This window comes from Phascolarctos cinereus, unplaced genomic scaffold, assembly GCF_003287225.1.
Source record: "Phascolarctos cinereus isolate Bilbo 61053 unplaced genomic scaffold, phaCin_HiC Scaffold_1;HRSCAF=81, whole genome shotgun sequence".
Lineage (NCBI taxonomy): Eukaryota > Metazoa > Chordata > Mammalia > Diprotodontia > Phascolarctidae > Phascolarctos > Phascolarctos cinereus.
The window spans coordinates 150,068,636-150,339,712 of NW_027555514.1; the positions used below are offsets into that span (position 1 = coordinate 150,068,636).

At 35.7% G+C, this 271,077-nt stretch overlaps 1 protein-coding gene across 10 annotated transcripts; it reads left to right on the forward strand.

The window, feature by feature from the left end:
* Window positions 1-85,921: 85,921 nt before the first annotated feature.
* Window positions 85,922-223,794, forward strand: CD36 (CD36 molecule (CD36 blood group)). 10 transcript variants are annotated; one of them, XM_020984480.2, is made up of 17 exons: window positions 85,922-86,109; window positions 111,397-111,485; window positions 170,539-170,623; window positions 177,995-178,087; window positions 178,584-178,798; window positions 192,196-192,356; window positions 196,383-196,527; window positions 198,949-199,128; window positions 199,795-199,886; window positions 202,537-202,583; window positions 205,157-205,226; window positions 208,129-208,316; window positions 211,534-211,652; window positions 213,142-213,215; window positions 216,824-216,878; window positions 218,210-218,374; window positions 220,718-223,794. In XM_020984480.2, the coding sequence occupies exons 5-16, from the start codon at window positions 178,679-178,681 to the stop codon at window positions 218,372-218,374; spliced, it is 1,416 nt and encodes a 471-aa protein (XP_020840139.1). In that variant the 5' UTR covers window positions 85,922-86,109; window positions 111,397-111,485; window positions 170,539-170,623; window positions 177,995-178,087; window positions 178,584-178,678; the 3' UTR covers window positions 220,718-223,794. The 10 variants fall into 10 exon arrangements, with proteins under 10 accessions (XP_020840139.1, XP_020840137.1, XP_020840138.1 ...); XM_020984478.2 differs by lacking the exon at window positions 111,397-111,485 and adding an exon at window positions 152,054-152,186; XM_020984479.2 differs by lacking the exon at window positions 111,397-111,485.
* The last annotated feature ends 47,283 nt before the right edge of the window (window positions 223,795-271,077 follow it).

The following is a 271,077-nucleotide window of genomic DNA, read 5'->3' on the forward strand; positions in this document are numbered from 1 at the left end:
TCAATTTCAATTTTCTTAATTTTTCCTTTGGTTTTCAATATTTCTGATTTGGTGTTTAATTGAGGATTTTTAATTTGTTCTTTTCCCAGTTTTTTTTTTAGTTGTATGCTCAATTCATTGATCTCTTCTTTTTCTATTTAATTTATGTAAGCATTTAGAGATATAAAACTTCCCCTAAGAACTGCTTTCTCTGCATCCCACAAGTTTTGGTATGTTGTCTCATTATTGTCATTCTCTTGAATGAAGATATTGATTTTTTCTGTGATTTGTTGTTTTACCCAATCATTTTTAGGATTATATTATTTAGTTTACAATTGTTTTTTAGTCTATCTTTCCATGGCCCTTTATTACATATAATTTTTTGTTGCATCATGATCTGAAAAGGATGCATTTATTATTTCTACCTTTCTACATTGAATTGTGAGGTTTTTATGCCCTATCCTCATTCAATTTTCTCCAGAGGTCTATCATATCTAACTTTATTTTTCTGTGTGTTTTACTGGAGAGAGATCTATATTTGTTTCCATAGCTTGCTTATATGGAAATATGTTATATAGATATAGATATAGATATAGATATAGATATAGATATAGATATAGATATAGATATAGATATAGATATGGATATGGATATGGATATGGATATGGATATGGATATGGATATGGATATAGATAGACATAGACATAGACATAGACATAGACATAGACATAGACATAGACATAGACATAGACATAGACATAGACATAGATATAGATATAGATATAGATATAGATATAGATATAGATATAGATATAGATATAGATATAGATATAGATATATCCATACACACACATATACATATATATGTCTGTGTGTGTGTGTGTTTGTGTGTGTATAACCTTTATCAAAGTGCTTGCCTTCTCAATCAAGTGGAAATGAGGAAGGGAGAGAGAGAATTTAAAATCCAAAATTGTAATGAAAAAAAAGGATGTTAAAACTTTTTACATATAATTGAAAAAAATAAAATAAAAACATAAACAAAACAAAGAAAGAATACAAAGCCACTGGCTTCTCTTAATAAATACAATTCCTTCAACTATAAATGTTTAATGGATGTCTTTCCCCTTTGAGAATCTTCAAAGTCTCCTTATTTCTTATACTAATAGTCCAAAATCTTATTAATCTTTCATTCAAGTCTCATCACAACTTCATGCTTTTGTGACCTACTCCTCCAATGATCCATGGTATAATGAAAAAATATTGTTTTGATCATCAGAAAACCCGGGTTCTAATCCTGACTGCATCTAACTAGCTCTGTTCCTCATTGTGTAACTCACATAAGCTCTATGGAATACAGTTTCATCATCTGCAAAATAACGAATTCTAATTAGTTGGAGTGCAACATCCCTTCTTGCTAAACAAAATTCTATAAGGCTTTGGTAAGCTACTTCCATCTATGAAACCTCTGATCCAACCTACCTGTTCTGTGTATTAGCCCTAGACAAAGCATATTACTACTTTTGTTTAGAGGCAGAGGTGGTACAGTGAGTATAGTGCTGGACCTGAAGTCAGGAAAACTTGAATTTGAATCTGATATCAGGAACTTAAAAGCTGTATGACCCTGGACAAGTCACTTAACCTTTATCTGTCTCAATTTCCTAACCTGTAAAATGGGCATAATAACGGTACCTACCTTCTGGGATTATTGTGATGATTAAATGAAATAATATTTATAAAGCACTTTGTAAACCTTAAAGCCCACTGGCTTTTATTTTTATTTGTTTGTACCAAATGGACTTTCTTTCTATTTATCACAGACAATACTGCATCTCTCATCTTCATGCCTTTGCAAAGGTTCTCCAAAATGCACGGAAACTACTGCTCTCCTTTGATTCTTAGAATCCCTTAGTTTCATGAAGGACTACCTTTTGCATGAGGTCTTCCTGATCCTCTGAGTTCCTAGTAATCTAACCTCTCCAGATTCTTCAGAGAATACATACATACATATGTGTGTGTGTATCCATAGGCACACAAGTACATACACATATATATGCATGTATGTACATACACATGGGACAGCTAGGTGAAACAATGAATAGAGCATTGGGCTTGGCGTCAGGAAGACTCATTTTCATGAGTTCAAATTCAGCCTTAGACACTTACTAGTTATGTGGACAAGTCACTTAACCTTGTCTGCCTCAGATCCTCATCTGTAAAAATGAGCTAGAGAAAGAAATGGCAAACCACTCCAGTATCCTTGCCAAGAAAACCCCAAAATGAGGTCATGAAGAGTCAGACACAACTGAAATGACCAAACAATAACACGCAGTCACATAAGTACAAAAATGCACAATATACATATCTATCTATTTATTTTTCTATGTATATAACTGTAAAATACTCATTTACATATTGTCTCTTTCTCCAGATAGAAGGTAATTTGCCTGAAGGCAGAGACTCATTTCGTCTTTTTTACTTCCCAGGTATTTAGCATAGTTCTAAGCACATAGTAGGTGTTTAATAAATGTTCGCTGATTGATTGATTCCACCCCTCCAATATTTTTCAAAATGATTTTACCTCTTCTCCACTCTAACACATGTTGAAGTTCTGTTTCCTTTTAAGACCTAGCCTTGCATCCTCCCCCTTCTCCAAGCACCCTTGGCCTCATTAATACCTTAACTTGCATTATTCTTTATCTCATTAGAAAAGAAGTTTCTGGAGAGCAAGGACTATTTTTATTTTTATTTGTAGTCCCAAAACATAGCACTCTTCTCAGAGCATAGCTTAATAAATTCAAGTCAATTGATTGTGAATATATATATATGTGTAAAATTTATTTCTTCAGAACTAGACTGTAAACCTCTTAATCAGAGACAATGTCTAAAAAAATGGGATCACGTGTACCTAATACAGTGCCCTAAACACATACATATACATATACATATACATATACATATACATATACATATACATATACATATACATATACATATACATATACATATACATATACATATACATATACATATACATATACATATACATATACATATACATATACATATACATATACATATACATATACACATACATATGCACATGCACATGCACATGCACATGCACATGCACATGCACATGCACATGCACATGCACATGCACATACACATGCACATACACATGCACATACACATGCACATGCACATGCACATGCACATACACATGCACATGCACATGCACATGCACATGCACATACACATACACATACACATACACATACATATACATATACATATACATATACATATACATATACATATACATATACATATACATATACATATACATATACATATACATCTATTCTTTGGATATTTCCTTTGTGTTTTTTTCCATTGTGATAAAACCATGGAGAATTTATTTTTAGTCATATTTTTCTTCTCATTTTGCAGAATCAGTGTCTTATGTATATTACTTTCCCTTCTTCCCTTCTCATGATCCTACCATAATTTTAAATTCTAGTTTTCTGTCTCTCTTCTCTTGTCCCCTCCCTGCCCCCCACCCTCTGTATTTTTCAACCTGTGCTGGACCTGCAGTCAGAAAGACCTGAATGCAGATTCAGTCCTAGACCCTTTGTGTGGTATTGAGCAAGTCACTCAACCCTTTTTAATCTGAGTTTTAAGGTCTTGATGTCATTGCTTTTGAAAAGTGACATGTCACCTTCAGATTAATCAACCTCTGTCACTGTCTCTATCTCATAGCTATTTTTGGATGACTCATACCTCCCCTACCTCCAGTACATCACTGCTGTGCTTTTGCTTTTCTCTGTCTTTATATCTTTATATGGCCCCTTTCCTTTTATTTTAAGAACCCACTTACGTATGTATGTACATACGTGCATATGCACATGTATACATATATCATATATACATCATAGGTACATGTACGTGTGTGTGTGTGTGTGTGTGTGTGTGTGTGTGTGTGTGTGTGTGTAATGGAACTTTAGAAATGGGAGAGAAACTAAAGACCTTGTTGTCTAACTCCTCCATTTTACAGATGGGGCACTGAGGTTCAGCAAGACTATGATTTGCCCTTCGCTTAATTCAGCTAGTTAGTGGAAGAAATGAAAATGGAAATGATATTCTAGTTATGCTACTAAGTGAATCTTAGCAACCTTTAAATTCTTGCTGAGAGTGATTAGAAAATAAAAATAAACATTTATTAAGTGCGTATTCTGTGCCAGGCACTGTGCTAAGTACTTTAAAAATATTATCTCATTTGAGCCTCACAACAACCCTGGGAGGTAGGTGATATTATTATCCTCATTTGACAGTTGAAGAAATTAAGGTAGAAAGAGGTTAAGTGACTCTCCCAGAGTCACACAGGTAGCAAGTATCTGAGAAAGCCCAGACAGTATTTTCTCTTTGGAGAGGCAGATAAAAGAGAAGTCTTCATTTATGGGAGAAGTATGAGCATGACATCAGAGAGGCAAAGAAGAATGAAATTATGTTATGAAATTATGTTTAAATACACTGTGTAACCCCATTTTTGGCCCCAACCACAAAGGTGGTAAGTTGAAAGCCTTGGAGTAAGTGGAACCGACTTGTTAGCTGGACAGTTTACCCAGCAGCATGAAGTTCCAGAGTCAACTTCTAACCTTAAACAGGAAAGGGCTTGTGGGAAGAAGAGGAGAAGGCAGGCACTAGGAGCTCCAATGGCTGCTGGGGGAAAATATCAGAGCTTCCAGAGATGGTGCCAACACAAGGAGAATAACGGCCCAAGTCAGGGAACAACAGACAGTTTTTAAGTTTGATCTGTGGGATTCTGTGAGTCGGCAGAGCTGACCAAAAAGAGATCACTTCTCTTCTCATTGAACGTCATAGGGACAGTTGGCATGGCCAACAAAGAGGCCACTTTGAAAGAAAGAGAGCTGTTTTTCTCCTCACTCACTTACCTTAGCATATTAAGTAGGTGGATCATCACGAAGCCTTGGCCAGTCCTCTTTGGTACAGGATCACTATCCTGCTGCCCCATCACCATATCCAAGGTTGCACAGATACAAGGAGACCAACCAGGAAATCCTGGATGTGCATAGCCTTTAGCGAGGAGCCAGGTGGAAAGTTGCATGTTCCTAGTATATCTACATTTCAGGCCAGTTGGATGGCACTGTTTCCCTTTCTCATTCAGCTTCTCTTGCCATCTCCTATGTTTAGAATACACTTTCCTCAAACCTATCCTCAACCCACTGCTATAATTTTCATCTTTTAAAGGTCCTTCTTTCCTTTCAGGCCCAGCTCAGGAGCTACTTCATTTATTAAGACTTGTAGGATGCCTTTCCCATTTCTCAACCTTTAGATGAAATTGAGCTTTCTCTTCTCAAAATTCCTCATGTCGTTTTGTCCAAACTTCTCTTTTGTACTTATCTCCTTCTTCAATCATAGTTATTTAGGTAGGCTTTTTTTTCATGGCCCATTCAACATACTTCGTTAGATTATAGGGCCATTCAAAACAAAGTTTGTAATGTGTATATATTCCATACCTACACATATGTGTATGTAATATATGTATGTGGATAATGTAGAGGAAAAAAATATATATATATACATATATATATGTATATAATACATGAATATATATGCATATCATATGTGTGCACATAATATGTGTATGTCTATAATATACAATATATATACATGATACATGTGTATTTGTATATGTATATGTGATTGTTACATATTATAATATAGTATATATGTAATACATAAACACAGATCCCTAGGGCTTAATAAACTCTGACTTAATAATAATTTTTTTTACAAATATTTGTTAACTTTGTTGTTGTATTCTGTCTGTTCAAAGTATTTATTCTCTGTGGAGGGTGTAAGGTAGAATGCTTTGTAAAGGCTTTTTATTTGCTTGCTCATTTAATCAAGATATCATGAGTTTTTGCTACTAAGGAACCATGCTGGCCCTGTGGGGGATACAAACGCTGTGAGTTAATTTAGCTTGTAATTCTTTCTCTGAGTGTATACATGCTTTTTTATGGGCTTTAGGATAAAAGTTTTGTATTGAATCTCAGGTTGGAAGTTACAAGGGAAGACTAGGCATTTTTTTTACCTTTTAAGAGCATTGCTCTCTCATCTGCAATAGGATTTGGACATCTTTGATATTCCTAACAGGAAATCATGGGAAGATAATTAATGGAAGGAACAAAGGCTCAGTAGCAAAAATGAACAAGATTCATGCAGAAGTTCAGTTAGGAGATTTACCTCGAGTGTGCAGACTGTGGTTCACAATTTGAAGGAAGTATGGTATAAAATTGCATGAATACTGGATATGGAGAGAGAAGCCCTTGTTTTCAGGCTCATTTCTCAGCTCTGATCCTTAGTTTTCTTGTCTGTAAGAAAAAAGGAGCTGTACTTGAGACGCTCCAAGTACTTTCCTGCTCAAAATTTTATTGCCCTATGCTCTGTGTGTGCAAAAGGTTCCCTTTAGGGAAGATTCTTATTAGAATCACCTCTGACCAGGTGGGAACACAGACCCTGAAAGAAGCCAACCCATTTTTACAAAAAAAGATGAGACTATTGTCTTCAATTTTTGACAAAAGTGAATTACTGGATTCATATTTATTTCATACTTATATAAATGTTGTATTGCATTAATTTCTATCTTGCACCAAAATTTTAACCTAGAGATAGATAAGTCTTTGCACTTAGTCAAGTAAATAATCTTCTTGACAGTGTGATTTCAGGTTTCTCCTGAGAAACAATAGAACTCTTTTCCTAAGTAAAGAGTATTGCATGAAAATTTTACTATGGGAGTTTCTTTCAATTAATTACCTTAAAGCTTTGATCTCTGTTAAAAATGGTGTGTATTTGGCATAGGTGACTCATTACTGATGGAGGAAGGGAACATGTTCTGAGAAATGCCATAGACCCACTCTAAGGTAAGCAAAAAAAAAAAAGTTAACCTAAATTGCTACCTGCCTACTTCTGGCTAGAAAGTTCTCCTTGCCTGAATCCACATGAATATACCAGCCGTGGGTCTGCCTATGAGTTCTACTATGTATACCTTTGAATCTGCTTCTGTTTTGGGGGCTCAACTGCTACAGCTGTCATTGACTGAGCCTCTTCCCAGCCCCAGGTTACTTCCCTTTTCCCCCAAAGCTTTAGAGCCATAACCGGAAATGTTTACTGCTGAGAAAATCTCTAGAAGTTACATAATGTGCAACTGGCACTCGGTGGGAGGAAAGGCTGGGCACTGCCCAGTGCATGGAGCCATAGAACACAGAGCACCATATGGCTGTTTCTGGGGTTAGCCTTTTCCAGGACATGAAGTGTGTTGCATGGTACCTTTACATTTATTTAATTATTCATAATAGTTATGTGGTAAGGTAAATTTTAAGTTGTTTCATCACAACTGGCATCAGGGAAGAGTGATTACCTAGGTTTTAGGATGGAAAAAGGTAAGGTTTTAGGGAAGTAAGATAAAAAGGCTTTGAAGTCAACTCCCAGCAAGGCCTTAAAAGTAACTAATAGAATATTAGAGCTAAAAAGGACCTTAAGTAATACCATATATTGAAAAGCCCTGATTCCACTGAGGGGAAAAAGAAAATAAATCAGAAATCACCAAAATATACTCAGGTCCTTTGTAATAGGAGGGGGCCTTTCATACAAGAGTTAAATAATGTTTTAACTGACTTGGGGACTGAATTGACAACATTTAATTGAATTAACAAAATCAAATTATTATTTTGATGTTATATAATCACAGTCAATAAAATGCTATGAGCACTGGGTTTCCATGAGATATCTTTAGGGATCTCTGGAAAAAAATTATCACAGTTGGTTATCTAACTGGTGATTGTGCCAAGGTGGATTGAAGAAAACTCAGCTTTTGGGGATGTTTTTCGTCTCTAGAAGTTAATGTTGGGAGTACACCTGCCAAAACAAATCCAGGAACTATATAAATAAAATTACAAAGAAAAAGGTTTTATACAAATAAAATCAGATTTAAATAATTGGAGAAATATTGATTGTTCTTGGATAGGCAGTGCCAATATTATCAAAACTAATTTATATATTAAATGTCATCCCAATTAAGTTGCCATTTTTTTTACTGAATTAGAAAAAAGTAACAAGAATAATTTGGAAAAAACATCAAAGGAAATAATAAAAAAATGTAAAGGAAGGAGGTTTAGTAGTACCAGACCTTAAACTATATTGTAAGGTAGTAATTATCAAAACTATCTAGTACTGGCTAAGAAGTAGAAAGGTAGATCAATAGAATAGAGCAGCAAATAAACATAATAACTTTGTATCTGACAAGTGTAAAGACAAGATATTGGGATGAGAATTCTTTATTTGGTAAAAATTGTAGGGGTAAGCTGCAAAGCTGAGAAACTGGGAGTAGATCAGTTTCTTACACCATTTACCAAGATTAGGTCAAAATGAACATATGACCTAGAAATAAAGAGAGATTTTACAAGAAAATTAGAAGAACACAGAACATTACTTACCAGACTTATGGAGAGGTGAAATATTTATGAATAAACACAAGATACATGAATAATTTCAGTTACATTAAATTTTAAAAGTTTTTGTACAAATGAAATAAATGTAGCCAAGATCAGAAGAAAATCTAGGGGAGGATTTATAGACAGTTTATCAGAAAATGTCTCATTTAAAATGTATAATGAACTTCAACAAATCTCTAAGACTATGAATGATCATTCCACAACTGATAGTCAAAAGATATGAACAAAAAGTTTTCCAATCAAGAAATGAAAAGAATTTATAGTCATATGAAAAATGTTCTAAATGATTATTGATTATAAAAATGCAAATTAAAACAAACTTGAAATATCATTTTATATCTACCAGATTGGCTACTATGATAGAAGGGGAAAATGACAAATGTTGGAGTGGATGTGGAAGAATTGGGACATTAATTCATTGCTGATGGGATTATGAACTGATCCAACCATTTAGGAGAGCAATCTGGAATTATACCAAAGAATTATAAAGTTACATATACCCTTTGACCCAGCAATACCACTCTTTGGTCCATTTTCAAAGATGCTTAGGGAAAAAGGAAAAGAATTTATATATTCTAAAATGTTTATTTCTGTCTTTGTGGTAGCAAAGAACTGGAAATTGCAGGGATGTCCGTTAATTGGGAAATGACTGAACAAGTTGTGGTATATGATTACGATGGAATAATCCTGTACTATAAGAAATGATGAGCTCGATGATTTTAGAAAAATATAGGGAGTGTGGCAGAGCCAGGACAGAAGAGAGAAGCCAAAAAGTTTCCTGAGCTCTCCCCAGTTTCCCTCTGAAACATTAGATCAAGCCTCTAAACAGATTCTAGAATGACAGAACTTACAAAAAGACAGAGTGAAACAATTTTCTGTCTCATTTGGGTAAAAGGGGAGTATAACCTAGCACAGATTATGTCTGGGCAAGCCTGAGGCTCTTAGCCACAGCACAGATCAGCAGGTCAGGCCCCCTTGGTCATCCTAGCTCAGCAGGCCAGTAGTGAGACCTCCAGCCTTAGCACAGAAGGCAAATTGTGAGCGCTGGACCCCCAGCACAACAGGCATGCCTAAGCCAGTCACTTCTAGCACAATGGTAAGCCACAAGCACCTGAGGCCTTGGTGTGGAAAACCAATGATAAGGGACCCCTATTTCCCAGCATAAGAAGCTTGGAATAGTGGCCCCTGTGCCCCAGGAACAGAGCTCAACTTTACAAGTCATGAAATAGTCTGAGAAATGAGTAAGAAACAGAAGAGATCTCTGAGCATGGAAAAATACTATGGCAACAGGGAAGTTCAAAACACGAAGTCAGAAGAGGACAACATCAAAATGCCCACATGTGAAGCTTCAAAGAGGAATATAAATTGGTCTCAAGCCCAAAAGGTCCTCTTGGAAGAGCTCCAAAAGGATCTTAAAAATCAAATAAGAGAAGTAGAAGAAAAATTGGGAAAAGAAATGAGAGTTATGAAGGAGAATTATGAAAAAAGTGTCAACTTGGAAAAGGAAGTACAAAAACTGAGTGAAGAAAATAACTCCTTAAAAATACAATAGACCAAATGGAAAAAAAAATCCACTGAAGAAAACAACTACTTTAAAAGTAGAATTGGCCCAATGGAAAAGGAAGGTACATCCTAGGTCTTCTCATTTCTAGCATGGTGTGTTAACTATTTAAATGTTAACTTTTTCTTCTTTTTTAATCTCTATCTTTATTTGCCTGAACTATGTAATGCAGCAAAGTATTACCAAGCATATTTTAATTAATAGGTAAGGGGGAAATCCTATTAGATGAGCAGTCTTGACTACAGGGGCTAGGTGAGACAAAGACTTGATAAGAATTCAATTAATATTAATTAATATATGCTTGGTAATACTTTCCTCCATTACATAGTTGGCAAATACAGATTGAGATTAAAAAAGAAGAAGAAAAAGTTAACGTTTGAATGGGTAACACACCACGCTAGAAATGAGAAGATCTAGGATGTACCTTCAACTTTATGAATTATTTATATTTCAGATTTCCCAGCAACAAAATTAAGTATAATAACATATACCACAGCTTTACTTGCTTCATATCAATGTTCTGAGATGCTCCATATGGAACCTTTATTTTCATCCAATAGAAATCTGTAAGGATAAATATGATTTCTGAAATGTGTTCAGAAATGTTATATCAATTAAAGCTGTTGTTAGTGCTGTTGTTATCCCTTAAGACTGTGGATTTTTTTCCTATTCTGATTTATGCAAATATTTTCAGCAAAAATAATGATGAGTTCAAGTCCTAACATTTAGTTCCATATGGCTAGAATTTCTTTTTTTTTTTTAAATATTTGACCTTGAAAATTATATGCAACTAACTTGCTGACAGATATTAATTTGAACCATAGTTTTAGAGTTGGAATAAACCTTAGTGTCCATAAGCTTGCAACAAGGTTTAATTAATTATCTGCATGCTCATATGTTTTTCCAGCTACACGTATGGTAAAATTCTAGTAGAATTTCAAGACTTTATTATTTTAATGTTCTCATGAATATAGTTTCATTTAGCACTTATTGCATTTCCTTAGAGAAAAGCTTTCCTTTTTTGGCCTTGTTTCTTGTGATTGGGAGGATGGGAGGTCAACGAGAAGAATATTTCTTCCAGTATTTAATTTTCCCCTCAATTATTGCTGAGAATGCTATGCAATTGCTCTTTGTCCAATTCTACTGTACACCAGCAACCTAATCTATTTCCTTCCTACATCTACCACAATGTGCTATTGTACATAAAGTCCTCAAAGATGAGGTCACCTGTAACCTTGAGTGATCTGAATGTCATAAAAATGTACCACCTTTGAAATATCACCCCTAACCAATCTGAATGCCTGAAAATATTATCATTAACAAATATTCTTAGGAGCCTACAGCAATGTTCTGTGTTGTTGTTATTATTCTCCTTAGCTAAGGAATTATTTTGCAAAGCCAATATATGAGCACCAGTGAGTTAATCTGAATATCTTGCAAATTCTCTGTTAAATAGCATTTTTCAAATCTCACTTCTAGTATCTGATTTTTAAAGATCAGCAATGCATTACTCATTTTTACAAATAAAATCAAGGCAGTTAGCACGGGAAGGGAAAGAGCAGAAAAGAATATGTACTAGCAATACTATTACTATTGCAATGTTATTAAATCAATCAATCAATAAGCATTTAATAAATGCCTACTATCTACCAGTATCTGCTATGCACTGTGCTAGTTGTTTAAGATACAAAGACAAAAATGAAACTGCTTCTATCCTCTAAGAGAATATATTATATTGGGGAACATTCTGATCTCTTCTGTGCACTAATACTTCAACAAGCCTCTTATCTTTCTTTTCTTTTTTCTCTTAGTGTATCAGTAGTTACCCCCCCTTCAAAAACCTACCCCTCCTAGTGGAAAAAAAGAAATAAAAACTCAATTCTTCTAACTACTATGCTATAAAAAATAACGAGCCAGTTGATGTTAGAAAAACATGGAAAGACTTACATGAAATAATGAAAAATGAAATAAGCAGTAGCAAGAGAATGTTGTACATAGTAACAGAAATGTTGTCTTAAGAATGACATTGAATGACTAATTCATCTTAAGTAGCATAAATACTCAAACCAACTGCAAAGGACCTATTAAGGGGGATGCTATCCACCTCCAGAGAAGGAACTGATAAATAGAAGTACATATAGTATGATTTTACAGATAGATAGATAGATGGATAGATAGATAGACAGATAGACATAGATATAGATATAAACATAGATATATGCATGCTTATTTGTATTTAATTTTACCCTTACCTAGGGCAGGGTGGGGAGGGAGGGAGAAAAAAAAAGCACACAGCATAGAAAAAAAAGAAAACTTAGAAGGAAGCAAAGAAAGGCAGAAAACAATATGTAGTATTTATTACGTAGTTGCTATTTTTTTAATTAAACAGTCTGAAATGGAAATTCATTGTTTCATATTAAATCCTCTCTGTGTTATGTACATAGAAATTTTTATACCATTTTGTTTTAAATTAAAGTGAATAAAATATTTTAAAAGGTCAAATTACACAGATTTGTGGAGAACTTAAATGCAAATGATAGCGATAAAATTATCATATCAATTAAAAAACCAAATAAGCATAGTCAAGCAAAAGAGATTTATGTATTTGCCATTTCTAAACACATACGTCTTATTCCATATTTTGAGTCCGTCATTCCTCTGTCAGGAGGTGGGTAGCATGTTTCATTCTCTGGAGTCATGATCAGTGATTGCATTAGTCACAATTCTTCAGTCTTTCACAGTTCTTCTTATTTAGAACATCATTTTTTAATGAAAAATTAAGTATATTTCCCTTAATCCTATCCTGCCTCCCATTTATTCTATTCTTTCTTTTGATCCTGTCCCTCCTCAGAAGTGTTTGCTTCTGATTATCCCCTCCCCCACCTGCCCTCCTATCATTCCCCTGCTCTCTTATCCCCCCCCCCCTCATTTTCCTGTAGGGTAAGATAGATTTCCATACCCAATTGAGTGTGTATGTTATTCCCTCCTGAAGCAAAATCCAATGAGATAAGATTCACTCATTTCCTCTCACCTTCCCCCTTTTTCCCTCCATTGTAAAAGTCTTTTCTTATCTACTTTATGTGAGATAATTTACCCCATTCTACCTCTCCCTTTCTCCTTTTCCCAGTATAATCCTTTCTCACCCCTTAGTTTTATTCTCCAGATATCACTCTTTCATCTTCAGCTCACCTTGTGCCCTCTATTTGTCTGTCTGTCTATCTATCTATCTATCTATCTATCTATCTATCTATCTACATACATACATATAATTTTTCCCTCCAACTACCCTAATACTGACAAAGGTCTCATGAATTACAAATATCATCTTTCCATGTAGGAATGTAAACAGTTCAACCTTAATAAGTCCCTTATGATTTCTCTTTCCTGTTTATCTCTTCATGTTTCTCTTGAGTCTTGTATTTGAAAGTCAGATTTTCAATTCAGCTCTGGTCTTTTCATCAAGAATGCTTGAAAGTCCTCTATTTCACTGAATATCCATTTTTCCCCTGAAGAATTATACTCAGTTTTGCTGGGTAGGTGATTCTTGGTTGTAATTCTATCTCCTTTGCTCTCCAGAATATTATATTCCAAGCCCTATGGTTCCTTAATGTAGAAGCTGCTAAATCTTGTGTTATTCTGATTGTGTTTCCACAATACTTGAATTGTTTCTTTCTGGCTGCTGCAATATTTTCTCCTTGATCTGGGAACTCTGCAATTTGGCTGCAATATTCCTAGGGATTTTCTTTTGGGGATCTCTTTCAGGAGGTGTGTGACATAATCCAGCCTATGTTTTAGAAATATCGCTTTGACAATTGAGTGGAAAAAGATTGGAGTCAGTAGAGAATGGAGACAGTAGAGAATTGAGTCAGCAAGACAATTAGAAGTCTATTGAAATATTCAGGGAATGATATAGAAGATCTGCACCAGGGTCATGGCTGTGTGCAAGGAGAGAAGAGGAGGTATAGGAGAGATGTTATAATGGTAGAAATTTCAAGTTTTATTACAGATTAGGTAAGTATTGTGAGTTAAAGAATTCAAGCGCGATGCTGAGGTTTAAAGTTTGGGAGGTTGGGAGGATGGTGGTGCTTTCAACAGGAATAGAGAATTTCAGTGGAGGGGAGGATTTGGGGGAAAGGGAATATAAATCTACCTTGGATATGTTGAGTTCTAGATGCCTACAAGTCATCCATGTCTAGATAGCCAAAAAAATCAATGGTTGATATTCTAGCTTAGAAGAGATACTTGGGCTAGATATATAGATCTAGAAATCATCCACATAGAAATTGAATCCTTGGGGGTAGCTGAGATCACTAAGAGAATATCTAAAGAAAAATAGAAGAGTGCTTAAGACAGAACCTTGGGCTATATCTATGCTTAGTGGAAACAAAATAGAAGCAAGGGAGACTAAGGAGATAGACTGAAAGAGAACTAGGAGAGAGTAGTATCACAAGTTGTTGCTATTCGTTCTTTGTTCTTGAAAAGAACAATGACATCAGGAAGGTGATGCCGTGACTTGCAAGTAAATTGGATTTAAATAAGAGAGGACTGTGCAAGATCACCAGGCTCACTCTCTCCTCTGGAGCCATCTGGGTTCACCGGCAAGATATATATCAAGATGACTGGAGATGGCCTCAGATGCAATGGAAGACCTTGACCATTTTAAGCCAAGTTTGACTGAGGCAACACAAGTACTGGGAGTGAGGAAAGATGATTCAGGAAAAAGGAAAGTAAAAGACCTTAATTTTGGGGAGGTGGAGTATGAAGAAAGAACTTCAGCTGAGAGGGTAGAAGAAGGGAAATAGAGAAGCTTGGCAAGAGAAGGTTTCCAAGAGCTGCTGTGGATATTGGGATAACAAAGTGATAAAGAAGGAATAGAATAATTATCTTGCTGCAATGTGGCCCCAGGTCAAATTTGATAATGTCAATTTATATTGAATCTAGTAAACATGATTTCATGGGATTTTATTCAATTTAATACCATGCAATTGGAGAGAAGTAGTAATTCAAGGAGTAAGCTAGAGTTGGGTTTAGCAAGCTGTGATTGGCAGCATGAGGAGTCAAAGGATTTGAGAGTAGTAAATAGTGTAAAGTTGAGTTGATTCATCAAAGGGTAAAGATAGAAAGCAGAAGTATAGTAAATGCAAAGGCAATCACCTGGCAAAGAACTGATGGGTGGAGAAAGTGAGTCACCATCAGAATGAAGAACATGATTAGGGGTCATAAGGCAGAAGGAAATATTATTGTACTGGTTCTGCTAAAAATTAAGATCTAATAAAAGAATGTCAGCATTTCTGAACATGGAAGTAGAACACTTGTGGGTAACAGAAGATCAAAAGTATGACTATCTTTGTGTATAGATGAGGTAGAATGGAGGAGTAGGTTATAGGAACTAAATAGATTGAGGAATAGATTGAGAAGATAGAGTACTTAAGGGAGCATTAACACAGATATGCAATTATATGTGTATATAATATATGTACAAAAACATATACATATAGTCTGAACTATTTCAATCCTCTTCTAAGTGGTCTCCCTTCTTCAACTCCCTTCTGACTACAATCCACTTCCACTCAGTTGCCAAAGTGATTTTTCTAAAGCATAAGGCAAACTATGTCACCCTTAACTCAGGAAACACTCATAACTCCCTATTATCTCCAAGATCATTGTAAAGTTCATATCTATTGATCTATCTATAGTTATATATGTAACTTTATCTAAGATAGACAGATAGATATGATTACAGAAATTGAGGGGGAGAGAAAGACTGAGCCAGACTCTGCACTCATTGAGGAAGAAAGGAGAACATCTTAGAGGCTGATACATAATAGTCATTTGTTTAGTGTGAAATTCAAAATGGGATTGCTGAGTTGTGGTAGTAGATAACTGAAAAATGGTAATGGGGAACAAGGAATATCCTGACTACCATCATGACCAGATAATTGGGTCATGAGAGAAAGTGTAGCCAGAATTAGAAAAGGTGTTGAGGAAAGCGATGTCATCAGGGAAGAATCAGGTTTAGGGATCATCAGAAGATGGAAGTAGTGAGGGGAAAAAGAGAGACTTAAGATACAAAGCAGTTTGTTACATATGGAGCAGACATTCCAGAAGGCACAGTGGAAGAGGAGGCCAACTTCAAGGAGGACATTTGGTAACTATGGTTAGGATGCATATACAGGTATATGGGAACAGGTAATTACATTTCTATTTCCATAGGCAGGGGGTCAGAGTCATTGTGATGAGGACAGTATAGGCACTGGAAGTGTATGAACCACTAAGAAATATATCTAGGTAGTATATCAGTGTTTAGACAGAGGTCCATTAAGGAAGCATGTGATTGGCTTGAAGTTTTTCCTTGTGGCAGATGGTAATGTTATAATCCTGTCAGATCCTAAAAGACCCACCACAAAGGAGGCAGGAGGCATGGGAATCCAGCTGGGGGTGATGATGCCTTGTCTTCAATGGAAAAAGCCCTGGGTGTGGGAGGTATGGATTTATTGCATAGCTGATATGATACAAGTCAAGCGGGTCCCTTGGCTAAATTTAAATTCCCTGTCCTAGATGAAGTAGTTAGGTACTGAAGGGGAAAGATAGGTTTGCTAAGTCACTGTCAGTGTTCTCTGAAAATTTTCAGAAAATAAGAAAGGTATTACAGCATTGGTCCACTGTATAAAAAAAGGAAGAGAATGGAGTCTAAAATACAGATAGCACCAGATTATTGTTGACTGTGTTGCAGAAGGTGGACTGATAGCATAAAAATTCTGAAAGTAAACTGCCCCAGTATATTCAGTAACTAAGGACAGAACTAAGAGTTGTAGGACTATGTGATGAAGGCTTAAGAAGTTCAACTAATAGAACTAGTAACAGCACAAATAAAGGGAGGTCTATGGATGGGGCCCTCCATCAGTAGGCTTCAGTCAAGCAGCAGGTTTTCAGAAGGGACTCTGGTCTCCAAGTCAGTGATATCACTGCATCACATTGATATCAGAGCCATAGAAAGGAGAGTGAGAGTAGGACCTTTGATAAGAAACCCTTGCTTATCCTATTACTTCTCCTAAAAAGGATGTATTCCTCCACAGAGGGAGCAAGAAACAGCACTTTTACCACTAAAGAAGTGGGGAGTTGCAAGAGTAGCAAATAGCAACCAGTTAAGTCATTGAAAAAGAGGGCCTGGTCTAATGGAGCCAGTGCAGAGATTCTTTCTGAAGCAGACTTTCACACACTTGGGAAGCTCTCTTAGGATTTTTATTATTACAAAGCCAGTTGAATCCATTTCTACCTGCATTCTGGTCACTGTCCCTTTTTTAGGTTTTTGAGAAGGAGAGTTATGGATACTTGTTCCTATAAGGACAAATTTCCATTGCAGCTCACTTCCTAATAGAGATCTTCAAGGGAGAGGATAAAGTTCCTAAAAGAAATGATTTATTGATTTCATGTATGCACTCCTACTTGCCATATCCTATGACCAGCATGATTTGCAAGCAATTAGATCTCACCCCCTAGGTGAAGTCCCACTTGAATGGCTTTAAAGTTTAAATGTAGGTCTCCCTAGAAATACAACTACACAGGTATGGGCTGACTAACTGGTGGAATTTCAGCAGGAGCTGTGGCCTAGGTAAATACTACTGTCAGTAAAATAAGTGAACAGAGGGTGATGACACACAATCCTAAAGGGAGATTTGGATGTGGTTTCTGAAATATAGAGTCTATGAGTAGGCAACTGATGGCCAATGTATGGTGGCTTCTGTAAAAACTATACAACATAATTGAGCACTAGGACTTACAGAAGCCTTTCAGCCCCATAAAAATCAAAGTCATGTCCTAGTCTCTGCCCCATTTGGATCACTGTGGAGGGAGGAGTGGAAGTGGGGTTAGATGAGCTGGCTACAGAAGAGAAAATAAAGGGAAGGGTTCTCATGAGCTCTTGGCAGTCAGCATCTAGTATTTTCTGCAGGTTATTTACCCTACATAGGGTAGGACCAAATGAAAACCCTTGAAAATTCCCAAACCAACCCACATAGATAACATCAAATAATATAGGGCCCCTCAGGGGATAACAGTCAAAAATATTTCTTCTCAAGTGATGTAGATGAAGGAAGTTGTATTTTGTTCTATCGGGTTCCCTTAAAACCCGCCTGTTTGGCATGTAAGTGAGGCAGATATAATCCAGCAGCTAATAGTGGACTTCAAGGAGCTTAACTTCATGCACACTAGAGCTATTTCTGTCCTTGTCAATGTTGTAAATCAAGTAGCCTAGGTCCAGGATGAGGAGTATGGCATTACTGACTGTTCCAATGCTTGTTTTCCTACTTATGTAGCTGATACTAATTTGGATACTGATTTCACCTGGGAAGGAGTACAGTATACTTTTATATACTTTTCCTATAATCAAAAAAAGAAAGTCCAAGGCTTATTTGACTTTTTAAATTCCTACCTGGGTATTCTGATGGCCCCTTGTTTACTTAGTCCCCTATAGGTCCACAGATATGCAAAGAGACCATGAATGTCTACACATTACCCTGATGACTAGATATGTTTAAAATGCTATATATTAGATATAACTGGATGCTGCAGCAGATAGAGTGCTAGAGTCAGAAAGAGTTGAGTTCAAATTTAGTCTCAGGTACCAACTTGCTATATACCTGGGCAGGTCACTTAACATTTGTCTACCTGAGTTTCTTCATCTCTAAAATAAGGATAATAATAGCATTTGTTTCCTAGTGTTGTAAAGAGGATAAAATGAGGTAATATGTATAAAACGCTCTGCAGACCTTAAAGTACTATATAAATACTAGTTATTTTTATATTTCCATATGTAGACAAGCAGGGCTAAGCCAAGGACTAGAGGATCTTGGCTGAATATACTTTCTATAAGTGCTCATTTTTTTTAACATCAAAGCAGAATTAATAGTGTACCAGCCTGAGTCAGGCCCACCACTAACTATCCCTCTAATCATACATGGATTTTTGCAAGTATTCAAAGTCCACTTTACTGACTTGTTTTTTAGATTTCACTCTCCTTCTTTTTTGAAAATGGGGAACAATCCCATGGTATCTCCCAAATTGTCTGAATTTTTTCAAAGATCAATGATGGTGGCTCAACAATTCCCTCTGTCATTTCCTTCAATACCCAAAGATGTTGTAGGTACAGCTCTAAAGCCAGCACCATGTTGGGATGAAATGTCACTGAACATTTAATGAAGAAGGAGGTTTACTTTGTCCTAACTTAGCAAGGATATACAACAAGCATATAGTGGCACATAATGTCTTTAGATGTGCTCCTGACCCACCCCCTCTCCCATACCCCACCCTCCACCAAAGCATCTGGTCAATGGGCACTATTTTTATTTCCTGATTCAATATGTATTTCTTTGTCTTAACAGTTTGCACAATTTACTTAGATTCTGATTCTTTTTTTTAAGTTCTCAATATCTTGACATCCTACCAATGGGTCTGTGATCCTATCAATAAATATAAATTATATCAATCAGTCGATAAACATGTATTAATGTTTCTTGTACCTACTTTGTGCCAGATACCATGCTAAGCTAAGGATACAAATATAAAAAGATCATCTCTTCCCTCCAGGTAAACATAACATAATGTTCACAAAAAGAATATGAAAACATGAAAAGAGATAAGGAAGGCAGTATGGAAAAGTCCAAAGAAGTAAAAGACAGTACAGCTGAGTGGGAAAAAAAGAGATGACTGGTTTGGGCCCCTCCTTAAATGGTGGTATTAGAATTCATGACTCTTCTCTCTAGCCAAAGGAGCAGAGGACATTAATGAGGTATAATTAGATAGGAGTATGTTCATTTATCCAGTATCAGAAACAGAAATCTCATCCTGCAAGAATGAATCTGTCTGGTACTCACATCTCATCAGTACCCTCTGAGTGGACCCTCTGACTAGAGTGCAGGGCCACAGACTTCAGGGCCTCCATTTAAGAAGGAGACAAGCACTATCTTCTCCCCATTTCCCAACAGATACCCTGCTTTTTGGACTTCTTTAAACCTCTCCCTCATGCCTTTCTTCCCCAGGAAACTAATCATTGAGAATCTCATTAGTCTGCAGGATTGAATTTGCCTCGTATTGACATCATATAAGTACCCTCTGCCCTGTGATTGGACCTTGTGACTGGAGGTCAGGGTCATGGGCTCTAGGACCTCCATTTAAGGAGGGATAACTTCTCCCCATCAATACATCCTGTTTCATCTTCCTTTTATGTGTTGTCTCCTCTCATTAGGTTGTAAGCTCTTGGGGGCAGAATTTTTTTTTGCTGCATTTGCATCCCCAGCACTTAGCACAGTCCCTGGCACACAGTAAGCACTTAATAAATGCTTATTGAATGACTATTTCAGCCCATACATCACCTATCTGAAAATGACCACAAGACTCTGGAGGTAGTAGAGAACCACTGGAGTTTATTGAATAGGGGGTGGAGGGTGTGTGCCATGATCAGATTTGTGATTTAGGAAGATCAGTTTGAGTGGGAGATGTGGGGAGATAAGAGTGGGGAGAGATAAAGCAGAGAGACCCACCGGAAGGCTACTGCAGTAGGTGGTGAGGTGATGAGTTGATGATATCTGTGTTTGGGAAGTGTCAGAGGAGAGAAGGGGACATATGAGAGAAATGTTATGAAAATAATATCAACAAGACTTGATGATATATTTTTATATAAGGGAGAGGGGTAGAGAAAGAATGAAGTTAAGAGTTATACTTAGGTTATAAGTTTGAGTTACTAAGACGATGGTGGTGCCCTCAACAGCAATAGGGAAAGTAGGAAGACGGAAAGTTTTTTGGGAAAAGACAGTCAGTTCAGTTTTGGACATTTGGACATATGGACATTAGAGCTTGAAGTGTCTATGGGACATCAAGTTATCAAGTCCAATAACTCCAGGTGGAGATGTGAGCCTGGACATTAACAAAGTTAGAGCCTGATAAATAGATTGGATTATCATCTGCACAGAGGTGACAATTGAATCCATGGGAGCTGATGAGAAAAAAAGCAAGGCAAAACTAAGAGAAATAAAGTCCTTGAGCCTCAATTTCCCCACTTATAAAATGAAGCAGTTTAGAATAGTTGGCCTCTGAGGTTCCTTCTAGATCCATGATCCTATGAATTTTTTTTCATACACCATTTACTGGAACCGATGGCCACTACAATTTATAAATAGTGAATTCTTTACCACCTGAGTGCATTTTTAACCATATTTCTAGTCAGTGTGAAAGGGAGTTGCCTTTTGGAAAGACTCCAGGACCCCTGACCTATAATTTACAACATTTACTTAATGGCACAAAAGAAAACAAACAAAAGAACATTCCTGAATGTCCTCTGAGACTTTCCCTATTAACATCCTATTCCAAATTGTTTCGATTCTTGCTGATAGAGACATCCCTTTGTACCTGTCATTTCCTACACTACCTCCGTTACAAGTGAGTGGGCAACGGTGAAAATACCTAATCATTTCAACCTTTCCCTTAGAAATGTAATTAGTATGAGAAGAAATAAACTTTTTTTTTAAAACCTACTACTCTACAGGATACATCCTTTCTTCCCCCATTAATGAACAAGTTCCTGATGGCTACCTAAAATAGTAAGCTGTTCAGTCAGCTTGGCTCCTGAATGCAGTTGGGGAAGTATATCTCATAAATGGAAGAAGGCTATATTGAATATAGAACCAAACCACTAAAACAGCAACTATTCTTATAAAAAGGAATTGCTAATAATCTTTTCCTTCAAATGCCACTGCCTTGGGTCATACAACTCATGTTCACTATATTGGCACTGCTTCTGACATATGCCAGAAAGAGAAAACATTTTCCTGTCAATTATTGAAATGTGATAGATTCATCTTGAAATTGAGACTTAAGGTTCCAGCATTACTTTCTGAACATCTATTCAAAACTGGTAGACTAACATTAGAAAGGAAAATTAAGGAAGGGGAACAAAAACCCACTTCTGCTTTGCATTGTTGATACTGGTCCGTGGAGAGTGAGCGTAAGGTGATCTTGCACACATGCACATGCCCCAGAAATTTCAGGTTTATTTTTTTAAAATGGAGGGAGGGCACAAGGTATGAAAGCCTCTGTCCTGATTGTGTTTAAAATAAATTTTCCTGCCAGAAGAGTACAACTTACTGCACTCCCATTCCTAAACATCAGGAAAAATTCAGCAAGTTTAGAAAGTCATATTCATGGGTTACATCTAGAAATCTGTGTTTTAGAATATCTCTTTCACTTCTAAATGATTCTGTTTCTTTTGGTGAATACTGAAAATTCAAAAAGCAAATTCATTTTATTTGAAAGGACTGCCATTTTCATAGCAGCCACTAGTTATCTGTCATAGGAGAAGAGTTTGCTATCTTCATGTAAAATGTGTTGATATGCAAGATATGAGGATGGAATTATGGAGGCTAAATTTGAAGACAGAGAAGCTAGGCTCAAATTCTTCTGCTGACATCTGTTACCCATATGATCTTGGCCAAATCATTTAAATTCTCTGGGCCTCTGTTTTCTCATCTGCAAAATGAAACGTTTTGATTAGGTGACCTCTAATACATCTTCTGGTTCATGATAAGACTTCAAACAAATATTGGGCGATAAGCACAATGCCTGACATATAGTAGAATCTTAAGAAATGCCAATTGATTGACTGACTAATTTACTCATTTTCTGTTATGTATGTGAGAGGTATTGAGCTTGGCACCAGGGGTAGTTTCAAAAATGCTTCAAAACTTAAACATTCACAGAGCTCAAGAAGCTTACATTAGCAGAGGTTTGTGTTTGGGGGATACAATATCTACAGAAAAGAGTAAAGGAAATCTTTATGCTATGTAAATACTTTCCCTTTCCATCCAAATAATTTGACTTGTAGAAATAACCTTTTCTTTGATACAGTTAAGAGTTAGATTTCATTTAAAGATTCCATATTTATTTTTTCTTTGAAAAATACATGTTCAACAGATTACTTAAATAAATGAATGCATGTACATACATATCTTAGAAATCCCATATTGAGGAAGTATTTCTTAAGCACCTGCTATATGCAAGGGTCTGTGCTAGGCCCCTAGGATATTTGAAAATACAAAATAAAATTCTATGGTGATGCCAGACTGCCCTTCTTGCTTTTCCTCACACAGTTCTCAAAACATACCCCACATTAAGCCCTGTGCTCCCAGAGAGTAGTATTTATGTTTTTAAATGTAAAGGGCAAGAATAAAGAGAAATAATAGTTTTCCCCACCTATACAGTTGAATGAGTGTATGTATATATGCATATATGTATGTTTGTATGTATGCATGCATGTATGTATTTTGTATGTGTAGCAGATTCTCTGCTTAGTAGCTATTATTCCTGGCTTCAAGATCTGTCCTTAGCTTTATCTTCTTCTTCCCTTTCTGATGGACAAAAGACAATTTGGTTTAACTGTTATCTCATCTCCCACAAGACTGTTTTTATTCTCCTATCACTTTTCCAGTAATCAGGAGGTATGACACACTGCTTGGCACTTTATTCATGACTCCTTTTCTAACTTCCAAATGACTCTGGTTTTCCTTAACTATAGCAAGGGCTCATGTCAAAGAACTGAAAAACATATACGATACAATTCTCTTGACTGGATGTTTGTTTTACATCTAGTCACTTGATAAGAAAATTAAAGGAGATTGGGAGGAGGTGCCTTTTACCACTACTAGAGAGATGGAGTAGGCAGATTTTTAGTCAAAAGGTGATTAGAGAAGGTCACAAAAGCACATTAAAAATATATATCAGACTAGAATGACTCATTAATCCCTGAAGATGCTGGCAGAAAAAAAAAGTTACCTCCCATTTTCCCTATGCTTCCTGTCCAAATATGAAGATGAAAACCAGATGCTTAGAAAATAGAAATGAAGGAAAATGTATAGAAACTATTTTCACACATGTTGATCACTCATATTTTTCAGGACAATCCTGTACTGTCCCCTGGGTGAGAGGACAGCTCATGTCTGCATCTGTAATTGACAACTTGTAAACATGAAACTGTTGGGAACACATTGAGAGGAAAGGTCACCCTGATGTTTCCTGGCTCCCTGCTAGGACTTGTAGCTCTCAAGATTTTTACAGTGGATATAGGTGGACCTGCCCTTGCCTTCCTGTTCCTAGGCCAACTTTAGCCTACATCTTAGTAGCCTCTAGCTAACCTTTTTTTTTTTAATTCTAAATTTCACCACCAGCAGTCAACCATTAGAAATTCTAACTGCAGAGTTTCAATTTCTTATGTATCTCTTTGAGCACAATTGATGGAGTTCCCTAAATTTCTCCACCAGCAGTCAACCAGTAGAAATTCTAACTGCAGAGATTCAATCCTCATATCTCTCTTTGGAGCCCAATCTGAGTTCCCAATGCCCTTGTATTCTGGCTATATATGAACTAGTGATTTATTCTAAGTAGTAAGAAGAGGAAAATTTTTATCCTGGTGATCTTGCTTTCTCTCCACTTGTATACTACAAAGGACTTGGAATTCTAACCCAAAGGAGTTGGGACTGAGTTCAGGCCATTTTGTGATTGTGTAAACTTGGGCAAATCACTTGAATTTTGTGAACCACAGTTGCCTCATCTGAAAAATGTTCAACATAAAAAAACAGTGTTGAGAGGAAAGCACTTTCTAAACCTTAAGACCTGTATAAATGTAATTTATTATGATTAAATGGTGAACAGGATTATTTATATGCATTAAATGTGCATACCTAATGTGTAAGTACACACACTTTCCATGCATTTGAGACCTAAGAGAGAGGCAAGGATGTGCAGAAACTATAGTACTCCATTTTGTTAGGTCTCTCTTTTTGCAGAATTCCTGTCTCCATCTTCTTTTCTCCCATTATCTTTACTTGGTTTTCCTTACATACACTCCATTTCCCCTCTCTCTACAATCACCTTGGCTATCTTCCATGCCTGGAATGTTCTTCTTCCATACTTCTACCTCTTTGAATGCCTACCTTCCTCCAAAATTCAGCTCACGTGACACCTTCATGAAGCCTTTCTTGAAGCCTCCCGCCCTTCCAAAAGTCATTCTGTATTCTTTAAAATAAAAATATTTTCTATATATAGTTTCATATGCATCAGGTGACTCTCAGGTGATAAAGCCAACAAAGCTGTTAGTCATCTACTGCACCTGAAAATCTATTGAATCAGCTTATTACAATATTCCCTTCTTCCAGGCAAAAATTCCCTGGTAACTCATATTTCTTCCCAAGCCACTCACTACCCTTTAGGAATATAGTTCACTTTTCTTTTTTTAAAATGTAGCCAATTTTAGAAAGAATTAATTTTCCAGGACAAGAATCACATTTCTGCTTGTTTATAGTACTGACAAAATGCAATATTATTCACTCTTCTCCTATATCATTCAAATATGAAGAATACCTATATTTACATGGTGGCTCAATTTTTTTTTAAACTGCCACTGCAGTCAGTCTTGGCTACAAATTTGTTGAATCTTTCAAATTTTGAAAAGCTGTGTGGAACAGTCCCTTCTGGTGCATTCAATCAACATACATGGTGGGTCCAGAAGAGAAACTTCCAGATAGGACTGCTCTACCACCTGAGAATGCCCTTTTACTCTGGTATGATTTAGTAATGAGGGGGTTGTAGACCTTCAATTCCTTTTGCTTAAAGTGACATTCTTCCTTCTAAGCAATCTGGTTCTTATTTAGCCAGTTGACTATTTCATTAAATTCATTAAGGATTTTTCTTTCTCCTCATTAAGAATTTCACCTCAGAGTTTCTTATTTTTCACTGTAGCCTTCATGTTGAAAGTATTAGATTAAAGTGAATTCTTGGAAGATACCTTGTATCTCTGATTTTCCTCTTTAGCCTTATATTTCTCAGCTTCCTGGACCACACAACTAATTTCTTCTTTTCTCAGGTGGACTCCATCATTGGTGATGGTATTTATGAGGAAAAAGAACACATAAAAGGAAGTTTAAAAGAGGTGGGGGAGATACACGGTAGAGTGAATTCTGGAGAGGAATCAGACTGATTCTCTTAAATATCTTTCTTAAACAGAGGTTCTGAAAGGAGCCATTCAAGAAGATAGAGAGGCCACAGAGGTTACTTCTAATGTGTGAATATCTGGGCTGGACTGAGGTTTCATGATGAAGACTTGGACTATGGTAGATGAAGTCCAGAGTACAGCTTGGAAAGCAAGCAAATCATATTCATCAGGCAAGTGACAGATAATAATTCAGCAAAGGATGTTAAGAAAGTATAGCCAGACAATCTGCGAAGACCTAGGAAAGTGTAGTGTCTCAAAAGCTAAAGGAGGAGAGAGTCCCCACGATGAGAGGCTTTCCACCAGTGTTAGACTTTGGGAGGTCAAAGCACATGGACATTAGAAAAAGACCATGAAATGTCTCAGTTATGTCATCTCTCTCTTCTTCAGTCCATCCTCCACACAGATTCTAAAGTGATTTTCCTCAAACATCAGTCTGACTATATTACTCTTCTATTTAATAAGCTTCAGGTGCTTGAAATAGGCTCAAGGTTCAAATATAAACTCCTGTTTGGTGTTTAAAGATCTCCACAATCTGGTCCCATCATACAGCAGATCACTTCCCTTCTAGCACTCTAGAGACTGGCCACCCAATGGCCTTCTTGTTGTTTTCTCATATCTCTCAAATTTCAAATAGAATGTACTTTCTTTTTATCCCTGCTTCTTAGAATCATTTGTTTCCTTCATGATCCAACTCAAGTACCATGTTCTAAACTTCCTAATCCTCCATACCATTATTTCCCTTTCTCCCCAAACTACCTTGTATGTGTATGTGCATACATGTATGTGTGTATGTGTGTGTGTAAGCACATAGTATGCACTTATTAAGTGTTTATGAAGAGAATTTTGGTAGAGTGGAGGAGGGGGCAGATGCCAGGTTGTAAAATATTGAAGAGTGAGGGAAGGGAAAAAGAGGACCTGTGGACTTCTTGACTATGAGCATGTTTCTCTTTGGGAAAAGCAGAAGAATGACCTTGAGGTCAGAAGAAGTCTGTAACAAAGATCTGGACCAAGTGATATTGATGTGTAAAGTGAACCTTGAAGGAGAAGAGATTATAGAATTTCACATCAAAAAGTTAGGATGTAAAGGACAATTTGTCTCTCTATTCTTTCTTCTGATCTGTTTTGTCAGGGGATAAGAGGAACTCTCAGTCCTGAAAAGGATAGCCAACAATGCGTTGTTTTCTGAAGATAAGGCACACAAAAAAAAATTAAAGTGTGGCAAGATGAAACAGAATGGTATAGTGGTTAGAATGCTGAAATTGGACTCAGAAATACCTTGATTCTAATCCTGCCTCATATACTTACCAGTTATGTGGCTCTGGGCAAGTCATTTAATTTTTCTATGCCTCAATTTCCCTAATCTATCAAATGAAACGCTTAGATCTCAATCCTCCATCAAATGAGAGGATTATATCTGATGGCATCTAAGATGCTTTCTGAATTTAAATCTATGATCCTATGAAAGAGAATTTGTTAACAATAGGGAGAGATAGCTCCAAAGGGAGCAATAGAATAGTAGTGTGAGGTCTAGAGATGGGTGGGGTTGTACATGTATATGACAATCCTCAGTTATGCTCCTAGAGTCACAGACAAGTAGATGAATAAGACAGCCAAAAGTGAACTGCCCTTAGTGGATTTCTAGGTTTTGATCCATACTGATGATGAGGATCTAGACCCCAAAAAGGAAAAAACCCTGGACTTCCCAGGCCAAATCTCTGGCATTTGCCTGAGGATATAATCCCATCAACTGGCCTTTCATTATGGCTATGCCCAATATGCCAATTCTCTGTTACCCTTAACCTAGCCTAGCCCTCCATTGTCTTACCTCCTGATGGCCCTCAACCACTTCCCACCCTTAATTCTAGGTAGGCTCCATTCTCCCTTGCCCACGGGATCCAGGTCTCTGGCATTCTTTTACTTCACAGTCTTTGCAGACTCTGGCATTCTATTACCTCACAATCTCTGCAGATTACTTGGCCACTCCTAGATCTTTCCCACAGTCTTTCTGTGTATGAGGTCCATTTTGTCTCCATTAAGCTGCTCAGATTTTTATAATCTAGCCACTGCTCAGATTCCTTAAGAACCTAGCTAATAGCTCACAAATGTTCAGATTCCTTAGGAGTCTTACAATATGTGGATCCTTAATAAACCTTGTCTTTGGCTGAAAGAAGGCTTGGGTTGAAGTCTTTTGGGCAGTACCCACATGTCATGACCTTGGGATCCCAGCAGCCCTAAACCTCTAGATCTTATCAGTAGGCCATGGAAAGAGTGACCAAGAAAAAATTCAAGGATGTAAGGAAATCCAGAGAACACCATAGAAGAATACAGTGAAGAGGGATGAATTAGGTCAAGGATAAGCAGGATGGGATGAGATTACAAGAGGAATCCCAGAGAAGGATTTTTAAAATTTGTTTTAGCATAGAGTGATGGCTCAGGATAACAGAGATTTAAAAATAGTACAGAAGGAAAGAGGCAGTGTGGTCTAGTGGATAGAGAACTGGCTTCAGTGACAAAAGGCCTCTTAGACAAGTTACCCTTGTGAGAGATGGCCTAAAGTACAGTTTCCTCAGGCCTAAGCCCTGAGTTGAGTTTCACCTTTCTCAAAAATCCAGGTCAGCACAGGCATTTCCTACTCGCTCCCACTTCCTGGCACATACATACATCTAGTTCCCAGATATGGGTATGTTTGCTTCTATTGGGTATTAGCTGCCGAGTTTAGATTGTATGAAAGAGGTAAGAGAGTGGGAGGGGGCATGTGTTAGGGCTATAAAACTTTGCTTCTCACAGCCAGCACAAACACTCCCTTGCTGGTGCCATCTTAAGCAACCGGGGGTGTGTCCTTTATCATGAGAAAGCAATAAAACTCTTTTTTGCCTTTCTTAAGAAAAGTCTCTGATTATTACGAGGGGGATTCATAAACACCCCACACAGTTTTGGGAGCTCATCCCAGAAACCCCCTTTTCAGGAGAAATCTCCCCACATCAATCCTAGGGCAGACACCCACCAGTGAATTCCTGGTGGCCAGATAATTCAGTGTCTGTGAGATTCCCCTCCTAATTAGGCAAGGACTTCAAGAGACATGGTCTTGGGAGGCAAAAAAGAAAGTGGAATATAGCTCCTGATCTCCTGATCATGCCAGCAAAGCCACCATGTAGGAGAGGGACTGAACTGAGGAGGTCACGTAAGTTTGTGCAAACAGATCCAGGAAAGCAAGACCCATTGAGTCCTGTAGAAGGACAAGATCTGGTGAGCCCCTGGGTGACCTAAGGGGTTAGGAGTTAGGACCTAAGCAGGTCCACTCCCCTAAGCAAGGAAGGGAGCTATGGGGAAACTCAGTCCAAAACGCTTGGCAAAAATCTTCTTAATCTTCCAGAAGATAGTCCCTTGGGGGCTAGGATTAGCAATGGGGATGAATTACCAAAATGTAAAGGGAAAGATAAAAAGAAAATTATTAGATATGATTTGAGGATTTGAGGATTCTACAACAATTTGTTGTATGTCGGTTTTGTGTTTGTGTCTGTGGTGTTCCTGTGTACAAGAAAGTTTATGGGTAGAAAGAACAGTGTGAATAGAAGGTTTGAGAGTAAAACATTTAGAAACTTTTGCGAAACAAAATTCTCTCTCTCTTTCTCTACATTCTAACTCTGGCCCAGTTTTGAATGTGGAGGGAAAGACAAGAAAAGAAAAGGGGAACCTTTTTCCCCTCAGATGAAAAAGAAAGACAGATTGAGTAGCACTTAATCTTTTCTGCCTTACATGAAAGAGAAAAGTTTTTTGTGTACAAAAGGTAATTTGTGGGCAGCCAGGGGCTGTGTCAAGGGCAGTGGCTTGTTGGGGGCAGCTGGGTTTGGTGGCTGCCGAGGCCATGATGTTTCTCCATAAGCCCCAACTCATTCAAATTGGTAAATATTTTAAATGAAATGTGATGTTCTTAATTTAATGCTTTACCAAGGTAAATTGGGAAAATGTAAGGATCTGAAATTTGTTACCTCAGTTTATCTCACATGACTGGAAAGTGCCTAACACAATGCCTGGCAGAGGTCAGACACTAAAAATGTTAAAAACTATTACTAGTAGTTCCTTAATTAGCTATGACCAGTATATGATGCCAATGGTGAAGAGAGGCCCAGTTTTCTATGTAAGGAAATTTGGAAATGCATTCAACAGAATTGGTGTCACCTGATTGGTAATGTGTTTTTTTTTTAAAGTTTTAAACATTTAGTATTGTTTCAAATTGGTAAACTTTTGTATCATTATGTCAAGTAGCTTTTCATAATTTGGATGTTATTAAAGTATAAACTTAAAGAACCTAAAGGACAGTGGAAAAACTGTGCAAAACCAATTATATTACTTTGTCAGCCTTGCTAACCCTGTCTTATAATGCTCTATAACTGCCATTTAGAGAACCAGGTATTTCCACCTTTACCTGTGATTAAAGAAGGGGTTATATAGCTGAAACAGTTTGATTGTTAACTAAATTATTTGAAGTTACTGTTTTAATTTAAAACCTAGAATTGTTAATTGATTACTGTGTGTGAAAAGGAGGGGATTGGGTGAAAGCCTTATCCAGATTAGTTCTGCCCATTCAAAACAGCCCTCCTTAGAATATGGGGATCAGCAGGCAAGGACACCAAGATTAGCTGATTGATCTTGGGGAGAAATTGTAGCAATATTAGATATCTTATTCACAGGGGAAAAACAAGACCAGATTCGGAAGATGGTGGTGAAAGCCTGGTATATTAGCAACCCTATAGCACAGGGGGAACCAAGGGAAGAAGAGAAGTTCCCCCTTGCAGACCCAAATTAGGACCGTAATAACCAGGCCCATAGAAAGAACATGAAAGTATTACGAGAGATGATAATACAGGGAATTAGAAAAGCTGTCCCTAAAAACCAGAACATGAATAAGGTGATAGGGATCAAACAGGAAAAAGAGGAAACTCCCTCCACCATTCTAGACAGGCTGAAGGAGAACATGAAGAAGTTTTCGGGGCTAGAACTTGATAATCTAACTGTACAAAGTTTATTGAGGATATATTTTGTGACTAACTCTTGGTCAGATATTAATAAAAAGTTGCAAAAGTTGGAGAATTGGCAGAAGAAGTCTTTAGATGAGTCACTGGAAACAGCCCAAAAAGTGTATGTGATCAGGGTACAGGCAAGTAAGAAGGAACAGACGAGGCAAAGTAGATATCCCTCTTGTAAAAAAAAAGGTAGACTAAGAATTCCTGTGTAATTAGGATAAGACAGTATCCAATTTCCTTAGAAGGAAAACAGGGACTCAAAACTAGTGATTGCTTATTGTAACTCTATGAGAGTAAAATTAACTGTATCTGGCTTTAGGCTATGATCAGTGAAACTTGCTCTTTGAGGTAAAAGGCTCTTGGGACTATAATTTTGTTTTTAGTTCAAATTTGGATATAGTTATCTGCATTAAATCAGTATCTGAAGGTAGATTTGATACCGCGTGGTTGGAAAACTGAATGCAAACAGAGCTAAGGATGTTTTATCCTCTCAAAGTTGGGCACTAAATCTAGTCCCTGCTTTCTATCTGGGCCATGCAGGGGTTTTTTTGTTTTTGTTTTTGTTTTTCTGTCAGATTTGTGTCTTCCAGACTATGGGCCATTCACCTACAGTTGGTAGCAAACAGCAAGTACCAACCAATGTCCCCACATCATTCCCTAAATGCAGCCTGTGCTCAGTTCCAGTCAACCTCTTCTTTGGGATCCCCTTGAGGCAGGGACAGCTCTACGCCCCTTGCCAGCAGTTTTAGGATTGAAACAGGAAGCAGTTTCAGAAGCCACGACCTTCGCCCCTTATTCCGAAAGAATGTGGGTTCCATTTGTTTTAGGGGGGAATGATGGGGTTGGGAACTGGGCCCCGGAAAGGAAAAACCCTGGACTTTCCCACATGGCCAAATCTCTGAGGCTATAATCCCAACAACTGGCCTATTCTTGTGGCTACACCCAATCTCCCCTCCATTGTCTTACCTCCCTATGGCCCCTGGCCATTTCCCCTCCCATCCAGATCTCCCAGCTAGCATAGATAGGGGGGGAGTGGCCCCAGGAGACTGTTGGACCTAGTGAAAGGGTTCAGAAAGAAAGACTTTTTTTATTGGATTTGTTTTAAGTTTTTTAATATATTGCTTACATATTTCTGAATTTTCTTATATGAAGTAATCTGGTAAGGAATTGCATTAGTTATGTTGCTGGAAGGGCAATTTCTTTTATAATCTAGAATGTCGTAAAATTAATTGTGCCTTCAGAGAAAAGAGAAGAAGGAATGAATTGGGGCTGTTGGGGCATTCTATATGGTCCTGTTTTGTAACATTTCCTTTCAAGTATTGTAATTTAAGAAATGAGAACTTCCAAGTTATATATATGTTTAAAGGGAATTTTAGCTGGTATTATCTGGCTTTCACTTATGAAGTTTAAAACTGTTAACTAAGCTATTTGAAGTTATTGTTTAAGTCAAGCACTGGTAAAAGAATTGTGTGTGTGTGTGTGTGTGTGTGTGTATGTGTGAAAAGAAACTTGGTAACTATGCAAAAAAAAGGGGAGAGATTTTGTGAAATCTCATAATTCTCATACAGACACTTTTTGATGTGAGAATTTAGGTAACTAGGAATTTTATGGTAATTAGGAAATCATAAGCTGTTTTGGAGAAAGGGAGAGACTTTTATGAAGGAAAAAAACATTTTGATAAAATCTTTGATATTCTTTTAGAGGGTCTACTAAATTTCTATTTGCAAGAAAATTATGTCCAAACCTACTATGAACTTAGAGTTTCATTCCTGGGGTTGTTGTGTCCTTGGACTAGACTTAACTGGGTGCTTTTAGAGAAGCAGTCTCAGTGGGAGCAGTGTCAGAGATCTAAGGCTAGTAATTAATACCAAAGCATTTGAATTTCTGTAATAAGCTGTAAGTAGGAAAGATCTTACTGTTTTGATCTAAATTCATTCCATGGCCTAGCAAAAACTAAAATTACTGTACAAGATTCGAGTCCTGAAAGTGTCTCATTCTTTCAGATTAAGGATGGTTAGAGAGGGATAAATAAGCTTGAGAAACAGAGCTGCAAATCTATTTAGAGTAGCAACTTATGATCTTAATGGAAGTTTGATCTTATTAGGAACCAGAAGGAAGTTATTCAAACTACTTAGAGCTCACTGTGAGTTCCCTAATTAATGTGAACTATAGTCACACCTGAAACACTGATAAGGGGAATTTGCTATCTAAGACCTTGGGAACTGTATGGTTAACAAGGAACTGATTGAGCTACTGACCCATGATGTCACAATCTGCAAAGAGGTTTGTGAGCTGCATCTATGAGCTGCAAGGGGGTGTTCTCATGCGAAGATCGGGAGGATGACTTTTCTGCATGGCTGAGGTAGGATTGTTCTGACTCAATTTCCCCACTATGACACCTGGCAGACTTTAAACCTGGCTCAATGCAGCTGGTCATTATATAACTTCTGCCTGGAATTGACATGAATCTAGGGTTGTTTCCTTACTCTAGTTCTTTCATGGCAAATTCCTATAATCATAAGCTTTGTGATCATAAATATTGAATCTAAAACAAACAAATAAATAGTAAAATAGATTGATGTGGGAGCATCTGAGGATATTATAGTAAGATGCAAGTATAAGATTGAGTTATTTGACCTAGAATTTTGGAATTAAGTATTCAGTCTTGACATCTGTTACTAGTATATTCCTATGTAAGTCAGGATCCTTTAATTTCTCATAAAGGTTATGATGAGGTCTGGGGTTTGAAGGAGTTCAGCCCAGTTCTTTGTGGGGAGGGGAAGTTTGTTGAAGATAAACCATATAGGCCAGGTGACTCCCATAAGGACAAGTGGGCATGGGAAAATTCCAGAGTTTAAATGGGGCTCCTGGTGGAAGCAAGTACTATGGTTCTTACTTATTGCTATAAGTGGGATAACACTTCTTCCTGTCTGCTTGCCTTGTATGATGCAAATAATCACCCGAATAGTACGAAACTCAGTGTAAAAGATGCTACATGTATCAGCAGGGAGATCAAAATCATGGTGATGAAAGCTCAGGGGTGAGTTACTCTAGAGACTGTGGATAGAGTGAACCTGAAGACCATAATGAGGAGAGTCTAATAGAAGTTTATCAGCAGTGTTGTGAGGAAACTGCAAAGTAATGATAAAAGGATAGGGGGGATTGTGAGAGATGGACTAAAGTGCAGTTTCCTCAGGCCTAAGCCCTGAGTTGAGTTTCACCTTTCTCAAAAATCCTGGTCAGCACAGGCAGTTCCTGCTTGCTCCCACTTCCTGGCACACACATACATCTAGTTCCCAAATATGGGTATGTTGACTTCTATTGGGTATTAGCTGCCGCGTTTAGATTGTATGCCTTGAGTACCCAGCCAATGGGGGAAATTAGGGCTATAAAACTTTGCTTCTCACACACACTCCCTTGCTGGTGCCATCTTAAGCGACAAGGGTGTGTCCTTTCTCATGAGAAAGCAATAAAACTCCTTTTTGCCTTTCTTAAGAAAAGTCTGTAACTGATTATTACAATGGGGTTCATAAACACCCCACACAACAGTGTGACCCTGAGCAAGTCACTTAACCTCTCAACACTCTGGGCCGAAGGATGTGTCATCCTTGAGGCCTAGTGTCCACAAGGGACCTACAAAACTCCCTCCCCACCCCCCACCTTCCCCGAGCTGAATCAGATTAAAATCTAACTGGGGAATGTTTAAAAAAAATAAAATACAACATAGATAATGTTAATTTGTGGCTTTCAAAGCCCTCATGCTGCTACAGGAATCAGTTTCTATTTTAGTAAGACTCCATTGCTCTAGACAATTTTCTAAATCTATCTGATGCAAAGAATGAGTCAATCTGCATTATTAGTGGGAATTTACTCAATTAGGATTTCTGTATATCAACGACATCACAGATTAAGGCCCTCTCTCTCATTGTAAATACTATAAGAAGCAATTTGGAGTGGAAATGATGGCAGCTAGGTAGGTAAGTGAGTAGAACAGTAGCCTGGAGTCAGGAAGACTCATCTTTTAAGAGTTCAAATCTAGCCACCAATGGGTATAAGCTGTGTGACCTTGGGCAAGTCACTTAACCCTGTTTGCCTCACATCCTCATATGTAAAATGAGCTGGTGAAAGAAATGACAAATCATTCCAGCATCTTTGCCAAGAAAACCTCAAATGAGATCATGAAGAGCTAGACATGACTGAATAGGACTTAACAATAAACAGTCCCATGGTGCAATTATAATTGCAGGGTGCAGCTAATGGGGTTGGGAGGGTAAAGAGGAGTGCAGCTCGAGTTATGTGAATCATCTGTTCTCCCCAGGTGGTCATGGAGAAATTCTGAAAGAAGCTTCCAGAGGATAGCTACACCAGCATTCAGAGGTCCTGGACTCTCAAAATGATCACGGTCCATACTCTATCTTCTCTACTAGACAATAGAAGTGACACAACAGAACTCAACCCTTCCTGTCCAAGGATGACCTTTGGGGCCCCATCTCTAAGGCCCCCCAAAAGACCAAAAAAAACCCCAAAACAAAATGAAACTGCGGGTGGGACTTTTCAAACTCATTCTATATGCAGAGAGCCAGTGTTGAAGCCTGAGCCTTACTCTTAAGACCTAGAGAAAAGAATAGGACATCTTCTGGCAATGAAATCTATGAAAGCATCTACTATGCCTCTTAGGACCACAACATGAAAGGAGGAATGGGCATAGTATTGAATTCATGCTCTTTTTGGTTTTGTTTTGTATTTTTGGACTGTGGAAGCAGGCTGGTTGTCAAAGCTGAGCAACAAGTCTTCAGGAAACCCTGTAGTGAGTTTACTCCTCTGTAAGTCTTGTTTTAACTTCTTTAAACCAGGATGCCTTCTGATTTACTGGCACCCACAGGGCTGAATTACTCAAGGTCATACAGCTAGCAGGTATTCCAACCCCCAGCTCAAAACCCAAGTCCCCAATTTCCAGTTCAGGGTGTTTTCTTTTACAACCCACTTAACTCACAACTTTTTAATACATTAATGAATAAAAGATCACAAAAAAATTCCTGCCTTACACTGACTAGTTGTGTGACCTGTGGCATGAGCAGTGAGCATTCAGAAGAGAGAATAAATGAATGGTTGTATAAATGAACTAATGAAAAAGGAATACATTTATTAAATGTTTATTTTGTGTACAGAACTAGTTTTCCACTTCGTGGTCATTTCCATATCATTGTCTTCGCTCTGTCCATTATCCTCACCCCTTCTCCAAGGGGAATCTTGGAAGTGGTCCCTGTCGAAAGCTGAGGTTTGCCTTATCTAGCCTGGAATCGTGCCTCCCCATCACTTCCTTACCATCTCTGCACTATGCTGCATAGTGAGAATCCTTACCTTCTGCTAGTTTTGCCAGCTACAGTACTAATCCCTGGTGATACTAAAACAAGCAAGTAAAGTGTGCCCTCTAGGAGCTTGAATAATAAAGGAAGACAAAATCTATTTATCTACCATAGCTATGTAAGAGTGTTTTGATCAGGCAAGTTAGAAGAAATGTTAAAGTCTAAGGGTAAATGTTTGACATGTTCTTACCAAGAACAGTAGTGTTGATCTGATAACTGTTTTCAAAGCTGGAGAAGGAAAAAGTCATGAGTAGAATGTTGATATTAAGTGAAATAAAGGGAATGTTTACCAGTCAGAACCCACTGTCATCAGGGTCAGTGCTTCAGTTTCAGTGGTAGTGGAGGCCAGAATGCAGAGACATGGCTATGACTAGGAAGTGGTATGATGGGCCTGAGGATCTGGCAGGATAAGATGGGAGAAAGCATTTCTGTTTATGGGTATTTAAATGATGCTTCATATGAAAGGTGGCATTTGAGACAGACCTTACAGTAACTTCATCAGGATTTCAATAGATTGTAATGGAATGAGGTCCTGGAGCAGGAGAGGGGGGTAGGAAATCAGTTTTGGTATAGACAATGATGTGAACACAGGAACAGAGATAGAAAAATGAAAGACATATTCAGAGCATGGTAAGAAGTCCAGTTTGGCTGGGTAACAGGGAGAAATGTAACATTTGGGCGCAGAGTTAGGTTGGAATCTCACTGTGGAGGCCTTTAAATATAAGACTGAGAAATATGGACTTTCAGAATTATTAATGTGCTAAATAGCTAGTATTAGTGCCTTTCCTGACAACAGGATTTCACAGAGAACAGAAAGGCACTAGAGGAATCTGAGTATATGTTGATTTTTGTGAGGGTTGTGTTAAAATGTAGGCCTTATGTAAGTGGTGAAAGGACCCAAAGAGAGAATTCTGTGGAATTAAAAACAAAAGGAAAAAAAAAACCTTTGACTGTTTTACAATTTTGTTTTTTGCTTATCATGATAATTTATCATTTTCAAAGCACTTTCATATTGTATTATTTGATCTTCACAACAACTTTTTAAAAAAACAAGGTAGGTATTTTTATATTCATTTTACAGATGAAGAAACTGAGGCTCTGAGCCTGAACCAACAATACAAAGTAAATTGAAATAGAAATAGAAACCAGAATCCAGGGTTTCAAATTCCTATCCCTAAGCTCTTTCAGCATTAATTGGCTAAAGAGAAAATTACCTACTATTCAAACTTCCATCAAATTAGAAATAAATTAACTGAATTTCTATGTTCTTTCTTTCTCTGGTTATTTTCTTTATCACTCCATTATTATATGCAATATGATCTCAAGTGTGTGAGAACTCGGGATCAGTTTATTCAATTATAAAATGAGAGACATGGGCTAGATATCACCAAGGTAATTTACAACTTTAAAAATAAATGTTTCCTAATGTTTCTCAGTCTTATTTTACTTTCCCCAGTATTTTATTTTTTGTATATATTGGCACACCATTAAAATAACCTGTCAAAAGATCCATTTCTAATCTGTACCCTTTGTATGCTGACCTGAGAGTTAACAAGCCAGTCAGCCAGGTTACTTGGCAGATTATTGAAAAACTGTCTGGGTCACGTAATCAAATACTATGATACAAGTTAGAGGAGGGAGTAGGGAACAAACACAAATACCAAAGGGAAAAAGGAGAAGAAAGCAGAAGTTTCTATGACAAGGGTTCTTTCTGATGCCAACCAGTATAATGTTTTCAGTTTAGGCTTATAAATTTTACCTTTGAGGAGAATTCAGAGTGTAAATGAAAGCAGATCCTCTGATTAGAATGAAACACAAACTGTACTAACATTCTCTCTGTTGCTTAGTGAGATTCAAAGTGAGATTGATAATGAAGAAAGTTAGATTTGAACTCCAGTCTGCTCATCTATATTCTTTACCCCTTTTTTGCCACCAGGGCTTTTGTGAAATTTTGATAGGCTTTTGTTTTGAAGTACCAAAAAAGAAGTGGAGAATTCTTAGAGAAGAAATTTGGTATGATGGAAATAATGCCCTTATTAGATTTAGAAGCTCTGTCAGTGTTCAAGTTCTTGCCCTGAAACACACTAGATGTGTGACTCTGCAGGCTAATTACTGAAGCTACATGCTGCTTGCCTCATGGAACTATGAAAAAGCTGTGCCGTGGAACTGAAATGAGTCCATCTAGAAGGCAGATACCTTCTAATGTTGATCCCTAAGAGACTGGTTTTCTTTGTCAGTTTCAAAGATAGTGCACTCTGCTCATATTCATTTTTTCCTTCTGGAGTGAATTTTTTCAGAGTTCTTTTCCCTTAGGAGTTGGGCATATGGAGCTTTTCTACATTCATATAATCTAGTCCTGGAGGAGACCTTTGAAGTCATTTAGTTAAATACTCTCATTTTTTTTCACCTGAGAAATTTATAGTTTAATAGAGATATAAAACATATAAAAACATGTTTGTAATAAACATAAAGTTAATAAATACAAGGTAATTATTAGATATTAGCTGTTGAAGTGGGGATTGGGAAAGTCTTCAATTTGAAGTCCTTATGTATCTCTTGAGTCTTTGTACCTGAAGATCAAATTTTTTGTTGAGCTCTGGTCTTTTTATCAGGAAGGTTTGGAAGTCTTCTATTTCATTAATATACATCTCCTCCCCTGAAAGATCATGCTCATTTTCTCTGGGTAGTTGATCCTTGGTTGTAATCCAAGCTCCTTTGCCTTAGGGAATATCATGTTCCACGCCCCATGGTCTTTATGAAGAAGCTGCAAGGTCCTCTGTAATACTGACTGTGGTGCCATGATATTTAAATTGTTTCTTTCTGGCTGCTTGCAGTATTTTCTCTTTGACCTGGTAATTTTGGAATTTGGCCCCTATATTCCTTGGCATTTTCAATTTGGGATCTCTTTCAGGAGGTGAGCGGTGGATTCTTTCTATGGCTATTTTACCTTCTGGTTCTAGGACTTCAGGTCAGTTTTCCTTCATGATTTCCTAAAAGATACTGTCCATATGCTTTTTTCATCATGATTTTCAGGTAGACCAATACTTTTTAAATTGTCTCTCCTGGATTGAATTTCCAGGTCATTTGTTTTACCAATGAGGTATTTTATGTTTTCATCTATTTTTTTTTCATTTTTTTGTTTCTCTTTGACTGACTCTTGCTCTCTCATAGAGTCATTAGCTTTCATTTGCCCAATTCTAATTTTTAACAAATTGTTTTCTTCTATTAGATTTTGTACCTCCTCCCCCAATTGACCAATTGTATTTTTAAGGGATTTGTTTTCTTCAGTGTACTTTTTTTCTAGTTGGCCAATTGTATTTTTTAAGGACTCTTCTACCTCTCTCATTTGACTTTTAAAATCTTTCTTGAGCTCTTCTAAGGAGCCTTTTGGGCTTCAGACCAGTTCATATTCCCTTTTGAGATTGCAGAGGTGGGTTTGTTGACAATGTTGTCCTCTTCAGAATTTCTACCTTGTTCTTCACTCCTCTCATAATATGAATCTATGGTATGTTTCTTTTTACTCATGCTGTTTTTTTTATTACCTGGCCTTTAAAGAGATTGGGCTCTCCTGCTCAGGGACAGAGGGCACTGACCCAAGCTTTTTGTGTTGGGAGCCTAGGTCTTGGTCACTGGCTTTATGTGGGACCACTTGTGTTGGCAATTGGAGGCTACATGGTTCTGGCAGTTTCCCTGGTGTTGGGCTAGAATCAGCAAGGCTGGAACTTTCAGGGAACTCTAGGTTGCCTGCTTTTCCTTTCCTTTGGCTTTCTTCAGCTCCTTTCAGATGGATGTTGCTGGGTGTTTATCTGCCTGGGGCCCTTTGTATTGCTGAGGTACTGGGAGACCTGTTTGCTGTAGAATGCAGAGGCACCAGGATCTCCTCCTGGTGTGCTAAAGTGGCGCTTTCCGCTAGTTGGCTGGGATGCCTCTCATTCTGTACAGCTCGCCTTCCCCCAGGGTAAGAGGGGCTTTTCCCTTTAATCCCTCAAGCTACCTGTGCTACTGCTCTGCTGCTCCCAGTCTTTCTTCTGGTTCAGCTCTTCCAGGGTTTTTTCTGGAGTGATATTTTCTGGGTTTTCAGAGGTTGATAGGGGAGGGTGAGAGTGACTACCTTTTTACTCCACCATCTTGGCTCCCCTAAATATTCTCATTTTGCAAAAGAAGAAATGAGAGCCAGAGAGGTGATGTGACTTACCCTGTGGTACTAAGTGGCTGAGCTAGGTTTTGATTTCAGGTCCTAGACTCCAAGGTCTCTGTTCATTCCATTGAACTGCACTGTATATATCATCCTTGAGATCATTTCCCCTTTAAAATTTCCATCCCCTTCATGCTTCAGCTAGAGGCCTCTACTCAGCCATGCTTGCCCAAAGTACTCTGAATGGGTGCGGCACAAGTGCTCTATATAGAGCAAAGATAAGAAGATGAGTATCTGAAAATGCTCCTACATTTATCTACTCCATCTGAACTTTAACCTTATGAGCTCTTTTTAACTCTTGTTCAAACTGTCCTTTGAGAACCTTTGAGGTTTTCCTTTCTTTCCTAAGTATTTGTGACACCCTCATAAAAATACCTTATTAGAATATGATACAGGAGAGGCACCTTGACTTCAGAAGCTTTAAGATGATCACTCATTGTGCTTAGTTTACTGCCCAGGTGCTCTAAGGAGGAAGGATGTTTCCTTCCCTCTTCCAGTGAGATCCCAGGTGAGAGTTAATTTACTAATCAATTCCCTCCTTCACTTCCCACAATGTTCTTTAGCAGTTCATAAATCCTAGAATTAGCAGTAGGACTTAGGAGACTGAAAAGTAATGGTATTGGAAGAAAAAAAGATGTTTGCCAGTTCTGTATTTAAGATAATGACTTGAAATGAACCTTCTTGTTACAACTCTGAATCTTTATAGAAAATTGAGCCCATGTTTTCTCAAACTGAACCCCTTATTTGTATAGAAATGAAGACAGGGAGGGCAATGATAAGAAAGCTGACCTACACAACGTAGGTGAAAAATAGCAGAAGGAGCTGGAAAACAAGCTAAGAGTCTCAAGTCTAAAGTAATGTTCTTTTGAAAAACTAGTTTTCATATTTTCAGAATGGGGTCATTCTCATTGTTGAAGTATGATATGTGAATCCTCATCTCTAAAATGAATGCCTTACTGGAGGTGATCTCTAAAAGCTCTTCTAGCTTTAAATCCTATGAAGTTGTAAACTATATAGTAAATATCAGCTAACATATTCCTAAGATGTGAATTGAGATATATAATTTATGTATATGTAATATATAATATATACCTATACACAACACACACATATATATATATATATGTGTGTGTGTGTATATATATATATATATATATATATATATATATATATAATTTAATTATGAACTGAAAGAGATCACTGAAATCAGACAACTGTAACTATGAAGGCTAAATGGACATGATTATCTCCACCATTTTGACTTAGTCTATTTAAATATTTAATTTGGTTTTTTTTCTGTACATCTCCACTGATTCATCACTGGAACACTTTTCAGTCAGACTTTCTTGATATTATGATTACTAAAACACATACTGAGGGGTAATTGGCATGATGAATAGAGAGTTGCTGTTGGAGACAGGAAGACCTAGATTCAGGTCCTTCATCTGACATACATTGATTATATGATTTAACCTCTCAGTGCACTGTGCAACAGGCCGTATAATAACTTCAGCAGTATTTCAATAGGTTGTCATGGAATGATAGTTCTGGTACACACAGACACACAGACATAGTGTTGATAGTTGACCTCAGTTTCAGGCAGGTAGCTTGTAGAGTAGATAGATAGAATGCTGAAATTGGAGTCAAGCAAGACCCAGTTCAAATTTAGCTTCCTATGCTTACTAGCTGAGTGACCCTGAGCAGGTCATGTAATCTCTATCTACCTCAGTGTCCTCATTTGTAAAATGAGGATAGTGGTAGCACCAGCCTCAGGGTAGGTGAGATGCTCTTTGTAAAGTATTTTCAAACCTTGAAGTGTTATAAGAATGTTGTTATTACTAATAATATCATCATCATCATCAGTATAATCCCAAAGTAACATCTAACTTCAACATCAGAAATCCATAGGCATAAAGTACTAAAATCTCTTAAAGATAGCTGAGAACCTAATGCCATCAGTTCTTATCTAGGGACATTTTTTTTAGAAAACAACTAGTTGAGGTAATTAGAAAAAAATATGTTGCTGGTTGATTCATTAGCTGTTTATAACCCATTCAGAAATGCAATTAAAAAAAAATTGGAATGGATCCTGTATTGAATTGTTTTCCAGAGTAGAAAAAGACGGTGGATTCTTACTAAGGTTCAGATTTTCCCATGAAGTATTTAGAAGCTTGACTGATAGACAGGGAAAATGAACTGTCTTCTTCTCTACTTCTTGCCTAAATAGTAGAGCCAGAGTACCATCAGAGCCATACTCTCAGATAAAACAAAAAAAGACTAAAGTCTTACTGGCTTATTAGGGAAAGTTGGCCAGTCAGCTGACTAGAATTTCAGCTGGCTTATGCATCTGACCTCCATCTGCCATATTCCTCAACCACTGAATTTTCAACCCCAGCTTCTCCATAATTTAACTGATACCCCTAACAGTAGGTGTCGCAGGGCCCTAGCTCAGTGTTTTTTCAAGTTTAAGGTTATTTTCTTCAAGGTTCCCACATTCTTAAGCTTTGAATATTGTTTAGTATTAGCAGACAATAGAAATTATTCAAGTAAAATGAGAGGGACAGTGAGAAAAAGTGTCTAATGAGCTTTTTTTTTTACTTTTCCATAGTCCTATCCATTAGTGCTATCATAGTATACATAAGCGGTTTCCAGAAGTCCCTTATTCAGTATTCAATCCCACTTCACATGAGCCTAAGAAATCCTGCCTGGTAGCTTGATAAGAAGTAGACTGCTCACTTAATAATGATGATGATGGCTGATATTTGTGAAGAACTTTAAGGTTTACAAAATTCTGTACATATTTTGTTTCTTCTAATCTTCAGAACAACCTAGGTAGATAGGTACCATTGACATACATATTCCTAATTTTACAGATGAAGAAATTGAGTCTAGGAGGCACTAAATGACTCATTCACCACTACTTTCTAGTAACTCTCTAGTAACTATGAGAGTTGAAATTTGACCCCAGCTCTCTATTGTCTACATGCCCAGAAGTCTTTTCACTGTATCATACCTCTTGAAATTAATAAATATAACCTCCATTTCCCTAGTCCTCTCTACTAAGTGAGCTACTATTCAGTATCAGTTGTATGATTGCTATGTGGAATTTAGCTTTAGTTCTAAATGTTGAGTAGGATACCTCAGTATATATCAAGAAATAATTCTATCATGCCACTATCAAAATTCTTTGGAGAACTTCAAGTCATGAGAGACAGCATGGTATAGTGCATGGAGGAGGCCAGCTATGGAATAAGAAGAATCTAGATTCAAGCTTTGCCTCTGACATGTGCTAGCTTTGTGACATTTGGCAAGGTTTTTGTTTGTTTGCTTGTTTGTTTGTTTTACTTCTAAGTGCTCCAGACAAATATGACTGTAAATTTTGGACAAATTGTTAATCTGCATTCATGCAAGGAGTTTCTACCCTGAAAGTGTCCTACACAAAGGGAGTTTCCACACTGTAATGTTCCCAGCATCCCCCACTCCCACAAAAGAAAATTTAGGTCAACAAGTGAACAGCTAAATTCTTTAGACATATTTATTAAGCACCTAAAATAAAAGTCACATGGCAAAATCAAGAAACAGCAAATTATGAGTGTGAGTAGAACATGGATACCCACAGGATACTAAGAAAATTCAAGAATAGCCATTGGGTAGATCTTCTTTGAAGGCAAGAATCACACAAAATAAAAGGGCATGAAGGATATGACTTCTGTACCATTTGAGGAAGTATTACTCTTAAATAATCTCAGATAACTCAAAATATCTCATAGGTAAAGTATTATTGGAAAAGGTTCTTTGGGATGTAAGAAGTTCAAGAAAGCATATTCCCATTCCCTAAAGAATTTATGGTGTGTTTACAGATACTTTGTCAGGGACCATCTGCCCTACCATTGCTTTCCAATGTGCTCAAGGCCTTGCTATCTGCCCTGATAATTTGCTTGTCAGACCCTAAGTACAACCCGGCTTTTCTACTTGTCATGAAACTAAGCCTTCCTTCAAGTGTTGTCACACCCAACTAAAATGGGAGCTCCTTGAAAGCAGAGACTCTCTTCTTTTCTATTTGTATTCCTAGCACTTATAACAGTGCTTAACACATAGTAACTGCTAAGTATCTGTTTTTCCACTTCATTTCATTCCACTTAACTTAAAGACCACCTATTATGAGCAAAACTCTATGCTGGGAATTATGGGGCAAAAAAAAATAATACATGTCTCTTGCACTCAAGGAGCTTACAATCTGACTGAAAAGGCAAGGCATATACACATCAAAAAATAACTAACAACACAAATCAGCACATTTTAATTTCTGAATGAGTAGGTTGAACAATAAATTCTCTCAGAGGATGGACAGGTTACTATTGGCTTAGGCAATAAGAAATAGCTACACAGAAAGGTGGAGCTTGCACTGGCTTTTTAAGGACAAGCATTAGTTGCATTTTGATGGCAAGTTGTCCAGATTTCATGTGTTTGGGTTTCCAAACAGACACTGAGAAATGAAAGTTATTCCTTTCCAGGGAGTCATTTGGGGGTATTCTCTAGTTTTATTTTTTGACTTCACTCTTGTCACACATGCAGTTCATTCATTATTTATTACTTTTTAGCTTTTTAAGGGGTTGGAATCAGAACCAAGTATAAATAGAGACATATTCACTGTTACTTCCTGAACATATTTCACATCTGCCTTTCTGAAAAGTCATGTTTTGGAGAATGTAGTGGAAAATTACAGTGGCTAATCCAAACTCTGGGAATGAACACTGATAAACTCACTGTTATTTAGAAAGGAAGCTTCTGGGATTCACCCTTCACATGATATGACCAGGAGTTGTTACCCATCTCCTTTTTAAAATCAGTGGAAATCCTTTCGTATTCAAGGAGTAAAAAGATGGTCTGAAAATGTGTATAAATTGAATCCTTCATGATATGGTTACCAAAAAACAACAAAACCAACCAAACAACAATAACCACAACAAAACTAAACTTAGCAAAGCAATTTCCATATGATGCTTTCTATATATCTCTGAGGGAAGACATAATCACAAAATCAATATGATCGGCATTTAGAATAGGTGATTTTTCCCTCCAGGACTAACACAATTTGTGTAAGCATAGAAACTGTCATGGAACATGAAAGCCTCTGTCCTGCTAATAAGTATTAATTCATTAAAAGAGCTCTCAAGTGCATACTACATTTGTCAATGTGGAATGTCGGACATTACACATTTTTGGACACATTTATATATACATATGTATATGCATGTATCTATATGATGTTGGACAAGCCACTTTAATTCACTAGTCTTCTCTTTTCTCCTCAGTGAAATAAAGAGATTGGACTTGATCTCAAAGGTCCCTCCTATCTCTAAGTCTATGATCCTATTTTTGAATGTAATATACTTTTAAGATAATATCCTCAATTATATCAAACTGAGCAATTCCTCAGCCTCTTCATTATTGACTCAAGAATTTCAATTTAATCTATCAACTAATAAGCACTTCTTAAGTGCCTAGTATATGCCAGGTATTGTTGTACATGCTTGAGATAACAATACAGACAGTGAAAGTTCCAGAAGTTTAGTCTTTATATGTGCATACACATGCACATATGTTCTATATATAAACATACATTGTATGTATATATATATATATACACACACACATATGCGCATATATATACATATATATTCATATATTATCTCTGTTTCTGTCTCTGTCTTCCACACAGACACACATAATACATACATTTTCCTCCCCTTGGACGTATCTCACTTCCCTTCTTGAGGTGTTAAGTACTCTTACCTTTTATCCTATTTCCCTCTAACAAAACTTCTCTGGAAAAGAAGAATCTGGTGGCAAGCTTATTCATATACATGTTTACATGATTGATAATTACTTTGATAACTTGTCTGTGGCCCCCCCAAAAATCTCTTTTTTGGCTTCATGTAGAAAGTAGCATGTGATTGTGAAATTTCAGGCTAGCCAAAGAGAGGAATCTGAAATGGTTATGCAGGAAAGTGTAAAAAGCATGGCACAGTCCTATGAGAATGTCAAAGGTGATACAGCTCCAAATGAACTGAGGCTGGAGAAGAATACTAAGGACAAGAGAAAGATTGTGTTTGTGCCTCTGTGTGTGTGTGTGTGTGTGTGTGTGTGTGTGTGTGTGTGTGAGAGAGAGAGAGAGAGAGAGAGAGAGAGAGAGAGAGAGAGAGAGAGAGAGAGAGAGAGAGAAAGAGAGAGAGAAACTGCTTGGCACAATGGTAGTACATAATGAAGAAAATGAAAATGAAAAACTGCTTGTCTCACTGTGAATGTTATCATCAGCATAGTGAATGTATATGTCATTAGAATCTAAGATGAAAAGGTAAACCAGAAGTTGTTCAGAGACACGTTTGGGGCAGTGAAATCCTATTAAAAGAGAATTAAGTCAAAATAAGATAATGCAACATGGAATAACTACACAAATGGTTTCTCCTCTACATTCTCACTGCTATCACTCCTACATGTGCCTTCATTTACCAATCAATTGACCTATGAAAATAGCATCCTAGCAGTCATTTCCACTTCCCCCCTCTCCTTTCCCATTCAGATTTCACTTTACCAACAGACTTATCTCTTTTCTGCAAACTTCTGGTCATACTATTTTTCTGCTAAAAATAACTCAGTGACTTCCTATTGCCTATAAAGTTCAAACTTCTTATGCTGAAATTTGAGGCCTTCCACAAACAGACACTTCCCAACCATTTTTCTTCATCATCTTACCCTTTTATCCTTTATCTCTTTATTTCCATTTGTGTAATCAGCCCTCCTGTAAAACTAAACTACCTATGATCTGCATCCTCAAATGCCAAATGCTTTCCTACCTCTGTCACTTTGTTCATGCTGTTCGTTATGTTTGTAATCTCCACCCTTTCCTGTCTGGTAAACCCTTACTTTGCCTTTATAGCCCAGCTCAGATGCTACCTCCTCCGTGAACCCTACTCTAATTCCCTTTTGTTGATAGTGACATTTCCCCCTCAAACATTAAAAGAAAATTTGCTTATATAACTGATATGATTATTATTAGGTTTTTGGTTTTTTTGTTTGTTTGTTTTTAACATTTGATGCATTCCTTTACATCAACCTCCAAAGGCTCAGGGACTAAATTTTTTCAAAATTTCAGTTCCCATCCCACCCCCCTTTTCCCACACATACTTGACGTCTACTAAGCAGATAATTATTCTGCATGTATTTGTTTCGCTACACTAAATTCAGAAACTGACACTGAAAGACTGCCAATTATGAGAGTGGTTTCAGATGATGAGTCAAAGAAAATCTAGGTCAAAAGTGAAGAGACTTGTGATGTGTTCCAGGAAAGGAAGAATTTCAATTGAAAGATCACCGTATAAAAATGTTTCCTCACTAATCTGGAGAATTGAGGACTTTGAAAGTTCTGAACATGTGCAGAAATAGGGACTGCTTTTGGAGTACACAGAGTAGTTAGTTGCCTTCTTGGTATGGTTTCTTAATCACTGGAAGCCCCTTCTTCACTGCCCCCACCATGAAAACAACAACCACAACAACAAACTTTTCTCCTGTTTTGTTGATTGTTAAGTTCCTTAATTGATTTCTTTGATATTAGGGCTTAAGCCAAAATAGGGATTATCCTCTGCCACACTGTAAATATAGAGTTGGGAAGCAGGGGAAATAAATATCGTTAGTTATTTGTAGACGAAGGTGAATATGTTTATAGGATCCTTTGCTAAAAATTGGTTTGAAGGTTAAGGATGCTAGGATTCTCTAAGAAGAAAGGAGGCCAAGGGAGGTTCGGGGAGGATAAATGTTAACCAGTGCTAGATCCCAATGACTCCAACCTTGATCTTCAAGTCCCAGACAAATAGATATTTATTCAGCTCCATTTACTCATTCATTTTAAAAGCTCCTGAATATTTCCTTTACCCCTTATTTGTTATTAGGATAAGGATTTAAAAGTGATTTGTAAATATTTTCTTTGTAGTTATCAAGAGGGTGTTATAGCTTTACAGGAAGAGGTGTGATTACAGGAAATCAATAAGTAAAATCAGTGTTTTTCTAAGACTTAGCAAGGTTTCCTTAGCCACAAGAAAGAGCTCCTTTCTGTCTGAACACACACAATTTTGCCTACCTAATCATCTTCTAGATTAGATTTCAGAAACTGAACATTCATGAAGAAATTACAGTGTACAGAACACTGAGCTAGGTGCTAGGGAAGATTGAAAGTTTAGTTGTAACAAAACACTGTGTGGCTCAGTCCAAAGTCTGCAGTCCTTAGCACAATGTGTTTGGACCAGTTTTATCCATTAGGGGGCCTGATTTCTAAAGGGGGTGGTGTTGGCTTCTGTTCTTGCACTGTTTAACTGTTTACATTTCCATCCTGGAGCTCTGGGGGAAATCGCTAGGTTTGGTTCATGGATAGGAACTCTCCTGAAAAACAGAGAAAGATAGAGAAAGCATAGTGAATAGATTGCTGGACCTGGAATGAGGAAGACCTGAGTTGAAATCCAGCCTCTGTCACTTACTAGCTGTTTGACCCAGGGCAAATGACTTAATCTTTGTCTACCTTAGTATTCTTATCTGTAAAACACAGATAATAATAGTTCCTAACTGCCTGGGTGATAGTGAAGAAAAAATGAGATTATATTTATAAAGTACTTTGTAAACATTAGAGGGCTATATGTTAGCTATTTTATTATTGCTATTGTTAAATGGGGACAGGAGCCCTGGGAGTGGCAACATCATTGGGACCTTTGGTCCTGATTACAGACCAGTCCCCACTGCCATTGTTAAAGGAAGAAATTATTGTGGAAAAAGGTCTCACCTTCATTGTAGCTACCAGCAGTGGAGTCAGCATTTGTCAGGGAAGTCAAATCACCATGACCATCTAGACCACTATCTTCTCTCAAATCCTGATGAAGACAACCCAGGACCCTAACCACAAGTTTCCAGTCTACAGCTTTGGCCATCATCCTGGAAAGTAACACCTGTGGTGAATCACCCTGGACACTGCTCATGCAGGTGTTACAGCCACAGCTAGGGAAGACCTAGAAAAGAAAGTTCTTGCCAGCAAAGTCCTTGGCATTATCAAACAGTTCAACATCCAAAACTAGCGTTACTTTTCTAGTTTAATGACACTAAAGAAGTATTGAATATCTGCTTTGCTGATGAACCCTAAGGACAATGGAATGTTTCCAACTGACTTGCACATGAAACCTTCCATATGTATTATTTCCCTCATTAGAAAGAGAGTTCTTGAGAACAGGTACTGTCTTCCTTTTACGTTTATATCTCTGGTGCTTTGTAAATAGAACATGCTTAATAATGTTTTAGTCAATAAATCATTTTTCATTTTAAATGTTTTATTTAATTAAATATTCCCTAAATTTTTTGACATCTGTTTTTAAAACTTTTGAGTTCCAAATTCTCTCCCTCCCCTTTCCCCCTACCCCTCCTTGAGAAGGCAAGCAATGTGATATCAATTACACACATTAAAGTTATGCAAAACATATTTTCATATTAGTCATGTCACAAAAGAAAACAGACAAAAACACAAGAAAATAAAGTAAGAAAAATGTATTCTTAAATCAGCTTTCAGAGTTCATCAGTTCTCTCTTTGAAGGTGGATTACATTTTTTTTTTATCATGAGTCCTTTGGAATTTTCTTGGATTGTTGTCTTCATCAGAATGACTGTCTTTCACAACTGATCATCCTTATGTTATCGCTGTTACTGTTCTTCTGGTCCAGCTCACTTCACTTTGCATGAGTTCATATAAATCTTCCTGGATTTTTCTGAAACCAACCTATTCATCATTTCTTATAGCCAAATTGTATTCCATTACAATTATATACCAGGGCTTATTGAGCCATCTCCTAATTGGCGGGCATCCCCTTGATTTCCAGTTCTTTGCCATCACAAAAAGAGCTACCATAAGTATTTTTGTTCAAATATGTCCTGTTCCCTTTTCTTTGATCTCTTTAGGATACAGACCTAGTAGTGGTATTTTGGGGTCAAAGGATATGCACAGATTTATAGCCCTTTAGGCATAGTTCCAAATAATTCTACAGAATGGTTGGACTAGTTCACAATGCCACTAACAGTGCATTAGTGTCCTTTTTCTCCACATCCATATAGTGTGAGATGTTGGTCTACACCTAGTTCTGCCAAACTGCTTTCCTGTTTTCCCAGTAATTTTTTTTTTGTCAAATGGTAAGTCCTTACCCCCAAAGCATGGATCTTTGTGTTTATCAAAAATTAGATTACTTTGGTCATTTACTACTGTGTATTATTGACCTAATCTATTCCATTGATCCACCACTCTATTTCTTAGCCAGTACCACATTGTTTTGATGATTAACATTTTATAACATAGTTTGAAATCTGGAACTCTAGGACATCTTCCTTTTCATTTTTTTTCATTGATTCCCTTGATATTCTTGATATTCCCTTGTCATTCATTCTTTCAAATCAATTGAATTATTATTTTTCCAGTTATATAAAATATTTTTGGTAGCTTGATTGGTATGGCACTGAATAAGTAAATTAACTTAGATAGAATTATCATTTTTATTATATTGGTTCAGCCTACCCATAAATAATTATTTCTCCAATTGTTTAGATCTGTTTTCATTTGTGTGAAAAGTGTTTTGTAATTATATTCATAGAGTCCCTGGAATTGTCTTGGTGGGTAGATACCAATTATTTTATTTTAATGCTGCAGTTATTTTAAATGGAATTTCTCTCACTGCTGGGTTGTAGTATATAGAAATGATGATGATGATTTATTTAGGTTTCTTTTATATCCTGCAACTTTGCTGAAGTTTTTCATTGTTTCAAATGTGTTTTTTTAGTTGATCTTCTCAGCTTCTCTAAGTATACCATCATATCATCCACAAAGAGTGACAGTTTTGTTTCCTCGTTGCCTATTCTAATTCCTTCAATTTTTTTGCCCTCTTATTGCTACAGCTAGCATTTCCAGTACAATACTGAGTAATAGTGGTAATAAAGGACATCCTTGCTTCTTACTGGGAAGGCTTCAAGTTTATTCCCATTACAGATAATGCTTATTCTTGGTTCTAGACAGATACTAATTATAATTTAAAGAATGGCACTATTTATTCCTATTCTTTCTATCTAGAGTTTTTAATAGGAATGGGTGTTATATTTTTAAAAAGGCTTTTCCTGTACTTGTTGACATAATTCATTTTTTGTTGTTTTTGTTATTGACATGATCAATTAGCTTATATTTTTCCTAATACTGAACCAGTCCTATATTCCTGATGCAAATCCCACCTGGCCATAGTATATGATCTTTGTAACATGTTGCTATAACCTTGCTAATATTTTATTTAAAATTTTTGCATCAGTATTCATGAAGGAAATTGGTCTATTGTTTTTTTCCTCTCCCTGGTTTGAGTATAAAAACCATATTTCTGTCTTTAAAGGAATTTGGTAAAACTCCTTTACCTAATTTTTCCAAATAGTTTATATAGTATTAGAATTGATTGCTCCTTAAATTTTTAATAGAATTCACTTGTCACTACATCTACTTCTGGGGATTTTATCTTAGGGAGCTCACTGATGGCTTATTCAATTTATTTTTCTAAGATAGGGTTATTACTCTATTTCTTCTTCTTTTAATCTGAGCAGTTAAATTGTTTGAATGTTCACACATTTTACTTAGACTATCAGTTTTTGTAGCATATAAATGGGCAAAATAACTCCTAATAATTGTTCAATTTCATCTTCACTGGTGGTGAAATCACTCCTTTCAGTTTTGATACTGGTGATTTGGTTTTCTTGTTTCATTTTTTTAAAGTCATATTTACCATTGGTTTATCTGTTTTATTCTTTCACAAAAACAGCTCTTTTATTTATTATTTCAATGGGTATTTTTAACTTTCAGTTTCAATTAATCTGTCTTTTGATTTTCAGGAATTCCATTTTGGTGTTTAATTGGGGATTTATAATTTGTACTTTTTATAGTTTTTTAGTTGCATGCCCAATTGATTGATCAATTCTTTCTGTCTTTTATTGATGTACACATTTAGAGGCATAAATTTTCCCCTAGGTATTGCTTTGGCTGTATCCCAAAAATTTTGTATATTGTCTCATTATTGTCATTCTCTTTAATGAAATTATTGATTATTTCTATGATTTGTTCTTCAATCCATACATTCTATAGGAAAATATTTTTATTTTACAATCAATTTTAATCTAAGTTTCTCTGGCCCTTTATTAAATATTTTATGGCATTGTGGTCTGAAAAGGATGCATTTAATATTTCTGTTTATGTGCATTTAGTCAAAAGGTTTTTATTCCCTAATACATAATTGATTTTTGTAAAGGTGCCATGTATAGCTGACAAAAATATTTACTCCTTTCTATTCCCATCCACCACTAGTACTGGGGTCCCTTGTATCTCTTTCTGATCAATTGCCAGGTCCCCTTGATGTCTCTGAGCTTGATGGCTTGAATGGCCTCAGGTTTCCCAAAGCTGTTACTGCTTCTGTCACCAAAACCCTATCCCACCACTGGTGTTTCATCTATATGGCCTCTAGGCCAGACTCCACCTTTGTGTCACAGATCTCTCTTCTAACTTTGTAAGTTTTCCTGGACTGGAGTAATGTCTCACCCTGAACTTTTGATGGTTCTGTCACTCCAGAAAATTGATATAAGGTGTTATTTTAAAGTTGTTTGAAGGGGAATGGTGGGAGAGTTCAGCTGAATGCTTCTTCTACTCCGCCATCTTGGCTCTGTCCCCAAAAATCCCTAATCAATAAATCAACAGACATTTATTTAGCACCTATTCTGTGGCATAAACTATGCTAAGCTCTGGGGATATAAAAAGAGGCAAAAATAAGTCCCTGACTTGAAGGAACTTAAAATCTAATGGGGAAGACAATATACAAACAAATACATATCAAGTAAGCTATGCACAGTATAAATAGGAAGTAATTGAAAAAAGAGCACTGGAACTAAGAGGGGTGAGGGAAGGCTTCCTGTAGTAAAAGGTGGCACTGTAGTATTGCAACTCTAACCCCAAGTCTGACTTCATTCATTTGTTCTTTACTAAATGTTTGAAACACAACAGACTCAGAAGGTTGACAAAGACTTAAACTTGGAAAAGTCACGTATAACTTTTCTCATACTCTCCCAGGAGGTAGATATGTCACAATCAAAACATAAGATATTTTATGAGACTAAATTTACTTTTCACCTTTTCCTCAGCACTATACTATCTCAACAACTCTCTCAAGGTAAATGTCTTCTGGCAAGTTTGCTAGGGATTAATTTCTCTCTCCTGCCTTTGGTTATCTTTTCTAAGAAACACTATAGTAGCTGCAGGGTGTGCTTCCAGGGCACTGACTGAGGAACCCAGGAGTTCCAAATTCTTGAATTCACATGGTTGCTTCTTCCAAGGATGCAAATGCATATCTCACATGTTTTGCATTTGCCATATGTCTGTATTGGGGGAAAGGAATACAAAGCATTAAAGACAGCTATGGATCTGAGGACTAATCAGGCTCTCTCATGTAGGTAGCACATTTGTTTAAAGTCATTTTAATTGCTTACTGTGGGGAGAAAATCTTTTCCCAACCCTTCTGTCTATACAGGGAGTCCCAAAGAGAGTTCCATCCTAAACAAGAACAATATGATAAAATTCTAGAAGTCAAAATCACTCATTTTAAGGTCTAATGATACTTCTTACTACCTCAATGGCCAATGCTCTTTGATGCAGCCCCACTTCCCTCCTCATTGGGCACAAATGATTAGAAAATTGGGGCAATGAGGTGGTACAGTGGATAGATACCTGGCCCTGGAGTCAGGAGGATCTGAGTTCAAATCTGGCCTCAGACACTTGACACTTACTAGTTGGGTGACTCTGGCCAAGTCACTTAACCCAATTGCCTACACCCACCAAAAAAGAAATTAGAAAATCATACCAAAGGGACAAATCTTTTACAACTGAGCCATCACATATAGCCACTTGGAAAGAGCCAGTGAAAATGTGTCACCAGAAGGGACCTATTTCCAAAGAAAGCAGAAGTGGCTTAGGACGGGGCCCAGCTATAGGTGTGCTCCTTGGGCTGTTTACATAGATACCCAAGATGTATAACAAATGATCCTTGCTGTCATAAAGTTTGTACTTTACTAAGACAAGTTAGCAATACAAAAAACAGCATGAGATGTAAATATTTTATAAAACAAGCTCTATCCATGATAAATACAATAGAGAAGTTGAGTATAAAGTGCTATATAATCTCTCAGAGAGAGAAGCTGTAACTCACAGAGGGGATTGGAGTAGGCTTCATGATTGAGATGGCTTTTATGTTTGGCTTTAAAGAATAGAAAGGAATTTAGCAGATAAAGATGGGAGAGAGGGCATTCTAGGATTATGAAAAAGCACATGCAAAGTCACAGATATGAGAAAATTCATGGTTTGCTTGGGGAGAAGTAGTAGTTTGATTTCTCTGGTGCATGGAAGGAAATAATAAGTACTTTGAAAAGAAATCAGAGTGATATGAGATAAGGATGGAAAAGAAGGGTAGTACTAGTTTGAATAGGGCCTTGAATGGCTAGAAAAGTGATTAAAATTTATTTGCTAAGTAGTAAGAATCCATGGAATTTTTCTTTTGATCAGAGAAATAAGTCCTGATCTACGTAGAAGGAAGATTCGTCTAATATGAAGTCCTCTTGAAAGGCTAATGGTCTAGGCTAAGCAAATTGTAAGGAGAGTTATCTATTAGATTGATAGCAACAGCAATAGAGAAGTGGAAGTCAATGCACAAGTGGTTGCTGAAGTGGAATTTGCAGAGGTGAGATAAGTGGAAGAGTCAAAGACAGCAGAAAAATTTCATAGATAAAATCCTGTGTCATGCCACTGACAGAGAAAGTGAATTGGGAAAGTTGGGTGGATTTGGAGGAATGCTTGGATTTTGGATATTCCAAGTGACCATTGATGTGGAGATTTCCTATTGGCATTTGGAGATTAGGCTCTGCAACACAGAGATAAGGTCAAGACTGGAGAGAAGGATTTGTGAATTGCCTGGAGAAGTCATAGGGGAAGTGATGGGAATGAATGAGATTGCCAAGAGAAATAGCATAGATAAAGAAGAAAAGATGGCCAAAGGCAATACCTATGGGTAAATCCATCTGTATGCATAAAAAAAGGAAAAGAAAAAGAAAATTGGGTCAGGAGAGTAGTCAGAGAAAAAGTAGTCACAGCTGTAGAAGGTGAATCAGGAACGTATAATGTTTCTGAAGCAAAGGGAGATAAGAGTATCAAATCCTGGAAAACAATGAAAATAAAGTCTCAAACCTGGGAAGCTGGCATAATGGTGGAGTGTTTGACAGAAAAAGTAAAAATTGGAGGCAAAGATAATGAGTTCTGTTTTGAAAATATTTTTATATCCTTGAGCATGACATACTCATAGCTAGGCATTTCTTTCTTCCTGGCATTTCTTCTGCTCTGCTCCCTTTTTCATTACCCATAGTGTCTATCCAAAAACCTATACCTCTCCTTAATTCCCTACCCATACCCCTATGATACATGTTTTCATTATATTAGCTGTGATTTCACTGATTTTAAAATCATCTAACTAGAGCTCCAATAATTCACCTTCTCCATTCTTCAAAATTTCTCTTATCATTCAGCATTCAATTGTCCTCTCCACAGAAGAGGTATTCCTACCACTCACCTGCTCCTTTGATCCCATTCTCTTCCACCTTGCCCTTGCAAGGGCATTATTCCCTCTTTAGAACATTTTCAATTCATCGCTCTCCATTGACTCCTTTCTGCCTTTTAACATGCAGTGTCTCTCCAATTTTGTATTTGGTGATTATGTGATTATCTGTAATATTGATAATGAGGATTCCAATGAATGAGCTCACTTCCAGTCTCCTATCTCCAGCTGCCTTTCAGAAATCTCAAACTGTATGTCCAGTAGAAATCTTAAACTCAACATGTAAAAGACTAAACTCATTATCTTTCCCCCAAGCTCTCTCCATCTCTAAACTACCATATTACCTTCAAGGTCACTGCCATCCTCCCAGTCCCTCAGGCTTGTAACCCCAGTGTCATCCTCAACTCCTCACTGTCTCTCACCTCCCATATACCAAGACCTTTGCAATGCTTATCAAATGTTTCCCCTTCTCTCCTCTGATACTTCCTCCACACTGGTGCAGGCCAACTTCATATCACCTTACACTTGGACTATTGCAGTATCCTAATGGTAGGTCTGCCTATTTCCTATCTTCTCATTCTAAGCCATCCTCCATTCAGCTACCAGAACGATTTTCCTAAAGTATACTCTGACCATGTCACCCACATACTCAATAAATTCCACTGGTTTCCTATCACCTTCAGTATCAAATACAAAATCCTCTATTTGCCATTCAAAGCCCTGCATAACCTAGCTCTCTCCTACTTTTTCAGTGTTCCTCATCACATACTCATTCATCCAGTGACACAGACCTCCTTACTCTTCCATGAATGAGACACTTCACCTCTTGGCTTCAGGCAGTTTCTTCAGTTGTCATACATGCCTGGAATTTTTTCCCTCCTCATCTCCATTAAAATCCCATTTTTTTTAAAATAGTAAGCCTTTCCTATCTCCTCTTAATTCTAATGCTTTCCCTCAGTTAATTATTTCCTATTTATCCTGTATTTAGCTTGTTTGTACATATTTGTTTGTTTACTGTCTACCCCATTAGATTTTGACTCTTGAGAGGAGGGACTGTTTTGTTTTATTTTTTGCCTTTTTTTTTTATTCCAGCTCTTAGCACATTGCCTGGCATGTAGTAGGTGCTTGATAGATGTTTATTAGCTAACTTCAGAAGACCTACATTTAAATCCTATTTCTGACATACCACCTATGTGATGATGATCTAGTTATTTAATATCTCAGTGCCCTAGCTCATAGTATAAATTGCAGAAAAGTTTTTGATCTGAATTAACGGAGGGGATTTCTGAAATGGAAAATCTCACACTCATAAAGTCATAGGTAGAGAGTCCAAAACACAAGACTAGGGGAAAATTACTGGTAAATCATGGGGCCACAGGTGGGCAAGGAATATGGACTGAGAAAACTGGAATAGATCAAGGACTGGGTGCCATGATTAAGGGAGGGGAATAGGCTTAATAAGAATGAAAGATAAAAAAAAATGGAAGAAAAGGACGCTATGATCAGGCAGTAAAATTGTCCTTGGAAAGCATCTCCTACAAAACTGTCATTTTATATATGACCTAGAGATTAAGTGCCTTGACCATGGTCACATAGGTAAAAGAGGTAAGACATAGAATCTGAATGTACATCCACTGTCTCCAAAGTCAGTCCTCTTTCTACTGTACCTTTTAAAGTATATGATGTTAGAATGCACGCATTTCCAAGAGATGGTGAACTTTTAGTGCAATATAATCAGTGTTGTGTTGGAACTAACTCAAACTGGCTCACAAGAGCCAATTGTTAAATTGATTAGTGTGAGTATTTGAAACTCAGAAATTGGCAGATGCTACAAATTGGCACTTGATTTATTGTTTTGTTGATTTTCTAGATGTAAGATATAATTGAGAAAATGTTGATAATGTAGATTCAATTTAAAAGTGTATCATGAGTACATTCCCTATCCCTCCCCCAATAGTGCTGGTTGTTAAACATTTACCAGCTCACTGCTCATATGAAAGTGTGTGACAGATGAAAGATGAAGAAATAGGACAAAGGAGTTAAGGAGATCGATAATTACTAGATAGATAGATAGATAGATAGATAGATAGATAGATAGATAGATAAATAGATAGATAGATAGATGATAGATAGATAGATAGATAGATAGATAGATAGATAGATAAATAGATAGATAGATAGATGATAGATAGATAGATAGATAGATATAGATAGATATAGATATAGATATAGATATAGATATAGATATAGATATAAATATAGATATAGATATAGATATAGATATAGATATAGATATAGATATAGATATAGATATAGATATAGATATAGATATAGATATAGATATAGATATAGATATAGATATAGATATAGATATATTATCAATTTGTCTCCTATACTAAATCCTCAAGAAAGGGCTATGTTATTTAAACTTGCACAATGGCCAGACTCAGATAAATAACCAACAGCTAAGCCCACCCATCCCTACTTCATGTTCTCTGCTAAGGTCTTAAAATCAAATTCCATGGGGGTTGTTTTTAGCATGTCACTAACGCCAACTGCCAGATGTTTCCTTTCTACTAGGTTAGCCACTCTTACTGGCTTCCCTTCTCATCTCTTTAACAGTCTATGTATATCTTTACCATTCTCCATGGTATAATTCACTGGGGAACATTTTAGTGCTTAGTCCTTGAGCTGGGCTGCAGGAACATTATCTCAGGGACAAGCACTGAGGAAGGAAGCTTTTAGAGGAAAAATCTCAAATAACAAATGGACTTACCACATGAGACAACCCTCCACAATTGTGTATTAGGAATGAATTGGATTAAGAAAAAATGTAACTTTTAAAAACTCTACTACTTGGGGATAAAACCTAGACATTCAGTTTCATTGACGTAGGGAACTCATGGATGAGAAAACACCTGCTATCAATATAGGCTGGCACCTTCTCTTCAACTTTATAATCTTGATTGCTTAGAGCACTGAGAGAGCAAGGGACTTGCTTATAGTCATATATTTAGTTCATATAAGAGCCAGAAACAGATCCTAGCTCTTCCTGACTAGGAGGTCAGCTCTCTACCCATCACTCTATACTGCCTTTCTCAATCATTTACATAGAACACATAAAATTAATTTATTATTCAGCTTATCTGAAGGATAAATAAACTTATCTTTGTTTAAAGTTCTACCAGTGTCTTGATAGAATGACTCAGTATATAATTAAAATGCTAAGAGGCAGAGATGTAGTAGCTAAAAGGCAAGAAGATCTAGGTTCATTCATGCATCTTACATGTACTTATTTTGTAACTGTGAGCAACTTACTGAGCCTCTCAATATCTCAGGAAAATCCCTATAAATATTATAAACTGCAGACTAGTTGCTAATCTGCATGGGTAAAAGGAGTTTCCTTAGTGGTAATTCCCTATACAGATCTAGAACAAAATAAATTAAAAAGCCTTATTCCTGTGTTTGTCATGTCCTTTGTTGGGGAAATGAAAGTTATTGGAAATAAAATAAAGAGAACAGAGTTGTAATCAATAGCACAGATTTATAAAACACAAATGATGAATTGTTATTTTATATTTTATAAGTCTATCTAAAACACATTATAGCTTGTTGCTACAGTAATTTGTAGCCCATAAATAGGAAGCTTTATCCAGATCTCTACATGTTAGATTGATTATAAAACCAGAATATTTCTGAACAAAAATACTATATATAGATTTTGTTTTGATCAAAAGTAAAAAGTATGTTATATTTAGAACACTCTTCAGTCAGATGACATCTTCCTTTTAGTAACAGACAATTTAGATAACAGCTATTTAAAAGAGAGTAAATAGGTATAAACCAATAGCTCATTTTCCAGACTTTTGTCCCTGCACACACCCCACCATATATATGTGATTTTAGTGAGGAAGAATACTAATTTTGGGAATACATCTGGAGCCCTTTGCGAACTGTAAAGCACTATTTAAATGCTATCATCATCATCACTACTGGTATCCTAAGCTTTAACCAAAGTTGAGCTTTCATTTAGGTAGTCTCTAATTTTCTATTGAATTAAGATGACATTCCTCAGTCCATAACATTAACATTTATTATGCACCTATACTGTATACAGAGAATTGCTAGATGGTGATGGTAATACCATAAAACATAATATCAGCCCTGTTAAGAGGCAGTGTGGTATAGTGAATAAAGAGTTAGCCAAGGAAGTAGGAAGGCCTGAGTTCACCTCTTGCCTCTGATTTATACTAGTTCTATCATCCTAGGTCTATATCATATTGGTTATTCAGTCTACTTTGCTAAATTATCAAATATCCCCTTCCCATTAAGCTTGAAAGAGTAAGCTTAAGAGGATTTTCCTTTCCATTATTCCTCATTATTATTATAATACAAAAATGCTGTTAATTTTTGAGGGTTTATTTTGTACCCTGCAACTTTGCTGAAAATATTGTCTAAATTAAGATATTTGCTATTTCCCTATTTTTTTCAAAATATACCATCACATTATCAGCAAAAAAAATGGATAGTTTTATCTCCTCTTTACCTTTCTTCATTCCTTTAATTCTATTCTCTGTCTTATTGTTATTGCTAACATTTCCAAAATGATATCAGATAATAGTGGGGAGAAGAAGTATCCTTACTTCACTCCTATATTTCTTGGAAAGGGTTCTAGAATATCCCCATTGCATATAGTGCTTGATTTTGGTTTAAGATAGATTTTTTAAACATAGAAAAATGGTCTCTCAAATGCAAATCAAAACAACTCTGAGGTACCACATCACACCTATCAGATTGGCCAACATTACAAAACAGGAAAATGATAAATGTTGGAGAAGATGTGGGAAAACTGGAACACTAATGCATTGTTGGTGGAGTTGTGAAATGATCCAACCATTTTGGAGAACATTTTGGAACTGTGCCCGAAGGGCTGTAAAATTGTGCATACCCTTTGACCCAGCAATAGCACTTCTAGGGCTATATCCCAAAGAGATCATACAAATAGGAAAAGGACCCATATGTACAAAAATATTCACAGCAGCTGTTTTTGTGGTGGTAAAGAATTGGAAATTGAGAGAATGCCCATCAATTGGGGAATGGCTGAGCAAGTTGTGCAATGATGAACAGGTTGACTTCAGAAAAACCTGGGAAAACTTGCATGGTCTGATGCTGAGTGAAGTGAGCAGAACCAAGAGAACTTTGTACACAATAACAGCCACATTGTGTGATGACTAATATTGATAAACTTAACCCTTCTCAGCATTACAAGGATCTAAGACATCTCCAGAGGCTTCATGATGGAAAATGCTATCCACATCCAAAGAAAGAACTATGGAAGTTGAATTGCTATCATTTTTTTTCCTCTTCTGTTGAGTTTTGTTTCCTCTTTCTGATGGTTCTTCCTATTGGTTTTAATTTTTACTTACAACTTCACTAATGTGAAAATATGTTTAATAGGAATGTAAATGTATAGCCTATATCAGATTGTGCACCGTCTTGGGCAGGGTGGTGGGGAGAAAGGGGGAGAAAAATTTTTAACTCAAAAGCATATGGAAGTGATTGTTGATAAGTCAAAATAAATTAACAAAATTTTTAAAAAAGGAAAAAAAATAAATAAAGCCATAATTTAAAAAATGGTCTCTCTCTATGCCTGTACTTTCTTGAGTTTTTAATTATGGAAGTGTGTTGTACTTTGTCTAAGGCTTTTTCTGTATTTATTGAGATGATCATGTGATTTTATATGTTTTGGTTTTTAATAGCATTGTGGATTTTTTCCCACTTATTTTGTACCATCCTTGCATCCCTGGTATAAATCCGTATTGGGTATAATGAATGATTCTTCAGTATTTCATTGTATTTTTTTTGACAGAATTTTGCTTTAGAATTTTGAGGTAATGTTCATTAATAATATTGGCCTATAGCTGTTTTGTTATGTTTTATCTTTCCTTGGTTTAGGTATCTGGATAATATTTGCCTTATAAAACATGCTTTTTTCTTAATTTTGAGAATATTTTGTGAGGTATGGGTATTAATTGTTTTCTAAAAGATCGATAGAATTATCCTTTGGATCCTTCAGGAACAGGAATATTTTAAAATCTATTTTCTTTTTTTTTAGATTTGATTATTTAAGATTTCTAAGTGGTCTTCTGAAAGTTTGGGGATTTTTGAATGCATTTCTCTCTTTTGTGTTCTCAGTTTTGTTAGCATAGAGCTGTGCTTGATGGATTCTAAAAATTCTTTTTGTTTTTCTGATTTTGCAGTGATTTTACTTTGTTCATTTGCTATTTTATTGATCTGATTTTCTCTTCTTCTCTTCTTAATAAGATTAGCTAAGCTATTGGTCTTTTCAAAGAACCAGCTTTTAGTTTTAATTATCATTTGTATAGTTTTGTTTGATTCTAAGATATATGAGATGTGTGAATTGTATATTAGATATATTTTTCTTTCTAATTTTTAACATTTCTTCTTTTGTGCTTATTTTATTTATTGGCTTTCTAATTTTTAAAGGTATATTCAGTTCATTAATCCTTTATTTATTTTGTTAATGTATATTTGCAAGTATGATTCTTTTCTTCCTGAGGACTATTTTAGTTGTATCCCAGAAATTTTGGTATGTTGTTTCATCGTTGTATTGAGCTTGCCTTGTGGAGTTCCCTTTTCATTCTGCTTCGCTGAAACTATGTCAATTATTACAGATGTCAGAGAGGACACTGCCCCATTAGAGATACCTTCCCCCACCAAGTCCCTGATTTTTCAGCCCATTACTAATCTTCTAACCCATTACTAACCCTTCCCTTGTTAACTTTTTCCCCTTTGTGTCAAAATCTCTTCCCTAGGTCCATGCTTTCCTCCTCCACTAAGTGCCCTTTGCCCCTAGGAATTCCATTTCTCCCTCCTCCCAAAGGTAGAACAAGCAGTCTTTTAAAAATCAAGCATAATTTTTGACATAATTATTATTTGTTTCTATGATGTTCTTTGACTCATTATCCAGGATTTCATTGTTAAGTCTCCATTTGGACCTATACCATTTATTTGTTCATGGTCTTTGAATCAATTGCCATTTTATTGCTTTATGGTCTATAATGGAAATATGAACTCTTTCTGCCTTTTTACATTTGTTTGTACTATTTCTGTGCCAAGGCTCTGTTTATGCAGCCCACCATTGATCTGAACCCTGCCTTGGTTAAATTTTTTTCTCTTCTGCCTCACAATCTCCTCTGTAGATGCATGTTTTTCCACTCCTCCAGGTGCCAATCACCAGGAATTCCAGGCTCCACTCCCCCTAATGCTAAGACAAGTAGACTTTTCAAACCTTAAAGGCCCTATGCCATACCTTCACAGACCAACTCTTTTCACTCATAGAAGCATTTGTTGGTGGAAACACCTCCTATCAGTAAAGCAAAGCCTCTTAAAGCTTTTCTATTCCTTTATAACTTTCTCCTTGCCTCCCTTTCACCCACTCCCTGTAGGTTCTTCTCTTTCTAAGACCACAGAATTCATCTTTCCCTCATTTCTATTCCTAGATTTGACTTTGGCACACCATACATTCATTTTTATTTCCCTTTTCTCCCCTCCTTTCGTGTACTCACTCATGTTGTAACATAGTCCCACAAAAAAAATGATTTGCTTGTTGGCTGAGTGTCTCCAGGTTCTGTCTGTAATGACCAGACCCATCTCTTTACTGTTACCTCTATAGGATTTCTGACATCATCCCTGTGTATATTTAGAAAGAAGTTTCTTATTAATTTCTCTCTGCTGTCACTTTGTTGTTTTTGTTGTCCTTGACTGATGCATTTATCCCTTCCTGCATGTATTTCTGTTGTTTGATGTATTCAAGAAACAAATAATCTCTTTAGTTTTGGTCTTCTTTCTAATAATGTTTAAAATGTCTCTTTATAATTGAATATTTTTTTTCAGGTATAGTAAAGCTCAGGTTTGTAGGGTAGGTCACCCTGGGATACATCCTGAGCTCCACTGCTCTTCAGAACACATTATTCATTCTCTCATATTTTTGGTGGGCACAAAATAGTGATACATTCTTTAAATTTTCTTTCTTTTGTATTTGAAGGTCTCCTCATGGAGGTGATTTGTGAATTCTTTCAACTAGTATTTCATTTTCAATGTTCAGGAGCTCTATACAGTTCTCTCCTATTATGTGTTGTGGTTCCATGTTCCTCCCACATTCTACATGGATCTCCCTCTGTTTCTCTATGTCTCTGTGTGGAGTTACTTTCCTTTGTTTCACATTATTTATTCAAAAATCTCTAAAAATTTAAAAACCCCTAAACAAGTTTACTAGATCTAGAGGCCATGTTTTCTTTTGTTGTTAGTATTTTCCCTGTTGATCTATGTGTGTATGTTCAAGGTCTTTGAGGCTTCTTTTCCTCCGAAATCTCTGATAATTCCAGTCTTTTTTTTCCTTCTCCTTATTTTCCCTGTTATTCACCTTTTGACTCTTGCCCTTCTGATTGTGGTTTCCTACAGCTCAAAGTGTCTCAAATTCCTCCCATGCTGGGCATTTCATAGTTCACCAGCCTAGGTCTCCATTCCAGTTATTTTTGGGTGGTCAGAAAGCTATGCTCTTTCCCTCAGGCTTAGTGGAGTACTGCATAGTTTTCCCCGTTTTCCCTCCACCATGGTGTACTTTCCTAGTGTTTGGTCCTGCTTCTTTCATAGATCTACATCACTCCTGCTGTACAGGGTGTGACTTCTATCAGGCTTTTGCTCCAAAAGGGCTGCTACCTGTTATTGTTGCCTGAGCAAACTTCTGCAGACAAAATCTGAGTTCTTCACAGCACTGGAAAGAGGAAGGGGGTGGGGTGTGAATTTTTTTTGTTTTTGTTTTTGCAAGTACAGACTCCTATGGTAGATCCTTGTTTGTCCTAGTGCAGCCTCATTACTGGAAGCATGGGAGGAGGGTAGGTTCTCAGGGTCAGTAAGCATCAATTCACATATTTTGTTTATACCTTCTTTTGGATTCTAGGTGTCCTATATCATGGAGACAGTTTAAGTCCTTTTATGTCTTGTGAATAATTTCTGATTTGGAGAAGTTTTTGAGGCCATAGGCAACAGAAAAAAATGTCTTATTATCCCTCTTATTGCTCATCTGCCCAGAAACTGTTTACAATAAACTTTCTACTGATTTTCTTGCTTATTGTCTTTCCCCTCTCTAATTCATCTTTCTCAAGCTACCAAATTGATATCCCTAAAGTAAAAAATAATCTTTCCATGTCACCCTACTGCCACTGATTCTTTAAGTAGCTTCCTATTAATTCTATAATAAAACCAAAAATCCTCCTCTGGTATTTAAAAGCCTCCATAATCTTTCTCCCACCTTCCTTTCCTGACTTGTTTCACATTATATGCCTTCAACACTGCATTATAGCCAAACTGTCCTACTAGCTATTCTTTGAATTGAGCTGCAATTCTCTATGCTATTCCATAGGCTGGACCCCAAAATTGGAATGTGCCACCCCATATTAGAGTTGGTATTTTTTTAGGTTCTGTTCAGGTGTCACCTGAATGGGTTCTTTGATCCCATCCATCATTTGTGTCCTTTTCCATTCTGATTTACTTTGTTTTTACTCATCTGTATATGTATTTTATACCCCAAGTGGAATGTAAGCTCCCCAAGACAAGGAGTGCTTCATATCTATATTGTATACTCAGTACCTTACATATAGTTGGCAGTTAATAGTTTACTGTCATTGTTACTTTCCATATTGTGATAAGTGTCCACCATACACAGACTTTTGTACAGAGAAACATGAAAGAATTTGATGACATCTCCTGTAACTTACATAACATAATCTCAGGACCTCAAAATATAGTAATCTCAAAGATCATCTAGTCCAACCTACATCTAAATAAATATCTGTTCATGCAAATCTTAGTCAACAAGTAGTCATCCCACCTTTACTTAACAACCTCTAGTGAGGGGAATCTGATTACCCTCTTAGGGAGCTCATTTCAGTTTCAGTTTAGCCTCATTATAACCAAACCATTGACTTGTTCTCCTTGTTAAATACTGAATCTTTCCACAAGTTGTTCCTAAGATTACTTCTTTAGTCATAAATTTCAGTTAATGGCACCTTATCTATTCCATTCTGATTCCAATCATTTGTCACTGGCAATATTATCATGTACTCAGTTCATTTTTTGTATATACTATTTTTTTTTTGGTAAGGCAATTGGGGTTAAGTGACTTGCCCAGTCACACAGCTAGTAAGTGTTATGTGTCTGAGGCCGGATTTGAACTCAGGTCCTTCTAACTTCAGGGCTGGTGCTCTATCCACTGTGCCACCCAGCTGCCCCATACATACTATTTTCTTACTGATGTTAACGGATTCAGCAAAGAATCAAACAATTCAATAGAAGAATCAACACAAAGACATTGCTACATATTCTTTGGAAAACATTTTCAAGTGAACCGGCTAAGAGTCTTTGAGATATTTGTCTATAAAATTTCTATGTGGGTACAAACATGAACTGTTGAAATGCACAAATAAGAAAATGTGCAGAAGTCTATGGAGTGATACTTACTTAGACTACTTAGCATGATAACCTTGAAGAAGATGAAAATTATGGACTGTCCCATCTGGCAAACCCAAATACTGAAAGCCAAAAATGTTCATGAGAAATAGAGAACTGAAAGCAGTCATTTATTTTGATACCCGAAAGGCACCAGGCTCATTGAAGGACTGACTCCCAGGAAAGAAACTCTGAAAGGTAGAAGATTTTTCAGGAGATTCTGGATTGTGTCACCATTTAGTGAGGTTTAATCAAACTCTTGCCCATGCTTTTTCTGATTCCCCTTCAGTTTAATGATACAGTGATAACTGCTTATATGATGTTTTTAGATTACTTTGAACTTTGAGCTAAATGACAAGAAATGATTATGAAATGATATGATCTTATTGCTGATCTTGTACTTCCATGGAAGACACTCTTTTTTCATGTTCAAGAGGTAGAAAATTTCTTTTGCATGTATTTATTACTTATTACTATTTTCTTCTTATATGCTGAGTCATGGTTACACATGGAGATGATTACTGTCTGCCCTAGTACCTGGCTCTAATAATAAACTCTATTCTGATGAGTCACTTGCCTTGCCAGTCTCACAAACAAGCTGTTCCTGACACTGAACCATTTCACTACCCCCAACCCTCCCCCTGCCAGAAAAAAAAGAAAAAGAAAAAAACAATTTCAGAAGATTATTTCAGAATCTTCATTAAAACCTGTATATTTCCAATGCTAGGTTGCTCGCAGAAAGTCATTGTTACATGCCAGAGATGTAGGGTCCAAATAAAAGGAGGAGAAAACATAGAATTTTAAAGTGATAAGGAACTTCAATGTGATTCTAGTTCAAACCTTTCATTTAAACTTGTATGTGTGTATATGCATACACACACACACACACACACACACACACACACAACTGTGTACAATTATATATTACATATATACACATTGGTTAGTTGTTGTCTTTCATTATCAAAGAGGACCAGAATGACATCCCTATGCTAGACTCAAGTTACAGTGTGTCCAACTATGGCGGATCAAACCAATACGAGCTGGTAATGCTCTACCACAGGTAGGGTACAAATAGTCTATGTGAACATTTGCACAACTTGCATTTCTTTTCAGCTATTCAATTCTGCTTTGTTCACAGAACACAGCACCTTCTCTAATAAGGGTATACCATGCGGGGGAGTCCTTTGTAAATGACTCCCATGTCATGAAATTAATTCCAAAATTCTTAAGACAGACCTTGACAGTGTCCTCATATTGTTTTATTCTGACCACCATGTAAGTGCTTGCCCTATGTGAGTTCTACATAAAATGATCTTTTTGACAAGAATACATTTGGCATTCAAACAATGTGGCTGGCCCATCCAAGTTGTGCTCTCTGTAGCAGAGTTTGAATGCTTGGCAGTTTAGTTTGACACAGGATCTCAGTGTCTAGTATCTTATCCTGCCAGGTGATCTTCAGAATCTTACTAAGACAATTCAAATGGAAGTGATTTTGTTTACTGGCATGCTGCTGGTGTCCAGGTTTCACAGGCATACAACAATGAGGTCAGCACAATGGCTCTGCAGACCTTCAGTTTGTTAGTCAGTTTAATGCCTCTTTTCCCATTCCTTTTCCTTTGGAGTTTCCCAAGCACTGAGCTAGCTCTGGCAATGCATCTGTCAACCTTATTGTCAATGTGTACCTCCATGGAAAGTACACTGCCAAGGTAAGAGAACTTATCCACAGTATTCAAAACTTCTCCATTTGCTATAACTGATGGTACCACATATGGCTGGTGTGATATTGGCTGATGGAGCACCTGTGTTTTATTGGTGTTAATTGTCAGGCCAAAATTAGCACAAGCAGCAGAGATTTAATCCATACTTTGTTGCATCTCAGCTTCAGAGGCTGCATTGAACGCACAACCATCTGCAAAAAAAAAATCAGCACTCACTTAACTTTAGTCTTGGCTTGTAGCCCTTTCAGTTTGCAGAATTTACCTTCAGTGCAGTGGCTGACCTTGATGCCATATTCACTCTCATTGAAGACATTTGACAATATGGCTGAAAACATCATGCTAAAAAGCATGGGAGCAAGCATACAGTCTTGTTTCACTCTATGTGTATATGTGTGCATATATATGTAAATGTATATGCATTGTCTATATGTAAATTCTAATATATTGAAAGCTAGGATATAATGTGGCATAGTGAATATATTTTCTTTTAAAGAATAAAATGAAATAGCAAGAAGAAAGAAAATAATCAGAAATACTAATTTATTAAAAAATATCTGAAAAATATATACAGTGTTTCATACTAATAGACTGTCCAAAAATTATTTTTAAAATGCATGGTAAAGGAAAGAACAGTATGAGAAGTGAGAGTCATGCAAGAATATTATGGAAAGAGATTTAACTGCTTGGTGAAAGAGGCACCAAAAAATACTGACCAAAAAAAATAACTCTTTAAAAATCAGACTTGGGCTAATGGTAAAAGAGGTACAAAACCTCACTGAAGAAAATGACTCTTTAAGAAATATATCTCTAAATAAAATGCAGATTCAGAATTTAGAAGGACAGGTCTTGTTGTAAAAATGTACCATCCTACAATGTAAAAGTGTCAAATATGTCTTGTGGCCACATACAGCCCATAAAATATCATTGGGAAATATTAAAAAATACAATAAAAACAACATATCACATTATAAAACTTTATCAATATGTACCAATTCTGTAATGAGCCTCCTCAAAGAAGGAGCATTAATTTTAGCCAGTCTGGTTTTTTTAACCTGGGTATAAGCTGCTAGGAAGCATGGATGAGATTCTTGTCCGTTGTCTACGTGTTCACAGTCTACTACATTTACTCAGTAGTCTACTATATTCACTAAGTAAAATCACTCCCATTCATGAGAAGACCAATTGTTACACCCTACCAATTTCTGAAATTCAACATTTGTTGACTGCCTGTGCTATGTTTTTGGTAGAAAAGCAGATTGGATCCATGATTTCATTTGCATAAAGAATTCCTGAATGATAAAGTTCCATGTACTAACACTAGTCAGAACATTCAATGCAACTTGGAATTTTAAAGCATTACCTAAAGTTACTGTAGTTTGTTCAATGTAACATGACCAAAATGTGTCAGAGAGAGGAATTGAACCCAGTTCTTTCTAGCTCCAAGGCTGGCTCTCTATCCATTGCTCCACACTGTTTTCCAGGTTCTGGATGATGAATAAAATTAAAATAAGACGTTATACTACCTTTGTAGAACTCATATTTAAGATTAGCCTTGATGACCCTTTTCAAATCATTTTTGTCAAGCACTTAGACCAAGAGTTTTTAACCTGGGATTTCTGAGGATCTACAAAATTAGATCAGAAAAAAAAAATCCCATTTTTATTATATTCCAATACGAACCTAGGACACATAGATACATAACCACACTACTAAATAATACATGATGAGTTCATCATAAGATACAAGCAAAGGTCTGGGTGAGGAACAAGGAAGAAAGTCCAATTCCAACTGGAGCAGTCTGTGAGAGTGTAGCATTTAAATGGGTAATTAAAGGCTAGACCAGGATTCAATAGGCATGGAACCAGGAGAAGATATCTCATGTATCTGAAATTGTTGAAATAAAACGTATCAACAAGAAACTATGGGAATATGAGGAGGGTGTATACTCCATGTTGAATATAGCACAGGTTTAATGGTGGAGATTAATATGATAACCTGAAAGCTGGAAAGAGGTCAGGTGGCACTACAGTATTGAAGAACTTTAATGCCAGTTAAAAGACTTTGGACTTTTCTTGAGAGGTAATAGAGAGACACTGAAGAATTTTTAGTAGAGGAATGACATTATCAGATCTATTCATAATCATTTAACGGTAAAAAGAATGGCCTAAAAGGTCAGCGAAATCTGGCTATAGGGAGCTATTGTTTAGTGAGGTAGTAATGGGGTCTTAATTAGAGCAATAGTTGTTCAAATAGGGAGGAGAAAGAAGAAGAAAGAGGCCAGCATTTGGTAACTCACTGCCTACAATCTATGTGGGAGAGAGAATTAACAAGTAGTCACAAGACTTGAGAATGGAAGGCTGGGTGAAACTGAAGGAAATTGTGAATTCAGAAGAAGGTGCAAGTTGTTGGATAATCCAAATAAGCATGGTTTTGGTTTTAGACATGGTGAGTATGAGGTACATATGTGACATTAAAAAAAAAGTGCCCGATAGACATATGTAGATGTAGTTGCTTAGCTGGAAGGAAGTTTCATGTCCATTTACCAAAAATGAGTTCTGAGGAGGTGAAGGGAGGGGCTGTATCAGAACTATTCTCTCTGCTCATTGACAGCTATTATCAGTATGAGAAAGCAAGAACTCCAAAACTAGAAAAGGAGATGCAACAGAGATTATAATAACACTAAGCAAAAACTGAAACTGAGAATAACTTTGGCAAAGCCTAATCTGGAAGAACAACTATTAAGCAGAAGTTAGAATGATACAACTCACTTTGAAGGTTTGCATGTATAATCAGAGTGGATATATTATTGGGTGTGTGCATGTGTGTGTGTGTGTGTGTGTGTGTGTGTGTGTGCACGTGTGCGCACACACACATACCGGCAAACTGAGTTTAAACTACCAAGAGAATTGTCGATTTGTAAAGGTACAAGAGGTTCAGAAAGATAAGAGGAAAGTCATAGAAATGCGAATAGGTTATTTAGTACAATTACATACTTGTCTTTTAATGGTCAGTTCATATTTACCATGCTCTTTCAATGTATCCACTTATCAGAAGAGATGAGACTGATAACAGCATGAGTGTGTGCAGTTACACTGATTTTCTTTTAACTTGTGCTTCTTTCTTTCTTCCTCTTCCTTCCTTCCTTCCTTCCTTCCTTCCTTCCTTCCTTCCTTCCTTCCTTCCTTCCTTCCTTCCTTCCTTCCTTCCTTCCTTCCTTTCTTCCTTCCTCCCTCCCTCCCTCCCTTCCGTCCTTCCTTCCTTTCTTTCTTTCTTTCTTTCTTTCTTTCTTTCTTTCTTTCTTTCTTTCTTTCTTTCTTTATTTATTTATTTCTTTCTTTACCAGTCATTTCCTAAATGATCCTTTCATTCCCCTCACAGAATCTTCTCTTGTAACAACCCAATTGACAAAATGCCTATATGTGTCAGTATGGGCAACATTTCACATTCATTGTGCCTCTCTCCCTATTCTTCTGGGAGAAGGGACATAATTTGAATTAATCTTTTGAGTGCTATAACCATAGCAATTATAGGAAGACAATGTGATACAATAGGTAGAAGGATAGCCATTAAGCCAGGAAGACCTAGCTTTTAGTCCCACCTTTGACACATATTAGCCATATAAGCTATTTAAGATGGGCAAGCCGCTGACCTTGGTTCTCCCGGAAATGCTCTAAGACTATAACTTATGAGGTGGTGTGGTGGATATTGAGTGCCACTCCTGAAGTCAGGAAGACTCATCTTCCTGAGTTTAAATCTGGCCTTAGCCAGCTCTATGACCTGGGGTAAGTCACTTAAGCCCGTTTACCTCAGTTTCCTCATCTGTAAAATGAGCGGGAGAAGGAAATGGCAAACCACTCCAAGAAATCCTGAATGGGTTTAAGAAGAATCAGATACAATTGAAATGTTGAACAACAAAAATAAGTTATAAATAATGGTGATTGATACATTGAGCATTTCTTTCCATAAATGAAATAATCAAAATAGGAAGAAAAAATCTGAATATATATTGCTTTCCTGGTTCTTTATTGCATTCATTTATATGTTCTTCATGTTTCTTTTCATTTCTCATCTCAAAATTTTTATTATGGAAAAATATTTTGCTACACTCGATTGCCACAATTTATATAATCATTCTTCAATTAGAAGCATGGATTTAGAACTTGAAGAGATATCAGAAGTCGCCTAGTCACACCTCCTCATTCTCTAGATGAGGAATGGGCCACCTATTGTTTTTAGATTTTATCACTAAGAAAGTGCTGCTATTAATATTTTGCTATATTAGCTATAATTTAGCTATAGGTGCTTTCTATTCTGCTCCACAGGGCTATAAGAATACCCACAATCTGGTATGTTAGAGATTTTCAGAGGCAGGAATGAGGAGAGAGACTCTTCTATAGGCCTGTTCAAAAGCATGGAGCTGAGAGATGGATTGTCCAATGTGAGGGATGGTAAGACAGCCAGGTTATTTGGATTGTAAAGTGAATAAAAAGGTACCTGCAAAAATGAAGTCTTGCCAATCTTCCCAATACCAAGCTCTATTTCCTGTACAGGTCATTTAATTATGTATAGCCTTTTTTGTGAAGGATCACTGAGAAAACACAATAATGTGCTAATATAAGACCCAGTAAATACCTGAAGAATACATCAGTCAATCAGTTATAAATTCTTTATCTTGTGTTTGTGTGTGTGTGTGTGTGTGTGTGTGTGTGTGTGTGTGTGTCTGAGTGAGTGAAGGACCCCTTCTTCAAATAATATTTTGAAATACATAAAGTAAAATATACAGGATTCCAAAGGAAACCAATTATACTATGATAAAGATGCTTTTTTTTTCTCATCCAAGTTCACAGATCCTTTGAAATCACACATTAAAAACCCTTGATCTTAGTTCTTGACGTAACTTAATGAATAGGATAAACAAGGCTCATCTAAAAAAAAATCCAGGACTATTAAGGTATAAAAGTGTCAAAGGTATTAATGGCTTCCAAAGCATCACAGAATTATTGAGCTTCCTGCTTAGGCACATAAGTGTGTCAGAGTCCTTTAGCAGATCAGTGCCTGCAGCCAGCTCCTGCAATCTAATTCTGGCTGACTCCTGTAGTCCCACTGACCTTGACTCTTGTGCTACATACCAAGCACAACTGGAGGTCAGTCTTAAAATACACTCAAAAATGTAAGCACATGTTCTCATCCTTAAGTGCCCCAGCTGAACGTAACACCCTCCATTTGAAATACCAGCAACATCACTTTCAAAGCAGTTCTACTCACACACAGTTCTCCCATGTCCCTAATAACTTCCTCCACTCCTCACTCTCTACCCTGAGGAAAGGCAGCTAGTGGTTCCCCAGTGAAACTTTTAACAAGTGCAGATGTGCATTACTTTGACTAATTCCCAGCTGCTGTTCTTTGGATAAAACCATTTTCTAATTTATTAGGTAGTAGGAGTGCCCACACTTGTCTACAATTTAAGAAAGTATTTCTCCACCTAAACTATACTATGGTCCTTTAAAATATATGAATTTGTTACCATATTGTTCTGCCCTCTGCTTGGCTCAGAGGGCAGGTATCAATAGCTGGGAAAAAGGGAGGAAAGGAATAAGCATTTCTATCGAGCTTACTATGTGCTAAGCCCTGTACCAAGTGCTTTACAAATATCCCATTTAATCCTCATAACAATCCTTTGAAATAGGTGCTGTTATTATCTCCATTTTATAGTTCAGGAAACTAAAGCAGAGATTAGATGACTTGCCCAGGGTCACACAGCTAGGAAGCATCAGATTTGAATGATATCTTCCTGACTTCGGGACTAGAGCTCTATGCACTGTACCACCAGAGGAAGGGTTATCAATCTAGTGTTTTTAGAGATCTGAGACCATTCAGTCTAGCCCTCCCATTTTAGAGATAAGAAGCTTAGACCCAGGAAGTTCAGACTTACCCAAGGTCACACAAGTAGTAAGCATCAGAGACTGAATTTGAACTTAAGTTCTCTGAATCACAAATAAGTCTTTTACCTCTGAACTACATTGCTTCCTGTAAGTCAGATTTATATGTGCATGTGTGTATATATGATATATACATATACTAATATTATGTAGATGCAAAAGTGGAAATATATACATATACATATATACATATATGTGCATATATGTATGTATATATGTATATACACATATATACATATGTATGTGCATATATGTATATATAAACATATATATGTATATATAAATATATATATATATTTCATATACATACACATATAACTATGGTGCAGTAGATAGAGCACCAGCCCTGGAGTCAGGAAGACCTGAGTTCAAATTGGGCCTCAGAGACTTACCAGCTGTGTAAACCTGGGCAAGTCACTTAACCCTGTTTTCCTCAGTTTCCTCACCTGTAAAATGAGCTAGAGAAGGAAATAGCAAGCCATTCTAGTATCTTTGCAAATAAAACCCCAAGTAGGGCCACAAAGAATCAGACACAACTGATAAATGACTGAACAGCATTTGTGTGTTTATGTGTACGTGTATATATGTATATGTATATATATATATATATGTATATATATACATACATATATATATGTATGTATATATATATATGTTTATATGTGTATGCATATTTTTAAAAGTACAAACTTTTGGGGTATGTACTGATAAAAAAATCGATATGGACCACTAATTAAGATATTTTGTACCTCATATACATTTCTTCTTGGATTAGGTTTTTTTAATTCTACAACTCTGGTGTGGAAAACACACCTCTATGAAATCCTAAACACTGGGTGAGTCTTCAAGCCCTCAAAAGTCTCACTTAATAGGGAATTCAACTGCCATTATGCAGTAGTCAGCAATCATAGTACTTTGGGTCAGTACCACAAAATATGCCCAAGGCAAGTCATCATCAAATACAGTGTTTTTTTAAAGAAAAATTGATTTTGTGGGGAGACATCTTGAGGTAAGCCTCAGACCTCAGAACACAGGGCCCTATGGAGTGAAAGGCCATGAAGCATAATATCACCTTAAGAGCAAAGACATAGACGCCAAGATCCAGAGCCTTATGGTTGAGACCCTGAGAAATGATAAAGCTTCACATGGGAAAAGACCAGGGCTGAGCCAGGTCATCATGAAGTACAAGTACTATGAATGTGCTCCTAATTTCATTGTCCTGGAGAAAGCTCCGTTTGCCTGGCCCTAGAAATGACTCTGTCTTTTAACAGTTTTAATGTATAAGGCCTCAAAAGGGTTATATTATAACAGTATGCATGGCCCAACCACACTTGGCCTTCTGGCTCTAATAATGGAAGTTTTGCCTTTTGCTGATTCCTCTACAATTTCCCATTTCCAAGCTTCAACCAATATCAGTCTTTCAGCAAACATTTATTAAGTGTGTACTATGTACACAGCCTTATATATAGGACCAATCATCCTCTTCCTAATCTGACCCCAGGACTGCTGGCAAGTTAAGTTCTTGGTTCTCATCTCACTTGGGTGCCTGGATGGCAGAGCACCAGAGTCAGCTCTTTTTGGAGGGGCAACTGGATCTGAATAGTGAACTTCCAATCCTGAAATGCCCTATGCCAATGTAAATGAATGTTTGCTGTGCAGTTTTTCGCTTTAGAGAGTTGCCTGTGCCACTGAGAAGCTAAGGGACATGCCCAACATCACCTAGCAATTATGTTGAAAAGGTCAGACTTGACTCCAGCTATTCCTTATTCCTTATTTATCCACCATACCAGGTGACATCTCCTGCCAATATCAATGTTGCAATGTAGTAGGTGTCATTCAGGTAGGGTTTTAAGGTTTTCAATGCTTTTCATGTTATTTCACATGAGATTCACAACAACCTTGTAGGTAATAGAGATAATGTTAGCCCCACACCCAAGAATACATAGTTAGGCTATAGTTCTAGAGCAGATACTAACCTGAAGAGATTAAGAAGGATTTTCCTTTTTTGACTAGGAATTCTTTCTTCAATTAAATGACAGGTCCAGTCCCCTATCCCTCTTTCATCTTAAATCTGTTTAAGTCTTGTAGCATTAGAAATATTTTCTATAGTCAGTATGTTGATGAACTGTCTTTTTATTTCATATATATATATATATATATATACACACAAACACACACACACACACACACACACAAATATTTGCTTTTGATAGAGAAATTCAATACATTTATAATAATAATCATAATTATTAAATTTTACCTACTTCATACCAAAAGATTCTTCATGACTCCATTTGGGTTTTTCTTGGCAAAGATACTGGAGTGGTCTGCCATTTCCTTCTCCAGCTCATTTTATAGCTGAGGGAACTGAAGCAAACAGGGTTAAGTAATTTGTCCAGCTAATAAGTGTCTGAGGCCAAATTTAAACTTGAATTTTGCTGACTCCAGATCCAGCACTCTATCCACAGTGCCACTTAACTTCCTTTACTATCCTCTCAAGGCTTCACTTTCTATTTCATACTGGTAGCTCTCCTTTGGACATGTTCTGGTTTATCAATACTCTTTGAAAATGCCCTCCAAAATTGAAAATAGTCCTCTCAATGTTGCTTTGTCAAAGTTATTTATGGTTGGATTATTGCAGTCACAGATAGCTAGTTGATACAGTGGATAAAGTTCTGGGTCTGGGGTCAGGAAGACCTGAGTTCGAATCTAGCCTCAGAAACCAAATAGTTTTGTAACCCTGGAAATTTACTTGATTTCTATCTGCCTCAGTTTCCTCAACTTTATAATGGCAATACTAATAAGACCTGGCTCTCAGAGTTGTTGTGATGATCAAATCAGATAATATTTGTAATATATTTAGCACAGTTCCTGGAACATAACAGGATCATCATAAATGCTCATTTCTTTTTCTTTCATATTAGCTGTATTTTTCAAGATACTATCCCTTTCTTAGTGCATCGTTCAGTCAAAGTACCTTTTTTGGCTACCATGTCACACTGTTCATTTGTATTTAGTTTGAAGTAAAACCTTCATTTTTTTTTCAAATAAATTATTATCTAGCAACACTTCTTTAGCTTGTAAAATTGATTTTTTGAGCTCAGTTTTGGGACTTTAGTTTTAATCCCACTAAATATTATATTGAGGTCTTGGTCTTAAAAAGACACCTAGGTTTCATACGCCATACCAAGGAAGGCGCCAAGAATGTCTCCTCTGAGGCCAGGAAGAATTCCTCCTTTTTGTTTCTCCATTGGCACAAGGTCTTTCACAAAAGAGTACACCAGAATGAATTGAGTTTAACTACCTAAATAGCACCACTAAGCTTTAGTAACTGATGTTAAGACCCAATTGCACATGACTATTTATTACCTAATTCTTTTTTCCAAATCTTCTGAAACTAGTACAGACCCAAGATGGTGAGTTGGTCCTGATGAACCATCTGTTTCTTTCACTGACCCAGTAAGCTGAGATGGATTTATGTTGCTATTTCCTCCTAATTGTTATATTTTTTCCCCATCCCCCAACTCAACTTGGGTTTGAAGAAAAGGGTAAATCTAACAAAGACCATGACAGTTAGATAAACTGTTTCTATGAATTCTTGGAGACCTGTTCCCACATCTCACTTGTCCATTTAATGAAAACATATATCCGCAAGATATAGATTGATGTACTGTGTATAAGATCTATGGGACCATTTTAATCACATTGGAGGAACTGCTAGTCTCTCCTTGCTAAAGAGTTCCCGTTATATATTCATACTCTGGAGATTCCTTCCAGACTTGGGTCCTGGACCTAACTTGTAGGGATTAAGTAACTCATGGGCCAACTTAGAAGGATCCTACGTTGGGAAGTGGCAGTTTGATGTGGGAAGTATCATGCCTCAGCTAAGTCATTTTTTTTCTGAAAATAGTACCTCTGATGTTCCCATGTTGAAAATCTTCAATACCAAGCCTGTCTCATGTTACTGCCCTTCTTAGATATTTATTCTCTGAGGAGAAATATCTAATATGACACTAAGCCTCCTTTTGGGGCTCACTATTACACTGTGACAGTCATTCAAAAGATGGATTTCATTGGAAAGGGACCTAATTCATATGACTCTAGATACAGAGGTTCTCAATCTTGATCTGTGAACTTTGTTTTTCAGTTTGATATTTTGATCATTGAATTTCAGTATAATTTATATTCTTTGTAATCCTTATGTGTTTTGTTTTGTGTATTTGAAAAAAAATTTCTTAGAAAGGGTCTATAGGCATCATGATGCTGCCAAAGGATCTCATCACACACACACACACACACACACACACACACACACACACACACACATACAAAGAACCTCTGCTCTTGGATATATAAAATAGCCTGTGCTACATTGAGAATAGAAAATAGAAGGGGAAAAAAAAGATGGCTGAGTTATGGGACACTGTTCAGTATTTTAAAGCCTGAGCTTCTCCATGAAATGAAAATCCATCTTTTTAACATAAGGTTTCTTCTGAAATGTTATGTGGTAGTGAATTATTGAATATCACAATCTCCAAAGAAGCCAAACTGTTGATCAGGCTAAGCTATATGATCATATAAAAAGGCTATATGGTATCTTACTAACATAATACCTGTAACAACAGCTAACATTTATAGAACATTTACTATCTACCAGGCATTTTGCTAAGAACTTTACAATGATTATTTCATTTGATCCTCATAACAATCTTGGGAGGTAGGTGCCATAATTATCTCTATTTTACATATGAGGAAACTGAGGCAAACTGGGGTTAAGTTACTTGCCCAGGGTCAAACAGCTGGTAAGTGTCTGAGGCCAGATTTGAACTCAGGTCTTCCTGACTCTAGATTTGAGCTCAGGTCCCCCTGATTCTGGTGACCTAGTGGATAAAGTGCCAGGAGATATATGCTGCATCCATTCATAACCACCTAAGGGTAAAAGATATAGAGGAACATTTGAGAGCACATCAGATGGTCTCCTCCCTCTCGGAGTTATGAGAAGTCAAGGACAAGAGATTGCACAGGTTGAGAAGGCAGGGATGGTTTTCCTTGACTGTGCATATCTTTACAAATTTGTTGAGGTTTTTTTTTCCTTTTTTCCAAGACTCTTTGGATCTCTCCTCCCCCCAACTAGAGGATTTGTGAATGATAACATGACTTTTGTTTCATGGTTGTAAAAATTCCATTATTTCTAAACTCTTTTGTAATCATTTCCAAGTTGCTCATGATCTAGTTTACATACTAATACCTTAGTTTACAAATCAAATAATAAAGTGTTACTTAGATATGTGAGTGGGGATGGGGGTGGGGGACATCCATAGACAAAGTAAACCTTCTTTCTTGATAGGGGCAGTGAGTCACAATGTGTTTTCCTTTTTATTAACATTTGACTGGAGATAACCAAGATGAACATACAAAAATATCAGTATTTTCTAAACACAACCTTATCAACTCCCTAGGTTGTGTATTAATGTATCTTTTTTTTAAAAAAATTTGAATAGGGTAAATTCTAACAGTCTTAATAACAACAGGTACCAAAGTGTAGTGGATAGGGACCCACCCCTTAAGTCAGGAATGTCTGGGTTCAGGTACAGCCTTTGCCACATACTGACTGTGTGAAACACATTAACCATTCAGTCCAGAGGCAATTAAGGCTATAATTTATGTTTCTAGAGCAGCTGGTAACCTTCATTGACAGAGAAACTTTCTTCATGAGGAGTTCCCTATATCCATGATATAACGGGTCTAGATCTCAAATGAGAATTTAAAAAACTCTCACATTATACAATGTTTCAGGTTTACCAAGTATATTAATGTTCCTGATCTTATCTGAGCTTCACAAAAACCCTGTGAAGAGGGCTTAGAGGTATTAAGAGTCAAGAACTGGAACTGGACCTGTGATCCAGTTCCCAGGGAGTTCCCAGGGAGGAACTTTGTCTTTCAATGCTTGATAGAACCTTAATTGGAAAATTTCTCATCTAGGAGAGTTTCCTAAAGCCTTGAGAGGTTGGGTGATTTAGGCAAGACCACACAGACACTATGTATCAGAGGCTCAACTTGAACCTGGGCTTTCCTTGCTCCCTGGCCAGCTCTCTATCCACTACCCCATAAAAGCTGCCTCCCTCTCTAGGTCCTATTATTCCCACTTTGTCAATAAGGAAATAGAATTTCAGAGCACAGGGAATGAATGCTAGGGGCAGGACGTGAATCTGGGCATCTCCTAACTTTGAGTTCAACATTCTTTCCAGGATGCCTCACTGCTGAGTTTTGGAGCAATACTAAGTTGACTTGATCTAGAATACAGGGGTAATGTGAATGTCCCTCTTTACTAATATCTCTGCTCACTCATTTGCATTTTAAACATTTCTCTAACCTTTCCACCCCAACAAAAAATTGTGACTCCAAATTTGTGAGTATACCATCTGTGAACAATTGCCATTTATGAATATGTTTTATATTTAAAACTATTCAGAAACAAGAGGTTGGCAAGCATGCATTAATAGTGGGTGGTGACAGTTTATTCTATGAGAGCTCAAAGGCTACTGGCTTCTATGCCATGGATATCTCTTGAGTTTTGACCTTGAAGAAAACAATCTTGCTTTTTATTTTTTATTTTTTCCCCAATAACTAACTATAGAGAATGATTTGTAAAAGAGCTCACAAAAAAGTTAATCCCCAGATTCACACATATCTTTTAATAATTACCCTATGGTGCCAAAACATTTTGTAGCTACAAGGTACTGTGGAAATGAAAATAAGAATTAAACATACTCAGGGTTCCAAATCTGGGTGTACACTTGATTTAAAAACCAGTGGGACACTGGCTTGGCTGCTATTGTAATTGGCTTCCATCCTGTTATTTTGTTATTTTAACTGCTCTGACGGCTGGGAGAAGGACTTTATGTCCTGTGGATATTATTTGCTCTGAGTCCAGAGGGACCCACATTTTCCATTAGATTACAACATGCACGTGGCTCACAGAGCTAGACACACAAAAGAATTGCAGCTGATAGCATTTCTAGAAGTCACTCAGAATTTCAAATATTTAAAGTTATATGCTTTATATTTGCTTTTCTCCTCCCCCTTTTACATTACTTGGCAACTTTCTGGCCTATTATATTGTCCCATGATCGCTCTAGATTAGGACTGTCTCTACCACTATCTGGAGAGATTTGCCACTGTATGATCAATCAATCAGCAAGCATTTATGGAGAAACCCAGGTACCATGCTAGGTGCTCTGGACACAAAGGCAGAAATGAAACATTCCCTTCCCTCAAGAAGTAAATGGTCTAGCCAGAGGAGAAAACATATGCACATAGTGTAATCCAGATAACTGTCCTTCTTACTGCTTCTCATACCTGATGTTGCATTTCCAACCTCCCTTTGCATTGCTTGTTTTCCCTGTTTCTAATGCACTCCCATCTTCGCCTTAGAATCTTTGTTTTCCTTCTAAATGTAACTCAAGGACCACCTTCTACATGTCTTTCATATATTACCAGCTGCTAGTTCTTTGTCCCTAAGTCATCCTGTATCTATTTTATGTGTATATATGATATACATGTGTATAAACATATATGTATGAGCATACATATAATAAACCTATATACACAATAGATAGCACATGATTCAGCTCTACACAACTGATGCAATATGATTTGAAGAGAAATCACTAGAAGCTGCAGGAATCAGCTAAGTCAGGTGGCCCTTGAGCTCAGCCAAGAAGGAAGCTGAGGATTTGAAGGGGAGGAAGGAATAAATTCCAAATATGGAAGGCAGCCTATGTAAAGGCACACAGAGAAGAGATGGAGTGTCAATATGAGGAACAAAAAGAAGGCTGGCTTACTGGTTTGCAGTGTGAATGGATAGAGAGTAATGTGTAAATAAATCAGGAAAGGTCAGTTGGAGCTAAAGAAACCAACATGAAATTATGTCAATTATTGTAGCATTGATTTGCCTCAACTATTTGCTGAGAGTGAGATAACACTTAATTGCTTACTGACTACTTGATTACGTGGAGACTCTTACTCTCCCCCTTCTGTTCTGGACTTCACTCAAACCTTGTTCACACACCACACACACACACAAACACCATGATCTTTCAAGAGTGCCATATTGTTAATATTCAGGGGGAGTTCCTGTAAAAGTTATCTTAGTGGTTGTGGATTCATTGAGAGACAGAAAGAAGGGAATTTCAAGTTCATCTACTCTAACTTCTTTTTGCAGTTCAGGAACCTGATACACAGACAGTTGAAGTGTTTTGCCACATTTCACCCAGGTAGTAAATAGTAGAATTGAGATTCAATCTAGTGCCCTTCTCTCCAAATCTCACCTCTTTCTACTTTACTGTGATGGTTTATTCTTATTATCTAGATGGCATCCATGCCCTTGAAGATAGGACGCTCTTAGGAGCTATGTTGTAATGGGCTTGCCAAGGTTGCTGCCTCTGCACAAATAGAACAATGATTGCCAGAGCTCATGGTTTTATTCAAGGGTTTGTACAAGTATCCCTTCCTACATCTTAAATGTTTTTCATGAATTCATGAAGCCAAATATATTTTTTGCAAAAATATCTTTCTATGAAATCTTCAGTCAGCATCCTGTGTATTTGCACATGCTTTAGTCGACCATCAAGTTGCATTCTCAAGAACAAACTGCAAGAATTGGCTGCTTACAGGAGCAAAGACAAGTGTCCAGTTGCAAAATCTTGTCATTTGTGTCTCCATAGGAGAAGGGGCTATGATGCTAGCTGCAGTGTTCTGCTATGTGAGAATGTGGTGCTGTATCAAAATTCTATGTATTACGTATTATCCTATATACTCTAAATATTGCTAGTATACGGTATGATTTTTGCTTTCAAGCTGCTTTCCTGATTACTATCCCTTAAAGAACAGATAACTCACAGACTTGACTCCTCACCAAATGCTAGTTATTCAAAAGATCATCACCAAAACAAAACAAACAAAACCACACACATCAATCCAAATAATGAATAGTAAGTAGGGAAATTACACAGATTTAAATACATGAGGAAATACAAGAGTGAATAATCTTTTTTTAGAGAAGCCTGAGCTACTTCAATTCAACTAAGAGAGGTATCAATCCTACATCAGGTAAAATTCCCTAAATTCTCTAGGGAGACTAGTTAAAAATCAGAGACATGTTGAGGAGCCAGCTGTTCGCTATTCGTCTGTCTGCCTTCCAAAATCTGTCTTTCTCTTTGATGCAACAGTGAAGTACTTTTCTCCTTTCCAAAGCTACCAACTCTCCCTCTTATGTAGTCACACACTTTAGAGTCATTGCTCCACCAATTAGGAGTCATGCTTAAGCAGCTGCTTGCCAAGTGTCCCAGGTTTGAAATCTGGGTTCTATTACAAAAAAAAAAAGATCATAAAAAGTAATTAGTAGAGAAGATGCTTGAGGAAGGAAATGAAGCAAAGTTTTTAAAAAAGGACATACAGTTCAAGTGAAGATGATTTGGAACAGATAAAGACAGTTTCTGTTGCTGTTGGGGGGGCACAGAGACAGGAAGGTGCAATTTAGATTAAAAAATATGGTGGTGGTGGCAAATATGGTATACCTGCTTTAAAGCTGAGGCTGATCATGAGAGGAATATAGGCTGGGAGCCAGAAGGGATGTTAGCCCAACGTCTCATTTTGAAGATGAGGAAATAGAGCTAGAGAGGTGAAATTACTTGCAAAACAAATATGTAGGTAGAAAGCAGAAGTTAATTCTAACAGAATACAAAAGAAATGACTCATTGGTTTTCAAGATGCACAACAGACTTCTACCATTTTGTGTCCCTCCTTCCCACTTTTTTTTATGTTCTATCTTCCATTATTAGAACATAAGTTCTTTGAGAGCAGGATTTTTCTTTGCATTTGAATTTATTTTCCCTGGTGATTAGCATAGAACATGGCACAAATAAACACAATAAATATTTGGTGACTGACTAAATATAGTCTTTAAGAAGACCTTCAGAGTCTTTCAAATTTAATTATCCTTTGCCTGTGGTTCTTTTTTTTTCTATTTGAAACAAGACAGGAGAGACACCATGGCACAGAATCAGAAAGGCATCCATTCAAGTCCTATTTCTGACACACACTAGCTTCAGGACTAAGGGCATGATTTCTCAGTGCCAAAGGTAACTCTCTAGGACCTCTCTCACTCTCTCTCTCTCTCTCTCTCTCTCTCTCTCTCTCTCTCTCTGTCTTTATATGTCTGTATATGAATACATGTATGCACATACATGTATTTATAGTATATAAATACTATAACACACATATTTTTAGAATATACATATATATTTATACAAAATGACTATATGAATATGTGTATATATCAACTATTGCTGACCTACATAATAGAGGAAGTTTTTACCAAATCACAGATTTGGGCAAGCAAATAATAAAAAGAGAGAAATATCTACTCCTGGAAGAATGTAGAGGAGACTGTCCTAGTCACCGCCTTTTCAATGTTCGCCTCAGCAGGTGGACATAGGGAAGGATTGTTTATTAGTGGAAAGCTTTGCAAGAAAGGTGGCACACAAGCCTTCTGCCAGAGCATGACAAGAACCCAAGCTTTCCAGCATGTGCACACTACCTCAGATGCTGCTCCACTTCCCAACACTAGGAAGCAGCTCTCCCCTGCCTCGCTGCTCCACTCCAAAGGTAGAGACAGAAATGCCACCTAATGAATGTTAATGGAGAAAATCTAATAAAAAAATTTCAAACAGCCAGTTATACTATAAGGATTGTATTTTATTTTATTTATTATGCTTTATTTATTCTATGTATTCAAATGAGGGCAAATTTTCTGATAGAGAAATACAAACTCAAGGTAAATGGAAATTACACTCCCAATGCCTTCCACAAGCACACATTACCTCATTTCCTACACAGAAAAGTAAGCTTTTTGGTACTGGTGTTCACATATGACAGGAAAGGAACAAATAAAGAGAACATAGAAAAGTATAGGCTAGGTCTACCACACACCTGGAGAGAGCACTCCTATTCACTCTTCTGCTGATGGAGACCTATGATTTAGATATGCATATTAAAATATAATACCTATCTCAATAATTGATCGTTTCAACTTCCTAGGTTTCACAGCTTCAGGCATTGTCTGTAAATACCCACTTGGCATCAAGTTTCAAAAGAATTATTATGATTTTTTTTCCTTAGTAAAAGGATTAAGTCTTTTTTATTCCTCTCATCTGAGGCACAAAATAAGAAAGATTATCAAGCTAAATTTCATTTAGTCCAGTTCAGGTGTCAGGTGTCTGGAGTCTATATTTAGCTTGCTTTAGGCACGAGTCACAAGTGTTAGACGTCCCAGGATGTCAATGGCTTTCACATGGCAGGGTACCCTTGAAACTAGATGGACATCCAGGACCCTCTACCTACTTTCTCAGCACTCAGCTGTTGTACTTTGGAAATCAGATGCTTGCATAATAAGTCTGCTTGTGAGCCAGTCTTTCAAAACTCGGGACTGAATGTCTACATCTGGGGAAACAGGGTTCTGTAAGAGTCGGTGAGCAGATTTTCTTCTTGGGGGACAATGCTGGGGGGGGTTAGAACTATATATTGTCTTTGATTTGGAAATTTTTATAAGGTTAAAAACTGAATCTGATAGTGATTATGAAAATGAGCATTTTGAAACCTGTAAAACTTCAAACCACAAGAAAAACTCTCTAAAATTCTTAAGTATTAAGCACTTTGTCATAATATATAGTCACTGATGCCTTATTTGACATCTAAATAACATTCTTCAAATTCCTAGGTTTCCACCAATTTTTTAAAAATTTTTGCCTTTGTTTCTACCTTTGTGCTGTGAAATTTGTCTTTTTACTTGCTTTCTTTGGATGTGAATTTTCATGCTTTTTTGCTTTTCTATACATAAATTTAACTTAACTCTTGTGCATTTTTGAGGCTGAACTGGAATGCCTGTGTCCAAATGGAACTGCTTTTTTAAAATTTAAAGTATATGTTTCTTTCGTACATATATATATACATACATATATGTATATATACACACAAATACATATATGTACACAAATATAGAAATTTATATATATATACATATATATACAAATGTGTGTGTGTATAATTCTATTTTTGAAAAGGATTCTCCATGAATTAGGCCAATTAATGTTCATTTTTGGCAGTTTGGCATATTTAAAAGAAGAGACAATTGACCTTGATTTTACAGATTTGAGTACGGCCTTCTTGGTTTCATGTCAAGTTCAGCTGAAATATGTTTAAGAAATAACCTAACTATGCTTGAATTGTTTTATTCTATTAACTTCTCCACCATTTGGAAGAAAACTAAGTAATCCCACATAAGAAGGATTTTCTCCAAACTTCATCTTTGGCAGTCATGGAAACTATAGATTACTAGTACTCACAATATACTACAAGTGTTACATTAGCTTCTTATTTAAATTGTTTTATTTAAAATGTAAACAGCAATATAGCTGATTACCCACAATAGTTACGTAAAACTATAAGGGCAGTCCAAAAAGTGATATACAAATTAAATGATCCAGAAAATGGTTTTGTGTGCATACTTATGTGAAGTAAGAAAAAACCCTGTTGTAAGAAATCAATCCTTTCTCTTTTGTCAGCACACCCATACAAAACCTTGAAATGAATTGGCAAACTTGTACGTGAAAGTTTTTCTCTGTGTTTCTGTGTATCCGTCTCTCTGATTTTCTTCACACATATACACACACACACACACACACACACACACATACACATGCACCCCCTTTAACTCACTTCTTCTTCAATGATTGGATCTAAGCAGTCTTGAATTTCACACAGAGAAATGGACATCTGAATTTTGGGAAAGATGTTCTGGCATGAAATTCTTTTAAAAAGTTGTATTTTTCCAGCCTTCTATTGTGAGGACAAACACTTCTGTTCAAGCATGAGACCACAGATCTAGAGATGAAGGCAACCTTAAAGGCCATCTAGTTTTATACTTTAAAGAAACTGAGACCCAGGAAAGTTAAGGGATTTAATCAAGGTCCCACAGTTAATAGGTAACAGGGGAAGGATTTGAATCCAGGTCCTCTGTCTCCAGAACCAGTGCATTTCCACTGTACCATGCTATCTTCCAAATCAGGATTCTGATCTTTCTGTCTATTTTACAGGAATGAGATTTTACAACAAATTTAGAATGGTTGGGTTACAGTTTCCAAATTTGAATATAGCTGACTTAAACTGCTTGCTATTACATTCTGAACCATTATCCCAGACAGATTTGGGTGAATAATAAACATAGTCCTTGTGGGAAAATATGTGAGATGCTAACAGACTTGAAAAGCCAGGGAAATATATCCAAGTGATAGAAAACATGAGCACCAATTAGTTGCAATTGGAGCCTCCTGTTAGGGACAGTGATTACTTAATAATTAACTGGTTTGAGGATTTCAGTAAGAAAGGGAACTCCTGAGTAGTTCCGAATAATTTAACTGAAAAGAAAGATAAGCTATCAACCTCAGAGGCAGCAATTCCAACCAATGAAAGACACATGCTTTGTATGTTGATAAACAAAAAGCAAACACTGTGGTTATAGTTTATACTTAATAATCTAAAGATATATTATTGGCCTCATAGAGTAGAGACAAACAAATGTTATTGCTGGTAAAAAAAAAACAATGGCAGTTATGATTATGATTGATGATATTTTAAAGTAAATGCTACACTTAATTCATTCAAAAAGTATTTATTGTGCCATATATATCATGTGCCAGATACTGTACTAGATGCTAATGATTTAGACCAGAGGTATCAAACTTGGATGGGGAAAACTGGGAAATGTCAGAGAATGTTTAACATTGGGGAAATAAGAAATGTTTAACAAACTAAATGAAAATATAATAAAATGTGGAAAATGCTAATTTCTGTTTTTGAAGTCAATATGCTGCCCAGGACAGGAGTTTGCTTCTATCTGAGTTTGACATCACTGCTTTAGACTGTTAATTCATGAGATAGGTTTGTTTGGGGTTTTTTGGTATGTAGGATTTTGACAAAACTATTTAGAAATGAATGGGAAAGGAGTGAACTGATTTTTGCTTCCATTAGTCATTTTTATATTACATGTTCTTCATGGAGAGAACATGTTACCTGATGAAAAGGAATCACAAAGACATGTTACAGGTTGTTGAACACATAAATCTGGAAAATAAAAGCAGGGTATGACAGAAGACAGGAAGTGATGAAAGATGGGATCTGTTTTAGAAGAAAATGAAGGCTATATTTTCAGTCTTATATTACAGATTATGGAAATGTCTCATACAAGCAGAGAAAATATTCTCTATACCTGGCAAAAGGCTTTAGGCATTTTAAAGATACAACAGACTAGCATAGAGCCTGCCACATAGTAGGAGCTTATTCCTTTTTCTTCCACTACCCCTTCTTTTCCCAGGTACTTTGTACTTCAAAATCCCAATAGTGTCTGTATTTATAAAAAAAAAAATCACATGTTAATTAAGCATAATAACAGTAAAAATTATCTCATGGTAAATGAGTTTGACACAGGTTTTTAAATGATATAGTTTTAATAAGATTTTGGTCATTTTCTTATAATCAGTCCACAAGAATTTACTAGGTATCGTCCCTCAAACATAGCAAGTGCTTAATAAATGGTTGTTGACTGACTGACCTATACTATGCCAGACATTTCAGGAAATTAAAAGAAAAGCATGAAAAAATACCTGCCTTTGAGAACCTTTTATTCTATATATAGGAGGAAACAACATTATGCTTACAAGTATATGTAAAAATCTCTACCCAGGAAATGTACAAAAAGGTTCTGTAAACAGTTCTCTGGGTTTTTGCATAAAGAAAACTGCAAGGTGAATGAGAATGTTAGTTTTGAATATATGTTTGGAGATATTCCTTCAACTGCTTTAGGATATTTTGAAATATATAGAGATGTATACAGTTGACTATGAGGGAAAGTTAGAGCTAATTTATAGACAGGATGATGAGATTTCCCATCAAGGACACAGAGACATATTTCTCCTGAGATGGAAAGAATTATGAGTCTTTTAATTCCTGAGACAAATTCTAAAAATTCTCTTTTAAAGACATCCTTTAAAAGACATTGTCAAGATCTTGAAGAATTGTTTTCCCCACCAAGTAACCTCACTTTAACTCCAACTTTTACCCTGACATCTGAAGAATCCAAAACTTAGCCTAGTCAAATATTATATCATAAATGGACTAATGCTGATATGACTAAAACCCAGTGAGATTCCTACTATGATCTTGAAACTCTGCCAATTAATTTCCATCATTAGAATGCCATATATTTCATTGTGTGGTAGATTCTTTTAACAGCATCTTGGTCTTTTAAAAAACAAAAACAAAACAGCACCCATCTTTGTCCAAAAGCCATGTGTCAAGTCTATATATTAGGTGGTATCTATGTGGTAGCAAACAATGTTGAAATAAGAAGTGAAAAGTTTGGTTTATTCTAGTGGAAAACATAAAGACTCTTCTGATCCCCTTAATTGTTAGTGCTGTCTCTGAGGAGCTACCTTTTTATTTTGTACATATTTGCATTTATTCACTTTGTGCTTATGCTGCTTAATTTTCTTCTTTTGCAGTAGAATATAAGCTCCTTGTGAGTAGGGTGTTTTATTCTTGCATATTTTTTTAAAAACTATTCCATTTTTTTCAATAAACAAATATCTATTTTCTCTCCTTCATACCTCCCCTCCCCTTGAAGGGGAAAAAGAAAAAGAAAACCCTTATATTAAATATGCATAGTCAAGCAAAATTAATTCCCTCATTAGTCATGTTCAAAAATATTTATGTTTCAAACTCTGTTGAGTTAATTGCCTCTCTTTTAATAGATAGGGAACATACTTCATCATGGCTCCTCTGCAATTATGGTTGGTCATTGTATTCATCAGAATTTGTGTTTCAAAAGATGTTTGATTTAATGTTGTTTTTGAATAAATTGTTTGGTTCATCTCACTTCACTCTGGAAAAGTTTATTCAAGTCTTCCTACTTTTTTTCTCCTAAAATTGTCCCTCTCATCATTTCTTATGAAAAAATGTTATTCAGTTACATTATTTGCCACATTTGTTCAGCCATTCTCCAATTGGTAGGCGTGATCTTTGTTTCCATTTCTTTGGACCCATAAAAAATGCTGCTATAAATATTTTTGTGCATATAGGTCCTTTTCCTCTGGCTTTGATTGCTTTCTGGAATTGACCTAATTGTATTATTATTGAAACAAATATACATTTTAGTGACTTTAGGGGCTTAGGTTCAAATTACTTTCCTCAATGATTGCACCAATTTAAATGTCTGTTAACTATGCTTTAATGTACATGTCTTCTCACAGCCTTTTCATCATTTATCATTTTCCTTTTTCATCAGTTTTGTTAATCTGGTAGGTGTGATACAGAAACTCAGAGTAGTGTTAATTCACATTAATCTGATTATTAGTGATTTAGACCATATTTTCTTATGGCTATTGATCTCATTTTTTTCTTGGAAAACTGCCTGTTCAAACTGCCTTTGACCATTTATCAATTGATAAATGACTTGTTATTTTAATTATAATAATAATAAATAACTAAAACACAACTCTTACTGTGTGCCAGGCACCATGCTAAGCACTTTATAATTATCATCTCAATCAATCCTCACAACAACCCTGGGATAGTAGGTATTATTATCTCCATTTTACAGATGAGCAAACTTTCTCAAACAAGATTTAACTGACTTGTTCAGGGTCACACTAGTACATGTCTGAAGCCAAATTTGAATTTGATTCTTTGAGACACCAGGTCCTATGCTCTATCCACTGCCACATCTACCTGCCCCATCAATTCTCACTCAAGATTGCTACTTGAGAAGGAGTCAAGCTTTAAACTGCCTAAGACTTTAGCAATATCCTGTATATATTAAAAATGAAACCCTTATCGGAGATACTTGTTGTAAATATCCTCTACTCCCACACTGGGTATTTGTTTTCCTTCTAATTTTAGTTGCATCTGTTTTATCTGGGCAAAAACTTCTGAGTTTGATGTAATCAAAATTGTCCCTTTTCTTTGATCTCTTTGGGATACAGAAATAGTAGTGGTATTGCTGGGGCAAAGTTTTATACCTCTTTGGGCATAGTTTCACATTGTTCTTCAAAACGGTTGGAGTAATTCACAACTCTACTAGCAGTTCTTTAGCACCCCAATTTTTTCACATCCCCGCCACCATTTATCAGCTTCCTTTTCTATCATGTTGGTCAATATGATAGGTATGAGATGGAGTCTAATTTTGCATTTCTCTAATTAGTAGTGATTTAGAACATTTAAAAATATTAAATTATTTTGATTAATCAGTAATCATTTCCATAAACTTTTGAGTTTAAAATTTTTGTCCCCGTCCCTCCCCCACTCTTCAAGATGGCATGCCATCTGATACAGGCTTTACATATACATTCCTATTAAACATATTTTGACATTAGTCATGTTGTGAGGAAGAATTAGAACCAATAGGAGGAACCACAAGAAAGAAGAAATAAACAAACGAAAAATGGAAGAAAAAAATGGCAAGTAGTATGCTTCAATCTGCATTCAAACTCCATAGTTCTTTCTTAGGATGTGGTTAGTATTTTCCATCATAAGACTTTTGGAGATGTCTTAGATCCTTGGATTACTGAAAAGGGTTAAGTCTATCAACATTAGTCATCACACAATGTGGCTGTTACTGTATATGATGTTCGCCTGGTTCTGCTCACTTCACTCTGCATCTGGTCATGTAAGTCTTTTGAGGGTTTTTTGAAGTCTGCCTGCTCTTCATTTCTTATAGCATAGTAGTATTCCATTACATTCATACACCACAACTTATTCAGACATTCCCCAATTGATGGGCATTCTCTCAGTTTCCAATTCTTGGCCACCACAAAAAGTGCTGCTATAAATATTTTTGTGCATGTGGGTCCTTTTCCCATTTGTATGATCTCTTTAGGATACAACCCTAGAAATGGTATTGCTGGGTCAAAGGGTAACAATGCATTAGTGTTCCAATTTTCCCACATCTCTTTCAACATTTATCATTTTCCTGTTTTATCATGTTAGCCAATCTGATAGGTGTGATGTGGCACCTCAGAGTTGTTTTGATTTGCCTTTCTCTAATCAATAGTGATTTGGAGCATTTTTTCATATGACTATAGACAGCTTTAATTTCTTCATCTGAAAACTGCCTGTTCATATCCTTTGACCATTTATCAATTGAGGAATAACTTGTATTCTTATAAATTTGACTAAGGTCTTTATATAGTTTAGAAATGAGGCCCTTGTCAAAGACACTAGTTGTAAAAAATTTTTTCCCAGTTTTCTGCTTCCCTCCTAATTTTGGTTGCATTGGCTTTGTTTGTGCAAAAACTTTTCAATTTAATGTAATTAAAATGATCCATTTTACATTTCCTAATGTTCTCTATCTCCTGTTTGGTCATAAATTCTTCTTTTCTCCATAAATCTGAGAGGTAAACTATTCCTTGCTCTCCCAGTTTACTTATATTATCAGCCTTTGTATTTAAATCATGAACCCATTGACTTTATTTTGGCATATGGTGTGAGATTCTGGTCTATGCCTAGCTTCTGTCATACTCTTTTCCAGTTTTCCCAGCAGCTTTTGTCAAATAATGAGTTCTTTCTTATCCCAGAAGCTGGGGTCTTTGTGTTCATCAAAGAGTAGCTTATAGTCATTGACTACTGTGTCTTGCATACCTAACATATTCCACTGATTCACCACTCTATTTCTTAGCCAGCACCACTTAATTTTGCCAATTGCTCCTTTATAATACAATTTAAGATCTGGAACAGCTAGGCCACCTTCCCCTGCATTTCTTTTCATTACTTCCCTGGATATTCTACACCATTTGTTATTCCAAATGAATCTTGTTATTATTTTTCTAGTTCTATAAAAATAATTTTTTGGTTCTGTGATTGGTATGGCACTGAATAAGTGAATTAGCTTAGGTGGAATTGTCATTTTTATTATATTAGCTTGGCCTACTCATGAGTAACTGATGTTTTTCCTGTTATTTAGATCCGACTTTATTTGTGTGAAAAGTGTTTTGTGATTGTGTTCATGTAGTTCCTGGGCTTGTTTTGGTAGATAGACTAAGTATTTTACAATGTCTATTCTACAATGTCGACAATATTTACAATGTCTAACTTTAAATGGAATCTCTTGCTGTTGGGTTTTGTTAGTAATATATAGAAATGTCAATGATTTATGTGGGTTTATTTTATAGCCTGGAACTTAGCTAAAGTTGTTTTTATTTCAAGTAATTTTTTACTTGATTCTCTAGGATTCTCTAAGTATATCATTATATCATTTGCAAGAGTAATAGCTTTGTTTCTTCTTTGCCAATTATAATACCTTCAATTTATTTTTCTTCTCTTATTGCTAAAGCTAAAGTTTTTAGTACTATATTGAACAGCAGTGGTGATAATAGTCATCCTTGTTTCATACCAGATCTTATTGGAAATGCTTCTAGTTTATCCCCATTACATATAATGCTTGCTGAAAAGTTTAGGTAGATGTTACTCGTTATTTTAAGAAAGACTGTATTCCTATGCTCTCTAGTGTTTTTAATAGGAATTTGTGTTGTATTTTGTCAAAAGTTTTTCTGTGTCTATTGAGATGATAATGTGGTTTCTGTTAGTTTTGGTGTTGATATGATCAATTATGCTGATAGTTTTCCTAATATTGAACCAACCCTGCATTCCTGGTACAAATCCTACCTGGTCCTAGTGTATTATTCTTGTGAAAAGTTGCTGTAATATATTTGCTAATATTTTATTTTAATTTTTCTTGCATCTGTATCCATTAGAGAAGTTGATCTATAATTTTCTTTCTCTGTTTTGATTCTTCTCAGTTTGGGTATCAGCACCATATTTGTATCACAAAAAGAATTTGGTAAGACTCCTTCACCTATTTTCCCAAATAGTCTACATAGTATTGGAATTAATTGTTCTTTAAATGTTTAATAGAATTTGCTTGTAAATCCATCTGGCTCTGGAGATTTTTTCATAAGGAGTTCATCAATGTCTTGTTCAATTTCTTTTACTGAGATGGGTTATTTAAGTATTTTACTTCCTCTTCTGTTAATCTGGGTAATTTATATTTTTGTAAATATTCACCCATTTCCTCCCCTGAAAGATTATGCTCATTTTCACAGGGTAGTTGATCCTTGGTTGTAATCCAGGCTTCTTTGCCTTACGAAATATTGTATTCCACATCCTATGATCTTTTAACGTAGAAGCTGCAAGGTCTTGTGTAATCTTGCCTGTGGTTCCATGATATTTAAGTTGTTTCTTTCTGGCTGCCTGTAGCATTTTCTCATTGACCTGGTAAGTTTGGAACTTGGCTACTATATTCCTTGGCATTTTCAATTTGGGATCTCTTTCAGGAGGAGATAGTTGAATTCTTTCTATGGCTATTTTACTCTCTAGTTCTAGGACTTCAGAGCAGTTTTTCATGATGATTTCCTGAAAGATGCTGTCCAGGCTCTTTTTTCCCTAGTGGTTTTCAGGTAGACCAATAATTTTTAAATTGTCTCTCTTGGATCTATTTTCCAGGTCAGTTGTTTTACCAATGAGGCATTTTACATTTTCATCTATTTTTTTTATTTGTTTGTTTCTGATAGATTGATTCTCACTCTGTCACAGAGTCATTAGCTTCCACTTGCCCAATTCTAATTTTTAACAAATTTTTTCTTCCTCTTCTTTTTTTTTTTTTGTGAGGCAATTTGGGGTTAAGTGACTTGCCCAGAGTCACACAGTTAGTGTTATATGTCTGAGGCCATATTTGAACTCGGGTATTCCTGACTCCAGGGCTGGTGCTCTATCCACTGCACCACTTAATTGTCACTAAATTCTTTTCTTCTATTAGATGTTGTACCTCCTTCTCCATTTGGCCTATTTTACTTTTTAAGGAGTTCTTCTCCTCGGTGTGTTTTGTGCCTCCTTTTCCATTTGGCCAATCCCACTTTTTAAGGAGTTGTTTTCTTCAATGTACTTTTTCCCCCCAGTTGGCCAATTATATTTTTAAGGACTTGTTTTTTTCAGTTAATTTTTTAAAAAATATTTTATTTTATTTATTTACTTACTTAAGCTGGGCAATGGGGTTAAGGGTCACATAGCTAGTAAGTGTTATGTGTCTGAGGCTGGATTTGAACTCAGGTCCTCTTGAATCCAGGGCCAGTGCTCTATCCACTGTGCCACCTAGTGCCCCTACGGTTAATATGTGTTCTTCCTTTTCCAGGCTATTGACTCTCTCTTGCATACCTCTCATTTCTTTTCCCAATTTTTCTTCTACCTCTCTAATGTGACTTTTAAAATCCTTCTTGAGCTCTTCCAAGAAGGCTTTTGGGATTCAGACCAGTTTTTCCCTTTTAAGGTTTCAGATGTGCCTTGATCTTCACTGTCCCCATAATAAGAATCTATGATACATTTCTTTTTGCTCATGGTTTTTGCTTATTTCTTGGCCTTTAAAAAAAATTGAGCTCTCCTGCTGGGGAGCAGGGAGCACTGAACCAAGCTTCTTGTACTGGAAGCCTGGATCCTGGTCACTGGCTTTGAGTGCTGGGGCCTCTGATGTTGGCAGTTGGAGGCTGTAGGGTTCTGGCAGCTTACATTTTGTTGGGCTGGAATCGGCAACACTAGAGTTCTAGGGGTAAGGGTGGGTGGTCTGGCCTCTGGAGGTTGCCTGCTCAGTGGGGCCTTTCCCTTTGCTTTCTTGGGCTCCTTGCAGATTGATGTTTTGCTACTGCAGGATGTCTCTCTGCCTAGGGCTTTCCCTCTTAAAGCTGTCTTCCCAGGGTTTTGCTGAGGCAATGGGAGACTTGGCTCCTGGAGAATGCCATGTCATGTGATGGTTTTCCAAGCCTGTTTCCACTGGTTCCCCTGCCTGTACTGAGGCACTTTGGGGGTCCTGGTGTTGGTGCTTGTCTGCTCCATTACCTAGGTTTCAGGATCTCCTCCTGGTATGCTGAGGTGTGGCTTTCTGCTAGCTTGCTGGGACATCTCCCGATCTATACTGTTCCCCCTCTCCCAGGGCAAGAGGGGCCTTTCCTATTAATCCCTCAAGCCTCCTGGGATACAGGACTGTTGCACTCCATCTTTCTGCTGGTTCAGGTGCTCCAGGGTTTTTCCTAGAGTGATATTTTCTGGGCTTTCAGGGGTTAATAAGGGATGGTGAGAATGACTTACTTTTTATTCTGTTATCTTGGCAGAGAGCATCTTTTACCTAGAGCATTTTTCCCATGTGATTATTAATAGCTCTTATTTCTTCTTCTGAAAGCTGCCTGTTAAAATCCCTTGACTATTTATGAACTGGAGAATGAATTTTATTTGTATAAATTTTATATTTCAGAGATGGGGCCTTTTTTCAGAAACACTTGCTATCAAATTTTTTCCCCTAGTTTCTTGTTTCCCTTCTAATTTTAGCTATTAATTTTAGTATTAGTATTTTAGTATTAGTTTTGTTTGTGCAAAAGTTTTTAATTTCATGGAATCAAAATTATCCATTTTATTCTGTGATTTTTTTCTCTTTTGTTTGGTCACAAACTCTCCAGTTATCTATAGATCAGACAAATAACATAGTCCATGCTCTGTAATTTATTTATGACATCACCCTTTATTGTGAAATTACTTCTCCATTTTGACCTTATCTTGGTATACAGAGTGAGATCTTGGTCTATACCTACTTTCTGCCAAACTGATTTCTAATTTTCCCTATAATTTCTATTGAATGGTCAGTTCTTGCCTGAAAAGGTTAAATCTTTGGGTTTATCAAACACTAGATAAGTAGGGACATTAACTGTTGTGTATTGTGTAGCTAATCAATTCCATTGATTTATCATCTATTTCTTAGCCAGTACCAGGTTGTTTTAATGATTAAAACTTTGTAATATAATTTGAAATGTGGAATTGTTAGGCCATTTTCATTCGCAATTTTTTCATTGATTCCCTTGATATTCTTTACCTTTTGTTCCTTCAAATGAATTTAATTATTATTTTTTCTATACCTATTAAAATTGTTTGATATTTTTCTTGATATAGTACCAAATAAGTAAATTAAATTAGTATAATTGTCATTTTATTATATTTCCTCAGCCTACCCATGAACAACTAATATTTCTCCAATTATGTGTCTTTCTTTATTTGCATAAAAAGTATGAGAATTCTAAATCCGATTCTACTAATCAAACCTCAGTTAACTTTGTAATTTTTCTCTTAAATGATATGAGGACAAGTTAATTAAATTGCTTCAATTGTAGGAAAATAAAAGTAAACTGTTTATGTGACCCTGTGTTGGCTAGTAGAGTGTTCTCTAATTACTAAATTCCCCATTGTCTAAGTGATAAACAAGTCTGAGAAATGGTATTTAAAAAGTGCCCACAGAAGGGTCCAAATATTTTTCAAGACCAAGATCCTATATCCTTGAAGCAAAGATTTATTCACTTGTATTTTTTTTTTAAATAATGATCCATTAGTCTTTGGTTATCTGTATCACATGAGGTCAGGTCACCCCCAAAGCAGATTTTACAAATCAACTTATTTCTGTACTCCTGTCATTCTTCCTTCTTCCTATAAATTCTATGAATATGCATTATTTCATGATTTTGTATTAAATTCATGAATGTGTGTGTGAGTGTGTTGATTAGTTCCGCTTTTTATTCTATAAGAATGTTCTGTATTCTGTCACAGAGATCCTTGGCTATGGGGAAGTCTTGGATCCAATGTACTGACAAATGCTAGCTTTGCTAATAAGTTCATCATGCTTGAAACTTGGTGCCTCAGTTTACATCTATTTCTCATGAAGCAAGTGTTTTGTAATTGTGCTCATATAGTCCCTGACTTTGTCTTGACAAGTAGACTCCCAAGTATTTTGTATTATTTGTAGTTATTTTAAATGGAATTTCTCTTTCTACCTCTTCCTACTGGGTTTTGTTGTTAATATGAGGAAATTCTGGTGATTTGTTTGTGTGTGTGTGTGCGCGCGCACGTGCGCACATTTTAGTATATCCTGCAACTTTGCTTAAGTTCATTGTTTCAATTAGTTTTTTAGTTGATTCTATAGGTTCTCTATTTATATCATTGTATCATCTACAAAGAGGGATAGTTTTTTCCCCTTCATTTCCTATTTTATTCCTTCCATTTCCTTTTTCTTTTCTTATTACTCTAGCTAGCATTTTTAGTACAATATTGAATAAATATTAGTGATAATGGAAATCATTACTTCACCCAAATCTTATCAGAAAATCTTCAAGTTTATCCCCATTACAAGTATTGTTTGCTCTTGATTCTAGAAAGGTTTTAGTTATAATTTTTGGAATGGTTCCATTGATTACTATGCTTTCTAGTCTTTTTTTAATAAAAATGGATTTTGTATTTTGTCAAAGGCTTTTTTCTGCATCTCTTGACATATGGTTTTTGTTGTTTGTGTTATCGATATGGTCAATTCCAGCCCTGCATTCCTGGTATAAATCTCATGTGTCTCTCTCTCTCTCTCTCTCTCTCTCTCTCTCTCTCTCTCTCTCACACACACACACACACACACACACACACACAGAGTTGTAATCTTCTTGCTAGTATCTTATTAATTTTTTCATCAATATTCATTAAGGAAATTGGACTATAGTTTTCTTTCTCTGTTTTTGGTCTCCCTGGTTTCAGTATAAAAACAATATTTGTGTCATAAAAATAATTTGATAAGACTACTTATTTTTTAAAATATATTTTATTTGGTATTGTGATCATTTATTTTCCCCTTAAATGTGCCTCATTTGTCAATTCATCAGGTACCTGAGATTTTTTCTTAAGGAGCCAATTGATGGCATGTACAATTTCTTTTTGTAAGAGAGGATTATGTAAGTATTTCCTATTATGTTAATCTAGGTGTTTTATATTTCTAAATATTCATCCATTTCACTTAGATTGTCAGTTTTACTGGCATATAATTGAACAAAATGACTCCTACTAATTGCTTTAATTTGATTTTCACTGGTGGCCTATTTTTCCTTCTCATTTATTATACTAGTATTTTGGTTTCCTTGTTTCTTTTTTAATCAAATTAATGTTTTATTTATTTTGTTGTTTTTTGTCATAAAACCTACTCATAGTTTTCTTTATTAGTTCAGTAGTGTGTTTAATTTTATTCATATCTCTTTTGATTTTCACTATTTCCATTTTAGTGTTTAATTGGGGATTTTAAATATTCTTTTTCTAGTGTTTTTTTATTGAGTGACCAAATAATTGATGTGCTTTTCCCTCTTTTACTGATTTATGCATGAAGAGATATAAATTTTCACCTAACTGCTGCTTTAGCTGCATCCCACAAATTTTGGAATGTTATTTCATTGTTACGATTCTCTTTAATGAAATTATTGATTATTTCTATCATTGGTTCTTTGACCCACTCATTCTTTGGGATTAGATTATTTAATTTCCATTTTTTTCTATTCTTCCTTGGCACTTTATTAAATGTGACTTATTGTATTATAGTATGAAAAAGGTGCATTTAAATTTTTTTTCTTTTCTGCATGTGGTTGTGCAGTTTTTATACTGTAATGTCTGGGGGGTTTTTTTTGTCAAAGTGCCATTCACAGCTGAGAAAAAGGTAATATCTTTTGCATTCCCATTCAGTTTTCTCCAGATGTCTATCACATCTCACTTTTCTAACATTTGATTCATCTCTTTAACTTTTTCCTTATATATATTATCTGGCTCTGAATGGGGAAAAAAAAAGTTGAGTTCTCCCTGTATTGTAGTTTTACTATCTATTTTCTCTTGTACTTCAATTAACTTTCCCTTTAAGAATGTGAAGGCTATGACATTTGATGGATATATGTTTAGTGTTATTGCCTCCTTGTCTCTGATTCCTTTTAACAATATGTATTTTCCCTTCTTACACTTTTTTAATTAGATCTATTTTTGCTTTTGCTTTGTCTGAGATCATAATTGCTAACCCTCCCATTTTTTCTTCAGCTGAAGCATAATAGATTCTGCTCCAGCCTTTTATTTTAACTCTGTATATGCCTTTCTATTTGAAGTGTGTTTCTTATAAACAGCATATTGCAGGGTTCTGGTTTCTAATCCATTTTGCTATTTGCTTCCATTTTATGAGTTAATTCATCCTATTCACAGTTATGATTACTACCTGCATTTCCTTCCATCCTATTTTCTTATGTCTAACCTTATTTCTTTTTATCCTGTCCTTCTTATAAACATCTGGGTTGCTTATGACCACTTCATTATTTTATCTGCCCTCCCTTTTACCCTGTCACCTCCTGCCTTGGTCTCTTTTTCACTTCTCTCTCTACTTCTCAGGTGGGTAAAATAGATTTGTATTGCCAACTGAGTTTTTTTTTTTGGGGGGGGTGTATTCCTTATTTGAACCAACATAAATATGAGTGGGATTTAAGAATTTCGTGTCCCACAGGGCAGCTAGGTGATGCAGTAGATAGAGCACTGGCCCTGGAGTCACGAGGACCTGGGTTCAAATCTGGTCTCAGACCAAACACTTGATACATACTTACTAGCTGTGTGATCCTGAGCAAGTCACTTAACCCCAATTGCCTAAAAAAATTTTCCTGTCCCCCAACTACTTTACCCTCCATTGTAAAAGCACTTTCTTGCACACTTCTTTTGTGTGAGACAGTTTTCTCCCATTCTTCTTCTCCTTTCCCCCTTCTCTCAGTGCATACCTCTTTTTCATCTATCCATTTTTTTGTACACTTCATTCCAACATAATCAACTTATTCCTGTGCCCTCTTTCTATGTAGAATCCTTCTGAGCTAATAATGATAAGGTTCTTAGAAGTTACATGTATCATCTTTCCGTACAGAAAGATAAACATTTTAAGCTAACTCAGTCCTTTATGATTTTTCTTTCATGTTTATCTTTTAATGATTCTCTTTCGATTTGTATTGGAAAGTCAAACTTTCTATTCATTTCTGGTCTTTTCATCAGTAGTGCTTGAAAGTCCTCTATTTCATCAAATAAATTTTTTCCTCTTCAAAGATTATACAGAGTTTTGCTGTGCCATACAAGCTTTTTTACATTACAGAATTATATTCCAAACCTTCCAGTCCTTTACTATTGTGTTAAATCTTGTGTGATCCTGAGTGTTATTGTTCAGTTGTTTCAGTTTTTCTGACTTTTTATGACCCCATTTGGGATTTTCTTGTCAAAGATACTAGATTGGTTTGCCATTTCCTTCCCTACCTTATTTTACAAATAAGGAAATTGAGGCAAACAAGGTTAAATGACTTGCCCTGGGTCACACATCTAGTTAGTGTCTGAGGCCAGATTTGAGCTGAGCTCTTCCTGACTCCAGGACCAGCACTCTGTCTACTGCACCATCAAGCTCCCTTGATTCTGACTCTGGTGCCACAATATTTGAATGGTTGTTTTCTGATTACTTAAAGTATTTTCTCCTTGAGCCAGGATTTGACTATACTGTTGCCTATACTATTCCTGGTAATCTTCATTTTGTTGATTGGTGGATGCTTTAAATTTCTATTTTGCCATCTGGTTTTAGGAAATTAGGGCAATTTTCCTTGATAATTTCTTTAAATGTGATATGTACGCTTTTTCTTTGATCATGGCTTTTAGGTAGCCCAATAATTCTTAAATGATCTCTCCTTAATCTATTTTCTAGTCAGTTGGTTTTTTTGTATGATATTTCATATGTTTTCAATTTTCTATTTCTATTTTTCCATTTTATTTTCCCCCTTTTCTTTGGTAAATTTTTATTCATTTTAAATTTAAATACAAAACAATGAAAAAAGAACATTTCTATGTATACAGCAGAACATAAAAGAGGATTCAATATAAAACAATAAATTTCCATTTCAAGAAAATCTGTATAGGGGGCAGCTAGGTGGTGCAGTAGATAGAACACTGGTCCTGGATTCAGAAGGACCTGAGTTCAAATGCAGCCTCAGACACATAACACTTACTAGCTGTATGACCCTGGGCAAGTCACTTAACCCCATTGCCTAACCTTCCCCCCCCAAAAAAAGAGGAAAATCTATATAATAAATACTTCACATTGTTTCCAAAGCTACTTAGCTCTTCTTTCCTTCCTTCTATTTCCTTCCTTCTGTTCTCTGCTGTGTACTTTTACTTACTTTTTTTCTGCTTCCACTCACCTGCCAAAGAAAAGGCTACAATTAAACATGGATACATACAGATACACATATACATATGTAGGTATACATATACACACTCATACACATATGTGTACATATTTCTACTTGTCTTCTCATTCTCTGTAGATTGGTACCATCTTCTTTCATAGGTCCAAGTATTTTTCTTGCTTTTCTAAATCAACCAGTTCATCATTTCCTATAGCATCATTTCCTATTCCAAAATAATCTGAAAAATTGTCTATGAGCATTTCCCCCCAATTTTTAATATTTCTTCTATTCTTGGCTACATTGGTTTTTATACAAGAAATTTTTAACTTAAATCAAAATTATCCATTTTCATAATAGATTTTAATGTCTGATGCTGCTGAATAGCCTTCCTTTTATGTCTTTTCCCCTAGTTTCTTTGATATTCTTGACCTTTTATTCTTCCAAATGAACTTTGTTATTACATTTTCTAGCCCAGTAATATAAGATTTTATTAATTTAATTGGGATGTCATTGAATAAATGGATTAGTTAGGCAAAATTACTGTTGCTTTCCTAGCATATCGACTTTACCTACCCATTAACAACAAATATTATTCCAGTTATTTAAATCTGACTTTATTTGTATACAAAGTGTTTTATGTATAGATTCTTATAGTTCTGTTTTATTGTTTCTTGATATTGCATGGCATCATTAGCTTTTTAAGGAATTATTTTCTCCAGTGAGTTTTTGTAGCTCTTTTTCCATTTTACCAGTCCTGGTTTTTAAGGTATTATTTTCTTCAGTATTTTTTGGTCTCTTTTAGCAAACCGTTAATTATCTTTTCATAATTTGCTTTTTTTGCTTTCATTTGTTTACCTAATTTTCCCTGTACCATCCTTATTTTATTTTAAAAATAAGTTTTATTGTTTCCAGGAATTCTTGTTTGACTTGTGTCCAAGTCATATTTTTTAATGTGAAGATTTATTTGCTTCTAGGTATTTTGTCTTCATTGTCTTCTCCCGAATTTGTGTCTCGATCTTCCCTGTCATCATAGTAGCTTTTTGTGGTCATGTACATTTTTTATTGTTTCTTCATTTTTACACCCTATTTCTTCATTTTGAACTTTATGTTAAAGATTGGCTCTATTCCTGGCAAGGGGAGGGACACTTTCTTGAGCTTCAGGCTCACACTGCCATTTTCAGAGTTAGTTCTGATAGTTTTAAATTTTGGTGCTTCCAAAGAGGTGTGATCTGGGAAGAAGTATGATTATTGTTCTCCTGATCTGCACTCTGGACTCCATCCCCAGGAAAAGCCCCAATCCCTTAGGATTGCAATTGATACTGCTTCTCAGGACTCCTGATCCTGTTCCTCAGGAACCCTGATCCCTTGAGACCAAAAGTGATACTATCCTTCATGACTTCCATTCCTTCTTGACTGAAAGTTGGGGTTGTGATTTATCCTTCATTCTTGTAGAGGCCATAACTTGGAAGTGAATTGGATTTAAGTGAGGGAGGGCCATGCAAAGGCACCCATCTCACTTTCTCTTCCAGAGCCATCTGGTTCTAGTGGCCAGATATAGGTCAGAAGAACTGGAGATGGCCCACAATGCAGTGGGAGACCTTGGTCTGTTTCAGTTAAGGTCTTTTAAGCTAAGTACTCACTTTGACTGAGGCAATGCCCATTCAGTGATTAGGGCTGTTTAAAAAGTGACTGAAGGGATGGCCCCCTTAATAAGAAAAGTCAGGATGGATGGGGAAGACTCTCATGGTTTCTGGCCAAAAGAAAACTAATTACTATTTACTTTCACTCTGAGCCATTGGGGCCCAAATAATAACCATTAAGTGGTGCTTGGGTAGGGACCTATTGTTGGCCAATCCATGAGAACCAGAGTGAATTGGGTGTAAGTTATGTTCTTTAAGAAAGAAATCTAGCCAGTAAACCCCAATATATCTAGGGATGTTTTAGGCTTCCAAAATTACTTTCCTTTGGGCAGATCACCCTCAAGTAAGGACATGATACCTCATATAGAGAGAGGAGAGCAGAAGAGAGGAGAGGAGTTAAGTTGCCCAACTGATACGGCCAGTTGGGTCCCCAGTGGCTAGTTCAGGCTGTTCACAGGTTGTGGTTTGCCATTCATTATTTTTTTTTTGATAACTAGTTTATTTATTTTTAGTTTTAATATTAAGATTTTTAGTTTTAAATTTTCTCCCCCTCCAATTCTTCTCCACCTCAAGATGGTGGCATGCAATCTGATATAAGCTCTAATTATACATTCATATTAAGCATATTTTCCCATTAGTCATGATGTAAAGAACAATTAGAACTAATGGGAGGAACCTCGAGAAGGAATCAATAAAACAAAACCACAAAGGAAAAGGAGAGCAAATAGTATGCTTCCATCCGCATTCAGACTCCATAGTTCTTTCTCAGGATGTGGATAGCAATTTTCTTTTTGAGTCTTTTGGAGTTGTCTTAGATTCTTGCATTGCTGAGAAGAGCCAAGTCTATTGAAGTCAGTCATCACACAGTGTGGCTGTAACTGTCTACAATGTTCTCCTGATTCTGCTCATTTCACTCTGAATCAGTTCCTGTAGGCCTGTCCAGGGCTTTTTGAAGTCTGCCTGCTAATCATTTCTTATAGTACAAGAGTATTCTGTTACATTCATATACCACACCTTGCTCAGTCATTTCCCAATTGATGGACATCCCCTCATTTCCAATTCTTTGCCAACACAAAAAAAGTTGCTATAAATATTTTTGTACACATGGCTCCTTTCCCCATTTTTATGATCTCTTTGGGATACAGACCTAGAAGGGGTATTGCTGACCCAGAAGGTTATGCACATTTTTATAACCCTTTGAGAATAGTTCCAAAATGATCTTCAGAATGGTTAGATCATTTCACAGCTTCATCAACAATGCATTGGGGTTCCAATTTTCCCACACTTTCTCCAATATTTATCATTGTCTGGTTTTGTCATGTAAGCTAATTTGATAGGTGTGATGTGGTACCTCAGAGTAATTTTGATTTGTATTTGTCTAATCAATAGTGAATTAGAACTTTTTTTTTTCATATGACTATAGATAGCTTCAGTTTCTTCCACTGAAAACTGCCTGTTCATATCATTTGACCATTTATCAATTGGGGGATGAATTGTATTCTTATAAATTTGACTCAGTTCTCTGTATATTTTAGAAATGAGGCCTTTATCAGAGACACTAGTTGTAAAAATTCTTTCCCAGTTTTCTGCTTCCATTCTAGTCTTGGGTCCATTGGCTTTGTTTGTGTAAAAACTTTTCAAATTACTGTAATCAAAATTATCCATTTTGCATTTCATAATGTTCTCTATCTCTTGTTTGGTCATAAATTCTTCTATTCTCCATAGATATGAAAGGTAAACTATTCCTTGCTCTTCTAGTTTGCTTATAGTATTAGCCATTGTATCTAAATCCTGTACCTATTTTGAATTTATCTTGGTATTGGATGTAAGATGTTAGTCTTAGCTCAGTTTCTGCCATATAGTTTTTTTTTCCTGTTTTCCCAGCAGTTTTTGTTAAATAATGATTTCTTATTCTAGAAACTGGGGTCTTTGGATTTATCAAACAGCAAATTATTATAGTCATTGACTGTTGTGTCTTACATACCTAATCTATTCCACTGATCTGCCGCTCTACTTCTTAGCCAGTAGCAAGTAGGTTTGATGATTGCTGCTTTATAATACAATTTAAGATCTGATACAGCTAAGCCACCTTACCCTGCATTTCTTTTCATTAGTTTCCTTGATATTCTGAACTTTTCATTCTTCCAGATGAATTTTGTTATTGTTTTTTCTAGCTCTATAAAATACTTTTTGGTAGTTTGATTGGTATAACACTGAACAAGTAAATTAATTTAGGTAGAATTGTCATTTTTATTATATTAGCTCATCCTACCCATGAGCAACTGATGTTTTTCCAATTAAGACCTGACTTTATATGTGTGAAAAAGTATTTTGCAATTATGTTCATATAGTTCCTGGATTTGTTTTGGCAGGTAGATTCCCAAATATTTTATAATTTCTTACAGTAATTTTAAGTGGAATTTCTCTTGCTACTGGGCTTTGTTAGTAATATATAGAAAGGCCTATGATTTATGTGGGTTTATTTTATATCCTAAAACTTTGCTAAATTTGTTTATTATTTCAAGTAATTTTTGCTTGATTCTCTAGGATTCTCTTGTCCTTCATTCTTGAAGATGACCATGACATTAGGACAATGATTCCATGACTTGCAAATGAATTGGATTTAAATGAGAGAGAGCTGTGCAAAATCACCAGCCTTACTTTCTTCTCCAGAGCCATCTGGTCCAGTAGCCAGATATGGGTCAGGACAACTGCAGGTGGCCAGCAATGCAGTGGGAGACCTTGACTTTTCTAAGTTAAAGTCTTTTAAGCTAAATTCTCACTTTGACTGAGGTAATGCTTCCTTTCTGTCCTTGAACTATGGACCCAAAGTGGGTATAGGCAATGTAGTTGCCAAACTGGTCCTGCATTCAGTACTAGCCCAAGGGTCCCCAGTTATCTCTTTCTAACCAGTTGTCAGGTCCCCTTACCATCTTTGGCTTGAGACCTCCAAAAGGAGGAGGTCTGCTGCTGCTTCTGTTGCCACCACCTGGTACCTCCACTGGTACTAAGTCAGCTTTGAGTTAGCCTCCACTCCTGAATTACAAATCTCTCTTTGCAATTTCCTACATTGTTTTGGACTGGAAGAATGTATCAACCTGATCTTTTGTTGGCTTTTCTACTCCAGAATTTAATTTAAGGCATAATTTTAAATTTATTCAGAGGGGAATGTTAGGAGAGCTCAGCTGAGTGCTTTCTCTACTCCACCATCCTGGCATCAGCAAACATTATTAAGCACCTACCATAGGATAGTGAATAGAGACTCAGTATTGGAGCAAGGAAGAACTGGGTTCAAGTCTTTCCTTTGCAATCAATTTGGAAAATTAGATCTAGACAACTCTCTAAGACAATGTTACAATAAAATGTCAGCCAGCCTTACTAGCAGGTCTTTCCTTTCTTAAGAGTTTCCTATACCACCAAAATGAAAGATCTCTTCTATGTCTTTGTCCCTAATTTCAAGACACAAGTTCTAGCATTAGAGTTACATATATTAAAATAAAGACACATACTGCCCTCACAGAGCTTATAGTCTTGGCATAGTCCACTCATCCCTCATTCTCTTAATCTACATATCTAATCTCTTGCCACATCTTAATGTTTGTATAGCCATAATGTTTTCATATATGTCCTCATCTCTCTACTCATATAACCACTACCCTATTATAGGCCTTCATCATCCAGACTATTACAGTAATTTCATAAATAGTTTCTCTGCATCAAATCTCTCCCCTGACTGAGCCTTCCACATAGCTGTGAAAGAGTTTTCCTTGAATGCAGGCCTGACTATGTTACTCTCCTGTTCAACAAATTGCAATGCCTTCCTATTACCTATGGAATCAAATAAAAAGACCTATGGTTGGCATTGAACGTTCTTCATAAGCTGGCACCAACCTATGTTTCTAGCCTTATCGTACAGGAGTGACATCCATGCAATTTGTGAACCAGACTTGCTGGTTTTCTTACTATTCCTCATATTTCTCCTATTTCTTTGCCTTCTAACTAGATGACCTCCATGCCTGGAATGTCCCAACTCCTTTATAATCCTTTGTTTCACATATATTACATATACCTATAGATGTACATATTTGTCTACACCAATAGAATGCAAGTTCCTCGAGGGCAGGACATGTTTATCTTGTCTTTTTACCCTTAGAGTCTAACACAGTGGCTGGCACTAAATAAATGCATTTTTGGTTGCTTGTTATAAAAAGGAGCCTGAGTCTTGTAAGCCATCCATTGAATGTTCAAAGATATAGAGGGAGGCCTCCTGTACATTGGATGGGTTTCCTATAAGTGATTTAAGGTACTGACTACATTGGATGGGTTTCCTATAAGTGATTTAAGGTACTGACTACATGAAGAAGAGCCTCTTGCCACTGAGGAATGTATCATCTGTGTTCTGAACTACTGGAAGTATACCCATTGAAGTAGAAATGTAAGTAAACTCTGCCAGAGAATAGTCTATCCTCATTGCTTCCCTATCCTGAATTTCATTAACTCTTCAAATTCCCTTTAAATCAAGTTCCCAACAATACCTCTTTACTGAAATTGCTCTCTCTTCAATGTCAACCAATGATCTCTTAACCTGAGTCTAATGGCCTTTCTCTATCTCTTTCCCTTCTTGGACCTTACCATGTATATATGTCCATTGTCATTTATATTACCTAGCAGTTTGGTAATCATAGCTAATCAGTATATGAGGGAGGGTTTGAATTTTGCCAAAAATTTCTAGATATTATCATTATTAATATGCATCCATTTGGTTATTTTCTATATAGATTGTTAGGTTGGAATCTTCTGAGTGGTTTCGAATTTCACTGAGGAGTTCCTGAAGTACTCTGAGGCTTTACACAATCGGCATAACTTGCCTTCAAATACTAACATGTGAAAGACTTCCCCATTTTTAACAGATTATTCTTTCATTTTTACTTTTCATTGCAATGTATTTCTCTGATTTCCCTCAATTAATATAGGTAGAAGATCACTGAATAAAGATCTAGCCCTGTAGTTGCATTCATAGCATGATACTATATGATCCAAATATACACAATAGAGATAACTTGTTGAAGTAGAAACTTCAAAGCCAGAGTTTGCTCAGAGTTTAGGAAGTTGACACCTTGGGGGAATGTTTAAACATTTGCAGTTTTTAAAAAATTATTCTATATATAGTAAAGTATATTGCATCATTTTTTTCTTTTAAATTGGAAGGACCTCAGATTGTTTTAAAGGTAAGTTTATTGTTATATTTTGTTTTAACATCACATAAATTTCTCTCTGTATGTTCTCCCTGTTACTCCCCTTCTGCCACCCCAGACAGCTAACTCCTATAATAGGATAGATTATTATTTCAACCTCTCTGGCCTTACAGATAAGGAAACTAAGGACCAAGGAAGTAATGACTCACCAAGAATACACAAGCTAATTATTAGGAGAGACAGTTTAGAACTTATGTCTCCTAACCCCTTTTTGTCACGGAGGAAGGATGTTTATAACTATTGTATTTATCTATGACTAATCAAAGGCCATTGATTTTCCATAAGTAACACACACACACACACACACACACACACACACACACAGAGCAATACATACACACATATATATTCTCTTACTTTAGAGTGAGGTATCTAGAAAATTATTATAAAATAGATTTCTGACACTTGGAGCATATGTTGATGCATATACATAGATATATGGACATGTGAATATATGTTTACAATACATATCTACATGGAAAGGAAAGGGGAAGAGGAGAGAAATATACACATATACATATGTACATATATACATGCATGTACATTCATACATATGCACACATGTGTGTGCATACACATATATGTGTGTAATTTTTCTCCCCTCTTCCTCATACCTTTCCTTGAGTAATTGGAAAAAAATAAAGAATATCTTTCCCAAGAACTGTTCATGGACAAGTAATAAAAAAGAAGATTGAAGAAGGAAGAGAGAGAAAGGGACTTGAGGATAGCAGGTAATACTGGCAGCCAAGATAGAAGAGAAGGGACCACAAGGTTTTCTTTGTCATTATCATGTGCCTAGGGGAGAGTACCAAATGATAAAGCAACTCTATAGTATACCCTGAACTGAGATGAGAAACTGAGGAACTAAGTTGTTGTGCTATGTAGCCATTAGTAGTGTCAGACAAAAGGAGAGAGGGATGACAAGAAATAATATTCTCTACTTTGAGTGAGAAAGGACTTCTAATAAAAGGCCTTTATTAAAGCAACCCTTGTTCTCAGAACTTTAACCCTTTAGAGTTACATAGATCTTTGGAATTAGGGATTACTAATTGAAGGAACTATCTTGCTTTCTTCTTTTTTTAAAAAAAGTAAAATTTAATCTGTAATATTGTGAATTATGCATTTGCAAGGGGGAGTTGAAATTTGTACACTAGGAGTACCATACATATCATCCTAGGTTTCCTGAACAATGTCTACATTGGTCAAGATTATGAAAAAATGGCCTAAAGCATGACTGAGTCCTTCAAGTCATGAGCAACTATATAACCCTAAGGTAGCATTTTATTGGGATCATCCTACAGGATACTTACTGAAGCATGTATCTAGTTCAAACTGATCAGTTTTGACAGTTTCTTTTGCAAGGATTATGGCTTGGATTAGAAGGCATTATACTTTTGTGTATTGGGGTATGATAATGAAGTATGGAAGTGGCTTTTCAGTTGTTAGAAAACTAATGCATTGGGATGAATGATTTTTTGTATTTGTATTTTTGTATAGACTTAGGATTTCATCCATGTGGGGATGGTCTGTTTTGGAAAAAACATATCCACTGATGTATACCAAATTCACACCTGAATTATAGTCTTAGAGTTGCCTCTGGCAATAAGAAGTTAAGTAGTTTCCCCATGATCCCACAAGGGTGTGTGTTCGTGCAAGCGTGTGTGTCAGAGGCAGAACCTGAGCCCATGTATTCCTGACACAAAAGCTGCCTTCTATTCAATATACAATAATGTCTCTTTTACAGTTCTGTGGAAGGATAAGCATAGGGACTAGACCTACAATTTCACTGGCTTAAGAAACTCTTGGATGAGGAAACCCTTTCTACCAAAGCAGGTCAGTGCCATTTCTGTATCTGATAGTCTTGGAGAGTTGCTCAGGGAACTGAGAAGTATCTTGTTCAGTGTCATTCAGACAGATGGTATCAGAAGTAATTTAGGACCCAGGTCTTTCTGGCTATAAGGCCAGCTCTCAAGGCATCAGACCAGACAGGAAATAATCATAAAACCCCCTCCCTCAAAATATTTGGAAGAGATTGGCCTCCTTCTTAGATAGATGCAAGAATTCTGTTAGATATTGAAAAAATATTAGAATGGACAGTATCTCTCTAGCTCCAAAGGCAGCAGTTTTACCCAAATGAGTACAATTCCTTAGTCAAGCACTGAGACATCTATGAATGGATCCACTACAGAAAGTTTCCATTATTCTTAGGAGATATTGATCTAGGGGAAGAGAAATTTGAGCCCTCCATGCTACTAAGACTTTACAGTAGGCAGATGTCAGACAAGGAAAGGTAAACACATGCACTCAAAAGCCTCAAGAGACCTGCATTTGATGACTTGCATGCTTTAAAAAATTGAAAACATCAATCCCAGTAGTTGAATTGTTCAGGGCACTCAATAGTCACTTTAGGGGAATGAGGAATGTTGAGAACTTGCACTTTAAGGTGCTAACTACTACTAAGTATAGTATACATACACATACTTGTGTGTGTGAGTGTGTGTGTGTGTGTGTGTGTGTGTGTGTGTGCGCGCGCGCGCATGTACTAAGTATGGTGTATAGAAAAAATTTCCAGGTATGTAGAGAAGCCAGAAAAATTTCCTCTGAAAGTGATCATTAAAAGTTTCTAACATCAAAGTGCCTAAACTATGTTAGGCTTGTGCAAAGGTTCAAGGGACCATAGATGATGGACTATTAATGTAGCAGCTATTGCCATGTGAAAAGCAGGGCCAGCCTCCCAATTACAGATAATTGATTAAAAACTGATCAGGAAGAGAGTTGGAGCCAAGATGGCAGAGTAAAGGCAGGGATTCACTTAAGTTCTCCCCCAAGCCCCTCTCAATACCTTTAAATAATAACTCTAAACAAATTCTAGAATAATAGAATCCCCAAAAAGATGGAGGGAAATGATTTTCCAGTCCAAGACAACTTAGAAAATTGTCAGGAAAGGTCTGTTGCACCAGGGTGGGAGAGAAGTATAGTCCATTGCAGGTTGTGGCAGAGCAGATCAGGCCCCAAAAAACTAGAAGTAGGCTTCCAGGAGACTGAGTCAGTGGTAGGAGTGGTAGTTTACAGAAGTCTCAACTGACACATGGTAAGGGGATTAGACAATAGGTCAGAAGGAGATTTACAACTGCCCATTTGCTGGCACAAGGGGCAGGACTCTGTTGCATTGACTATACTTAGATCTGGGTCACAGTCTTGAGTCCTGGTCCAAATGCAATGAGGAGCACTAGCACATCAGAGCTTGTGGAAACAGGGGAACAAGAACCTTAGTCATAGTTCCAGGATTGAAAAAATTTGCTTGTGGTTGCTCACAAACCAGTGAACATTTCAGGGGAGTAATAAACACAACTGTCCCTACATCATACCATACAACCTGGGAAGAGTCAAAAACTTACTGATCCCCAGAATTACCTCTGAAAAAAAACAGCTGCACAAAAAATCTGAAGCTTGGGACAGTGCCCTCTCTACTTTTGAAGCACAGCCCCACTTTAGCATAGAGTTAAATGTCAAGAAATAGGCTGGAAAACGAGCAAACAACATAAAAATATTCTGATCATAGAAAGTCACTAAGGAGACAAGGAAGATCAAAACAAGCACTCAGAAGACAAAAAAGAAAAAGTGCCTGCATCCAAAGCCTCCAAGAAAAATATGAATTGGTCTCATGCCATTGAAGAGCTCAAAAAGGATTTTTAAAATCGAGTAAGAGAGATAAAGGAAAAATTGGGAAGAGAAATGACAGTGATGAAAAACAATCATGAAAAAAAGAGTCAATAGCTTGATAAAGGAGACACAAAAATACTGAAGAAAATAACACCTTAAAAAAACAGAATGGGCCACATGGAAAAGGAAGTACAAAAGTTCACTGAAGAAAATAATTCCTTAAAAGTTAGAATTGGGCAAGTGGAAGCTAATGACTTTATGAGACATGAAGAAACAAACAAAATCAAAAGGTTGAAAAATAAAAGAAAATGTGAACTATCTCATTAGAAAAACAACTGACCTGGAAAATAGATCCAGGAGAGAAAATTTAAGAATCATTGGACTATTTGAAGTTATGATAAAAAAAAAAAAAGAGCCTAGACATCATCTTTCAAGAAATTATCAAGGAAAATTGCCCTGATATTCTAGAACAAGGGGGTAAAATACAAATTAAAAGATTCTACCAATCACTTTCTGAAAGAGATCCCAAAACAAAAAAACCCAGGAAAATTATAGACAAATTCCAGACCTCCCAGATCAAGGAGAAAATGCTGCAAGGAGCTAAAAAGAAACAATTCAAATACCGCTGACCCACAGTCAGGATAACATAAGATTTAGTAGCTTCCATATTGAAGGAACAGAGGACTTGGGATATAATTTTCTAGAGGGCAAAAGATCTTAGCATTACAACCAAGAATCATTTACCCAGAAAAACTGAGTATAATTCATCAGGGGAAAATTGTACATTAGGTGGAATTTGATGACTTTCAAGCATTCCTGATGAAAAGAACAGAGCTGAATAGAAAATTAGAGTTTTCCAATACCAAATGCAAAAGAAGCATAAAAACATAAACAGGAAAGAGAAATCATAAGGGATTGGAAAAGGTTAAACTGTTTATATTCCTACACGGGAAAATGATACTTGTAACTCCTAAAAACTGTAGCATTATTAGAGAAGTTAGAAGGAGTACACACACAGAGAGAGAGGTGTGAGTTGACTGTGATGATATGATTATCTTAAATCAAATTAAGAGATGAGAAAGAAGAATGCACTGGGAGAAGGGGAAAGGGAGAGGTGGAATGGAATAAATTATATATCATAAAAGAAGCCTGAAGGAGATTTTACAGTGGAGGGGAAAATGGGGGAAGTGAGGAGGGGAGCTCATGAACCTTACTCTCATTGGATTTGGCTCAAAGAGAGAATAATAAACACCCTCAGTTGAGTGTAGAAATCTATCTTGCCATACAGGAAAGTAGGAAGGGAAGCAGTTAAGAGAAGGGCAGGGAGATGATAGAAGAGAGGGCAGTTTGGGGGAGGTAAAAGTCAGAATTGAAAACTTTTGAGAATGGACAGGGTAAAAGACAATACAGAGTTTGTAATAATTACCGCAAAAAAATTTGCAGTGAGTTTCTCTGATAAAGACTTCATTTTTCAAACATATAGAAACCTGAGTCAAATTTATATAAACAACAGCCATTTCCCAATTGACAAATGATCAAACAATAAGAATAGGCAGTTTTCAGACATAGTAATCATATGGAAAAAATGCTCTAAATCAATATTGATGAGACAAATGCAAATTAACACAACTCTGAGCTACTACCTCGCACCTGTCAGATTGGCTAAGATACTAGAAAATGAAAATGACAAATCTTGGAGGGGATGTGGGAAAATTAAAACATTAATACACTGTAGGGGAAGTTGTATACTGTTACAACGATCCTGGGGGCCAATTTGGAACTATGCCCAAAGGGCTATAAAACCACGTATACCCTTTGACCTAGAAATGCCAATACTAGGTCTATATCCCAAAGAGGTAAAAAAAAAAAAGGGATAGCACCTATATGTACAAAAATGTTTGTAGCAGTTCTTTTAGTGGTGACAAGGAATTGAAAATTGAGGGGATATCCATCAATCTTGGAATGCCTGAACAAGTTGTTGTATATGATTGTGATGGAATACTGTTGTGCCTTAAGATGTGATGAGCAGAATGCTCTCAGAAAAACATGGAAAGACTCACATGACCTGATGCAAAGTGAAATGAGCATAACCAGGAGAACGTTGTACACAGTTACAGCAGTATTGTGTGATGATCTACTATGAATAACTTAGCTATTCTCAGCAATACAATGATCCAAGACAATTCCGTGGGACTTATGAAAAGTGCTATCCATCTCCAGAGAAAGAACTAGTAGAGCCTGAATGAAGATCAAAGTTACTTTTTCTTTAGTTTTTTTCTTAGGCTTCTTTTCTTGTCTTTTTTTTTTTCACAGAATGACTTATGTAGAAATGTGTTTTGCATGACTACACATGTATAACCTATGTCAAGTTGTTTGCCTTCTCAATGTAGGGTAGGGGAGGGAGGAAGAGAATTTGGAACTCAAAATTTGAAAAAAAAAAAGGATGTTAAAATTACTTTTACATGTAATTGGGAAAATAAAAATATTAAGATTCTAAAATCTGATCGGGGGAGGGGAGTAACTAGGTGGTACAGTGGATACAGCTCTGGCCTTAGAGTCAGGAGGACTAAAGTTCAAATCTGGCCTCAGACACTTACTGGCTCTGTGACCCTGGGCAAGTCATTTAACCCCAATTGCCTTGCCAAAAAAAAAAAAAAGGAAAAAAACACCTGATTATAAAAAAGTAACAAAAAAGTCAATAAAAATAGTGTTAAAAGAAATTTTAAAAATTAGTTCAAAAGGATCCCTTGTTTTCCGCTCAGGTATTGGCTGTCAGTATGAAATAGGAACTTAATTCAGCAAATTCAGGCCTTGAAGGCTACAATTCAGAGCCTTTTTTAAAGGTCAGCTATCAAGAAGATCAGCCACTGGAACCGTAATAAAGAAACATATGCTAGGTGTGAAGGTGGAGTTAACTAATCTTGTACGCAGGATAGACACTGTGTCCTAGAATCAAGTCTTAGTACATACTAGGAACTACAACTCAAGGTTGTAAAGAACAGATGAAGGTCAAAGGCATCAGGAGCAGGATGATGTCAGAGAAACAGCCTACTGGCCTACAATTGTTCATGGATCCATTACCCCAGAATTCATGAGAACACAGACTGAAATCACCATGGAGACTGGAGGGATTGAGGGCTTTGTTGCATTTAATAGCAACTGACAGTTAACCTTTATATTTACATTAGAGCCATTCTATGAATAAAACTTGAGGCATATATTTTGAGCTTCTAGAAGTACCAGGCCTCTATAGACTCAATCAAAAAGACTACCCATATCAGGGATATATCAAAACATCTGGAATTCCCAGTGTATTTCAGGGGTATCAACAAGGAGGTGAATAGAGATATCTGAGGGTGACAAGACCCAAGAGGTATTCCTAGTATTACTACTATGATTAAAATAAATTCTAGTATCTTTAGAATTATTGCTGAGTACTACAGGCAGGAAGCAGGAGTCCATTGCCTAAATACTCTCACCATCCTTGACTGTCATGCAGACCTTTATAAGAAGATGGAAAGCAGTATTGGTAGGGACATACATTCTCTGCAACCCTCAAAATATGGCTGTACTCTCTAATACAGCAGGCCCTGATGAATCCTGACAGGTTTGCTGTTTAAGACTCCCCATTTCCTGAAGGTTGTAAAGATTGTCTGAGGAAGAAACTAAGAACAAGGAGTGGAGAGTCACCACCTGCTTGTCAGCTTCATGACATTCCATTCCAAAGACAGTATTGAAAAATTACTCCTTCTGAGATAGGGGATCTAAAGAACTTCCTGAAAGAGCTGCTGTCAGTAGCATGTTTATTGAATCCCATAGTCTTGGTCCTCAGAAGCAGTGTAGGGATAGAAGAATACATATATTGAAAGTAAAATTTTATTGGTATAATTTCCCTAGTTTTCTTACCTCTCCTGCCAGAGAACTATTGCATATAATAACGTTTGTTTAAAAACAGAAAGGAAAAGAAGAGAAAAAAAATTAGCATAACATCAAAAAAAAAAGTCTGAAGATATATGCAGTATACTACCCTAATCTCCTATCTCTGCAAAGGTGTGGGGTGTGGGTGAGATGTACATTTTCAAAAGACCACTGTTGCAATGCAAATTATTTTGCTCAACTATACTTTTTAGTTGCCAAGGACAGTTCTTATTTGGGGAGAACTGAAGGGTAGCCTGAGCAAGTAATGATAGTGATGAAAACAAAGAATAGGATATTAGTGAAACATTTCAAAATACACATAAGAAAGTTCGGAAGGGGACAGAGACAAGTAGAACAATATTAGTACTGCTATGTTAAAGTTAATTATATATATATATATATATATATATATATATATATATATATATATATATATATATGTGTATATATAAAAATAAATTGTAATTGATATTGAGTTATGATTTCATGTAACATTCTAATTTTCTAACCTTCTTTGTATGTGAAATGTTCATGTTGATTGGTAGTTTTATAGTTCACAATTAAAACAGTTAAAAACAATGGAGAAAAGGGAGAAGGGGAAAAGACCTTAAGACACCTTCCCTCTCAATCCCACTTCAAGAAAAAGGAATTGCAAGGAAATAATAAATCAGGATCTTCTTTGCAGGAAAGATCACAAAAATTGAATATTGGGGTTTCCATACATCTGTAAGACAAGCTGTTACTCACTCAAGGACTTCTGTTTTCCTCTTTTTAACAAAACTTAATTCTGTAATATTGTGAATTACAGAAATGAGGATTCAGTCTCTCTATACTGGGGAGTACCATACGTGCCCTGTCTCAGATTTCCTAGGTAACTTTTAGGAGTGATTAATTAAGAAAATGAGGAAATTTTTCATAATTGGTGTGTGCAAATGTATGTCTATAAAAACACATACGGTAGGGGTGATAATTTTATTTTAGAGGTTCTTTTACACATAGGAATTAATTCCAAGTAACACTGTGAATATGAATTTCACAGAATTAAAAAATAGGGCAAAGGAAACAGAAGTGATATTTATTTGTCATTTCCTCTCTTCTCTGACTCTAAACCAAAAGGGTTTTTTTTTTTCACTTGATCTTTGGTATTTCTTTGAAGAGAAGATTCAGGCAAAGAAAGATTACATATTCATTTTCTTCCTATGGCTGACCCTTCATCTTTTGATTTTATCTTCACTCTTTCTCAGTAAGTTTTATCTTCATTCTTTTTTTTTTTTTAGGCAATTGGGGTTAAGTGACTTGCCCAGGATCACACAGCTAGTAAGTGTCAAGTGTTTGGTCTGAGACTGGATTTGAACTCAGGTCCTCCTGGCTTCAGGGCCAGTGCTCTATCCACTGTGCCACCTAGCTGTCCCCTTTTATCTTCATTCTTTAAAATAAGTTATTGATTATTTGAAATGAACCATTGATATGGTTTCAAGTTATAATTAATTCTAATGGAATCATTAAGAACACCAGTTAAACATTTCCAGAGTAGATAAGATAGCTAAACATATCAATGAGCAGACAAGGTCTGGTTACGGAGCTCAGTCTTGTGATGTGCAGTTGGTTAAACTCAATGACAGGGATTTCAGAACCCTAGGATAGGATTCCTACTTCTCTGACCTCGGTAACAGTACTTTAGGTAAGTAAAGTGCCTGAAATTTCCTGCATTTCAAATGAGCCCATTGCATGTCAATCTTAAGAAAATGAAACTTGAATAATGAAAAAATGGATGAGAAGTTATTTGGAATATTAAGCTTTCATTACTGAAGAATTTCATGCCTTCTCATTTATATACAATTTTGTTTATGCTTGGCTGCTATGCTTTTGGCTCTGAACATCCTTGAATTGTCTGGATCATATGTTGTCTGTGACAGTCACCTATTTTGATAGACGTCACAGATCTAAGCTTTAATTACTAGTTAAACCATTTGTTGTTTTATGATCTTTGGAAAAGATTTTCACGATATGCTCTGCTCAGGGAGAGACAAATACTTAGGAATAAAAACAAGTAAGAATAAAATTAGTGTGCTGATGAAATTCAGGCATATGTAAGGTATACTGTACAGTCTTATGCAATGAAAAGGTAACCAAACCCAATATCAGCTTGGTCCTGACTTGTGATGCAATGTCTTTCAATAATAATCTCTATAGCTCGTATTATTTTGACCACAATTTTATTCTGGAAATACATACATATATAGATATAGATATATAGATATGTGTATGTGTGTATGTATATATGTGTGTGTGTATGTATATATGTATATACATATGTGTGTATATGTGTGTATGTATATATACATGTGTGTATATATTATATGTATGTATATGTTATATATAGTATGTGTATATATTACATATATGTATTATATATATTATATATTATATATGTATTATATATTATGTATATATTATATATATGTATTACGTATATGTATATATCTACCTTGTTATATTATAGGCATTGTACTAGTCAAAGACAAAAATTAAAATGGCCCCTTTCTTCAAGGAGCTTATATCCTACATAATGTAAACAGATAAAGAAATAGAGTTTTGGGGAGGTGCTATGATTTTGTAATTATGTGTAGATCTGGACCTACTTCCCAACATTTAGTCCTAGAAAGTTGCATGGGAACACTGAGAAGGTAGATGAATTGGTCAGTGTCACACAGCCAGGAGATGTCAATTGTAGGACTTGAGCCCAGACCATTGTGACCTCAAGGATGTCTCCTCTACCTAGGATGTTAGGGAAGGCAACTACTAAATCGGAAATCAGGAAGGGCTTTGTGCAGGAGCTGGACATTTAAAAGAGTCCATTATTCTAAGAGATGGAAGTAAAGAGAGACAGAATTCTAAGGTCTGCAAACAGCTAGCCTGTACAAAGGCACAAAGAAAGGAGAAAAATATTGTGAGACAGGAATAGGAAATAGCTAACTAAGCTATTGGAAAATAAGTTGTAAATAATATAAATAAGTGAAATATGTTAAAAATAAGTTGGAAAATAGAATGCATGAGAGGGTATAATATTAAATAAGCTGTGAAAGATTGGTTGGAATCAAGTTATGGTGGGCATTACAGCTATCAAGTATAGTTTTATTTTATTCTCTAATAATTAGAAGTAGCATTTCTATTTCACTTTAAGGTTGGCGAAACACTTTACAAATATTTTATTTGTAAAATAAATTTGTAAAACTTGTCTCATTTGATCCTTACAATAACTCTGAGAGTCATGTGTGTTTTTACCCTATTTTACAGATGAGAAATTGAGACAGAGGTTAAGTGACTTGCCTAGTCACACACCTAGTAAGTGTGGGAGGCTGGACTTAAGCAGTTCTTCCTAACTTCACATACAGTGCTATCAGCTGTACCACCAGGAAATTACTCTCACCTAGTCAGTGAAAGGAGAATGAAAGTTAGTGGCTCTGGGGAGGATGGATTAAAAAGAGGTGGTGATTTGTTTTATCTCAACTTATGTGGCCTTGCATCCCATGAAATCAATGTGACCAACAAGTAATTTGAAATAGAACAAGTTTTATTTAAACCAACAAAAGAAATGCAGAATTGTTTCATACTTGACCTTCCTTGTAGACAAGAAAACTCTGCTTTTTGGAGGGCACCAAGTAATTATCTCTTCAAGTGGTTCCCACCCTTTTCTCTGAAACTACAAAGTTCATACGAAACACGATACCAGTGAATGGTTGGTCTAAGTCATTCCTTAGTACGCATGGTCCCCTTTTATACTAATGTTCATTCCTTTTTGGTGATGAGCCACTGGTGAGGCCCACAGGTCTCTTATCCAGTTGAAGACAGTTGGGCTGTATATATCTTCTCTTCCACTTCCTCTTGCAGAGGTTCCAAATATATTTTCTCTTTTTATTTGATATATTGTCTCCCTTTATATATCTCTATTTAGTGCTAGCCCTTCTGTACATTTGGTTTTCTGTAGGGATTTCTTCAATGAGCAAACTATTCTTTTGGTCTGTATGTGGCCTGTCACCTGTGCCTTTGACCTCAATAAATATCATTTCATGTGAGTTAGCAAATCTTTGTCTCTGAGTCAGTCTGTCTCCTCTTAAAGCCCAACAGCCAACTCATGTTTTTATGCAAATTAGGAAGTTGTGAACTTGCATCAATAAAAGAACAAAGGCCTAAGGCAATGAGGATTGAGGGCAAGGAACATCTGTACCTTGTCCACAGAAGATGGTAGAGAAGGGAGGGGTTGTTAGGCATGCCAAATAAACACATTTGCATTGTTAAGTACTTGTATGTGTCAATTCAAGGGGTGTAACATTTCTTAAGCCTATGTTTCCAGGATGATTTTTTTAAATCAAATTGTGTTCTGAATTGGAAGTTAGGGGTGTGGGAGAGAAGAAGGAGAAAAGGCAATCTAGGTCTGGTGATAGCAACACAGTCTTGCACAGGAGTAGAAACAGAAAGCGGATCAGCTTCTCTAGAATATGGGTATGTGAAGGATAGTAATATATGAATGGAAAGGTTAAATAAAAATACAGAGTTACTAGGATGTGGAGGATCTTGAATGTCAGATTCAGCTCTTGGAATTTTACTCTGCAGAGAAATAAAGGCCAGGGAAGGGTGCTGAAGGATATGATAACATAGTTCATAATGAGGGTGTCCAGGAGAAATATGAAGATGTAATAGAAAGTTGAGACACAGGATGACTCTCAAAGGCGGAAGAGAGGTCAAGAAGGATGAAGAATGGGAAAAGGCTATTGGAGTTGGCAATTTGGAAAACACTGCCAACTTATCAACAATGTGATATAGTCAGATGAGTTCAGAAAAGTGTGATTTTGTGGAAAGAATTTTGGGCTGAGAGTGAAAACATGACTCCTGGGTCTAATACTTGTAATTAACATGACCTGTTAGGATATTATTTACAGTAGTCTATGCCATTGGAAAATGGCCTACACTGGGATGCCAGTGGAAGAAATAAAGAGGGGCCAAAATTGGTTATGTAGATGCAACTTCATATAGCCTTTCATTTTGACTTGAATCTTTTTTCTTGGAGGGTGGAAGGGATCTTCATGTTTTCCTTTGAATGTCTTTAAATTCCTTTGGGTTATATCTCCCTCCCAACCCCAGATGGAGCCCAACTAGTATGATTACAACATATCATCTTTGAATCTTTAACAGTCTCTTTTTACCTCTGTGAATTCTGGTGTTTCAGTAGTGGACGGAAATCCACTTCACTCATAAAGTGATGAGACTATGTATCTACAAAGTGGTTTATGTAATAGCTATTTGTCTTCCATTACTCTTTTTCTTAGGTTACTATAGTGGGTCTTAAGGTAATCGCTAAGGCAAAGAAAGCAAATATTACTTAGACATGGTTATAAGGAAGAGTCTTGATCTGTGTCTGCAGTAGTTCTATGAATAATGCTGTGTGTGTGTGTGGGGGGGGGTGGATGATTAACTACCCATAGAGAACTAATCCATTTGCCTAATTCTCTTTTTACATTCCAGGGAAGCAGAAATGAGACCCTGTTACCCACTCTTTTCCAATCCTTCCTAATTTTGTCTGTGCAGAACTAGCCTTAAAGAACAGACTGAGGCATCCGTAGCATCATTTCAGAATCATTTCTCCTTAATATCATGAAACATGGTTCTATTTCCTTCCTAATATGCAGATGTCATAACTTTGATTAATCACCAAGTGAAGCTGAATGCCATTGACCTGAGCCTAGTGACTAGAAGGACCTTGTCACTATTAAGTCCCACATAAACTCTGGCAATTATGCTTTCTATTCAATACCAGAGAGAGAGAGAGCTCCCTGCCAAGGGCAAGTTCTCAATAATTCTCAGAGAGTGAGAGATGCTCCATCATCAACTTGACTCCTCCCTGGATGGCCATGTTGAAGTCTAAGTTATGTGAGCAGTATAACTTTACCTAATTAAGCCACTTCTAGTTTCCAACCTAATGGAAACTCCTGGCTCTTCCCTAAATCTGTTGTATTTTGCCAATCCCTTATCATATGACCATTCCATAGCATCTTCTTCAGACAGGCAGACAAACAAGCTCAACCTAATACAATATGTTTACTCACAGGCATAGAATCAATTCTCTTATTCTTATGCGAAAGAAAAATGCTGAACATAAAATATTCACAGCCAGCATTAACAGAACAACTTAAAATGAAATTTAGTATCTTAATTTACAACGTCTATTAAAATATGCTAACAGGAATAAAGGATACATTCTTAGGTTTTTTGCATTTCAATTTGGCTTTACACTATCCAATAACTCCAAGGTCATTTGCTGCTGACAAAACAGGCAGGCTTGGGACAAACCTTTTATCAGTGACAATCCTCTTCGTGGAAGAAGCTTTCTGTGATAAATACCAGCTTGAATCATTGTACTCAGAACCTCTGAACTTTTTGAACTTATGGGGTCACCTCAAATCCCTGGCATATCTCCCTTAGAGATAATGTTCTATCACTTTCTCAGGAAAGGAAACAAAAAGCAGAAAACCAGCCAGAGGCCCAGGTACCAACTCACTTAGGTGGGTCTGTGCTGTAGGATTGATACATGGGATTGATGGCAGAGTGGGAGGAGCATAGTCTCTCTCTTCATACCTTTCACTAGGACTCTAAAATCAATGTGTAACTTGCTATGCCAGAGAGTAGAAAAAAGAGAGCACATCAGAAGATGCCTCCTCTTTTCACTGAAACAACACCTCACTCTATTGCCACTGTCCCAGTAATTGGAAAGGACCAGGGGACTATTTAGGGTTTGCCACATCAATGCCAAATCCTTTCAACCCTGGCTCCCCATGTGGCCAGAAGCAGTTAGGGAATTCATCATTTGACGGGACCCAATGCTAAGTCATACATATCCCTGACCAGAAGTTGCAGGGAATATGTCTACATACTATGTACTACCCACATTATTCTACAATAAGATTCCTCTGTATTTCAACTTCATTCAAAATGAGCCAGAGAGATTTCTGAAAGCATAGTTACCATGCGTCAACAGTTACTATCACAGTAATTCTTCAGAGTTTGACATTTCTTTTAAAATATTTATTGGTTACTTTCATATATATATATATATACATATATATATATGTATATATATATGTATATATATGTATATATATGTATGTATATATATATGTATATATATATGTATATATATATGTATATATATATATGTATATATATATATGTGTGTATATATATGTATGTGTGTATATGTATGTATGTATGTATGTATGCATGCATGCATATATATCATCCATTTCCCAGTACTCCATCATTCCATTTTCTCTCTCAAAGAACCACCCTTTATAACAAAGAATTAAAAAGAAAAAGAAGTAGTTCAACAAAACAATATAGATGTGTTAAGATTTTCCAAAAAGAACCAATAGTTTGATGAAAACACTTCTGTTAGGACTACATTTATCTCAATATTTCATTTCAGAGATTTCTTAAATGAGAAAATTCAGGATTATCTTCTAGTGACTGGAATATAGTAAATATGTAATAAATGCTTATTGATAAATTATTTAAAGTTCATGCTGAAGACCTGCAGTAGCATTTTAACTATACACAAAATTATAATTGCGATGCAAAACACATTTCTAGCCAGGGAGGTTATTATAATAGTACAAGGTCATTAAGGTCCGTATGAAGGCAGTGGCAGTGTCCAAGGAGAGGAGGGAGTAGATACAATAGATGTTGCCCAGGTAGAATCAATAGGACTTGGTAACAGTTGAATAATGGGAGTGACAGAAAGTTGAAGAGTTTAGGATGACACCTTGGTTTTGAGCCTTAGTGACTGGGACAATGGTGGTGCCATAAATAGTAATATGGAAATGTAAAAGAGGGGAAAATTTAGAAGGAAATATAATGAGTGAGAGGTTTCTGGGAAGATGGTAGAGTAGGTCAGAAAATTCCAAGCATTCCAGCTTTCCCCACAAACAAGATAAAATAGTGCCAACATAGAATGATAAAAATTAGCAAGAGTTGCGGCAGAATAATGGTCCTCCTGGGACAATAGGGAGGAGTATCTAAAGAAAAATCCAGAAGCAGAGTTTGGTCCTTATGAAGAGTAAACACCTCCAGAAGTAGGGCAGGACATCACTGGCTGTGGGTACTTACAGGAGGCTGGAGGTCTTGGTTCCTGTTCCAGGCCAGAGGGGAGAACTGAAGGAGGATCTGAGACAAGAGGCACCATCTCCCATTCCCCCAGACTAGAGGCGGTTACAAAAAGTAATCTACTACAAATGGAAAGAAATGCACAGGCAAAGGAGAAAGAATCAAATTATAGAAAGTTACTATGGCCATAGAGAATGCCAGGGTTTGTTTTCAGAGGAGAATACTGAAGCAAAAAAAAAAAAGCCTTTCCTACTTCAACAAGTAATGTTAAATAGTCACCTGCCCAAAAAGAATTCATGAAAGAACTTTAAAAAGACTTTAAAAATCAAATGAGAGACATTGAGGAAAATTTTAAAAAAGAACAAGAAAACAAGATTACAAAAATAAACCAATTAAAAAAGGCAATTGAAAATCTTGAAGAAAATGACTCCTTGAAAATAAGAATTGGGCAAAAGAAAGCCAATGAAGTTATAAGGGACCAAGAAATAATAAAATATAAAGAATAAAAAAAGAGAATGTGAAACATCTCATTAGAAAAATAACTGATCTGGAAAACAAATCAAGAAGACAAAGTATAAGAATAATCAGACTACCTGAAAGCTATGATAAAAAAAAAATATTCATACAATAATATAAGAAATAATTAAAGAAAAATGTCCTGAAGCAATGGAACAAGAGGGGAAAGTAGAAAGAGAAAATATCCACCAATCACCACCTGAAAGAGATCCTGTGAGGAAAACCTATAGGAATATCATAGTCAAATTCTAAAACCTCTAGCTCAAGGAGAAAGTATTACAAGCAAAAAGGAAAAAAGAACAATTTAAATATGTCAGTGCCACAATTAGAATCATATAAGACCTAGCAGTGGGTGACACTAAAAGACCTCAGGTCTTGGAACATTATATATCAAAGAGCAAAAGACCTGGGGATGTAGCTGAAAATATCATACTCGGCAAAGTTAAGCATAATCCTGAATGGAAAAGAAAGGACATTCATTGAATTGTCAGACTTTTAGGCTTTTGTTAAAAAAAAAAAACAATAACCCTGAACTTAATAGAAGATTTTATATATAAGACCCAAGAAAAATATAAGGTACAAATCAAAGACTAATTACAAGGAACTCAATAAGGACAGTGTTTACTTTTTATATGAGGGAATGAAAAATCTGTATAAGATTGTTATTAGTAATTGGGTAGTTGGAAAGAAAGATTGGGGTAGACCTGAGTATAATATGATTCTTAAAAGTATAACCACTTAGGAAAAGGTAAAAAAGAAAGTAATTATCTCATACAAATAAAGCATTAGAGGATGAACTAACACTGGTGAATTAGAGGAGGAGGGCTGATAGTTCTAGAACCCTACTCTCATCAAGAATGGATTAAGGAGATAGATAGATAGATATATATATATATATATATATATATATATATATATATATATATATATATATCTAGAAGCATATAAAAGTCTTCTAAATTCTAAATAAAAGGCTGAGGGGAGGGAGGGAGAAGAGGAAGGAATAGGATAAGGTGGGATAGAGAAGGTTGTTTAGATTAACGGGAATGGGATAAAAACCTGGGGAAAAAATCCAGGAGAGATAATTTAAGAATTATTGGACTACCTGAAAGTCGTGATTTAAAAAAAGAGCCTTCCTGAGGGGTTGGAGGAAGATGTGGGAATAAAGAAGTAAAAAGTACACAGCAGAGAACAAAAGAAAACTTATAAGAAAGCAAAGAAATGATGGAAAGCTCTGAATACAACATGTAGTATCTATTATACAGGCTTTCTTGAAATGGACTTTTATTGTGTATTTTGAATCCTCACATTCTGCTGTGCACATGGCAATGTTTTTTTTTTAATTTTTCTTATTTTTTTACATATTATTATGTAAGTTTGTTTCTTTTTCTCTTCAAATTGTATATTTAAGTTTTAGCATTTAAATTTAAAATAAATTAATTTTTAAAAAGAAAGGAAAAATAATGAGTTCAGTTTTGGACATGTGTTTTAAGATGCTTATGAAACATGCATTTTGAGATATTCAATAGGGAGTTTCAAACATAGAACTGGAGGTCAGGAGAAAGGTTGGAGCTATATAAATAGATCTGAGAATCATCTGCATGGAAATGATAATTGAGTCCTCAGAAGATGAGATCACCAATTGAAAAGGTATTTTTAAAAGGTGGGTGGACGAGCCTTGGGGGATGCCCCAAAGTTAGAGGGCATGATCTGGGTAAAGATCCAGCAAAGGAGACTGAAAAGGAATGATAAACTAAGTTGAACTAGAACCAGGAGAGATCAGTGTTGTAACAACCTAGAGAGAAGTGAGAATCAAGGAGAAAAGCCATCAGCAGTGTTGAAAGCTGAATAGAAGTCAAGAAGTATGAGGAATGAAAAAAGACTATTGGAGTTGACAATTACGAAACCATTGCTAACTGTCAATAAAGTCTGTGATGTAGAAAGATAATTTAGTTCAAGGAAGTGTGGTCTTCTGAAAAGAATGTTGGACTGGGAGAGAAAAGTGCTTGAACATGACTCCTGGGTCCAACACTTACTGGCAATTTATTTATTTATTTGTTTGTTTGTTTTTTGTGGTGAGGCAATTGGGGTTGTGACTTGCCCAGAGTCACACAGCTAGTGAGTGTTATGTGTCTAAGGCTGGATTTGAACTCGGGTCCTCCTGACTCCAAGGCCTGTGCTCTATACACTGCACCACCTAGCTACCCTATTTTCTGGCAATTTAACATAATTTTCACTTTCTCGTTTGTAAAATGGGAATAATTTGACACGATAAACATTACATGATTTTGATGAGGAAATTGTTATGCAATACTTCAAGCAACTATGAGTCTGTAATGTCAGCTAATTCAGTGAAACCTATAAATGTATAATTAAAAACAGGAGCACATATAAAGTTTAAATCAGATGTAATCCTTATAATCTTTGTGTTTGCTGGTAGCTAGTAGTCAAACCAAAAGAGACCTAAGAGATAATAAGTACAAAAAAAAAGTTTAAAAAATACCATCACAGAGAGGGTGAGAGGGCTGCAGAGAGGCTTCACAGACAAGGTGGTATTTGAGTTGGGCTTTAAAGAGTAGATAGGAATTTGACAGGAATGATTTCCAGAGCATAGGCACAATTTGACCAAAAGCCTAGAAGTAAGAGAGTGAAGGATGCATGTCCAAGCAAATGATGAAATAGTGATCATTGTCACTACAAATTATGCATTAAAAATATAAGGGTCAATCTGGTAACAATGATTCCTTTTTCCATAGATAGTCTCTGGGCTTATAACCACTTCCTGGAGGAGGAGTTTTTAAAGTAATTTTATTATAATGATGTTAAGACATGTATTAAGATTGTATACTATCCTGTGCTATAAGTCAAACTCACCATTGTTTTGCCAAGGTCTACACTAAACATCAGGAGGCTAAATAATTAATGAATAATAACAAATACAAGGAATTTTTAAAAGATCTTTATCATACTTTTTCCCTGAAGAAAAAGTACACTAGTTTCAAGAATTTCAAGGAACTTGCTGTGTACTTTCTCATAGTATGATTAGAGATCTGGAACTATCACCAATTTTTTTTTCCTTTTCAAAGCCTAGGAGACTAAGATATGGCAAATCTCTCCCAGGAAATTAATGGCAAAAGAAGATGGGAATGAAGGTCAGGTCAGGTAAAGGCCATCCCAGTGCTCTAGCCAGCAGGGTCAATAGGATTGTAGGGTTGTTGTTTTGTTTTGTTCTGTTTTTTTGTTTGTTTGTTCTTGAGAGACATATATTGGTCTGATGCCTCTGGCAAAATTGAAGCAAAATTAATGTCCAAAATCTAGAACAGAGTGATGCAAATTAAAAAGATTAAAAACTCTTCTCCAATAGATGTGACTAAATAAAAACATGCAATTATCAAAAGAAGAAATACAAAATTTAAATAGCCACTTGAAAAAAATATCCATAAAACACAATCTGTATACTCCATCAGTATGTGCTTCTTGCTAGAAATTTATTGAATATAAATCAATTAATTGACAGAGTTTGTCGTGTTTACATATAACCTAACTCCCCTACAGCAGCTCAGTCCAGTAACTATCACATGTTACACTCTTTCTACATAGCCATTGTCCCTACATCTGCCACTCACACACTCTCGCCTGGATGGGCCTTTCTATTTCATAACAAAGAGTCTGAAAACTAATGGGAGGCAGCATGGTATGTAGTAAGTGTTCTTAACCTTTTTTGTGTCCTCCGTCTCCAACTACTGGCCAATTATGCCCACTAGAAGGCTGAAAGGTGAGAGTTGCTTTAATTTGATGTTCTCCAATGATGATTTTAAGTGTTTTTTTCAAGTGCTGAGTGTGTGTGTGTGTGTGTGTGTGTGTGTGTGTGTGTGTGTGTCTGTGTCTGTGTCTGTCTGTCTGTCTGGGTCTGTGTGTGAAATCCCTGATACCTGCCTCTTTTATAGACTTCTAGCCCTGACACTAGAATGCAAAAGTGTGGCAGGTGGGAAAAGTAGCAAATAACTAAATGTTTAGATTAGTTGAGTCGTGAGTAACCCCATCTTGACTATATTTGTTCAATTATTATCAACTACAATTTGTCTAGGTACCCCACCTACGCAATGATTATAACCATAGAATCCTAAGACTGAAAAAAGATGTAAAAAACTTCTAGCCTTCCCACACAATGATTACAATATTTTTGGTTCTATAGACCATGATCCCCGACATGCTACCAGTCTGACATATTATCAAATTCCCAAATGGATCTTTGATTTCAGTGATTGGAAAATCTTTCTAACAATGCAAGTGGTGAACCATCTACCATCAATGTCTTTAGGAATGTTGATCACATTTTCCCAAAAGTTTTCGATTAGTCTTTGGACTAATCATAGAGAACCATCAAATTGAAAATTGTTCACATATGAAAAATAGTGATCCTTACTGTGCCAAACTTGGGGCTCCTTTTCCTCCTTTTTAAAATGAAATTTGTGAGTACCATGTGCTTTTCTTTCCCTTCACCAAAGATATTATATTTTCAGCATATATGTTCTGCTATACAATGACAATGACTAGATGGTGGCAAAGCTTGTAATAGATGAAAGTGTAGAAATTGGGTGGGACTAGGGCTCTTGCTAATGTGATTCAGTATTCTGAGGCATGAGTTTATTACTATTTTTCATGTAAACAAGTGACAGTGCATTTAATATCATTTGTGAATATCACTATTAAAAAAAATTGTGGCAGCTAGGTGGTGCAGTGGATAGAGCACCAGCCCTGAAGTCAGGAGGACCTGAGTTCAAATCCGGCCTCACACCAAACACTTGACACTTACCAGCTGTGTGACCCTGGGCAAGTCACTTAATCCCAATTGCCTAAAAAAACAAAACAAAACAAAAACTGGGTGTCGAAGTCAGGATGTAGTTTAGGATTCTTAAAAATGTGTCACAGTTTTCCAAATGCAAGATAGCCCATTTTTCCTTCTTTCAAGGCTAGCTCATTCTCCATTTGCAGTGCTTTTAAAAATTACATAATCCAATGGACTAATTCAGTGACTTCTCTATATAGTTGTATGAATTTTGGTCCATCAGCAAATAATTTATTTATCACTTGCTATGTGATAACCTTAAGATAATATCTGGGAACACAAGGAAAAGTAAAAAAAAACAATCTGTGACCTTAAGAGCTCTCATTCTAATGGTAGAAAGTGAGGGAGAGAGAACATGCAAAAAGTTATGTACAGGCAAGATATATGATGTATAAATTAGAGATAGTCACTGATGGAAGGCACTAGTGATTAAGAAACCTGGAAAGATGTCTTGTTGAAGGTGAAAATTTTAGCTGAACTTTGATGGAAACCATGGAAGTCAAGAGGCTTAGATAAGGAGGGAGCATATTCCAAGAAAGAAAAATATGTGAGATGGCTTGTTTTGTGTGAGAAAACAGCAAGGAGGCAAGTGCCACTGGATCACAGAGTATGAGGAGGGGAATGTGTAAGAAGAGTAAAAAATGTAGAAAGGGGCCAGGTAATGAGGAGTTTTAAAAGCCAAACAGAGGATTTCATGTAGGGAACTACTGTTGTTCACTGAGTAGGGGGTGACATAGCAGATCTATACTCAAGGAAAATCACTTTGATAGTTTAGGGAAGAATTGGCTAGAAAGGGGACAGGCTTGGAATAGGGAGAGCAACCAGTAAGATATTACAATTATTGTTGCTCATCCTTTGTTCTCAAAGAGGACCAATAACAACATGAGAGTGGTCTTGACTTGCATGTGAATTGGATTTAAGTGAGGTACAGCTGTACAAAATCATCAGCCTCACTCTCTCCTCCAGAGTCATCAAAGTCCAGTGGCAAGACAAAATCAAGATGACTGGTGATGGCCTAGAATGCAGTGGGCGACCTTTACCAGGTCTCATTTTGTCTATGATAAGCCCATCTAATGACAAGGCTGGGTAAGAACTGAGACAAAAGATTGTCTAATTTACCATCACGAAACTAACAATCTGGGAAGGGAAGATCCTCAAAAACTAAGTCATGAGCCACAGAAGCTTGAGTCCTGGTGCTGGATTAGGAAGATGGCAGTGTCAGAGGACAGAAGGGAGTAGAAACAAGATATGTTGCAATAGTAGAGTCAACTGGACTTGGCATCAGATTGATATGGACGATGAGAGTGAGGAGTCAAGGATGATTCCTAGGATGTGAGCTTGGGTGACTGAGATGATATTTCATTATAAAGACAATGTGCAGTCTTGCACCATTTGTTTTGTTTTGTTTTGTTTTCTCCAAAAGGGTTGTAAAGCTAATCTGTTTTGAATGCCTATAGATTTCATCAAAGAGACATTGTAGTATTCTGTTTACATGATGCAATAAACAAAATATCATTTGCAAAAAAGATAATCTATAGGACTGCATCTTCCATCAGGAATTGACCTTTTCAATTGGACTCTGTACAGAACATCCTCCATGAGAGTGGTAAACACTTTTGACAAAGTTACATTTCCCAAAGTCCATTATTATAATAAATGTGTTAAAGATATAACTATGACATTGTTTTATTAATTCATAGTTTATTATAATTATTCAGGCATCAGTATTAGATTTTTGCTATGCTAGGGTGAGTTAAGGAATAAAGACACAAAAGCATCAAGTGTGATGTGCATTGGGAGCACTAAAGAGTTCTCTATGGATAATACTTAGAATATATGATGAGCTACAGTGTGAGATAAGCTTGAATAAAATATGTCAGATGATAGTGAATAAAATTGAACAGACAGGAGTGACATGGTCAAATTTATAACAAGATGCCACATAAATTTTATTTTCATAGCCATTGAAAAGTTGTTGAGAGTTTTTTTGTGTTTTGCACTCAAATTTTCTCTTTTTTTAATAAATTTATTTATTTTTAGTTTTCAATATTTTCTTCCACAAATTTTTGAGTTCCAGATTTTCACCCATCTCTCCCCTCCCCCCACCCCAAGATGGCATGCATTCTGAATATCCCTTCCCCTAGTCTGTCCTCTCTTCTATCTCTCCCCCTTCTCTTATCCCCTTCCCCTTCTATTTTCCTGTAGGGCAGGATAGACTTCTATACCCCATCTCCTGTATTTCTTATTTCCCAATAGCATGTGAAAACATTTTTTTTAAAACATATGTTTTTAAAACTTTAGGTTTCAAATTTTCTCGCTTCCTCCCTCCCCACCCACCCTCACTGAAAAGGCAAACAACTCAATATAGTTATACATGTGCAGTTATGCAAAACACTTCCATAGTAGACATGTTGTGAAAAACTAACTCTATTTCCCTTAATCCTATCCTGCCCTCCCATTTATTCTATTCTTTCTTTTGACCCTGTCCCTCCTCAGAAGTATTTCCTTCTGATTACCCCCTTTCCCAATCTGCCCTCCTCTCTTGTCCCCTTCTCCCCCTATTTTCCTGTAGGGTAAGACAGATTTCCATACCCAATTGAATGTGTATGTTATTCCCTCCTTAAGCCAAATCCTATGAGAATAAGATTCACTCATTCCCTCTCACCTTCCCCTGTTTCCCCTCCACTGTAAGAGACTTTTCTGTTTTTTTTGTGAGATAATTTACCCTATTCTACCTCTCCCTTTTCTTCTCTGAGTATCATCCTCTCTCATCCCTTAATTTTATTCTCCAGATATGACCCCTTAATCTTCAACTCACCCTGTGCCCTCTATCTATCTATATATACACACATATAATTGTTTTCCTTCTAATACTGACAAAGGTCTCCTGAGTTATAAATATCATCTTTTCATGCAGGAATGTAAACAGTTCAATCTTAATAAGTCTCTTATGATTTCTCTTTCCTGTTTACCTCTTCATGTTCCACTGGAGTCCTGTATTTGAAAGTCAAATTTTCTATTCAGCTCTGGTCTTTTCATCAGGAATGCTTGAAAGTCCTCTATTTCACTGAATGACCATTTTTTCCCCTGAAGGATTATACTCAATTTTGCTGGGTAGGTGATTCTTGGTTGTAATCCTATCTCCTTTGCCCTCTGGAATATTATATTCCATGCCCTGCGGTCCTTTAATGTAGAAGCTGCTAAATCTTGTGTTATCCTGATTGTGTTTCCACAGTACTTGAACTGTTTCCTTCTGGCAGCTTGTAATATTTTCTCCTTGACCTGGGAACTCTGGAATTTGGCTACAATATTCCTAGGAGTTTTCCTTTGGGGATCTCTTTCAGGGGGAGATCGGTGGATTCTTTCAATTTCTATTTTGCCCTCTGGTTCTAAATATTCAGGGCAGTTTTCCTTGAGAATTTCTTGAAAGATGATGTCTAGGCTCTTTTTTTGATCATGGCTTTCAGATAGTCCAATAATTTTTAAATTCTCTCTCCTGGATCTATTTTCCAGGTCAGTTGTTTTTCCAATGAGATATTTCACATTGTTTCTATTTTTCATTCTTTTGGATTTGTTTTACAGTGTCTTGATTTCTCATAAAGTCACTGTCTTCCAATTGCTCTATTCTAATTTTTAAGGAAGTATTTTCTTCAGTAATCTTTTGGACTTCCTTTTCCATTTGGCCAATTTTTCTTTTTAGGGCATTTTTCTCCTCATTGGCTTTTTGGACCTCTTTTGCCATTTGGGTTAGGCTTTTTTAAGGTGTTATTTTCTTCAGTTTTTTGGGTCTCCTTTAGCAAGCTGTTGACTTGTTTTTCATGATTTTCTTGCATCACTCTCATTTCTCTTCCCAGTTTTTCCTCTACTTCCCTTACTTGCTTCTCAAAATCCCTTTTGAGCTCTTCCAAGGCCTGGGACTGATTCATATTTTTCTTGGAGGCTTTGGATGTAGGAGCTTTGACTTTGTTGTCTTCTTCTGGTTGTATATTTTGATCTTCTTTTTCACCAAAGTAAGATAATGTAGTCTGATTCTTTTTGTGCTGCTTACTCATGATCCTGGCCAATTACTTGAGTTTTAAACTCCTTGTTAAGGTAAGAGTCTGCTTCCAATGCGGAGAGTGTACTGTCCCAAGCTTCAGGGGTTTGTGTAGCTGTTTTCAGAGATACTTGTAGGGACCTGTAAATTTTCAGTTCTTCCAAGGTGGTATGATAAGGGGCAAGGTTTTCCTCCTTTTCTGGCCTGTGACCACAAGTATTCCTTTCTGTCCTGTAACTGTGAGGAGGGGTTTCTCTCTACAGCCACTACAATCTCCACCATGCCAGTGCTTCTCCTCACCCCAGCACTATGGTCCAGAACTGTGACCCAGATCCAAACATGGGCAAAGCAAGAGATTCCTGTCTCAGCACTGGTAAAGAGATCCCTGCAATCCCTCTCTGATCAGCCACTGGATTGCCCCTCAGTCTGTGGGCCGGAAGCTCGGGAAGCAGCTGCCCCTCCCTAGTGCTATGCTCTTGGGGAATGGAGCTGAGACCCCGTCTTCCTTTCTCAGCACCTATAGAAATAGACTTTTCCCACTGAGCTTCTAAGTTGTCTTTGGCATTCATGGATTGAGGGGTCTGGAAACCTCCCCAGCTGCCCGAGATTCAGGCCTCTGAGGGCTGCTCCAGGTTCGCTGTGGCCTTCGCTCCCACCCTGTGCTGCTCTCCCAGCCTGGCGCGATACACCTTTCTGATCAATCATCCAGGTTGTCTTAGGCTAGAAATTTGTTTCACTTTGTCTTTTTGTGGGTTCTGCTGCTTCAGAATTTGTTTAGAGCCATTTTTTATGAGTATTTGGAGGAGTTTGGAGGAGACCTCAAGCAAGTCACTGCTTTCACTCTGCCATCTTGGCTCCACCCCCTCAAGTAAATTTTCAATCTACTTCTCTTACCCTCTCTTGTAATAAAGAAAAAAAATGAAACAAAACCAGCTTACAAATGACTTTAAAATAAATGTATTGTTGAAGTTTTACTATTGCTTTCAATTCCCAATGGCCACCTCATAGAACTGTGCCTTGTGAACATCAAGAATAGATAAGCAAAACAAACCAACAATTGGTCATGTTTAACCACGTATGTCTCATGTTGTATCTATAGTGTCTCACCATTCTGTGGAGTGGGAGGACTATATACAGTCAATTCTCTGAAGTTAAGATTGGTTATTGCATTGACCAGAGCTCTGATGTTTTTTAATGTCATTTTCCTTAGCATCATATTGTTTATTTTGTAAATTTTTCTCAACATTGGTTCATACAAGTTTCTCTAACTTCTTCCTATTTGCATTTTTATAGTGAAATAATATCCCATTAGCTTTATTTGGAACATATTATTTCAGCCATTGTGCAATTCAGAGTCACCCATCATATTTTCGGGTCAAAATGACTTCTTTTGCCAACATATACAACATTTTGTCCCCATAGTTCCTTTCCTCAAGGGATAGAGGGAAGCAAATTTCATCATTTGTTTTCTGGAGCCAAGATTGGTTATTCCAATTAATCTGATTGTCTCTTAACTGAAAAAAATAATAATAAGCCCATCACAGTGTAATCTAGCCTGTAATGAAGTTCTGAGATTTTTACATAGTACAGAGGTGAGGTGCCTCTGGAAAGTACCAGAGAGAGACAAGATTTAAACCCAAGTCTTTCTGGCTTTTAGCCCAGAACCCTATCTGTTACAGCATGCTGCATGTATGACAGATTTTCACATCCTAATTCATTCATTCATTCATTTATTTATTTTTGTTTGTTTGTTTGCTTGTTTGCTTGCTTTCTTGCTTGCTAAGGTATACTTATAAAAGACGGTGGAAAACCCCAAGCTACTCATCATTGAATTACTCAGAATTCATGAAATTGAATGCTTATAATGTTTTAGTACCCTGTGAACATGTGCCCATTGGACTCACCCCAGACATGTTGGTCATGTACTAAATCTTGCCACCGTTATCACCTCACCTTGTTTAAGAGTCTTTAAAGCTAAGGGGTTTTTTTTGGACAGATTAACAGGAAGTCCCTGCTTCAAGGAGTTTAGAAGTTACTTGGAAAGGGGCAAGTTTTAACAGGAAAGGTCTCATTGCCTCCTTATTAGCTGATTCAGGAGAGTAACAGAACAGTCAAGAGTCTCTAGTCCTGGCTCTCAGAATAACTTATTGAGAATGGGAGCAGATATCAGGCTTCAAGTTGTCTACTACTTCTGGTAAGGTTAGTAATGATTTAATAGAACATTAATAATTTGGGAGTAAGATAAATTATTTTTAAATTGAGGTAAAGGGAAGAAACAGACTCATGGCATTAAAGATTTGGGCTCCTAAACTTTACTTCTGGTATTCAGTTCAGAAATAAACAGAAATATAAATATCCTCGTCTTCCCAGGAAATTTTATATGATGGGACAGGGGAGAAATATAAGGTACCTTTTTAATAAATGTAATGATGTTTATGTTAAACAAGTGTAACATCTGTCTGGTTGCTTATTCTCTTAATAGACTCAGACTTAGGCGGGTTCTTACATACCCAACCTTTTACCTCATATGAAAATCCCCTTTACAATATCCCTCAATAGTTCCAATGATGGAGAGTTTACTCATAGAAATATATAATACAATGAGAAACAACATTTAGAATGGAAATGAAATGACTTTTGAGGATCATGATTACTTTTCCCAATTATTTCATCTTGTCTAATGGCTGAGTTTATGGGAGAGGAAACTGAGGCTTAGAGGTTTTAAAAAGGACTTACTCAAAGACATAGCACTAATTACAGGCATATGTAGGAATTAGATGTCTCCTAATATCAGTTCTCCTAATTCCCAGGTTACTGCTCATTCCATAAGGCCATATTGCCTCTAAAGGGCAGCCATATGGAAAAGGGATTATACCTGTTTTATATACAAAGGAGAAAATAGGGAAATTATAAGGGGATATTTTGGGGGAGGCTTAAAGGAAAAACTTTCTAATGAAGTTGCCCTAAAATGGAATGGTTTGTTTCATTAAATAGTAAGTTATGTCAGTAGAGTTTTTAAATCAAAAACAAATTGTTCAAGATGTTCTAGATGCAATGCATGTATATAGCAGAAAGTCAGACTAGGTTTCTCTCAGGTGTTTTTAGCAAGAGATTCTATGTTTCTGGAGATGATTATTTACTGCTTCAACTCTAGGTTAGTAGTTCCCTCTGACTTTTTTCTGACATGTTAGAGACTGGCTGTTTTCTCACTGTAAGATGATCTGTTTAGTTCCCATCTACAACTATAAAAAAAACTACTTTTATTTTTCTTCAGAAAAATCCAATGAAGCAATGCTTGCTGTAAATATGATTTGGGTACATTTAGTTTAGCATATATCCTGTATACCTCTAGATCTTAACCTACTGAAATAGATCAAAAGTTAGATATTGTCTTTCACTGATTCCTTATAACTTTAGTAATAAATTTGTAGTGTATATAAGATTCCACAGATTCACATACTTCCCCAACAGCTCACTCTTTTGTATATTCTCTCTCTCTCTCTCTCTCTCTCTCTCTCTCTCTCTCTCTCTCTCTCTCACACACACACACACACACACACACACACACACACACACACCGCATGTATAGTGATATTACTAGGAAATAATATAGGAATATTTTTAAATATTTTGAAGAAAAGATATTTTTTCAATCACTCACCTACTTCTCAAATCGTAAAAGAAAGTGGCACATGTAGTAGCATATATTAAAATCTTTGTTTTGCAATATGTACAAGTTATTTTTATAAACTTATACCACTATAATGCAATCATGTTGAGTATAGAATAATTTTAAATTCTTGTTAAACTGAAGTTTACATTTCTTTTAACTTCCATTTTCAATCTAAATCTTATTTGTTTTGAAGGAACATTTTAACTATAATTTCACTAGAGAAGTACGCTCCTAATGAGAAAGCTCCCTCTCCCAAGGTAAATTAATGTTCTGGTACTTACTAAAATCTTAGAGAGTTATGTGAGGTGCTGAATAGTTAAATGACTTGTGTTAGATGTAGGCAGTATGTGTTAAACAAGGTGAGACACAATGAAATTATATAAATTATAAAAATGGGAGGGAGGGAGGGAGAGAGAGAGAGGAAGAGAGAGAGACATCTTGAAATAAAATAACTCCCTAAAACTTTTATATTGACGCTGTTTGGTTCAAATTACTAAAATCTAAGAAGATATTGGGTTTTTATTGTAGCCTTCACCTAACTAAACAGAATGGAAAATTTCAAGATTTTATTTCATTTATGGTTAAGAAAGCACAACCAGAAGTGTGACAAAGGATTAAAATTTGACAAAAGACAAGATAGCAAATATAGAAAAGGAAATAATAGGAAAATATTAGAAAATCTCATACCCAACTCTGTACCTGTCAACTCTTTTCATCTAAAGATAGTCTAACCAAGTTCCTCCTTCTCACTTTGTTATCAACCATGGTCATGTGCAGAGGCTGTATTTCCTCAAATGTTTTATGTTGTATTTGAGCTTTGTAGGGGTCAAAATGATTATTTTTCATTTAAACTGCATGACTCAGGCCTGTTGCAGCACAGTTCATTCAAGAATATGAGGAAAGAATACAAAGGATGCAAAGGAATGTGATTATTCTTTTAAATGGTTAAAAAAAAAAAAGGAAACCAAAGGATACACTGCATGGATTAGATACAAAAAAAAAAAGAGGACAGAATATAGGGATGAGAAAGAAATGAAATTACTTTAAAATGTAGACAAATATTATATACATATATGTATGTATAGTTGTGTATATTAGAGTTACTGAAAGAAAAAATATATTGACAGGCTAGTAAAATAGAAAACAAAATGGAAAGAGACCAAAAAAAGTGTTCAGAGAAGAATTGGGGGAAAATTAAGCAGAGTAAATGGAAAAATAAGAGTTAAAACCAAAGATGGATAAACTACACTGGAATTAGGGCAGGCAGAAGACATTGGCAAAGAAGCATTAATATCTAGGTGAAACACTAATGACAGAGCCTAGGATAATAAGAAGTAAAGTCAGCAAATGAGCACGAAATAATGAGGAGTCAGCCAAAAATGAAGAGATAACTTTTTTATAATATTTGTTTTTAAAATTTTTGAGTTCTAAATTCTCTCACTTCCTTCCTTCTTACCCATCCCCATTGAGAAAGCAAGCAACTTGATACAGATCATACATGTGTAGTTATGCAAAACACTTCCATAATGGTCATTTTGCGAAAAACTAACTATATTTCCCTGTAACCAATCCTGCCCTGCATTTATTCTATTCTCTCTTTTGACCCTGTCCTTCTTTAGAACTGTTTGCTTCTGATTACCTCCTCTACCTATCTACCCTCTTTTCTATCATCCCCAGCTCTCTTCTCCCTTTTCTCCCCTATTTCCCTATAGGGCAAGATGGATTTCCATACTCAATTAAGTGTGTATGTTATTCCCTCCTTAAGTCAAATCTGATGAAAATAAGATTCATTCATTCCCCACCTTCCCACACTTCCCCTCCACTGTAAAAGCTTTTTCTTGTCTGCTTTACGTGAGATAATTTACCCCATTATACCTCCCCCTTTCTTCTTCTCCCCATAAAATCATTGCTCACCCCTTAATTTTATTTTTAAATATCCCCCCTTAATCTTCAACTCATTCTGTGCCCTCTATCTATCTATCTATCTATCTATCTATCTATCTATCTATCTATCCATATATCCATATATTTTTCCCTCCAACTATCCTAATACTGACAAAGGTCTCATGAGTTACAAATATCAGCTTTCCAAGTAGGAATGTAAACAGTTCAATTTTAATAAGTCTCCTATGATTTCTCTTTCCTGTTTACCTTTTCATGCTTCCCTTGAGTCTTGTATTTGAAAGTCAAATTTTCTGTTCAGCTCTGGTCTTTTCATCAAGAATGCTTGGAAGCCCTCTATTTCTCTGAATATCCATTTTTTCCATGAAGGATTATACTCAGTTTTGCTGAGTAGTTGATTCTTAGTTGTAATCCTATCTCCTTTGGCCTCTGGAATATCATATTCCAAGTCCTCCAGTCCCTTAATGTAGAAGCTGTTAAATATTATAGTATCCTGATTGTGTTTCCACAATACTTGAATTGTTTCTTTCTGGCTGTTTGCAGTATCTTCTCCTTGACCTGGGAACTCTGGAATTTGGCTATAATATTCCTAGGAGTTTTTCTTTGGGGATCTCTTTCAGGAGGTGATCAATAGATTCTTTCCATTTCTATTTTACCCTCTGGTTCTAGAATATCAGGGCAATTTTCCTTGATAATTTCTCAAAAAAAAATTATGTCTAGGCTCTTTTTTTATCATGGCTTTCGGGTAGTCCAATAATTTTTAAATTATCTCTCCTAGATCTATTTTCCAGGTTAGTTGATTTTTTCCAATGAGATATTTCACATTGTCTTCAAGAAGTAACTCTTGAACTAGGTGGGAATAATCATGTACATGTGTAAATAACTAGAGATGAGAAATCATAGGAGCTTAGAATGTTAAAACTTGAAGGGACTTTACAAGGAATTTAATTCAATTCTGTCAATTTTATTTTTGAGGAAACAGAAACCCAAAGAGGAAGACGCGTGACTTGCTAGTGAGGAGCAAAGTTACAATTAAACCTAAGCATTCAATTTCAAGTCAGTTTTCTTTCATGTGGTGAAGATGAGTCTCCACAGATATATTTTTATACAAAATAAATCCTCATCATTAGTATGTGTGGAAATACAATTACCAAAAATTATCCTGCTGCAGAATTCCAGAGAAATTTATAGGAGCACTTTTTGTATACACATGTGTGTTTAATGTAGTAAAATGCATTAAATTCCTTTTAAAGTGTTGAAAGTCTAGATAGGGCCCTCTCACTTTTACCTTCCCCTTGAGTGGCTGAAGTGTCTTGATGCTTCAACCAAACTCCTCCTTCCCCTCCTCTTGGAAGGCCAATAGTTCTATTGTTTCATGGTTCCTAAGAGAGCTAGGAAAGTTATAGGCAAGGACACAGGATGAAAAGAGACCAGGGAATTACTATGAAGGAGTAAGTAGTGAAATCCCTGAAGAGAGAAGTGCTGCTGTGTTCTCTTAAAAGTCACAGAGTAATTGTTTTACAAAGGAAAGAGCTGTGACGAAGAGTTTGGCAATCACTGGTTTGAAAGATTAAATTGACCTGGACACCCCACAGCCTAGTTTGAGTGTTAATCAAATTCAGCAGCCATTCTTGGATATGTGAAGGTGGGGCTGACTGATAAACAGCAGGCTTTGGCCCTGGACCTGGGTCAAAAACAATTGAAGCCTGCAGTGTTAGCCATGTAGCCTTCCAACTGCAATTTCAATGGCTGGTTTGCATTGGTGACCTTGTTCCTGGACTTCTCACTGGTATGTATTCTGTAGATCTCTCTGAAGGTTATGCCCCTAATGACTTAAGAATTCAAGTCTTCAAGGTTGTTATAATAAAAAATAAATTGTAGATGTCATGAAGTCTTGAAATACATTGCTTTGTTTTTTTTTTAGTTTTTGGTTTTGGATACAGATTTTGTTTTCTCTACCAAAAAGTAGGAAGTAATTAGGCATCCTGATGGGTGCATGTGTTTGGGCAGCATTATCCTGGACTTTTGGCTCTGGAGCTGCTTGGTAAAAGAAAGTAGAAGACTTTGCCTTCAAATGTAATGACTTTAATCATAAACTTGGCTGCCACTCTTTTCAAATAGCTGTTTACATAGCACATTGTAGTAGGTGATTATATAGGCATAAAAAAAAGTAAAGCATTTAGCTTGAGCTCCCAAGTGTTGAAATTTTTGAGAAGGGGAACTGTCATATCTATTTCTTTATTTCCATCACCTAGCACTGTGTCTTGAGTGTAGTATTACATTAATGTTTATTGAATTCCAAGGGGGGAAAGGGTAAAATGCACAGAAGTATCTGAAATAAGGGACATACTTCTTTTCTAGTCAATAAATCAACTTTAAATTGATTGGTGAATATATTTTTTGTAAATCCAACAGAGGATTTGTGTTTGTGCTGGTCACCTAGTAGCTGGTGTAAAAAGACATGTCATTTGTCACAGAAACTTTTAAATCCTCTTCATCTTCTTCAAGTCCTGCTGTTTGACCTTTCCTAATACTTATTCTAATCTAACTTGTGTTATTTACAAAGGTGTCTTATCTTCCCATGGGATTATAACCTCTTTTGAGGGTAGGATCTACTTAATTAAAAAAAACAAACAAAACTTTTATCCCCAGAAATTAGCACAGTGACTTTCACATTATATGTGCTTAAGATATATTTTTGAAATCAATTTATATTTAATATATGAAAAGGAGGAATATATCAGTGTACAAATACTTATTAAGTGACTATTATGTTCCAGGCATTGTGTGTAGAAGAAAGCAAACACAAATGTACAAATTTATTCCTCCCTCCCTCTCCCTCTTTATGATGAGAAAAAGTGAGCTCTTCCCTTTTCTTACACGATAGTTTACTCAAATGGCAATATAGGATCCAAGTAATTCATAGATTTCCCCATGAAGATATTTTTAGAGTATTTCTAATTCAGATATTAGCATTGTTAATTATATGGTTTCCCTTTGCTCTTGTTCAACACTTTTATCTTTTACCCTCAGGTCTTGGATTAATTGATTCATTGAAGGGAATATACTTTGTGCCAAGACTTTTGCAAGGTTTTGACTTGGGCAATCAGGTGTTTATTCTGTCTCTGGGGCAGGAAAAGCAATAAGTGAGGTAACCATTAAAAGAGTCCATTTGTGGGTAATTCTTTTTTTTTTTTTTTGCTAGGCAATGGAGTTAAGTAACTTACCCACGGTCACACAGCTAGTAAGTGTCAAGTGTCTGAGATCAGATTTGAACTCAGGTCCTCCTGACTCCAGGGCTGGTGCTCTATCCACTGTGCCACCCAACTGCCCATATTTTTGTGGGTAATTCTTTAAAAATAGTTTTCATAGGTAGTTTTAGAAATTGAAAGGATTTTTTTTCTTTCATGATAGACATAGAAATAGTTAACAGATCACTTGTTCACTCCCAGTATGTTTCCTCATCTGTAAAACAATGAACTTGAATGAACTGACCTCTAATGTCACTTCTAGTTCTGAATCCATGAACAGAAGGGGCTCAAATGCTACTTAGCTGTGCACTGCTTCACATTCTCTTGGCAGACTGTGACATTATATTTTCTACTCTGCCCTGATAGAGTGGAACTCTACTTCACCACATTGTCCAGGGACATTCCAGAGTTTAAGTATATCTCAATTTTATTATATTATCTGAGGTTGCTGACAACAATGAGTGTCTAAACATGAAGTGAGTTCAATGCTCTATACCCTCCACACTCTTTCTCCCAACACTCTGACATGCTTGTAATGGTGGGGCAGAGGGAGATGTTGCTAACAGAACCAAGGCCAGAGTATTAGGGGTTCTAAAGATACCTCATTCAATGATTTATTTCTGACTTTGGGGCCAATTTCGAATTACATTTCCAAACCCCAATTTTTTTCCCCTCTACAAACTTGAAGTTCCCATTTACCACATTTTTACCTGATACTATTGCTATTGTGAAAAATAATGATGCACTCTGCAATACCAAGCATTTCAGCAGAAGACCACAAGCATTTACTCATCTCCAGTTTCTTCCACTATTGTTTATCACATGTGTTTGTTTTAGACTGTGGTATATCTCTCACAAAATAAAATTTTAAAATAAGATGCAGATGACAAATTTCATGTAAATGCATTTACCAGTCCTTTTAAAACATGTATTTAAGTAGAATTGTTCCTTGACATTAACAGTTTTCCACAGAAAGAGGTCTTAATTGTACCTTATGCAAGTGAAAATGCCACCCTAAATGCAGGTACAAAATATTGTAAAATGTCTGGCTATGAATTGTGTATCTCACATTCAACATATAAAAGGTCTGACTTTATAGGAAAACCTCACAAATGCTCATTTTACATCAGTAATTTCTTCATTTTTTTCTTTTCTTTTTAAGAGGGAAAATTATCTTCTGGCATATTTAATCCTTGCTATTTTTTCCCCCTATTTCTTTGTGCATCCACTTTTTATAATGTTTGATCCAGTGACTTCCCCAATTAAAAAAAAATAAAATTGACATCATGGGAAATTTGGTGCCGGGATGTTTCAGAAGTTCTTGCTTATGGGTGATGAAAGATTTGTGGACTCATAAGTATTGGGCAGCCTATGGAGTCTTAGGTTGCTAAGAAACTTAGTGACTATGGAATTGCTATGGTAACCCAATTTATCAGTGAATGCAAAACTATCTTACCTGGCACTTCTCCAATTCTCCTTATTCTGCTGGAAAGAATATTTAGAGCAATTCTTCCATCAAACAGGTATGAAACAAATTACAAAACTGTAAATGACCGAAGAATAATGGAGCATGGGCTAAGCTTGGTTGGGGCAAGGGACAGGGGAGATTTTTATGAGAATCATAGATTGGATTTTTTTCATGCCAGATGGCAATTATAGGAAAAATTCTTTCATGTGACATTACTATGTACACAGACATTAATTATTTTTTTTAATTTAAAATGTCATTATGGCCGTTCATCCTACTGAACGCTAAGCAAAGAGATAAATATAACAACAAGATAATGAATAATATTTTAATTAGCTTTCTACCAGTAAATGCATTTCTTAGCATAATGAATTAATGTTTTAAAATTACATTTAATTTGTATAGATTCAACTCAACAAACATTTATTGAGATTTAATCTTTAAAAATTTGGATTGAAACAAAAATTATAAAAATAAATGATTTTTTTTGCACTTGAAATTATTCAATAATTAAACTTGCTACCATTTTCTGTCTGTACTACCTAAGAGGCTAACTTCTGCTTTTTGTGTTAGCCTGTGCTAAACTAATATGTTCTATTTTATAATATTCTAACATATTTTATTTAACATGCTAGAAAAATAAATCAGTTTAAATTCATGTTATTAAAGAAATGAAAAAAGATACATTAGATCATTATGCTAGTCCTGGGGTTGAGTATATGATTGTTCTCTCCGGTATCTCTTTCTATTGTTTCACCCATTTTAATTCTAACTATATTTTATTAAATGTTCCTCTCTTCCTATCACTTAGTGTAGCTATACTGTGTAACCAATATTGTGCATAGGCATATGTGCAAGCACATTTGTGAACTACATGTGTATCTGTGCTTTCCATTTTGAAAGCAGTATTTTCTATGCATACTGCATTTGGGATCCTACCAACAGCCAGAGATTTCCCTTGAGATAAAATTACTAGGTTTTATATAGTTTCCTTTTCTCTGGAGTTTTGGAGTTTCTACTTTTTTGTTTTGTTGTTTATAAGCAAATTGCATGAAAATTTTACATAAAATTCATTATTTAGGGAATAATTCAAGATAAAATTCTTTCACTTTATAAATATTATTGAAAATCCTAAGTGCCATAAGGAACAAGGTTGTATTTTAAGGTTTTCTTTCCATCTCACTTCTTTCCATAGATCTCTTTCTCTAATTGTCAAAGGGAATCCTCCATTATTCAAAAGTTTAGTTGGATAATATTCCTGTGAGACCAGAAATATCAGTCATCTCACACACGGGGGTGTGGTATGGTGAGAGAAGAAGGAAGCTGGCAGAATTTAAGCCCTTTTCTTGGGATTAGCTTCTGAGAATTAGGTTCCCTATCCTGCTAGAAGCCATAGTCAAAGATGTTTGTTTCTTTTTTTTCCTCTTAGATGACATTGTACCACTTGACAGTAGAAAAGCCTGTAACCTAGTCCCTAATCTAATTTTAAACATGATCAACATTCAACTGAAAATAAATCAATTAAATAGTCTGAATGAAAACCTGAGTTGGCTGGCTTTGGACAATTCATACTGAAGTGATATAACTGATCACCTAGTTCATGATACACACGCAATGTATGTATGTGTATATATATATATATATATATATATATATATATATATATGTGTGTGTGTGTGTATATGCATGTATATTTTATATATGATAAAATATATCTGTAGCTAAAATATTTTGTTAACAAAATTATAATCTAATAAACCACTAGAAGTGGTTGATTATTCTGCATCCTAATAAACATAGCTATTACAGTTTGTATGTTTCATATAACAATAGGTATAGCTCACTTTAATGTATATGCACTCTTTAAGAGTTGCACATAGATCAAACAGGACTTAAGAGTAAAGGAATTTTATGATGAATTTTTTAGTAATCATGAAACATCTTCCTAGCAAGATGATAAAGCCATAAGTTTGATTATGCTGTGTGACATGTAATTGCCTGATTATTTTAAAGTAACAACTCAATTATTAAATATCTATCTTTATATTATGTATTAAATAGATTCTATTATGTGCATATCCATGAATTTACAGCTACATATTGTTTATCTCAAAAGTCAGTACAATTTTGCATTATTAAAGTTTAAACTGAACTACATCTTTTGTCCCACTCCCAGTTTCTATATATTGGTCATATTGTGAAAATGTACTTTTCACTTTTGCTTCATAGGGGAATGATGAAATTGTACAGATTTTGGCTTGTTATGTACATATAAGATTACATACACATTTGAAAATTTGTGTATGCATGTACATGTATATTTATGTGTACACATGTATTTATATGGTCATGTCCATGTGCATATGTATATATAAAGAGTATATATTTTTCCAAGCTTGTTATTTCTGTTTCAAAGATTTTTAGTTAGAACTAATACTATATACCTTGTTTCATTATTAATAAGAAAAGTCACAGAGGATATTATATTCATGTTTTTATAAATAGTGTGTGTGGGGGGAAAGCTTAAATGCCTAACAAAAGTACCTAGTAACTATGCTTAACAAATACAAATTTCTTATATGCTTAGCTGTGAGCCTAAGAGAATATTTCATGACTTTCTTTCATATAATGTTCATAGTGGTTACTCAAAATTATTATGAAGGAGTTATATTGTGGAAATGGATTTTTCACTTTTGCTCCATAGAGGAATGATGAAATGGTATAGGTCTCCAGAAACAAACAAATCAGCTGAAAAGAATTTCTTGTTTTGTATTTGCTATTAACTTTTCAATCCTTATGATCTAAGAAAAGTCAAGTATTTAACAAATAATAGTTAAGCTATCTAAAAGCTTTGCAAATATTTATTTTCATGATTCAATATTTCCCAAAGTTGCCAAAAGGAGCTTTAAAGTAATAAAATGACTTTCAAAGATGGTACAACTAGTACAATACATTCAGTCACATATTTATTAAGCAGCTACAATGTACAAGTCATTGTGTATAATACTATATCACTATAACTGTGACCAAAATAAAATACAGATTTGAAAAAAAATCTTTATTATTATTTGTGGAAACCTTTGGAATTTACTTTTAAATAAAGATTCACAAACAGAAGCTTATATTTTACACTATAAAATTTCCCAAACCAGGAAAATTTCTGTGGGCAAAACCTTTCCCTCCTTTAGGCTTCAGGTTCCTCATCTGTAAAATGAAGGACTTGGTTGAGATAATCCGCAGCTCTAGTCATATAGCTAAATAAAAAAAGTAGGGTAATTTCAATTTCAAATAGAAATTATGATGCCCTAATGTCATTGTCTGACTTCAGTACCAAGGTAACATATTAACTCCAATAAGGGGAGGAAAGTCTGGTTTTTTCTTCTTAAAACAAAGGATATTGTTAGAGAGTTTATAGATCTAGGGCTATGGGGGAAATAAGAGGCTTTCTAGTCATTCAGAACTTGAATTTTATAATTAAGGAAAGTGAGGTCAAGATTGGTGATGTGATCTATCCAAGCCTACAAGCCTGTTAGGGGCAGGATTTAAATGGAGGTCATCTTACTGTGAAATCATTGCTCTCCACCTTATATTACATTGCTCTAAGACTAGAAAAGAAAGAAGGCAGGTCATATGGTACGAGTAAAGAGAACTCTCCTCCTCCCCTGCCCACCCCTGAGAGTCAGCCAAAATTGCTCCAAGCAATGTCAAAAAGATTTATTAGGCCCCTAGTCATAGTGGGTCTAATGCCTATGGAAGACTCCTGACAAGACAGAGATAAGAGTTTTACAGAGTAAGATTGAATGGATGGGATGTGTGATCTAAATCCATGTACTAGATGACTAAGCTAGTGCCCAAATTTCCCAATGGGAAAAAAAAACATATCATTAAAGTGTCTCCAACAAATCAAATAATAGAATTACTATGACAATGTAGAAGTCAACATGAAAAAAAAAAGATGTTTGGAAGAGATAGGAAGCTGAATATAAAGATCTAGTTTCAAGTTTTCACTTGAGATAGTAGGATTTAGAGTTAGAAAGAAACTCTATATGTTAGATTTACCTATCAGGGGTTCAGAACATGAGGCTTTGAGGCCCCACACGGCCCTCTAGCTCCTCAAGTGCAGCCCTTTGACTGAAGCCAAACATCACAGAACAAAATATGTTCTGATTCAGTCAAAGGGCTGTACTTGAGGAGCTAGAGGGCCAAGTGTGGCCTGGAGGCTGCAAGTTCTACACCCCTGAGTCCTAAGCCAAACAAGTTAAAATATTATAATAATATATATTCTGTATATTACATTGTAATAATATATATTAAAATAATATATGATGTAATATATGATGCAAACCAAGGCTGAATATTATCATAAATGAATTTTATTAGCCTAGGTTATTTTATCAGATCAATGATTTAGCTATATGACCAAACTGCATAGTGGTATCTCCAGAAATACAGTTTTCACTGGTGATGTTTTGTTAATGCAATGTGTGGTAATTAAAACCAATCAAACATTTTAGCCTCTTTCACATGTGGTGTATAGAGACAGCCTGAAGTTGTGGCATAATAAATTGCTCCCTTGTGGTAAGAGTGGGAAAAAATGGAAACCTTTAAATGTACTGTATTTAGTTTGCACAGAACTAATTTAGAGTAATTTATTGTATGTATGCGTGTATATACACATGTGTAATATATCCATTTTATATATGCATACATACATACATATATATGTTTGTTCATCCTTCAATGCAAATATAAATTTAAGGTAGGTAGCATGATGGAGTGACATAAACCCAGCCTCCAAGTCAGAAGGACCTTGGGTCAAGTCTCACTTATTATATACATTGGTCGCATGACCCTGGATAGCTCACTTCTCAATTCTCTAGTTTAAGAAACTCTCCAAGACTGTATGTTGCAGAAAAGATGCCAGCCTGCAGCGGTAGAAGGAGTTTCTTACCAGGAACTCCCTATGCATCATATAAAGTTTTTAAATCTATTTGGTTTAGGGAGGCAGTTTAGCATAGGAAAAAGAATAGCAGACTAGGAGTAAAGTTACCTGGGTTAGTCTCTTTCAAATGCTTTCATTAACTAGTTGTGAGACCTTAGGAAAATTAAACTGTTTGTGCTACACTTTTCTAGCATATTATATGAAGTGATTGGACAAACTGACCTCTATGGTTGCCTAAAGCTTTAACATGTCAAATTCTGATATAATCATATGACAAAAGTCAGAAATGCTTTATAGTCTTTCTAGGGTCTAGGTAGTACAAAATGAACCATCTGCTCCTATTTGAACCAGGAGAATTTGACATGTCAAATTCTTATGCTCAAGTATGTGGAGTACTTTGTATAGGAGATGAGGATAAGCTAATTTTAATCATGATAAGACTTAAATTCCATTTAGTCATTTATCTGTTAATTGGAAAGATAACAGTTTTCTTCATGCGTTATTAAGAAAGTAGAATCTCCAATAGGAATACTTAACCATAAAGGAGGTCAGATCTATAAATTGAATAAGCTTAATAAATTGAATAAACCCTTATGGTTGTTTCTAAGCTTGGACTTCTCTTGTTCTGTGGCTTCATGAGTAAAAAATATTTTTATAATAAATTTAATTGGTACCTTTTGACTATATGTTAGCTTCATTGACAATAATCCTTGCCTTTTTCCCAATCTAACTAGCCATTCCCTTAAAAAATAAAAAAAAAGGAGAAAAAGTATTTTCAACCAAACAAACAAGTCTGGCAATATATTCAGCATTCCAAACCCATAGTCTCCTACCTCTGCAAATTGAAAAGGGAAATTTTCTTTTGTTTAATATTGAATTTTATTGATACATTTTCTTTTTTAGATCACAAAATTTTACACTTTTCACCTTTTCCCATTTGATATCTATCTATCTATCTACCTATCTATCTATCTATATATATATGTGTGTCTATGTATACACACACACACACACACACACACACACACACACACACACACACACCACCACAAACACAGATATGGCAATTAAAAATACAAACATAATACCACTTTCTTCTCTCATTTTCACTTTTGCTCATGCTCTCACAATACACTCTTTGCCATGTAGCCAGATTTAAAGGAGGCCAAATTAAAGTTAGAATAAATGAAAGGATATTGGAGTTGACCAAGATATAAATTGAAAGTGGAAGGTGAAAACTGCAAAAGAAAGAGAATATAGGATCTAACTGGACCCTATAAACCAGACCCTTTTAAGTGGATTCCCACTTAAAAGATGGACTTGATTGTGTCATGAAATATAATGGTACATAAAAATAGACCACCTAAAATGGGGCGGATATCAGCATTCAATGATTTAGTTTCCTTCATAGGAAATCTCCTCTCCCCCTTATATGACTCCTCCTCTCCCATGTGGTGATTATACAGTATTCCCAGATGAGCCACAGAGAATGAGGAGGAAAACAAGTTCAGAGATTTTCTTGGGTCATGCCCAGAAAATGCTTTAAATCTTGGATTACAGTAAGGATCCTGTTGGAGTCCTTGTAATATGGAAAACACTGATATTCTTAGCCTATTCACAGTGAACAGGAAAGCCCTGTTTACAACAATGACAATATTGCACATGCTCGACAAACATGTGCAACCCACATCTGTACCTTTACCCATATGCCTGAGGCTTTGCAGGAAAGAAGGCTTATGGATCCTAGCATTACCAAGTTCAAAAACTGAGGACCAAAAGTTATCCCACAAGCCAAATATTGAATATTAAAAGAAGGTTATTCCAAAATCCTTAAGATCACATGTGTGTGTAAGTCATAGTATTGATAAACCTACCTACTTGGATTGGGGCTCAGGAAGTATTAGACAAGATAAGGTTTGGAAATTCTATTGAACCCATGCTGTATCTGTTGCTGACTATTTATATAACCCCAGAAAAGGGTGTAGCAGCATGATATGTGAACTGATTACATGACTTTGCTGCTAAGGGTATAACAACAGACGTAAATGTTGTGGATACGATGGGACTTGAGGACAGACAGAATGAAAGAATTTGAGCTGGCACAAAGATCAGAGCTTCCGACGCTATTTGATGGTGGCACCAACAAAACTGTGAAAAAGGTGAGCTTACCTCCTTCATCTTCGCTCTTCCTCCTCCCACTCCCATACCCCATTCCATTAATACGAATTTGAGAGGCTTTGAGGAAGAGTAGTATCATAGGGAGCTCCAAAGGAGAGTTCATTATGTTAGAGATTTTTCAGACATAATCTCCTAGAGATCATTTAATTAGTTGTTTTGAAATGGTGGTGGTGGTAGAGATATGCATCTCTTCTAGGTAAGGCTCATCAAGGTTAAACCTAGTTATGGAGACTATAATGTTTGATTACAGTGCTCAAGTGCTTTTGAAAGATACTTTAATAGATCACTTTCCCATGATGTTCTAAAAACAGAAAAAATTTTCTCAACTATACAAAATATCTCCTAACTAAATGGGAATTAATAAAAATGAAAGGAATATTTATATTTTAAACTTAAATGTGGATATTTCCCATGGGCAAAATCTTGAGAATTCTTTACAGATCTTGGCCTGTGTGGGCATGAGTTTCCCAGTGAAAGCAATCTTAATTGTGAAAAGCTTTGATTGTGCCATGCTCTTACTTCCAAATCTGTTCTTAGCTGCCAAAAAAAAACCCTCATGTCTTACATTTTTAATAGACCTTTTTGGTTATTCAAAATACACCTAAAGAAAATGTGGATTTTTCAAATGTGAGTTAATTTTTTTCTGTTTCCTTTGCTATTGCTACATGCTATATTTTCATCAATTCCGTAGCATGATAGGTAAGGAGAATTGGATGAAATGGTCTCTGAGAACTCTTACAGTTTTAAAACTCTGATTTTCTGGTGTAAGTGTTTTGTATTTTGGTTCCAAGCTTATCATTTGTCTCATTTGTTGTTATTAAGTTGTATCTGAGTCTTCATGACCCCATTTTGGAGTTTTCTTGGCAAAGATACTGAAGTATCTTGCCATATCTTTCTCCAGCTCATTTTACAGATGAGGAACTGAGGCTAATAGGTTCAAGTGACTTGCCCAGGGTCACACAGCTAGTAATTGTCTGAGGCTTAATTTGAACTTGTGAAGATGAGTCTTTCTGATTCTCAGCCCAGTGTTCTATCCACTATACCTCCTAGCTGTCTGTAATTTGGATTATATCAGTAGACTATTCAGCTCTCCCCAAAGCCTGCTCATTCCAATTAATAGATTTGCAGTTAATGAGAGGTAGCATGGAATAAAAGGAGTTGCCCTGGATAATGATTCACCAAATGTGGGTACTAGTCACATTAGTTGCTATGTGATCTTGAGCAAATTAATTTTATAGACATCATTTTCTTTATTCATAAAATGGTGGCAAGATGATTTCAAGATTCCTTCTGGCAAGATTTTCAGTGGGAGCATTTCCACCTCAGAAATTTCAAAATGCTATATTTTTGTTTTGTTTTGTTTATTGTCTAGACTTAAGAAGTGATGGAGGATAAGACAATAATAAAGATTAAACACACAGTGTCTTGTGGGTACTTTTGTTGCCCTAGAGTTCTGATCATTAAATATTTAACAGCACATCTCTGCTTCTGGGTCTAAAATTCAGTGTTTGAATAGACTTACGTCTGATTTTAAAGAAATCTTTCATTTCTGAATAGAGAACAAATGGACAGTTCTCTCATTTTTGGTGGCTCAGTGGATAAAGTGCTAGACCTGGAGTAAGGAAGACTCACTTTCCTGAGTTCAAATTTGACCTCAGACACTTACTACCTGTGTGACTCTGAGCAAGTCACTTAACACTTTTTGCCTCAATTTCTTCATCTCTAACACGAGCTGGAGAAGGAAATGACAAACCACTCTATTATCTTTGCAAAACAAAAAAACTCAAAATGGGGTCACAAAGAGTTGGATACAACTAAAAAAATGTGTTCTGAGAAGGTCATAGTTAACTGAAACATTGATGGCCATCTAATACGGCTTATACCTGAACAAGTTCTTTCTACAATATATTCAACCACTGGTCATTCAGTTTCTGCTTGAAGACTTTCAGTGAGCAAGCATAATAATAGTCAATGCATTATAGCATATAAGAGCATTTTACATAATGCAGTACAAAGGACATGCTGTATCTGATGTTGCCACAACTAAGTTCAAATCTTGCATTGCCACTTAGTGCTTGAGTAACTCCAGGCTAGTCAGTCTACCTCAGTGAGCCTCACTTGTCTTATCTATAAAATGAGATTGGACTACATGATTCATAAAGTTACTTCTTTTTCTAAATCTATGATCTTATAATTCTTGATCTTCAAAATAATCCAATGAGGTAGGTAGTGACTAACATTACCCACATTTTACAGAAAAGGAAATTGAGATTTGGCTGATTGGGTTGCCTAGAATCACAGAGCTAATAAGTATCTGAGGCAGGATTTAAATCCAGGTCTTCTTGAATAAAAATTTGGTACCCTATCCAATACACAATACTGTAGCCTATTCAAGCATAATAAAGTTCAGTAGGATATTTTATTCCCCTTTACCTCAAGCTTTATTTTGCTTCTTTGATAAATTATTTTTTTCTTCCTTCCTTCCTTCCTTCCTTCCTTCCTTCCTTCCTTCCTTCCTTCCTTCCTTCCTTCCTTCCTTCCTCCCTCCCTCCCTCCCTCCCTCCCTCCTTCCCTCCCATTCTCCCTCCCTCCTTCCCTCTCTCCCCTTTTTTTTTTGAGGCAATTGGGGTTACGTGACTTTCCCAGGATCACACAGTTAGTAAGTATCTAAGGCTGGATTTGAACTTAGGCCTCTTTACTGTTTCTTCTTACCGTTGCTTCTGATTCTGCCTTCTGAAACCAAGCAGAATAAGCCTAATCTCTTTTCTCAATGATATTCATTCAAATATTCAGAGACAGCCATTATGTCCTCTTTAAATTTTCTTTAAAAATCTCTATGTTCTTTAACCAATTTTCAAAGGACGTCAGCTTGACCTTCACTATCCTGGGTGCCTTCCTTTCAATCCGTCTGTCCTTTTCATTCCCTTGTCACCAAGATAATTCAAGCCTTCATTACCTTTTACCGTGGACTATTATAGTTACCTCCTAAAAGGTGTTGCCAACATCAGGGTCTGGCACCACAATTTGTCATATACATGGCTGCCAAATTTCCTGTGCCTTAAGCACAGCTTTCACCATGCAACTCTTTTGCTTAGAAACCTCAATGCCAACTGAGGGGGAAAAGGCCAAGTTTTCTTACCCGGTAATCAAGATTCTCTATCATCTATTTTTTCCTCTGTCTCAATGGTCTTGGACATAAGAGTATATGTTAAAGCCTTGACTGAGTAGCTCCCTCAAACATATTCATGGAAAACCCAACCAATCTTTTAACTATAAAAGAATCTATCTGTAGATCTAGGCAACCACATTGTTCCTGGAAAAAGTAAATAATGTAGCTGCTGTTTAGAGTATTTTTCTCCGATTTGGTCTTAGACTTTTTCCTGTGAAATAAAATGGATTTACTGTAGGACTTTTATTAATCTGGAATCTAAATTTGAATTACCAGTGTTCTCAAAACTTTATTTTAAACACTTAAGTCTATTTAGTAGACTCAGAGACTGAATTAGCAGTTTATTTCAAGGCAGCCTTGGAGGCCTATTGTGTAAAATAGATATCCCTTGATGTTATAAAAACTGAGGGGTCTTAATCTAGGGGAGAAACTAAAGTCCCAGAAGTGGTTTGAGAATTTTAGGGTGATCTTGAGAAAAGGTCATTTCCAAAGGTAATACCAAGGTTGTTTGGTTAGTGTGAGGCCCAGTATATATAGATATAGATATAGTTATATGTAGATGACATATAGCTAGATTGTCTTTGAGAATTATAGGAGTCAAATAAGTTGTCATGCAAGTTAATACCCCCAAGTTTCTCTTCTCTTCCCCTTCTTTCCAAAGGGTAAAAATTTCCTTTTAAAAATCAGAGATTTTTATATTAGATAATTTATATTGATAATTTCAGGTTATTATTATATACTATACCCTAGTAGTCATTGATACTATAATTTAGTTATCAAATAGATCATGCAAGTATGGAGATTTCCATGGTCCTAGATTCATTTAATTCAACTTGCTTAGAAACATGCTAACCAATTGCAGTAGGGGTCCTCCAGTGCAAAAAGCCAACAAACAAACAAACTAATGAAAAGTTGGTGGTAAATTTCCAATCAGTTTAAATTCTCAGTATCCAACCACACCAAGGTACTTGGTAAAGTTGAGACACCCTTAACTGCTCTCATTGCACTACCATCTAAATTGGATACCTTTATAGAAATCGTTTAACATGGTTGTGACATATTGTGTGTGCTGCTGTTTATTTCTGCCTTCATGTCCAATTTGTTGTGCTTCCTATACTACTTTTTCATTTTGTTTTCCACAAGGAAACTGTCTTCAAATTATATACAGTAGAAAAACAAATACAGACCTAAATACAGGTCTAAAGCTTTTGAAAAAAGAGTTCCGTGGTGAGATTTCTTTTATATTCATCCAAAAGTTGCCACAAAGTGGTACTTCTGAAGTGTGTGTGCATGTGCGCGTGCATGTGTGTATGTGTGTGTGTGTGTGTGTGGAGAGAGAGGGAGAGAGAGAGAGAGAGAGAGAGAGAGAGAGATTGGCCTCTTCTTTCTGTATATATGTATGTATGTGTGTATATGTGAATGTGTATGTAGTAGGTATGTATGTAGTTATGTATACATATATATATGTACCTCATCCTGCTGTCAAAGTGTGTGTGCTAGCTAAAAGTCCCTTATGGAAAATGCTTCAGGCATGCTTTTGGGGATTTTCTTGTTTAAACTTTCTTTTCTCTAGTTATATTGTGGAATTCAGGGTTCTTTGTTCTCTTCCATTGTTTCCCCTCTGCCCCATGCCGATTATATCTGGTGAGTTTGTAAGTATGCTTCAATATAGTCAGGAGTCAAATGCAAACACTGACCAAGGACTCCTTCAGCAGATTGGAGGGGATGAATCATTCAGAGACTCAAAAGGGGAGGTTGGGGGGAGGAGGGAGATGCAAAGGAACTTTATTGTATTTCTTTAACATCTATTCTGGTTCTTAGGCATTTATTTTCCTTTTGAATTGGACCAATAATTTCATTGGTATGGGGAATCCCCCTTCCAATGTTGCATTTCACTTCAACTTGTGGTCTTCTAGAATTGCCAGGAGGCACTAAGAGGGTAAGACATTTGCTCAGAGTCAATTACTAGTATATGCTACAGGAAGGATTTGAACTCAGGTTTTCCTGACTACAAGAAGTACCTTTTGTCTACAACATTTTGCAAGGCATACAAAGACAAAAATGAAATAGTCCTTTTCCCTGAGAAGCTTTCACTCTTTATCCATGATAAAGGAAGATACAACATATACATATCTAAGTGTAAGTTGAGAGGTGATCAAACAAATTGTTTTAGGAACACTGGAAGAGGGAAGAAATGCTATTGGCTGGAGGGTACAGAGAAGATTGCCAACAAGATTATTCTATGTACAACTCATACAGAGCAACTACTCCCATAATGGTCAGAAGAAGCAATACAAGGACACTCTCAAGGTCTCTCTTAAGAACTTTGGAATTGATTATGTGACATGGGAGACACTGACCCAGGATCGCTCAGCACAGTGTGCCCTCATCAAAGAAAGCACTGTGCTCTATAAGCAAAGCAGAATTGCAGTAGCTTGAAAGAAATGTGAGATGTCCACCCCAAACGTTGACATAGACTATTCCTGACCTGTGGTAGACCATTCCCAGCTCGTATTGGTCTGATGAGCCACAGTTGCATATACTGTAACTTGACTCTAACATAATGATGTCATTTTGGTCCTCACCAAGAACAAAGGGGCAACAAGCAACCGGATAAGAGCCACGCGTGATGGTTCATACATGTAATCTCTGTGACTGGGGCACTTAGGCTGGCAGATCTCTTAAACTCTGGAGTTCTGAGCTACAGTAGGCTAAACTGTTGGGCTGTCCAAATGTTGAGCATTAATGGGGTATGCCTAATGGAACACTGCAGAGTTTCCTAAAAAAGGATGAACTGGCTTAAGTCAGAAACAGATCAAGGCAAAACTACCATGCTGATCAAAGAGGGACTAAGCCTGTGAATAACTTTTGTACTTTAAGCCTGGGTGAGATAGGGATACTGAGTCCTTAAAAGGGAGGGGTGAGGGGAGACAGAAGAGGAAGACAGAGTATGGAAGAAAGGGTAATAAACATTTTAAAGGAAAGGGATGAGAATGGGGTTCATTCTAGGTGTTGGGGATTAGGGAAGGGGGGCTCAACCTAGACAAATACCTAGAACTAGGAGATGGAAAATATGCCCATGTTAGGAAAGTTAGTAGTCTACTGCAGTAGGAATGTAGACTATGTAGAGTCATGTGAAATTAGCTTGGGAAGGTAGGTTAGAGCTAGATTAAGGACAGCCTTAAAAGGCCAAACTAAGGAATTCATAATTGATAATTGAGTCAGTAGGGAGGTACTTGAGACCTTTGAAAGGGGAAGTGACACAGTCTTCTCTTAGGAAGATTGTCTTTGTGGCTGTTGAAAGATGGATAAGCAAGCAGGCAATGTAGTATATTGAGCACTAGAATTAGGAAGATCTGGATTCCAATCTAGTCTCCTGCACTCAAGAGCTATGTAAGCCTAGACTTCATTTAACTTTATATTAACCTCTACCTACTTCCATTTGCTTATCTGTAAAATTGTGATAATGAAACTGCCTACCTCCCAGAATTATTCTGAAGATAAAATTAGTTAATAAATATAAGGCACAATTTAAATGTTAGCATTATAATTATTATTTATTTATTAATAGGAAAAGACTAGAGGGAGGAATAACCCTGGGAGATAATAGATTGTAGAGGAGGAAAAGGAGGCAAAAAACAAACTTAGAAAATTGTCCATGGCACCAAGAGAAGCATAGGTTCATGGATTTAGATCTGGAAGAGATCTTACTTAGAGACCATCAAGACCAGTTCTCCTTATTTTACAGATGAGTTAACTGAGGCCCCATGAAACTTAAAGTTACTCCCCCAAGATCGTATAGCTAATGTCAAATACAAGATTTAAATCCAGGTCTTTTGACTCCAAGTTCGACATTTGAATGGTTTGTCTGTGTCATCATCATCATCATCATCATTGTTATCATCCTTAATATTTATAGAGTGCCTACCTACTAAGTTCTAGCCACTGTGCTGAGTTTTTTTCAAATATCACTTCATTTTATCTTCACGATGTAAGTGCCATTATTATCCCCATTTTACCAATAAGAAAATGGAGATAAATAAAAGTGAAGTGACTGCCCAGGGTCACCTAGCTAGTATGTCTGAGAACAGATTTGAAGTCACATCTTTCTGATTCCAGGACAAGTACTCTGGAAAGCCACCTCACTGGAAAGGCTGACAAGGGTAACAGGCAAAAACTTCCCCAATGAGGGAGCATATGATCTGAGCTTTGAAGGAAGCAAAGTAGGCAGCAGGAAGTCAGTAAAGCTAGAGAGATAGAATATTAGAAAGAAAACAGATAATTGTGAGGGATAAGATTGACATCATGTGACTACTTAGAGGGCTTGGCTTTGGTAAAGGAAGGGCTGCCTTTCACTGAGAGAATGGAACAACAACAACAAAAAAAAGTGATCAAAGATGTGGGGATGATGTCAAGGGATTTTGAGAAGTAGAATAAAGGAGGAGTTCACTATGGCTATTTTCTTTATAAAGCAGACTCAGGAGATCTTCCACTAAGAAATAGTGGGAGCAGCAGGATAGAAAATTTGAGGAAAAGAAGTTTGGAAGCAGAGCTCTGGGAAAATAATATTCAATAAGATAAAAATAAGAGGATTGCCTTGCAACAAGTTTGAAAGAATGTGAGAGAGAAAGCTCTAAACTGAAGGTGACAGCTTATTAGAAATGTACTTAGGTTTGGGAGGTCATGGTGGGGCGGGGGGGGCAGGCAGGTTGAGAAGAATAGGAAGTGATGAAGAGCTAAGCTAGGTAATGATGAAAATTACCAGGGAAGCAATGGGATAAAGAAGCTTTCACCTTTCAAGATAGCCGTTTTGATTCTCATGGATTGAGGAGTAGGAGAATGCAGAGATTAAACAGGAGTACCAATAGAAACAAGCTTAGAAAAGTCAGTTTAGGCCCCAAATGCATAACTGGTGTGAATGTGTCTAAAGTGACATCCTTTCAGGATACTGAAACAGAGCACCCAAAAGTCTATTGTAATAATAGCCATGAAATCATGTGTTGAAGGGACAGCCATTTCTTTCTTCCCTCTCCACAATAAATGCTGAGGCTAGTGGGAAAGAAAGAATGAAAGATGAAGAAAAGAAGTAATTACTGGTATTTTTTTACCCTTTTACCTTTCTTCCACAATATTGTACTCTTTAACATCCTATAACTTTCTTCCACAATATTGTACTCTTTAAACATCCTATAATTCTATAATTTTTGAAAATGAAGTAATAAAAAGATGCATCATATAAAAAATGAAATTTGCTGTTAAGTTTTACTCAAACTGATTGCCGAAGGGGAAGTTATTCATTTAGCCCAACTCCTTCCTTTTTTTTTTTCAAATGAAGAAACTCAGACCCGGAGAGGTAAAGTGACTTGTCCAATGTCACATATCTAGATCTCTGCATGTTCAAGCTAAAATTCCCCCACCATTATGCCACATTGTTTAAACTTGACGTTGCCATTTTAAAAAACTCACAAGCTCCCAAATTTTCGTTTTGAAAATTCACACAGAACAGCAAATTTTATCCATTATTCTTCCTTAATCCTTAAACATGATCCAATATTGAACAAGATTAAAGATGGCAAATTATTTGAAAATTGATCTAATGCCATGGGTTTTAAAACTTTTTTTTATGTCATGGATGCCAAATGCATAAAAAAAACAGAATTATGAAGGAAACTAATTAAATTGAAAAACAAGAATTAAAATGTATTTTAAAAATAGACTCAAGGTTAATAACCCCAATAACACTAACCCTTTCCACCCTGACTTACATATTAATGTTTATTAAACTCTTTAGAGGCACACACTCTATATCTTGACTTTATTCTATAAAAGAATCAGTTGATCCAGCAATACCACTTTTAGGGCTGTATCACAGAGATCATAAAAATGGGAAAAGGACCCACATGTACAAAAATATTTATAGCAGCTTTTTCTGTGTTGACAAAGAATTGGAAATTGAGGGGATGCCTATCAATTGGGGAATGGCTGAAGAAGTTGTGGTATATGAATGTAATGGAATGCTATTGTGCTATAAGAAATGATGAGTAAGCAGACTTCAGAAAAACATGGAAGGACTTGTATGGACTGATGCTGAATGAAGTGAGCAGAACCAGGAGAATATTGTACACAGTAACAGCCATGTTGTGAGATGACTAGCTTTGATAGACTTAGCTCCTCTCAGCAATGCAAGGATCTAAGACAGCTTCAAAAGATTCATGATGGAAAATGTTATCCACGTCCAGGGAAAGAACTATGGAGTCTGAATGCATATCAAAGCACACTACTTGCTCTTTTTTTTCCTTCTGTTTTCTTTTGTTTCTTCTTTCTTGTGGTTCCTTCTATTGGTTCTAATTCTTCTTTATAATATGACTAATGTGAAAATATGTTTAATAGGAATGTATGTATAAAGCCTATATCAGATTTCACTGCTTCTTGGGGAGGGGGGCAGGAAAGGGGGGGAGAGAATTTAAAACTCAAAAGCTTATGGAAGTGAGTGTTGAAAACTAAAAGTAAATTAATTTAAAATTAATTTGAATTAATTTTAAAAAAACAGGAGAAAGGTCAAGGAGGATAAGAACTTAGACAAAATCAAATGATTTAGAAATAAGAGGTAGCCTATAAGAAAATCAAATGATTTAGAAATAAGAGGTAGCCTATAAGAGAACAATCTGAGTAAAAAAAAAATGAATCCAAGAGCCACAGCCAGGTTGCAGAAAAACATTATCTTCTTTATCAAGTCAGTTAATTAACATTTGTAAAGCCCCTGATACATACTTTATTAGACAGGAAAAAGATAAGGGGATGGGTGTCTTGGACCTATGGAGATACTATGAGTTTTATAATTGTAAAGGTTTTAGTGGGGGGAAGTATTCACATCAAAAAGGCATCAAAGGCAAAGAAAAATAATACCTCATACAGGATAAAATGGAGGCAGTTATGTTCTGCCCAAAGTCTACTCTGAACAATGTTTTGCTTAAAGCACAGTCCAAATGTATTTCGTGCTACTATATGAGTTATTGCCAAATGGTGAAAGAATAAATATACTTCAACTTTTTTATAAATTTTCTTGAAGTTACCAAAAAATGCAGAACCAAGAAATTTGTAAACATTTTATTTTGTTGGTTTTTTTACTGATTTTTTTGTTCTTCTCCTTGGTTTATAACAATGTATCATTGGGATGCAGGTAAGGGGAGCTACAACTATCTCTAAATATTTACATCTCAGAAATTGACAAATGCTTCAGACTAGGTTTTGACTTGTTGTTTTGTTGATTGTATAGACTTTTGAAAGTGAATAAGGAAATATTAAAAATCCAGATTCAGCTCAAAAGTATGTATTTTTTTCCTTAGAGCCAGAGAGTTAAAGCACTTCTGAAGGCAGACTGTATTGATATGCCTTGTTTCCATTTATTAAAATATAAAAATGTGTACATTATCAAGTAAGGTATAATTCCTTTTCCTCTTTTTTTTTTCCTTTTTTTTTTAATGTTATCAAAAAGTTCACTCTGTGTTCAGGCCTAAACTACCAGTTAAATGCTTCCTGATAAAGTCTTCCTTCAGTCATTTACAATTGTGTTCCATTGTTTGTGAACCAATTTGGATTTTCTCAGCAAAGATACTGGAGTGGTTTGCCATTTCCTTCTCTAGCTTATTTTCCAGATGAGGAAGCTGAGGAAAACGGGGTTAAGTGACTTGCCCAGGGTCACATAGCTAGTAAGTTTCTGAGGCCAGATTTTAACTCAGGAAGGTGTCTTTAAGCCTGGTACTCCATCCACTGTGCCACCTACGTGCTGCACCAATAGAGCTTTTATGTTACTTTTAAATTTTGCAGGAATTTTTCGTCTCTTAATCTTACTTGATCATCACATTAATACTGGCAATGATATAGTAGAAGAAATACTAGAAAGGAAGCCAGGTCTGGATTCAGAACTCTTTTCTGCCTCTGTAATCTCTGTGTGATATTGAGCAAGAGATTATCTCTAAGGCCCTTTTTACCTCTAGATATTAAACTGATCGGAGTGTTACTGTGGGAATTATCCTTATTTTATAGATGAAGAAATTTAGAGATTGAGAAATGAAGTAGCCTAACCAAACTAGATGGTGGTAAAATTATGAGTAGAAGAACCCAGATCACTAGACTCCCGGTTTAGGGCTTTTATACCCTCCCATGCCCTTTAAATACATATATAGAGTCAGAGACAGTCAGAAAGGCAGACAGCAGGCAAGCCAAGGCAACTTTTTCTGTGTTACTCAACTCTTAAATTCTCCTATTTCAGGTTAGGTTCTTAAGCCTCTGAATTGCATTCTCTGGAAAGTAGTGGTAACTATCATGTATGGGATTAGCTACTTAAATAGCTCTAATCTTTTGATTCTCATTTCAAAGACAACCATTTAAATTGGACTTAGAACTTTTATCTCACTTTGATCTTTGATTGGAAACCACACCCATACAGGCTCCTATGAATTTCCTTGAAGAATCTGATGGTATCTCTCCTTCTTCTTCCTCTTCTCCTTCCCCTTCCTCTTCCCCCTCCTCTTCCTCTTCCTCCTCCTCCTCCTCCTTCAGCAAAATGACTCAGGTTCTCCAAGGAGAATGCAATGCAGATTTTGTTATTGCTGCTACTATAAATTTTATGGGCTAATCCATGATCTAGGAAAGCTGGATGCTTCAGTAGATAAAGCTCCAGATTTGGCATGAGGAAGATTCATCTTCCTGAGTTCAAATCTGGCCTCAGAAACTTACTAGCTGTGTGGCCTTGGGCAAATCACTTATCTCTATTTACCTCAATTTCCTCATCTGTAAAATAGGCTGGAGAAGAAAATGGCAAGCCACTTCAGTATCTTTGACAAAAAAAAAATCCCAGATGGAATCGTGGAGAATCAGACACAACTAAAATGACTGAACAACAACAATCATAATCTGCAGCAGACTTAACTTCAAAAGAAAGCTTAGAGTGCTAATCTACAGAAGATGTTCCATGGTACAGGTTTAATTACCCTTAGATAATGTGGACTATAACCACTTTGAGTAATGTGGGGTGTTAAAAAAGAGATTTCCCATAACCTAAGAAGCCAAAAGAAAAAAAAAAGAAAGAAAGAAAAACTTGATAATTCAATGGTGAAGACTGTTAAAATTAAGACTTTTTTAAAATCATTACATAATCATTGGAAATGAGAGAGATTTGGAGTAAGCAAAAATGCATAAAATCACTTTCATATTTTTTTCCTCTCAAACTGAGTGGATGTATCTCTCAGTGCTTTAAACCCTTCTATCATTGGTCTTTTCCTTTTTACCTTCAGGAGGATGAATCTTCATACTTTTTTGATGATCTCTGAATCAGGGAACCATGCTTGATGAATTCTTAACCTCCAGAATTAATACCTGAGAGACTGAGGAATTCAGAATGTAGCTTACTGTTATAGATTTAGAATTATAGACTGGAATGTTTGTTAATTTACTTTTGCCTACTTAAAAAAAATCAGTATTTAAATGCTGTAGGGAAGTTCATAATCTAAAACAATCATAATGAGTTTTTGCATAATAATATTCATCCCCCTCTCCACTTTATCCCCAGCTTCATTTGGTATAAGGGATATGGCCTGGTCCTATAATTTCATTGGAATATGAAATTCCCCTGAATGAATGACATCTGGGAAAGGAATAAACATTCACACAGCAAGTGCAGACACTGTGCTAAGCACTTTACTATTAGCTCATTTGTACTCACAATCCCACAAGGCAGGTGCTGCTATTATCTCTATTTTACAGATGAGGAAACTGAGGAACACAGAGGTTTAAGTGACTTGTCTGGGGTCACTGTCTGAGGCGGGATTTGAACTCAGGTCTTTCTGGCTCCAGTAGCTCAGTGGATAGAGTGCTGGGGTGTAAGGTGTGTTCAGGAATGACTAGTACCTTTGGTATGAAAGCTGCCAAGCCCTTTCCAGGTCTGCTTTCCATATTTGATGTCCACCTATTCCACCTAACTCTCACCTGTGGCTTCAAGAAGCTGTAGCATGCACAGTGGTCACACCCTAGCAAACTGTTTCAGCGGACAGGCTAAACCAGGTCGTGGGTGACTGAGAGGTCTTAAACCCTTTGGTGAGTTAGGGGGGTGTCTACCCCAAGCATGTGAAGACTTCCCCTGGTGGAATGGGTGGATGAGAACAATCTGTTCCAATGGCCATGAAGGCAGCTGAAGCAGGAACTGTGGAGTGCTTAGAGATTGGTTAAACATTGAAGATGCCAAGGTCATCCACTGCATTTTGAGTCCAGTATCTTAATTCTATCCTGCCACTGGACTGTGATGACTCTGGAGGAGAGAAAGTGAGTCAGAGGACTTCTTGCAACTCCACCTCAATTAAATCCAATTTACACATGAATCAAAAGACATCACTCATACCATTTAAATGGTGTTATTTTGGTCCTCTTGGAGAACAAAGGATAACAACCAACCAACCAGGAGAGAGTGCCAGGCCTGGAATCAAAGACCTGAGCTTAAATCTGGCCATGTGACTCTGGGCAAATCACTTCACCCTATTTACCTCAGTTTCCTCATCTGTAAAATGGACCAGAGAAAGAAATAGCAAACCACTCCAGTAGCTTTGCCAAGAAAGCCCCCAAAAGGATTGGACTGCAGAAAACAACTAAGCAATCTAACAAAACTTCCTGACTCCAGTTCCAGCTCAATCCACTGTGAAACTTAACTGCCTCAACTTTGTCATTTTGGGTTTTGGGGTCATTTATACTCTTAATGAATTGCCTGGGCCCCTGACAGCTTAAGCAACTTGATCAGGATTACATAGCCAATATGTTTAGCAAATGGGACTTGAACCGACATCTATTTACTTTATTTAAAGCAAAGTACAATTGTAAACCCATATCTCTGTTGAACTTTTCTGTTTTGTTAATTTTTTACTTTTTCCACTACCATGGCTTTGTAGTGTTCTCAGACTTTTAGAAATAAACTGTAAGAAAATGGAGCAATCATAAAAAGCTACATGCTTCTATTTTTAAGACTAAGACCCCTGAATTTGGCTAGACCCCAAATATCCTTTGTATATGTTCAATATGTCTTAGACTATATATTTAAAAAACCCAGTTTGTTGTTTGGTTTTGGGTTCTCTTTCTAGATTCTTAGGACAGTGATTCCTCTATCTGCACGAGAATTTAAAAGTACACTAGGGAGACCTAGATGTATCTAAATACCAAGGTCGAAAGAAACTTAAGGTTAATCCAGTGATCATTACTAGTTTTAACATAGTCTAATGAACTAAAATTCTACATATTGCCTTAATTCATGATTAGGGATTAGGAAGGTTTCTATATGACTGCCTTTTTTTTGAAATGACTATTTTATTTCCCTTAGGGCTTTTTCTAGAGAAATCCTATGAGTTTCTTTTATTTAAGATCCTTCCCTTACAATGTCTGTATCTTTGTATTTGGGCAACATAAATTCAAATGAGCAATTTTTCTTTGAAAATGATCAATCAACATGATAATTGAATAATACTTAAAATATCTTTATTTCTTTTAATTATTTTGTTCTAATATTAGTTGATGGTAGCAAAATTTTAGAAATAAATCAACATAGAATTTGGCACTTTCTGAACGCGGGACTATAACAAAACTCAGATGATGATATCTTGGCTTAAGTATTTGAAGGACATTTTTGCAGATTGCATTGTGCTTTTTAGCTTCTATGAAACAAACAGAACTTGATAAATACATAAGGACTTCCAGTTAGAACAATAGATCATTTCCTTTTTTCTGGGTGTATTTCATCCTTGCTGATCGACAGTCTTTCCAGCTATTAAAAAAAACTGCTTTAACCAAATAAATTTTGATTTCTGAAATTATAATAATATATTTAAATGAATGAAAAATGTACAAACTCTATGACAGGCATCTCATCTTCATGACACAGCTTTTGAAAACTAAAATAATATATAAGGAAGTGAGTTAATAACTGCTTGTTTCACACCCCCAGCTTCTGCATTTGAATTTATAACTGTACAACAGAACATATTATTGGAAGCTCAGCAACTAAGTTCCCCTTTGTCTGCCTGGCCCCTGACTTACTTGGATAGGAATTTTGCTACAAAGAAAAAAAAAATGTGTTCTTAGTGTTTACCATGAGATATAGGTAATAGGTCTTTGTCAGACCATTGCAATACAAATTCTTTTTTTTTTTCTAACTGGCAACAAACCACACACTGGGATCTGACGTCTTGAATATTTAAACTCTCTCACAGTCTTTAGTGGATGTCTTTTCAGTGTGAGGATTTAACTACAGATGCTACTTGACCCTAATGAGCACTGTAAGAACAAATGCTGGAATAATCAATTGAAATTTCATTCCCAGCTTTTCCAAGGTAAGTCTTAGGTTACTATATATAAATCTGTTAAATAAGGGATTTTCCCATCTTCCAGCAGATGGTGGGACATAAAGTGTCCCTGTAAATGCTTTAAAAGAAATATGTGCAATTTTTTAACTGTTATTGTTTTCTTCTAACTCTCCAGGTTGGAAAGAAACATTGTACATTACTTTTGCAGCGTCCAATATTTACTCCTAGTTTTCTGAAGGAAAGAAGTTACTTTGTAATGCACTGCAGATCTTTTCACAAGATACATTAAGAAATATAACACTTTTTTTGGTCTAAAGCCAACCACATTTCACCTTCCTATCACTTAAGATTCTTTATCACGGGAATAGCATTACAAATATTTGATCTGAATGTCAGATACTAATACCATGTTCTAAGTAATACATTTTAGAACATACATTCTATAAGTCACATAATAGAAATGTCTTAATAAAAATACTTTAACTTCAGAGGAATAGGATTCAAGCTCTGTCTTTGTAACCTACATCTTATGTGACATTGGGCAAATCATTTTACTTCTCTGGTCCTCAGTCTCCTCCTCCATAAAATGAGATCTGACTAAATGACCTCTAAAATCCTTCATTGTTAAATCTACTATCCTAGGTGTTCTAGTTTAATATATATTTTTCTTCATTTTAATTTTCACCAACATGCATCTATTATGGTGAAGAAGCAACCTATCTACTATTGCTTGGTTTTCTGTATTACTTACTCTTTTTGTTGGCAACGTTTTAACCTGTACTGTGTGATTATTTAATGCTTGACATCAGCAATAGTTCATTAATCTATTTGAATTGTGTAAGTCTAAGAGGAGTGGACTCTTGGCAGATGTACAAATTGAGCTTGATTAGTCATTTTATGTGATTTTGTACCCTATTAAATAAATGGAGCTAAATTTTTAACCAAGTAGAGTAGATATATAGATTCTGGCTTTAATTTAAAAAAAAAATCTCAAGTTCCAAGTTAAAGGTTAAAAATAGTGGTTATGTAAGCTATGCAGTAGGGTAATAATGAAAGTGATCATGGAAAATTCATGAATCTTTATTTAGCTTACTAGATCATTTGATTATGATATTGCTCCTCCCCCACCTACCTCCTCAGTAGCATTGAATAACAAGTTAGTGTAGTGAGTGAGGTAGCCATTGTATAGCCATAATTGTGTTTGAACAAAATGTGCAATCATTAATGACATTTGTCTAGGAAGCTGAAGTTAATACCCTTATTTGTGTAGGTATTGCTTTCTTAATTTGATTTCAACATTTGTTCTAAATTCCTGTGTTAGAGTCTTCTGTAACAATATCCCTTAGTATTCTGATCAGTTTTTTGGGAAGATTTCCCCTTTCCCCCACCATACTACATAGGGAGATTAATATGAATATTCTGACAGAGCACCTGTACATTAAGAGATTATTAGTCATTTCACTGAATTTTACTTTGTTTTCCACAAATATTTCACAATTCATGTGCATGTAGTATGTGGGTTCAGTTATTTTTCTTTAACCAGGATGGAACACCCATAACAATCTATTAGCTTCATTCTGCAGCAAGTCCTGCTATTATTCTGGAAATAAGAATGTAGAGCCCCTTTCTTGCCCATGCATAGCAGTTCTAGAGTGGAACAGACCCCAAACCTGGGGACCAGGTACAGCACCAATTATACTAGAATATAACACCTATCTTCATCAAAGAGCAGGCAGAACCAGCAACAGAGTTTTGTCAAGGCCCTTCCATTTTAACCAAAGGTGTAGAGAGAAGAGTGCATTCCCACATAGTGTAGAAGTGACCTGTACCTTAGGTTTGGAATCACTTTCTCTTAGACTAAGTGTTAAGAGCCCCTTTTAATACTAGAAGACTGGTATTAGAATACAGGTCTCCTGATTCCTAACTTGCCACTTTTCACACCATATTTTTGTTGCCTTTCAGAAGGAAAGTCAACATATATGGACTACATAAACAAGTATATACAGAGGTTTGGTGCAAAGAAACAGAAGAAGAAGAATTGATATCAAACTATGCTTAGTTAATTATTTTCAACATACAGAATTCCAAACATTGTTTGACTAAACTCAACCTTTTTTTTGTTTTCAAAATAACCAGTTATTTGACTAAGTGTAACTTTTCAAATTGGCTTGTATGTGTCAAAATAGTCAAAGTATATGCCTAGCAAGCAAGTCTGGGGAGAAATTTGAAAGAGAAGATGAAAAAATAGATTACAGGATATCGTAGTTTATTGTTAGTTCTTTTTGCAGGAAACAAAAAAAAATGAATGTGGGTAGATGAAGATCTGAGTCCTATATCTTCTCTTCAATCAGGAAACATTATTCAGAATCTGTCATTCATTTGTGGAAGGAGTCTTTTGGAAGACTGGAACAGATTTTGTTGTTCAGCCTTCACATTTTATATCCCAGGGAAGCCCATTTCTGGGTCATGCCTCTTCTGGGTGGGGTTTCCCAAGTCACATAGCATCTATTCACATATAAGAATAATTACAGGTTCTCCAGAAAACCATGTTCTGTGATGTCCTGGCACATAGGAGGGGTTTCTTAGAGTACAGCTTACAGCAGGATTTGTCACTAAGTCAGCCTCTCACTATCTACCACATTGCTAACTTGGTAGTCAAAAGTTCTATGCTGAAGAAAAACATCTATGGATTAAAGAGCCAGGAGGATCATTCTGTTGCTGCTCTGTGTGTCTGTGCACACGCGCGTGTGCATGCGTGTGTGCGTGTGTTCACCAAAAAGAGCCTGAGGGATCAGAAAGGATTTTTGTTTGTTTGTTTTTTAGCGGGAAAAGAGAAGAAAATAGAATCTTAAAGTGTTGAGGATTGAGGAACAAAAAGCCATATGATCTACCTTTGGGGTCATTGAAGGTATGTAATCAGGAAGAGTTTTAACAATTCATTTTACTTTTCTCCTCTTGTTTTTTATTCCTTAGCTATTTCTGTCTTTCTCATTTTATGTTCATCTGTTCTTTTCTCCTCTAAATTTAAAAATTTAAAGCCTGTTTAAAAATATGTGTTATATTCTAGATACCACTGTCACTCCACATTTTTTTTCAAAATAGAAATAGATAATGAAGAATGAAAACTTTACCTTAAGTCAACATTTTTGAGGGTGAGAGAACTTCAGTTAGTCTATCTCTTATTTCATGAATCAAAAGAATGTCAAATGTACAAGCCATTCATCTTGCATTACAAGAAAAACTGCACATAAAATGGTAAATTATAAGGTTCTTCAGCAGTTGAAAGAGAGGGGAATTGCCAACTAGCATGTGGTATGGCAAGATGACTTTTCTCCTGTACTCAATTCCAAGTCTGACATAATTTGTACTTATGGACTCTCCTTTGCCTCAGGTCTTCTTAAGTCAAAAAAAAAAATGAATATGATGATAGTGGTAGAATTTGTTCAGATGGGCATACTATGGAAGTGCGAAGCATAATTATAATAATATTTACTCGTGCACCAAAGTACATAAAATAATGAATCAACCTAAATAATAGCAATACTTATCCATTTTATATAAAAAGAAAGATGTTCCTTTAAGGTCAGAAAAAATATTTGTTTTTATGATTGAAGAACATAATACTTCTTAGAAAATGCAACATAATAGCTGGAATTTCATTCAACCAACTAATGTCTTCATATCATATAAATACTAACAATATAACAATATTAGACTAATATTTCAGATGAACTACAACTCTAGGTCAGCAGAGGACATACTAAAATAAAGAAGACAAAAAGGATGTAGATATAGCTGGGTGGGGAAACCAGAGGGTTTAGTGGTAAAGCTGATTGCTTTGAAATTAGAGAGTTAAGGCATTTCTGTGGGATGTTGTTAGTATATTTTGTCCTGCTTAAGTTAGCTTGTGCCAAGCTACTGTGCACCAACCTTGTGCCCAGGACATTGTGGGTCACAGGAAGAATACAGGTTAAGATACATAGAGAGAGCCAACCAATAGCTGGCACAGCTCCCAGCATTTCTTTGTTAGATCCTTATAAATTGCCTCTATGTCTGTGTTTGGCCATTGACTGTTTGGGGTGTGGTGTCCACTGAGGAATTTAAAACATTTTTTCAATGTTTAATATTTCTCCTTCCACCTTCTCCAATAATCCCACACTATCAATTTAAGGGGAAAAGCAAAATCATAGTGTAGTCTTTTTTTCCTCTCATTTATGACAGCTCTACTTTTTTTTTTCAACCTCTCGGCAAAATATTATTATAATTAATTAGTAGTAGTAGTAATGATGGTGCTGGTGGGAGTAGTAGTGATAGTAGTGGTAGTAGTAATAGAAGAGGTAGTCATAGTCATAGTGGTAGTGGTGGTGGTGGTGGTGGTGGTGGTGGTGGTAGTAGTAGTAGTAATAGTAGTAGGTGATGGTGGTGGTGGTGGTGGTAGTAGTAGTAGTAGTAGTAGTAGTAGTAGTAGTAGTAGTAGTAGTAGTAGTAGTAGGTGATGGTGGTGGTGGTGGTGGTGGTGTTTTTGGAGGTATTTTGTAGCAGTGGAAAGAGAACTGTCTCTTGTGTCAGAAGATTACTGTAAATCCAACTTCTTATGCTATTTGTGGCACCTTGGACAACAATAGCTAGTAACTATATAGAACTTACTATGTGGCAAGCACTTTTCTAAGAGATTTAGAAATATTATCACGTTTTTATCTTCACAAGGAGCCTTGGAGATAGGTGTTATTATTATCCCCGTTTTACAGTTGAGGAAACTAAGGCATACAGAGGTTAAGTGACTTGCCTAAGGTCACCTCTAGTATGTGTCTGAGGCTGTATTTCTAATCAGTTCTTCCTGACTTCAGGCCCAGCATTCTATGCACTGGTATACCTAGTTGTTTCTGCAAGTCAGATCATATTCTTGGAATTTAGTTTCCTGATTTGCAAAAGGAGGGACTCAAACTGTTTAATCTCTTCTAGCTCTAGACCTGTAATCCGATGTGACTCTGAAGCATTTCCCAAAGGGAATAACAGCAAAAACAGAACATATCTGTAGCTTTAATGTTAAGCCAAATGGCTAGGAAAACCATTGAACAAATTTCAGGTTGGTGGTTGTTCCAGTGCCTTCTGTTGGTCACATCTCCCTTCATTTCTTTTCATCTAACCACTCATGATCCTATCTTTATTCAAGGGAGATGCAAAAATTATAGAGTCAGATTAGAATGAAAGCTATAAAAGAATACTGTTATTTCTTAAGACTATTAAAGAATATGATTCCTTTCAAGAGCAGAGATCTTAAATAACATTGGCTCAGCAAATCAACTTCTGTAGAAAGTGAATTGCCTCCCATTACTTAAAAGATAATAATTAAATACTGAGAAGCTTCCAGATTCTCTCTGAAGAATACATAATAGGGAAGTGGCAAATTTTATAGAGGATGGTTTCCAGAGCTTATAACCAACACCCAGAATAACTAGAATTATTTTGTTTGGGAATTTTTAGTGCAATCTTCCCAGGGGAGACAGTTTGACTCATAGATAGAATGACAATGAGATTCTTCTTGAAATTATGACAGAATTACCAGGCAATGGAAACAGAGCTTAAAGATGTGACTATATTAACTCTTCAAGATCATATCAAAAGGCACCCATCTAAATATGATTAATTGAGAAAGGGTTTATAAGTGAGTTTTTAGGCATTTTTCTCTTCAAAAGGTAATTGAGATAATAAAAAAAATGATAGATTTAATTTGCCACAGTCTATAGTACAGAAAGTTTCAGCTATGATTTGGGATAGCAAATGAATGTGTGTGAAAAAATCTTTAATTCAATTTTAATTACTCCATAAAAAGGAGGAGTTCATATTGTCTTGGATGTTGATCTTTGTACATAGAGACTTTTTTTTTTTGGCTAGGCAATGAGGTTAAGTGACTTGCCCAGGGTCACACAGCTAGTAAGTGTCAAGTGTCTGAACCAGATTTGCACTCATGACCTCCTGACTCCAGTGCTGGTGTTCTATCTACTGCACCACCTAGCTGCCCCCATGCATTTTTTTTAATAAATTCTATGGTATTTATTCAACAGCAAATTTATTACCGAGGAGCAAAGAAACTAATGCCTTGTGGTTTGGCTATTTTTAACCAATATCAGGTTAAAAAATAGCACAATGAAAAAGGTGGAACTTAAATACTACAGAATTATAATTTTAATGAGATCTTGCCTTATTAGGAAGGATAGTGATTTTGTTACATTGGAAAGATGATGAAAGATATAAAGATATTATTTTATAATATTTTATAATCCATGTGCCATGTTTTATTGTAATGGCTAAGTTTACATTTTGCCCCAAAAGTTTCAAAATATGATTTATCACATGCATGTACATAGAGACTTTGAAGAAAACCAACATTCATTTAAGAAAACTATTTGGCATTGTGACTCTGCCTACATGTATCTACATAACAAATGAATTTATGGTATTTTCTGACTCATTTTTAGTCAGAAATGGAATGAAAAAAAATTGAACTATGAAAGAGTTTGAATTGTGTCTTTGGTTTTAGACATGGATTTTAGAGGTCATATCACTGGGTTAAGTGTCAGCTTATCTAGATTCAGGTCCTAAAATCTATAAGTGTAACCATCTCTCAGATGCCCTGGTTGGATAAATTTACAAACAAACAAACAAAAAAGACAAACAATCAAAAACACTCCCCTCCACATCCTGACATTCAAAGCTCTCTGTAATATTGTCCCCACCTACCTTTCTAATGATATTTCATATTCTCCATGTAAGTCAAACTGACCTCTATTCCCTCTTTATGGCATTCTATTTCCAGCTTCTATGTCTTTGTATGTGATTATGTTTGAAATGCTCTCCTTACCCATACTTTGTAGAATCCTAGCTTATATTGCTTCCAAGTGGAATAATAATACAGAAAATGCATTTGGCCTTGTTATAGTCCTTTTGCTGATTAAAAACATCAGTAGTTATTCTTTTTTAAGTTTTATTGGTATGTTTTTACATTACAAACATTTATATATTATTCTTACCCTAAGAGAGGCCACTAGTAACAAAATAAAATAGATAAGTAAAATTAACAATAGTGGTTGTTTATTCATTTCTGACTTTTTACGACCCCATTTGGGGTTTTCTTGGCAAAGATCCTGGAGTGATTTGCTATTTCCTTCTCCAGCTCATTTTACAGATGAGGAAACTGAGGCAAACAGGGTTAAATGATTTGCCCAGGATCACACAGCTAGTAAGTATCTGAAACCAGATTTGAATTCAGGAAGATGAGTCTTCCTGACTCCAGGGCCAGCACTCTATCCACAGCGCCACCTAGCCACCCTTGAAATTAATAATACAATGACCTTAACAGAAAATGCATGTTGCATTTGTATCTATAGCACCTCCTACCCCTCTGTTAGAAAAAAGAAAAAAAAGAAAAAAAAAGAAATGTAGTTTCTCTTCCTCCTACCCCCAAACTAATTTTTAAAGTAATTTCTTATGGCCAATATGGATAGTGAAGCAAAATAAATTCCCAAAATAGTTATATACAAAATGTATACATTTCATTTTGCGCCCAAAATTGATCACTTCTCTGTAATGGATGACATTTTTCATCACAGGTCCTCTGAAATAATGAAAGGTGATTTTATTGCTCATAATTCTTAAAGTTTTCAAAGTTGTTTGTTTTTACAGCGGTGGTTATTATTGTAGTGTTGTTATTGCATAAATTAGGCTCCTGATTTTGCCCATTTCACTGTTCACCAGTTTACAAAACTCCTCAAAATTGTTAATTTTTATAATATTGTTATTATAGGAAATTGATACATATTGGAGGGAAACAGGCAGATTGACACATTATTGAAGGACAAGTGAATGGATAAAACCATTCTGAAAAGCCATTTGGGATTATCCCCAAGTTATTAAACAATAACTAATAGGGCCCTTTGACCTAGGTATATCACTGCTAAGCCCATACCCAAAAGAAATAAAAAAGAGATGAGTCCCTTCTGTGCATGCATATATGTGTATAGATAAATAGACTGTATGTACATACATAGATATATACACATACACACACACACATACACACAGATCTAGCTGGCACAGTAGATAAAGTGTTTTGACTGGAGTCAGGAAGACTCATCATCCTGTGTTCAAATCAGATTTCAGACACTAACTGTGTGACCCTGGGCAAGTCCCTTAACCCTGTTTGCCTCAGTTTCCTCATGTGTAAAATTAGCTGGAGAAGGAAATGGCAAACCACTGTAATACGTTTGCCAAGAAAGCCCCAAATGGGGTCACGACAAGTCAGACACGATTGAAAAATGACTAAACAACATGTATGTATGTATGTATGTATGTATGTATGTATGTATGTATGTATGTATGAAATACACACATTATATTTGTGTATGTGTGTGTATGTATATATATATACACATATGCATGCATACATACATATCAGCTCTTTGTGGTGCTTAAAAAAAACTTGAAAACTAAGGGGTACAGGACATAAACTGAGGAATAGTTGAATAAGTTGTAAAAAATGAATATAATGAAGTACTACTGTTCTGTAAGAAATGAAATAAATGTTTTCAAAGACATGGAAAAAACTTATATGAACAGTGGTAGATGAAGTAATCAGAAATAGAAGAAAAATCTATACTGTAACATTACTATTAAGAAACAGACATTACTACAGGTAACTAGTAAGACAGAGGAAGACACACTTTTGTTGCCATTGATGTAAAGAAAGAAGATACAGAATAGCATTTTTCTTTGTCTGTCATTATATCATTGTGATGATGACAAAATTGCTATATGCCTATGCGGTCTTTTTTTTTTTTCTGTATTGTCTGTTTATTTTTTCTGTACTTCATTAGTCTATGGCATTTCCAGTGTAGAGACCAGTTTGCCACTTTGTTTATTCAATTTATTAACTGCAATTTTCAGACTAAACCCTGTTGCAATAAATACCTTCACAACCAAAAGTTCTTGTGAAAAATAACTCAAAAGTTTCAATCCACAACATCTTTTTTGCCTTATATTTTATAATTGCAAATTATCTTGTTTACATGAACTCTTATCCTTCTAACAACATTGTGTAGCATATAACTTAAATAATGTTCCAAACAAATGTCTATACATGTACATGTGTGTTTACAGGGATGTGTATATGTATTTATATATGTGTACATATGAACTCATGTGCTGTGTATACATGTACATTTATATATATACGTATATGTGTGTATATAAAGATGAATCAATGTACAAAATGAATCAAAATACTTAGTATTTTGCACTAATTAATGAGAGACCTAAAACTTGAACTTGGGTCTTATGCTTGAAGTCCAGTGTACTTTAAGTTATAATACACAGACCCGTGGCCATACTGTTTTATTAATCTTCTTTCTAAAAAATATCCATTAATACGAATTGGAAAAAAAATGACTTCAAGCATTGATTAATCACCTAGAACATTATTCTGCGCATAACAGTGGCTCCAAAGAGGAATAAGATGCATTCTCTCTCACCTCTTTCAGAGCTTGTATAGTCTTATGAAAGATGTTTTCTTCCAGTTTTTGTCTATAACAATGCTATTCATTATCTCAAAAGGGGAAACATTATTCTGATTATGCACCACAAAGAATGGATAGGTACTGCTTTGTCATTAAATAGAAACTTTAAGTTGTAGCTCTAGATGATAAAGAGAACAAAATCAAAAGTTGTTTTTCATTTAAAATAAAAACTGAAAGTAATAGTGGTTGATTCAGTTTGAGTTTGGTCAGATATTTTCTCTATTTTATATGCCATCTCAAAAATATTGCATTTTAGTGCTTGTCATAAGGACACATTAATAAGATTTGAACTGAATAAAGCATGAGGGTTTTTTTTTCATTTACTTAGATGTTCAAGTCTCTGCAGTTAGATTTTATCTATAGCAGTAATTGTCATTATAACTAATGTTAGAATTAATCCTTTGGCAAGTGGCAACATGGCATAATAGAAAGGTCGCTGAACTTGGAGTCAGACTTTGGTTTCAGGGGCTAGTGAGGTGAGAGCTGGACAATTTACTTAGCTTCATACTTCAAACCTTAGTTTCCTCAACTGTAAAATGGGAATAATGATACCTTCCTTACAAAGTTGCCATGCAAAAAGTGATTTGTAAATTGTAAGATACTATATAAATATGAATTGTACTGTTGTTGTTATTACTAATGTTTTGTTTTCTAGCATTTTGTTTTCAACCCTGTCTCAGCTTACTCTTTATATGTTTTTTTTATAGATTTCAAATGATAGGAAGAATTGACTTTTTTCCTGAAATAAGTTATCTCAAAATCTCTGTGTAGCCTCTCTCCTGCTGCCAATCCTAAATAAGGTATGGGGAAAGGGATTATTAAATTATCGAACTATTATTTTAGTAATATGTGGATTTATGGGGACATCAAAACAAAAATCTGTTGAACTTGCAAAAAAAAAAGCTATAAGGGTGTGGATATGATTGACTAGAGAAACCAGGGAGCTTATAAGGGTATGACACGGTGAGGAAGAAATAGGAAGGTGGAGATGAGCTTGATAACATCGTGTATGTATAATTTTAATAAGTTTATTATTTGTCATGCTGAGTATCCTAGAAAAAAAAAGAACAGAACAGTTTATAGGATTCACTCAAGCCAACTATATTCTTGCATTATGTCTGTGAAAATAAAAGGGTGGGAAACCTTAGAGTCTTTCCTAGAAGCATAAATGAATAGAACCAAGCGTATGTTTATTTATAACTAGCACAATTATCTTCCCATCAGCGTTCATTGCTTGTTTTTTGTACTTTGATCTTTTTGAACTGATACTTAGCCTCTGCTCTATAATGTTTCTAGTAATAGGATCAAGTCCCTGGGACTTTCAGCTTGAGAGACCCGAAGAGTAAAAAGAACCTGGTGCTAAGTCCTACGTGGTCCTTTAAACAGGAAAAATGGGCTGTGATCGGAACTGTGGGCTCATCACAGGTGCTGTCATTGGTGGAGTACTGGCTGTATTGGGAGGCATCCTAATGCCTGTTGGAGACATGATTGTTCAGAACACAATTAAAAAGGTATGTATTAGTCTGGAGGAAATTGTTGGTGACTCTGACTCTGATTTTTATTTGTTTCTTTTCCATTTTAAGTATTATCTTCCTGTTAAGAGGTCAACATAATGTTTCCTAAATATTTAGAGTATAAAATAATAGCAGCTGTGCTGGTGAGGAACACTGAAGAGGACATGGAGGAGGGAAAAAAGGCATGTTTTTCAGTTAATCTAATATGGCAGTGATATGTTAACATGTCTTATTTTCATAATTAGCTATAATTAATTTCATATATCTTAATATGATAGAAAAATGGCTGTGAATTTCAAGACAATCATATAATATTTCTAACTTGAGTTTCTATTGATTTGACTTAAATTGTATGGAAGAGGGTCCTTACTGCTTTTCTCAACTGCAACAAATGCGAATTCTGAAAAAGGCTTCCTATAGGTCTCCATGCCAGTAGCAAGGCAATGTGTATGTGTGTGTGTGTGTGTGTGTGTGTGTGTGTGTGTGTGTGTGTGCGTGCATGTGTGAGCTATTCCTACAAATAAGCATTTTATAATGGACCACAGAATTATCCTGGTATGTTATAGAATCAAAGCTGGTGGTTAGACTTCATTTTAAATTAGGATGATGAGATTTGGAACTGGACAGCCTAGATCTTCATCAACTCCAATCCTCCCATTTTATATCTATATCTATCTATCTATACCTATCTATCTATCTATCTATCTATCTATCTATCTATCTATCTGTATGTATGTATGTATGTATGTATATGTATATGTATATGTATATGTGTATATATATATATATTTGTGTGTGTATGTATATATGTATATATATATATATATATATATATATATATATATATATATATATATATATATATATATATATATAGTGTGAGATAGAGAGAGAGAGAGAGAGAGGAGAGAGAGAGAGAGAGAGAGAGAGAGATTCTTAATATGTTTGTTGTCATGGCCCCTTTTGAACAAATTGGTGAAGCCTATGGACTCCTTGGAATGATGTTTTTAAATATATAAACTGCATCACATTACAAAGGATATTAATTATGCCAAAATACAGTTTATATATATGTAATATATATATATGTGTGTGTGTGTGTGTATATCTATGCATAATCCTATATATGTATATATAATTTATATGAATGTACTTATGTCTACATACATATGTTTTGTGTGCAAATATGTGTGTGTGTGTGTATATATATATATGTATGTAAATCAAGTTAATAAACTCTAGGATAAGAATCTCTGACTTAGAGAATCCCAGAGATTTATTTAAAGTCATACAAATTTTAAAAAGCAAGGCTAGGTTTGGAAACTTGGTCCTCAGACATTGAATCAAGTGCTGTGCATATTGACTAAAACCATTACCTATTGTTAATTATTGAATGGAAAAGAGTTAAATTAAATGGATTTCTTCAACTTTTAAAAACATAAGTGATGATATCAGTGTGCAGTTTTCTTCCATAAAAGTAGTTCATGGCCCTTGAAGCTCTTAGTAGGTAGTTTTTCCTGTTATGTCACAAATAAAATAACAGTACCAGGTAGCCAATGCTGGTGGTAAACCTCCCTAGACTTCTCTAGTCTAGCAAGGTGGTCCTGAAAGGACAAACCTAGCCCTTTGCTTGGCCATAATAAAAGACTTTACATCTACTAGAGCTTATACTTTGAAAATAAAACCTCTGAGCTCCATTTACCTCCAATCGATGAAGAAACAGCTAAATAGGACTTTAGAAGAGGTATGCTGGTTATGTGGTTCAAAAGAACAACTCAGACTATTGTTTTAAAAGGGATGAGAGCAACTTATGGGCCTCTGGATTGATATTTTCCAGAATTATTATTTATACTAATTGTATTTTTGAGCACTTACTGTATGCATAGCATTGTTCTGAGCTTGTATATGAGGTATCCAAAGTAAATAAAGGAAATTACCCCATTGTCTAGGAACTTAACAGATGTGTTAGGAATTTAATTAGGTTATATACACTTGAAACAAATTACATCTGTGTTCTGAGATAGTCCACTTTGGACAGTTTTAAGTGTAAGGACATTTTTTCATTCTAGCAAGCCTATATCTGCCTCTCTGCAACTTAGATATAGAGCCTAAGAGACCATCCATTCCAGTCCTCTCACTTTACAGATGAGGAAACTGAGGCCCAGTGAGGTTTAGTGGCTTGGCAGAGGATCAGCTCTACTCATTGTTCTTAATTTTTATCTCTAGTTCAAGCAGAACAAGTCTAATCCCTCTTCCATAAGCTAGCCCTACAGATACTGGAAAATAACCATCATGTCCCTCTCTCTGTCTTTTCTTTCCCAAACTAAATATCTTCATTTCCTTCTGCCTACCTCCATATAGTAAGGTTTCCCATCCTCTCAGTTGCCTGGTCATATATTTTTCTTTATGTGCTAATACATCATATAATTTTACTTTTTAGGGCAAATTCAAGCTGCTGGTCAGTGTTGAATGATGTCCAAGACAGTCCCCTTAATTAAGACCAGCCTAGAGATCTTCATCTGCAAATGGTCCTCTGTGTTCCCAATGCATCTGATATAACTGTCCTCTAAAGCTCTTATGAGGTTATGATCTTTACTGGGAGAAGGCATTTCCATGTTGAAGGATCACAAATCTTTTGTAATATTGAAGTAATTAGCATGCATTGTTTCCTCTGTAGTTATTAGCATGAAAGAAAAAAAAATCAAATGTTTGGGAATCTATTTTCCACTTATACTCAATGAAGTTAACTAAAGACTAGGTAAGGGGTGGTAGCAATGAAAAGAAGGATCCAGAAAGTTGAAACCTGAACTTGACTTCATAGATGCTTGGGAAAATTCACTTGGCCTCCATTTCCTCTTCTGCGGAATGTGAGGACTGGCCTCTGAGGTCTCTTCTAACACTAGGTCTATGGTCCTAGGACTCTAAAGTATAAGCTGAGTGATTTAGATACAGGGAGCTTACCCTTCCCCACGAGACTTCTGATCATCTATTCTGAAACAAAATTCAGAACATGCTGTTTGATACATTCCTTTTTAAATGAATAATTTTTCTTCCCGCCTCTCAAATTAGGTTTGAACTGGAAAAATCTAGGATATATATTCCCTTTGCCTGTGTTAATATAGAAGTCTATTCAGCATGCCAGCAGAGAGAACCAAATCAATCCTCTACCTTATACTTTCTTCTTTGTCTCTATACTCATTTTGAGTATAAGAGATTAGTGAGTGATGTCTTGAGAAATGTTAGACCCAGAAGAAAAGAATTTCCAGGGAATAGCAGAATTCTCCTTGTGTGAACTCTCTGGAAGCCTAGAAGGGCAGCTAGTCATATAATAATTGTCAAACAGATGTCTGCACTTGCTCTATTCAGCAAGAATTACTCAACTTTGTGAAATATAGCTCCCAGCAGACCTTGCCACCAGGTCACTGAAGGATCATCATCTCTCTAGGGCAGTCCAGTACAGGCCCAGTGGGACCCAACTGGTTTGGTTGGTAGTTGTCTTTCATGTTCATAGAGGACAAAAATGATGTCACTCTGTTGGGGTCAAGGTACAGTGGGTCCAGTTGTGACTGATAAGTCCAATGAAAGCTCAGAAGGCTCTACCATAGCTCAGGTACAAATAATTCATATACATATTTGGAGTGGAGATGTCTCTACATTTGTGCATCTCACATTTCTTTCTTTTTTGGAACATCTGAAAATTCATGACGCTCAATCCCTTCAATAGGAAGGCTATACTGACTAAAATATGTGTTATGGAAACTATAACATCTAAATTTTCTCCATTAAATAAGAACATGAAGGTGAGATGCAAGATGTACTGACTTTATCTGAAATCTATTCATTCATTCATTCATTCATTCATTCATTTGTTTGTTTGTTTGTTTGTGAGAGCCAGCTGTGGCATTGTAGATAAAGGGCCAGCATACAAGTCAGAAAATCGTGGGTTCAAATCCCACTTTTGACATTTATTGACTATATAACCTCTTGATGATCCAAGCAATTCTTTCTCTACAAGTTGCACAGCAAGTACTGATCTCGTCAGTAGAGGGAGTTCTCTATACTGATAAAAATCACAGCTCCAGTCCAAATATATAGGAGGCTAATAACTTGACAAACTTAGACCAACGATGTTTGTATGTTTCTTACTATTACAAGTCAAATTCAACAAGTATTTTTTTAATCCTTAATGTTCCTGCTCCTAAGGTATAACAGGCCAAAAATAAAATTTCAAACCCTTAGAAGTGTAATTGTGCTTAACAATGTAGGCTAGTTAGGTTAAAGGGTGGTATATCTTCATGGGAGAAAAAAAAGGAAAAAATCATGCTATTGCATATGCATTTGAGAAATGAATGACTAAATAGGTGCAAATGAAAGATGGTAAGGGTGTGTATACATGCCTGTGTGTAGGGCAGGGTGAGGATAGAGAATTTCAAACCAAATTATGTCAGCATTTTAGCAAGAGTGATTAAAAAGCAGCTGTGAAATGGAGAACAGTTCCATAATAAAGCAAAATATTAAGTTCAATACTGGATTACTGGATTTAGGAACTTTGAAGCATGCACTACTTCTCCATCTCACATATTTAGAGACATTTAGAGAAATTTTCATAGAAGTAATTGGAATCTTGAAAGTTTATTTTTTTCTAATTAAGTTTTCCCTCCTCTTAGATGAAAATATGTAAAGTAACAACAGAATTTTAAGATAAATTTTCATGTAAAACATTGAAATGGCTTCTACTGCAGGCCACATTGGGTTGTAATATTGACTTTCACCTTAAGGCTTGTTTTAAAAAAAAATGGAACCATTTACCAATGGATGATGATGGTGGTGGTAATGATGATGATATCCACATTTCTCTAACAGTTATATGCCAGGCACTGTGTTAAGTGCTTTAGAAATATTATCTCATTCAATTGTCACAACAATTGTGAGACATAGGTGCTATTATTATCCCCATTTCACAGATGAGGAAATTGAGGCATAAAAGTGACTGAACACAACCTTTAAATCAGAGAGTCACTCTCTCTTTCTCTTTGTCTCTCACTCTCTCTATCTCTGCCTCTCTATCTCTTTCTTTCTCTCTCTCCTTCTTCCACTCTTCCCCTATGTCAAGCAGAGAAAGGAAGGCTGTGGTCATCATTTGGTACTGATGGCTTTTTACCAATGAAAGAGGTGATTGGTCATTTAGGAAGATCATTACAGCAGTTCTTTGGAGAACAGATTTTTTTTTAATATAAATTTGTTTATTTTTAGTTTTCAACATTCACTTCCACAAGTTTTGAGTTCCAAATTTTCACCCCATCTCACCCCTCCCCTCACCCCAAGATGTCATGCATTCTGAATATCCCTTCCACTAGTCTGTCCTCTCTTCTCTCTCTCTCCCCTTCTTTTATCCCCTTCCCCTCCTATTTTCCTGTAGGGCAGGACAGAATTCTGTACCCCATTTCCTATATTTCTTATTTCCCAGTAACATGTGAAAACATTTTTTAAAAAACATACGTTTTTAAAACTTTAGGTTTCAAATTTTCTCTCTTCCTCCCTCCCCACCCACCCTCATTGAAAAGGCAAGCAACTCAATATAGGTTGTACATGTGCAGTTATGCAAAACACTTCCATAGTAGACATGTTGTGAAAAACTAACTCTATTTCCCTTAATCCTATCCTGCCCTCCCATTTATTCTATTCTTTCTTTGGACCCTGTCCCTCCTCAGAAGTATTTCCTTCTGATTACCCCTTTCCCAATCTGCCCTCTCTATCATCCCCCTGCTCTCTTGTCCCCTTCTCCCCCTATTTTCCTGTAGGGTAAGACAGATTTCCATACCCAATTGAATGTGTATGTTATTCCCTCCTTAAGCCAAATCCTAGGAGAATAAGATTAGCTCATTCCCTCTCACCTTCCCCTGTTTCCCCTCCACTGTAAGAGACTTTTCTTTTCTGTTTTTTTGTGAGATAATTTACCACATTCTACCTCTCCCTTTCTTCCTCTCCAAGTATCATCCTGTCTCATCCCTTAATTTTATTCTCCAGATATGACCCCTTAATCTTCAACTCACCCTGTGCCATCTATCTATCTATCTATCTATCTATCTATCTATCTATCTATCTATCCATACATATAATTTTTTTCCTCAACTACCCTAATACTGACAAAGGTCTCATGAGTTATAAATATCATCTTTCCATGCAGGAATGTAAACAGTTCAATCTTAATAAGTCTCTTATGATTTCTCTTTCCTGTTTACCTCTTCATGTTCCACTTGAGTCCTGTATTTGAAAGTCAAATTTTCTATTCAGCTCTGGTCTTTTCATCAAATGCTTGAAAGTCCTCTATTTCACTGAATGACCATTTTTTCCCCTGAAGGATTATACTCAGTTTTGCTGGGTAGGTGATTCTTGGTTGTAATCCTATCTCCTTTGCCCTCTGGAATATTATATTCCATGCCCTGTGGTCCTTTAATGTAGAAGCTGCTAAATCTTGTGTTATCCTGATTGTGTTTCCACAGTACTTGAACTGTTTCCTTCTGGCAGCTTGTAATATTTTCTCCTTGACCTGGGAACTCTGGAATTTGGCTATAATATTCCTAGGAGTTTTCCTTTGGGGATCTCTTTCAGGAGGAGATCTGGATTCTTTCATTTCTATTTTGCCCTCTGGTTCTACTATATCAGGGCAGTTTTCCTTGATAATTTCTTGAAAGATGATGTCTAGGCTTTTTTTTGATCATGGCTTTCACATAGTCCAATAGTTTTTAAATTCTCTCTCCTGGATCTATTTTCCAGGTCAGTTGTTTTCCAATGAGATATTTCACATTGTTTTCTAATTTTTCATTCTTTTGGATTTGTTCTACTGTTCGTGATTTCTCATAAAGTCACTATCTTCCAATTGCTCTATTCTAATTTTTAAGGAAGTATTTTCTTCAGTAATCTTTTGGACTTCCTTTTCCATTTGGCCAATTTTCTTTTAGGCATTTTTCTCCTCATTGGCTTTTTGGACCTCTTTTGCCATTTGGGTTAGGCTATTTTTTAAGGTGTTATTTTCTTCAGTGTTTTTTTGGGTCCCCTTTACCAAGCTGTTGACTTGTTTTTCATGATTTTCTTACTTCACTCTCATTTCTCTTCCCAATTTTTCCTCTACTTCCCTTACTTGCTTCTCAAAATCCCTTTTGAGCTCTTCCAAGGCCTGGGACTGATTCATATTTTTCTTGGAGGCTTTGGATGTAGGAGCTTTGACTTTGTTGTCTTCTTTTTGTTATATATTTTGACCTTCTTTTTCACCAAAGTAAGATAATGTAGTCTGACTCTTTTTGTGCTGCTTGCTCATGATCCCAGCCAATTACTTGAGCTTTAAACTCTTTGTTAAGGTATGAATATGCTTCCAATGTGGAGAATGTACTGTCCCAAACTTCGGGGGGGTTGTACAGCTGTTTTCAGAGATACTTGTAGGGCCCTGTAAATTTTCAGGTCTTCCAAGGTGGTATGATAAGGGGCGAGGTGTTTACCCCTTTCCTGGCCTGCAACTATAAGTACTCCTTTCTGTCCTGTAACTGTGAGGAGGGGCTCTTCTCCACAATCACTACAAGCTCCACCACGCCAGTGCTCCTCCTCACCCCAGCACCATGGCCCAGAATTGTGGCCATGATCCAAACACGGTCAGAGGAAGAGATTACCGCCTCAGTACTGGCAAAGAGATCCCTGCAATCCCTCTCTGATCAGCCACTGGATTGCCCCTCAGTCTGTGGGCCGGAAGCTCGGGAAGCAGCTGCCCCCCACAGTGCTACACTCTTGGGGAATGGAGCTGAAACCCCGTCTTCCTTTCTCAGCACCGACAGAAACAGACTTTTCTCACTGACCTTCTAAGTTGTCTTTGGCATTGGTGGAATCAGGAGTCTGGAAACATCCACAGCTGCCCGAGACCTGCTCCAGGTTCGTGACACGCCCACACTGCACTGTACTGCGCTCCCAGCCCGGTGCGATACACCTTTCTGATCAACCATCCAGGTTATCTTGGGCTGGAAATTTGTTTCACTCTGTCTTTTTGTGGGTTCTGCTGCTTCAGAATTTGTTTAGAGCCATTTTTTATGAGTATTTGGAGGGGTTTGGAGGAGAGCTTAAGCAAGTCACTGCTTTCACTCTGCCATCTTGGCTCCGCCTCCAAGAACAGATTGAAAGGGCAGATGGTATATACCAGAAGTCCAGTTACTATCACAGTAGTTCAAGTGATGTGATGAGTGGTGTCATGAATGTGAGAGGTAATATAGAAGTAAAGTAAATAGGACAGCAACTGATTGGACACAAGGTTGGAGTGAGAGAGAGGGAATTGAGAATGATTGAGTCCAAGATTGATTGAATGTTGGTAACTAGTGGGAAGATGATTTCTCAGCTGAAATAAAGGGGATTGAATAAGGGACAGATTTAGTGAAGAAGAGTAGTGTTTTGGCCATGTTGAGTTTGAAATGCCTCCAAGACATCCAGTCTGAGATATCTGAAGCATAATTATTGATATGAAACTACAAATCCAGAGTAAGATTAGGACTAGATATGTAGATCTAGTAATCATCTGCATAGAGATGACTGAATTCATGCTATACTCAAGAGGGAAGGCATAAACGGAAAAGAGAAGATGTGGAACTGGAAGGAGTCTCTGGATATTTAATCCTAGCCCTCCTCATTTTATGAATTAGGAAATTGAGATCCAGAGAAGTTAGGTGACTTGCCAATATCACCAATATAAACTGAAAAGGCCAGATGTAAGCCAAATCTTCTGACTAGAATATGTTCTTTCCCTTGTATATGTTACTTCCTATGGATAATGGGTAGCTAGGTGGCATTATAGTGCATAGAGCACTGGAACTGGATTCAGGAAGAACCGACTTCAAATATGATCTCAGATACTTACTAGCTGTGTGATCCTGGGCAAGTCACTTAACCCTGTGTGCCTCAGTTTCCTCTTCTGTAAAATGAGCTGGAGAAGGAAATGGCAAACCATTCCAGTATCTCTACCAAGAAAACTCAAAATGGGGTCAGACACAATCAAAAACAACTGAACAACAAAATGGACTATGACTGAGTAACAAAATAGTCCATCAGGTAAGAGGAGCAGTGGGAGAGAATAGTGTCAAGGAAAAGGAGGATGGAGAGTCAGGGTGGTTAGCAGTGTTGCGGACTGCAGGAGATCCAAAGAAGGAGAATTTCAGTTGTGTTGAAGTCAAATAGAAGCAAGAATACAAGAGGCTGAGTAGTGGAACACAAGGGGGAAAAGAGCAAAAATTGTTTGACTATTCTATTTTCCAGAAGAATTGGGGGTGGGATGTTGCATTGATTCATATGTATTCTCTCTTGTCCATTTACAAGTTTGATGAGTAGGCTAACCATCCACTCTGTGTCTTTGAAAGATGGATTTTCTTCAGTGTCATTTAGTTTATTTTTAATACCTTATGAAAAGGACAGTTCTTAGTAGTATTAGTTGATAGGATCGTGAAATGGAAAAAAATCACTGGACTACAAGTCAAGAAAGTCTCGGCTGCTAATAATTCTTTGACTTTTGGCAAGTCACTAAAGACCTAGGTACTGATTTCCTACATGTGGAATGAAGGGATTGGACTAGTTTTCTTTTGGTTCTAAAATCCTGTAATTCAATATTTGCCTAAAACTAGAAAATTATCTTTATATAAAAATTATCCTTAGAGGCATCTAGGGGCTTCAATGGTTAAAGTTCTAGACCTGGAGTTGGGAAGACTTGAATTCAAATTTGTTTAACTTATTTTCCATTACTGTAAAATGGGGATAATAATAGTAACCATTTCCCAGGGTTATTGTGAGAATCAAATGAGGTAATTTTTATAGCTTTTAGCATAGTACCTGGTACTTAAGTGCTATATAAATACTAGCTATTGTTATTACTGTTACTGTTTTTAGATGAATATAGAATTTCTTATTTTTAAAATGGGAATCATATTTGCATTACTTACCTCAAATGAGATCATATTTAAGCCTAAAATAAGATAACATAGGTGGAACGTTCTGCATTCTGTAAGAAAAAAATACAAATTTTTGTCTATTACCATGTTTATTATCAATATTGCAATTATAAATAGCATAATATTAATACTAACAATTATTGTTGTTGCTATTACTTTGAGAAATAAACTTTTTACAACATCAAATGAGTAAAACTATGAAAAAACAGAACAGGATAGATAACAATATCATCAGTCTACTTGCAAGCTGTCCTTACTAAGTAGAGTGAAAGTTTCAATGACATTGATATTCACTCTCTCCCCAAATTCTACAAGGAGTTGGTGAGCAGCTTGGGATTCAGCTGCCTTATGAGCTGGATTGTCTGTTGGAATACTTTGTTTCAGAGGCAGATGCTTATCTAAAAGATTCAAGCTCAGGATCCTTTATTATCAGACTTTACTAAAATTTACTCGGGTATCCACAGTAGGCTGGATAGCTTATTTAAAATGCCTCATACTCAGAGGGGAGAAAATCAAACTTTCCTTCTATTCCATTGTCAAATATCTGTCTCATATCTACTTAGAAATTAGGAGATACATGTAATTTCATATCTCATCATGTTGGCAAAGGAAAGAGTTGCAAAGTGAAAAGAAACAAAATTGCAAACAAAAAAAAATTGTAGTGCATAAAGCCTCAGAATCATCACTTAGCTTCTGTTTTAATTTATTCATTGTTTCCTTAAGTGACCTTTGAATAAGCTCCAATATAGTAGGAAGAACTTTGGGCTAGGAACCAGAACTGGGTTCCAGGGCTGGCTTTTCTACTTACTAGGCCACATGATCTTAAACAAGTTAATAAATCTCCGTGAGCTCTAATTTCCTTTTCTGCAAGATGTTAAGTTCCTTTCCAGGTATGAATGCCTATTTTACTTGAATTCATAAGAAAATTACAAATGGGATAGTGATTAGAATCGCAATAAGAGTGGCATTGAATCCTGTTTCTGAGCATACACAGAGCCAAATGGAAGAAGGCCTGTTCCCCACTTCAGGGTCGATATAGGCAGTTAATGCTACCAACTAAATTCCACAGATTATACAGTTCTTTAAGTGTAAATGTTAAGAGTAAGTGCAGTACTATGCTTTCTCTCTCATCTCTCCCTGACTCTCTTCTTTTTTCTGTCTATATATTATGTTAGCTGCTATCACAACCAGCACCATCATCATCATTGTCATTGTCATCACCATCATCATCAGAATTTTTCACATTGGTTACATGGAAAATACCTATTTACCTCATTGACATGGAAGTGTTATGTAAATTGCAAAATACTTTGTATTACCATGAGAATGATAAGAATAGTACCTCACATTTATAAACTATTTATGGTCTACAAATTCTTCATAAAAATCCTTTTGAGATAGGTATGGGAATATAATTTTTATTTTATATAAAAAGAAAAAAAAGATTTTTCCCCAGTGTCACTAAAAAAAAGTAGCAAATATAGAAGTCAGACCTTAGTCTTTTGATTTTGTTTTCATCTAGCCATCTCTCCTCTATATTATGTTATATTTTTAGGTGATTATAACTGGTCATTTGGGCAGGCACCACCAATTCAGTTCTAAATAGATCAAAACTACAGAACTTTAAAACATGCTTTCCACTGAAATCTGGAGCTAGTGTTCCTTCTGAGAATTCCTTTATCTCACACATTGGACAACAAGAAAGGGTCTCTGAAGATGGGAAAGACATTTAGAAGTGAAGTAGAAAGAGTAGATAGTATGGAGAAATGGAGAAGTTCACGTTAGCAATCCTTAGGAAAAGACCAGTTGATTAAACTATTTCTATTCCCATCACTCTTTTTAGGTTGAATCTTTCTGATGTCTCTTTCTTTGTCTTTTCCATGTAACTCTAGGATAAAACTGTACTTACCTGGGCATTCTTCGTATGGCCCCTCATTTGCAATATCATCTATCTCAATTACTACTTTTTCCCTTTCACACGATCATTGTATTCATGACAAGTTAATTAAGAACAACAAACTAATTTATTTTATGATACATTTTCCTTATGTAGGAATTGTACCACTCTCACTTCCCTGAAAAGAATGACAGATTTTAAAGCATTTTAATATATTTTCTTTAAAAATTATATACATGGGGTTTTTTTCCTTGAAAAGAGAGATCTGTGACTAAAGCAAATACTACTTAAATTTCACTGAGAGACTATAGTTTTGGTATTTTAGGGTATTTGCAAGGTTTGTGTAGAGAAATTATAAGGTTAGAGAGGCTATGGATGCCATTTGCAAATATGGATACTGTCCCTACAATGTGCTACTTAGGAAGATTATAACGACATTATACCATGCTTGTAAAGTCATCTTCTGTCTGAAGTCACTTACCATAGAAGCTATGGAAGTATCAAATTTGAGTTCACCTGAGACCTTGGATCACAGACTAGAGCAAATAAAGGAAAAAAGTATATTAGAGTTGAATATGAAGAGGGAAAAGTTAATACATGATATTTTTGGCAAGAAGCTTACTGAGATTTTGATCCTCCCTTACAATTCTCCTTCAGATGACTGTAGATGTGGAAATCTAAGCCAATGGAATGTTGGTTCTCTCAGACCCTAAGCTGGATAGGCTTCATTCAGTTCATGGTTTGGGGTATATGGCATAGCTAAATTCAGAGACTTTTTTTTTGCCTGTGAAAAACTCTGAAAAACCATTTACTAATGATTGCAATCTGTGTCATTGGAGTTCCCTTACCAATTGGCACACTTTACAAATGAAATCACAATTCTTCAAAATAGCAAAGTAAATGATTGACTCTCTCCAGAGTTTCTCAAAGACTTTTGCATTGCCTGTTTAAAACTTAATGTTTCTAGAATAATGTTCCTTTTTTTTTTCCTTACAGGAAATATATTTTAAATATTTTTGTATTTTGTTGTTGTTGTTATTTTGCTTCTCTCCCCCCACCTTGTGATTAATCTAAATAAATTATGAATTGAATATGTTATGAAATGAATACAAAATGAATTAAATGAATTTTGCAGCCAGGCAGCTTTTTCACTGCTATAAAATTCTCATATATTCAAAATTTACTTAACATTTTGTTGTGAAATTTTGCAATAAAGTTGCTCTAGGGTTAATCCTGTTCTTGACAACTATTTCCTTGAAATCAAAGAAACTTGTCTGCACTATTGCAGACTTGCTGTCTCTTGGCAAAAAGTTAATTTGAAAAGATTCCTACAGTAATTTAAAACAAATTGTGTTGCAAGTATGTGGCAACATTGCAGGGTGACTTTTCTGGGAAAAGAAGTTGCTCTATTAGATTTCCATTTGGATGATGAAATCCCACTGCTATAATCAGCAGGGGTTTTTTTAGGGGGGAGGAGGGGTTTCCTGCAAACTAATCCAAATGTACTTTTTTTTCTTTCATAGGAATGTGTCATTGAAGAAGGTACAATTGCTTATAAAAATTGGGTTAAAACAGGCACAGAAGTTTACAGACAGTTTTGGATATTTGATGTGCAAAATCCAGAGGAGGTGATGGTCAATAGCAGCAACATTAAAGTTAAGCAAAGAGGCCCTTATACATACAGGTAGGTGAAAATTTCAGCCAAATAAATGACAGTGTTTCCTGGATGACAAATGCTATCTGTTCATTGCCAATACAACCACTTCACTAAGGATGTGTTTGTGAATCTTTGCCTGTTTTGCAAAATGGAATATACCATGTTTCTTCTTGGGATGAGAGGAATAAAGACACAAAAGAGGCAGGTCTGATGATTTCCTCACTAATTTAATCAGTAGCAGAAAGAAATATCATGTATGTTCTAAAAGCCCACCAACTTAATCAAACTGGTTAAATCCAGATTTCTTTGATGACTGTTTTCTTTTATACATTTATTAACAAGAAATTCATTTTTCCATCTTTTAGAATTGTTCATATTTATTATCATATTTTCTTATTAATTCAGTGGTTAGATGTGTGGGCTAAGTAGAAAAATCTTCTCAGAGACTTAAAAACAAAAATCAGTTTTACCAACATTAAGTACATGCTAATTTCCTGTAGGTCATCAAATAAGGTTTATGCAATTTTAGTTTATATGGTTTCCAATAAAAGAAACTAAGCTTTTCTTTGGGATGTTGAAAATCATTCAAAAAGTTTTTGCACATATTTCTGGTTTTAGAGCCTAAAAATTCAAGGCCTTCCTTTATTTTTTCCATGCTTTTCCAAATAATTAGGCTCCTGAAATGTATTTTTATATACTTCTTAGTAGATTAATAGAATCTTTGAGCTAAAATATATCTTAGAAGTCACGTAGTCTAACATCTGCCCTTTACTGAGTAGGAAACTGAAGTTCAGGGAAAGTAACTAACTTATGTCAGGAATACAACAAGTATGTGACAGTGTAGCAATTACCATTTTAGCTTCTTCACTTCTAGTTAGATTTTTCTTTCCAATATAATTTCCTCTTCCTCTTTCAGTGATTGAACTTAATCTTCATATTAAATAAAATGAAATTATTCATACATTGTCTAAGTGTGAAAACATAAAAAGGGATGATAAGAGCCTTTTTTTTAAAATAAAAGACAGGATTTAAGAACGTGGTATTTCTGATGCGCAAACTAAATCCCACCACATTATCTGGTAGGGCCAGTGGAAAGAGTTTCAAATTTGTAATCAAATGGTTTGGGTTCAAATATAAGTTCTGTTATTTGCTACATGTGTAATCTCTGGCAAATCAATTCATCCCTGCAAGACTATTTCCTCATCTGCAGCTTGGGGTGGATGGAAGACCTGAAAGGTCCCTTTTGTCTCTAAATCTACAATTCCATGATTTTCCCCCCCTCATGGATGTTTATATTCGTACTTAAACTATTTATAAAGTTTCTGTCCTAGCCAGTCCCATAGTTGAGCATCCTATTTTCCCCCAGTTATTGTTCACATTCAAATTTTACTTTTCCTTATTTTCCTTTATTGTAGGCAGCATTTTTAGGGTCAAAAATGAAGACAATATTCAATGCAGAGTAGTCACTTTAGGATGAGAGTTGGGTTTTTGTTCTTTCCTTCCTTTTTTTTTAATCCTTACTTCTTAGCACAATGTTTTACACTTAGTAGGTATTAAGTAAACACATGTTAAATATACAATCTCACTCCAAAAAAAAAGTAAAAAAATTTTGTTACACTTATATCCCTTTATCTGGTACTACCTCCTTCTCTTCTTCCTTCTCTTCCTTCTCTCCTCTTTTTCTTCATCTTCCTCCTTTTCTTTCTACTCTTCTTCCTCCTCCTCTTCTTCCTCCTCATGTTCTTCTTCCTTCTCTTCTTCCCTCTCCCTTTCTTCTGCCTCCTCTTTTTCCTCATCCTCCTCTCCAAAATCACCTCCCAGAGAAGTGAAAAAGGACATCTGTTTGGTTAGTGAATAATTGTTCTTTATATGCTGGCAAAAGCAGCAATGATTTCTGCTTCTTGATCCTCCTAAAGTAAAATAAATATTTTTTTTAAAAAGGAAAAAATAATTTCCCTATTTCCACAGAGCCAACTTACATGAAAGGGAGCTTTCTGTATCTCACTGCAAGTATGTCTGCTAGCTAGGTGACAGTATTTAGGTTGAGAAGTTACCTTGAGGGAAGAAGTCATTCTTATTCATTTCTTGGCCTTTAATTCAGCACTATACCTAGACCAGAAATGTCTACTACTATAAACCTCTTAAGGTCCTCTAAAGTCTATTTCAAAGTTTAAATGTTATGAAATTCTTATATCCAAACCAAATTCTCTTTAAGGTATTCTAGATCTGAAACAGAAAAAAAAAATAAAAGCAACCATTTGTAGTTGGACAATGCTTGCCACTTCCTTTTGAACTCACACTTTGATGAAGCATGGATAAAATGCATCTTAGGATTCAAATTCAGATATATGTCTGTATATATATATATACATACATACATATATATGTATGTATGTGTGTGTGCATGTGTATGTATATATAGGGTGTGTGTGTGTGTGTGTGTGTATGTATATATATATATATATATATATATATATATATATATATAGTCCAATTACAAACCTTTTCCCAGAAACTCAAGGATGGAAAAGGCTACTTCAGTCCAGCATTTTCTTTTAAAGAATGCCCATCTCCTGGCTAGATTTTGTAATTGCAAAAACAGTAAAGAGCCATGTTTAGGTATACATCATTGCCATTATGAATATATTCCTTTAAAATGCATGTAATGAATTGATCATAGATGTTGTAATATTCAGAGCAATCTATAATGCTATTCAAATGCATGAATATAATTCTCAAATTATATGAATACACTTCTCAAAAATCCAGTTACATGGATATAATTCTCAAAAATCTAAGTACTTCTTAGAATGGAGCAAGGCCTCAGCATGATCTACTTCTAAACAATTTATAGAGCTTCTAATAAGGAGATAGTAAATATATCATCTCTATCAATTGATCTTTCAAAATTTGGATACTACATAATTCTATCATATCCTAGATATAATGAATAATCAGGCTTTGGCTCCATAGGTATAAAACCCATAAATTTTAAGCATTGATAGGTCTAGAATAATCATTTTCTCAATAAAGCAGATGTTGGGATAGCCATGACAATCTAATCAATTTATTTTGTACTTTATGTTCAAGCACAAAATAGTTTGTCCTAAAGAAGCCTTTTTTCAGTTTTGCAAACATTTCCATTCTTACAGATCTTTTCAGGTTATGGTTTTTATGTGAAAAAAATAAATGAATTTTAAGTTATAGTCCATGAAATTAAACTCAATATATGAACTTTTCCCTTGGTCTCAATCTCTCTCGTACTACTCTTGACCACCAAGATATGACATTTTTTCCCCGTTCTAACCATCCCCCTTTAGCCTCAATCTTTGAAAGGACTAGTTGAGTTGCAAATATAATTGTCAAAGATCACCTTCCTCCTCACCTTCTTTAAATAAAGCATGTGATTAGGAGTCACCTTATATATAGTTATAGCTTAGAGGTATAGACCAAATTCTCTTTTCTTCCTCAATTAGCTATTTTCAGATGCAAAAAGGTATATGAACTTTTTAAGTCTCTCTTATTGCTTGATGTAATCTTGAATGGGTAGTTCTTCCAATAAAAGTGTCTGGTGTCTACATATCTATTACCAGACTAAATGTGTCAGGCAACCTCTTAGGCAATCAGCTATCTCTGTTAAAGAAGTCTGAAAATTATTTAAGTTCAGCTGTGACTAGGTGATAAACTGTGACTCTTTATATTATAAATGACTTTGTAAGTTTAAAATTGCTTTATTAGGGTTAACTAAAAAATCAAACCAGAGACTCAGAAAATCTACTAAATTATTATTAGATAAATCCTCACTCTATGTAAGTCATCTCTCCTGAGTCTCAATATATCTAAAGAAATCCTTTTAAACATGTAGCTAATCTTTTATAAAGTCCAGCCTTTCACTCAATTATACACTCACATGAAAATACTTTAAGTTTTTATCCTTGGTACTACTCTATAAGTAAAATTGATGATTATTTATAATTTTGGCAGATTATACCTTAGTATTTAGTAGAATTTGTGCTTAGGAAGCTATTTTTCAGATTTCCATTTTTTTTTCAGAGTCCGCTATCTAGCCAAGGAAAATGTAACTCAGAATGCAGACAACACGGTTTCTTTTCTGCAGCCCAATGGTGCCATCTTTGAACGTAGCCTGTCAGTTGGGACAGAAAATGACAGCTTTACTGTCCTCAATCTTGCTGTTGCAGTACGTGTGTTGGGATGGGGCAGGGGATGGGTGGGGTGGTGGAATAGTGAGCAATATATAATTTGTTTCCAAATCCCTTTAGACTCCATTAAAGTCAGCTTGTTAAAATGATACTGATTCAAAAGCAGGTTGAAAAAAATTCATAGTGTGATATAACACATTTTACTCATCACACGAGTATTAATGTAATTCCCACATATTAGTCTTTAAAAGGAATCATTAATGCAAGGGAAGTTTAAAATAAAATAAAACAGGTGTTGGAGAAAAATAAATTCAAGCCTCAAAAAAGAGGTAATAGTTTATTCAAGGCTGTTCTTGCCTCCTTTCTCAAGTTTATTGATTTATTTCCTTTCTTTGTTTGTAAATATTTAAGTATCTAGGTCTTCCAATTATACTGTGATGACTTCGCATAAGTCATTGAACTTCCTTGGGCCTCAGTTTCCTAGTATATAAAATGAGGTGGTTGGACAAGATGACCCCTCAAGGCCTTTGAAATTATTAATTTATGACACCAAGATTTTTATTCAGTCAGTGTGTAATATTGGAATTTTGACAGTGAAGCCTCAATGGATTTGGAAATATGTCTTAAAGGATGGGGGAAATATGACTAAGCTTAAAAAAAATATAAGAACACAAACATGCTATGTTTACATTCTGGATAGATTTAAAGGCTCAATTAAGAAAGAAGTGGAACGTGAAATTGCATAAATACACTGTGTATAATTTTGTAGACAACTGAATGCCAGGATGGGGAGTTTTGACTGAATTCTATAGTCAAAAAGAACTAATAATATATTTTAAATGGAGGTAAAATGATGAACATAGAAAGAAGAAAAACAAGTTTATTACTTTTGGAGTAAATATGTTATAAGTTTTGGAGTTAGTATGCAGAATAGATCAGAAGAAGAAGAAAATAGATGCCAATTACAAGGTTATTAAAAGAATTATAAGGGGAAGCTAGGTTGCGCAGTGGATAAAGCACCAGCCCTGAAATCAGGAGGACCTGAGTTCAAATCTGGCCTCAGACTAAATACTTGACACTTACTAGATGTATGACTCTGGGCAAGTCACTTAATCCCAATTGCCTAAAAAAAATGAATTATAGAAGGAAATAATAGTCATTATAAGGATAAAATTGCCTATAGCTTCATTCTACTCTCTTCTAGGGCACAGAACTTATTTCCTTTGTCTTTTTTTTTTTTACTTTCTACTTGGTCCCAGTATGTTAATCTCTATAGTCATTCTAATAGTTAGCATACTGAGTCTGTATCTTGAATTCTATAATTTGAAACCCTGGGCAAATCATAATTTATCTCAGCATCTATCTAATTGAGTGATGAGATCTTATAATTAGAAGGAATTTTATATTCCTGGTCCACCCTACCCCACCCCCACCTACTGAAAACATTAGTCATCACTGTTGCATGCCTGACAAGTAACCATCTTGCTTCAGTTTGAGAAATCACCATGATGGGTGAATTCAATACTCAAAAGGAGGGGAACATTCCATTTGGGAATTATTTTAATTTGTTTAAAAAAACTTTTTTCCTCTATTAAGCCCAAATCTACTGTTATAACTTCTGCACATTAGTTTGAGTTTTCTCCTCTGGACTAACAAACAATAAATCTAATTCTCTTTCGTACATGATAGCTCTTTCCATTTTTGAAAAAAAAATGTAATTTACATACTCTCCCCAAGTTTTTGATAAGATAAGTGTTATCTGCTGATACTATTTCTGTCAGTTTGAAGGTTATTTGTACATAAGGACATAGTTATTTTTTCCCAGATGTCTAATTATGTATGAGTAATGTTAATGTTTCTATGAGTTATAAAATATTATCTGAGTTTTGATATGATAATGTACCAGAAAGAAGTCTTTGAAAGAAAATGCAATATAGGCATAACCTATGTCTCTATTATCAAAATGATCTTGACTTGGTTGCTTAATCCAATTTTATTATAAACGTTAATGCACAGAATCACAGATGATAAAGAACAATCTCATTTTACAAATAAAGAAACTGAGGCCCTGAGAGGATAAATAAGGCCAAATAGGTAGCAAGTGGCAGAAAATTAATTATAACTTCCTTCCTCTTACTCCCAAATCAACACTAGTTAGTTTATTTATAATAATTTTGGGATATACACATTATTAGACCAGTCACATAGTGACCAGCTGGACTACAAAAGGATGAATAGTATTGACTGCAGCAATCAGCAATACTTACTGAGGCTAAAATATTCTGATTTCTTAGTCATGTTGATTCAAGCAACAGTAGTTTCAGTGGATTTGGTGACCTAAATCTTTTGTTCTTGGCAAGATTTGGCAGCAGTCTTAAGCAAATGCTGCCAATTCCATTAAAATTTATTGTTAATGTGCTCTTTGTCAAATTTAAATCTAATTTATTTTGTTTTTACAGGCTGCACCCGTTCTGTATTCAAACCCCTTTGTCCAAATGCTATTAAACACATATATCAAGAAGTCAAAATCTTCTATGTTCCAAGTCAGAACCTTGAAAGAACTATTGTGGGGCTATACAGATCCATTCCTAAGTTTGGTTCCCTACCCCGTTGATACCACAGTTGGTGTATTCTACCCCGTAAGTAACAAATATTCAGAATTCAGTATACCTTGAGGATGGGTAAAGAAAATTGATTAATATTCATTTGAATCATCATGACTCTGAATGATATATTATAAAGAGAACTATTACCATAAATATTGTAAGACATCCTCGGAAATGTGTTGTTGAAATAATTGAAACACCTACAAACACAGGGAAATCATCAGAGTTATGCCACTGATTCCAAGTGAAGAAAATACAATTGACCCTTTTGTTTTAGCACCCAATATAGTCATTATAATGTATTACAAACTGTCTTGATTATAATTTGGTCTTTTTCCATATTATTTCATTTCAATTGTTAATTCAAATCTGTTTCCTATCTATGTATATTGTTTCCTGCCTCCTTCATAGTTCTTTTCTATTTTCTCCTATTTTCATTATACTAGTAAATAATTAGCATGCTTTCCAAACTAAACAACCCTATTTAATTTTCAGATCTTGGATTTTTCAAGGTGGTTAGAGTGCTTTTCAAAAATTTAGTAGCCCCTGGACCTTGACTCTTGAAGATTTTCAGTTGTCTTAATTTGTGTATTAAATAAAAAGTCATCATCTTTTCATTAAAATGATTCCCTAAAATTATACAGCTTTAAAAAGTGACTTGTGGCAGAAACAGATTTTTCTCTTTTGTCTTTTTTGCAGTACAACAATACAGCAGATGGAGTTTACAAAGTCTTCAATGGAAAAGATGACATAAGCAAAGTTTCAATAATTGACACTTATAAAGATAAAAAGTATGTGGCTTTTCATTGAGATGGTGTTATTTTTACATTGTGTATCTAAAACATTTTGAAGGGTGGTTTATGTTGGGACGTTTTAAAGATTAAGTACAAACTTAATTCTTGAGCTGAACCTTTTTTTAAATTGTTGCTTTAAAAAAACCAAAAAACAGCTAGCTGAAAAACAACAAATTGGATTGAATACTTAATTTTATTTTATGTACAAAAAAGTCAATGGGTTGGTTTGAATTTCGTTGAGGGTACCACAAAAATTGGGATATATTTATTGACATTAGAGTCATCTTGAATTTGTCTCAACAAAATTGAGTGAATTATCATGTTTTCTTACGTGGCATACTGCCACTTAGAATCCCTTTAGGGTTACTCTTCCTCTCTGGATTTGTGCCACAAAAGATGATTGACAGATTAGATTTACCTATCAAGTAGTCCTCTTCTCCAGAAGGAAAAGTAAGAAATTCCATTCTTAGGGCTTTTTCATATTGCCACACATGGCCAAAAAGTATATGGAAAGCTTATAAAACTCACTTATGAAAAAGTGACCTAGTATTTCTATATTGATAAGGAAATATCTTCTTTTGATAGTACAGAAAATTTTTGTCTTGCTATGCTTTTACTTGGTAAGACCACAGGTGGAATATTGTGTTCGGTTCTAAACACCTCATTTTAGGGTAGGCATATAATTAAGTTGTCTAAGTAAGTATATAGGGATGTGTTGAAAGTTTCAGGGGAGGCAATGTTAAATAGGTCTGGAATCTTGCCTATACATCCAGAAGAGATACTTTAATTCTTTTCTTGGAGGGAACATAAGAAGGAGCCACGAAGATGACCTCTTTGTTCTCCTCTGAAAGAAGAAGTAACAGAGTAGAATTACATCCATCTACCTACTTAAATGTTGCTTGTCTAGGGGCACTTTCCAGGACACTATCTCTTAAGAAGAAAGATACCCAAAACTTTTACCTACTAGTCTCACCCATTTCTACTATATGAGAGTTACACCAAAGACCTTCACAAATAGTGAATGGAGAGTAAACAGAAAGTAATAAATAAATAGTGAATGGAGAGTAAATAGAAAGCAAATTGAAAACAACAACAAAAAATAGTACCACAGATTAGAATATACCATAAAATACACAAGTGTGCATGAACTCTTCAAATGGAAGCAAAATCACACTCATTCAGAAGAGGGCCTAATTTCAACCATGGGGAAATTCCCCATAGTCTCTATAGAAGCAAGGTAGTGAAGAGCAGCTGGCCTCCCCTGTATGACCACAAGAACCTTTCTCTTTCTCCTCTCATTAGTCAGTTATCCTTTCAAAAAAGGCGGGGGGTACCACTAAAGGAAGGAATGAAGAATGTCTCTCCTCCTTATAGCTCTCCTGCCAACTAAATCTACCCTTCACACACAGGAAGGCTCACACCACCATGCCTCCCACTAATTAGCAGAGTCTGGGGCAAAATGCTCCTGATTTCATTGGAAACCTGGGTTAAATTAGGAAGGGTATTGACCCACAAGGAAGAATCTATGCAAAGACTTCCAAAATTCCTTGTAATGATTTGTTAAGACTAGAAAAGAGAAAATTTGGGGGAAACAGGGAGTATAAGATTCAGTTATTAGAAAGATCTTAATGTGGAAGATAAATTAGACTTATGCTTACAGAGGGAAGAACTAGGAACAAAGAGAAATCAGAGACATGAGATTAGATTTGGTGAGATGAAAAGTTTCCTAACAACTTGTGGTTGTTGTTCAGTCATTTCAGTCATGTTTGACTCTTCATGACCCCATTTGGGGTTTTCTTGGCAAAGATGTTACAGTGGTTTGCCACTTCCTTCTCCAGCTCATTTTATAGAAGCTCTACTAGCCCTGCAAAAATCCCTTAACTTCCCTGGGCCTCAGTCACCCCATTTACCACATGGAAGGGTAGCATTAGATGGCCTCTGAGGATTCTTCCATCTCTAGATCTTTGATCTTATAATCTTATATGCAATGTCAGGAAGGTTCAAGGAAGATAGGGAAGAAAATAGAACTATAAAATTTAGAAATAAGGGCAATATGGCATGGTAGAAAGATGGCATAGGTTCAAGTCCTGACTCACTTAACCTTTTAGTATCTTAGACAATTATCTAAGACTTAAAGTTCAAAAGTGATGTTTTATCTTCACTGATAGAGGGAATTCTACCAGGGGAAGTTGCAGGTCTGGCAGAAAACAAACAAAAGTAGATATGTAACACATAAAGCATCACATGTATGTTAAAATAAAATCTCTATATTGTCCATGCCCTTTTGTTCGGCACAAATCAATTCCCTGTATTACCTGCAAAACATACCAGTTAGAACAGAATTTGAAAAAAAAACAGTAGAAATTGTGTACCTTGTAGTTTCACCGTGAAAAGCTTAACTTCTCTGATGGTTTTCCTTTGACCTATAGCAGACCAAGTTTACTTTCATAACCTTTATCCATATTTTCCAACTATACTTAAAAATGCAAATAACAACCATTTCATAACTACCCCTACCTGTTCTAACCAGTTAGAATTCTGTAGTCTGCCCCCATTCACAGCTCTCCTCACTAAGTCTGAAGTATTTTTGCAAAAGAGATACACACAAGGTAACTCTGTCAGCTCACTGGAATATCTTCTGTTCCAGGAATCTCTCATATTGGCCTGGTTACTGTGACATGATCAATGGCACAGGTAAGAATGAATATTAATGGCAAGAATTTTTAAAAGTATTTGAATATTTTGGCCATCTAGTGATGCCATGCAAAGGCTCAAACCTGTACGAACACACACATTTACTTGAGTCTTTTCATTTTTTTTTTTTGCTTAAAAGAACCCTTTCCTAGTAACAGCGATGTAGAATGTGGAAGTGTTAGAGTAGTTGCTAATTTGTGTTCATATCTTTTGCAAAAACTTATAGAGATAATAACATGAACTTGAAAGAATAAAAAAATCAAAATATTTATTCAAAGGCAAATATGCTTCCATCTGAGTTTTGAAACCAAGGAAGAATGAATGAAATGGCAAAATAGGGCACATCTATTTTAAATGGCCAGAGATAAGGGGGGAGGGGATGAATAAAAATCTAGAGAAATATATCTGTCCTATAGTGTAATTATCTGATCCTGTAAGAGATACATTAAAATTTGCCATTCTAAACTTTTTTCAGTATCAACAAGTGAGCCAGAAAACTAATAATGGAAGGTTTGAGTTAATAAAAGGAGGTAACATAATTGCATAAGGCAATAAGAACTAGAGCAGAGCTTTCAGTTCTAGAGAAGCTAGTGGGCATTATTGCTAAGGAAAATAACATCAAAGATTTATCCATAACCAGGGATTGATCAGCGTTCCATCTGAAGGATATTAACTCTGGAGTCAGCAATTCTGGTTTCAGATTCTGCCTCTGATGCTTAGCTCCTCTGTTATTGAGGAAGTCAATTAACTTCCCTGCCCTGGGATTCAGTGTTTACTTTCTTTCAAATGAGTGGCTTGTACTTGATAGGACTTTGAATGCTCTGTTGTAGGTCTCACCCAATAGTCTTGTGGACAGTGTAAAGCATGAGTCAGGAGAGGAAGGAAAGAGAACAAAATTGTCAAATTTTAAACATTCTGGAGACAGCATGATAGAGAGGTGGCCTTGGAGTCAGAAAGATCCAAGCTTAAGTCCCATAACGTATCATCTTTTGGTGCTCTAGTCAACATTCTGACTTAAAAGCTGAAGGGAAAATGCCAACTTGCCTCATTAGGAGTTCCTTGTAGTACTGAAATCACAGACACAGTCCCTGTCTCTTCACCTCAGTTGGAAAAATATAAAACTAAGGAAGGGTTGAGTATAACATTGTTTCCTCAAAGCACCTCCAAAGGTCTCGTGGTAGAAAATGCTATCCCCATCTAAAGAAAGAACTATGGAGTTTGAATGCAGATCAAAGCATACTATTTGCTCTTTTTTTTTCTTCTGTTTTGTTTTGTTTCTTCTTTCTGGTGGTTCTACCTATTAGTTCTAATTCTTCCTAATCATCACTAATGTGAAAACATGTTTAATAGGAATATATATGTATAGACTAGAAAAAAAAGAGAAATAAACGGGGCCAGAACAGAGGACCAGGACTAAGTCCTTGGAGGATATTTTCTTAGCAACAACCCTTAGAGGACCCAAACTAGGAAAACAAGTTTTCAACAGCCATTCTTGCACTGGAAACTTTTTCCTTTGCCCTCTTTGATGAGATTAAAATAATCTAATGCTAAAGTAAAATCATTAGATGTGATAAGAATCTTTGTAGCAACTAGTGGAAATATTCATTAATGCTGTTTCCTTAGTTTGCAATTCTTTTAGCATCACAATTGTAAAATGTGTCTTTACTAATTAGGCATAGTTATTGAGAAAGTCATTGTATAGCTCTATTCCCTGAAGTGTCCAAATTAAGTACAAATTGCAAAGCATTTCTAATTGCTACCTAATGTGCCAAAGAATCATTTATTTCCTTTAAGGTTTTCTAAACCTAGACACTGGAATGAAGATGGGGAGGAGGGAGAAAGAGGAAAGGTCAGGAATAATCATCAATGATATTATATTCATTTAATCATGGCCATTAAATGGTGGCCAGTCTTGGTGATAGCATTATATTAAGTGGAAGATTGATTTCTTGGGTCAAAAATAATGAATAGTTTCTCCTTTGTTGTGTATAATTTTGTATGAGTTCATACATGTGTATGTATATGTATGCATTTTACCAGCAGTGCTTTGGATATGGTAGGTAGTCAATAATTATCTAAGTTACTGCTGGGAGAGTAAACATACAGACTTTGTTTTGTTTTGTTTTTTACTAGTAAAATTTCCCAATTCTTAAACCAGAGACTTGCATCTAGTGAGAGTTTTATACCTATTTTCAATACTTATATAATAGCTTCTAGGGTAAACAAAACATTAACAAAAATATGTAGTAGCTTCTAGGGGAAAGTCTGAGGCAACCAAAATGCTTATTCAATGAGTCAATAACTGTGAACCAATTCTCTTTTTTTTTTTGCTTTTTTAACAACCACAATTAGCCACTTTCTAATTTTTATAAGAAAAATTTTGATTTTTTTTCATGTGTCTTAAAATGTTTTCATTTCATTTTTGATAGGTGAAAAAAATTGATTCACACATGAAAAACTAATGAATTTAGGTTTTGTCTATGAAAGGATTTTTTTCCCTAGCAGGCACAGAATACTCCACCCAGAAAAATCTGATTAGTTTCCCACTTTATTTTCTATTGTTTTAAAAACAGATGCAGCCTCATTTCCTCCTTTTGTGGAGAAGTCCAGGATATTAAGATTCTTTTCCTCTGATATTTGCAGGTAAGACTAAGAGTATTCGCATTTCACTTCAGAATTATGTTCAATTTTCCCCCTAGTGATTAGTATAAGGTTAACAATATCATGTAAATGGGTTGTATTTAAAGAAACATAATAATATTTTCCTACTAGATTGTTGTAAGCAGCTTGATGTCAGGGACTGTCTTATTTCTGTATCTCCTACAGTGCCTAGTGCCTAGTGCCAAATTACACACCATTTGAGAGATTTTGTTTGCTCTCTCTAAGGATCAGGAAAATTAATTCTTGGATCATTTGAAACAAGGTCACAGATGTTTTTTCCATTCTTCTCTTTGATCAATACATTTTCAGGTTTATGAAACTCAAAATGTCTTTGTCAAATTTGCGTCTTCTATTAAGACATAGCTAGCATTTATGAAGCACGTATTATGTAGAAATCACTGTGGAAGGCACTGAAGAAGATTCATACATAAGATATCCATGCCCCCAAAGATCTTATGCCATAGTAGGGGAAGTAAGACCCATGTATATGTGACTATAATACAAATTAGAACAAAGAGAGATAGAAAGGGTAGACATCTGAGATGAAATGGCATAGAAAATTAGGAAAACCTTCATGGAAGAGGGACCATGGGTGTTAGCTCTTGAAGGATGTAGAGTGTGTGTGTGTATGTATATATATATATATATGTGTGTGTGTGTGTGTGTGTGTGTGTGTGTGTGTGTATGTATATATGTATATATGTATATATGTACATGTATATATATAGCATTCATTGATAACTTCTGTTCTTACATCACCATAATTTCCAAATATATAACTACATCCTCTGTTTCCTCTCAAGCCATGTACCCAGCAATCCAATCCATCTGCTGAAAAAAAAAGATTGAGGAAATAAATATATCAATTATCAAGCATTTATTAGATATATGTTAGGTGCTAGGAACAGGGGACAAAAAGACAAAAAAAAATCCGTGTTTTTGAGAAGCTTAAATTCTAGCCAATGAAAAATAACATGTTTACATATGTTTGTATATTCAAACTGTATACAAAATGCATACACGATAATTTGGAAGAGATGTGGAAAGACTTCATATAGAAGGAGACATGTGAACTTACCTTTGAAGAAACTAGGAATTGTAAGAAGTGAAGGCAAGTGATAAGAGGGTTAATGTAAAGCATGAGGGACAGCTACCAACCAATAGTGTAACATATGTATGATTTCATTGGGTAGATATTTAAGGGTGGAGAATGGGACAACATTCTAAGTATTGGAAAAATATGGCAAAGCAGAAAGTCTCAGGGTGCTTAAGGAGGAGCCAAAGATAATTTACAAGAGATGTCATAGGGAAAATTAACATTCCTTGGCATCTGATTGGGTGTGGGGCAGCGAGAGGGAGGAGATGAAGGCAATACAGGGTTCTAAGCCTGTGTGACTGGGAACATGTGTTTTAATTAACAAACATGGGAAAGTCAGGAAGAGGTACAGAATCAGAGGGAAAGGCAAAGACTTTTTTCTAGGGATATGTTGAATTTGGTTTTCTAGGTATGGATCCAAGGAGATATGGCCAGTGGGAATTAGAAATCATGCTGTAGAAAAAGATGATGATTTGGAAATCACCTGAAAGAAAATGATATTTGGAGTAAATGAGAGCAGATGTGATCCCCAAAGGAGGAGTATACAAAGAAGTAGGGGTAGGGAGAAAGGAATGAGCAAAAAAGCCTTGGGACAGACCTATATCTTGGGAGGTAAGAAGAGGAAAGCAATACCAGCAGATCAAACAATGAAGTAGTGAGGAAGATGGAAAGCTGGGATACTGCAGCACCATGGAAACAAGATAGAAACTTATCAACAAGGAGGGCTTGATAAGCAGGGTCAAATACCACTGGGAAGTAAAGGAGGATGGGTACTGAGAAAGGCTGACATGAAGTTAGTGACCTTTGAAAGCACAATTTCACTTGAGTGATAGGACAGGAAGATAGATAACTGAGGGTTAAATAAATGATGAGGAGGTAGAGACACTGAATGTGTAACTTTTTTTTTTTTAAGAAATGTTGGCCATTAAAGGGGGAAAATATAGGCAAGGTCTTATAGAATGAGGGAAATAGAAGCATACTTGTAAATGGAGGGTAAAGAAACTGTGGAGGAGAAATTGACCAGTTAGGACAGAGTAGGATTGTTGGAATCCAATCCTATAGAAGGAGATGGGATCAGTTTTCAATGGTGAGGTATTAACATTTACAAAGAGAAGACATGTTCTTCCCTGTAGATAAGAAAATGTATTTTTAAAAAAGTGTTCTGAAGTATAGAGGAAGAGAGTTGAAGGAGTTCGGGGTTGGTTACCTTGATCTAAGAAGTAGGAGAGCGTCATCTGCTGGCAGTTTAAAAGAAAATTACTTTCTCTTTCCTTAAGCTACCAATATTATTGTTGTTTTAAACCCAACACTACTGTCCAGCAACAAGCTTCCTTTTTAATGAACCTCAGAGAGTTTTTCACAAATGCTGAGGAGCTATGCTAATCTGTTTGGTGGCATTATAGTTCAGAGTTTGTTTTGTTTTGTTTTGTTTTTTAAACAGGCACTTCTCCCCAAACAACTTTTATCCTGAACAAATATATTAAAACTATATATGCCCATTATATAGGATATATGTATAAGAATTCCTATCAGAATTCTAATTCAGAATTTTGAAATGTCCTCTCTTTTTTGACAAGAAGAAGTAGTTCACTTTCAGATTCTAGATCTTAGTAAGTCTGTAATACTTCATAACCACATTTTACCATCACTGAGTAAGGCAAAGTTTAAAAATTTCACAAGAATATTTTATTACCCTAGCCAAGGGCAAGGTTGTGAAGAAATGTAAGAATATGTGCAAAGTGAATTTCAAGTGTGTCTGGAACAAAGCAATATGTTCTCTATTTTTAGGTCAATCTATGCTGAATTTGAAAAGGAGGTCAATCTGAAAGGGATCCCAGTCTACCGATTTGTCCTTCCAGCTAAGGCATTTGCATCTCCTGTTGTAAATCCAGATAATGAATGCTTTTGCACAGAAAAAATTATCTCTAAGAACTGCACGTCAGCTGGTGTTCTGGACATTAGCAGCTGCAAAGCCAGTGAGTAAAATATTACCATTATAAATTGATAGCACTACTCATCCAGAATTTACTTTCCTTTTTCCCAGAATATCTCAAATTTCTAAAATTGAATGGGATGAAATGATAAAAAAATTGTAGAGAACAGTAATTCAAATGTTTGTTTGAAGGCAAGGCTCCACATTTAAAATTGGATTACCATGTTCTAGGAACATGAGTGGTTACTATGGTGTAAATGATTGTTTGTTTACCTAATGTATCATTTAGGATGAGAGTAAAATGAAAGTAAGTCTCTGAATAATATCTTGTGTTTCCTGAGTTGTCATTTCCATTTGAGCTATTTCTTTATCCTCTTCTCCTGCCCCTGCCACCCTGTTCATTCTCTAAGTCACAGCTCCATGGATTATGTAGACTTGTTATTATTTTTTCCCTGGACTTGTGATTTTATTAGGTTACAGAACCACTGATGTGAAAGTTTTCTCCAGCGATACAGATCAGAATTAATCAATAATTTTTACCTGTAGAGAGTTGCCTGCAGCACTGAGATTAAGTCTCCTGTGTTTCTGTAGAAAATATGAATCAGAGATAAGACTTGAATCTAGATTTTGCTGAGTATCTTGTCTCTCTGATTTTTAATTATATCACTTGTCAAATTCATTTATCTCCAAAATACTTCTATAATAATTTTTTCAATTACACGTTAGGTTCTGAATCTACTTGTGGATTTCCCCTACTTTATCATGTATATTGCATATATACATGTAAATATATATCTGTATATATGTATACACACATACATGTGTGTATGTAATATACTCATGTATGTGTGTATATAACATACACATGTATGTGTGTATACAATATGCATTTGCAAAGATATATCCATATGTATATATCTATGTCTATAGATATAGACATAGATATATAGATATAGTTATAGATATAAAATTCTTCCACTATCAGAAATCTGGGGGTAGGGAGGGAGAAAGTTAAAGCATGTGTGGAGGGTCTAGGGGTGGGAGGAGAAGTTGAACAAGGAAATAAAAGGAGATCAAGGTCCTCTAGTCCAGTCTCCAATTTCTGAGCAGATCATTTTCTGAAAATTTCACTAATTCATTTTAAAATGTAAGTTTTCCATTTCCTCTCACATTTTGAAATTATTAGTTCAAATCAAAAAACTACAAACACAAGTGTCATCTAATAGAAATAGTGGCAAATTTCTTTTGAAATAATTTTTAAAACTAGCTTTATTCTTGAGAGTGATGAAATTCACCATATTTGGACACTGAGATCTCATTCTGTAGTGTGCTAAATGAGAAAGTAGCTGGGTCATTGAAAAAAAGATAATAAAACCAGGAAGAATAGTTAGAAAGGTGATATGATTTATAGCATTGAGGTCAATTTTTAAAATGCTTGTTAAAGAGGAACATGCAAAGTGATTTGCTAAAACACCCTGGATATACTATTTATTTTAGAGGATATCAGTATCAGTGACTGATTTTCCTACTTTCTTACTTCAATAAGATCATCATGAGAATTATAATATGATTACAACTGTATCCTGATATCCTTGATTAAAATAAGAAGGAAATAGGCAGGATTTCCTATAGCTGATCACATCATCAGAGTTCAAAATTGTCCTGAAAGGGTTGAGAATATACACTTCATTGTGTTATTCATATTATAAGAGTGGCTAGGTGGCACAGTGGGGAGTACTGGGCCTGGAGTCATTAAGACTCCTGAGTTCAAATCCAGTCTGGGCAAGTCACTTAATCCTGAGTGCCTCTTGTAAAATGAGCTGAAGGAAATGGCAAACCACTCCAGTATCTTTGCCAAGAAAACCCCAAATTGAGTCATTAAGTCAGACATGACTGAAAAACAACAAAATTATGTTAGCTAGGTTCCACAGTGGATATGATACTGGACCAGAATTTAGAAGACCTGAGTTCAAATCTTGCTTCAAACAAGCAAGATTTTTCTCTGTTTGACCATAGGCTTATTTTTTGTCCTTTTTTGTCTGCCTCAATTTCCTCATCTGTAAAACAGAATAATCTCAGGATTGTTATGAGGATAATAATATTTGTGAAGTACTTTGCAAACCTTAAAACATTATGTGTATTAGTTATATATTTTTATGTTTTTTTAATTGTTTGATAAGCAAAAGTCCTCAAGGCCCTTCTTCTAATAATATCTTTTATCCACATAAAAATTCTTTCATAACTGTTGCTATTGAGATAACTGTTCACTGATATTCTGAATACTGATGTCAAGCATGTAGGAGGATAAGCATTCTCATCACAAATGTTCACTGTTGTCATGAAAGAGGAATGGTTTGAAAGGGAGGGGTGTACAGCATTGCATTGATTATATCAATCCCTAAAATGCTTGAGATCCATTATTACTCAGAAGATGTCAGCCTGACAATACACAAAAGAAAGAGAAAATGGGTGAATAACACAATTTTTTTCTGGACTAATATGTGTGATTGGATAGTAACTCCCTTGAATTAGTATGTTAATGCATCTATCTAGGACAAAATGCTAAAAATGATTAGTGAAGTGAGTTCATAATTAAATAAGGGAAGAGTGGGGTAGCATTAGGAAGTTGGGCGACACTTTCAATTATCCCCAGGTGCCCTCTAAGACAACATTTTCCCATAGGAGACAATGGAAAACAATCACAAAGAATTAAATGACATAGATAGATTATTGTATTCTCCAAATACCCTTGGAAGAAGGTGTCCACAAAGATGAGATAATGGATCCATTGAAGTATGAACACCAATTTGTCTGTAGTCAGTTACTTTCTTGTAAAGGGACCATTTATTTGACCAGAGCTGTGAATTCAACCATATAGAGAACCAAAAACGTAGATTAGTATTGCAACCTTCTGTCTTACAGAGTTCCCTAGAGATACTAAAAGGTTAAGTGACTTGCCCAGGGTCACCTATCCTCTAAGTATGAGAAATGGGACTTGAACCCACCTAAGTCTTCCTGACTCAGAAGCCAGTGCTCTACCCATCCTATAACATCTAATCTCAGTAGGATACTTCTGAACTCTCTATTTTCTGACACTAGCATGAGATAATTATGCTGTACTTTTTTTTTTTTCTGTTGGTTTGGCTTGGGAAGCAAAGGTGCATTTTCCATTTTAATGATTTATATTGTGGCAACTTTTGTGGATGTTTAAAAAGGAAATGGTCTTATCAATAGCCATTTTTTTTTACTTTTCCTTCCAGAAAGGCCAGTGTACATTTCACTTCCTCACTTTCTACATGCAAGCCCAGATGTGCCAGAACCTATAGATGGGCTAAATCCGAATGAAGAGGAGCATCGTACATACCTAGATGTTGAACCTGTAAGCAAACGTACAAAGCATAATAATCCTGTGATCAGAACTATATTTAAAAACCCACTTGTACTCAATAAGCATATACGTTATCCACATTCATGTTGTACCCTTTCTCTCTCATTCTAAATTTATAAAGCTTTCCTTATGGTCTCCTTTTGGGAATCAGCGTCTATAATAGAAAGGACAATGGACTTGAAGTCAGACCTGGGTTCAATTAGCTGTGTGCCTGGAAGGGGAGATAACTTCAGTAAAATGGGAATTCCAATACTTGTGCTATTTATAACATTATTTTAAGGATAAAAGGAGATTATAGCTGTAAGGTACTTTGTTGAAGCTTTGTAAAGGTTTGAGATAACAACTGGGTTTATGATTCCATTGGTATTCACATAGCCAGAATGTACAAGACATATTTAACCAGATCTCCTTGGCCCTAAGATTAATTCTGTCTCCAAAATGTGTGCCTTATTTCCCTCTGTAAAATGTAAACTGTTGTAACCAATAATAATAAAGTATGATTTTCTGCCTGGTACAGTGGAGTTGGAGGATCTGGACTCAAATCCTGCCTCTGATACTTATATTATTTGTATATCCTTGAGCAAGTCACTAAACTTCCCAGGAACTATTTTCTCATCTGTAAAATCAAGTGACCTCTGAAGTCCCTTGCAGGTCTCTACCTGTATGATCTAAGTAATGCTTATACAATATCAGGATAATCTCATTTCAATTTGTAAATAGACAAACTTTTACAAGGCAGTTCTTTTGGTTCAAATCAGAACATAATATTTTTCTCATGATTTCAAGAATCTATTATTTCAGCAACATGGGCACACTCTTGAACAACACAAATCCCAAGCTTTCAGTATTACCTTGATTTCCAAGCTATCAATTTAAATTTTAAAGCTAGGTAAGAATTAGTCCAATTATTTCATTAATTTAATGACCTCATGCTATGGATAAGTTTCTGATCCAATCTGATCCAAACACAAAATGATTGAATAACACAATCTGATTGTCATAATCATGTCTGCAGATTTGTTCTTTGTGTGTGAATACACATATATTCATGTATATGTGAATAAATATATATACATATACATTATCTATATAGAGAACATATATGTATATATACATACATACACAAACATTATAAAGATAGACTTATACCTATATATACATGCACATTGGGCTGAGTTGATAGAGCACTGAACTTGAAGACCCGAGTACAAATCCTGGCTCAGATACTTACAATCTATATGCAAGCCTGGGCAGATCAAAGTCACCTTTGTCAGACTCTCAGTTTGTTCATCTGTAAAAGAGGTTTGTGAGCTATGAAAATTAAGTGAGATGATATATGTAAAGTGCTTTGCAAACTCTAAATTGCTATATGTTTACTATTATTATTGTTGTTATTATATAAGAAATCTAACCATATATTCCAGATAGCCAATATATAAGCCTGGATGGATAATTTTATTCCATTCTTATTTTGTTTTAGGTCACTGGATTTACTTTGCGATTTGCAAAACGACTGCAGGTTAACATCCTCGTTAAACCAGTAAAAAAAATTGAGTAAGTTTTTTGAATCTGGTTTAGAATTTTAATGTGGATGAAAAATAATAATCCCTTCTAATGAGACCAAATGGAGCTACAGGATTGAACCTATTAAAGGTCAAACTTCAAATGTCACCAAGTTTCAAAACAAAATATCTACTCATAATTTATTTTTCAAATGACTTTCATTTAATAATTCAATATCAGCTGTGTTAAGGAGCATAAATGACACGTTATAAACAATCAAAAGAGGGCAGTGAGGTGGCGCAGTGTATCCCCTGCCATAGTGCTAGGCCTAGAGTCAGGTAGACTCATCTTCCTGAGGTTCAAATCTGGCCTCAGACACTTACTAGCTACGTGTCCCTGTTAACCCTGTTTGCCTTAGTTCCTCATCTGTAAAATAGCTGAAGAAGGAAGTGGCAAATCACTCCAGTATCTTTGCCAAGAAAACCCCAAATTGAGTCACAAAGACTTAGACAAGACTGAGAAACAACAACAAACAATTAAAATGTATCTGATAATCATTAAATGGAAATTAAGTGATGAATATTTAAACTATTGGATTTTGAAAAATCTACAAAATTCCTCTTGAGAATTTTGTCCTAGTACCTTTTACTTCCTGTTGAGTGTCTCCATCAGAATGTCTTCCTATTCCATCAAAGTGTGTCTTATGGAGTTGACTCTCCTCTCTTAAAATTCTTCCTACTTGCTACTATCTATAAAGAGCACTGCCAGTCTCTCAGTCATCTAGACAGGAAAATTTTAATTCCTCTTCTTTCTCCTGCACTTTCCCCATACTTTCCTGATCATGTCCACAATATCTCTTTCATCTATACTCTCATGGATCCTCATACTACGACACCCTGCTTCAAGCCTTCATCATTTTTGATCTGGAGCAGTTTCTTTGCCACTAGCCCCTTCTCTCTATAGTCATCTTTCATACCACTGAAAAAATAACATTCTTTTGTTTTGTTTTGTTTTGTTTTTATTAGTTAATTAATTTTTAGTTTTCAACATTCACTTCCACAATATTTTGAGTTCCAAATTTTCTCCCCATTTCTCCCCTCCCTCCACCCCAAGATGGTGTGCATTCTGAAAACCGCTTCCCTGATCTGCCCTTCCTTCTATCACTGGCCCCTTTCTCTTATCCCTTTCCTCTTCTATTTTCCTGTAGGGAAGTATAGATTTGTATACCCCATTGCCTGTATATCTTATTTCCCAGTTGCATGTAAAAACAATTTAACATTAGTTTTTAAAACTTCTGAGTTCCAAATTTTCTCCCTTCCTCCCTCCCCACTCACCCCCATTGAGAAGACAACAATTTTATATAGGTTATACACATGTAGTCATACAAAACACTTCCATAATAGTCATATTGTGGAAGACTAACTATATTTCCCTTCACCTTATCCTGCCCACCATTTATTCTATTCTCTCTTTTGACTCTGTCCCTTCTCAAAAGTTTTTGCTTCTCATTACCCCCTCCCCCAATTTATCTTCCCTTCTATCATCCCTTTCCCCCTGTTTTCCTGTAGGGTAAGACAGCTTGCCATACCCAATTGAGTGTGTGTGTTATTCCCTCCTTAACCCAAATCCAATGAGAGTAATATTCACTCATTCCATTTTACCTTCCTTCTCTTCCCCTCCACTGTAAAAGCTTTTTTCTCGCCTCTTTCCTGTGAGATAATTTACTCCATTCTACCTCTTCCTTTCTCCTTCTCCCAGTACATTACCCTCTCTCTCACTTCTTAATTTATTTTTTAGATATCATCCCTTCATATTCAACTCACCCTGTGCCCTCTGTGTGTGTGTGTGTGTGTGTGTTTTTCCCCCCAACTACCCTAATACTGAGAACAGAATAATATTCTTAATGTGTAGACACTTCCTTCCCTCCTCTGCTCAAACCTTCAATAACTGCCTAATACCAGAAGGTAAAATTCAAACTTCTTTAGAACCTAAAACTCTCCATCATCTCTCCTTCACCTTTCCAGACCTATTTTAGTTTCCCCATGTAATTATTGGAGCAGCTAATCAGGAAAGGCAGGAGCCTTCTCCCTATAAGCAGACAGCTTTAGGCACTGACCCTATTTAAAGGTGATTGATTCATTGTCTAGCCCTTCAGCTCATACTCAAGGCACATTCATGAGATTCTCCTTTCCCTCTGACTGGGCTAAGCTTTGAATTTGTGATTCAACAGCCTACAAAGACTTCTAAAATAATGTCTGGCACATACTATATAACTAAATTCTTGTGGACTGATATGGTTCAAAGGCATGCAGCCACCTATAACCTATTAGACTAAAAGCACTTTTTCTCTCTAGCTCATGGACTTCCTTATGATTTCTAAGCATATTTCTGTTAAGCTCAGATACCTTTGCAAGGCAAAGTTATGCTGAAAGAACACCAGAACTCTGTTCCATTGACCATGGCCCTAGTCCAATGTGGCTGAGCAAAATACAATGTATATATATGTGTGTGTGTATGTATATGTGTATGTATGTATGTATATATATATATGCATATGTATGTATACACACACACATATAGTCTTTCTTTGTAAGTAGAAATTCATCTCTCTTTAAAATAATTCGTGATAACCAAAATAAAATCAGCATTAAACATTAAAATTTATATAAACGTGTTTGCTAACATAAATAATCAAAGTCAAATAGAGAAATTGAAACTCTTGCCTGTATCAGTGACTTCCCTAGCTTTTGTGGAGAGCAAGGAAAAGGCACAGGAAGTTAAGGTTGCTTTTTGGTTGGTTTCTTTTTCTTCTTGTTATTTGTTTTTTAAGGGGGGAGGTTCCTAACGGTGAGCAAATCTTCTTTCTTCAAGTTCACAGAAAAGGGCCAGGAAGTTTTCAGTCAGCTGAGGTCTCTTATTGCTCACCATCTATATCAGCAATGCAGATTATATCCCAATTTTAACTTTTGATCTATATAATTTGAAAGTTCCTAGTATCTTCTCCTCTTGGCAGTCACAGCCTGCTGCTAATAGCTCTACCTGCCCCTAAAGATTCATGGGATGGCTTTTCTTCCTCTTTCTTCTCAGAAGTCAATACAAAGTCAGGGACAAGATCACAGAAACTTGGGGAATGTTGGGTAACCATATAAAACAAAATAAACAAACAACTCCAAAGGACAGGTAGCTGATCCCCAAGGTTTTCATACCAAATGCCTCTAAAGCCAGAGTCAAACCCATTAAACTCTTATTCATACCCCTTTCCTTCTGGGAAGTTGAAGTATTAACTATTCTCTAAAATCCCCATGCCAGGTTGTACCTCTGGATAGTCAGTCTTTTGAAATCTTTTTCTTCCTTCCATTTTATCTCAGGTGCCACCTCTTTCATGAAACCTTCCATGCCCCCTAAACACCACCCCCTCCTCACATTTTCAGAGGACACTTTGCCCAGATCTCTCATTTGCCTTTGCATTATACTGGGTTTTGGTGTATAAATTATAACTCACACAGAAGACTGAAAGCTCCTTGAACTTTGGAACTGTTTTCATCTTTGTAGCCCTAACACAATTAGCATGATTTATTACATGTGAAAGGTGGTTAATAAATGGTTGAACTGAATAATGTGTATTTCAGTTTTTTAAAATCTCTTTCATTGTGTTACAGCACTTTAAGTAAACTGGAACAGAACTATATTGTCCCAATTCTTTGGCTTAATGAGGTGAGTATTTTGAATATATTAACTACTAAAGGTCAGAAGATGTTACTTTGTAAAAAAAAAAAGTCTTTCAATGGTAGGTCTCTTTTTGAACTTAACAACTTCCCCAAACCTCTTCTTCCTCCCTCCACATTTGCTTCAAAATATGTTCTATATTTATTGTGTGTTTGTGGTTTTGGATTAGATGTGTTGTTCGGGTTATTTTTATTGTTCTAATGAAATGTTGATGAATTTAGGCAGTACTGATAATCTGTGTGTGTGCTTTTCCATTTGAATATATGACCAAAACGCACAGGAACATAAAATTTTGCTTTATACTGATGAAGCAAGAATATGTTCTGCCAATTAGTACTATTAGGACTATCTTAAACCTTTATCTCAAATAGCTGCTTATACAGTGTATTGTAAGAGGAACGGAACAAAAGAGAATCATAGACATTTGTTCAGCCCTTAGCAAATTCTGCCTTTTTCATGGAGTGGTCCTAATTCAGTCTGGTCACTTTGGGGCACATTTTGTATTCATAATTCCAAGTCAAGGACAAGTTTACAAATACCATATGATAGACTGATGCTAAAAGTCTTTGAAACTGTTTTGTAGTCATTCAAGCCTAGTCACAGAACTAATAAATACTGTGGGCCCCAAGGGTGGGAATGAACCAGAATACTCTTTGAACTTTCCTTCTGATACTGGTGAACAAATGGCTGATAGTGTGCTACAGACAGCTGATCAGTCTTACTGCAAGTTAGAATCTTAGGCAGTCATTGATCACTGTTACTATTAAAGTGCCTTAATAGAGAACGGTTAAGGATAGCAAGTAAGAAAAAGGCTTATAGTTCACTCATTTGCAGTTTTCACACACTGGCTCAACCATGATAATTCAGTCCTGACCTTGTTTGTAAAAGAGAAAGGAAGTGGACAGAAACAAGAGTTTGGTAGAAGCAGCCACTTAACAATAAGGGGAAAGTAGTGGAAAGGAAGAAGCAAATGGAATAAAAAAAGAAACATTGAAGCGACATCAGTGTTTCAGTGCACTTTATATGTATCTTTATCCCATGTCTCCCTTGGTCCACAAAGAGTAAAAACGTTTAGTAGGTTAAAGCCTAGGGCATGGATGTTTTCCTCTGAAGTACAGAGCCATTAAGCCATGATTCTCTTCTTTTCCTGAGTTGGCCCCAAATAAATCCTAGTTACTCATCACAATTTCTTAAGCTCCTCAGGCATAATTTCATGTGTGAAAATGCACTTGCAGAAGAATGCAAGAGGAAAGTATTTGTTATATAATCATTGTTTATTTTACTGCCTTGTAAGTAATTGTACTTTGCCTTGATTTCAGACTGGTACCATTGGTGACGAGAAAGCTGAAATGTTCAGAAAACAAGTAACTGGCAAAATAAATCTCTTGGGTCTGGTAGAAATGATTTTACTCACCGTTGGTCTTGTGACCTTTGTTGCATCCATGATTGCATATTGTGTATGCAGGTCAAAGAAAATAAAATAAGTAAGTACATCTCAAAAAAAAAACCTGTTGATGACATAGCATAGTTCTTCACTTTCTGTGTTTTCATGGTATTCAAAAGAAGGGTCATACAGCTAAAAACTGTGAATGTTTCTGTGTGAACAACCCAACATTCAGTTACCCTACAATTATGATGGGCTTTATAGATATAAAGTAAGAAGTAGAAAAGGCATAGCATTATAGGTTCTTAGAGTTGGAAGGCACCTTAGTGGCCATGTAAGCCAATCACAACATAATGATTCCTTTTCTACAATATCATGGTCATTAGTAAATCAACTTCTGCTTGAAGATTTCTAATGACAAGGAACTCACTATATTGCAAGATTGTTGTTAAGATCAAATGAGATAATTTTTGTAATCATCCTTGAAAACTTATGTTAAGGTATTACTAGTTGTTAGCTAATAAATCAGGTAGATGGTACACTCTGGAAAACCTGAGGTCCAATCCCTCCTCAGACACTTCCTAACTGTGTGACTCTGGGCAAGTCACTTAGCTCTCAATTTATTCAACTGTAAAATGGAAATAATAATGACACCTACTTCCCAAGATTGTTGTGAGGATTCAAATGAATTAATAATCGTAAAGAACTTTACAACCTTTCTGTGACTTTTAGCCTTATAGAGTTGGGTGGGGTATGGAGTGGCTAAATGAAGTAGTCAGCATCACACGGTTAATATGTGAAGAAGCAAGACTTGAACACAGAATGGTGAGATGTTGAATGACTTCCCCAGGAGTAGGTGGTCACCACATGTTAAACAAGATGTTATACTTGAGAGGCAGTTCACTCTGGCTGTCTTTCTGTCTCAAACAAAAACAAAAGACTCAAATATACAAACATACAAAGTAAAGACCCTTTAATACCATTTTATCCATTCTCCATTCAGCCACTGAAGTGTTCTTAAGACATTTCTGATCGTGTCACCTCCTTACTCAGTAAACTCTAGGTGCTCCCTATTACCTCTAGCAGTAAATATAAATTTCTCTGTTTGGCATTTAAAACTCTTCATAACCTAACCCTCTCCCACTTTTTCAGTCTTTTTTTTTTTCTGGTGAGGCAATTGGGGTTAAGTGACTTGCCCAGGGTCACACAGCTAGTGAGTATCATGTGTCTGAGGCCGGATTTCAACTCAGGTCCTCCTGACTCTATCCACTGCTCCATCTAGCTGCCCCCTTTTCAGTCTTCTTAACACCTTGTTCCCTAAAACAAGCTCTTCAGTTCAATGACACCAGTCTACTGGTTGCTCCGTGAAAAAGACGCTCTATCCCTCTCCATTCCAAGTATTTTCTCTGACTACTTCCCATCCCTGGAATGCTCTGCCTCCTCTTCTATGACTATTGACCACCCCACCTTCCTTTAAGTGCCAACTAAAATTCCGCCTTCTACTGAAAACTTTTTCCCAACTCTTCTTTATCTCAGTCCTCTTCCTATGTTAATTATTTCCTATTTATCCTATATATAGACTGCTTTGTATACATTTTTTGCCTGTTATCTCCTCCATTAGATTTTAAGCTCCTTCAGGGCAGGAACTATCTTCTACCTCCATTTATACTTCCAGAACTTAATTCAATACCTGGCACATAATAGGCACTTAATAGATGTTTATTGAATTGAATTGAATATCGGCTTCATATAATCATATCATATTAACTTCATTTCAGTCTGATCTCACATCAAGAAATTAATCTTCTATTCATTAAGTCATGATTACTCTAAGACTTTTGGGAAGACAAGGATACATATCAGCTTGATATCTTCACTTTGCTGTATTGTATACAGGCTAAATATGGGATGGAGTTTTCTCTTTACTACTCCAGAGGGGAGAGGGGAAAAAATACATGTGTGTGTGTGTGTGTACACACACACATATATATAAAGTATGTATATATGTGTGTGTATATGTATGTATATGTGTGTATATATATGTATATGTGTGCATATATATATATATATACATATCCACATGCATATATATATATATATATACATACACACACACACACACACACATATTCTTTTTGGTGAGGCAATCAGGGCTAAGTGACAGCTAATAAGTGTCAAGTATCTAAGGCAGATCCTCCTGACTGGAGCTCTATCTACTGTACCACCTAGCTGCCCCAGAAATACATTTTTCCTACAGGATTTTCTTGTACAAATTTTCAACAGCCCACAGGTTGGAGAATTAGGCTGTCAGATAACCAAAAAAAAAAAAAAAAAGACTCCTGGAGACCTGGTATTTAACCTATTTATTTACACTCTTTAAAAAGTTGTAAACTTCTTAACTTTTAAAAGAGAGTAACTCATTAACTTTTTTCTCATTTTACAGGTAACAAGAGACACTTTGGATACAGAGGACAGCATTGCCATGATTAGGATCTTCGGTAACATTGGCTCAAATAATCCAGATTTAACATAGTTTGTGTGCACAAACTGTACTAGGGAGAAGCTGAGACATTGATCTTAAAGCTAACTAGCATTTTTTTTTCTGAAGGACTATTGTTAGGTTGCCACTACAGTAAATAAAATTTCATACCCCCCATCATACCTTTTAAACTGCATCATGATCAAGTTGGTTGCAAAATCTATAGAATGAAATTATACGTGAGTAAATTGCTCCTATCTCTAGTACTGTCTGGTTAGAGATTCAGTACAAAAGTTGAAGTCTGCACAGCCTAAGGACTGAGATTTCCAATGTTCCAATATCCAGGGTAAAAGAGCTGTCACCAACTATGTTGTCTATATATAGTCAGTGGCAATAATTCAACTTTTCTTTTTCTTTCTCAAAAGCTGTCAATCTAACACTTCATGAGAAACAATTAACTTGAAAGGCCAGTGGGAAATATATGAATATTGGTGCCACTGTTTTTACCTTAGCCCATTCAGAAACAAAAAAAAAAGCATCAACCAGTTTTTATTCAAGTGTAAGCCCTGTTCTTCTAGACCCTGTGCATGAAAATGAAAACCATTCCATCCCCTGTCTTTTTATTTTCATGAATATGGGCTTGGATATTTCCCCCAAGCTTTTCAGTTGGTTAGGGAGCTTGTGAGTATAGCCCTTTATTCTTCCATTCATCTGAGACTTAAGATTGGTTATTGCAGAACGCTGCACTGTCATCAGAGAAAGAATCATAAGTGTTGTTTTCATGGACTATAATCACTGATAGAATATGTATATGAATAAAGTTATTTGTTACATTACATTGCATAATAACTCCCAAAAGTACTGATTTAAAACTCAAATTATTTTGATTAGTCTTCTTCTATATTATTGTACTCCTCTATTCCTTTATTTTCATGTAACCTGTACCTTTCCTTTTTGTTCTTCCAACATAGGAATATTTTAATGTTTCCTTTCTTCATCTAGGTTCTAAGTTTTGCTGACATTTAATCAACAATATCTGATTACCCTTCAGCTTCATTTGTTTTTTTTTCTTTTTTTCTGAAGAATTGGGGAAGAAAAGGCAGAAACATGCTGAGTTCCTTCTCTGGTTCATTTTTTTAAAAAATAGAAGTTGAGGCATTCTGAATAGAGTTCTTCCATCCCTTGCATTGGTAGAGGCAATTAATGACCTGTTTTTTCCTGTGGTCATTGATAACACCAGAGTATGGTAGAATAGAATTTCACTTTTTTTGGAAAGAAGAGTACACTTCATGTTTCTAGTATAGAAAAAAGAAGCAAGATGATTATGTATTGTTAAGCCAAGTATAAAGAAATGAGAAATATTAATCATTTTTTTCTTTCATATTAAAATTGGGAACGGATCAGGATCTCAGTATGTACCGTGGCACATCTTGAGTAGGGATGGGGGTGGGAATCTCCTTGAAGAATTCAGAGATTTAACAAAATTAGTTGATTGGAGATATAGATGTGTATCAGTGTATTGAACAATTATTAGTTTATTGTGAGGTACAAAATCTATTCTCAGATAGTAAGCAAAGATAACCAAAAGCATTCACTTAGAAGATAGCATATTCATCTAACTCTCAAGAAATCTCATTAAATAACAAAACGTTTAGGTGTGCTTCCTGCAATGGAAACATATTATATTTTATGCTTACCTAGAAGACAAAACAAAACAAAGAAATGAAAACATGTCTTTATGTTCTAGGAAGACCCAGAGCTTCGAGGACTAGGCTAACATAGTTTTGGGACAGGAAATATATAATCTACCTCCAGTCCCCAATCAATAAGTAAATAATACTTCCCAAAGCAAATCTAGACCTGGGTTCAGCTGGGTAACATTCCTAGAACTTAATGACATTTATAATACATGCTGGCCCTGATTCAAGCACTTAGAAATAAGAGAGGTGAGATTGAGCGTTTTCTTTTCCCACATGCATTAATTGTTTAAATGGAGCCTTAACTTTATGGAGCTCCTCTTATATGCTAGACATTACATTTCAATTTTCAAAATTGTCCATATGACTATCAAAGACTGAAAATTCTCATGCAAGATGTCTGTGTTGAAAAAATTCCATAGTAAACTGAACATTGTTTCATTTTTGAAAAGACAAGGTTGTTTTTGTCTGAAAAAAAATGATAGGTGAATTTTGGATAATTTTATTTCTTGTATATTTGTGCAAAAAAAATAGTGTTTTTTTTTCCAAATAAATGACTAGTTTTCAATAGGGTTAAATGTTTGAGGATTTGTAATTGTATGTGGGTGAAATGGATGATTTTTTAAAAATGCAAAACTATACAGAGTGACAGAAAAGCACATTTCATCCTTGATCTTAATTGCAAAAAAATCATGAAAATCCTTGAAAACTGGTTTTTGTGCATAAAAATTTGCCATCTGAAATCATCTAGTTTTTGTAGACAAAACAAATGCTTCTTGCTGTTAATATGTGAACTGAGAAACAAAAAAAGGTATTGTGCTTGGATTCTCAGGAAAAATGTATATTATATATATAAAATATATATATATATATTTAGCACTGCTTGTGAAAGCAACAGATGTAGTTATATACAGCCTGTTTCTATACTGAAATCTAACTTTGTAATAGGGCTGAATGCTTGTTTAAAAGGTGTGTATGTGTGCGATAATGTCTTAATTATTTTCTATATTTTTTGTTACCCATATTAAATATTTGAGCTATACACAAAGCATTGTTTAATTTGGAGGATATGATGACCCAATTTTCTATCTGAAGTCACCAGAACAGGGACAGAGTAGTTAACATTCTACTTTCTCTCCCCAAAAACTATGGAAATCTTGGATGTTTGGTATCCTCCTAACTGCATTCTGGATACTTTTATAATTCTTGTCTCTTTACATATGTATTAACTGAATTATTCTGTCCCTTCCCTCATAGGTGTATTTGTTTTGCAGGGTAAGTGGAGTAATCATTTCTAAATGAGTTAATAATTTATATTTATATTGAAGATACAGAACAGTCTGCCTTTCATCTTCATGGCCCCCAAATTGCACCATTTTGAAACATGTGTGAAAATAAATAAGCTTCTATTACTAAAAAAAAAATAAGTGTTTTCTGCCTCCTTCCTTTTCTCCATTGCTCTTGCATTTTTGCATATTTGTGGTTATGTTATTACTTTAATTTTAGTTGTGTGGACATTCACTTTAGATTGTGTGGATTCATCATTTTGTGCCTTTAATCATATTTAATTTTCAGTTAACATTTAAACATACCTTCTCATGGTAAAATGATAGAATTAGATCAATAAGGGACCTTCCTCATTTTATAGATGAGGAAATAGAGGCCCAGGGAGTTTAAGTGACTTGTCTAAAGTCATACCAGTAGTGTTAGAATCCATATTTAAACTCAGATCCTTTGGCTCCAAAGCCAGAAATTTTTTCACTGAACTATACTGCTTCCCAAAGTATTCCTATATGACATAACCCAGGAAGGAATCAGTTCTATTTATTCATAGTCATACAGAACAGATAATACAAGCCTCCGGTAATTTTTAAAGTTTTATATAGCCTTGGCATGAGTTTTATGGCTGCTTTGTTGTTTAATGATAACATCACTTTGATTCTATGTGTATTTCTCATCCAGAAGAAATAGGGCTACAAAGGGAATCTATGTAGTGTGAACAGTGCGTGTCAATAACTCACTCAGGGAATTATAAACACAGATGCTTTGAAACTCTTAATGTCTCTATTATCAGTTTCAGATTAAAATAATAAAATGAATCTATCGGATAGTGTAACTTGGTGAGTTGACACGACTTGGAATCTTATTGACAGTCCCCATTTTTCATGACAATAAAATAATGGCTGCAACCTCAGGGCCAAGTGTCTGTCTGTATCTTTCCTCAGTATAGGAACATCCATACCAAAAGGTTTGCATTAATTCATCACTAATTCAATAAATTCCTCAAAGTTCATCCTTGTTCCAGACAAGTTATCAGTTGAAGTGATTACTTCCTAAGTTAACATGGGGCAAAAGGTCCAAATACAATAACTGAAAAGTGTGGTAGATTTCACCCACCCTACCTAATTAAGATGCTTTACACAGATTAGTACTTTTATGGTTGGACTCTGTCCTCTAATACTTATTGCACCAGTGTTGTGTAGTCCCAGAGGAAATTACCCCGTTCAAGCTTATGGTTTGGATAAGAATTATCAGCATTTTCTGATCAGGTCAGTAGCAGAAAGTCTTCTGTCCAGTGCCAAATTCAGTGTGGTTTCCCTAGATATTCATTGCTATAGACCTGAAAGAGACCTCCAAGGCCATCTAATTCAACAGATTCATTTTACATATGAGGAAATGGAGGATCAGGAAGGTTAAATGATTTGCCCAAGTTCACACAGCTTCAGAGTGGATTTTGAACACCTTCTCCAAACCCATGATAATACAGTCATAGGTATAGAGCTAGAAGGGATTTCACAACTTCTCTCTGTCTCTCTCTGTCTCTCTCTCTGTCTCTCCAGGAAGCAAGGTGCTACCCAAATCGGGTAGATTACTGTAATAATTTTGTTATTGTTTTACAGAATGAAACATTTTTCCCTCAATAGGATTAAGCCAAACCTATTACAGCCCCTCCCACAATACCTCCACCAATAATCAAATATTCTTAAAGATTGATTTTATTATGGAATGAATGAAGTATGCTATTTATCAGCCTAGGTGTTAACTTCATCTTGACTATTTTATTTGTTTCCCAATATTTTATGAATCTTCCATCATCCTGCAATACGGCACCCATGTAATCTGAGGGCAATTCTTTGTGCTTGAATTTATCCCCATCTTCTCATACCACAGAACATATTCCTGTGCCATTCAAGCTTCATTTTTCCCTACCTCCTTATTCCACTTGTTCCCCTTGTTGCAGCCTAAACTTTTCTTTTTTTATGTCTGAACACACTTTTTACACTATTTTTTGTGTCACCCCTTTCACTGTTCTTTAGAATTTTCAAGATGATAACATTTAAGCCAGAAATTTTGCATATTAAATAGAAGAGTGAGTTACAGTAACATTATAAAATACAAGAAAATTTTCCCTTTCAGTAGATTAGATGCTAGAGGAAGAAATAGAAAGCGAGATTCTGTGGCATATCAATTTTCTTCATCTCTTACCCACTGGATTTCTAACATGTTCTTGAAGTAGCCACTAGATGGCACACACAGACCTAAAGTTAAATGTTCTGTTCCAGGAAAACAACAACAAAACCACATAGGAGGGAATGTAAGGACTTTTTGTTTATTTTGCCTGTTTATTTGACTGAATTAGAATGGAGGCCAGACACTGAAATTTTCTTTACACACACTACTATTATTCTGCACTGAATGTATTTATGAAGATAGTGGAATGGTTTGGAAAATCATCATAGTGCATATTAAAGGATGGATTTGGATTCAGAAGACTAAGGCTATATTCCTCTGACTTATTATTTGTGTAACTTGAGCAAATTATTTCAACTTTCATGGACGCTATTTCTCTATCTAGAAAATGGCCTAGACTAGATGAACTCCAAGATCCTTTCCCCCTGTAAATCCTTTATCCTAATGGAAAGAACTTTGGATATGGAATTTGAGACCTGTGTTCTATTTCTAGCTCTGAAATTAACTAAATATATAATGCTGTTTGTTGTTTAATTGTTTAGATGTGTCTGACTCTTCATGACCCCTGTTGGGGTTTTCTTGACAAAGATACTAGAGTGGTTTGCCATTTCTTTCTCCAGCTTATTTTACAGATGTTGAAACTGAGGAAAACGAGGTTAAGTGACTTGCCCAGAGTCACACAGCTATTAAGTGTTTGAGGCCAAATTTGAACTCAGGTCCTCCTGACTCCATGCCCTCTATCCACTGAATATCATAACTGCCTATGACATTGGGCAAATCTTAACCTCCCTGGAACTTAGTTTCTTCTGTAAAATGAAAGAGTTGGAATAAATGATATTTCATATTCCTTCTAGGTCTAAAATTATTCTAACTTTATTTTTAAAAAATCTTTTTAGCTTGCACATAAGACTTTCCCAAAGCATTGAAGTATTTGGTATTTTTTACTTGCCTTTTAATAAAGGACACTTCTCTTTGTTCTTAGCCATACCCTCCATTAGAAATCTGTGGAAGGGCTAAAGAACTCTGGAAATAAGTTGTTGTTGTTATTTTTCCTAGCACCTAAACATTATTTCTCTTGGCTTTTCACATGGTCCCTAGCACTCTGAACTGGCAACTTTACACAGCTCTAGAGCTCTGGATTTTGCATACAGATGACCTACTACGCTAGGATAATCAGCTGATGCCACAGTAGTCTTCTTACCTTTTTCTCACTGGCATTGGCTATGAGATATAGACACAACTCAAGTGTGACTCCCAGGACTCAGAGCCTGAAACAATATGGATAATATTTAAGGTAAAATTTCAAACATTAGCCTGAGGGTTAGAAGGAGATTTTATGGTTTTTCTCCATTAAGTTGTCGAAATCTCAGCATTAGCTATTGCCATGGATTTATATGCATAAGATCACCATTGACTATTATAAATCTAGTGTTTTAAATTAAAGACAGCCACATCCTTTTGTTCTGCTGGAAAGCATCAATAGCAATGAAATAAATATAAATGTTGTAAGCAAGAGTAATGTAGAAATATTTCCAAATTTGTGGAAATTACAAGCATCCTTAATTCCAGAAAAGTAAGATTCATTATAGGATTAGATAGTTGAAGATCTCACCCATCATCACACACACACACACACACACACACACACACACACACACACACACACACACACACACGTGCACTGGTACTCCCAAGAGGCAACCTTATGGTCAATATAGAAACATTGGCAGTGTCCATTGGGAAGGACACTTGCTCCTGACTCAACTCACTCTCTGGATTCTTCTACTTCCTCACCAGTATCCCTACCATCTTGAAGATGATAAGGCCACCTTGAGGCCTACTCTTTTGATTGGTGACTCTCTAGCCAAGACAACTGCTAAGTAAATAGTTTCTTTCTCACTCTCACTCTCACTCTCACTCTCACTCCTGTTCTCATCTATCCCTCTCACTCATCTATCCATCTATTGTCTTGGAAACGATGCAGGATAGAACTATATTCAAGTTTAATTTTTACTCCTTCTAACATTAACTTCTCACAGCCCCCAACAGGAAAGGACTTCTCTGGCCTGGGGAGCAAAATTGGTATGATTGGTGGGACATGTTGGTCAATGTGGTACAGAAGAAGATGTATTGACTTAGGAGTCAGAGCCTTGCCTCAGATGCCTTAATGACCTTCAGTAAATCACCCTGGGCCTCAGTTTCCATCATTTGAACAAAAGAGGGAGCTGGATGATATTGCCTCTGATGTCTTTCCACTCATAGATCTTCGATGCTGTAAACAAACAGGTTATACCTCACTTTGTGGCCGGGGTGGGGAGAAACGGGGAATTATTCAGTCAATGACCCTAGAAAATAGCGTCCAGAACCCTTATCGTTGTGTTAGAGATTTGTGAAGGTACAAAAGGCCAGAGTTACTTTAGGGATTTTACAATTATCTTGCTTACTCCATCCCAGAAATCTTTAAAACACTTTTCTATTGGATAGCCCAACAGTTTGGTACCAACTCCTACCAGTAAGCATGCAAGGCAAGGTTTCACATAAACATAACCATTTTTTAGTGACCAATTACTTTATAAAAGATATTTTGGATATATTGGTGAGATCTCAGAAAGCTGATATAAAAGCAGAATATTAATTTATATATACCTTTATAATTTATGGTTCTAAAAAGATTTAATTATAATTAGTTCTGTAGAGTGGCTAGGTGGTACGGTGGATAGAGCACCAGACCTGGAGTCAGGAAGACTCATCTTCCTGAGTTCAAATCTGGCCTCTGATACTTACTACCTGTGTAACCCTGGGCAAGACACTTAACCCTGTTTACCTCAGTTTTGCTCAGTAAAATGAGCTGGAGAAGGAAATGGCACACCACTCCAGTATCTTTGGCAAGAAAACACCAAATGGGGTCATGAAAAGTTGAATATGACTGAAATGACTGAACAAGAAGTTCTTATGTATATACTAGGCATTCTAAAGGATATGTATAACACCTGGATCTTTCCCTCAGAAAGACTATAATCTTAAGACATGATGAAGGGCATGGTTTCAGAGAAAACTGAGAAGACTCATATGAACTGATGCATCGTGAAATGAACAAAATGAGAAGAATAATTTTCTAAAATAACAATATTCTAAAGATAACTTTGAAACTCTTAGGAACACTTATAAACATAATTACTAACCATGATTAGAGTGGACTTTTGATAAAACAGACTACTCACCTTGTGATTAATAAATGATAGACTCAGATTGTAGATTGATACGTATTTTTTTTTCTTTCACATGGCCAATCAGGTAATATGTTTGCTTTACTATACATGATTGTAACAGGCATTCTCTTTTCTTGCTTTCAAAATGGGGGGGGGGAGGTTAGAAGTAGAGAAGGTGGATCTTCATTCAAAAAATAAAATTTAATTAAAATTTTTTAAAAAATATAATATTGTTGGGAAGATAAGATGAAAGTGTGGCATAGCAAAAAGAGCACTGATTTGCAAGTCAGAAGAGCTTCATTCAAATTCACTTCTGCTACTTAATCTTTATGTGATCTTGGACACATCCCTTCAATTTTCTAGGACTCAGTTTCCTTATCTATAAAATGAGTAAGTTAGAATAGAACATCTTTAATGTCATATCAAATCAACCTATAGAATCTATGAATGCAAACACAAGCAAAGTTAATTGCAAGTAAAATAACAATTCAAGTCAATGTGACAGGAGATAATAGGAAGCTCAAAGCTCTATGAGGGCAGGGACAATTGTTTAACTTGTTTCATGTGCATTAAGAGAGACATGGATTCCTATCTCCAAGGAGATCAAATAAAGAAAGAAAGGGTCCATACCAAAATATATATATTTTAACAACTCTTTTTGTTATAGAATGAAACTGGAAATTAAAAGAGGGTACCCATCTATTGAAGAATGGTTGGACAAATTATGGTATCTGAATATAGTGAAATATTATTGAGCTGTAAGAAGTGATGAAAAAGATGATTTCAGAAAAACTTTGGAAGATTTGTGTGAACTTATACACTGAAGTGAGTAGAACCAGGAGAACAATTTATGCAATAATTTAAAAAAATTATAAAGATAAACAGCTTGGAAAGATTTGAGAACTATAATCAAAAGAATAATCAACCACAATGTCAGAAGACCAGGGATGAAGCATGCTATCCATTTCCTGACAGAAAGGTGATAGACCAAGGTACAGAAGGAGGCATACATTTTCTAACAGATACATATTTGTTGAAATTTAGAGGGGGAGAGTAATGAGAAGGAAGAGATTTAGTGATAGGGCTGCCAAAACACAGAAAAGAAAATAAAAGAAGTTCATTGAACAATTCTTTTCTAAGGCACTGAAGAAAACGGAAAGAAGGCTGAAAGGAAACACAAATAGGACAGCTTTGAAAATTACATCTTGAATTTGTTTCATACATAAAGGGAAAATTAAACTGTACCTAATAGAGATTCACAGTCTCATGTGCAACTGTCTTTTTATTCCACTTTATATGTGGAAATTCTCATGCTATCTGGTATTTAAATTTAGAATGAAAAAAAATTAAAAGAGGTATACCTTCTAAGAATGAGATGGTATTTCCATTGTACTATGATCTTATCAGACAACCTCTAGAATACTGTGTTCATTTCATTGACAGAAACATACAAAGTGCTTAATAAATGCTTGTTTGAGTGGTTTGGGGCATTGCAATTTTAGAACACTAAGCTGGAAAAATATGCAGAAAAGATCAATCAAGATGGCAAAAGACCTTCATTCTACAGCATATATATGGAGTAGTTGAAGGTACTGAATATGTTCAGCCTGGAGGAAACTTGGGAGGGACATGATGACTGTGTTCAATCATTTGAGGAGCTGTCTTGTGGAAAAGGGAATAAACCTGTTCTCTTTGTCTCTACAGGATAGAGCTAGGAGTGATAGATAGAAGTTGCAAAGAGAATTGATGCTGAAAAAAAAACTTGCTAACAATTTGAACTATCCAGAAGTGAAATGAGCTGCTTCTGAGATAATAGACTCTCCCTAGATTTAGGTCTTGAGGAAGAACATAAATGCAGGCTATTAAAAAGACAAAGCATCTCGATGTAGTTTGCTTCTTAACCTGCATGCTTATGTGTTATTTTTATAAATGAGTTATTTATTGAAGTTCATGCCATAAAATAACAAGACCTCAGATTAGAATATTATGGCTAAAGTTAAGTGCATCCAAGAGTTCAAATCATACACTAAGTGCTTATGTTCACAGTCTTAGTTCATTCACCACAGATATGGCATTTTAATGGTAGTAAGTTTAAATTATAAGCAAGGTCTGAAGAATCTGGCCAAGAACAATGAGATTCACTCTTACAATTCATTAAAAATAAATAATTTGGGTTATTTAAAACCAATTTGAAGGGAGGAAATGCAGAATCCAGTGCTAATATTTAGGGAATATGGCACATTCCTGTGGAAGTTATACCAGGAATGTAGGGCTGGTTCAATATTAGGAAAACTATCAGCATAATTGACCCTGTCAATAACAAAACCAAAAGAAATCACATGATTATCTCAATAGATGCAGAAAAAGCCTTTGACAAAATACAACACCCATTCCTACTAAAAACATTAGAAAGCATAGGTATAAATGGAGCTTACATTAAAGTGATAAGTAATTCTTACGTAAAACCATAAGCAAGCATTATCTGTAATAGGGATAAGCCAGAAGCCTTCCCATACAATCAGGGGTGAAGTAAGGATACCTATTGTCACCTTTATTTTTTAATATTGTGCTATTACCTATAGATCATAGAAATGTTAGCTAACTAGTTAATTACTGTAATGTTAGCTAACATTGTAGAAATGTTAGCTATAGCAATAAGGGAAGTAAAAGTAATTAAAAGGAATTAGAATAGGCAATGAGGAAACAAAATTGTCACTCTTTGCAGATGATATGGTGTTATACTTAGAGAAGCCTAGAGAATCATATAAAAAAAAATTCTTGAAATTATTAACAACTTTAGCAAAGTTGTAGAACACAAACTAAAACCACATAAATAATCAGTATTTCTATATATTATCAACAAAGTTCAACAGCAAGCAATAGAAAGAGAAATTCTATTTAAAATAACTGTAGATAATATAAAAAACTTTGGAGTCTACCTGTCATGACAAAAGCAGTAACTATATGAACACAACTATTAAACAGTTTTCACGCAAATAAAGTTAGGTCTAAACAATTGGAAAATATTAATTGATCATGGGTAGGCTGAGTTAATATAATAAAATGACAATTCTACCTAAATTAATTTATTTATTAAGTGCCAAATAAAATGGAAAAAAATATTTTATAGAACTAGAAAAATAATAACAAAATTCATCTGGAAGAACAAATGCTCAAGAATATCAATGGAATCAGTGAAACAAAATGTGTGAAGTGGTAATTATCAAAACAATTTGATAAAAGAGCATGGATTAGTTTATATGTTAGATTTGTGGATAAGGGAAGACTTTAGGACCAAAGAAGACATAAAGAACATTACAAAATGTAAAATAGATAATTTTAATTTTAAAATATTAAAATGTTTTACACAAAGATGTAGTATTTTCCAGCAGTATCTTGCTATCATATGCTCTCTTAAAACATTCTGGAATCCTTCCAATCTCCTCCTATAAGAGGCCACCTATACATGTAGCACTTTCTCAGTGTCTTTGAGCAGCCTAAAGTCTCTATGTCTGTTTGCCACTCTCTGGCTTCATGCTTACCTCTTGTTACATATATCTGTACTTTTCTTCTGTGTTTCCATTTCCCTTCTTAAAGATATTTTAGTACAGGTCACACTGGCTCCAAAGGTAGTATGAAAATAAATAATAAGGTAGGCAACAATGATAAAAGCTCCTTTACTAAAAACAGTCAATAAGCACTTATGGGTGCAGCTCTCCATGTATCCCCAGTCATTAAGACTTATCCTGTTAACAACAACGGCCAACCCAGGAATAAAGATTTTGTCAAATCTATTAGGATTCAAATTCAGGAATCATAAATCTTAATTCCTTGCACTTATATATTCAGGGATTTAGAAAAGTTTTTAGTTCTTTTTCTTCATCAAACATAGAGCACTGGCCTTCTACAGGGCTGAGGTACTATAGAAGAGCTACCTCCCCTCACAAAAAGGCCCATGTTTTTTCCTGGTCTTCATGATCAAGGGCTAAACATGCTTAAAATCATTGTTCTGTGACCTAATCTGCTGCTTGTAGCCTGAAGTTTAATGATACCTTACTAGCTATGTGATCCTGGCCAATTACCTAACTTTTGTCTGCCTCAGTTTCCTTAATTGCAAAATGAGGATAATAATAATAACACCTACCTCTCAGGGTTGTGATGATCAAATGAGATAATATCTCTAAAGAGCTTAGGACAGTGCCTAGCACATAGTAAGTACATGAAATTGTTTTCTTCTTCCTTCCCTTCCTTTCTTCTCTTCCTTTCCCTTCCCTTCCACTTCCTCATAGACTCAGAGCTTAGAGATCATTGAATCCAATGCTCACCTTGTGTTTCTATGCATATGTATAGCAGATAAGAAAACTGAAGGTTAGAAAAATTAAGTGGCTTGACCAAGGTTGCACAACTAAGTGCCAAAGGAAGGATTTGAACTCAGTTCTTTCTAGATACAGTTCTATTTCCTCTGTGCAATTCTGACTTGACTCTCAGGTTGCAACAAGTCATCTCATACTCCCCTAAAACCAACCGCCCTTAAGGTCTTGGTTTGCCTTTAATGTGCCCTTCTATGAACTTAAGAATGTTCTTATTTAAATAGAGTTTCCTACTCTCCATCTTTTTTTCCTGAACTAGGCTGCTCAGCACCATGGCACTAAACAACATAAAAATAATTACATATGGCTATAAAAGGATGCATTTAAATCCTAGGGGAGCATGTCTTAAAACTCCACCCTCAAGTCAATGCCAAATTATACTTTGTTGTTGTTTTTTTAACCAGCATAGACCAAACATTCATGTTTAATTTGAACTAACAGTTTCTTAAGGTTAAGCTGAAAAAGAAGATATTTCATATAAGAGGACTTATAAGAAGAAAAACAGCCAGAGTGATTGAGAATCAGACATATAACCATTTCTGGTCACAATTATGTTTTCCCTGCTGTTTGTGTATGTTCTCAAACCTAGATATCAGTATAAGTATTGGCCTGGAGTCTGGTATGTTTGTTTTTACCATTAGCCAGGAGCTTTCTGCTGCAATTGTAACCTCCCATTGATCTGCCTCTGTCCTCTTATACTCAGTGTCCAAGTATTACTCAGCACAACTATGTTCATTCCCTCAAGAGGCTTTGGTATTCAACAACCAGATGCTCTCTCTGTGGTTCATTTAACGCATGGAGCTTTGCATTGTCAGGCACACCCTTTCAGACGTTTTCCCTTTTCCCTCTTGCATCTCCTACATGAGGCTGCTGTCAGCCTTCTTCATTATCTTCCTTAGTTTTTACTCCCAGAAGGTGCTGCACCTGGTTGAAGGAAATAGTTGTAGAAGACTTGGGGATAAGGAATGGGGCCCTGAATTCCTGAATGTACTTGCTTTCTGAATGGGATTTGTCACTTTGGTGGGTTGCATTTATCCAGATAGCAGTGTTCTCAGATCATCTGGTGTACGCTGTAGAGGGCCAGTGCTCTATGTTTGATGAAGAAAAAGAGCTAAAAAATGCCTTCAATCCCTGAATGTATAATTGCAAGGAATTAACATTTATGATTCCCTAATTGGAATCCTAATTCTGTTTCACTGGGCCTATCAATTATCTTTGCATTTCCTTTTTCCTGGCTTACAATTTAAAAGTGGTTAGTTCAGCATATGATTGAGTCATATTACTCTTGTTCCTTGTTCATTTAAAAGAGATAATTTTATATTTACTATGGGAAAGATCTTTTAAGACTAGAACCCCTTAAAATATTTGAAAATCACATATTTAATAATGTTCTATTGTACTCAATAGAAATAATAACAATGGATTTAATTTAAAGACCTTAATATTTATAGTAGGTTGACATACTCAAGAACAGTCAGCTGTCAAATACAAGACTGAGTTTTTGACGGAAACACAGATTGACCAGAAAAGAGTGCTGTCTAGAGCAAAGGTATCAAACATAAGGCTCCCCAGGGCTCCCTGAGCCTAATTAAAATATAATTGAGAAATATTAAGCAAAATAAAAAATAGATAATATTAATATATGGCTTTCTAGGAAACTACACAGCCCAAATGGATCCATAGGTACCATTTAGTGGCCCCCAATTTTATTTGAGCTTGACCCTGCTGGTTTAGATAAAGATAAAGGACAAGAGCTTAAGCCTTGGGTCTATCAATGACTAGTACTATCATTTTATTTACTTTTTTAATTATTCATTAATGCCACAAATATTTATTAAGAATTTCAGGAACACAAAGTTGGATGTGTCATGGCCTTTGTCCACAATGAGTATGCAATTCAGTTGGGAAGCTAAAGCAAGAACTTAAAACAGTTTTGTACTTGTACACATTCATTTACAAATAAGCAGTGATTTTGGACACAGAGGGTTTGGAATAAACTTCCAGCTTCGCTAATAGGATACCTACTAGCTGTGTGACCACAAGATCATTCTCCCTGTCTGAGCCTTAAATTCCTCTTCTGTGAAATGTGAAGGAGAAGGAGGAAGAAGAGGTGAAGGAGGCAGTGAAGGAGGAGTAGGAGGAGAAGAAGAAGAAGAAGAAGAAGAAGAAGAAGAAGAAGAAGAAGAAGAAGAAGAAGAAGAAGAAGAAGAAGAAGAAGAAGAAGAAGAAGAGGAAGAAAAGAGAAGCAGGAGAAGGAGGAGGGGAGGGAGAAGGAAATGGAGGAGGAGGTGGAGGAGGAGGTGGAGGAGGAGGAGGATGTTCATGGAGGATAGGAGAAAGCATTTTTATCAGTTGATTTGTCCCAGTGTTGTTAGTACTAAAATTAATTAGAAAATGATAAATCAATGGAGTGAACTAGATAAAGAAAATTAAAAATAATTGAACAAAATAATCCATTGTTCGATAAACATAAAACAATGAATTGGTAAGGAAATCCTTCTTATTTGATATTTAACTCTGGGAAATCTAGAAAGACAGCTTGTAGAAATTTGGCTTAGGCTAATATCATATACCATGTTACATAGTAAATTGGAAATGAATGTATGACCTGACTATAAAAGATCTTACCACAAAAGAAAAAAAGAGAAGTAAATCATATGCCTTTCACAGCTATAGGTAAAAGTTTAATTATTATCAGAACAAAGAGTCCAGGCAATTACAAAAGAACATTCGTAATTTTGGTTATATGAAATTGACAAAAAAAAATGTACATTGAAATAAGGTTATTTTGGTTGCATGAAATTAGGGAAAATATTAATGTATCTTAAATAAGAAGGTAAGTACTTCTTATTAGATATTAAATTTTGTGGAAAGAGAGATGGCAGACATTGGCTTAGACCAACATCTTACCATATTCCACAGTAAAATCAAAATAAATGTTTGACCTGAATATGAAAGCTCACAACATAAAAGAAAAAAAAAGAGAAGCAGATCATATACCTATCTTTAACAGGAAGAAAAGTTTGTATCCAGCACCTCTGATAAGGTTTAGATAACTGAAACATAGCAACAAGTAACAGAAATGTCTAAGACCAAAATCCACTCTCATAAGAGAAATGGTAAGAGGAGAAGAATTTCAAACAATTAACCACATGAAGAATTGTTACAAATCATTAATAATAAGAGGAATATGTAAAACCATCTTTTTCATGTTTGCCAATTTGTTTGATATGAGGTGAGACCTCAGGGATGTGCATATATAAACATCCCTGAGGTTGGGCAAACATGAAAAAAAAGATGGGAATAATCAATGGTGGAAGGATTGTAGAAAGACCAAAACACTAATGTATTTTTGGTGGAGCACTGAATTGTCCAATAATCCTGGAAAACAATTTGGATATACCCTAAAGTGAGTAAACTATCTAACCTTTGACCCAGAAATTTCTCTGCCAAGCATATGCCCCAAGTAGGTCATTGACAAAAAGAAAGATCTCACATACTTCAAATATTTAAAGCAGCACTTTTCCTGGTGGCACATTTATATGGCACTTTAATGTTTCCAAGTACCTTGCATACGCAAGACTTATAAAAACTAATATAAAGTGAAGTAAACAGAGACAACCAAGCAACATGTGCACTGACTAAAACAAGATAAATGGAAACAGCAACAATTGAAAAACAAAAAATTAATATGCTGCAAAATTAGGAAGGATAATCCTGATCCCAAAGAATATATGTGTGTGTATATATATATATATATATATATATATATATATATATATATATATATATGAGAAGACAAGACATCTGACCCTTTCTCAAAATAGGGTGGGGTCTACTGATTTGGAACATTACCTAAAGCATTAGCTTATATTCATATAGTGATTAGCTTTGTTGAATTTCTCTCCTCTCTGTCTCTGTCTTTGTCTCTTGCTCTCTGTCTCTCTGTCTCTTGTATCTGTGTGTGTGCGCTTGTGTGTGTGTGTGTGTGTGTGTGTGTGTGTGTGTGTATAATTATTTGTTATAAGGAGTGGCACTCTGAGAGGTACAGTGGAAAGTGAAGGGTGTTCCAGACCTCAAGAATTCATGAGCAAAAACACAGAAGCAGAAAGAATGAGGTGTGACTCAAAAATATACTGTTGTCTAATTTGACCAGAATATAGGGTACAGAATTAATAGCATAACATAGTAGATAGAGTATTGGATTTGGATTAAAACAAGACCTGGGTTTGAAATCTTCCACTTCTACTTAGCTATGTGACCATGAGCAAAGTCACATAACCTTTCTGATCCTCAGTTTCATCATCTTGAAAATAAGAAAAATAATAGTACCTATATTACAGAGCTGGTTTTAGGCTCAACTGAGATAATAATAATAGTAATATTGATATTAATAATAATAATATATAGCACTTGCTTGGCACTATATGTTTTTAAAAGTGCTTTATGTTGTCAATCCATTTGATCCTCAAAACAAGCCTGTGTGAAGTAGACAATATTATCACCCCCATTTTACAGATGAGATGAGCTAAGAGAGGTTAAGTGATTTTCCCATAGATACTATGTCTGGGACAAGATCAGAACTCAGCACTTTACAAATCTACCCATGCTTTGCTTACTATACCACCTAGATAATGTTAGTAAAATACTTCTTGCAAACCTTAGAGTATTATTGTATGGTCATGTATTACATTTAGGGAAGAATTAGATGATAAAGCTGAAAAATCATGGGTGATCAGATTGTGTAAAGCCTTGAATGCCAGCCAGACTGAATAGCTTGGATTTTATGCAGGAGGCAATGGGGAGTTGTTTAGTAGCCAATTAAAGGAGTGGCTGCTTTAGGAAGATTCATCTGGCAGGAGCATGCCTTGGAAGATTAAGAAAAACACATTGAAGGTGCACTAGGAAACTATTACAATAGTTTAAGCAAAATGTAATGGGGACTGACCCAAATTAGGGGGAATAGCAGTGGGAATGGAAATGACATAGAATTAGCAACTTGGCAACTGAATAACTGTTTTCTCAACACTCATCAACCATATCCAAAAATGACTCTGAGGTGTCAAATCTTGGTGACTAGGAGGATGTTCATCTCAATAACAACAACTGGGAGACTACAGGGAGGAGCTCATTTATAGAGAGAAATTATGAGTGTGATTTTAGAAAATGTGAGTTTGTGCTAGCCAACTGGATGTGTCAGAGAAAGAAATATAGATCCCTGAGCCATCAGCATAGAGTATATTTTTTATAACTGATGCTATGGGAGTGGAGAAATGATAATAGAGCCTTAAGGTTTACTATGCCTCTATTTTCCCATCTATAAAGTAGGGTTAATATTACCACTAACAGTACCTTTTTAGTTTATGAATTACATTCACTGGGTAGAGTATTTATAAATTAAAGTTAAAGCAAAAATTAACAATTTTAGGATTCTCTCCTCTTTCTTAACACATCTGTTAGTCTCAAAAGTTCAGCTACATGCTAACAGCCAAAATGAAAATGAAAATTGGCAAATAAAAGGTGGGAGGGATCTATCTGAGTTTGTCTACATCTATATAATTCAATGAATCAATTATGTCTTTTTCACTCTAGAGACTGGTTTTCCACTGGGCAGCTAGATAGGCAAAAGAGTAGGTAAAATGCTGGACTTGGAGCCAAGAAAACTAGAATTTAAGTCTTGCCTCAGACATTTGTCTATGCGACCTGGCCAAGTTACTTAACTTTTCAGCTTCAGTTTCCTTGTCAGTAAAATAGCAACTAAGTCTAAATCGGCAAAAGGATCAAATGAGATAGCCCAGGTAAAGTATTTTGCAAGATTTTAAAGATTATTTCATGGGACATTTGGTTATCACTAAAATGATAACCAAAGTAGTATAGGACTAATAATAAATATTTACCAAAAAAAAATTCCATCATGAAAATAATTGCAGCTTTCATTCCAAAATCAGTTACTGAGGATAAAGTGGTGGTAGAGAAATTCTATGAAAAATTTGATAAGAACTTCCACATAAAATCAACATAGACTCTAATACTTGATGACTTCAATGAAAAGGTGGGAAAAGATGAGGATGGGCAGGAATATATGCGAAAGTATAGTGAAGGAGAAATGAATAAGAAAGACTTGGAGATTGTACAGAAGCCTTACAGTCTGTATAGTAGATATTTCCTTCAACAAAAGTGGTGATGGGTACTGTATATGCTGAACACCAAACAATATCACAAAGAATGAAATTGATGATATTTTAGCACAGAAGTCTCCCTGTCTCAAGTCTCTCCCCACTCTAGTCCATCTTCCTGTCAGCTATCAGAGTGATCTTGCTAAAATGCTGGCCTGACCATGTCACCCCCTTATTCAGTAAACTCCAGTGGCTCTCTGTTAGCCCAGGATGAAATAAAAAATCAACAGCATTTTAAAGTCCCTTATAACCTTGCCCCCCACTCATCAGCCTTCCTTACTCCCCTCTACATGTTCTACAATTGCAGGAAACTAGAATCCTTGCTGTTCCTAGCAGAGAACACTTAGTTTCCCAACTCCATGCATTTTCACTGGGCTCTCTTCCATATCTGGAATGCTATTCCTATTCATCTCCTGGTTTCCATCAGGTGTCAGCTAAAATACTACCATTTGCATGAAGCCTTTTCTGGTCCCCTGTACTTAGTGCCTTCTTTCTTAAATTATTTTCAATTAATCTTGTCTTCCCCAGTCAAGTGTAAGTTCCTTGAGGACTGGAACTGGCATTCAAATATGAAAATAGAAGACTATAAAGAAGAGAAAGATGGCAAAAAAAAATAGAAAAAATAATTACAACAAAACATTTTCTCCATCAATGATCATGGAACCATTATACCTGGACCCCAATATTACAGTCTCTGAGATTTCTCTATTTCTCTAAAGAAACAGAAATGGCATCAAATGGAACCATGACAAGAAAAGAAGCCAGTTGATCAAGACTATCTGGAGAAGAAACATAGTCAAGACAATACAATTGTTAGGATATTGAAGGACCAATTTACAAGGTACCTAAAGGAGGGCCAGAAAAAAGTTACCAAGCGTATGAAATACATCTCAGACTATACTGATTAATAAAAAATATGACAGAAAATATGCTTATATTTCCACTCTTCCATCTATGCAAAAATTTTTATGAAAATCATCTAAGCATGAATTTAGTTCATCCATAGTGAAGGAATTAGGAGGGAAAAAAAATCAGGCTTTTATAAATTATATTCAGCAAGAGAGTGTACCTTTATTTTTAATCCCACAACTTGTTGAAAGATATTGAGAATTTAATATTATATTGTGCTTAATCATTAATTGATTATGAAAAAGTGTTCTACTCCCTAAAACAGAATGAATGGAACCTTAACTTAAAACAAGTCATCTCCATCTTTCAAGATCATTCAAAATTCCTTGGAATATGTAACAGAAAAAACTCTGATCAATTATCCTCTTGTAATAAGTGAATTATAAAACAGAAAGATGTGTACTCTCCAAAAGAAGTCCCCAATCTGATGGTGGTCCACACAGTCTAGGTCTAGGAGGCAATCTCTGTGTATAGTGTGGTCCTATAGATTGTCCTATTTGTGGATGACATTCCATTGATTGTATTAAGTCCCGAGATATTTAAGATATCCTGGAAGAAATCTGTAATCGCTCAAAGGAATTTGGCCTATCAATCCACATAAGAAAATACAAAAGCAATGAAGAATGTCTATTGCTTGGATTTCAACATATATCAGAAAGGACAATGTTTTGTCTGACAGCATGTGTATCTGGAAGAGACAATACAGATGAACACGTTAAATGATCCTGGGTCAAAGGAGAGGGAGAGTGGATTTTGTGACCTCAAGCTTCCTATAACAGCAAAGTCTCATCTTTTCAATGCATAAGACATGTATAAGACATGGAATACAATTGGTTCCAAAGAATTAAAGACAAGTATAACACAAGGCAATGGGTCAGCTTATGGTGGCTGTGAGCAGTCTGCAACATATACCCAATGAAAAACTTCAAAGAAGAGCACAAGTAAAGAATGCCATCAAAGAACTGTATAACAAAAAGAGAAGAAAAGTTGCTCATGTGGTGGAAGTGAGGGATGCCCTGTGGATAGTAAGAGCATTTCACTCCTACCCTTTCATAAGAAAGACAGAAAAACCTCCATTACAGTGATGATCTCCTCTGGCAAACTTTTGGAAGGATAAGGTTAAAAGCTGGATGGGTAGGGATAGATGGATTTCAGTCTACCTCACTGAAGGGAACTCAAATCAATGAGATTACAAATCTGTTTGAGTGTTACATATAACATGCTGTGCTAAACAAAATTCTGCCAGGCTAACATAACCTGCTTAATTCTCTCCTCTTGCCTCTTCAAGATATACCATCACATTCTCTGAAGGGAAAAATATTTCAGCATAGAAATAGATAAACCACTCTCTTCCCATATACTCTTGGGAGAGGGGGGAAGATAGAAGAGGAATTCTAGCAGGGAATCTAGCTAATAGAATACACAGTTGAACAGGATCTTAGAGATTACCTAGACAAATGCTTTCTAGAGAGAGGAGGGAGAATTCTCTATAACATTTCTGACAGGTGGCCATTTGGCTGTGATTTGAAAATCTCTGGGGAAGAGAAGTTGTCCATGAGGTATTCCAATCCACTTTTGGATAGTTCTAGTTGCCAGGAAGTTTTTCCACATATTGACTAAAAGCTGCCCTTTAGTTCAACCCTTTTCTCCCAGTTATGCACAATCATCCATCATTACCTTCACCCCTACCTTAGTTCAAGACAAAGAGAACAAATACAATCCCTTTTCCTTACAATAACCCATCAAATACCTTTGGATTTCTAAATGTGAGAGTGTATATAAGTATAAGGGAGAAGTATTTCCTTCTGTAAGGTAAAATGGAATAATGGATAAAGGGCCAGCTTTGGACTCAAGAACATTTTAGGTTCAAGTGCTGTCCCTGGCACAAATTAGTATGTGACTATGAGCAACCGCCTTAATTTATCAATACTCTGAGCAGCTCTAAGTTATTATGCTCTGTGATATACATCCATATCAAATCAATCACATCTTTTTTGCAATATTTTGTCACCTGATCTTCAATACCCTTCTTTGTAATGTCCTAGACTTTTTCTTATGCACTTAAACATTTGCCTTCTCTTTTACATTAATTTTTACTCTCCTTTGCTATTCTGATTTCCTTTCTTGGTGGCTTCTTATACAGCTAATGGTCATGATTGCAACATATTTCTGTAACTCTAACATATGATTTCTAATACCATAATTTTGTGGGCATAATAGAAATTCTGCAAGTAAGGAGACTTGTGGAGGATGACAGAGCAGGCTTAGGATTACAATATGCTTCTTAGTTTAGCCTAGCCTTCACACCTTATATCTTTAACTAATATATCTATTTTATAATTTTTGTGGCAGGTTGACAAGTGTGAGATTGAGGCAGTACTTTGATGGGATATGAAATATCACTAACTGTTGTGGGTGTCCATGACATTACTATAAATTCAAACTCAAAGCAAACACATTAGTGATGATGTAAAGACAAAGTTTACTTTGCATAATTGAATTCATGTTCTGTCTTATGACATGAAAGAAGAAGGGAATGCAAATTGCTATGTGAGTTATTATTCAAAAAGCTTATGAAAGTCTATTTAGTGCCCCTCTGGAAGCCAAGATGGTGGGGTAAGCAGTAAATTGCTGTAACTCTCCCGTATTCACCTTTGAACAACCATAAAATAGTGCCCCCAAACAAATCCTGGAACAGCATAAACAGAAAAAAAAGACAGAGTGAAACAATCTTTTAGCTCAAGAAACTTGTAAGATTGTCAAGAAAGGTCAACTTCATTCAGGTAAAAGAAGAATGCTTTTCTGAACAGGAAGCATCCCAGTAAGCCAGCAGCAAGCCCCACCTCAGCAAACCAGTGGGAGATCCAGAGCTCCAGGGTGATGGCAACACTAGGACCCCTCACATGTTTTAGCATAACCAGAGGAACCTGCAGACTCCAACTCCAAGAACCACCAAGTACTTCAGCATAGCCCTGGACAAAAATGCCACCTCCAGTGGTCAGACCTCCAAGTTCTTCAGTATACCCCAGGGAAATACAGAACTATCTGACTAGGCCTCAGCACATGCCAGAGAGCACCACTAGGACTGAAGCTTAACATCAGGTAAGCTGCCAGATCCCTATGGATGCAGTGCCAGCCACACCCAACATGACCCCAGTATAGTACCAGCCATGAGGGTACCCCAGGGGCTTCAGGGCAAAATCAGGACAGTACCAGGTAAACAGTCAGGGCCTGCAGCCACTGGCACAAGAAGCCTCAGACAGTACCACTTCCAACCTTGGTTGCAGAAAAGATTGAAAAAATTGGGACACTAATGCACTGTTGGTGATGTTGTGAACTAATCCAAACATTTTGGAGAGCAATTTGGAATCATGCCCAAAAGGTAACCAAACTGTGCATACCCTTTGATTCAGCAATATCACTACTAAGTCTATATCCAAAAGAGATCATAAAAAATGGAAAAGGACCTACATGTAAAAAAAATATTTATGGCAGCCCTTTTTGTGGTGGCAAAATATTGGAATTTGAGGGGATGCCCATCAATTGGGGAATGACTGAACAAATTGTGGCATATGAATGGAATGGAATACTATTGTACAATAAGAAATGATGAACAGGCAGATTTCAAAAAACCTGGAAAGACTTGTACAAACTGATGCAAAATGAAATGAGTAGAACCAGGAAAACATTCTACACAGTATCAGTAATATTATGACTCAGCTCTTAGCAGCACAATGATCCAAGACAAGTACAAAAGACTCATGAAGAAAAATACCATCCATATCCAAATAAAGAACTGATTGACTCTGAATGTAGAGTGAAGCATGTTTTTTTCACCTACTTTATTCTTTCTCATGTTTTTTTTTTATTTTCATCCATTTCTTTTTTCACAACTGTGACTAATATGGAAATATTTTTACACGATAGCATATGTATAAACTATATCAAACTACCTAACATTTCTAGAGAAGGAGACAGGAAGGAGAGAAGGAAAAAAAATTAAAATTAAAATCTTATAAAAAAGAACGCTATTTTTTTTCTCAACAAGTAAATGGGGAAAAAATAAAACACTATTTTTAAAATGTTTATTTAATTAGACTTGATTGCTTCAAATTCTGTCAAGTGTAGTTTTGAAGTTTGACCCAGCAATACCATAACTAGGTCTATATCCCAAAGAGATAAAAATAAAAAGGAAAAGAACTTATTTGCACAAAAATATTTACAGCAGCTCTTTTTGTGGTGGCAAAGCATTGGAAATTGAGGGATACCTATCAATCGGGAATGGCTGAACGAGTTGTGGTGTGTAATTGTGATGGAATGCTATTGTGTTACAATAAATGACAAGCAGGATAGTTTCAGAAAAAAAAAACATGGGAAGACGTATAAACTGATACAAAGTGAGCAGAACCAGGAAAACATTGTCCACAATAACAGCAAAAATTGTAAGGATGAACAATATGAAAGACTTAGCTACTCTGATGAATACAATGATTGAAGATAATTCCAAAGGATCTGTGATGAAAAATGCTATCCGCCTCACAGAAAGAATGAAGATTCAAGCATATGTTTTTTTAAAAATATTTTTCTTGTTTTTTTGTCTGTGTTCTTTTTTGCAACATGACTAATATGGAAATATGTTTTACATAATTTCATGTGTATAATCATATCAAATTGCTTGCCTTCTCAAGGAGAGGTGGGAGAGAGGGAGAGGATTTGGAACTCAAAATTATTTTAAGTTAATTTTTTTACATGCAATTGGAAAATATTTAATAAAATAAATAAAATATATTAAAAAGAATAAATGTAAATAAGGTCATATAAATCAAAACACCACTAAAACCAACCCAAATGGAAAAAACTAATTCCTGAATCAATCACTTAACATTTATCATATATCAACCATGAGTCTTGTCGACTATATGTTCTAAAGGGATTTCATGACAATACCCTGGATTGGTTACAGGAAGTGCTGCTCTTGAATGTTGAGTTGGGGGAAAGACAGAGACAAGTCTTGGACATGAAAAATCTTCCAGTTGTCACTACCCCTGTACCACCACCCCTCCCAACATGTTATGTGAGCGCCTCAGCCATGAGAGACTCGTATACCAAGTATTAGAGATTTAAAGGAGGGAGAGATCAAGTTTTAGATATAGATAAGGTGGATGGGTTCAGAAGAACATCAACAGAAGTGGAGAACAAAAAAGGAAGGAAGTTAAGGGGGGAAGAAGAAAAGCGAAGAAGAAGAAGAAGAAGAAGAAGAAGAAGAAGAAGAAGAAGAAGAAGAAGAAGAAGAAGAAGAAGAGAAGAAGAAGAAGAAGAAGAAGAGAAGAAGAAGAAGAAGAAGAAGAAATGCAGTGGTGGTTGAGGCTAGGATACCATTAGCAAATGATTCAGGTTCTATGATTCAAATAATTCAGGAATCATAAGATCTTGGGATCAGAAATCTAGAACCAGAAGGCTCATAGGCTGTCTAATTCCTCCCCCTCATCTTACAGGGGGAAACTGATACCCAGGTAGGTTAAGTGCCTTACCCATGATAATGCTATTAATAAGTAACAGAGGCAGGATTTGAATAAGGTCTATTGATGCTGCAGCTAACATTATTTCCAACATACTATGTTCATGGCTCTAAGATGATTTGTAAACTGGGAGTCAGGACACTGATGTTCTACTTGCAAATTCTTCCATTATTTTATTGTGTGATCCTGGATAACTGCTTAGTCTAAATTTTAGGTTCTTCATCTATTAAATGAAGGCTTAGGTTTTATGATTTCAAAAGGTTTTTCTAGATTTAGAATTCTATAATTGATTCTATGAAGTGCAATGCATAAACCAAGTGGCCAACAGAGTGAGGCATTCTGAGAATTCAAAATAATGTTTTTATGTTCTAAACACCTATTCAATGGGCCATCGTGGAGTTTGAGGAGGGCCTTGAAATATGCATGTAGAAAATACTAAAAGTGAACTACAGTTTGGACTTAATTTAAATGTTCTTCCTTTGTGGCCTTTCCTCCCCCTAATAAGAGAGTTGGGCCTAAAAAAGACCATCTGGGAAATGTTCCCTAAAGTTTTCAGTCTGTTCTGTTGGGATGTCTTGGAGAGCTTCCTCACTTTATCAGTTGGTAGCTACATGCCCAGAAAAGTAGATCTCCATCTAGGTTTCACTGGCCAACACTAGAGTTTTCGATCATACTTCACCTTGGTGTATTTGTTGGGAGGCATCCCTCTATAATTCCTCTGTGTTAGCTGAAAAGCAGTGTGAGTCAAGGTTTAGTCAACCTCAAAATACACCAGCTTTTAGCATCTGGAAGGAAGCTAAGCCAAGATAAATTGTAGGCTGCACATATCATTTAGTCTTAATGTGGTCAACTGATTCCTGGGAAATGACCATACTTTGGATATGTAGGACAAACTTTTAACCTCACAAATGACAATTTAGCAAACACCAGCTGCATAGCTCTTTGGCCAAGGGAACTGTAATGACTTAAATAAAATAAATTGTCTTTACAGCTGCATTAACACTTTAAAGCACCATTTTTTCTCTATTTGTAAGGGAGGAAAGAAATAAGAAAAGTTATAGGATTTGGTCCTCCATTGGGAAACTTAAACCATCCTTGTGAAAGATTGTGAAAAATCAGTTCTTCTCCTTATAAAGTTTGACCAGCCCTTAGTCAGGAGCATCAGCTCTGCCCAGTGACTCTTCCAAAGCAAGGAATTTATGCAGTTGAAGTGAAATCTAGGGACTTTCAGTACTTTTGCTTATTAGTTCATTGAGCCTACAGATTCAGTTAGAGAAAATAATCCTTTGTAGTCTTTTCCCTAATTACTTAATGAAGTCACTGTGGGTCACAGACATTTCCATACTAAAATGGATGGTGTATATATGTGCATAATGAGCCTGGCAAAGGCAATTTCTTTAAAAGGTGCTTTACTTGAGTGGAAGTTGTTTCTTTATTTAGGTAAGGAGCCCATTTAAATGTGAATGGTGCATTATCTCAAAAGCTCTTTTAAAGATGATTTTTAACTGTCATGGATCAAATGGCAAACTGGACTATTTAAATTCAAAATTGAGCAGAAGGGGATTTTCTTGTGCTTAGAGAGATTTCCCTTATAGTCTAATATTAAGATTGAGAGATAGATGCCAGAAGATACTTGAACCAAGAGAACAAGTTAATAAGCACAGCAACATGTATGGGTAGTTGACTTATTGTCTTGTTTCACACATCAGTGAGAGATATGCCTGCTTCCATTGGTGTCTAAGAACATGGAGTCAGAGAGGGTAAGAATTCTATGTTTCATCTTTATCTCTTCTGTTGTTATTTGGCCATAAATATTATATTATGCTAGAAAAGTTCACAGTTATCTGTTCACTGCTCCCTTTCTTTCAAGACAATTCTATATTTTTGTGCTATAAGAAATGACAAGTAGGATGATTTAAAAAAAAACTTGGAAAGACTTACATGAACTGATGCATAGTGAAGTGAACAGATCCAGAAGAATGTTGTACACAGTAACAGCAAGGTTGTTTAATGAAGAATTGTGTATGACTTAGCTATTGTCAGCAATACAATGATCCAAAGCAATCCCAAAGGACTAATGATGAAGCATACTACTTGCCACCAGAGAAAGAATTGATATTGATTGAGTACAGAGTGAAGCATGCTATTGTTCATTTTCTTTCATTTTTTTTCCTTTTATTTGAATCTTCTTGTACAGAATGACTAATATGGAAATGTTTTATATAATTGCAAATATGTAATCTATATCTGATTGCTTAACATCTCAGGGAGGGGGGGAAGGAGAAGAAAAGAGGGAGGGATAGAATTTGGAACTCAAAACTTTAAATAAAAATGTTTAAAAATTGGGGAAAAAAGACAATTCTATTTTTAACTATTCCAGAATCACAGGACCAATAAAACAGTGTATGTTTACAGAATATGTATTCAGAACTTCTTACCTCCAACACTTTTATAATATAAGAATAACAAAAACTAAAGTAAAATGAAAAGCACAAGAACTTGGTACATTGTCAATTTTCATTTGCTGAAGAGAGCCACCAATATGGGTAATACAAACCAATAATGCTCTGTAGTCCCAAGCACTGTCATCTTAACTACATGAATAACCTTTGGGACTTGTTTTATGCCCCACCACCAGAGCCTCAGGATTTCCGTGCCTTTCTAGTTGCCCTCCTACTGGACTTTCTTTTATGGGTTGCCTCCTCCAATTGTAGTGTAAAATCTTTGAGAGAAGAGATTGTCTAACTTTTTTCTTTTTATATGCCAGGGCTGGACAGCTAGGTAACACAGTAGGTAGAATGCTAGTCCTGGAATCAGAAAGATTCATCTTCATGAATTCAAATCTGGCCTCAGACACTTATGAGCTGTGGGACCCAGGGCAACCCACTTAACCTTTTTTGCCTCAGTCCTTCATCTGTAAAATGAGCTGGAAAAGGAAATGGCAAACCAATATCTTTGCCAAGAAAGTCCCAAAAAAGGGGTCACAAAGAGTTGGACATGAATGAAATGACCCAACAATTCCAGGGTTTGGTATAGAGTGTTTAATTCATTGATTCATGCAGTCACATGGAAATGCACTGTTCTACTAATAATTTTCCTTTTCTGCCATTGACCAATTAATTATGTGATTCAAGGCAACAAATTTTATTTCCCCTAGCCTTAGTTTTCTCATCCGTAAAATAAGGATAACAATAACTATGATGTTATCACTTCAGAGTTATCATGGGCATTAAATTAAATAATGTATATGAAAATGCTTTGAAACTGAAAGATACTATATAAAAGTAATATGGTATATTAGATAGAATATTGGGCTTGGAGTCCAGGTGACTTGGGTTTAAATCCTACCTGTCAGTTATATGGCTTGGGCAAGTCACTTAAACTCTGAACTTAATTTTCTTTTTCATTCTAATGGGGATAATAATTACTGTATAATCTACTTTCTTGGGTAGGATTAAAATATATAAATGTATATAAATATAAGTGTATATAAAAGATAATGTGTTACAAAATTTAATTATGACCATTATCATTTATCCTCACCATGGCCTATGGGAAGCATATCTTTCACTTTTTCTTTCTGGTTCTACTCATCTGTGCTCTCAAAGACCCCTGAGAAATCCTCTTGTTTCTTCTGAGTTTGAGAAGAAAGCAAAGTTGTTGTCCTTGTTGTTCAGTCATTTCAGTCACATATGGCACTTCATGATCCCATTTTTGTGGGTTTTCTTGGCAAAGAAATTGGAGTAGTTTGCCATTTCCTTTTCCAGTGGATCCAGTCAATCCATTTGTTTTTTCAGACAATCAGAGGTTAAGTGATTTTCACAGGGTCACAAAGCTAGGAAGTGTCTGAGACTGGATTTGAACTGGAGATAGGTCTTCCTACCTCCAGGCCCTGTGCTCTATCCACTGAACCACCAGTTGCCTCTATTACATAAAGTAAATAACCACAAAATCAAGGAATTTTAGAGTTAAGAGGAACCTCAGAAATCACCTAGACCAAACTATTCATTCAATCTCCTCTTGAAGATCTGTAATAAGTAATGAGTTTCTTCTTCTGGAGGCAGCCCAATCCATTTATGAATAGCTCTAATTATTGAGTTCTCTTTTATATCAATTTTTCTCATTGCAGCTTCCACCTTATGCTCCTATTTCTTTCCTGTGAAGCTGAACATAAAGATTTTAATTGCTCTTCCATGTTGCAGACTTTCAGTTACTTGAACACAGCTACCATGGTAGTCCTTTGCATTAAGCCTAAACATGTCTATGTACAACTTCTAGCATTACTCCTGATTCCTCCCCCTGAGCCCAAACAGAAGGAGTTGAATGTAGATTCAATATGGCAGCCTTTCAATTATTTGAACACAATTTCCTTGGTTTCCTGACTCACTTCTTCTCTAGGTTAAAGATCTCCAGTTTCTCAAATTAATTTTTATATGATACAGATTGACAATACTTTACCTTTCTGGTAGCCCAAAATCACAATACTCTCCCACTATTAATGGTCTTCCTAAAATGAGGCGATCAGAACTTAACCCAGAATTCCAGATTTTCTCTGATGAGAGCAGAGTAAAGAAAGGCTGCCACTTTTTTACTCTGAGAAGCAATGCCTCAATGAAACTTTTAGAAATGAGGCCTTAGATCAATTGGGGGAATGACTGAGAAAGTTGTGGTATATGAATGTAATGGAATACTATTGTGCTATAAGAAATGATGAACAGGCTGACTTCAGAAAAACCTGGAAAGACTTATATGGTCTGATGCTGAGTGAAGTGAGCAGAACCAAGAGGACTCTGTACACAATAACAGCCACATTATGTAATGACTAAGATTGTTAAAGTGAACCCTTCTCAGCGTTATGAGGATCTAAGACATCTCCAGAGGCCTCGGGATGGAAAATGTTGTCCACATCCAAAGAAAGAACTATGGAAGTCGAATCGCTATCACTTATTTTTACCTTCTGTTGAGTTTTGTTTCATCTTTCTGATGGTTCCTCCTATTGGTTTTAATTTTTACTTCCAACTTCACTAATGTGAAAATATGTTTAATGGGTATGTAAAATGTAAAGCCTATATCAGATTGTGCACCATCTTGGGGAGTGTGGGGGGGGAAGAAGGGGGAGAAAAATTTTCAACTCAAATGCATATGGAAGTGATTGTTGGTAAATAAATAAATTAATAAAATTTTAAAAAATAAAAAAAAAAAGAAATGAGGCCTTAGAGACCCCCAGAGCAGAATGGAGGCTTAAGCCCTAGTGAAATGCCATAGCCAATTACCCCTCCATTGTACTACTCTGGGAAATCAAGAAGCCTTTTAGCCACAGAAAAAACTAAACTCCAAGTGAGTGAAGAATCTATTTATTATGGTTCTTGCTAGAAGCAGGCACAACTCCCAAGAGAGCTGGCCAAATACGGAAGTGAGAGAAAGCTTTATATACAGTTAGAATGGTGTAACTCTTCCATTCCAGGCCTGGATTGGTCTGTTCCTTTCTGGGTTACAATCTTCCTGATCCTCCTTCACCATATGATGCATTATCAGTTAATGAGGCTCTAATTCTATTTGGGATGTGCCATTTAATATTATATCAGCTAATTAAGCATGTGTACTTCCAAAAGCCCTCATGCCCTTTGTCCTGCTTAGGGCTGGTTAAAACCAGTTCTGCCATCTAGAAACTTTGGAGAGTATTTCAAAAGAACTTGCATTTACCAAATTCTTTGCTGATGTTGTAAGATGTCAAAGGTTATCTTAAATTGTGGCAGCATGATACCTCGTCCCTTACAAAACCAAGGATCACATTGGGTGTTCTGAATAGCACATCATACTGCTAACAAATATTAAACCTGTAGTCCAATAAAACCTCCAGATATTTTCTGATAGAATATGTCTATTTATGCCTCCCGCACCTTTTATGTATAAAGTTAAAATTTTGAACCCAAGTATTAGATTTTACTTTTATCCCTCTTCTATGTCATCTTATTAGGTTGAGCCCAGCAGTTAGCTATTGCCTGTGGGCTAAATCCATCCCATCATCTGTTTTTTTTTTATCGCTCAGGGGTTAAGAATGGTTTTTATATTTTAAAATGAAGATTGTACATTTAAATAAAGTTTATATGCTTAAAAAGGTAAAAAAAAATATTCTTTTATCTCAGGCTCTACAGAAACAGGTGGTAGGATGTATTTGGCCCATAGAGTTTGCAAATCCCAGCTCTAACCTGTCAAGATCTTTTTTTTTAATATACATTATCTCTATTATCCAGAGTGTTACATATTCATTCCAGCATTATGTTATCTACAAATCTAATAATCTACTCATTTATTCAAGTCATGAACAAAAATATTAAATAACACCAATCCAAAACACAGATTCTGTAGGAATCCTCCTTCAAGATGATATGGAGTCATTAATAACTAGTGTGAGAGATGATCTCTCAAAAGTGAAGCCTCCTCAGGGGATCAATAGTTCTTGTTAATATTTCTGGATTGTTGCTTTCAAAACCCTCCCCTGCTCAGATCCTGTTTTTAAACACATAACAGAAAGAATAAGCCCTGCCCCTAACCTGAACTGCTTGCCCTTAGCTTCCTGCCTTCTCTTGTCTCTGGGATAAGGGGGAAAGGGATTAGGGAGGGGAAATCACAGTAAATTTCAGTTTCCTAGGAATTATGTAACTCATGGGAATTTAGCCCTAAACCCCCTCCTGATCACCACACCACTGCTAAGTCAGCATTAGGTTTACTAAATTAGGACATGCATGTTTGGATTGGCTATATCCTATTTCCTTGTTCTTTGTATTTGAATTTTCCCACCTAGAATGTAAGTCCGCCTCCCAGCTAATGGGATAGGAAGATTTTCTTTGTAGCCTAGACTGTGAGCTCTGAAGGCCAGCCAATGGGAAGAAAAGCCACTGGGGGGCGGGGAGGATTGGGGTTAGGATCTATATAATCTACTGAGCTGAACACACTTCAGCTTCTTCAGTCAGCATCATCTTTTGGGTGCTCTGAGGGAGCCCTTTCTTGAGAAAGCCAATAAATGAACTACTCTTTTTGCTAATATCTCTGAGTCTCCAATTTATTGGTAAGGGTCTTCATACCCCACACACTAGTCTTTGAGGCTGGCTCTGGCTCTTCTATTAATTTCAATTCCATCTAATTATATTGTCTTATCATGTAGAGTTCTGGATTTTTTTGATTGGGAGGTAGATGGGTGGCACAAGGTAAGGTGACATCTTAAACAATGGAAAGAATACTAATCAATCAATAAAGAATATTTATTAAGCATGAACTCTGTATCATGAACCATACTAGGAGCTAGGAATACAAAAAAGACAATAGGCAGTCCCTGCTCTCAAGGAGCTTAAAATCTAATGGGGGAGACAACATGTAAACAAGTAAATACAAAGCAAATGATATGCAGGGTAAATAGGAAATAATTAGCAGAGGAAAAAACAGTATAATTAAGAGGCTTTGGGGAAGGCTTTCAGTTGTCTAAGTCAAACCGAGGCCTGGAAAGGACCTTAGCTTAAAAAGGCCAAGGTCTCCTGGAATTTGGGGCCATCTCCACTCATCTTGATCTGTATTTTGCCACTGGACCCAGATGACTCTCTGGAGGAGAGAGTGAGGCTGGCGACATTGCACATCTCTCCCTCACTTAAATGCAATTCACTTGCTAGTCATGATATCACCTTCCTGATTTCTTGGTCCTCTTCAAGTGTGAAGGACAAACAAGGAACAAACAAACATTAAAAGATGAGATTTTAGTTGGATTTAAAGGAAGCCAGGGAAGTCAGTAGATGGAGAAGGGGAGGGAGAGCATTCTAACATGGGTAATAAATGATAAAATGCTCCCAGCATCAGAATGCCTGATTTCAAAATGTCAGCTCTGAGCATGACCTGGGGCAAGTCACTTCAGTCCTTTACACCTCAACTTTCAAATCTGTAAAACAGAAAAGGGTTAGACAATGTGGAAACTTTCAGTTCCAAATCCTGTGATTCTACAAATCCATTCTACCACAGTTTCTTTTTTGTTTGTTTGTTTGTTTTGGTGGAGATGGGGGGCTGGTTGCAAGGTATTCCTTGAAACCCTCCTTTAGAACAATGAACAGAGTTGCAAGACAATGGATAGGGGAGAAAAGCAAAGTGAATGAATGGATTACTGAAAGTCGTATTTACATTCTTTTAGGCTCATTGCCTGATCCCTATCAGGTTCTCTCCTTTCAGTCTCCTGCCCTTGGACTAGCCCTTCCCTTATGAGATTGATCATCAAGGCATCAGAAAAATTAAACTACATTTAAAATTCCTTCTATGAATATGATTGTATAATTATCTAAGAGCTCAGTTTTATGTAAATACAAAGCAAAGTCAGATTATCTTTTTGCCAGAATATGTTATGGTTGGTTTTGGATCCATATTAATATGGTGCTTTGAAGTTTTCACTTTACTTAGAAACAAGCTTAGAAGGGAGGGAGGGCCTAAGGCTGACCAGAACACCTTCAGGAACATTATCCTTAACTTACTTCCTCACACTGTTCCCACCCACCTAGGCTGTTTGGTTAATTCTAACAGCTATTCCTCTCTACTTCATCTGTCTCATGAAAGTGAGGATCACTGAAAAATCACATTTCTTTAGAATTAAACTTGGGCAATTCCCAGTGAGATATAAGCAGACCATTGCTACTACCAGCAAAAAAACAAATGCTGTTGAGATTTCATCTTCAACAGTACTGACAGACAAGTTCCTCATCTTTGACCTCACCACCATCTGTCATCTTGGTTTCCACCTACACTGCATCCTATGAACTATATTGAATGGGCTTGAAACTGTCCAAGGTCACATGGCAGCCAATCAGTACTGATGGGGTCATTGTAAAGACTTGACTTGCTTCCCAGTGGTTGTGCTGACAGACACTGTTAATGAGTACTCCCTCTTTCATCAGACTTGATGGTGACCTTTGACATTGTTCTTTCAGCCTACTAAAATATGTCTAATTTTTCTTCAGTGTGGAATTTAGGAGGCATCTGATACTGAAATGCAGAGCTGGAGGGAATTTGAATACAAAGACTGAAGATGCATTTGCTTAAGAAAAGAGGTCATCAAATAAATACTACCTGTCATTACTTATTTGTTAGTTTAAAAAATTTTTTCCAATTGATTTGAAACCTTTTGGACTTTCTAAAGAGATTCCAAACCCATTAATATCTCACCCCCATCCTCTCTGACCAGTGTTATCTCTGATAATAATTCCCACAGTTATACTGGTGGAGATGAGATTGTATGGCAAGGAGTTCAGATGTAAGCAATTATAATAGAGCTTCTGTTAAAATAGAGATAATTTGATGGCTTTAATGGGAAATTAGACTTTTCTTTATCCCTTCTGGGTTTTTCCCCTTATAATACTATGCTTTTTAGTAAGCCTTATGCACGACCTTGGACTTTGGAGAGTGGAACATGCAAAGTGGTTTTTCTCATGAAGACATAAATTTCAATCTGATCACTGCTACTATCCTCCAATTCCATCACACAACGTATTAAGGTGTTTCCTTTCAACTGAGTTTTGTAAATCACCACCTAAACTTTCCTGTTTTCCTTTACCTGTTCTCTGCTGAGTCATCTAAATCATAGTATCTAACATCCATAATATAGCATAACAACATAATAATACATAGTGAATAATATGAGAGGCCTCCCCAGGTGTTTTGGGGAATTAGCCCTGTAACAGATGGAAGTACTGAAGAGAAATTGGCACAGACTTTTGCAAGGAAGTTCCTGGCAAGAAGTGAGAGTTAGAAACTGAGTGTGAGAGAGGCGGGAAAGAATTTTGGTAATTGAGTTTAGTCTAAGCCAGAGTAGGGGCATGAGGCATTTTTACCTCAGCAGTTGCTGATTCAAGATGTGCCTGGATTCATGGTATAAACAGCATTTCATGATCTAGCTCCTAATGGGGAGAATGACAGGAGGTATTGTCTTTCAGCAGCATATCACTTAGGTGGTACCAGTATGGCAGTTCCAAGATTCATTGCCTTCCAAAGCCTGAGATTTCATCATTCTTCTGATGAGCAAGTATATTATACCCCTTTGTCAGTTCCTTAATGAGATGGCTAGATTAAGAAGCCAGTAAGAGGAATGGAGAAGAAGGGCTTTGTGCACCCTTCTTGCTGGCTCCCAAATTACAATGCTTGCTTCATAAGCAAACATTAGTATATAGAAATATACATATTTGTAAACTTTGATCCCTAGAGGTTTGTGAGGTGATAGCATGGGAAATGGATGATGTAAATATTTTCAGCTTGCTTAATTAATTGTTAATTATCTTTCATTCTATTTTAAGTAAATGTCCTATACAATGTTATGTGTTAAATTTTGGTCTTGGGAGAAAATTCAGTAGAAATGAGGTTTTGGGAATATAAATAAGGCAAATTGATAGATTTAGGATATTAATTGATCCGCATTCCCACCTCTTGGATTATGAACAACTTCGAAGGATAAATCCATTAGCATAAACTGATTTTATTTTGTGGTTTTTTTAATATCATGATCTACTTTTTTGTTTCTATTCTCGTTGTTGGTTAATGGTCCTGAGAAATTGTGAATCAGATTCCCTAGTATGTTATTTGTCTCTTCATAGCTGCCAAAAATGATTTCTCTTTGATCCAGAAGCTGAGTTAAACCTTGAGTATATATTTGGTGGTATTATGTGTAGCCTACCAATCTGAAATCTTTTCCTCCAATAATCCCAGTAAGTTTTATTTTATGATTTCCTGAACTATGACAAATAGAGGTTTTGTGTCATTTTTTCCTGAGAAGTGAAGAATTATTAAATTATCTTTTTTGAGACTTCACTTCTAAAGCAATTTTTTTAAAAAAATAATGAAGCCCTTAGTAGGTTCTAAAATAATGTTGCTCTCTATTGAATGGTGTTATAGTCTTATTTTATAAAAGTTTTTCAACTTTTAGTTGTTGCAGAATTATTCTTTTTTTCCTGGGGATTTCCCAACATTATTTTACCCTATAGTATTTTGTTCTTTTAGGAACCTTTTTTCTCACTCATTCCATCAGTCTCTGTTGATATTCACTAGAATTTCCTTTCTACTCTATTTCTTTCTCAAATACTTCTACCTGTTTGAGATAATAAGGAGGATTCTTAAAAATACCCTCCCACTTAGCCATTTTTTTAAAAAGTTCTTTTAAAAATATGTGGTGAACTGGTTCCCCATGGTGAATCTAAGAATGCCCTGCCTTCCTACCATGTTTTTCTTAGGCAGATTTATACTTCTTTTCTTGGATCACCTTCCCATTTTGCTATTAGTATTCCATTTACATGCACCCATGTCAGGTAATTTTTTTATGAATATGAAGCAACTACATTGATGCCAAGATGATTTGTGTTTCCCTCAGTTAGGACTTAATAGTCTTTTGTATTCATCTTTATTTTCTTTTCCTTCTATATATCTTCTGATTGTACCTCTTTTAAAATTGATTTTCAGTGATCTTTTTTTAAATTCAAGATCATCTATATTTTCCCTTATTCCTTCCCTTGTATTTCCAGTCATCTCTTTTTTAACACAGAGTATCATAAAAAAGTGATCAATAAAACTAACCAACATATTAAAAAGTATATTATATCAATTTTCACACCTGTAGACTTGAATTTCTGCAATAAAGAATGGAGGAGGGGTTTTTTCCCCCATTTTTTCCCTTTATGGATAGACTAGCTTATTATGATTTCACAACATTCCATTTTAATTGTTTTTTCTATTGTTCTTTCCATTTACAATGTAGTAGGTATGTGTATATTGTTTTCATTGTTCTTCTTACTTCACATTACAAAAGTTCATATGATTTTCAATGTTACTAATGTCATATTAATCATTTTTTTGGTGCATTAATATTGCTTTACATTCATCTACTAAAATATGTTTAGCCATTTCCTAATTGATGGACAAATCTGCTTTGTTACTTAGAGAGGAGGCAGGAATATAGTGAGCTCGATTTTGGATATGTTAATATTAAGATATATCCAGGACATCTATTTTGAGATTTCCAATAGGCAGTTGTGAGTCCAGAATTTTGGAAAACAAGAAGATGTAATGATCATAAGCATATTTTAATTATTTATAATTATCATAATAATTATATCTATATAATATATAACATAAAATATGATAAAAATTATAATGATTTAATAAATAATTTAATCAATAGGAGCTGATAATAATTTAGATGGAGAAAGAAAGAGAGACTAGAATAGAGTCCTGGGGGACACTGTTAGCTGTGTTTTTTTTTGCCAAATAAAATAATTTTTATTCACATCACACACTAAAAAGAATAAATCAAAATATTATAAAAATCAACACAATTAAAGATGTTGATAATTCTAGATAACACAAAATAAAAAGTAATGAAAGTAAATGGTAAACTTGGAGATAATTATTGTTCTTCCAGAGCAACAACAACAAAAGAATCTGAAAAATATATTGTTGAAAAACATATAAGAAAAATATCCAGAAGTACTGAAAACAAATGACTGATAAGAAATTGGGAGAATCAACAGCATGCCAACAGAGATGAAACTCGAGTTTAGATTATTTAGAAATCCTATCATCAGACTCCAAAATTTGTCTCATCGATACGATCTTGTAAAGGATTAGGAAGACACATCATATTACAAAGAACACTAAAAAATTAATAAATCTTGTAAGATGTCTCAATCAGGACAAGACATGAGAGGAGCATTAATTCATTATATCAAACATCAGAGGAAATTGTACTTAATCCCAAAATTATCTGTTTTGTAATGCTGAACATAATTTTGAAGGCAAGATATGATTTTTTTAGACACTTAACAAACAGAGATCTAGATATCTTCCTACCCCCAGCACTCCCCCAACCCTAAAAAAAAAAAGGCTAGCCTAGCTAGGATCTTTGATATGCAAAACAATCTATGCAAGCAGAAATTTATTTATTTATATATTTATTTATTTATTCATTCATTCATTTATTTGTTTGTTTGTTTTAGGCAATAGGGGTTAAGTGACTTTCCCAGGGTCGCACAACTAGTAAGTGTCAAGTGTTTCATCTGAGACCAGATTTTAACTCAGGTTCTTCTGACTTCAGGGCCGGTGCTCTATTTACTGTGCCACCTAGCTGCCCTGCAAGTAGAAATTTATTAAGACACAGCAACTTTCAGGTAATAATTGATTATCTGTAATGAACAACAAGGATGTTTTTTGTTAATGTACCATTTTGATAGAGGAGCATTAAGGACCTAACATCTAGAAATTCATTATCAAAATAAATAATCCCTTGGAAGGAGACAACAACATCAACAATAACAATAGCCATACACACTTGCCTTTGAGGAAAGAAAAATTATATTACTTTAGTTGTGGACATTTTAGATATAAAGCCAGCAATGAATGGATAAATAGATAAGGTGTTCATAAGGGAAGGATGGAACCTGAAATTTCAAAGACACTCTTATCTGGATATAAGAGACTGGTTTTGGGTATCTTCTATCAGTTATAGTAGAACCAGGGGAAATATCCTTAGTATTTGTAGATGTACTTTTTAGTAAAGATGATGGATAACAACAAATAATGTAAAAAGTTGAATAGAAGTCAAAGTTGATAGTTAATACTCTGATAATTTATTAAACACTTTTATAGCAATGAATTGTTCTTAATGTCAGTTAAGAACATGCCCTAATAAAACACTAGATACAGGAAGAAGACATAAGATAGAAGGACAAATAGATATTTAGAATGAGAAGTTGGAATAAAATCTTTCAGAAAACTTGGAGGTTTCAATTATGGTTTCAGACAAATCTGAATTCAAAGTAGAGACTTTACAAAAGATAAGCGGAGAAACTATGTTGTTCTTAAATGCTCCATAGAAAATGAAACAATATTGGCATAAAATATATATGTACTGAGTAGCATTGGAATCAAAGGCATAAAAGAAATGGAATTGAAATGTAAAGGAGATGTAGACAAAAAGACAATGGTTGCAGGATACTTTTAAAAACAGACAACAGAAGATAAACAAGTCGTTTGGAAAGATAAACCAGACAACAGACTTCAACAGAATACTGGAAAACTTCAATTTACATAAAGACAAATAAATTAAGCATTAGGCAACCTATTTTTTTAATGTAGACATAGATGGAATTTTTACATAAATAAGTATATTACATGGCATACAGAATTTGTATAAAAATACAAAAAGATAGAAGTAAAATATTTTCTTTATAGAACATTTTGCATTAATAATAGTCTTCAGAAAGGGAATTGTGATAAAAAATGAAGATCTAAGTGGAGGCTGAGAATAATGTGTTAAATAAGGCTTAATTAAAATAAACAATAGATATAAGAGAAATCACATTAAAGATAACAACAATAACAAAATTTTCAAAATATGAGGAATATAGATAAAGCATGTAAAGGCAAATGTTCATCTCTAAATAATTATATTTCAAATATGAAAAAAATTGGCATAGAAAAAGTTAGAAAATTAGCAAATTCAAAGGAAGCTCAAAAGAAAAAAATGATGATGAACAGGAAAATAAACAGAAATTAAAAAATTAAAATCAAATAATCACCACAAATATTTGCTTTAATATCAATAAAGCTGGTTAATGAATCAAGTCATTTATCTTTTGAGAGAGTGAAAAATCAAAATACTGAAATGAAAATGAGAGAAATCATAATGGAGAAGAAATAATGAAAGGTATTAGAACTTATTTTACCCACTGATATTGAATAAAAAATGAAAACAAATGGATGAGTATCTACCAAAATATGCTATCTAAATTGATGAAACAGGACACAGAGAACCTAAATAATAAGTCAGGATGATTAGCATAAAGAACAGAATGATTAATGTCTTCAAATATTTGTAGGATTGTCATGAGGAATACGGGTTAGCAATATGTTTGTCTCCAGAGGACAGAGCTTGGAACAACAGTTTGGAAGTTAAATTTAATAAGATTAGGCTTGATGTTAGGGAAAAATTCCCAGTAAGTAAAGCTGTACTAAATTAGAATGGGCTGCTTTGAGAGGCAATCTATTTCCCGTGATGTACATCTTCAAGAAGGGGCTGGATGCATATGTCACGTATTTTACAAAGCAAATTCTTTTTCATCTACAAGCATTGGAGATTCTTTTCATCCACAAGATCCTGTGATTGTCTCTCTTATTCAGAAAATATTTGGAGAATTATGCTGATTTCTGGGATCTACATTAAAAACAAACAAACAAAAAACTTTTAGAATATCTGGAAGAAGCCAGTGGTGATGGTAAATAGATTCAATATTATGCCCTCACACCAGTGATGGAGCTCTGAATCGATCCATGACTACTCATCCTATATGACTCTTTTCCATGTCGTACCATAAAATTTACCACAGGCATGTTAGAAATCCTCACTTTCTCTGCATAGCAGCATAAGGGACCAATGGGGCCCTTTGTCTGTCCATCTATCACCCTTTACCCCTTGCAAGAAATTCCTCCGAGCTCTGGGATAAAAGACTACAGTGACGTCCTCAATGTCTTATTTAAAGATAGCATTTCTTCTGAGGTGGGCTGTAACACATGTTGAACTCATAGTTCAAGGCATATCTTGCCTGACCATCTGTGTAACCGTGAAGAAGTCACTTAACAGATGTTAAGCCTTAGTTTTCCTATCTTTAAATGTGGGTAATAATAGCACTAATCTTAGAGTTGTAAAGATTGAGAGAGAGACAGACAGAGACAGAGAGAGATAGATAGAAGAAGATAATTTAAAGGAGATTCAGCTTGCTGGGTGAGCCCCTTACAGTAAACTTCTAGAACATGAAAGAGAATCTACAGGATAAATAGTCGTGGATAGGTTGTTGTCTGCATTGTAGGAAGTCATACCCATAATCAATGAGGCCACAGATCTCTATTAGTATCAGAAGCATTTCTAAGGACATTGGGTTTTGGGTTTGTTTTTTATTGAAACATTTTTGATACTTTGTTTTTCTTACAACACCATATTATCCCATGTATCTCCCCTACCTTTCCAAAAAAGTCATCCCATATGACAAATAGTATTTCTTAAAGAGGAAAAAACAACACAATTAATCAGCATTTTGAAAAGTCCAAAAACATGTGTAATGTGTAACACCTGTGGATGTCCCAGCTCCACAATGGGGTAGGTTGGGGGTGTCTTCTTAGATCTCTTCATTTGAGTTTTGTTTGATAGTTATAATTCTGTTAACTTTTGAATTGTTGGTGTGACAATATTTCCATTTACATTATTATAGTAATGGTGTTTATTGTTTTCTTGGCTCTGCTGTTTCATTCTACACCAGCTCGTAAAGATCTCTCCATGCTTTTCTGTATTCACCACACTGATTTATTATAGCACAGTAATATTACATTACATACATGCACAAAAATTTTGTTCAGTCATTCTTCAGTTGATAGACATCTACTTCCTATCTGATTCTTAGCTATCACAAAAAAAAATACTGCTATAAATATTTCAGTGTACACAGGAACCTTCTTATTTTGGTTTACTTCGGGCATAGGCCCAGCAATGGAGTCTCGGGCTTAAAAAATGTGAACATTTTAGTCATTATATTTGCTTTCCAAAATGGTTACACCATTTTACAGTTACAACAATAATATATTATTGTTTCCATTTTTCTACATCCCCTCTAACATTTCTTTTGCTATTTTTTGTCATTTTGCCAATTTTCAGGAAATGAGATGAAACCTCACTGTTTTTGATCTGCCTTTCTCTTATTATTACTAATTTAGAGACTTTTCATGGGGGTTGCAAATAAATTGCAGTTCTTTTAAGAATTGTTTGTTCATATCCCTTGACATTTACAGAATGGCAGCCATTCCACAAATAGATAAATGATCAAAGAATATTAACAAACTGTTCTACAAAGAACTTCAAATTATTATTTAAAGTGAAATATTTAATTCATTATATTCAAATTATTAAAAGTAAAGTTGCAAAATGAGAAAAATTTGTATCAAATTTCTCTAATAAAATCTTTCTGTCCAAGATATATAAACTACATATCTACATATGTGTATGATATTTATATGTAAATATATATCACATGTGTATATAAATGTGCATATTTATACATGTGTATATATTTATAAATCTTGGAAACAAAGCTTTTATGAAATTTGATGCAAATATTTTTCCCATTTGACTACTTTACTTTTTACTCTAGATACATTAATTTTTTCTGTGTAAACTTTTTTGAGTTTCATGTAATCACTTATCTATTATTATCTTTTGTAATAACCTCTTATTTTTGTTTAATAGTATGATCTTTAATATTAAGGTCTCTTACCAATTTAAAATACATATTGTGGAATGTGGTATAAGATATTAGCCTAATCAGGCCTAATTAAGCCTTATTCATGCCAGACTGTTACCAGTTTTCCCATAAGCTTTTATCAAATAGGACATTTTTAACTAGATAATTTCTTTTCCACTTTGTTAAACACTGGATTACTGAGTTCTATCGTTTCTGAATCTCCCACATCTAGTCTATTCCATTGATCTATCTCTTTATTCTTAAACCAATGCCAAATCATTTTGAGAACTGTTAACTTTATAATATAGTTTGAGATCTGAAGGAGCTATTCAACTTTCATCCTAAATTTTATTATTTCCCTTGATACTGTAAATCTTTCATTTCCCTAAATGTATTTTAATTATTTTTATCAAGTTCCCTAAAGTATCCATATTAATTTAATTGGTATAGCAGTGATTATGTAAATTCATTTTAAAAAACATTATCATTCTTATTGGCATTGTTTAGTTATGAGAATCAAATATTCCTTCACCTATATAACTAGTTCTTTATTTAAAAAACACTAATTCAACCTATACAATCTTTGATAGATATTTTTATGTATTTTGTATTATTTTTTTATATTTATATTCATTTGGATTGATAATTATACCTCAATTATTGGATTTTTTTATGTGTTTATTATATAAAATGTTCTTGAGTCTTGAGGATTTACTTTGTAGGATACAAATTTGCTGAAGCTATTATCTCAATATTTTTGCAATTTCCTTGGGATCTTCCAAGTAAATCATCATATCATCAGCAAAGAGATAGTTTTACCTCCATTTTACCAATATTAACTCTCTTATGATTACTCTTTCATGTTTACCTTTTATGTTTCTCTTGAGTGTTGTATTGAATGCAAAGTTTTCTATTCAGTTGTGATCTTTTCATCAGGAGTGCTTGAAAGTCTTACATTTCATGAAATGTGTGTTTTTCCTGTGGAAGGATTATACTCAGTTTTGCTGGGAAGGTTATTTTTGGTCGGGTCCTTTGTCTTCTTAAATATACTCTGAGTCCTCTGATTCTTTAATGTGGACACTGCTATTTTTTTTTTTTTTGCAATCCTGACTCTTGTTACATGATATTTGAATTGTTCTTTTCTGGCTGCTTTGTAATATTTGATATGGGAGCTCTGGAATTTGGCTATAATATTCCTGAGAGTTTTCATTTGGGGATCTCTTTCAGGAAATGTTTGGTAGATTCTTTCTATTTTATCTTCTAGATCTAAGATATTGGAGCAGTTTTCCTTGATAATTTCTTGAAATTTTAAGTCTATGCTGTTTGTTTGGTCATGGTTTCCAGGTAGTCTAATAATTCTTAAATTATTTCTCTTTTATTTATTTTCCAGGCCAATTGTTTTTCTGATGGGCTATTTCATATTTTCTTCTATTTTTTCATTCTTTTGATTTTGTTTTATTGTTGATGTCTCATGGAGTTATTAGCTTCCACTTGCCTAATTCTAATTTTATAAAAATGTTTTTTTTTAAATTTTGAGTTCCAAGTTGTCTTTCTTCCTCAAAATTCTCCACTAGAGAATGCTAACATTTAACACAGATATGTGTGTGTGTGTGTGTGTGTGTGTGTGTGTGTATGTGTGTGTATAATGTATGAAACTGTATTATACATACTTCCATATATCAGTTCTTTCTCTGGAGGAGGGGAATGTCTTCCTTCATAGGTCCTTTGTAGCTGATTTGAATATTCATATTGCTCAAAGTCATTTAATTTGCATTTCTGTAATCAATAATGATTTGGAGTATTTTTTCATATGGCTATATATAAGTTTGATTTCTTCTAAAAACTGTCTATTCATATCCTTTGATCATTTATCAATTGGAAAATGACTCGTTCTAATAAATTTGACTCAGTTCTCTAGATACTTGAGGTATGAGACTGTAATCTGAAAAACTGTTTACAAAGATTTTCCCTAATTTTCTGCTTTCCTTCTAATCTTGATTACATTGGTTTTATTGTACACATTTTAATTTAATGTAATCAAAATTATTAATTTTACATCTCATGAAGCTCTCCATCTCTTGTTTATTCATAAATTCTCCTATCCATACATCTGATAAGTAACATGTTCCATGTTCTTTTAATTTACTTCTGATATCTCATTTTATGTCTAGGTCATGTATCTATTTTGACCTTATCTTTGTAAATGGTATAAGATATTGATAATTTCTGCCAGACTGCTTTCTAGTTTTTTTTTAATAAAACTAACTCCAAGTTTTATTTATTAATTCAACGGTTTTCTTGCTTTCAATTTTATTAATTTCACCTTTAATTTTCAGGATTTCCAATTTGGTGTTTAGTTGGGGATTTTTAATCTGTTCTCTTTATATTTTTTTTTTGAACTGAAAAGCCAACTCATTGATCTGCTCTTTCTCTATTTTATTGACATAAGCATTTAGAGATATAATGTTTTTCTCTGAGTACAGCTTTTGCTGCATCCTATAAGGGATGTATTGTTTCTATAACTTGTTCTTTAACCCTTTCATTCTTCAAGGTTAAGTTAATCACTAATTCATTTTTAATTGTGCCTCCGTGATCCTTTATCATATGAAATTTTTATTGTATTATAATCTGAAAAGGATGCATTTAATATTTCTGTTTTTCTTCATTTAACGATAAAGTTTTACGCCCAGATACATTGTCAAGTTTTGTAAAGATACCATGTACTGGTGAGGAAAAGGTATTTTCCTTTCTGTTTTCATTCAAATCTTTCCAGATATCTATCATACCTAGTTCATCTATGATTCTATTAACCTCCTTGACTTATTTATTTTTTGTTAGATTTATCTCATTCTGAGAGGGAAAGTTTGAATTTCCCCACTATTATAGTTTTGCTATCTATTTCTAACTATAATTCATTTACATTTTCCTGTAAAAATTTGGATGCTATAGCATTTGGTGCATATGTGTTTAACATTGATAGTACTTTATTATCGATGGTACCTTTCAACATAATGTATTTTCCCTAATTATCTCTTTTAATTAGGTGTGTTTTTGCTTTGTCTGAGATCATGATTGCCACCCCTGCTTTATATATATAAAATCAGCTGAAGCATAATAAATTTTACTCTATGTGTCTCTAATTTCTTGTAAACAACATATTGTTGGGTTCTGGTTTTTTATTCATTCTGCTGTTTCCATTTTATGGATAAGTTTATCCCATTCACATTCAAACTTTTAATCACTAGATGTATATTTCCCTCCATCCTATTTTTCCTCACTGTTTATTTCTCTCTTCCCCTTTCTCATCCCCACTCCCTCCCTCTCCCTCTCTCTCCTCTCTCTCATTTACTTCTGACCACTGCCTCCCTAGTCCAGAACACCTTTCTAAGAGTCCCTCTCTTGTCCTATTTTTTCATCTTCCCACTCATCTAATGTTTCCTCCCTTATGTCCTTTCCCTACTAATTCTCTATAAGTTAAGATGATTATATTCTACTAGATGCATGTTACTCCCTCTTTAACCCAGTTCCAATGAGAATAATGTTTCCCCTCTACCTGCCTTGTACCTCTTCCACCCCTCCATGATAAGAGTTCTTCTATTCATGCCTTTTTTTGTATAAGATAATTTGCTCCATTTTACCTTCTCCTACCTAGTTTTTTGTTTTGTTTTATTTTTGTTTTAGGATCATACCATCATAATTAATTTGGCCTCAAGTCTGCTATTTATAGTAGTACTCTTTCAAACTACTCTAATAATGATAACATTCTTAAGAGTTACAAATATTATTTTTCCAAATGAGAAGTAAAAAAGTTTAACTTTATTAGTTAATTAGTTTTTCATATTCATCTTCTTAAGTTTCTCCTGATTCTTCTAAGTCAAATTTTTGGCACAGTTCTGGTCTTTTCCTCAAGAATATCTGAAAGTCCTTTACTTCATTAAATATCTATTTCTTCTCCTTTGCAGTTTTACATCCTGCTTTGCTGGTAGCATTTTCTGGATTTTAAACCCAGTTCCTTTACTTTTTGGAATACCATATCCCATGCCCATCAGTCTTTTAATGTAGAAGCTACTAAATCTTATGTTCTCCTGATTGTAGCTCCACATTTTAAAAATTGTTTCTTTCTAGTTGCTTGTATATTTTCTACTTGATTTGAGAGCTTCGCAACTTATGATGTTTCTGTGAGCTTTTATTTTGGGATCTCTTTCAGGCAGTGATCAGTGGATTTTTTCAATTTCTATTTTACTTTAGTTCTATAACTTCAGAGTATTTTTTCTTAATAATTTCTTGAAGTTTAATGTCTAGACTTTTTTTTAATCATAACTTTCATGTAGTCCAAGAATTCTTGTATGACCTCTCTTAGATCTGTTTTCTAGGTCAATTGTTTTTCTAATGAGATATTTCATATTATCTTCTATTTTTCATACTTTTGATTTCATTCAATTATTTATTGATGTTTTATGAAGTCATCAGCTCCCTCTTGCCCAATTCTAAATTTTAAAGAGTTATTTTCTTCAATAAGCTTTTGGATATCCTTTTCTACTTGGTTGACTTTCTTTTCATAAGTTTCCTGATCTTCTTGAATTATTCATTTCTTTTCTCAATTTTCCTAAATCTATCTTATTTAATTATTTGAAGTCCTTTTTAAGCTCTTCAAGAACTCTTGTTGGGCTTGAGACCATTTTAATTTTTTCTTTGAAGCTTTATAAATAACTGTTTTGACTTCAATGTCTTCTGAGTTTGAACACTCAGTCACCACAATAGCTATCTATGGTTGGAATTTTTCTCTGTTGTTTACTCATATTTTAAACAGCCTATTTCTTACCTGTCAACTTTATGTCAGGGCTGGGTTCCCAGTGTGTGTGTGGTATAATGTCTCAGGCTTCAGGTTTTTATGTGTGATTTTTTTCTGAGCTCGATGTGGGATGTCTTTGATTTTTTTGGCTCTTCCAGTGTTCTATGATCCAAAGCCAGGTGTGCTCACTGCTCTTCCAGCTCATGCCTTGGTCTATGAGTGACTTTAGGCACTCTTCTTCACCCACGAACTCAACCAGGGCCCATAGTACCATTGCCACCACAAATACTCTTTCTTCCTCTGTCTCTCAGGTGGCTATATGGCTTCAGCTCCCCCCTCTGCCCAGGAACTCAAATCAAGGACTTTGCTCTCCTGCAGATGACTATAACCAACAGGCCCCTTGCCCCTTTGCAACTGCCCTCACAGGAATCTGTAAGCTTCTCCTTGTTGTCAGCCACAGTGTAGGATGACATCTTATCAATGCACCTGTGTCCCATGTCCAGTGCCAGTGGAAGACTCCCCTTTGCAATGTTCCCCTTATCAGCTGCCTGACCCCTACACTGTACCTGGGGTGAAAATTTCTAAAGATGAGGCTGCCTCCAGACACAGCTGTCTCCAGGGAATGCTGTTTGTTGACAAGGAGACATCTACTCTTTGCTCAGGCCATACCACCCACCCCAGGAAGTCACGTTTTCTTCACTTTCTCCCAAGTTGTCTTGGGCTAGAAGACTCCTTTACCCTGATTTTTAATTATTTCTGCCACTTTAAAATTCACTTTGAGGCATTATTTTAAGTTATCGGGTGGGGGGAATTTGGGATAGTCAGGTAATTTCCTGTTCTATTCCACCATCTTCCCATTATTCTGTTTCCTAGTTCTAATTTTTAAGTAATTATTTTCTTCAATGAGATTTTTGTGCCTTCTTTTTCAATTGGCCATTTCTGATTTTTAAAGCATTCTTTTCTTCAGAGAATTTTTCTCTTTTCCTCTTTTACCATTATGCCAATTCTGCTTCTTTTTTTTTAAGGTACATTTCCTTCAGTATTTTTGTGCCTTTTTTAATTACCAAGCTCTTAATTCTCTTTTCATAATTTTCTTGCATCACTCATTTCTTTGCCTGCTTTTTCCTCTACTCCTCTTTTTTCTTTCTTTAGGAATTATTGTTGAGCTAGTGTTCATTTTGCATTTTTCTTTGAGGCTTTGCCTGTGGCTGTTTTCACATTATTATGTTCTGAGTTTGTGTCCTGATCTTCCTTGCCACTGTAGTAGCAAACTTTTTATGGTCAAGGTTTTTTGTTTTCTGTTTTTGCTTTTGCTCTTTTTTCCAGCCTATTTCTTGACTTTGAACTTAATGTGAAAGTCTAGCTCTGATCCCTTTAGGTGGGAAGGCTCTGTCCCAAACTTAAGGCATTTACGTCCTGCTATTTTCAGAGCTGGTTCTGAGGTGCAAGGTTTAGGTGCTTCCAAGTTTGTGTGATCCAAGGAGATGTGTTGTCACTGCTTTCCTGGTGTGTGCTTTGGTCTTTATCTAGAAAGGGTCCCTGCTTTCTAAGGTCACAAACTGGAGCTCTCCTCTTGTCCTTCGAATTGCAACCAGGGTTTCTGCTTCCTCATGACAAACAAGTATTCCTTTTCACTGTGACCCAAAACTGCATATGGGCCATAAATTTGCCAGTCAGTGCTACCTGCCAGCAAAGTGTCCCATTATCTTTTTGACCAGTTATATGATTCTCTTCCCATCTCTTGACTGAGAATTCCCATAGCTGCTCCTGCCACTTTGCCAACCACCTACTAAGCCCACTACTTTTGCTGCTACCATGTGCACTCTTGGCCAACACCCACTCTGTTGCCACAGACCTCTCCTGCTGCCCTTTTAAGTTTTCTTAGTCTGGAAAAAATGTTTTACCCTAACTTTTGTTAGCTCTGTTGCTCCAAAATTTAATTTGAGTCATTATTTTTCAGCTTGCCTCTCTAGTCCTCCATTTTGTTGTTCACATGACTTCAAAGTCTTTTCTCCTGTTACATTCACCTAATTGTCAACTTTTCCTGCCAATATAGTTTCTAGGACAGGATGTAAAAGGGCTCATTGCTTAGGTAAAATTGTATAGTAGGTGAAGTTTGTTTTCATGGTCTCAGGTCCTCTTTCAAGGGCTTTTTTCTATCCTAGTGGATCTTGACAGATTCCTCCATCTCACTCTCCTTGCCATCTTCAAGTTCTCAGTGCTGTTTTGCTTTGACTCTATTTCCTTTAGAAAAACTTGCTTTCTAGGAAGGGTCACTTATCAGGCACTTATAAGTAAATTTGAATTTGATTCCTTTTATCTTTTCAAGGAGTATTTCCATTTAAAGTCTTTGAAATAAAAGGCTCAATTTCCTATTAAGAGAATTCTGCCAATGAGAGAATATTTGTAAAAGAAGGTATTTGGAGGACTTTTACTATATATGGATAACTAACTATTTTACCTTATTTACCCATTGCTTAATGGGTAAAACAAGTTAACCATCTTTTATTTTTTCCCCCACAAATAAGTCCTTTACACAGTCTTCAGCTAAATTTCTCATTTCTGTCTACCTACTTCTTTTTTTTAAAATTTTCATTTATGCCTTCTCCCAACCAGCCCACAACAGCCAAACTAGGTGTTTGTTGTTTTCTTTCAAGGCTCATCTTCTCCATGATGTTGCTTTGATTAAAAGGAGTCACATTTATCCAAACAAGCACATAAGAAGGGAATCTAAATAATCCATGCTTTTTCAGAGCAATAGCAGTTGTAGTACACCTAGAAAATCTAGAAATTTAAATTATCTTCTTCGAAGGTGGCATTTTTGACCCTCTAATGAGTCAAAAATAGAGTCCAGGAACCTTTGGAATATCAAAAAGCAAGGGAG

Excerpts from the sequence above, each read along its gene's own strand:
- CD36 (XM_020984480.2), top strand. The coding sequence starts at position 178,679 with ATGGGCTGTGATCGGAACTGTGGGCTCATCACAGGTGCTGTCATTGGT. Across the intron at positions 178,799-192,195 it reads TTCAGAACACAATTAAAAAG|GAATGTGTCATTGAAGAAGG; the intron begins GTATGTATTAGT and ends TTTCTTTCATAG. Across the intron at positions 199,887-202,536 it reads GACACTTATAAAGATAAAAA|GAATCTCTCATATTGGCCTG; the intron begins GTATGTGGCTTT and ends CTTCTGTTCCAG.